Source organism: Neoarius graeffei, chromosome 16, assembly GCF_027579695.1.
Source record: "Neoarius graeffei isolate fNeoGra1 chromosome 16, fNeoGra1.pri, whole genome shotgun sequence".
NCBI lineage: Eukaryota > Metazoa > Chordata > Actinopteri > Siluriformes > Ariidae > Neoarius > Neoarius graeffei.
In genome coordinates, this window is record NC_083584.1 from 56,247,584 (window position 1) to 56,535,941 (window position 288,358).

At 42.0% G+C, this 288,358-nt stretch overlaps 7 protein-coding genes and 2 long non-coding RNA genes across 12 annotated transcripts in view; 7 read left to right on the forward strand and 2 right to left on the reverse strand.

Annotated features, from left to right (window-relative positions):
- The window catches only part of LOC132900128 (uncharacterized), an 889-nt gene extending 271 nt beyond the window's left edge, over positions 1–618 (forward strand). The window contains exons 2-4 of the long non-coding RNA XR_009656755.1: positions 1–131; positions 378–469; positions 559–618. The exon at positions 1–131 is cut by the window's left edge and continues 6 nt beyond it. This is a non-coding gene — a long non-coding RNA (uncharacterized LOC132900128). The remainder of the gene's footprint in view (positions 132–377; positions 470–558) is intronic.
- A 320-nt stretch (positions 619–938) lies between these two features.
- Positions 939–5,386, forward strand: LOC132900129 (uncharacterized). The gene is made up of 3 exons (XR_009656756.1): positions 939–1,276; positions 3,245–3,370; positions 3,533–5,386. It is a non-coding gene; the product is annotated as an uncharacterized LOC132900129 (long non-coding RNA).
- Positions 5,387–7,112: 1,726 nt separating this feature from the next.
- On the forward strand, positions 7,113–8,926 carry LOC132900131 (uncharacterized). The gene is made up of 2 exons (XM_060942163.1): positions 7,113–8,145; positions 8,269–8,926. The coding sequence occupies exons 1-2, from the start codon at positions 7,258–7,260 to the stop codon at positions 8,893–8,895; spliced, it is 1,515 nt and encodes a 504-aa protein (XP_060798146.1). The 5' UTR covers positions 7,113–7,257; the 3' UTR covers positions 8,896–8,926.
- A 17,313-nt stretch (positions 8,927–26,239) lies between these two features.
- On the forward strand, positions 26,240–47,025 carry slc1a5 (solute carrier family 1 member 5). The gene is made up of 8 exons (XM_060943219.1): positions 26,240–27,029; positions 32,826–32,868; positions 33,028–33,090; positions 33,167–33,333; positions 34,530–34,763; positions 39,314–39,508; positions 39,612–39,746; positions 45,670–47,025. Exons 1-8 carry the CDS (start codon positions 26,503–26,505, stop codon positions 45,890–45,892), a joined length of 1,587 nt encoding a protein of 528 aa, XP_060799202.1. The 5' UTR covers positions 26,240–26,502; the 3' UTR covers positions 45,893–47,025.
- A 14,570-nt stretch (positions 47,026–61,595) lies between these two features.
- fkrp (fukutin related protein) lies at positions 61,596–75,500 on the reverse strand. The gene is made up of 3 exons (XM_060942164.1): positions 75,212–75,500; positions 74,056–74,119; positions 61,596–64,242 (listed from the first exon to the last, which is right to left on the reverse strand). The coding sequence occupies exon 3, from the start codon at positions 63,686–63,688 to the stop codon at positions 62,096–62,098; it is 1,593 nt and encodes a 530-aa protein (XP_060798147.1). The 5' UTR covers positions 63,689–64,242; positions 74,056–74,119; positions 75,212–75,500; the 3' UTR covers positions 61,596–62,095.
- Positions 75,501–79,448: 3,948 nt separating this feature from the next.
- Positions 79,449–145,385, forward strand: strn4 (striatin, calmodulin binding protein 4). 2 transcript variants are annotated; one of them, XM_060943220.1, is made up of 16 exons: positions 79,449–80,013; positions 93,300–93,403; positions 97,632–97,705; positions 97,815–97,893; positions 97,978–98,163; positions 99,511–99,682; positions 101,415–101,568; positions 108,486–108,598; positions 120,094–120,269; positions 123,932–123,979; positions 124,154–124,275; positions 131,727–131,894; positions 132,839–132,979; positions 134,728–134,826; positions 136,663–136,749; positions 144,459–145,385. In XM_060943220.1, the coding sequence occupies exons 1-16, from the start codon at positions 79,660–79,662 to the stop codon at positions 144,626–144,628; spliced, it is 2,247 nt and encodes a 748-aa protein (XP_060799203.1). In that variant the 5' UTR covers positions 79,449–79,659; the 3' UTR covers positions 144,629–145,385. The 2 variants fall into 2 exon arrangements, with proteins under 2 accessions (XP_060799203.1, XP_060799204.1); XM_060943221.1 differs by having other exon boundaries at positions 120,100–120,269.
- A 10,514-nt stretch (positions 145,386–155,899) lies between these two features.
- Positions 155,900–238,692, forward strand: prkd2 (protein kinase D2). 2 transcript variants are annotated; one of them, XM_060943222.1, is made up of 18 exons: positions 155,900–156,792; positions 194,080–194,218; positions 208,232–208,363; positions 208,525–208,721; positions 211,409–211,592; positions 217,548–217,619; positions 217,739–217,901; positions 218,002–218,113; positions 220,538–220,615; positions 226,087–226,384; positions 226,465–226,517; positions 226,614–226,686; positions 228,335–228,441; positions 228,707–228,868; positions 229,283–229,381; positions 237,165–237,432; positions 237,672–237,757; positions 238,002–238,692. In XM_060943222.1, exons 1-18 carry the CDS (start codon positions 156,472–156,474, stop codon positions 238,221–238,223), a joined length of 2,766 nt encoding a protein of 921 aa, XP_060799205.1. In that variant the 5' UTR covers positions 155,900–156,471; the 3' UTR covers positions 238,224–238,692. The 2 variants fall into 2 exon arrangements, with proteins under 2 accessions (XP_060799205.1, XP_060799206.1); XM_060943223.1 differs by lacking the exon at positions 155,900–156,792 and adding an exon at positions 204,701–204,762 and having other exon boundaries at positions 194,131–194,218.
- Positions 238,693–239,943: 1,251 nt separating this feature from the next.
- Positions 239,944–244,780, forward strand: LOC132900133 (E3 SUMO-protein ligase ZBED1-like). Of its 2 annotated transcripts, XM_060942166.1 has the most exons (3): positions 239,944–242,302; positions 243,600–243,738; positions 243,862–244,780. In XM_060942166.1, exons 1-2 carry the CDS (start codon positions 240,842–240,844, stop codon positions 243,606–243,608), a joined length of 1,470 nt encoding a protein of 489 aa, XP_060798149.1. In that variant the 5' UTR covers positions 239,944–240,841; the 3' UTR covers positions 243,609–243,738; positions 243,862–244,780. The 2 variants fall into 2 exon arrangements, with proteins under 2 accessions (XP_060798149.1, XP_060798148.1); XM_060942165.1 differs by having other exon boundaries at positions 239,944–243,738.
- Positions 244,781–261,274: 16,494 nt separating this feature from the next.
- dscaml1 (Down syndrome cell adhesion molecule like 1) overlaps positions 261,275–288,358 on the reverse strand; it is a 165,480-nt gene continuing 138,396 nt past the window's right edge. The window contains exons 18-31 of the mRNA XM_060942167.1: positions 279,664–279,803; positions 277,996–278,149; positions 275,194–275,311; positions 274,752–274,915; positions 274,565–274,663; positions 273,144–273,332; positions 271,430–271,717; positions 270,941–271,096; positions 270,747–270,777; positions 270,463–270,581; positions 270,197–270,349; positions 269,885–270,079; positions 262,133–262,444; positions 261,275–261,820 (exon numbers count right to left, since the gene is read on the reverse strand). Of these exons, the coding sequence (XP_060798150.1) occupies positions 261,288–261,820; positions 262,133–262,444; positions 269,885–270,079; positions 270,197–270,349; positions 270,463–270,581; positions 270,747–270,777; positions 270,941–271,096; positions 271,430–271,717; positions 273,144–273,332; positions 274,565–274,663; positions 274,752–274,915; positions 275,194–275,311; positions 277,996–278,149; positions 279,664–279,803 (2,651 nt within the window). The 3' untranslated portion in view covers positions 261,275–261,287. The remainder of the gene's footprint in view (positions 261,821–262,132; positions 262,445–269,884; positions 270,080–270,196; positions 270,350–270,462; positions 270,582–270,746; positions 270,778–270,940; positions 271,097–271,429; positions 271,718–273,143; positions 273,333–274,564; positions 274,664–274,751; positions 274,916–275,193; positions 275,312–277,995; positions 278,150–279,663; positions 279,804–288,358) is intronic.

Here is a 288,358-nt window from a genome sequence, read left to right on the forward strand (position 1 = left end):
AAAGATGCTCTCCAGGCTAAACCGGGTGGACAGATTATTTTGGATGAATATGATAAAATGAAAACATTGACGGATAGCACAAGGAGACAGCTGGTAAACCTTCTTGTGGCCGATGTGGTTGAAATTCATGGGTAAGACTTGAATGTCCATATTTGTACTTAATATAGAAATTTATTTTTAAAAAGAGCACACTCATTTTACGACATTGCATATTAGTAAAGCAATTTCCTATGATAGAAATAGATATTAAATGGCTAAAACATTATACAAAAACTAACAATTTGAGAGAGACTAAAACTCACTGAAGCTAACAATAGTAAAAATTTGTATCTTTTTAAACTGAAGGAAATGTAGTAGTAATGTCGTATATCTTTCAGGAGGAGCCCACCCGTCTCTGTGCGAAGTAAATATGCTTTGGGCGTCATCTCTATTTCCCAGCCTCAGAGATCCATACTTGGACAATGGATCTGTAAGTTTGTAAATGAAAAGCTTGTATGTCAATTTATGGAGTAGTAATATGTTCTGAACTTGCGCTACAATTTGTTTTTAATATTACAGGAACACTTCTATGGCGGCACGGTGGTGTAGTGGTTAGCGCTGTCGCCTCACAGCAAGAAGGTCCGGGTTCGAGCCCCGTGGCCGGCGAGGGCCTTTCTGTGCGGAGTTTGCATGTTCTCCCCGTGTCCGCATGGGTTTCCTCCGGGTGCTCCAGTTTCCCCCACAGTCCAAAGACATGCAGGTTAGGTTAACTGGTGACTCTAAATTGACCGTAGGTGTGAATGTGAGTGTGAATGGTTGTCTGTGTCTATGTGTCAGCCCTGTGATGACCTGGCGACTTGTCCAGGGTGTACCCCGCCTTTCGCCCGTAGTCAGCTGGGATAGGCTCCAGCTTGCCTGCGACCCTGTAGAAGGATAAAGCGGCTAGAGATAATGAGATGAGAATGAGGAACACTTCTATGACCCACAGAGTGGATCCAGCTACTTGGCCTGGAGGATAAAGACTGTTCAGCGCAACACTGCAGCTCAGTCCTGGAGATCTTCCACCAGCACAACCTATCAAGATAGTCCAAAGAGGGAGGTTCTCTGCACTGATAAGCAGCTGCTTGATGAGCACTGTCATGAAGCAGTATCCTTTTTGAAACATTCAACTGATGAATCGGCAATCAAAGAGAAGATGAGGGCCACGTTTCAGTACCGCCAAACACTGGTTCAAGATCAGCAGTGCTCTTCGACAGTCTTGGATGTCTTCCCATGATTCCTCAACATCACTGGCTTGGTAAGAAAGACAACTTTTTTTTTTTTTTTTAAAGTGAGTTGTCACTCAAAGTATACACTTCTAAGTTGCATAAGTATAAAAACGCGTGTTTTTCTGTAGATTGACCAAGAAAACTGTGGGTGGTAGAAATGGGCAACTGGACTTGCTTGAAAATTCTTGAAAACGTTTCACCTCTCGTCCAAAAGGCTTCCTCAGTTCTGTCTGACTAATAGGGAGTATCAGATATTTATCTTCTCCTGGATCAGAATCAGAATCAGAATTCTGATGACCAGCTCATCTAAGGTGTCATTGACGCATCATGTTGGTGTGGGTCACTGGAGGCTGGGTGTGAATGGCGAGTCATTAGGGTGATCAAAGGATTGCCCGTTAGGGTGATCAATGGCAATCTGACTCTCTCTGTCCTCCTGTGAGTCACCGAAAACAGCTGGGTCCTTGCATACACCCAGCCGTCTGGGAAGAGTGTCCAAGACCACCTTGTAGATGTTTGACAAATGATGTCTTATGGAAAATCCATGAGGTGGAAGCTTTCTCGAAACACATCAATGCAGTGGATAGCAACATCAACTTCACTCGGGAGGATGTCAGTGGGAATAATCTAGCCTTCTTGGATTGTGATGTACACATTAAACAAGACAAAAGCCTTAGTATCGAGGTCTACCGGAAACCCACACATACAGACCAGTACCTACTTTTCGACTCTCACCACCCACTGGAACATAAATTGAGGGTCATTAGGACCTTGCAACACAGGGCTCAGAACATTCCTACAACATTAGAGGGAAAAGAGAAGGAGCAGAATCATATCAAGGAAGCACTTCAGGATTGCGGTTATCCCAACTGGGCTTTCCTAAAGAGCATAAAAAGGAACATAACTGACAAGGATGATAACAGGAACAAACGCAAGAACATTGTCATTCCCTACATTTCTGGTCTATCCGAGAAACTCAGGAGGATCTTCTACAAACACAACATTCCCGTACATTTCAGACCCAGTAACACCCTGAAGCAGAAACTGGTCCACCCTAAGGACAGAATACCCAGACACAAACAGGACAACGTAGTGTATGCAATTCAGTGCAGTGATGATTGCACGGATTCATATATTGGGGAGACGAAACAACCGCTATACAGGTGCTTGGCCCAACACAGGAGAGCCAGCTCCTCAGGCCAGGACTTGGCTGTCTACATTCATCTTAATAATAAAGGACACTCATTTCAGGATTGTAACGTACGCATTTTAGCCAGAGAGGATCGTTGGTATGAGCGAGGAGTTAAAGAAGCCATTTTTGTCAACCTGGAACGGCCATCACTGAACAGAGGTGGGGGTCTAAGACATCATTTGTCAAACATCTACAAGGCGGTCTTGGACACTCTTCCCAGACGGCTGGGTGTATGCAAGGACCCAGCTGTTTTCGGTGACTCACAGGAGGACAGAGAGAGTCAGATTGCCTTTGATCACCCTAATGACTCGCCATTCACACCCAGCCTCCAGTGACCCACACCAACATGATGCCTCAATGACACCTTAGATGAGCTGGTCATCAGAATTCTGTTTCTGATTCTGATCCAGGAGAAGATAAATATCTGATACTCCCTATTAGTCAGACAGAACTGAGGAAGCCTTTTGGACGAGAGGTGAAACATTTTCAAGAATTTTCAAGCAAGTCCAGTTGCCCATTTCTACCACCCACAGTTTACTATGACCTGGATGATTGAGAATCTTCACAGACAAGATTGACCAAGACTTCACCATGATGTTTGGAGAGGAAGTGTCGGGCAGATTTTTGGCAAAATGGCCTACTTTTTTCAAACGTAGGCTCCTGACAGACTGCAAAAAACTGACTTCTAATGAGCACATTGAAGACCTCTTGTCTGTGCATGACTCATGGTTAGCTTGGCTCATTCTTCTCTTTAAAATATCTAAATTATTTATGAAGTGAATGTCTATTTCTCCTCTTTTTCCCCTAGGCTGGGACAGTGACCTGTCAAGCATTTGACTGTTGGTTCACCTGCTTCCCCCTACCTCCAAAGGCCACAAGAAGAGTGCTAAAATCAGCTCCTGTCAAGCTGTTGACCACGTTGTGAGATTTGCAGGTAAGCAAATAGTAATGCACTTGTGCAGTTCTTCTGATGATCCTACGTCTTGTGTTGAAGCCCCTTTTTTTTTTTTTTTTTTATTGGCTTAGTTAGTCATTTGAATGTAGCAGTGCTACATTTCAAGATTTTCTCATGATTGTTCTTTACATCTTGTTAAAGATGGGAGCCAGTGTTGAAACCTTCCTTGCTGTTGTGGAGCCAGGACAGCCCTTCCTCCTGTGTGTTGGTGAAAAGAAGAACAGCATCCAAAGATACTGTGTCATCATTGATCACAAGGCCATCCCTTGCAAGGCACAGACATCCCTGGCAGCTTTCAATGAGCTCTTCAAAGCACACTTCATCTTCAGTGTCAACTACCATGAATCCCTCTACAACTTCTATACTGTTAGATCAGAGATTTACCATCTCTTCCTCTTGCCCCAATCGGAGCGATTACCCTCTCACAGATCGGTCCCCCCATGTCACCCAGAACTCTGGGGCGAATCATGAAACAAGACAGGAACCCAGAAATTAGTTTCACCATCTTTATTCACAGCTTCGCCGAAAGGCAAAGAGAAAACAGGAGATTTTATATGCATGTGTGTTTTGCTATCTGTAACTAGGTCAGTCTGTAAGCCCTTATCAACAATACTCAAGGTTGACTGAGAAAGGAATGTATGCTGGAGAGAGAGAGAGAGAAAACCTTCTGTATGTGTGAGTGAAACCTTGGTCTGAGCAGGTCACATCTTAATTACGTCAATAAGCAAAATATTCTGATAGGATGTTCAGACAGATATCAAAGGCCATTTCTTATCAATAATGTTCTGATGTACAGCCTATTCTTAAGATAGAACACAGCCTTACGACAGAAATGGAATTTTTAAACAATGTCTAGCTGACCAGAAGGTCATTTTTAACTGTTTTAGCTGAACAGAATAAATCCTTTACAATTATTAAGAATAAATTCTTACAATTAAGAATAAATCCTTACATATACATTCATCCAAACCACATTTTTTAACATCGATGTAGGAAGTGCCAAGGAAAGTCCCAGAGTGAAGGAGCTAAGAGCAAGATTTTTGCACGACACTTGAGGTAATAAATATCCTTGGATGCCAAATATGTTTCTTTATGTCTGTAAGGCACACCACAAGTTCTGCATTGCTTTGTCAGCATTTAAGACTCCACCACAGTCTATATCCTGGAAAGGCTTGTTTGAAATGTGGACAGCCGGGATGTTGTTTATCATTTTGCACTTATTCAGGTTTCAAGAAGCATCTTGTTCATTTCCATAGAGATGTTGCTTTGATTAATACTGCTGAAAATGTGGACACTCAGAATGAAGCTGGTGAGCCCTCAACTTTACAGGCAGTCAGTACAGGCTCTCCAATAACTAGCCAGCTCTCTGTTGACAATCACGTGTTAAACGTGTGCTTCTGTTGTCGCACAGTTGCAAGCATCAGGTGTTGCTGAGAGCACAGTCCAAGCAATGGTGGGGTCCATGGAGGAACTTGTAAATGACATTCATATGCAAGCGAGAGAGGCAGTTCTTAGCTGTACGTCAGAAATTCAAGGCACAGATTTGGAAAAGAAGGTGGAAAAGTGTTTTGATCAACTAGAAAATCCTTTCTCATCCTTGAATACAAGAGTCAAACGACAGAAGTTCTTTGAGGAAAAGTGGGAAATTGTTGAGCCTGTTGAATGTTCTTGGGGTGCGGTTTGATGTTCGCAGAGATCAAACAGGAGTTTAGTCAGGTCCCTATAACAGATAAATTTGTGTATACACCCATTCTCTGAACTCTTAAGTCTATGTTCAAGAACACTGAATTATATGAAAGTTTCTTGCAAGCCAAACATCACGAAGAAGGCATTTATAAAGACGCATGTGATGGTTCATACTTCAAAAGTAACATTTTGTTTTTCCAGAAAAAACATGCTCTACAGATTTCAACTTTTATTTTGATGAGTTTGAGACAGCAAATCCCTTAGGTTCAAAGAAAGGGATCTACAAACTTGGTTGTCTCATCTCATTATCTCTAGCCGCTTTATCCTTCTACAGGGTCGCAGGCAAGCTGGAGCCTATCCCAGCTGACTATGGGCGAAAGGCGGGGTACACCCTGGACAAGTCGCCAGGTCATCACAGGGCTGACACAGACACAGACAACCATTCACACTCACATTCACACCTATGGCCAATTTAGAGTCACCAGTTAACCTAACCTGCATGTCTTTGGACTGTGGGGGAAACCGGAGCACCCGGAGAAAACCCACGCGGACACGGGGAGAACATGCAAACTCCACACAGAAAGGCCCTTGCCAGCCCCGGGGCTCGAACCCAGGACCTTCTTGCTGTGAGGCGACAGCGCTAACCACTACACCACCGTGCCGCCCAAACTTGGTTGTATTTACTTTATATTGAGGAACCTGCCCCCAAAATATAATTCTGTGTTGATGAATATACATGTTGTGGCACTCTTTCACTCACAAGACCTGAAGACTTACGGATTTGATGACATTTCTAAAGCCTCTTGTTGATGATCTTAAAACACTTGAAACACAAGGAATTGATGTGCCTTTCTCAGACTCCCCATTGCTTGGTTCTGTTATACAAGTAACAGGTGACAACCTAGGTTTACATGGACTGTTTGGTTTTGTTGAGTCCTTTAGTGCTACATATTTCTGTAGATTTTGTTTGACAAGTAAGGGTGAGTCACAGTCTGTCTTTACTGAACATGACCCTGGCATGATTTTTTTTTTTGTACAAAAGAAGTCCATGCAGAACATTGTGGTTCTACAGGAAAATCCTATGTTGGGTTCAACATTTGGTGTCAAAGACATGCTTGCTCAATACATTGCATTTTTTTTCCACACCTCTGACAATGGCGGCACGGTGGTGTAGTGGTTAGCACTGTCGCCTCACAGCAAGAAGATCCGGGTTCGATCCCCGTGGCCGGCGAGGGCCTTTCTGTGTGGAGTTTGCATGTTCTCCCCGTGTCCGTGTGGGTTTCCTCTGGGTGCTCCAGTTTCCCCCACAGTCCAAAGACATGCAGGTTAGGTTAACTGGTGACTCTAAATTGACCGTAGGTGTGAATGTGAGTGTGAATGGTTGTCTGTGTTTATGTGTCAGCCCTGTGATGACCTGGCGACTTGTCCAGGGTGTACCCCGCCTTTCGCCCGTAGTCAGCTGGGAAGGCTCCAGCTTGCCTGCGACCCTGTAGAACAGGATAAAGTGGCTACAGATAATGAGATGAGATGAGACCTCTGACAATTATGCAGTTGACATAATGCACGATTTACTTGAAGGTGTAGTACAGTATGAACTCAAACTTGTCTTTCAATACCTTGTCAACCAGAAGTATCTCTCTTTGGAATCATTGTCACAGAGGATCCAAAGTTTCAACTATGGCTAGGCTGACACTTGCACGATTCCGTGGCACGCATTGGCACGACTCGAGTCGTGCCAGTACGCAAACTAGTCGTAAACTGGCGTGAAGTGTGCGTAAACCCGTCGTGACTGCGTGCCATGTCGGGTCGAGAATTTTGAAATGTTCAAAATTTTGGTCACGACAAAATTTCGCGACCGGGTCGTGAACTATGCGCAAACTGTTCGTGATCTCGTCGTGAACTCGTCGGGACGATGCGGGAGGATGCGTGCCAGTGCGTGGAAGTGCGCGCCATGCCACGACTGTCACGAACTGCCACAAATAGTTCACGAACAGCTCACGTCAAGTTCACGAGTAGTTCACGACATGTTCACGAATTGGTGCGCATCGCAGCGTGGCCGTGCCTTCCCACTGTTGACACGGTCACACATTGATGGCACGAGCAGTTCACGACTAGTTTACGCACTTCACGAACAGTTTGCGCATAGCACGAGCAGTTCACGACGAGTTCACGAGCAGTTCATGACTACTGCGCGACAGTGGCGCTCGCGTCGGTGCGGGGGTATATATAGGGCTTCCCGGACACTTCTCGCCATTCCAGAGATCACCAGCGAGGAGACAACTTTATTATATCACAGAGACAACATGCCTAAAAAAAAACCAAAGCAGACACGAGGAAGAGCAAAGCAGAGAAGGCCAGAAGCCGACAGGCCAGAGGCAGAGACCGCTGAGAGAGATCATTCCCCCCAGTCATCCATATCAAGTGTCGATGTTATCCCAGAGACACAGCAGGATCCACTCGAAAGCCAGAGACAGCCATTGAGTGAGGACGAGGCTACCAGGCAGCAGAAGAAGCGGGTCCGGGTGTCCAAGAAAGAAATCCCTGAGTACCGCTGGACAGAAGAGACCGAGTTGAGGTTGGCCAAGCTTGTGAAAGAGAACCCCCAGCTGTATGACAAGAAGCAGAAGGAGTGGCTCAACGTGGCGGCCAAGAACAGCCGGTGGGACCGAGTCGGAGAGCAGCTGGAGCCTCCTGCCACTGGTCCCCAATGCAAGAAGCACTACGAGAACATGAGAACCAGGGTGGGGAAGATTATGAAGGAGAAGAGTGGGGCTGGCCAGCCACAGAGGAGTGCCCGTGACGACCATATCATGGAGACCTGGAGTTTCCTGACGCAACACATCGTCCGGGGAGAGACAGTCCCCAGTGAGCAGTTTGCTGTCCCAGAGTCAGCTGCAATGACAACCAGCGACGATGATGAAGTGAAGTCCACAGGTTCCCAGAGCCAAGCATCTACTACCACCGGGAAGGGCAAGGGGAAGCGGTCCAGGCTACCAACAACAGAGACAGCCACCACAACCGCCGACACCAGAGTGACCCAGAGCGACCTCAGTGATGTAGTGAAGCAGGTGAGAATCCCAATGTCTACATGCAGATTGTATTCAAGTTTGATCCATTGCTCTTGACATGACATGTGCAATATGTTGCATTGAAATGCTGTACTAAATTTTTCCAATGTTTGTATGTTTCAGATCCTCTCCAAAGCAGATTCCTTGGGGGCCAGCCACTCCTACACCGGCCAACAGAAGATCGTACACGATTTTGCGTGCCTGCTTGAAGGGCACATGCAGGGCATCCCGGAGAACTCCTGGCATGAATTCCAGATAGACTGCCTCAACCTTGTCCACCGCTACAGGCAGCGCCATCAGCTTTTCCAGCAGCCACAGCAACAACCACCCATGAGCTGGCCAGCCCCACAGCAGCAGCAACCTTGGAAGCCCCCTCAGCAGCAGCAGTTCTGGCAGCAACCTCCAACCAGTCAGCCATCACCTCTAACCTGGATGCCGCCCCAGTCACCACAGTCTTCAGGCCAGTCCTCCTGGACCTGTACCACGGAGTGGGAACCAGGGATGCCACCTGCACCATCAGCCACCCTTGTCCAGGCTCCTTCACCAACACCTTCAGTGTCGTCGCTGTCAGCCACCTTCAAGACACCTGTAACACTACTCAGCTTCCCGGACCTGACCCCGGGGTCCGTCGACAGCAGCCTAGAGGGTATTTCACCCTCAACCCTCTTCACCTCCAAGGAACTCGACACACCACCAGTCCAACGGGTATCCCCAGGCAGCGGTACGAGCACCAGCAAGGACACTGAGTGAGAGACTTTACAAAGTGAGATACTTTTGGCAGTCAGAGCCATTGAGAGACTTCTAAATATTTGTAAATAGTTGGACTGCGATTTGTTGTTTGCTGTTTTCATGTTAATAGATTGTTATCTTATTTCAAAACACTTTTTCTTCTTAACATTGAAATAAAGTTAAAGAGAAACGAAAACGAAAAAAAATAAACAAAAAATAAACGAAAAAATAAAGGACAATGAAAAAAAAAACTTCCCTCCCCCACTCCGGCAACCCCCCCCCCCAAAAAAAAGAAAAAGGAAACAAAAAAAACGAAAAAGAAACGAAAAGAAAGAGAAACGGAAAAGAAACACAAAGTCCCCTCACCCCCCCAAAAAAACGAAATCCAAGAAAAGAAGGAAAGACACCCCCTCCCCCAAACCCAAAGACAAGAAAAAGAAAAGAGTGAGACACGAATAGATTTCTTTGTTTGTTTGTTTTTTTTTCTTCTTTTTTTGGGGGGGTGGGGGAATCATCTTTTCTCATTATTTCTTTTCAGTGTTTTAATTTTTTTTCTTGCTTTTTTCTTTAATGTCTTTTATTTTCTATTCCTTCATGACTTTTTTTTGGGGGGGTTCGTTTCTTTTATTTCAAAAATGGAACAACTGTGGATGCAGCTCATGAAGCTACTACCATTCTTTCTTGCCAAGGGACAGCACCAGCAGGGGACATGTAGTAATGTGACAGGTAGTCTCGCTGATCCTTTGCATCCTTCTGGGTATGATGGCTGGTTAGAGGCAGCAGCCCCTGCAGGTGTCGGTCAGTCCTCCATCCACCAGGGATCAGATCATGTGTGTCCGGATCTTCGCGGTCCACTTCTGAAATTGCGTGTGGGTATCTGATGAGGATGAGGTTGTGCATGACACAGGCGCACATGGTGATCAGGTTGATGGTGTCGGGGTGCTGATGCATCGTCGTCAAGAAGCAACGGAACCTTTGACACAAAATTCCAAAGGCATTCTCCACGACACGTCGGGCACGAGACAACCTGTAGCTGTATATGCGTTCTCGTAGGAGCTGTGACCGATGGGAGAATGGTTTCATCATCCAGGTTCGGAGAGCAAAGGCGTCATCCCCTACGAAGTGATAGGGCACTGGCTGGTCATCATTAGGGAGTGGTTCTGGTTGAGGCACTCCAGCTCTGTTCTCTTCTACAGCATCATGCAGGGAACAGTTACTCCATGTTCCTCCATCCGACGCACCACCCTCTGCCCCAACATCCACATAGAGGAACTTGTAGGCAGCATCTGCCACTGCCAGCAGTACAATGCTGTGGAAGCCCTTGTAGTTGTAGTAGTAAGAGCCAGCATTGGGTGGCTTCTTCATGGCGATGTGCTTGCCGTCCACAGCCCCCAGACAGTTGTGGTAGTTTCATCTGGAGCTGAACCTGGCAGCAACTTCCTTCCACTCCTCTTCAGTTTTGGGGCAGCGCAGCACTTCGTCCTTGTAGACCGCGATGATGGCTTTACACACCTCGGGTATGAACTTGCAGATGGTACTTGCTTCAACCCTGAAGCTGTACTGCAGACTTGGATAGGAATTTCCAGTGGCTAGGAAGCGGAGGGTGGCAGCCAGCTTGAGTCCAACTTGAAGCGGTTCCCTCATGAAGGTGGACTGCTTCTGGAGGCGAGGGGTTAACTTCTCAACCATCTCTTGGACCAGGTCAGGTGTGATTCTGAGGTAATTTTTGTAGCCCCTTTGATCTTCCTTGTGGAGTTCAGTCAGTAGACTGTCATACTGTCCAAACTCGTGCCTTCTGGTCAACCGTTCCCGGACCCACACTTTCCTTTGTGTCTTTCTTCGAGGTGGGATTGCCTTTTCTTGCTCTTCTGCCTCTTCCAGCCTTTTCTGCTGCTCTTCAACAATGGCTAGAGCAGCTGCCAGATATAGGCATCTTCTCTTCTCTGCAATGACTGTGTCTCTGGTATTCAGCATGTTGTCTCTTCCACAGCCAATTCAAAAATGACCAGGGGTTGGGGAGGCCCCCTTTTTATATGGCGTGCCCAAGTCGGCACGACACCGTCCGAATTGCGCAAACTCATCGTGCCAATGCGGGAAGTGCGCAAACTATGCGTGAACTCGTCGTGCCAGTTCGTGAATGTGGACGGGCACGCATTCGTGAACTCGTCGTGAACTAGGCGTGAACTAGGCGTGAACTAGTCGTGAACAGTGCGGGAGCCTCCCAGTTCGTGCCCCAAAATGGCACGACTTGCCACAACAAAATCGTGGCCAAAAGTCATGCAAGTGTCAGCCTAGGGTAAGGTTATATTGAGAGAAAAAATAGACCAAGTGGGTTGAAAATGGATGAGGCTAGCAAGGATCTTGGACTAAATGCAATTCAGTCATGGTGTCTTGTGAGAAATGCTGCTCTTATTTTTGGTGATGTATTGGAAAGAAATAACTCTTACTGGAATCTGCTCCTCCTCTTGATTCAGATTGTGAATATTGTGTTTTCACCCACTGTAACAAATGGTATGGCATTTACTATTTGAAGCACTTGATTAAGGACCACCACAAGCTATTTAGATTTTTGTTTTCACAGAAAAGACTGATTCCAAAGCATCATTTCATGCTACATTATCCACGTTGTATTCGAAAAATAGGTCCACTCCTTCACGTATGGTGCATGAGGTTTGAGGCCAAACATACTTTTAAAAGATCAATGAAAAATTTTAAAAATATCACAAAAGCATTGGTGAAAACAACACCAGAGACAGCTAGCTTACCACTGGGAGAATTTTGATTTTCAGAGATTTGAGTTTGGTCCAGTGAAATAAGTTTTTGATAGCTTGGAGGGAGGTGAGGTTTTAAGTTCTGTTTTTAATGTAAATGCATACTGTGAAGTGTCAACCACTAATTGGGTGAAGAACTATGGAACAGAATATCAGACTGGTATGTATGTTTGTACTGGAACAAATGCAGAAATTCCTATTTTCAGAAAGGTCACCAACATCATTATACATGATGAGCAAGCTTTCATTTTGACTTGCAGAGTGGACACTCTTGATTTCAATGCATACTGTGTCGATGAATCTGCTCTCTCATTTTCTGTTTTTCCAATTAAGGAGTTGATTTATTACAGACCCTATGACAGTTTTCTAACAAGATGTGTGAAAAAACATGTATTGTGCCACATTGTCATTGTGTGACCTGTGTTGTGGTTATTGCAAAGCCAGTGCTGTTTATGTGGTGTGCTTGTTTTGAAATACAGGTTGATTCAAACTGCAACTTGTGTGGTTTTCTTTGTAAATTCAAGTGGTATGTATTGTTTTTGGGAGTGAGATATGGGGATTATTAATTGAATTCTAGTAGTATTTTTAAAGTGAAATAAACTATAAAAAAGATTTATATGTTGAGTTATACAACCCCGATTCCAAAAAAGTTGGGACAAAGTACAAATTGTAAATAAAAACAGAATGCAATAATTTACAAATCTCAAACTGATATTGTATTCACAGTAGAACATAGACAACATGTCAAATGTCGAAAGTGAGACATTTTGAAATTTCATGCCAAATATTGGCTCATTTGAAATTTCATGACAGCAACACATCTCAAAAAAGTTGGGACAGGGGCAATAAGAGGCTGGAAAAGTTAAAGGTACAAAAAAGGAACAGCTGGAGGACCAAATTGCAACTCATTAGGTCAACTGGCAATAGGTCATTAACATGACTGGGTATAAAAAGAGCATCTTGGAGTGGCAGCGGCTCTCAGAAGTAAAGATGGGAAGAGGATCACCAATCCCCCTAATTCTGTGCCGACAAATAGTGGAGCAATATCAGAAAGGAGTTCGACAGTGTAAAATTGCAGAGTTTGAACATATCATCATCATCATCTACAGTGCATAATATCATCAAAAGATTCAGAGAATCTGGAAGAATCTCTGTGTGTAAGGGTCAACGCCGGAAAACCATACTGGGTGCCCGTGATCTTTGGGCCCTTAGACGGCACTGCATCACATACAGGCATGCTTCTGTATTGGAAATCACAAAATGGGCTCAGGAATATTTCCAGAGAACATTATCTGTTAACACAATTCACCATGCCATCTGCCGTTGCCAGCTAAAAAACTATAGTTCAAAGAAGAAGCCGTATCTAAACATGATCCAGAAGTGCAGACATCTTCTCTGGGCCAAGGCTCATTTAAAATGGACTGTGGCAAAGTGGAAAACTGCTCTGTGGTCAGATGAATCAAAATTTGAAGTTCTTTATGGAAATCAGGGATGCCGTGTCATTCGGACTAAAGAGGAGAAGGACGACCCAAGTTGTTATCAGCGCTCAGTTCAGAAGCCTGCATCTCTGATGGTATGGGGTTGCATTAGTGCGTGTGGCATGGACAGCTTACACATCTGGAAAGACACCATCAATGCTGAAAGGTATATCCAGGTTCTAGAGCAACATATGCTCCCATCCAGATGATGTCTCTTTCAGGGAAGACCTCGCATTTTCCAACATGACAATGCCAAACCACATACTGCATCAATTACAACATCATGGCTGCGTAGAAGAAGGGTCCGGGTACTGAACTGGCCAGCCTGCAGTCCAGATCTTTCACCCATAGAAAACATTTGGCGCATCATAAAACGGAAGATACGACAAAAAAGACCTAAGACAGTTGAGCAACTAGAATCCTACATTAGACAAGAATGGGTTAACATTCCTATCCCTAAACTTGAGCAACTTGTCTCCTCAGTCCCCAGACATTTACAGACTGTTGTAAAGAGAAAAGGGGATGTCTCACAGTGGTAAACATGGCCTTGTCCCAACTTTTTTGACGCGTTGTTGTCATGAAATTTAAAATTACCAAATTTTTCTCTTTAAATGATACATTTTCTCAGTTTAAACATTTGATATGTCATCTATGTTCTATTCTGAATAAAATATGAAATTTTGAAACTTCCACATCATTGCATTCCGTTTTTATTTACAATTTGTACTTTGTCCCAACTTTTTTGGAATCGGGGTTGTATATAACCCTCTTTGTGTTCATATAATTTGAACCTTATTCAGTGTTAACACTATAAAGAGTTAAGCAGAAGGAAATTAATAAGCATCCAGTGTGTAATGTCCTTAACACATTAGACACTGTTAGACACTGTGTCCTGTTGACTGTGTTAGTTGTGATTTTTGTGTGATAAGTCTTTGAAATGTTGGCTAAACTGCAATAATAGGAGACATTTCTAGAGTCATATAAGGATGTTGAAATATTCTAAATTCGGTGTAATGTGGATTTATGCTGAAAAAATATTATTCCTTGATATCAGCCCACAGAAAGTCCATTACCAAGTTCAAACTTCATATTTTCAAATCAGTGAGAGAGAAAACCTTAAAACCCCTGGTGAATAGACTCAAGAACTTTCAAACACATGTTTTATCAGATGTGTAGTATCTCATTCATGTCTTCTATGATACACAACTTTTGTCTGCAACACAGTTGACAAAATAATGAATCAAATGTTTTTCATTTAAATACTAAAAATAAATCAATAGAGCTTAATAGCACCATATAATAGAACCATTAGAGCTTAAAACCATTATTTCTATATTGTTTATCACTTCTGAATCACTCCTGTCTGCTCCACTTGTATGACATTTCTCTGTTGAATGACATACTTTCAGGTCAAGTGTGGTTTCAGTATGTTCATTTGCTTCGTGATATTTTAGGATGTCTAAAAACTGAATTTGTTTTTCCAGTGTCATAAATGATCACTGTATTTCAATGCATTTTTGAAGCCAAAGATTAAATACTAAAACATGACACAACATGAGTATACCAGCATCTATGTGCAATTAAAGACTGATCATTCCAACAGGCTGTGACTCGATGCAATATGGTTGTGTACAAGCTGTTTGTGCCTGATGCCAAAGAGAACAGCTGTGTTCACTAAAATGCACTCCTACCAGTCTTTATTAAAGTGTTTTTTTGTCATGATATTCTGGTTATCGTTTGTGTTTTAAAATTAAAAATGCAAGTATATTTTCATGTATCTTTATTGCACATTAAAATGTTTAAAGATGTTAATCAAGGACATGGACTTTCACATACTGACGATTACGTCACTGTTTAATTGAAAAAATAAATAAATAAAGACCTGTGCCCATCTGGCACCAACAATCTTTCCATGGTTAAAGTCAAGGAAGTCATGGATCACACTTGTTTGAGATATACATTATGTAGGCACCCCTATTTTATTTTAATACAAATTGTTATAGATGTTTATGCAGGACAAAACCAATATTTTTTTCCAACAAATTAAAAGTTAAAGAAAAAAGTAAAGGAAGCAACATATTTCGTTACAGACCACTCTCCAAGATTCTCAGTAAAACTTACCAGCCCATTTCCTCATAAAACTGCACAAATTGTACCTGAGATTACTTTATAACATTTTATACAAACATTAATTTTTTAAAAAGCAAAGGGCCGTCACACCATATATTGACTCTGATTAGTTTATTAGTTTATTGCTTATCACAGTAGCGTATTAACATACACACACACACACACACACCTCTATCTAGCTTGCTGATAGAAGACATATCACTGAAGACATTTGAGATTAAAAGATGTCTAGCAGCTTGTTTTGAATGGTTTTATACACTCACCGGCCACTTTATTAGGAACACCCATTCACCCGCTGCTTGATGCAGTTCTTGAATCAGCCAATCCCTTGACAGCAGCACAATGCATAAATCATCCATCCATCCATCATCCGTAACTGTTTATCCTGTGCAGGGTCGCAGGCAGACTGGAGCCTATCCCAGCTGACTATGGGTGAGAGGCGGGGTACACCCTGGGCAAGTCGCCAGATCATCACAGGGCTGATACACAGAGACAAACAACCATTCACACATTCAGTCAATTTAGAGTCACCAGTTAACCTAACCTGCATGCCTTTGGACTGTGGGGGAAACCGGAGCACCCGGAGGAAACCCACGCAGACACGGGGAGAACATGCAAACTCCACACAGAAAGGCCCCCGTTGGCCACTGGGCTCAAACCCGGACCTTCTTGCTGTGAGGCGACAGTGCTAACCACTACACCACCGTGCCGCCCATACATCAACTCAGAAATTGTAAAATATACAATGGTGAATGAGTAAAAATTGTACCACAGTGTATTATACCGACTATTACTCAAAAAAGTCAAATAGGGGACTTATTTCCATTGAGGTCTTCATGTGTAGTTTGTTTGTTTTATCTGTAACCGCTTATCCCGTGCAGGGTCGCGGGAGGCAAGCTGGAGCCTATCCCAGCTGACCATGGGCGAGAGACAGGGTACACCCTGGACTAGTCACCAGCTCATCACAGGGCTGACACACACACAGAGACACAAACAACCGTTCACACTCGCGGTCAATTTAGAGCCACCAGTTAACCTAACCTGCATGTCTTTGGACTGTGGGGGAAACCGGAGCACCCGGAGGAAACCCACGCGGACACGGGGAGAACATGCAAACTCCACACAGAAAGGCCACCGTCAGCCACTGGGCTCGAACCCAGAACCTTCTTGCTGTGAGGCAACAGTACTAGCTACTACACCACCGTGCCGCCCATACATCAACTCACAAATTGTAAAATATGCAATGGGGAATGAGTAAAAATTGTACCACAGTGTATTATGCCGAAGATTACTCAAAAAAGTCCAATAGGGGATTTACAGTTAGGTCCATATATATTTGGACACTGACACACATTTTGGTTTTTTACCTGTTTACTGAAACATATTCAAGTTATAGTTATATAATGGACATGGACATAAAGTCCAGACTTTCAGCTTTCATTTGAGGGTATCCACATTAAAATTGGATGAAGGGTTTAGGAGTTTCAGCTCCTTAACATGTGCCACCCTGTTTTTAAAGGGACCAAAAGTAATTGGACAGTTGACTCAAAGGCTATTTCATGGGCAGGTGTGGGCAATTCCTTCGTTATGTCATTCTCAATTAAGCAGATAAAAGGCCTGGAGTTGATTTGAGGTGTGGCGCTTGCATTTGGAAGATTTTGCTGTGAAGAAAACATGCGATCAAAGGAGCGCTCCATGCAGGTCAAACAAGCCATCCTTAAGCTGCAAAAACAGAAAAAAAACATCCGAGAAATTGCTACCATATTAAGAGTGGCAAAATCTACAGTTTGGTACATCCTGAGAAAGAAAGAAAGCACTGGTGAACTCATCAATGCAAAAAGACCTGGATGCCCACAGAAGACAACAGTGGTGGATGATCGCAGAATAATTTCCATGGTGAAGAGAAACCCCTTCACAACAGCCAACCAAGTGAACAACACTCTCCAGGAGGTAGGCGTATCAATATCCAAATCTACCATAAAGAGAAGACTGCATGAAAGTAAATACAGAGGGTTCACTGCATGGTACAAGCCACTCATAAGCCTCAAGAATAAAAAGGCTAGATTGGACTTTGCTAAAAAACATCTAAAAAAGCCAGCACAGTTCTGGAAGAACATTCTTTGGACAGATGAAACCAAGATCAACCTCTACCAGAATGATGGAAAGAAAAAAGTATGGCGAAGGCATCGTACAGCTCATGATCCAAAGCATACCACATCATCTGTAAAACACGGCGGAGGCAGTGTGATGGCTTGGGCATGCATGGCTGCTAGTGGCACTGGGTCACTAGTGTTTATTGATGATGTGACACAGGACAGAAGCAGCCGGATGAATTCTGAGGTATTCAGAGACATACTGTGTGCTCAAATCCAGCCAAATGCAGCCAAAGTGATTGGTCGGCGTTTCATAATACAGATGGACAATGACCCAAAACATAAAGCCAAAGCAACCCAGGAGTTTATTAAAGCAAAGAAGTGGAATATTCTTGAATGGCCAAGTCAGTCACCTGATCTCAACCCAATTGAGCATGCATTTCACTTGTTAAAGACTAAACTTCAGACAGAAAGGCCCACAAACAAACAGCAACTGAAAACCGCTGCAGTAAAGGCCTGGCAGAGCATTTAAAAGGAGGAAACACAGCGTCTGGTGATGTCCATGAGTTCAAGGCTTCAGGCAGTCATTGCCAACAAAGGGTTTTCAACCAAGTATTAGAAATGAACATTTTATTTACAATTATTTAATTTGTCCAATTACTTTTGAGCCCCTGAAATGAAGGGATTGTGTTTAAAAAATGCTTTAGTTCCTCACATTTTTATGCAATCATTTTGTTCAACCCACTGAATTAAAGCTGAAAGTCTGAACTTCAACTGCATCTGAATTGTTTTGTTCAAAATTCATTGTGGTAATGTACAGAACCAAAATTAGAAAAATGTTGTCTCTGTCCAAATATTTATGGACCTAACTGTATTTCCATTGAGGTCCTTATGTGTAGTGAAAATAAAATAACCAGGGTGTACAAAGAGTTATAAAATACAACAATTAAAAAATAAATACAATTATGACTTAAAGAGACGAAACATTTATGTTTAAAAATGTAATATTAAGAAAAATGAACAAAAATGTCTTCTGATACAGCTAGAAAATTATAAAATTAAACTTTTGTTTTAGAAAATTATCAGAAAAAAATTGAGAAAATTCTCTTTTTTTTGTTTTAGAAAATTATCAGAAAAACTTTTGTTTTAGAAAATTATCAAATTAATTTTCTCAAACAAATGTTTAATTTGATAATTTTCTAAAACAAAAAAAATTCTGATAATTTTCTCAAACAAAAAAGTTTATCAGAAAAACTATTTTGTTTTAGAAATTTATAAAATTAAACTTTTGTTTCAGAAATTTATCAAATTAATTTTTTTGTTTTAGAAAATTATCAGATTAAACTTGTTTTAGAAATTATCAGAAAAAAATTGTTTTAGAAAATTAGCAACTTTAACTTTTTTGTTTTTGAAAATTATCAAATTAAACTTTTTTGTTTTAGAAATTATCAGAAAAAAATTTGCTTTAGAAAATTATCAAATTAAACTTTTTTGTTTTCGAAAATTATCGGAAAAACTTTTGTTTTATAAAATTATCAAATTAAACTTTGTTTTAGAAAATTAGCAACTTGCACTTTTTTGTTTTAGAAAATTATCAAATTAAACTTTGTTTTAGAAAATTATCAAATTAAACTTTGTTTTAGAAAATTAGCAACTTGCACTTTTTTGTTTTAGAAAATTATCAAATTAAACTTTGTTTTAGAAAATTATCAAATTAAACTTTTTTTGAAAATTATCAGAAAAACTTCTGTTCTTGAACATTATCAAATTAAACTTTTTTTTGTTTTAGAAAATTATCAAATTAAACTTTTTTGTTTTAGAAATTATCAGAAAAAAATTTGTTTTAGAAAATTATCAAATTAAACTTTTTTGTTTTAGAAAATTATCAGAATTTTTTTTTGTTTTAGAAAGTTATCAACAAACTTTTTTGGTTTAGAAAATTATTGGAAAAATTTATTTTAGAAAATTATCAAATTAAACTTTTTGTTTTTGAAAATTATCATATTAATTTTTTTTTGTTTTAGAAAATTATCAAATTAAACTTTTTTGCTTTAGAAAATTATCAAATTAAACTTTTGCTTTAGAAAATTATCAAATTAAACTTTTTTGTTTTAGAAAATTATCAAATTAAACTTTTTTGTTTTAGAAATTATCAGAAAAAAATTTGTTTTAGGCGGCACGGTGGTGTAGTGGTTAGCGCTGTCGCCTCACAGCAAGAAGGTCCTGGGTTCGAGCCCCGGGGCCGGCGAGGGCCTTTCTGTGTGGAGTTTGCATGTTCTCCCCGTGTCCGCGTGGGTTTCCTCCGGGTGCTCCGGTTTCCCCCACAGTCCAAAGACATGCAGGTTAGGTTAACTGGTGACTCTAAATTGACCGTAGGTGTGAATGTGAGTGTGAATGGTTGTCTGTGTCTATGTGTCAGCCCTGTGATGATCTGGCGACTTGTCCAGGGTGTACCCCGCCTTTCGCCCGTAGTCAGCTGGGATAGGCTCCAGCTTGCCTGCGACCCTGTAGAAGGATAAAGCGGCTAATAATGAGATAATGAGATGAGATTTTTTTTTTTGTTTTAGAAAATTATTAACAAACTTTTTTGGTTTAGAAAATTATTGGAAAAATTTATTTTAGAAAATTATCAAATTAAACTTTGTTTTTGAAAATTATCAAATTAAATTTTTGTTGTTGTAGAAAATTATCAAATTAAACTTTTTTGCTTTAGAAAATTATCAAATTAAACTGTTTTTGTTTTAGAAAATTATCAAATTAAACTTTTTTGCTTTTAAAAAATTATCAGAAAACATTTTTTGTTTTAGAAAATTATCAAATTAAACTTTTTTGTTTTAGAAAATTATCAAATTAAACTTTTGCTTTAGAAAATTATCGGAAAAATGTATTTTAGAAAATTATCAAATTAAGCTTTTTTTGTTTTTGAAACTTATCGGAAAAATTTTTTTTTGTTTTAGAAAATTATCAGAAGACCCCACTGGGTTCCACGTTGGGTTCAGTGCTGGTCAGGCGGTGATGTAAAACAGGCGGTGATGTAAAGCAGGCGGTGATATATGGCTAGCCTGGGAAATCCCATGCTGCTTTGCACAATCGTTCCGATCTGAAAAGACATTTCACTTGTGATATGGTCTGGTGTTAACCAGACTATGCTGCGTTCATGTGCTATGGGAAGATGATATTTTCCAGTTGGGAAGTGGTATTTATCAGTGTGTTGTGTTCACATGCTTTTGTTGTTGTTGACAAATTAAAGATGGTGGACCAGATTCAGAATCAGGCCTGTTATTTGGCCAAAACAATTATAGATTGCCTTGTTCATCAGCTGCAGCAGGAATATGAGTTATCAAAAGTCAAAAGGTAAATAATGCTGAATATTTCCTGATCATGACAAGTAGAGATTTTCTTAACACATTGAATGCCACGCAGTTTTTGGAAATTTGGCTGTAGCCACAATGAGTGTAGCCAGTATCTAGATCATTGTTGGTGTTCTTTGGACAGCCACAGAATATTTTGTATTCGGCTATAATATACATATTATAATAATATAATATACATAACATGACTCGTTTAAAAGGTGAGAGTCAGCTTTCCGTAGGTGAAAACCACTTCTTTCTTGGTTCATAAGCTAGTCTTGTACCGCTCGCCGCCATGTTGAAAAGGTTAAAGTTCATCTCATCTCGGCAACTCGTGTATCAAAATTTTCTACGAGTTGCCCAGTGGTGTAGTGGAGATATTTAAAGTGGGGGTACGCGATTCGTGACGTCACCGATTTGCTATCATGTCAGAAGCGGTAGCCTTTGTTTGGTCGCCTATGTTTGGTATGAATGATTTGTATAAATGTTACGTTCTTTTAACAACACAAGAGGGCACAAGAAGACACTTTTTTCCAGACATTTTTATGTGTGCAATTTTCATTCGTGTTTGTCAGTACAGCCCAACTGTTATGGCGAAAAGCCGCGGTTTATTTTGTCTCCAATAAATATGCCGAAATGGCTAAAGAGGAACAAATTCGCCTTCTCCTTCCCAATGCATGGTCGTAGACAGCACCACTCTGCTGCTGGAACTCAACATAAACCTTGCATAGGTTTAACATGGACTATCAGGCGTGAAGCCAAAATATTGGAAATTATGATACACAAACACCTTTGTTCATGTTCGATTCATGTTCATTTGAGCCGAGCTGCATTCGGAATTCAATATTTTTACTAGCCTACTTACTGCCGTGGCAACAGCTACAGCATGTGTCCAGAAGTTCAAAAAAAGTCACGTCACTCACTCACATCGCATACAAACCAGCAATGGGCTGAAATTTATTATAAAAGGCACCAATCGAATAAATCCAAGCATTTAGTCTGGCGCGACTGAGGCACCTGCGGATACAAAATACATGACATGCAGCCATTGGGTTAAGCCCTACCATGCACTCCTTCTTAAAGACTTGAGTATTTCTTTAAATTTATTGTCATTTCACATTTTTGGATGTACAACAAAACACTAAACAGGAAGGCCACAAAGATTATGAATTTCAAATCATATATATAATACAGTATGTGGTGAAATTATCCGCGTAAGGATGACCAGGCAGGCGATTATATCAGTTCTGTTGCCCTCTCGGTGCTGCTACCATGAACGCCCGGAAATCACACACACACACACACACACACACACACACACACACACACACACACACACAGAGAGAGACCTGACTGTTATTATTAGGCTATTCAAAATCATAGGCCTATAGAGATCTTGCATGTGACGTCACAGCCGATCCAGATTGTGACAGATGCCATCGTGTCGGTCAAACGCCATATTCCGCCTTCTACTTCTACTTCTGGTTCTACTTCTGCTTTTACTTCTACCTTTTCTTCTGGAAAACCCTACTATATACAATTCTACTACAGCAGCTGCGGCTACAAGCTCTCCCTACCTGTGCACGGTTTTTATGTTTTTTGTGTGTATTTTTGCGTGTTGTTCGTCTGTACCGGACTTCAATATCCACTACAACCGTATGGACTTACTGGACATTGGTTTCCAGCAGAAAATGACGGTTTGTAGCGATTTCCATCGCATGCACAACATTCCGGACGAGACAAAAAAAAAACATTACGGACGAGACCAGATGGTGAGACCAGCGGGGTCTCCGTGGATTGTTATTGGAAGCAAAGCGAAGGAGGCAGCGCCGGGAGCCGAAGCAAAAGCGAGGCTACAGGCAGAGCCGGCCTGTTGACTAAGCTCAGAAAACAGCTACTCAAACCTCCACTGCCAAGCCTCTACCTCTCCAACACCAGATCCATGTAAACAACACGGACGATTTGGAATTACCTTATTCTATTCTATAATCGGCTTACCCATCCAATGAGGATTTTCTTGTTTACAAGATGCCACATCTGAGTCGCTGACAAATCCTGAATTTCTGTAAAGAAAACTGTCCAGAGATTTATAAGCACGCAGTGCTTCACCACTGAACAGCGAGGGAAAGTGAATGAGGTCATTGTACACGTCCGGGTATTCCGCTGGCAGTTCAAAATCCGGTCGTGAAAACTCCATCCGGTAAGCCATAAGGGTCACTAATCTGTAGATTGTTTATTTTAGACATATATCTAGTTATCTGTTCATTAGAAAAATGAGCCGTGTAGTCCGTCGGTTGAAATTGATCCATTCTGTACAGGAGTGCAGCATTATTCAGCGGTGTTTTTGACCGACACGATGGCGGTTGTGTACTTTCCGGTCACGTGACTGCAAGATCTCTATACTGAGCAAAAATCGCATTAGAACTTCAAAGATCATGAAGCATTAAACCGACAGATGGCGGAGTCAACCGTTTACATAATTCTAATATCTCGGCTGCGTTTAGAATGCATTCTACTTTGCGTCGCTACGTTTTACGTAACGTTCGATTGGGGGGGGCATTGATGATGAGCACAAAGGCACGTGTCACTTACTGTAGAGCAGGGGTCACCAAACTTTTTTCTCTGGGGGCCACATTGTCGTTCCTGACTGTGATGGGGGGCCGGGGTCGGGTCAGCTATATAACATAGAATTGTATAACCCAGACAAATATGACCACCAGCAGGCCTCATTGTGTAGTAGAGATTACTAGCCTGGCACAGCCATCCCCACTACTATATCCATACTACTATATCAACACTTGATTCCTGGCACATATTTGTTTATCTTTACTAGTGGTTTGCAAAAGTAGTAATCAAGTCTTCACACTTTGTTTTAATTTGAAATACCACTGATATTCCATTTATTTATTTTCTAATAAAAATAATATCAAAGCTGTCAAGGTAAGAAACATCTGCCTAGTTGAGGTGATTGACACTGGCAAAGGTGAGTGGAAAATTATAAATTGTAGGTAAGCCTGTTGATATTATTAATAATATTAATAATAATTGTATGCAGCACTTAATAAAGGTCAAATAAATAGGCCTATAAAATAAATACATTTTAAAAAACAGTGAAATTATAATATGAGCAGTAGATCAATAGATCACAGCAGTTGTGCTGTGTCCTGCACATCATTGCTCTCATCCATGGCCAAAGCAAAAAACTCGAATTCTGACGCTCTCTCATTCAGCTGGTCATACACGTTGTCCCCCAAATCTTCGGTTCGCCTGGTCATAGTAGGTGCGGAGAGACTCACCGCGTTGAGCGCATCCTTCTTGTCGGGACACACCTCCTCGGCCACAGCAAGCATGCATACTTTAACAAAGTCCCCATCAGTAAACGGCTTTCCATGGGTAGCTAGTAGGTGAGCTACCTTATAGCGAGCTCGGACAGCAGCCTGGTTGATCTGGGTTTGGCGAAGGAATACATTCTGTTGTGCAGCCAGTCCGCATTTCATCCTCCGAATCCTGTCTTCTCTTGTTTGCCCTCGCAAACTAGCATACTCTTTGTGGCATAGTTCGAATTACGTGGGAGCCAATGGGAGCTGAAAAGAAGCAAACTTCTTGAAAGAAGCAAACTTAATTTTCTGTGGAAATCTCTCAAATACGTCATATATCATCATAATAAGCTTGAATAGCCTATATCACCATATAAATATAAATAAAACTCATTTCATTTCCGATCACCATGCAGCCATAACTTTGTATTGAACGTGTTATTAAACCCCAACATGTACGGCTGTACTTCACCACCACACCACTATGCGCGCAAACTGAAATTTGCAGCCTGCGAAATCGAATGTGAAGTTAAGTCCGAAGAAGACTTGTCCTCTATCTCACAACGATCTTCCTTTGTTTAACAATATATAATTTTATATATATATACACAATATATATATATAATTTGTTTAACTATATATATATATATATATATATATATATATATATATATATATATATATATATATGCAACACCGTGTTTGCGTGCGTGCATGCGCGCGCCTGTGTGTGAAAGCTGTGCACTGCAGTGCGCAAAAGTGCGCTGGTCCAGGAGAGCGAGTATGCATTGCTTTTTTTTTTTTTTTTAAATAGAGACCCCCATAGGGTCAAATTTACAATTCGAACCCTTGCTTTGTGGCGGGTTTCATAGTGACGACGCAGATTATATTCTTTGAAAACCGGCACACTTTCTTTACATACAAGACAAACTGCACGGTCCTTACACTGAACGAAAAAATAATCGGTGGTCCACTGTTCTGTAAAAACTCTGCACTCTCTGTCAGCTTTTCGCTGGCCGCTAGCCATTTTGCTGTCCTGAACACTGACAGTTCTCTGCGCATGCGCTGCCTGTCACTGCTTGATCGCGAGCATATGACGAAAATTCGGAAAATATGAATAGTTCATTTTATAACTAAATATCAATTTTAATTGATAAAATCAACAAAATACAAGATGCAGACATGTTATTATTTGCCAAAAAGCAATTTAAAAAATAGGCCATGACCACTTTTGGGGATTGCCTCATAGGGCCGGTTCAAGTGATGGGGGGCAGAGGGGCTGGGGGGCCGGTCAAAGGGGGGTGGCGGGCTGGATCTGGCCCGCGGGCCGTAGTTTGGTGACCCCTGCTGTAGAGCGTATAAACTCAGGCCATTGAATGACAGGTTTTTTTTTTCTTTTTTTATTTCCAAAAACATTCAAAATACAAACAAATAGAGCACCATATATATACAGATCCAAAAAACATCAAAGAAGCAAAACACACACAAAGCAATAAAGTTAAAAATATGAACAAGAAAGGGGCCACTCAACCATCCTTACACACGTCAATCGAGCAAATCAAAGTCATCCAAAAAGGATATAAAATAACCAACATCCCTATTTTCAACCAACCTTAAAGACCTGGCAAAAAGCCTGAGGTCACTCCTCCAGTGTGCAACACAAGGTCCAGTTTTAAAAAAACGACATTTGTGAATAAAGTGTTTACCTAAAAGTAGCAAATTATTAACACCATATTCAATTTTGTTATTATTTAAAAACACTCCAAATTTAATTTCCTTAATGGATAAAGGGGCAAACTGAATCCCCCTAGACTGTAGCCAAGCCTGAAAATCAAACCAAAATCTTTGTATTAAATCACATAGAAAGAAAAGATGTTCCAAATCCTCCTCCTCTGTTTCACAAAACACACATTTACCAGTTTCAAATTTAAATTTCTTCTTAAGAAATTCTTTGGTTGGGTAAATTCTATTCAAAATTTTGAACTGTATTTCTTTCGCTTTGAAGGGAATTAGAAAGGAGAGATATTTAGTTCTAATCTTTTTAATTTCTACTGTTTCAAAATCTTTTCATTGAATGACAGGTTTTGTTGTTTTTTTTTTAATCTCACCTCGGGAGAAGTGGGTGGACGGCGTACCCCCGCCCACTACACCCACTACACCCCTGGAGTTGCCCAGTGGAAAATACCACAAGAGGGGGCGTTCATGTGTGCTTTCCATGTCGGCGTTTGGTATTTACCATATAATTTCCATAGCACATGAACGCACCGTAATGTATGGTAGGTGTTGTAAAGCAGGCGGTGATGTAAGGGCGCAGAGCTGTTTCGTCAGCTGCCGGAAAGCAAGCGAAGAAGTGGAAGCGGAATCAGAGTTTCATTGATTGAGGCGCAGGCGGCGGAGCGAGCACGCTGTTCTGTCAGGCGCAGCGAGGGAGAGGTTCATGTTTGGACTCGTGGCTTGTTTTAAAATTTGTGGTGGTCATTATTGAAGTGATGATGGCAGACGAGAAGATCAGTATCGAAAGAGAGATTTCTAACGGCCGGGCGCATCTCTCCGAGCCGGTCGAGAAGAGTCGAGGCGCTTCAGAAACCTCCTGGGAGAAGTTCAAGAGGATCGCGAAAGAGAACTTGCTGGTGATGTTGACGGTGGCTGCGGTTATCGCCGGCGTCTGTATTGGACTCGGAGTGCGGAGCGCAGAGCTCTCCCCAGCTCAGGTGATTTATTTCGGTTTCCCTGGGGAGCTGTTAATCCGCCTGCTGAAGATGATCATCATCCCGCTGGTGGTGTGCAGCCTCGTGTCCGGAGCCGCGAGCATCGACCCGAAAGCTTTAGGGAAACTGGGCGGCTGGGCGATGCTCTTCTTTTTATTCACCACGTTAGTTTCATCGGCAGTTGGTGTGATTATGGCGTTGATCATTCAGCCAGGCTCGTCTGAAGGAGCCAAGCAGAAGATGCCTGGCATTAATGAGAGTATACCCAAGAGGAAGGACGTGGTGGACTCGTTTTTGGACCTAATAAGGTAAGCTTTAATGGGTTTAGTCTGGAACTGGTCACATTACCAGTTACCAAAGGGAACACTTTCAGTCTCAACTTCAAGGTGATCTGCTTTAAACTCCAGGTGCGAGTCAGGATAAATTACATTAGTAAAAATAACCATCATAAAACTCATTTTTAATGTACTGGAGGTCTGTTCAGTGTGTATAAGGGTTCCGGTTCGGGACAGGATCTCGCCGCGTGTCTCTGTAACACCAACACGTGGTTGCATCATCGACCTGGTTTGTAGAAGTGGGCGGCGCATAAAAGTGACGTCACAGCCTGTAACCCTACACTGTAAAGCACATCTCATCTCATTCTCTCTAGCCGCTTTATCCTTCTACAGGGTCGCAGGCAAGCTGGAGCCTATCCCAGCTGACTATGGGCGAAAGCCGGGGTACACCCTGGACAAGTCGCCAGGTCATCACAGGGCTGACACATAGACACAGACAACCATTCACACTCACATTCACACCTACGCTCAATTTAGAGTCACCAGTTAACCTAACCTGCATGTCTTTGGACTGTGGGGGAAACCGGAGCACCCGGAGGAAACCCACGCGGACACGGGGAGAACATGCAAACTCCACACAGAAAGGCCCTCGCCGGCCACGGGGCTCGAACCCGGACCTTCTTGCTGTGAGGCGACAGCGCTAACCACTACACCACCGTGCCGCCCCAATTTAATGTTTATTTATTTAAAACACAAATAAAACCAGATGAATCTCGTGCTTGGAACACTGACATGTTTGTACATGCAGTGAATAAATAATACTGAAGGATTATCACTGGTAAATCCGCCACCTCCGAGCACGAGACTCAACAGAGACCTGGGTGTGTTGCAGTTTCAGTCACAGGACTGGTTTCTCTCAGTCACTGAATAGTTCAAGATTCAAAGATTTTTTTTTTTATTGTCAATTCCAGAGGTGGACAAAGTACCTGACTTCATTACTTAAGTCAAAGTGCAGATCCGGGGCGGCACGGTGGTGTAGTGGTTGGCGCTGTCGCCTCACAGCAAGAAGGTCCGGGTTCGAGCCCCGGGGCCGGCGAGGGCCTTTCTGTGTGGAGTTTGCATGTTCTCCCCGTGTCCACGTGGGTTTCCTCCGGGTGCTCCGGTTTCCCCCACAGTCCAAAGACATGCAGGTTAGGTTAACTGGTGACTCTAAATTGACCGTAGGTGTGAATGTGAGTGTGAATGGTTGTCTGTGTCTATGTGTCAGCCCTGTGATGACCTGGTGACTTGTCCAGGGTGTACCCCGCCTTTCACCCGTAGTCAGCTGGGATAGGCTCCAGCTTGCCTGCGACCCTGTAGAAGGATAAAGCGGCTAGAGATAAAAGTGCAGATCCCACTGGTCAAATGTTACTCCAATACAAGTAGTCGTGGGCGGCATGGTGGTGTAGTGGTTAGCACGGTCGCCTCACAGCAAGAAGGTTCTGGGTTCGAACTCCTTTCTGTGTGGAGTTTGCATGTTCTCCCCGTGTCTGCGTGGGTTTCCTCCACAATCCAAAGACATGTTAATATGGGACGGCCTTGGGCTGAGGTGCCCTTGAGCGAGGCACCGAACTCCCAACTGCTCCCCGGGCGCTGTTATGCCGCTTTTCCACTACAAACGCGGCTGAGTCGTGCCGTGCCGAGTCGAGCTGAGTCGAGCTGAGCGGGGCTATTGAAGTTGCATTTCGACTACAACCGCGCTGAACCGTGCTGGCTGGAAGTGGGTGGACACATTGGGTGGAGTTAGCGAAAGTGGGTGGACGTCATGTGATGTCGTTAAGCAGCGCAAACAGTGACATCAGTGACAGTGGCGGAACAAGTCAGAGCGGGGGCGGGGCAAATGACCGGGCCCTTTATTAAAGCTTATCATAACATCATTTTAGGCTACAAAATGTCCGCAACTGCGGTGTTTACCAATTTCAACACTACCGGATGCAACTATGTTATTTAGTACATCAAGTCCTTCAAACGAACATGTAACTCAGAAACAAAAAACATTAGGATACTGTACATGGCTCATAATAAAACATCAATAGCCTATACTGCGCACATTATTTGAAGGGCATACGAATGAGCGCTCAGAGTGGTGACAGGAAGAGTCAGAAATAAAAGGAGGGCGGTGCAAACCTCACTGAATGCACTGTGTTTACCAATTTCAACACTACGGGGTGCAACTATGTTATTTTGTACATTAAGTCCTTCAAACGAACATGTAACTCAAACAAAAAAACATTAGGCGACATACTGTACATGGCTCATAATAAAACATCAATAGCCTACTGCGCGCATTATTTGAAGGGCATACGGCGAGCCTTGCGCTCCGCGAACTCGTCCACGATGCTCTGACTGATTCAGTGATCTTTTAAGCGGTAGTCTCACGACCCGAATAGTAAACAATAAACATGGAGGACATGGAGTCGTTAGTGTTGCTGGTCTTGGTGCTGTGGCTTGTTGTCACCGACAACGCCAACAGATACTGGCAAGAGCGTATAGATGAGGTGAGGCGCATAAGGCTTCAGAAATTCTCGTAATTCGTAATTATTATTCTTCCGGGTTTGCGGTGTTTACAGATCCCAGCGCGCTCGCGGGGCGTGTGTGGGCATGTGAGGACACGCCTCCTCACCAATCAGTGCACAGGGGAGTGTCTGCTCACGCCTCCAGCCTCAGTCGGCTCGCTTTGGCTCGCTTCAGCCCCACTCCAAAACGGTGCGAGTTTTAGGGGCTAAGCAGGGCTGAAACGAGCTGAGTCGTGCTGGTTTTTGGTAGTCGAAACGCGAGCCGTGTCGGGCTGAAGTGAGCTGAAGCGAGCTGAAGTGAGCTGAAAAAGGGTAGTGGAAAAGGGCCATTAGCATGGCTGCCCACTGCTCTGGGTATGTGTGTGTGTTCACTGCTTCAGATGCAGAGAGGAAATTTCACAAGTGTGTGATGAATAAAGTTGTGTTTTCTTTTTTTCTTTCAAATTTTTACTTAAGTTAAAGTACTGAAGTACTTGCTTTTTAAAATATTTAAGTACATTTTCTGTCAACGCATCGTTGTATTATTGCCACAATGCTTATAAAACCTAACGCCATTACCAAAGACAGAAATGTGAATTCACAAAATGAAGAAACCTTTATTTGCACAGTGAAATTCATCCTCTGCATTTAACCCATCTGAAGCAGTGAACACACGTGTGCGCACACACCCAGAGCAGTGGGCAGCCCAGAGCGCCCGGGGAGCAGTCAGGGGTTCGGTACCTTGCTCAAAGGCACCTCAGCCCAAGGCTGCCCCACGTTAACCTAACTGCATGTCTTTGGACTGTGGGGGAAACCGGAGCACCCGGAGGAAACCCACGCAGACACGGGGAGAACATGCAAACTCCACACAGAGAGGCCCTCGCCGGCTGCTGGGTTCGAACCCGGAACCTTCTTGCTGTGAGGCAACTGTGCTAACCACTACACCACCATGCCGCCCTTAGACGACGGAGACGACACCGGGGATGTAAATAGTACGGTTGTTTTCTCATAAACAAACCAGCGCTGGCGTAGGATTCAGAGGGAGGCGTCCCGCACGTGACATCATGAAAATCAATGTTTCCCGGGAAATCCGAATGCCAAGTTTTTTCAGAGGCGGATGAATTCGCCTCAAATGGCTTGATTTCAACTGAATTTTTCTGGTATTGCGCAAGGTAAAAAAATTATGCAAAATGTGACAGATATTTGACCAAAGTTTAATATAAAATAGGAGAATTGCCTTGATTTTGCTCCTGAATTTACCTGTGATATGCACTTTAACGTTAGCCGTGGACAAGCCGATGGCAACTTAGTGGGAAAATCCATAGAAAGTCATTTGACTAACCAGACTGCATAGCTATTGCAACGTTATCGCTAGCTTTAAAAGCACAGACAACCTCGTTGCAATGTTTGTCTCGGATTAAATGTTTATATACCTCAATATACTTTGTAGGCTGTGATGTGGTTCGGTTTTGGCAAACAAAGCAAACATTTAAAACGAAACGAATCTTTATTCCTTTCAGAAAACTGAAACATGGGTTCGAGGTATGGCCATGGGTGTGCGTGCATTCCCCAGAAGAACCACCTCCATCCATATTCTGCCATCAACTGATTGTGTTCAAATAATGCTGCTGAGAAATCATTGATCTTAGGCCCCGGTCACACTGCCCGAACTTTGCTGGAGCGTTCCTTGAACGGTAGGGAGGGGGGGCTGAATTTTGACAACGCTCGTCACCGCGCACAAAATGGGAAAAAAATCGAAAACACGGGCGTTGGTTTAGCGGTGCACCGCTGAAACCGGTGTTGGTTTAGCGGTAGCGAGCGTTGGTTTAGCGGTGATGCGAGCGTTGGTATAGCGGCGTTCTGCGCATGCGGGCTTTGGCTCGGCGGGGGTAGCTGCTTCAACGCCCGACACCGTTCCAGCAACCCCGTGTCCGCTCGTAAAACGCTTACAACCGCTCCACCGAAGTTTGTGCAACGTTTAATCGCCGCCCGGGCAACGCTGGCGAAGCAGCGGTGGTCCAGCGTTCAAGATTTCTGCGTTGGCCTAGTGGACCCAAGCGTCCACGAACTTGCGTCTAGCGGTGCCACACTTTAACTAGCCGTTGGTGGAGCGGGGGTGAACTTTGCCAGGGCGGAAAATTGCCCCCTTCTCACCGCTCGCAATATTTTGTGCAGCTCAAAACTTTCGGAGCGGTAGGAGGGCCCCTCGAGAAACATCAGCGGTGGCCGAGCGTATACGGCGTTGCTTTAATGGGGGCCAACTTTTGTTAAACGGTGGTGAACGGTTACGAGCGGTGATGAATTTTTTTCACCGCTCCAGGAACGCTCCAGCAAAGTTCGGGCGGTGTGACCGAGCCATTAATTTTATCCAGTCTATGGATGTGATGTGACCCTAGTGATTACTGATAGGCTCTCAGTGTCACCTGCGAAAAAATCAATCATGCTTAAGAAAAGAAAAAAAAAAAACATCCACTTTCAAAGCTGCTTCATAGTAACGAGTAACGAGGACCTTGATAGAAATGTAGTGAAGTAAAAAGTACACTGCAAAAAATGGCCTTTCAAAAATAAGAAATAAAAGATTAAAACAAGGGGCGGCACGGTGGTGTAGTGGTTAGCGCTGTCGCCTCACAGCAAGAAGGTCCGGGTTCGAGCCCCGGGGCCGGCGAGGGCCTTTCTGTGCGGAGTTTGCATGTTCTCCCCGTATCCGCGTGGGTTTCCTCCGGGTGCTCCGGTTTCCCCCACAGTCCAAAGACATGCAGGTTAGGTTAACTGGTGACTCTAAATTGACCGTAGGTGTGAATGTGAGTGTGAATGGTTGTCTGTGGCTATGTGTCAGCCCTGTGATGACCTGGCGACTTGTCCAGGGTGTACCCCGCCTTTCGCCCGTAGTCAGCTGGGATAGGCTCCAGCTTGCCTGCGACCCTGTAGAACAGGATAAAGCGGCTAGAGATAATGAGATGAGACATTGCTTCATATGGCTTCTAATACCAAAAAAAAACAGAATTGAGAAGAAAAAGCTGCCCCAGCTGTTCCTTGGGCTTGCTTCGCTCACTAGGTTCACTTCAACTGAAGGATAATCACTGGGCCCCCCATTGTAAATGCTGCTCCCAGTACATGCACTCTAAAGATGCCAAGACTACTTCAAAGTGGTGTTTGGGCAAGATGCACCAAAGAGCTCTCAACCAGATGAACTGTTATTAAATGAATATTTGGAGAATCCAATCGTTTTAATTGGTTCCTTTTGCTTCTTGCACAGGTCTTAAAATTAGCATGTAATTTTCCTTTGCCCTTTCAGAAACATCTTCCCCTCCAACTTGGTGGCTGCTGCTTTTCAGTCGGTGAGACACTCTCTCTCTCTCTCTCTCTCTCTCTCTCTCTCTCACACACATACACACAGAGACTTACACACTCCTTCAGCCTGAAAAAAGAATAGAAACTCTGCATCCCCCCCATCAATTAGCTATTTTGCTCATTTGATGTCTCCCTTTTCCCCCCAGTATGCTACTGATTATAACTTTGTGAAACCCAACAAGACTGATTCCAACATCACTTTGGAAAAGGTAATCTCTAGTTTTAAAAATCTAAACATGTAAACTGTTTGTAGGACATGTAGCTGATGTGTGCACTTGTGTGTAGGTTCCATTTGGTACAGATGTGAACGGCATGAACATTCTGGGTCTAATTGTGTTTGCTATGGCGTTTGGTGTGGCCTTGAGGAGACTGGGCAAGGACGGGGAGATCCTAATTAAGTTTTTTAACTCCTTCAATGAGGCTACTATGATACTCGTATCCTGGATCATGTGGTAAATAAATCAACCTGATTTTTTTGTTACTTATTCCATGAAAGTGCATATCTGTATTAGGGATGTTAACCGATGACCGTTTGACTGGTAGTTGACCGAATCAACGTCAACCGGTTAATTTTTTTTTTTTTGGTTGTCGGTTTAAAAAAAAAAAAATCAATCGTTTTGAAGCTGCCGATTTTGGAGCGGAGGACTTGGAATTCCATGTTGTAAACGCTTGGGGCATGCCATGCGGTGTAAGGACGACAGCTGACAAATCAGAAACACCCATTCAGTCATGTCCCGCCCCAGTTAAAGACAGCTGACAAATCAGAAACACCCATTCAGTCATGTCCCGCCCTCCCGCTGCCACTCTGCGAAAGTGTAGACGCAGGCTTTTTAGCTTACAAATTACTATTCTGTTTTTTTTTTTTTTAATTATTATTAGAAGGCACATGGAGTTTAGTCCTGCCTTGGCCAGTGCATTCTGAAAGTATGTTTCGGTCTGTAGCCAACAATTCATGTTATTGCAGATCATATCTCTCCACACAAACTAAAGGCGCAGATGCCGACTTTTTTTTTTTGAATCGTGCAGATCCGTTTTTTTTGGGGGGGGGGGTGTTGGAGTGTCTGAATGTAATTTCAAGGTGGATTCTGTATTAAAATAACTAAATAGGTGGGTGCCATTGCAGTCCATGAGGCGTGGGGGGTGTGGGAGGAAGGCAGTGGATCGGGGGGCTGCGCGCGTTTGCGCGGAAGCTGCGCACATTAAATTTTGCGCGGCTTCGGCGCGGGCATGCGCGGCTTTCTGATTTGCCGTTTTCTTCTCGTGCTTGTACTTCCTGTGTTTCGTGGACTGTGGCGGCATTTGCTTATATGCAGAATTTGCTTTGATGAAGTTGTGGTCAGACGCTCCAACGCCCCCCCTTGGGAAAGGAAGGTCGGATCTGCGCGATTCAGCCGTGGAGAGGGCGGCATCCGCCAAAAGGCGCGCCGTTTACATCCCTGTAATAATTCCAATTCTAGAATTTTAAACTCGCAGGTTAACCGACTTTAACAGGCTAATGAGGCTCGGTGGTCGGTCAAGATTTTTTTTTTTTAGTTTTCGCCATCCCTAATCTATATTCTTATCAACACTATTAGTTCACATAATGTTAATTTTGGTTTTCTGAAGAATTGTAGTTATTTGTATTCTGAATTGAGTTGATGTTCTGCAGGTATGCCCCGCTGGGTATCATGTTCCTGGTCGCTGCTAAGATTGTTGAGATGGAGGATGTAGGGACACTATTTGCCAGCTTGGGAAAGTATATTGCCTGCTGTATGGTTGGTCATGCGGTGCATGGTCTGCTCATCCTGCCACTAATTTACTTTGTGATCACACGGAAGAACCCCTACACTTTTATCATGGGCACGATTACTGCTTTGGCAACTGCTTTTGGAACCTCGTCCAGGTAAGAAATCGAGGAGCATTTGGCCTAAACCAGCATCCTTTTTTTTTTGAATGGCAATAGAACAAACTTTCGGCACAAGATAATGATGAGCAACTCCACATACTAGGGCTGGAGTGATACTTTTATTTTTTTTTAATTGACTCAGGTGTTTTTCTTTCAAGGTAAAAATACGTACGATGTTCAAATCAACTTTGTAAATTCCACAGGCCCAGAATTTTTAGTCAAATTAATACGATAGATAGAATAGTGCCTTGGTGAATCTGTTTCTGACAACTCACCATTTAACATTTTACCTACAATGAGCACGGCACAAATGTCAAGGTTTGTTGGTACCATTTCAGTTTACTGTGGAGCTCTTTTCAAAATATGTCCTCATTAGTGGAAAAAGAAGAAAAATCTCCTGCGTTAAAAGTATAAAAGGCCCTTATTAGACACTGGCTACTACATGCCTATGAGTTTCGACAACAAAAAGTCTTTATCAGTGCGTGTACACATTTAACAGGTAAAGAGAAAGGTGAGAGAGCAGTCACATGACTTGGTCCCTACCATACAAGAGGTACAAATTAAGAGCTCATGCTCAAAAACTCTCAAATGACCCATTATACAGAGAACAGTGAGAACGAGTAGAATGTGAAAAGACAAATAGTTACCCGAATGACGTATACAAGGATAACAGTGGCAAAACACTGTACAGAGAACGATCTTTTTATAAAATTACTCCTTTGCGCATGCACACGAGACACATGAGATGAATCCATTCACTCACACGCATGCACCCTTTTTATCTGCGTATCATACAAAGTAGAAAACATTAAATCTATAGAAAAGGGGGGAAAAAGGACTTCGTGCATGTATGTTTGATTGCATTCATCTCTTCTGGCTCTTGTTTTTGGCATGCGCACCTGTGACTGCGTGACATGTGGTGTAAGGGCCAGGTAAGCAATAATTTAAGTTAAAAATGAATGACGATAATTTAAGAACCAGGGATGAGAATTTTCCGCCGATTGGCGGATTTCCGACTTTTTCAGACCAAAATGATCGTTTTTGAGATCGATGTAAATCCGTTGAGAAATTTTTTTTTTGGGGGGGGGGGCGTATGATTAACGATCTGTGGTCACCTTATAACGCAGACATCCCAAGTCTCCCGGAAGTTCCGGGAGCCTCCTGCATATTGATAGAAGCGAGCAAGGGTGTGCGCGCGCAACATTAAGGTCTGCATGTGCGCGCGCGAGGGGGTGCGCGAGGGAGACTGTGTGCAGTGTTGCCAGATACTGCTGACGTTTTCCAGCCCAAAATATGTTCAAAACCCGCCAAAATGCACTTAAAACCACCCAATCTGGCAACACTGCTTGTGTGCCTGTTCATGTAGTGCATGCCAGACAAAGAGCATCTTGATTGGGTTACTCAGCAAAATAAGCTAATCAGCTTTCAGTGTGGGCGGGCTTTTATCTCTTTTCTCGAGGACCGGAGTTTTCAGTTCAGTTGAGTCAGTGCAGCCGACAGGATCGGCATGGCAGAGAGAGAGAGAGAGAGAGCGCACGCCCCAAAAAATATATATCAATTACATGTCATATATAAGTGTGTATCTTTTATAAATGAGGTTAGCTTATCTAATGTAGCATGTTGGGGAGAATCATAGTATCATATCTATATTTCTGATGAAATTTTAAGTATGATACCGTGTATAACTCTCCTACTTATTGCTCATTTCATGGGGGGGAATTGCTGGCATGTGCCGCGCGGGAGCGTCTGCCCAAACTTTTTAGGCCGAGATGAACTTATAGTTTTTGATTTAAAAAAAATTTCCAATATGTAATGCCCATTGTACATGCCTGTTCTTTAATTCAAACTCACCATCTCGATCTTCACATTGACCATATGGTATCTGTATTACATTACACAACATCCTGTCCAGATAAAATCTAGTTAGTTCACACAACAGTTGAAAGGGAAGTGATGAGTGATGTTGAATGTTGCCTGCTTAATATGCAAGAGCTCCTGCTACCATGATAACATCAGAAGAAAGCTTAAGAGAATTGTATGATAGAACTTTTTTCTGGTTTGCACTTCCTTTTAAAGGATTAGAGTATTCAACAGGGCTTTGAACCGGTTCAAGGAACGAAAACGAAAACCGGGAACTTTTTCTATTTCACATGGAACAGAAACGAAACCAGAAACTTTATTATTTTTTATGTTCCGGAACAGAAACGCTTATTAAAAATAATGGTAACCGGTTAATACCGGTTTTTATTTCGTTCCTCAAAGTTTCCGTAGCCTACAAATAAAAAAGCCATTCTTCTCCTGCGCAAGTTTCTATGACCCTCTGGGGTTCACTTCCTGTGTGACGTTCGCTGACTGAATGGAGAGAGCGGGAAGGTGGACTCCACGTGATAATAAGTGAGTGAGTGTACTGAGTGTCTGAGCAAAGAAGAGCCTGAACGTTGCAACCTCCCTATTGGCTGTTTATTGGCTGTTTGTAAAAATGTATCAATTGTTGCCCTTCCCACGGGAATCATCGCGGGCTCGAGAGACGAGACCTGACGAGTTAGTTCGTTGGTAGCAGAACAAAATGTCTGGACACAAATCGGGTTTTCAGAAAAGGAAAGAAAATAAACGGAGGGTCGAAAATACAAAAAAGGAGGCAGAAAATGCAAAACGAGTTTTAAGGTAGGACAAATGGTTACTTTTCTGAGGCGGCTCGCCGTGGCTGCCTGCAGGCTTATTTATTATAGCCCATTTAGTTAAAATAGTTGATATAAAATGTTTATAGTTATGTGATGGTTGTCCTGATTTAGACTGGTGTTTTTTTTTTTTTTGTTTTGTTTTTGGGGGGGGGGGTTGCGCGATGTTGCACCCGGGTCCAGATTAGGGCAGAACCGGCCCTGGCTACATTTCAGGTGTAGTTTGTTTTATGAATGTATGTACTTGCATAGATGTGTACTTGGTCTTCCAATATGGCGCCTAACAAAATCTCGCGGCGCGGTGACGTCATGCGGTAGCCCTCTATAGGGCCTGACTAGCCTTTGGTAACACACTAAACGAATTCTCTTTCATTTTTGGCACTTTTTCTGTTTGTGTAGATGGGAAGACATACTGAGAATCCAAATCACCAACATTTGAAATAATAATTGTTTTGAATTATTTCTTGTCTTATTTAATGAAGGTTGTAATAGAATTAGCCTACATTTGGCTTAAGCTGGATGAGACAGAGACATAATTTTATAGCCATTTGTTAAACAGCTGACAGGGAACGTAATTAACCGTTCCGGGAACGAAATTTTTTTGTTCTAACCGGTTCGGGAACGTCTGTTTAATGGTGGAACCCAAAACCAGAAACGTTAAAATTCCGTTTCTGTTCGGAACGAACCAATAGGAAAAAAATTCTGGTTCAAAGCCCTGGTATTCAAAGACATGAATAGCTAAAATGCAGAAATATAATACTGTCGAGCTTGTTTATATTAAAAGGTGCATTGATTTTTTTGAAATCATCAAATGTGAATTGATTAAAAACAAGTCTCTTGTACCATATTAATCATTTTCACCTGGGAGTCCACCAAGAAGGGGAATTTATTTCCAAATAAATTGCAAATTTTTGCTGATAAAATTAATGGTTTGGGGTTAAAAAAAAAAAAGCCAAAAATCATTAGCCCCATGGGCCCGGCCCCGCCCCGTTTTTTTCAGACTTTTAAAATATTTTTCATTCTCATCCCTGAAGAACATAGAGTTCCATGTTCTAAATCTTACGATGTGACATCACTGACTGTGTATACCTTAGTTTCGAGTCAGAACATGGTGGAAGCAGCACAGTCTTTTGACCGTGCGCCAGACTTTGTGATTTACCTTGTTGTTTTTAAGTAAACATTTTAGAAAGACAAGGGAAGTTGTCATGTCTCGTCGCTCGCGTGGAAAAAGTGTTTTTTCGACTGACTCTAGAAATGGTACAGTAACCAGGAAGAGCTTACGGAATGCCATTACATGCGGCTATAGTCTGAAATACTTTTGCTGTCGAAACCTGTTGGCATGCAATTAAGAAAGAATGAAAGAAACCACACCTTTATTCATCACACGCTTGTGAAATTCCTCTGCATTTAACCCATCTGAAGCGGTGAACACACACATGCGCGCACACACGTGAGCAACGAGCGCACACACACCTATCCAGAGCAGTGATTAGTGTCTAATAAAGGCTTTTTATTCTCTTTCTGGGAATGCCTCAGGGTTGTTTTTTTTTTCTTCCTTCTTCCTTTTCAGAGACAATTGGAGGCCCAATCTGATCTTTGTTTATATCAGCGAGAGCTTTTTTTTTAATTTTATGTGTTTAGTTGCTTATTATTATTATTATTATTATTATGGCATCTAGAATTCTGGATTTAAATTTAAGAGCAACAACATCTCCATCCAGATTCATTTGGATTTAGTTTTATTTATATTTATTTAGATTCATAGCAGGTTTAATGGATGTAATGCTTTAAAGTGATTTTCGGAATTGGGAGTGTTTGTGTAATTTATTCAAAAATTGGGTAGTGCCTCACCTCAGTTGTGTGTTTTAGTTCTGCAACACTGCCTTTGATGATGAAGTGTGTGGAGGAGAACAACGGTGTATCAAAGCATATCAGTCGCTTCATCCTACCTATTGGTGCCACGGTCAACATGGACGGAGCCGCTTGCTTCCAGTGTGTGGCTGCTGTCTTTATTGCACAATTAAATGACATTCCACTCAACTTTGCCCAGATTATCACCATACTGTGAGTGCAGACATTAAATTCCAATTACTCAGAGTCCAAATGGATAATACAAGTTATAAATCAGCACAAGCTGTTTTTCCACATTGTCCGTTAACTGTTTCAGGGTGACGGCCACAGCTTCAAGTGTGGGGGCTGCAGGGATCCCTGCTGGAGGTGTGCTAACGCTGGCTATCATCCTGGAGGCAGTGGGATTGCCCACTAAAGACCTCTCTTTCATCTTGGCTGTAGACTGGCTTGTGTGAGTAAAATATATACATTTGGAATCTAAGGTGGTGTTTACATTAGACCGTATCCGTCTCGTTTTCGTCGCGGATGCACTGTCCGTTCACATTAAAACGCCGGGAAACGACTCCACAGGCGGAACAACTTGAATCCGCCAGGGCCCACGTATTCAACCCAGTTCGAATCTGATCCGGTGCTGTGTAAACATTGAGGAACGAGGAAACGCAGTGCTGAGCTCTAGCTGACGTCGTCATTGGACAACGTCACTGTGACATCCACCTTCCTGATTCGCTGGCGTTGGGATCACACACAAAGCGGCTCAGTCCCGAATCACTGCTCGTGCGCTTCACTCGCGCGCTCTGTGAGCTACACAGGGCCGGAGTGCGCACCCTCCAGAGGGCACTCGCTGTTTTGGGCGGAGTGATTTGGAGCGCAGGAGGAAGCGCTGAGCCGCACTGAGGTTTATTTACACACTTGAACTTATTTACCTCCTTCAGGCGCTTAAACTCAGTGAGAACATGAACATCACAGCCAGGTGTGTTTATCTGCTGGAGAAGGTGTTCGCTTGCCATCCTTCCACTTGCAAGTGGTGAGTGACTTGCGCATGCCCGATATGCACTGGGATCATGTGACGTGCCGTCTAATTAGTCATGTGATTAGCGTATCCATGTATTGGCGTTGCTGTGTGCACGCGAATCGTGTATTGGCGTTGCTGTGTGCACTGATACGGTCTAATGTAAACACCACCTAACCCTCTGTGGTCTGAGGGTATTTTCTGACACTAATGATTTTAGCATGCTCTGATTTTGTCAATTTCAACAAATCCTAGCAGTATTTTCAAAGTCATATGACTTTTTTTGTATTCAGCACAAGTTCAGCTACAATGGTGTCTATGTAGTATGTATGTCATGATTATACTTTAAAAAAAAAAAAATAGGTAAAAGATGATGTAAAAAGCGGTTTTAGAACTGTGTTGGAATGTGTGTAAAAACATGACCTTACCCATTGTGACGAACCGTTTTGGTCACTTGAGGTGACTTCTGTTCAGTCTTAGGAATGGATCAAGCACCAAAACTTAAATCTGAGCCACTGATTTGGACAATTAACTGGCCATGAAAAATGTATGTCCTATTGTTCTGGGTTAAAGGGTTGGCAGTGGGAGGGGTATTCAATGAGCAGAGTAAAAAAATTCCATTCACTGAGAAGAGTGAAAACCCCTCCCACTGACAACTCTTAATCCCGTCAGGCCAAGTGATCAAAACGGTTCGTCACAATGGGTTAGGTCATGTTTTTTTCACACATTGCAACACAGTTCTAAAACTGCTTTTTACAGCATCTTCATTTATCTGGTATTTGACTTTATTCAGTGTGTCTTAAAATTAACTCTTGTACGATTTTACTCAGCCCTGTGATGACCTGGCGACTTGTCCAGGGTGTACCCCGCCTTTCGCCCGTAGTCAGCTGGAATAGGCTCCAGCTTGCCTGCGACCCTGTAGAACAGGATAAAGCGGCTAGAGATAATGAGATGAGAGACTATTTTACTCCGTTCAGAGCCACAACCAACTCTGTTACACAATTGCTCTGTAATTTTGCTCCAACTCCAAATTTTACTCTCTAAACTCAAAATAGAGCAAAATGAACTATTTTTGAGGAAAATACTTTTAATTCTGGAAAAATTGCTCAGTCATTTTTCCTGTGTATGCACTACAGCGCACACATCAACCGATCTGCTCATCAGAAATAGAATAAATATTTACACTTACTTGAGTTGATCTTCGGCTGGATCAAGTCAAAGTAAAAATAAATAAATAAAAAAAGGTCCGTTCATCATCAGTGTCGCAGTTCTCAAGATTTAATTGAATCGCTGTCCTGAATCATGAATTTAATCATAAATTGATTCACTGTCCTGAAATTGAATCGGTGTCCTGAATCATCCGAAGCGCATAAAATCCGTGTGCCATCTCGCAACAAGTTTTACCTCCAAATAACCTAAACTGTGTCGGACAGGTTTTATCCTGTTTACGATGGGCATTCTCACAGCGAAAGAGAAGCCAATCAAAACCAAAAGAGTGAAAGTGATTATGCACATGGTAATGGCATGATAGTCTTTTACAGTGCCTTGCAAAAGTATTCATACCCCTTGAACTTTTTTCACATTTTTCCACCTTGCAACCACGAACTTAAGTTTTTTTTATTGAGATTTTATGTGATAGACCAACACAGAGTAGCACATAATTGTGAAGTGAAACGAAAATTATGAATGGTCTTCAAAATTTTAAACAAATAAAAATCTGGGCGGCATGGTGGTGTAGTGGTTAGCGCTGTCGCCTCACAGCAAGAAGGTCCTGGGTTCAAGCCCCGGGGCCGGCGAGGGCCTTTCTGTGTGGAGTTTGCATGTTCTCCCCGTGTCCGTGTGGGTTTCCTCCGGGTGCTCCGGTTTCCCCCACAGTCCAAAGACATGCAGGTTAGGTTAACTGGTGACTCTAAATTGAGCGTAGGTGTGAGTGTGAATGGTTGTCTGTGTCTATGTGTCAGCCCTGTGATGACCTGGCGACTTGTCCAGGGTGTACCCCGCCTTTCGCCCGTAGTCAGCTGGGATAGGCTCCAGCTTGCCTGCGACCCTGTAGAAGGATAAAGCGGCTTGAGATAATGAGATGAGAAATAAAAATCTGAAAAATGTGGTGTGCATTAGTATTCAGCCCCCTGTACTCTGATACCTCTAAATACAATCCAGTGCAATCAATTGCCTTCAGAAGTCATCTAATTAGTGAATAGAGTCCTACTGTGTGTAATTTACTCTCAGCATAAATACACTTGTTCTGTGAAGGCCTCAGTGGTTTGTTAGAGAACACTGAAGAACAAACAGCATCATGAAGACCAAAGAACTCACCAGACAGGTCAGGGATAAAGTTCTGGAGAAGTTTAAAGCAGGGTTAGGTTATAAAAAAATATCCCAAGCCCTGAACATCTCAAGAAGCACTGTTCAATCCATCATTCAAAAATGGAAAAAGTATGGCACAACTGCAAACCTACCAAGACATGGCCATCCACCTAAACTGACAGAGCGAGCAAGGAGAGCACTGGTCAGAGAAGCAGCCGAGAGGCCCGTGATCACTCTGGAGGAGCTGCAGAAATCAACAGCTCAGGTGGGAGAATCTGTGCACAGGACAACTATAAGTCATACACTCCACAAATCTGGCCTTTTTGGAAGAGTGGCAAGAAGAAAGCCATTGTTGAAAGACAGGCATAAGAAGCCATGTAGGGGACACAGCAAACATGTGGAAGAAGGTGCTTTGGTCAGATGAGACCAAAGCTGAACTTTTTGGCCTAAATGCAAAGCGCTATGTGTAGCGGAAAACTAACACTGCTCATCACCCTGCACACACCATCCCCACTGTGAAACATGGTGGCAGCATCATGCTATGGGGATGCTTTTCTTCAGCAGGGACAGGGAAGCTGGTCAGAGTTGATGGGAAGATGGATGGAGCTAAATACAGGGCAATCCTGGAAGAAAACCTGTTGGAGGCTGCAAAAGACTTGAAACTGGGAAGGAGATTCACCTTCCGGCAAGACAATCACCCTAAACATACAGCCAGAGCTACAATGGAATGGTTTAGATCAAAGAATATTCATGTGTTAGAATGGCCCAGTCAAAGTCCAGACCTAAATCCCATTGAGCATCTGTGGCAAGACTTGAAAATTGCTGTTCACAGACGCTCTCCATCCAATCTGGCTGAGCTTGAGCTATTTTGCAAAGAAGAATGGACAAAAATTTCAGTGTCTAGATGTGCAAAGCTGGTAGAGACATACCACAAAAGACTTGCAGCTGTAATTGCAGCAAAAGGTGGCTCTACAAAGTATTGACGCAGGGGGGCTGAATACTAATGCACATCACATTTTTCAGATTTTTATTTGTTTAAAATTTTGAAGACCATTTATCATTTTCGTTTCACTTCACAATTATGTGCTACTCTGTGTTGGTCTATCACACAAACTCTCAATAAAAAACTTTTAAGTTTGTGGTTGTAAGGTGGAAAAATGTGAAAAAGTTCAAGGGGTATGAATACTTTTTCAAGGCACTGTAGATTCCAAATCATGCTGAATTATCAGCAAGTATGATACAAGAGAATTTTAAATACCTCTCATGCAGCGTTCAAATCTATCAAAAGGTCTGTTTTGCAAACCAGTTTTCTGGATTTTTTAGATGAGTGAATTTTCAGATTTTTATATTTTTGAATGTAAGGTCAGAGTTTTTGATTTGAGATGCAGCCCATGACAACCATCCTGACAGTGGCGGAAAGTTTTAAGACACTAAGCTGTTTTTCATCTAGTGAATGTTTTCAAATCCTCTGGATGTACATAAGATATGCAGCAAGTGCGTGAATAATGCCACTCCTGTTGCCACTGCATCTGCATGTGCACACAAATTCATCCAATTGACTAGTCAATCAATGCATGGAATATTCCTTCAGTTTTTAGTCAGTTATATTACACATACATACAGTGGTGCTTGAAAGTTTGTGAACCCTTTAGAATTTTCTATATTTCTGCATAAATATGACCTAAAACATCATCAGATTTTCACACAAGTCCTAAAAGTAGATAAAGAGAACCCAGTTAAACAAATGAGACAAAAATATTATACTTGGTCATTTATTTATTGAGGAAAATGATCCAATATTACATATCTGTGAGTGGCAAAAGTATGTGAACCTTTGCTTTCAGTATCTGGTGTGACCCCCTTGTGCAGCAATAACTGCAACTAAACGTTTCCGGTAACAGTTGATCAGTCCTGCACACCGGCTTGGAGGAATTTTAGCCCGTTCCTCCGTACAGAACAGCTTCAACTCTGGGATGTTGGTGGGTTTCCTCACATGAACTGCTCGCTTCAGGTCCTTCCACAACATTTCAATTGGGTTAAGGTCAGGACTTCGACTTGGCCATTCCAAAACATTAACTTTATTCTTCTTTAACCATTCTTTGGTAGAACAACTTGTGTGCTTAGGGTCGTTGTCTTACTGCATGACCCACCTTCTCTTGAGATTCAGTTCATGGACAGATGTCCTGACATTTTCCTTTAGAATTCGCTGGTATAATTCAGAATTCATTGTTCCATCAATGATGGCAAGCCGTCCTGGCCCAGATGCAGCAAAACAGGCCCAAACCATGATCTCCATCCAATCTGGCTGAGCTTGAGCTATTTTGCAAAGAAGAATGGACAAACATTTCAGTGTCTAGATGTGCAAAGCTGGTAGAGACATACCACAAAAGACTTGCCGCTGTAATTGCAGCAAAAGGTGGCTCTACAAAGTATTGACACAGGGGGGCTGAATACTAATGCACATCACATTTTTCACATTTTTATTTGTTTAAAATTTTGAAGACCATTTATCATTTTCGTTTCACTTCACAATTATGTGCTACTCTGTGTTGGTCTATCACATAAAATCTCAATAAAAAACTTTAAGTTTGTGGTGGAAAAATGTGAAAGTTCAAGGGGTATGAATACTTTTTTCAAGGTACTGTATGAATGTGTAATTGCATGCTTAGCTCTCCGACTCTGGTGTGACTGAGTAAGGTTACAAGTTTTATGTTTCATCTAATTTAGGTAATTTAAAAAATATATTATTTCTCAGTGGGCACATAGGAAAGTATAAAGTTTGTCAATGTGTTTATCATGCTTGTATGATTTAAAAACTCAGATATTTATCTAAATACATGACCTACTCATTCTAAACCTGCTGAGCTTCACCGGCAAAGCTTTTGACCCCAGAGGGCCAAAGACGTGTTAGAAGAATTTATGAAATAAAAGTGCACTTGTGATTCCAAAAAAAAAAAAAAGGGATCAAATAGGATGTGGTTATGTAAAGGTGTGTGCAATAATGAAGCATATGTTTATGTGGAATAACTTCTCTTTTTCTCCACATTACCACTTTTAGAGATCGCACCTGCACAGTCATCAATGTCGAGGGTGATGCTTTTGGGGCAGGGCTGCTGCAGCACTTGACTGATCGCACGAGCAAGAATGTGGAGGTCGAGCTGAGTGAAGTACATTTGGAAGAAGCTGAGTGTCCAGTGAAACTGAAGTACCCTCCTCTCCTTGAGGAACATGCTGAATCAAAATTCCCTGGTTCTCTGACCTCTGAAAAGCATTATATATAATGTAGACTCACACACAACGTGATTTATTCTTGCATCTCTTTCAACCTGTGCTGTAAGGCAGGGGTCTTCAGTCTTCTCCACAACGGGCTAATGTGGCTATACGGGAGGTTTTCATTCCAACCAAGCAGGAGCCTTGATTTCAGTTAATCTCCAACCAACTATACATATGTACGCCCTATTTAGCTGGAATGAAGCCTGTAGCCATATCAGCCCTTGGTCGTTAAGATGAAAGACCCCTCCTAGAAGGGAAAAGGGTAGGATTTTATTTAAAAAAAAAAATCAGAATAGATAATTTCACAATGCATCTTTCCGTTCTTGTGTACCTGGGAAATGAGTCTGAACTGTACTATATATGAAGAGATACCAGAAGAGGACTTTTAAACAGGATGCCATTTCCAAAAGGATTTTTTTCATTGTTGGGTTGTTCTATTGTCAAAATTATTTATTTTTCTTATTGGGAGTGAATTTTCTTCAGATTACTAACACCTTCTGTGCGCTTCGGCAGCGCATTGATACGGAGCTCAGATATCAATGTGCTGCCGAAGCGCGCAGAAGGTGTTAGTACGCCTGTCATTATAGTGCGGACTTTCCATAGCATAGAAAATCGCTACGTTTCAATTTGTGTAACTGAACTTGTTTCATATCACTGGTCATATAAACCTATGTAAACAGGAAAAACGCGGAAGAGTTTGGTCGCATCTAACTACAGCCCCAAAAAATACTGTTGGCCATACTGAGCCTAGCTACATTGCTAACAGGAGTGACAGCGCGTCTGACTGCGTCTGACTGACTGGGAGGTCGCGCAAAGCTCGGATAGGTACGGAGCAGCTCGTCTCAATTCAGAGAAGAGCATATTTCATTATGGAAGTACGGTGGACTGTTCCTTTAAATCCTTTTCCAATCTGATGCAGTGAGTTATTTTCTCAAGAGGTTTTGAATTAACAGTTTTTCACCAAAGGTGAGGTGGATTTCGGTGAATAATATCTGAGATGATAAGGTTATTATTCACCAGCCTGAGGTGGATAATTTTTTAGTATAAATACACTGGCATATATCCTCATCTCATTATCTGTAGCCGCTTTATCCTGTTCTACAGGGTCGCAGGCAAGCTGGAGCCTATCCCAGCTGACTACGGGCGAAAGGCGGGGTACACCCTGGACAAGTCGCCAGGTCATCACAGGGCTGACACATAGACACAGACAACCATTCACACTCACATTCACACCTACGGTCAATTTAGAGTCACCAGTTAACCTAACCTGCATGTCTTTGGACTGTGGGGGAAACCGGAGCACCCGGAGGAAACCCACACGGACACGGGGAGAACATGCAAACTCCGCACAGAAAGGCCCTCGCCGGCCACGGGGCTCGAACCCGGACCTTCTTGCTGTGAGGCGACAGTGCTAACCACTACACTACCACGCCGCCCACATAAAATACTTTTGTTTTGAAATCGTTAAAATACCTTACCTTTAGAATAGTTTAGACCAAAGTTTGTAGCGTATTTTAGTGCTTTTAGGAACAGCTTTTTCTTTCATCATTTGTAATTCTTCCTCACTGATGGTGACAAAGCGATTGGCCGCCATTTTGCCAAGTCGCTCGAGGTGATTTATCAAGAAATAATCCGAGACTCTCGACCAATCAGGGGGTGTGATTTCCTATAATCACCTACTTATTTATACTAAACTGTTTTAAACCTGGGGTAGCATGGTGGTGTCGTGGTTACCACTGTTGCTTCACAGCAAGAAGGTCCTGGGTTCAAGCCCAGCAGCTGACGAGGGCCTTTCTGTGTGGAGTTTGCATGTTCTCCCCGTGTCCGTGTGGGTTTCCTCCAGGTGCGCCGATTTCCTCCACAGTCCAAAGACATGCAGGTTAGGTTAACTGGTGACTCTAAATTGACCGTAGGTGTGAATGTGAGCGTGAATGGTCGTCTGTCTCTGTGTCAGCCCTGCAATAGCCTGGCGACTTGTCCAGGGTGTACCCCGCCTCTCACCCATAGTCAGCTGGGATAGGCTCCAGCTTGCCCATGACCCCGCACAGGATAAGCGGCTACAAATAACAGATGGATGTTTTAAACCTACTGTGTGTGAAGCGTGAACAATTAAATAGATAATTGAAAACCATAGTGAATATTTGACTTCCTGATTTAAGGCTTAAATTTTTGGGTACAATTTGATCACCTGATTTGTCTGGACAAGTAGGTTTTAGAAATAAAGACTGTGTGTCATTTTTATTTCTATATTGTTTATCATTTTGAATCACTCCTCATGGCTCCGTGAACACTCGTATGACATTCCTCTGTTGAATGACACATTTTCAGGTCACGTTTGATTTCAGTATGCTGCATAAGAATGTCTTCATGATCATAATTTGCAAAGTAATAAGTGTGCTATGATTATTGTAACTCAATTTAAAAAAAAAAGAACTATAATAAGATCTGATGAGACCGGTACTGATTTGTATAAACGTTCAGAAATGGATGGAATTTTGAAAACATCAAAATTTTGCCTGTACTCAGCATTGCTCAGGGATATAGAAGCAGTTAAACAGACTTTTATGTTAAAAGCTGGGTTCTTTTTTGCTTCGTGATATTTTAGGATGTCTAAAAACTGAATTTGTTTTTCCAGTGTCATAAATGATCACTGTATTTCAATGCATTTTTGAAGCCAAAGATTAAATACTAAAACATGACACAACATGAGTATACCAGCATCTATGTGCAATTAAAGACTGATCATTCCAACAGGCTGTGACTCGATGCAATATGGTTGTGTACAAGCTGTTTGTGCCTGATGCCAAAGAGAACAGCTGTGTTCACTAAAATGCACTCCTACCAGTCTTTTTATTAAAGTGTTTTTTTGTCATGATATTCTGGTTATTGTGTTTTTTTTTTAAATTAAAAATGCAAGTATATTTTCATGTATCTTTATTGCACATTAAAATGTTTAGAGATGTTAATCAAGGACTTTCACATACTGACGATTAGGTCACTGTTTAATTGAAAAAATAAATAAAGACCTGTGCCCATCTGGCACCAACAATCTTTCCATGGTTAAAGTCAAGGAAGTCATGGATCACACTTGTTTGAGACATACATTATGTAGGCACCCCTATTTTATTTTAATACAAATTGTTATAGATGTTTATGCAGGACAAAACCAATATTTTTTTCCAACAAATTAAAAGTTAAAGAAAAAAGTAAAGGAAGCAACATATTTCGTTACAGACCACTCTCCAAGATTCTCAGTAAAACTTACCAGCCCATTTCCTCATAAAACTGCACAAATTGTACCCGAGATTACTTTATAACATTTTATACAAACATTAATTTTTTAAAAAGCAAAGGGCCGTCACACCATATATTGACTTTGATTAGTTTATTAGTTTATTGCTTTTCACAGTAGCATATAAACATTAACATAACACACACACCTCTATCTAGCTTGCTGATAGAAGACATATCACTGAAGACATTTGTGTTTGAGATTAAAAGATGTCTAGCAGCTTGTTTTGAATGGTTTTATACACTCACCGGCCACTTTATTAGGAACACCCATTCACCCGCTGTTTGATGCAGTTCTTGAATCAGCCAATCCCTTGACAGCAGCACAATGCATAAATCATCCATCCATCCATCATCCATAACCGCTTATCCTGTGCAGGGTCGCAGGCAGACTGGAGCCTATCCCAGCTGACTATGGGTGAGAGGCGGGGTACACCCTGGGCAAGTCGCCAGATCATCACAGGGCTGATACATAGAGACAACCATTCACACTCTCACACATTCACACATTCGGTCGATTTAGAGTCACCAGTTAGCCTAACCTGCATGTCTTTGGACTGTGGGGGAAACCGGAGCACCCGGAGGAAACCCACACGGGGAGAACATGCAAACTCCACTGCTCGAACCCAGGACCTTCTTGCTGTGAGGCGACCGTGCTAACCACTACACCACCGTGCCACCCATACATCAACTCAAATTGTAAAATATGCAATGGTGAATGAGTAAAAATTGTACCACAGTGTACTAGTGCATCTCAAAAAATTAGAATATTGTGAAAAAGTTCAATATTTTCCATCAGTTATTTAAGAAAGTGAAAATGTTATATATTATAGACTCATTACACAAACTAAAATGTTTCAAGCATTTTTCTATTTTAATTTTAATCAGTATGGCATACAGTACAAAAACATTAAAAAAAATCTCAAAATATTAGAATATTTCGGCGGCACGGTGGTGTAGTGGTTAGCGCTGTCGCCTCACAGCAAGAAGGTCCTGGGTTCGAGCCCCGGGGCCGGCGAGGGCCTTTCTGTGCGGAGTTTGCATGTTCTCCCCGTGTCCGCGTGGGTTTCCTCCGGGTGCTCCGGTTTCCCCCACAGTCCAAAGACATGCAGGTTAGGTTAACTGGTGACTCTAAATTGACCGTAGTTGTGAATGTGAGTGTGAATGGTTGTCTGTGTCTATGTGTCAGTCCTGTGATGACCTGGCGACTTGTCCAGGGTGTACCCCGCCTTTCGCCCGTAGTCAGCTGGGATAGGCTCCAGCTTGCCTGCGACCCTGTAGAAGGATAAAGCAGCTAGAGATAATGATGATGATTAGAATATTTCATTTCAAGTTTGAGTAAAACAGTATGAACACAGTGTATCTCTCGGTCTAGTTCAGTACACACAACCACAATCATGGGGAAGACTGCTGACTTGACTGTTGTCCAGAAGATGATCACTGATGCCCTCCACAAGGAGGATAAGCCACAAAAGGTCATTGCTGAAAAGGGTGGCTGGAAAAGGTGCACAAGCAACAGGGATGGCCGCAGTCTTGAGAGGATTGTCAAGAAAAGTTGATTTAAGAACTTGGGAGAGCTTCACAAGGAGTGGACTGAGGCTGGTGTCAGTGTATCAAGACCCGTCACGAACAGACATCTTCAAGAAAGGGGATACAACTTTCACATTCCTAATATCAAGCTACTCCTGAGCCAGAGACAATGTCAGAAGTGTCTTATCTGGGCTAAGGAGAGAAAGAAATGGACTGTTGCTCAGTGGTCCAAAGTCCTCTTTTCAGATGAAAGTACATTTTGCATTTAATTTGGAAATCACGGTTCTAGAGTCTGGAGGAAGAGTGGAGAGGCACAGAATCCAAGGTGTTTGAAGCCTAGTGTGAAGTTTCCACAGCCTGTGATGATTTGGGGTGCCATGTCATCTGCTGGTGTTGGTCCACTGTATTTTATCAAGTCCAAAGTCAACACAGCCATCTACCAGGAGATTTTAGAGCAGTTCATGCTTCCATCTGCTGACGAGCTTTTTGGAGATGCTGATTTCCTTTTCCAGCAGGACTTAGCACCTACCCACAGTGCCAAAACTACTACCAAATGGTTTGCTGACCATGATATTACTGTGTTTGATTGGCCAGCCAACTTGCCTGACCTGAACCCCATAGAGAATCTATAGGGTATTGTCAAGAGGAAGATGAGAAACACCCGACCCAAAAATACAGATACGCTGAAGGCCGCTATCAAAGCAACCTGGGCTTCAATAACACCTCAGCAGTGCCACAGACTGATCACCTCCATGCCACATCGCATTGATACAGTAATTTATGGTAAAGGAGCCCCAACCAAGTATTGAGTGTATAAATGAATATACTTTTCAGAAGTTGGACATTTCTGTATTGTAAATCCTTTTTTTGATTGATCTTAGGGAATATTCTAATAATTTGAGATACTGGATTTCTGATTTTCATAAGCTATAAGCCATAATCATCAAAATTAAAACAAAAAAGGCTTTAAATATTTCACTTTACATGTAATGAATATAGAATGTATGAAAGTTTACCTTTTTGAATTAAATTATGAAAAAAAGGAACTTTTTCATGGTATTCTAATTTTTTGAGATGCACTAGTATTATACCGAGGATTACTCAAAAAAGTCCAATAGGGGACTTATTTCCATTGAGGTCCTCATGGGTAGTGAAAATAAAATAACCAGGGTGTACAAAGAATTATAAAATACAACAACAATAAATAAAAAAAATTCAATTATGACTTAAAGAAACAAAACATTTCTGTTAAAAATGTCGTATTAAGAAAAATGAACAAAAATGTACTCTGACACAGCTAGAAAATTATCAAGTAAAAGTTTTTTGTTTTAGAAAATTATCAGAATTTTTTTTTTTTTTAAGAAAATTATCAGAAAAACTTTTGTTGGTAAGAGAGGTCAGAGGAATATGGCCAGATTGGTTCGAGCTGCCAGAAATGATATAGTAACTCATATAATCACTCTTTACAACCGTGGTGAGCAGAAAAGCATCTCAGCATGCAACAGCAGAAGACCATGTTGTGTTCCACTCCTGCAGCCAAGAACAGGAATCTTAGAACCAACAACAAGTTCCTATTAAAGTGGCTGGTGAGTGTATGTAGTGGTTTGCTCGAGGTCCTATCATTAAACAGGGTTGACAGGTTTCAGCAAAATTTCCAGCTCAACTATATCTCAAAAATTGTACATTGGAAAAGGGGGATTGTTTCCTTCTTTTTTCAGCCTTTATATGAGAAACAAGTACAGGTAGTCGTCGACTTACGACCTATGCGACTTACGACCGATCGACTTTACGACCATCTGGTTATGACTGGCAAGTGTTTCTCAGCTGAGCTAGCCGAGCGTACGACAGTTTCCGCCCCAGCTCCAGGCAGCACCTCTCGCCGCGTACAGCAGTTTCCGCCCCAGCTCCAGGCACATGCGCAGTCTCTCTCGCGCTCCCTCGCGCACTCCGTCATACAGTTTCCGCCCCAGCTCCCGGCAGCGCCTCTCGCCGCGTACAACAGTTTCCGCCCCAGCTCCAGGCACATGCACAGTCTCTCTCGCGCTCCCTCGCGCACTCCGTCATACAGTTTCCGCCCCAGCTCCTGGTTTATGAAACGAGCAAATGCTCCCGCCAGCCCGAGCGCTGCAACAGCTGATGATGACGTAGACGACCCACAGCCAAGCACCAGTGATGCCAGCAGTCACTAAATTTTGTATTTTGCTATGTTTTACATTTGTATTTTGGTATGCTATAAACTAAAATGTTTTCTATTTTTCACACCTGTATTTCATATTTTTTGTTTTGCACATATTAATCGAATTGTACTGTACGCAGCGTAGTATGCAGTGTTTGACTTAAACCAAATAATGAGCCAAGGTAATGAAATAAGAAAATGTTGATAAAATAAGACTTAACCAAAGTCGTAACCAAACGCAGTCGTAAGTCGACGACTACCTGTACAAACATGCAATTCTGATGTATGGAAATTATCAACTCAGCAATCCTCCTTAGTGGGTCATTTCTCCAGCAAGATAGCCATTATTGGGGGAAAAAGGGGAAATATTAAATGTGAAAAATGGACTGACATCCAACTTGACAATGAAAACAAGCTGTAAACAGTGACGTGCATTTTTGCTTTTTTTTTTTTAAATCTCACACACACACACACACACACACTACATGCTATGCAACAATTACAGTGCCATTTACAAGGTGAGATCTTAAGTTCCGAAGGTATAAAGGCTTTGCATATTGAGCTACTGAAAGCTGACACAGATTGGGTTATTTTCTTTCCTTTCTCAGAGTGGGGCGGCAAAGTTGACAGCGTTGCATCGATTCTTGGCTGAGCTGGGTCCCCTGTTTCCTTGGCAGGCGTTAGCATCTCAGGGTGAAAACAGCTAATGTGGTTTCTTAAGTTAGTGGTATTCCCTACGTATTCGATTCTTGTGTGATGGGCTTTACAAACAGTGTGTGTCTTGTCCAGTTCGTGCTTCCCAATATGTTCGTAAAACGCAAAATGTGCCCAGATGTCTCATCTCATCTCATTATCTCTAGCCGCTTTATCCTGTCCTACAGGGTCGCAGGCAAGCTGGAGCCTATCCCAGGTGACTACAGGCGAAAGGCGGGGTACACCCTGGACAAGTCGCCAGGTCATCACAGGGCTGACACATAGACACAGACAACCATTCACACTCACATTCACACCTACGGTCAATTTAGAGTCACCAGTTAACCTAACCTGCATGTCTTTGGACTGTGGGGGAAACCGGAGCACCCGGAGGAAACCCACGCGGACACGGGGAGAACATGCAAACTCCACACAGAAAGGCCCTCGCCGGCCACGGGGCTCGAACCCAGGACCTTCTTGCTGTGAGGCGACAGCGCTAACCACTACACCACCGTGCCGCCCTGTGCCCAGATGTCTGCTTTTAAAATACTAGGTGTGTTTTTAATCACTCACTTTTGCTTTTGGCCTCCTTCCATTTTGCACTATAACATATGTGACGAATGATGTCAGTCAGATGAGATGTAACTATGACCAGGAAGTTATTTTGAATTGTAGAATTTTATTGTCCAGCCATGGATGGAATCAACAAGCGCATCAGTAGGCTTTAATCAATTATGGTCTGTCACTGCATCAATGCAAAATCATCCACGTCCACATCACGATGCATCATAGAAATGATTAATTTCAACACCCCTAGTAAATATCATACCTGCAAATGAACACTCTTCCTGCACTTAGACCCGTCCACTGCTGCATACCTGACAGAATACTTCACAAAGTCTTTGTGAAAACAGTGTCCTTCTTTGTGCGTGCTGATTGCACTCAAATCAGTATCAGGTGTTTCACATAATGACTGGGTCCCAAGCGCGTGCACAATGCGCTCTGAAGGATCCCCGAATGCAAAGGCGCTTTAAGTCTTGGTGAAGGTGAGGCTGTGCTGAGCCACTGTGTTGAGGCTCATGTTCACTTCATTGTATAAGAATGAACACCTTGCTGCAGCTGTGAAATGATTTTTTTTTAAATTCTTACTTTCGTGGAAATTAAGTGAGCATATCATTGGGTTTTTGACCTCTCCGTTTGACACAGAGTCCTGCCGAATGGTCCCCCCCATTTATCCCTTCTACATTTACACATTTCTCTATTTTTTCCCCCTGATGACGAATTACTTTTGGTAAGTTAAAGAATTCTGATGTCTTTGTTTCATTCAAAATGATTTGCACACCCCAAAACACAGCAAAACCTTCCCATACTGATCAATAACAACTAACTCGGCTGAATGAAGCACTACAAGCATGCCCCATCATGGCAGCATAGTTACTGTTGCAATGGGGTCACATGATGGTGCAAAGCCTCTATAGGTGCAAGTTTCACAAGTCAGCCAATGTAAAACATTTCACAGAGTTAAGCCATGGCCAGGGTCTGCACACAATCAGCAGCAGTAGACATGGAGGTTTGTGCAAATTTCAGCTTCAGATTCTGAAATCACAAACTCATGCTGCCAGTTACTAAACACCTCAACTCATGAATCAACAATATTCCACTCCAGAGACCTAATATTATCGGAACGAACATCACATAGAAATAACTGCAAGGAATCAGAATTTGTGCCTCAACCACCAAGTTCATGAAATTTATAATAACTGGGAATAGAGGGGGAAAAATCATACACTTAAAGGGATAGTTCGGGATTTTTGACATGAATCTGTATGGCATCCCCATCAATAGTGTCGTGCAAACACACTGACTTACCCCTGACAGCATCCTGTGAGTCCAGTTCTTGTCCAGTTTTGGTCCAGATGAAAGTAGTCCGGCAAGTTTGTTGGGGTCACGAAAGTAAAACGTTTTTCGTCTCAAAACAGTATGTGTTCAAAAGAGTGATATATTTGCATCACAAAACCGTTGCCAAATAAAAAGTCAGACCTCGAAATCGCTTGGCACTATTTTCTCTCCTTTGGTATCACTGCGCGCTGTCATGTTGACATCTGCGCAGGAATCAACACCTTTCCCATTGTTTGGCAGTGATTAGGAGTTCAGATCAGCGGCGCTAACAAGCTAATTTGAGAGCAAGAACAGCGACAAATTTATCACCTTCTATAACCTATACAATAATATATTTGTGAAAATGGTGCGCACTTGCGACTATCCAGGCTGTAGCAACAAAGATGTGGCTGAATCTCCGCACACATTTCACCGTCGTAGTCAGACATGTTGTCGCTAACTTTGCTAGCAGTAAACAATGTAGTGATGTGTCGGTCGCGAATGATCCGGTTCAAAGAGCTGGCTCTTTGAAGTGAACGACGGGAGCCGGCTCTTTGAAGTGAACGACGGGAGCCGGCTCTTCGGTGGGAGCCGAGTTGGGGAGCCGAATTAGTTTTTTGTCCTTAGGTGCCTCAGAGAGAGAGAGAGAGAGAGAGAGAGAGAGAGACAGAGTTCAGCTCAGCTGAAGGATGATTGTCTATTTGACAACCATGATCATTGTTTTGTTGCCGTGAATTCCTAAAGCTCATGATATAAATTGTCGCTCATAAATTGACAGGTTCGGTCGGCAACCGCCTTGGCATGGCCAGATTAATCTGCGGTATACAGCGAGACAGCAGTCATTATAACAGAAGCATATTTGCTGTTCCAGTGGCTTCTCATTACTGGTGGAGCAGAGTGCGGCACTTTTTTCTCTTTTTACATGCGCTCAAGGTGCCACATATTTTGTTGCACATTGTTCTGTGTTTGTTAAAATAATTTCCAACTTTGCTTCATAGTTTCTTAGGCCTGATTTATACTTCATAATTTATTTTGTGGCATTTTGTTCAAGGTCGAGTGTGAAATAAAGCCATAAAGGATAAACAGTTGATGTCTTCTGTGTATTTTATATTGGTAATATAACACAGTTTTGCATTATGTTTGTGAGAAAATAATTTATTAATTGGTAAGTAAGTTTTATTTCTATAGCTAGAACATTGTTACACTGCTATACTTTACAAAGCTTTACAATGGCTACAAAAACTAAAAAATAAAATGGAAAACATCCTATTGATAAAATATAAATAATAATGTAATTAATTAACTAGTTAATTGCAGCAATTAAATCAAAAATAAAATCTCAGGAGCCGTTTGGGAGCCGAAAGAGCCGGCTCCTTATAGTAAGAAGAGCCAAAAGAGCCGGCTCCCGAAAAAGAGCCGAAATTCCCATCACTAAAACAATGAATGAAACAGCCGTGGCTGTCACCTGGCGGCAGCGCGCAGTGATAAGAAGGGAGAGAAAATAGTGCCAAGCAATTTCGAGGTCTGACTTTTTATTTGGCAATGATTTTGTGATGCAAATATATCACTCTTTTGAACACATACTGTTTTGAGACGAAAAACGTTTTACTTTCGTGACCCCAACAAACTTGCCGGACTACTTTCGTCTGGACCAAAACTGGACAAGAACTGGACTCACAGGATGCTGTCAGGGGTAAGTCAGTGTGTTTGCACGACACTATTGATGGGGATGCCATACAGATTCATGTCAAAAATCCCGAACTATCCTTTTAACATTCAATATCTTCAGAACAAAACAATACATCTGTTGATTAAGTTTCCACACGTGAATGGTTAAGAAGTAAAACATGATCCATTATGATATCACTAATGCCAAATTACAAAAAAAAAAAGCTCTCTGGTTAACAGGACATGAAATTAAGGTCAAAAGTTCACTGCTGCGCCCACTGGCTGAATCAGATCACCTCTGTTGGATTCATGTTTTTCTTCGTCTAAAGATAATCGGTTTGTTTTATGAATGCATTTATTTATTTTTCAAATTATGAATTATCGTATTCACACACACAAAAAAAAACAAAAACAGAAATTTCTTGGGCGGCACAGTGGTGTAGTGGTTAGCACTGTCGCCTCACAGCAAGAAGGTCCGGGTTTGAGCCCCGTGGCTGGCGAGGGCCTTTCTGTGTGGAGTTTGCATGTTGTCTGCGTGGGTTTCCTCCGGGTGCTCCGGTTTCCCCCACAGTCCAAAGACATGCAGGTTAGGTTAACTGGTGACTCTAAATTGACCGTAGGTGTGAGTGTGAATGGTTGTCTGTGTCTATGTGTCAGCCCTGTGATGACCTGGCGACTTGTCCAGGGTGTACCCCGGCTTTTGCCCATAGTCAGCTGGGATACACTGCAAAAAATGATCTCTTGTTGAGAGAAAATATCTTTAATATGGGTGAATTTATCTATTATTTCTTATTAGAAGTTTATTAGAACTCAAATATAAGATTATTTAGCTTACTTTGAGACGCTCTTACTAATTTCAAGCCTTAAATGTTCTTATTCTATTGGCAGATAATTTTGCTTCTTTCTAGAATTGAATGCTTAAAATGAGCAAAATTATCTGCCAATAGAATAAGAAAATTAAGGCTTGAAATTAGTAAAAGCGTCTCAAAGTAAGCTAAATAATCTTATATTTGAGTTCTAGTAAACTTCTAATAAGAAATAATAGATAAATTCACCCATATTAAAGATATTTTCTCTCAACAAGAGATCATTTTTTGCAGTTATAGGCTCCAGCTTGCCTGCGACCCTGTAGAACAGGATAAAGCGGCTAGAGATAATGAGATGAGATGAGAAATTTCTTGGGATGAAGAAGTGCTATGGCTATCCTCGGGGTAGCTTTTTCATTTGCAAAAAAAAAAAAGATTATGATGATCAAACAATAGATCAGAATTTCAGGTTTCATCTCCTGTTATTTGCATCTAGATGCGTTCGAGAACTTAGAATATGGCACCTTTTGTTTGAACTCACCCAATTTTCATCTCATCTCATTATCTGTAGCCGCTTTATCCTGTTCTACAGGGTCGCAGGCAAGCTGGAGCCTATCCCAGCTGACTACGGGCGAAAGGCGGGGTACACCCTGGACAAGTCGCCAGGTCATCACAGGGCTGACACATAGACAACCATTCACACTCACATTCACACCTACGCTCAATTTAGAGTCACCAGTTAACCTAACCTGCATGTCTTTGGACTGTGGGGGAAACCGGAGCACCCGGAGGAAACCTACGCGGACAACATGCAAACTCCGCACAGAAAGGCCCTCGCCGGCCACGGGGCTCGAACCCGGACCTTCTTGCTGTGAGGCGACAGCGCTAACCACTACACCACCGTGCCGCCCCGCAATTTTCATGTGATGAAAAATTACACTGGAATATGTGACTGACTAGGTGTTTTTTATTGCCCAGGTGTGCCCTGTTAAATTAATTGTTTCAACAATTAATGTAATGTTTCTCAGTGTCAGAGATATTTTCTTTAGACAAGACTCCGTCCTAGTATTAGGAGAACACAAAATGGAACAGTCTTGTCAGTGTGCAGGTGTGTGTCTTCTGTTGAATTTATTGGCAACTTGCAATCTTAGTGCATTACCACCATCTGTAGGAGTAAGATGTGAATAGTTTTGGGAATATGAATGCTTTCAAATTTTTAAAAAAAGAAAAAAAGAAAGACATTTCAATTCTCTTTGCATAATCAGTCATTCATATAAGTAACTGTCAAAACAGCTTTAGCTGTGGATTGTGTTCCAGGTGCGAAATTCAGCAGGCTATTTCAGGTAAACCCACATTTTGCCACTTAATCTAGAGCCTGCTGTTTTTCCTGCATATTCCCTGCGTTCCAAAAGTACATTTCCCCACAGTAAAAACATGCCCCACACTGATGTTTTCCTATTAAGCTTAGAGCACAACTTAGGCTTGTGTACAGTAAGGCCGAATTACAAAGATTCAGAAAGGATTTTCCCCCAAAATAAAATAAAAAGTCAAACATTTCTCAGCTGACAAATATCCATTTCTTCTTTAGATTTTCTAGAATGTCTACAGTATCAAATTTGAACCTATTTCTTAAAGTTTAACTAAAAAAATACTGGCTTAATACAGGGTTAAAACTTTTGATTGGCGGGGCATATATGAGTTGGTTCAACTGTATTCTTTATTCAGCAAATAATATACAATACAGTTGGGGACAACACTCAGTCTAGGGGCTTAAAAATAATCAAATACAATCAAATTAAAAATAAAATGAAATAAAGGTACCTTCACTACTACCAGGGCACATTTGTTATGCAAAAAGAAGCGCACAAGTACAAAACAACCCAGTTTATTACTCTATTTACATTTAAATATGAACAACTCAGTCATGTTAACATGTTTACTTTTATGACTCCCAGACGTGCATCATTGAAATGCCCCACCTTGTACATGCGCATAGGATGGTGGGTGATTTATGAATGTCGAAGATCCACTGAAAGAAGGATGTGGCCCTTGGTATAATTCAAAAGATCACAGACATTGGAGCAGACCTTCAGCAGGATTCGATGACATGGCATCCTTGGAATGCAGCCTTGAACCGTCCTTGACTTTGAGAAACACCGAATGTCTTTGAAAGTCTATTGGCTTGAGTCCTTCGTTTCGCCTGTGAAGACTGCATTTGTTAAAAAGGATAAAACAATATGAAGATTGTTATGGGAGAAAAGCAAGACATTTTCAAGCTGAGAAAAGAGGGGACAAATCAAACAGAGCCATTGCATAAGCACTGGGCATAGTTAATACAACACTTTGGGCTGTCCTGAAAAGGAATGAAACCACTGGTGTATTAACAATGAGACATCAAACAGGTCGGCCAAGGAAAACAGCAGTTAACGATAAATGCTGTGAGAGCTGTGAAGAAGCTAAAAACAGTCAGTGACATTACCAACAATCACCACAAAGCATGGGTGAAGGTATCACAATCCAGTTCGAAAAACACTGAGAGTAAAAATACAGAGGCCAAACCACAAGATGCAAACCACTCATCAGCAGCAAAAATCAGAAAGCCAGACTGGAATTCACAAAGAAATACAGAAATGAGTCACAAAAGTTCTGTAACCAACATTAACCTCTACCAAAGTGATCAAAGGTCAAAGTGTGAAGAAAGAAAGGACCTGCTCATGATCCAAAACATACAAGCTCATGGGTGAAGCACAGTGGAGGTAGTGTCCTGGCTTGGGTTGGCATGGCTTGGACTCATCTCATCTCATTATCTCTAGCCGCTTTATCCTTCTACAGGGTCGCAGGCAAGCTGGAGCCTATCCCAGCTGACTACGGGCGAAAGGCGGGGTACACCCTGGACAAGTCGCCAGGTCATCACAGGGCTGACACATAGACACAGACAACCATTCACACTCACACCTACGGTCAATTTAGAGTCACCAGTTAACCTAACCTGCATGTCTTTGGACTGTGGGGGAAACCGGAGCACCCGGAGGAAACCCACGCGGACAACATGCAAACTCCACACAGAAAGGCCCTCGCCGGCCATGGGGCTCGAACCCAGGACCTTCTTGCTGTGAGGCGACAGCGCTAACCACTACACCACCGTGCCGCCCTGGCTTGGACTCACTAACCTTTATTGATGATGGAATTCATGATGGTAGCAGGAGTCTACAGAGAAATGCATTCAATCTGATTGTAAGAAACTTCATCGTGCAGCAAGACCATGATCAAAAACACACTGCCAACACAACAAAGGACTTCATCGGGGGAAGGTTTTAGACAGGATAAGTCAATCACCGGCGGCATGGTGGTGTAGTGGTTAGCGCTGTCGCCTCACAGCAAGAAGGTCCGGGTTCGAGCCCCGTGGCCAACAAGGGCCTTTCTGTGCAGAGTTTGCATGTTCTCCCTGTGTCTGCGTGGGTTTCCTCCGGGTGCTCCGATTTCCCCCACAGTCCAAAGACATGCAAGTTAGGTGAACTCTAAATTGACCGTAGATGTGAGTGTGAATGGTTGTCTGTGTCTATGTGTCAGCCCTGTGATGACCTGGCGACTTGTCCAGGGTGTACCCCGCCTTTCGCCCGCAGTCATCTGGGATAGGCTCCAGCTTGCCTGTGACCCTGTAGAACAGGATAAAGCGGCTAGAGATAATGAGATAAGAAGTCAATCACCAGACCTTAACCAAATTGAGCAGCATTTCACCTCCAAAAGAGGAGCCTGAAGGGAGAAACCCCCCAAAACAAGAAAAATAATTTGCACTACAAGCCTGGAAAAGCGTCACAAAAGAAAAATCTAACAGTTTGTTGAGGTCTGTGTGTCACTGGCTTGATACAGTGCTGTTTTCCTTGGCCTGCAAGCATTTAATAACCAAATATTAAAAAAGTACTTTAATACTGTCTATTTTAATAATTTTGCTCACATAAAAATTGGCCAGTCTGCCACCAAAAGCATCATGTTGTTTAGCACATCAAGATGCAAATATGAAGAAATGAAAACTGAAATTCTGATTTATTGTTTCATTCGTCTTTTGATCTCAAACCCAAATGCCTTCAGCATATAGGAAAAAAAAAACCCACCACACAAATGAATTGGTGTTACAATACTTTTGAAGGGGAGTGTATATGACCTTACAATCAACTAATCAAATGTTTCTTGATAGGATTAGGATACTGAGGGTTCTCAATTACCCCTTCCCCAAACTTGAGTTCTAGGAAGGCACGGTAGTTGTTAGGTCCATAAGCAGTGATGCCAGCAAAAGGCATGCGCACCAGTGGCTGCAGGAAGTGTTCAGGGAACTCAACATCCTGCTTGTGGTCAGTCCATGTGTCCTTGGTCATAACTCCATTGCGAGGGTAGAAAGGCCATAGATCCACATGCAGATGATTGGCCTCACTGTATTGAACACGATAGAAGTCTCCCTCAACTGCCCGTTCCCATACATAACCATTGGCATCCACCAGTGACCCTGAATCTAGGTTCTTAAGATATTCACAGTTGGGCACGTCCTCCAGGTAGATACCCAAATCAACATCATAGTCCCAAGGTATAATGTCTTGATGTCTGGCTGCTCCTAACAGACTACCCCCTTCCAACCAGTAGCGTACACCAGAACTCTCCAAAATACTGACGACATGCTTTGTAGTTTCCCGCAGGGCACGCAAGCAACAGGGTGGAGTCCATCGCTCCAAATAGAGGTACTCTGGTGTGTCATCATGCACTGTGCCAAAGCATCGTGATGTCTCCTTACTGCAGCCAAACCACTGGTCCCTTCCATCAGGCCATACCAAGTGCTTAATGCCAAAGCTTCTCATTACTTGGCTGGTAGCCTCCTTGAGATGATAGTCTGCCTTCCACTGGTTGTGTGCAGAGCTAAACAGGGGCCTGTGGCTTGCAGTAAATGAAGGTCCCTCAAGAAGTTTAACCTTCCACCCTCTAAGCGCAGTCTGAATAAACAGTGCAGACAACAGGGGACGTGCAAGTGGGACTGATAGGTTGAAAAGGTCCTTAGTTCGAATAAGAACTACAGCATCACCATACAATGCAGTGCACATACTGCCACCACTCCCAGATGCCCCAAGGGAGTATGTAGCTGTCCATTCCTTGAGGTTCACTTGCAAGTGCAGGCACTGGACAGCAGCATGGGTCAGCACTGGAGCTGCAACCAGGTGTACTGGACCATCTCTCTCAGCCTTCAACTCTTGAACAAGCCTCTCAAGTTGCCAACGATGCTCTAATTCAACGCCATCGGGCACAAGCAGCACAAACTCGGATTGCACATGGTTTTCTGGACGATGTATTTGAGGAGGATTTTCTGGGCTCGGGGACAGCACCAGTAAATGGGCATTCTCATGAAGTGTCAGAGGAGGGTAAGGCAGGGTGTCTGCTACTACTAGGAAACATAGTTCTGGCATGTGGTGAAGGAAGGACTGGGCCACATCTCCAACATAGTTCTCAAAGTCTTCAAACTCACGTAGGATAACAGTCATTTCAGGATTTTTCATACTACCCTCTCGGCCTCCTACTTTGCTGTCCCTTCTCATGCCCCTCGCCACTACGCTCCCTGAACCTCCCAGGCCCGACACTGATTGGAAGGTATTTTTTAAGCCTTTTCCTTGCATGCGTCGCTTCTCCATCATCTGTTTCTGGGCTTGGGATATATAATACAAGATCACCAAGTTCAGTACAATGGCTCCTGTTAGTAGAGCTTGGCAGAAACTGATTCGCATAATTACTATAAAGGTTCAATGTACGTATGTAATCTATCAAAGCAGAAACAACATGAGGATTATGTTTTTGACATTGCTACTGTTTGAATGGTTACATTTACAGAAAATACCTTTATTTATTTTGAGTACTAGTAAAGGGATAGCCTATTGTTTTTTGTGTGAAAATTTTCCCCTTCTCTGGTGACAGCTTGTACACTATAATGGAGACAGATGACATTAGAGCCTTGCAAGCAATGATGCTGGGCAACATCCAAATGGGCCAAAGATAGTGCTTGCAACAGTGAATGCAGCTAGGGTAATGCTCCCATCCACAAGAATAGCAGGACACCATCTGGTAAGACAGCACCTGGTATCTTACAAGTTATCCAGTATGGATGGGGTTGCTTTTGAGGGGAAGCTGAAGGAGATACTGAGTCTACAAACTGGGCCCATGAAAACATCTTCAGTCAGCCCAGTGAGGCATCTTTGGCTCTACCGAAGTCCTTCTAAAGAGGCGATTTGGGGTTTCTGATTCTCTTTAGCCTCAGCTCATCTGGAGATATCAGTTGCAATCACTGGAAAACATATAAATAAGCCATATTATCACTTTTAAAGACATAGTTGTTTCTGTAATAAATGAGTATTACACAACCCCAAATCAGAAAACGCTGGGACGGTATATTGAAATTAAAACCAGTACCAATGATTTGTATATAAATCTTTGACCTGTATTGCACAGCACATTATTTGATGTTTGACCTCATGAATGTTCTTATCTTTTTCATAATAAACACTTATTTCTTCCTGCAAGCAGGTTCTAAGGTGTGCAACAGTATGGGGTCATCTTTGTCATAGTTTTCAATTCTAAATTCTCCACACATTCTCTACTAGGAACAGAGGGGACAGGCACCCTCTTCTTCCACAGCCACACCTTTGTAATGTGTGCAGAATGTGGTTTTGTATTGTCTTGTTGAAATCTCCCTGGAAAAGATGTCGTCTTGAAGGTAACATATGTTGCTCCAAAATCTCAGTGTGCTTTTCTGCATTAATGCTCCATCACAGAAGTGTAAGTTACCGTTGCCAAGGGCACTGACACAACCCCATACCATGACACACCCTGGTTTTTGGACTTGTTGCTGGTAACAGTCTGGATGGTCCTTTTTGTCTTCGGTCTGGAGCACACGGTGTCCATTTCTTCCAAAAAAGACCTGGAATACTGATTCATCTGACCACAATATACATTTCCACTGTGTGATGGTCCATCCCAGATGCTTCCGAGCCCAGAGAAGTCGATGGTTCTTCTGGACACAGTTAATATAAGGCTTCCTTTTTATACAGTAAAATTTTAACTGGTATTTGTGGATGTAACTCCATATTGAAGAGCTTGACAAAGGTTTGCCAAAGTAATCCTGAGCCCATGTGGTTCTATCAGCTATAGGTGAATGGCGATTCTTGATGCAGTGCCATCTGAGGGATCAGAGATCACAGGTGTTCAGCTTAGGCTTGTGCCCTTTACACACTGAAATTCTTCCAGATTCCTTGAATTGTTTAATGATATTATGCACGGTAGAGGATGAAATATCCAAATCCCTTCCTATCTTTCTTTGAGGAACATTGTTTTTAATCATTTCAATAATTTTCTCACATGAGTTAGAAAAGGGATCCAGGTCACCTAAGTCCTAGATAACTACCTTCTCGTGGTGCACCTGTTTTTACTAAACGTTATCTCAGGGACTGGGTAAGGGACGGTATATTCCCTTGGAGAAGGAAAACTTATTTCAAACCTCCGCTGCCTTGCAGCTATACTCATTCATGGGAAAGGTTTCGGGAGTCAACCCTGAGGAAAAATCAGGAGCTGGAGTCCCTAGGGCAGTTCGATGCTATTTACAACCTTGTTCTGGCAACTTCTACAATAACACCGCTTGCCAAGTGTATCAGCTCTTGCCCTTCCCTTGGACTACATCAGTGGAGTGGAGAGGGGGAACCTGTTGTATGGGCAACAGCTCATCTTCCATATTATCCCTACCCAGGCGGGTATAATATGGTACACAGTGGTATACCGGTTATAAGTCTAGCTCAACTGGTGTAGAGCATGGTGCCAGGGGTTGTTTCTGATGGTGGGAGAGACCATCATGTCTCACTGGACAGCTACTGCCTGCCCCAAGTTGGGCAGCCCCCAGCCAATAAGGTGCTGTCCTGCAATAGTCCATCAGCTTCATAGGGTACGTGGGGCTTAGGGTTTGAATGCCTGACACGCAGACTGTAAACTCGGCACCAAACAAGATAAGAAAAGAAAGAAGGAGACCTGCACTCCAATTTGCATGCTGGAATGTTCGGACCATGACTACTGGATTGTCAGTAGACCTTCAGAAAATAAGAGACACATAAAAGACAGCAGTGATAAACAACAAACTGCTCAGATTCCAAGTGGACATCACTGCACTCCAGGAAACTTGATTGCCAGACTCTGGAACACTATGTGAAAAGGATTACACCTTTTTTTGGTGGGGAAAGAGTGCAGATGACACCAGAGAGTATGGTGTAGGTTTTGCTGTCAAGAACTCACTGCTGAAGATAATTGAGCCTGGTGAAAATGGGACTGAGAGAATATGCTCCATGCGTTTTCATGCTACTGATGGGCTAGTCAACCTAGTCAGTGGGCATGCTCATACTCTGCTCATTACCAGAGGCCAAGGATGAGTTTTACAACCACCTACAGACAATCATACAGGGACTCCCAAGACAGGAACACCTGCTGTTACTTGGCGACTTCAACGTCAGAGTTGGAAGCGACCACACCCCTTGGCCTAGTTGTTTGGGCCAGTTTGGAATTAGCAACATAAGTGAAAATGCTGTGTTTGAGCTGTGAAAACGCCTGTTTGAGCTGTGCACGTAACAAGAGCTGTGCATTACCAACTCCTACTTCAAGACCAAACCACAGCACAAGGTTTCCTGGCAGCATCCTCAGTCTAAGCACTGGTACCAGCTGGATTTGATCATCACAAGATACTGCCACCTGAGGAACATACTCATCACACATTCTTAGCAGAGCGCTCACCACTTGTTGGTCTGCAGCAAGATCAGGCTCCAGCCGAAGAAGATGCACCATGCCAGGCTACTACGGAAACTGTGAATAGACACCAACAAGACTCAACACCTAGAAAAATTAGAGGTGGTCACCAGGACTCTGGAAGACGTTCTCCTAGCAGAACCGGAACTCCCTGAGACATAAGCTCCACAGCACTGCCTTCTCCATCTTTGGCAAGAAAGCGGGGAAAATGCAAGACTGGTTTGAAGCCAATTCAACAGAGCTCACTACTGTGATTGAGAAGAAGCACACTGCACTGATGGAGTACAAGCAACACCCATCTCAGTCTACTCTGCAAGCACTAAGGTCAGCCAGAAGCACAGTTCAGAAAACTGCCAGATGCTGTGCAAAGGACTTCTGGCTACAGCTCTGTGAGAGTATCCCGTCTGCAGCTGATGCCGGCAACATTCGCGGCATACATGATGGGATTAAGAAAGCCCTTGGGCCAACCCAGAGCAAGATGGCACTAATCAAGTCTGCATCTGGAGAAGTCATCACAGACACAGAAAAGCAGATGGAGAGATGGGTGGAACACTAGTCACAGTTGTTTGGCAGAGCCAGCAGTATCTCTGATGCTGCACTGGATACCATCAAATGCCTGCCCATCATGGAAGAGCTGGATGAGAAGCCCACCACTGAGGAGCTGAGTAAAGCTGGTTGACCCACACAGAAAGTGCCACGACTGGATGGAATTCCACCAGAGGTCATCACGTGTGGAAAGAACATCCTGCTTCAACATCTGTACATTCTACTTTGTCAGTGCTGGGAGCAAGAAGAAGTACCCCAAGACATGAGGGATTGCAACATACTCACTCTGTACAAGAATAAGGGGCACCAAAGTGACTGTAATATCTCCAAGGGGATCTCACTTTCAAGCATCATCGACAAGGTCTTCACTCATGTGAGTCTCAACAGACTGAAAACTAGCTGATCAGGTTTACCCCAAATCACAGTGTGGGTTCAGTTCAGAATGCTCAAAGATTGACATAATCTTCTCCCTGCAACAGCTTCAGGAGAAATGCAGAGAGCAGAGGCAGCCTCTGAATGTCTCCTTCTTAGACCTGATCAAGGATTTTGACCTCATCAGCCATGAGGGCCTCTTCAAAGTCCTTGCAAGGATTGGATGTCCTCCCAGTCTCTTAAGCATGATCCAGTCATTCCACATGGACATGCTGTCATTCAGTTCAACAACTCATCCTCACAGGCTTTTGACATCAGGAGTGGCATAAAGCAGGGCTACATTCTTGCCCCTACATTGTCTGGCATCTTCTTTGCTTCTGGCGGCAAAAGGAGGAACAGTTGCAGTGCCCCATTGACAGCTTCACTCGCACCTGTCAGGACTTCAGCCTGAAGAAAATGAAAGTGATGGGCCAGAGCATTGAAGACCCTCCAACAATCACCATCAACAACTACGTACTGGAGGTGGTACATGAATTCATCCATCATGGCTCCACAGTGTCTGACAACCTCTCCATGGATGCCAAGCTCCACAGACGGATTGCTCATGCTGCAGGAACATGCGCCAAACTATCCAAGCATGTCTGGGAGAACAGCAAATTGACTGTCCACAACAAGGTAGCAGTCTACAGAGCCTGCATACTCTCCACCTTGCTGTATGGCAGCGAATCCTGGACCCTCTACTCCAGCCAGGAAAGAATGTTGAACACTTTCCACCTGCGGAGTTTGCAGTGCATTCTTGGCATCGCTTGGATGGACTGAATCACAAACAATGAGGTCCTTGCTCGGACCGACATCCCAAGTATCTTCATGATGCTCCAGCAGCGTTGCCTTCGCTGGCTTGGCCATGTCCACCGCATGCAGGATTGGAGGATCCCTAAGGACCTGCTGTATGGCGAGTTGGCCACCAGAAAATGTGCACAAGGACGCCCCCACCTCTGCTTTAAAGACATCTGCAAGTACAACATGAACGCACTCAATATGAACATTGAGAGATGGGAGGAATTCGCCAGCAACTGCTGTCAATGGAGGCAAGATCTGGGTAGAGGCCTCCAGAGAGGGGAGGCCCAAACTGAGACAGACAGTGCTGAGGAAGGCCAGCCATTTGGCGACAGCCGGCGCCGACACCGCCTTCAAGTGTGCCCACTGCAGCAGAGACTGCCACTCATGTGTGGGCTTATACAGCCACTCAAGGTGCTGTTCCAGCGCCAACTCAACAGACTTTCTGGACACAAACCCTGGTCTCCCGAGACTGGCAGCAGCTATCCTAGTTTTCTCACACATTTGTTGACAAACTGGAGATCCTCTGCCCATCTTTGCTCCTCAAAGACTAGGCTTTTCCTGGACACTGATTTTGTACTGAATCATGACTACAGTCACCTGTTGACATCGCCCGTTTCAAATCACATCATTATTTAATTGTTTTACACATCATTATTTAATTATTAGCCCTAAATTGCCCGTCCCAACATTTTTTGGAATGTGTTGCAGGCCTGAAACGCAGGAATGGATGTATATTAACAAATGAAATGAAGTTGATCAACAAAACATGAAATACAAGTACATTTAGACCGCACTGCTTTCTTTTGTTTTTAATTTGCATTTTCCATACCATCCCAGCTTTCTCTGATTTGGGGTTGTACAAAATTCAACATAGTGTACAACCCCGATTCCAAAAAAGTTGGGACAAAGTACAAATTGTGAATAAAAACGGAATGCAATAATTTACAAATCTCAAAAACTGATATTGTATTCACAATAGAACATAGACAACATATCAAATGTCGAAAGTGAGACATTTTGAAATTTCATGCCAAATATTGGCTCATTTGAAATTTCATGACAGCAACACATCTCAAAAAAGTTGGGACGGGGCAATAAGAGGCTGGAAAAGTTAAAGGTACAAAAAAGGAACAGCTGGAGGACCAAATTGCAACTCATTAGGTCAATTGGCAATTGGTCATTAACATGACTGGGTATAAAAAGAGCATCTTGAAGTGGCAGCGGCTCTCAGAAGTAAAGATGGGAAGAGGATCACCAATCCCCCTAATTCTGCGCTGACAAATAGTGGAGCAATATCAGAAAGGAGTTCGACAGTGTAAAATTGCAAAGAGTTTGAACATATCATCATCTACAGTGCATAATATCATCAAAAGATTCAGAGAATCTGGAAGAATCTCTGTGCGTAAGGGTCAAGGCCGGAAAACCATACTGGGTGCCCGTGATCTTTGGGCCCTTAGACGGCACTGCATCACATACAGGCATGCTTCTGTATTGGAAATCACAAAATGGGCTCAGGAATATTTCCAGAGAACATTATCTGTGAACACAATTCACCGTGCCATCCGCTGTTGCCAGCTAAAACTCTATAGTTCAAAGAAGAAGCCGTATCTAAACATGATCCAGAAGCGCAGACGTCTTCTCTGGGCCAAGGCTCATTTAAAATGGACTGTGGCAAAGTGGAAAACTGTTCTGTGGTCAGACGAATCAAAATTTGAAGTTCTTTATGGAAATCAGGGACGCCATGTCATTCAGACTAAAGAGGAGAAGGACGACCCAAGTTGTTATCAGTGCTCAGTTCAGAAGCCTGCATCTCTGATGGTATGGGGTTGCATTAGTGCGTGTGGCATGGACAGCTTACACATCTGGAAAGACACCATCAATGCTGAAAGGTATATCCAGGTTCTAGAGCAACATATGCTCCCATCCAGACGACGTCTCTTTCAGGGAAGACCTTGCATTTTCCAACATGACAATGCCAAACCACATACTGCATCAAATACAGCATCATGGCTGCGTAGAAGAAGGGTCCGGGTACTTAACTGGCCAGTCTGCAGTCCAGATCTTTCACCCATAGAAAACATTTGGCGCATCATAAAATGGAAGATACGACAAAAAAGACCTAAGACAGTTGAGCAACTAGAATCCTACATTAGACAAGAATGGGTTAACATTCCTATCCCTAAACTTGAGCAACTTGTCTCCTCAGTCCCCAGACATTTACAGACTGTTGTAAAGAGAAAAGGGGATGTCTCACAGTGGTAAACATGGCCTTGTCCCAACTTTTTTGAGATATGTTGTTGTCATGAAATTTAAAATCACCTAATTTTTCTCTTTAAATGATACATTTTCTCAGTTTAAACATTTGATATGTCATCGATCTTCTATTCTGAATAATATATGGAATTTTGAAACTTCCACATCATTGCATTCTGTTTTTATTTACAATTTGTACTTTGTCCCAACTTTTTTGGAATCGGGGTTGTATATGGCCAAAAATATGTGAACACTTGACAATCACACCCACACAGTGCCCTCCACAATTATTGTCACCAGTTGTAAAGATTAATTAGGAATAATTAGGGTTAGGGAAAAAAAGTCAATGTTTTGTTGAAGTAGCTTCATCTCACACTGAAAGCTTGCGAGATGAAACTCACATTGGAATATTGTGAAGAATATTCAGAATATTTCTTCTAATAATTTCGGGGGGGCGGCACGGTGGTGTAGTAGTTAGCGCTGTCGCCTCACAGCAAGAAGGTCCGGGTTCGAGCCCCGTGGCCAGCGAGGGCCTTTCTGTGCGGAGTTTGCATGTTCTCCCCGTGTCCGCGTGGGTTTCCTCCGGGTGCTCCGGTTTCCCCCACAGTCCAAAGACATGCAGGTTAGGTTAGCTGGTGACTCTAAATTGACCGTAGGTGTGAATGTGAGTGTGAATGGTTGTCTGTGTCTATGTGTCAGCCCTGTGATGACCTGGCGACTTGTCCAGGGTGTACCCCACCTTTCGCCCGTAGTCAGCTGGGATAGGCTCCAGCTTGCCTGCGACCCTGTAGAAGGATAAAGCGGCTAGAGATAATGAGATGAGATGAGATGTTTTTATTGAAAATAATTTCTTGATGAGGGATTTGTTTTTCTCTGAATAAATTTATTTCAATTAAAGGTTGGATTTTTTTCCTCATTTCAGTGTGAAAGAAGCTATTTCACGACAAGATGGATTTTTTTTCTAACCCTTTTTACTAATCTTTCTAAGGGGTGCCAATAACTGTGGAGGGCACTGTGTGTGTTTCCTGAACACGCCACGCTAGTTGGACCCCTCTTTGTTGCTATAAAAGCCTCCACTCTTCAGGGAAGGCTTTCCATTGGATTTTGGAACATCGCTGTGGGGATTTGTCTGCATTCAGCTACAAGAGCATTGGTGAGGTTGGGCAGTCCACATTCCAGTTCCTCCCAAAGGTGTTCAGTCAGGTTGAAGTCAGAGCTCTGCGCAGACCACTCGAATTCTTCCACTCCTACCTCGGCAAATCATGTCTTTATGGAGACTGCTTTATGCCAGGCTTGTAGTACTCCAGTCCAGGACTCGGACTCGAGTCCGACTCGTGCCCTAATTTTAAAGACTCATGACTCGACTTGGACTTGAGCACTGATGACTTGGACTCGGACTTGTGCATTAATTGCATTAGGACTCGTAAATTGGAGACGAGGAATCAGATTTTTTCTTTGTAACATGCCATAATAACTTGGCATAAGATATTTATATCTACATTAATTTTTGTACTAATTTTGTGCAGGAGTGTCACACCTGTGCGCCTTGGCGTGTGCATCAGATAGACTCTTGGGTGTGCTCCGGACAGCGTGTGCACCAAGTGGACTCTCTCTTGCACGCCGTAAATCACTCGCACCTGCACAGGATTAAGGCGCAATCAGCGCGCCTATATAAAAACTGTGGAAAAACACACTTACTTTGCAAAGTATTGAGTTGAATTGCTGACACATTACCGAGCCTTATTTCCTTGTTTGGTTTCCTGATCCCTGATTTCCTGTTTCTCATCTTTGATTCTGCCGAGTCTATGATAGCCTGCTTGTGCCTCGCTCAACCTATTGCCTGTTTCACTGTTTTATGATTTTGCCTGCCGTTCTGGATTGTTTACCTGTCTTCACTTGTATGAATAAACACACCTTCTGCACTTACGTCCGTCTCCCAACCATCTCTGACAGAATACTTCGCATTCCCTCACAAAGAGAAGCACATTCACCTGCTCATATGTCATGTTCAGGAACAAACTGATTTTAATGGTGCTTAAACAGCCACCGTCAAATGGTGCGGTTGGAGTCTTGTTCTTGGAGTTGATTCAGCTCAAGAGTGGACATGAAATTTTTTTTAATGACTTAGACTTGACTCGGGGGCGGCACAGTGGTTAGCACTGTTGCCTCACAGCAAGAAGATCCTGGGTTCGAGCCCAGTGACTGGTGAGGGCCTTTCTGTGTGGAGTTTGCATGTTCTCCCCGTGTCTGCGTGGGTTTCCCCCACAGTCCAAAGACATGCAGGCTAGGTTAATTGGTGGCTCTAAATTGACCGTAGGTGTGAGAATGTGAATGGTTGTTTGTCTCTCTGTGTCAGCCCTGTGATGATCTGGCGACTTGTCCAGGGTGTACCCCGCCTCTCGCCCATAGTCAGCTGGGATAGGCTCCAGCTTGCCCGCGACCCTGTAGAACAGGATAAGCGGCTACAGATAATGGATGGATGGACTTGATTCGGACTTGAACACTGGGGAATCAAGACTGGACGTGGACTCGAGGTTTAGTGACTCGACTACAACACTGCTTTGTGCACAGAGGCGGGTGGCATGGTGGTGTAGTGGTTAGCATGGTTGCCTCACAACAAGAAGGTTCTGGGTTTGATCCCAGCGGCCAGCGAGGGCCTTTCTGTGTGGAGTTTGCATGTTCTCCCCATGTCTGCGTGGGTTTCCTCCGGGTGCTCCGGTTTCCCCCACAGTCCGAAGACATGCAGTTAGGTTAACGTGGGGCGGCCTTGGGCTGAAGTGCCCTTGAGCAAGGTACTTAACCCCTGACTGCTCCCCGGGCACTCTGGTGTGGCTGCCCACTGCTCTGGGTGTGTGTGCGTGTGTTCACTGCTTCAGATGGGTTAAATGCAGAGGACGAATTGCACTGTGCTTGAAGTGTGCATGTGACAAATAAAGGTTTCTTCTTCTTTCTTCTTCTTCGGAGGCAGCGTAATGCTCGAAAAGGTTTGGGGCCCTTTAGTTCCAATCAAGGAAAATCTTCATGCTACAGACATTCTAGACAATTGTGCGTTTACAACTTTGTGGCAACAGTTTAGGGAAGACTCACATGTGGGTGTGATGACTGTCAAGTGTCCACATACAGGTCAGGAGGCCAGAGAACAAAAACACAGACCATGCTGGTCAAGTGTTTATTCAAAGGAAACAGTTTCTGAAATACTGCTACTAATGCAGCCTTGTGCAAAGTTTTTAAGAAAACAGTCGCACGATTTGAAAATCTCAAAACATTTAATATTTTTAAGTAATCCGGAAGCAGTAAAATAACCTACCAGGTGGTAAAGAGCAGCGTGGGTCCTGCTCAGGGATCTGAGAGAAATCCTCTCCAGCAGCCACCTGAACAATAGCAAAGTGAGAAAGAGACTGGTCATTCTGTACATTTCTATTTTCTGGGATGCATTAAAAGGAAAGTTAGAACAAATCTCATAAACTGAGTACTGGGCCCTTCAGGACAGATTTGCTCAGGTGAATAATGGCGATATTTGATATTAGATCTCAGTGACAACAAAACAGTAAATGGATTTCTAATCACTCTGAGCTTCTTTTCTCTCGGATCGAATCGCTAAGGGTGTTCACACGGCAACTTTTACTCTGGTGTAGCACCGGGGCTGCCCCGGTAGTGTTCACACGGTACAAAGTTATACCAGTGTAGCCCCTGAAAGCTGCTTAAACCGGTGCAAATCTAACCCTGATCGGGAGGTGGTTTAAGAAATTTACTCCGGAGTAAATGCTAGTTTGCGAGGCAGCACCGATATAAAATGGTACGTCTGAACGCTACAGGGGTAGACTCGCTACGCGTCAGGAGAGTTGATTACATACGGGCATTGCATAATTTGCATCCTGGTATTTTGCGCTTCCAAAATGGCGAATATTAACAACAACAGAACCGCGCGTCTTCATCCACGTTGTTTTCCCGGCGCTTGGTGATGCCATGACAACCGTCCACATGGCCATGAACGACACGAAGTCGTCGATTTGTTGCCGAATGAATTGCAGAATGCGTTGTTTTCGTGCTCTCTTGTACTTGCGCAACCTTTCCTTTCTCTCTTTTACGGTGTCTGATAGACCACAACGTAGAAAGTTTGTCTGGAGAAGTACATACAGTATAAACCATGGTTTTTCGATATATCAATCACAAACAAGGCGGGAAAAGGAAGTACATTTTCACACATGCGCATATTTCATTTCCGCATTATTACTATCGTATAGCACGGTCGCAAAAACTGCAGTGTGAACGCAAGTGGGGCTGCACCGGTGCTAACACGCTTCTCTCTAGTAAGCAGGGTTGTGACGTGTGAACGCTCTACAGAATTTACACCGGTGTAAGATATATCGCAACAAAATATATCGGTGCAGCATCGATGCAAATATGCGCCGTGTGAACACCCCTTCAGTGTGGGCTGTGATTACAAACACGGTGAAATTTACCTTTATAACATTCAGGCAAGGATGTTTAAAAAAAACCAACAACAACCGCACAATCCAACTGAATGACTGAGTTCTTCTTTTCTATACTCAAGTTTTAAAGAATATAACGCATATAAGGTCGAGAAAACACTAATCGTGACGAATGAATGTGTTTAACATTACTAATGCGTTGATAAACGTGATGACTAAGACAAATTTACATCTAAGTATTACATAATAATAATATTATTATTATAACAACAACAACAACAGTCCTATCATGAACCCGGACTAAACTACACCCGTTTGTTGATCAGCACCGGATATCACTATTTGGCAGGAAGTAGTTTGATGGCGTGCGCTCGCTCGCTCGCGCTGTGTTCTGAAGTGAAGTGATCCTGAACTCAGACCAGTTTAAGATTCCTTCAACACTTTTATATTTAAATACAACATGTATAAATAGTTGTATTTATCTTGTATATTTAGTTTAGTCACGTATAACTACCGGTATATTTATCATTATAGTTTATAAAGCCACCGGTGTTTTCGAGTCACACTACTTTCAGACGTCTATAGCAAATAATAACAGAGAAATAGTCATTTTATAAGTGTGTAAGCCTATTAGAGGAAACAACAACAAAGATTATAAAATTTATTTAATATTGTAATAGATTGATTGCGGGGCGGCACGGTGGTGTAGTGGTTAGCGCTGTCGCCTCACAGCAAGAAGGTCCTGGGTTCGAGCCCCGGGGCCGGCGAGGGCCTTTCTGTGTGGAGTTTGCATGTTCTCCCCGTGTCCGCGTGGGTTTCCTCCGGGTGCTCCGGTTTCCCCCACAGTCCAAAGACATGCAGGTTAGGTTAACTGGTGACTCTAAATTGACCGTAGGTGTGAATTTGAGTGTGAATGGTTGTCTGTGTCTATGTGTCAGCCCTGTGATGACCTGGCGACTTGTCCAGGGTGTACCCCGCCTTTCGCCCGTAGTCAGCTGGGATAGGCTCCAGCTTGCCTGCGACCCTGTAGAAGGATAAAGCGGCTAGAGATAATGAGATGAGATGAGATTGATTGCGAACAGTAAAGAAGAAATATAAATAAAATTGCAATAATCAAAATATCATCATAAACTAACAGAATAGCATAGCTACATGGGACATTCCACCGAATGGGTGCCATTTGCTTGTTGTACCACTCCCAAATTAAACTTAATTTGTTATATCTTGGAGCGGCACGGTGGTGTAGTGGTTAGCGCTGTCGCCTCACAGCAAGAAGGTCTGGGTTCGAGCCCCGTGGCCGGCGAGGGCCTTTCTGTGCGGAGTTTGCATGTTGTCCGTGTGGGTTTGCTCTGGTTTCCCCCAAAGACATGCAGGTTAGGTTAACTGGTGACTCTAAATTGACTGTGAGTGTGAATGGTTGTCTATGTGTCAGCCCTGGCGACTTGTCCAGGGTGTACCCCGCCTTTCGCCCGTAGTCAGCTGGGATAGGCTCCAGCTTGCCTGCGACCCTGTAGAACAGGATAAAGCGGCTAGAGATGATGAGATGAGATGTGATTTAACTATTCAAAGTGTGTATTAGTCAACCTCAGGCTACGTTATTATTATTTTTTTTTTTACAAGGTTTGGAAATCAAAGATGGCTGCATATGCTTTATATGAGTAACAGGACTGAAAGTAACAGGACTGAGTTTTTAGCCTAGGATTAGCTAATACATGGAATTAAGCCACATGGCGTCATCACTAATAGCATGACCACACTTAGCACATTCTAGTGATTTACCAAAAGTCTGTATTTTTAAAATAAACAAATATCATCTAAGAAATAATTTAAGTAACAGGACAGTTTGTTGACATTGACCTTATCAGTCAAAGTTAAAAAATCATCAAATATACAGAAAAGTAAATGAGAGAAGTAACTTTTGGTCTTCCCATGACCTTCAGAAGACACAACTGATGTAACTTCCTGTTGAGCATGTGATTTATGGAATGTTCCAAATTTGTCAGATGGGGAAATATGTTTGGGTAACAGGACTGAGTGAAAACCCAGGGACACGACAAAAATGTGTATTTTAACTAAGATATTGTGGATTTCTTATGAAAAAAAAATATATTTAAACCATAGATAGGTTATGGAGTCACACAACAGTGCAAAAAAAAATACTGTTTCTGAAGGATTTTAATCATAATATTTCATAGTTAAGTATAAAGTTCGAGTGCGGGGACAGGTAACACATGCTATTTTTCAGTATTTTAGGTAGTTTTTATTAATCCTTACAATTATATATCTTAAATTTGAAATCAGATCAATGTGCAGGACATTCTGCGTAATAAGAAAATGTATTTTAAAGTACATTTTTATGTGCATTTATACATATAATTTTCGAGGGACGGAAATGGCACCGATTCGGTGGAATGGCTCACAAGGCAGTAACATAATAATGTTCGGAAAGGATTAGGAAGAAGTAAATAACTTATCAAATCCTAACCCTCTATACCACCGCTAATCAAACGTCACTTTCCGCCATAATAAACTATATATACAAAAGCAACAAACAAAAAAGAAAACATACCACATGGTATAATACAGACCAAATCAGTCATACGTACATGTTATTTACCAGCTGGGAGGTCTGTATCGTGAAATACCGTGACCAAGGTCTTGAAAGTACTGAGCGAGGCCCTCTGGGCCGAGGTCAGTATTCAAGGCCGAGGTCACGGTATTCCACCATACGGACCGACCTTAAGCTGGTAAATATTTTTTCTTTACCAAATTCTAACAGAAAACGAGAGCGCCCGAAAGGGAAAACCGAGCCGAGCCGCCATTTTGAATCCTCATTCACGGCTGTAATGCAAATTGCTTCCTCCTCGGTATACAAGTGCACTTCCATGGCAGGAAAAAAAAAACTATATTTTGCCGCCTATGTAGTCCCCTATTTATACAAATAGGAGTCATTCAGGATTCAGCCATGTTTTTGCTCAGTGTTAGCAAGTTACAGGTTTTTAGCTTTCTCCTGAAATGTTTTTTTTTATTTCTTCTTCATCAGGGTAGTAAAACTCGCTTTCGCTGTGAACACTGTCGTTATCGCTATCCATGCTGTAAAATTAATGCTATTTTGAATCCTCATTCACGGCTGTAATGCAAATGGCTTCCTCCTCGGTATACAAGTGCACTTCCATGGCAGGAAAAAAAACTACATTTTGCCGCCTATGTAGTCCCCTATTTATACAAAACAGAGTCATTCAGGATTCAGCCATGTTTTTGCTGGGCATTAGCAAATTATCGCTATCCATGCTGTAAAATTAATGCTATTTTGAGTCCTCATTCGGGCGGCACGGTGGTGTAGTGGTTAGCGCTGTCGCCTCACAGCAAGAAGGTCCGGGTTCGAGCCCCGTGGCCGGCGAGGGCCTTTCTGTGTGGAGTTTGCATGTTCTCCCCGTGTCCGCGTGGGTTTCCTCCGGGTGCTCCGGTTTCCCCCACAGTCCAAAGACATGCAGGTTAGGTTAACTGGTGACTCTAAATTGAGCGTAGGTGTGAATGTGAGTGTGAATGGTTGTCTGTGTCTATGTGTCAGCCCTGTGATGACCTGGCGACTTGTCCAGGGTGTACCCCGCCTTTCGCCCGTAGTCAGCTGGGATAGGCTCCAGCTTGCCTGCGACCCTGTAGAAGGATAAAGCAGCTAGAGATAATGAGATGAGATGAGATGAATCCTCATTCATGACTGTAATGCAAATGGCTTCTTCCTCGGTATACAAGTGCACTTCCATGGCAGGAAAAAAACTACATTTTGCCGCCTATGTAGCCCCCTATTTATACAAATAGGAGTCATTCAGGATTCAGCCATGTTTTTGCTCGGCGTTAGCAAGTTACAGGTTTTTAGTTTTCTTCTGAAATGTTTTCTTTTATTTCTTCTTGCTCAGGGTAGTAAAACTCGCTTTCGCTGTGAACACTGTCGTTATCGCTATCCATGCTGTAAAATTAATGCTATTCTCCTGAGAAATGCGAAAATAAATGTTGTCAAAAATTGCTACGATGTTTGTAGTTTGTTGACCCGCTCGCCAGCCAATCAGAGCGCAGGATTTGATGGAAACTGGACTGTGAAAAAAATAAATACAGATACTTATGTAATACATATACACATATACACATATCTATAACTACACACACACACACACACACACACACACACACACACACACACAACCATAATTATGCATATGCACATATACTCACTAGATTACTGAACATTATGTATTGGAATTGATCTATATTTAACCGCTATATTTTTTATTCTATTCAGCATAAAAGCAGTGTAAAAACCTGAGGGGAAGTGTGTTTTGAAGGAAATTATTTGTATCAGTGTGCCGGTTTAGAACGGCTGGGTAAACAGGGTTTATAGTGGATTACTTCCTGTCACAGAACATGCCGAGGATCACTATTTGGCAAAGCCGCAGTTGGAGAAAGAATGGAGGCGGCTGGGGATGCGTGTTAGTGACGGGCTTCATCTGTCCTTTGTTTTCTTTTGGTATTTCCTTTGTTTTGGTCTCAGCGTGCACACTATAATGGACCCGGATATATCCGGTGGGGTTGGCGGCGGAGCCGATCAGAGCCCTGTGGGCAGCGGTACCGGTACCGGCCGGAATCCGAACGGGCCGAATGCGTGTGTGGCGGCGCGCGCTGCTGGGGCGCTGCCTGCATCCTTCCATCCCCGGGAGCAGCAGGACGGAGAGGCGCTGGGGCTGTCCCTGCCCGGCATCCTGCACTTCATCCAGCACGAGTGGGGCCGCTTCCAGGCAGAGAAGTGTCGGTGGGAAGCAGAGAGAGATGAGCTTCGGGTAACTTCACTTCCCATGTTCTGTTCTGTTCTGTTCTGTGTGTGTGTGTGCGTTCACAGGATTTCCCGCTGTCCCGTGCCGGTTCTATTCCCACATCATCATCATCGCTCCCAGTGTTCCCAGTAAAGGTTCTGGATGTGGATTCCAATCCACAGTGGGTCCTGAGTCCGGGTTACTCATATACCTGTGTGTGTGCGTTCACAGGATTTCCCGCTGTCCCGTGCCGGTTCTATTCCCACATCATCATCATCATCGCTCCCAGTGTTCCCAGTAAAGGTTCTGGATGTGGATTCCAATCCACAGTGGGTCCTGAGTCCGGGTTACTCATATACCTGTGTGTGTGCGTTCACAGGATTTCCCGCTGTCCCGTGCCGGTTCTATTCCCACATCATCATCATCGCTCCCAGTGTTCCCAGTAAAGGTTCTGGATGTGGATTCCAATCCACAGTGGGTCCTGAGTCCGGGTTACTCATATACCTGTGTGTGTGCGTTCACAGGATTTCCCGCTGTCCCGTGCCGGTTCTATTCCCACATCATCATCATCATCGCTCCCAGTGTTCCCAGTAAAGGTTCTGGATGTGGATTCCAATCCACAGTGGGTCCTGAGTCCGGGTTACTCATATACCTGTGTGTGTGCGTTCACAGGATTTCCCGCTGTCCCGTGCCGGTTCTATTCCCACATCATCATCATCGCTCCCAGTGTTCCCAGTAAAGGTTCTGGATGTGGATTCCAATCCACAGTGGGTCCTGAGTCCGGGTTACTCATATACCTGTGTGTGTGCGTTCACAGGATTTCCCGCTGTCCCGTGCCGGTTCTATTCCCACATCATCATCATCGCTCCCAGTGTTCCCAGTAAAGGTTCTGGATGTGGATTCCAATCCACAGTGGGTCCTGAGTCCGGGTTACTCATATACCTGTGTGTGTGAGTTCACAGGATTTCCCGCTGTCCCGTGCCGGTTCTATTCCCACATCATCGCTGCCAGTGTTCCCAGTAAAAGCTCTGGATGTGGATTCCAATCCACAGTGGGTCCTGAGTCCGGGTTACTCATATATCTGTGTGTGTGAGTTCACAGGATTTCCCGCTGTCCCGTGCTGGTTCTATTCCCACTTCATCGCTCCCAGTGTTCCCAGTAAAGGTTCTGGATGTGGATTTCAATCCGCAGTGGGTCCTGAGTCCGGGTTACTCATACACCTGTGTGTGTGAGTTCACAGGATTTCCCGCTGTCCCGTGTTGGTTCTATTCCCACATCATTGCTCCCAGTGTTCCCAGTAAATGCTCTGGATGTGGATTACAATCCACAGTGGGTCCTGAGTCCGGGTTACTCATATACCTGTGTGTGTGAGTTCACAGGATTTCCCGCTGTCCCGTGCTGGTTCTATTCCCACTTCATCGCTCCCAGTGTTCCCAGTAAAGGTTCTGGATGTGGATTTCAATCCACAGTGGGTCCTGAGTCCGGGTTACTCATACACCTGTGTGTGTGAGTTCACAGGATTTCCCGCTGTCCCGTGCCGGTTCTATTCCCACATCATCATCATCGCTCCCAGTGTTCCCAGTAAAGGCTCTGGATGTGGATTCCAATCCACAGTGGGTCCTGAGTCCGGGTTACTCATATACCTGTGTGTGTGAGTTCACAGGATTTCCTGCTGTCCCGTGCCGGTTCTATTCCCACTTCATCGCTCCCAGTGTTCCCAGTAAAGGTTCTGGATGTGGATTTCAATCCAGAGTGGATCCTGAGTCCGGGTTACTCATACACCTGTGTGTGTGAGTTCACAGGATTTCCCGCTGTCCCGTGCCGGTTCTATTCCCACATCATCGCTCCCAGTGTTCCCAGTAAAGGTTCTGGATGTGGATTTCAATCCACAGTGGGTCCTGAGTCCGGGTTACTCATATACCTGTGTGTGTGAGTTCACAGGATTTCCCGCTGTCCCGTGCTGGTTCTATTCCCACTTCATCGCTCCCAGTGTTCCCAGTAAAAGCTCTGGATGTGGATTACAATCCACAGTGGGTCCTGAGTCCGGGTTACTCATATACCTGTGTGTGTGAGTTCACAGGATTTCCTGCTGTCCCGTGCCGGTTCTATTCCCACATCATCGCTCCCAGTGTTCCCAGTAAAGGTTCTGGATGTGGATTTCAATCCACAGTGGGTCCTGAGTCCGGGTTACTCATATACCTGTGTGTGTGAGTTCACAGGATTTCCCGCTGTCCCGTGCCGGTTCTATTCCCACGTCATCGCTCCCAGTGTTCCCAGTAAAAGCTCTGGATGTGGATTCCAATCCACAGTGGGTCCTGAGTCCGGGTTACTCATATACCTGTGTGTGTGAGTTCACAGGATTTCCTGCTGTCCCGTGCCGGTTCTATTCCCACATCATCGCTCCCAGTGTTCCCAGTAAAAGCTCTGGATGTGGATTCCAATCCACAGTGGGTCCTGAGTCCGGGTTACTCATATACCTGTGTGTGTGAGTTCACAGGATTTCCCGCTGTCCCGTGCCGGTTCTATTCCCACTTCATCGCTCCCAGTGTTCCCAGTAAAGGTTCTGGATGTGGATTCCAATCCACAGTGGGTCCTGAGTCCGGGTTACTCATACACCTGTGAGTGTGAGTTCACAGGATTTCCTGCTGTCCCGTGCCGGTTCTATTCCCACATCATCGCTCCCAGTGTTCCCAGTAAAAGCTCTGGATGTGGATTCCAATCCACAGTGGGTCCTGAGTCCAGGTTACTCATATACCTGTGTGTGTGAGTTCACAGGATTTCCCGCTGTTCCGTGCCGGTTCTATTCCCACTTCATCGCTCCCAGTGTTCCCAGTAAAAGCTCTGGATGTGGATTCCAATCCACAGTGGGTCCTGAGTCCGGGTTACTCATATACCTGTGTGTGTGAGTTCACAGGATTTCCCGCTGTCCCGTGCCGGTTCTATTCCCACATCATCGCTCCCAGTGTTCCCAGTAAAAGCTCTGGATGTGGATTCCAATCCACAGTGGGTCCTGAGTCCAGGTTACTCATATACCTGTGTGTGTGAGTTCACAGGATTTCCCGCTGTCCCGTGCCGGTTCTATTCCCACTTCATCGCTCCCAGTGTTCCCAGTAAAAGCTCTGGATGTGGATTCCAATCCACAGTGGGTCCTGAGTCCGGGTTACTCATATACCTGTGTGTGTGAGTTCACAGGATTTCCCGCTGTCCCGTGCCGGTTCTATTCCCACATCATCGCTCCCAGTGTTCCCAGTAAAAGCTCTGGATGTGGATTCCAATCCACAGTGGGTCCTGAGTCCGGGTTACTCATATACCTGTGTGTGTGAGTTCACAGGATTTCCCGCTGTCCCGTGCCGGTTCTATTCCCACATCATCGCTCCCAGTGTTCCCAGTCAAAGCTCTGGATGTGGATTCCAATCCACAGTGGGTCCTGAGTCCGGGTTACTCATATACCTGTGTGTGTGAGTTCACAGGATTTCCCGCTGTCCCGTGCCGGTTCTATTCCCACATCATCGCTCCCAGTGTTCCCAGTAAAGGTTCTGGATGTGGATTCCAATCCACAGTGGGTCCTGAGTCCGGGTTACTCATATACCTGTGTGTGTGAGTTCACAGGATTTCCTGCTGTCCCGTGCCGGTTCTATTCCCACATCATCGCTCCCAGTGTTCCCTGTAAAGGCTCTGGATGTGGATTCCAATCCACAGTGGGTCCTGAGTCCGGGTTACTCATATACCTGTGTGTGTGAGTTCACAGGATTTCCCGCTGTCCCGTGCCGGTTCTATTCCCACTTCATCGCTCCCAGTGTTCCCAGTAAAGGTTCTGGATGTGGATTTCAATCCACAGTGTGTCCTGAGTCCGGGTTACTCATATACCTGTGTGTGTGAGTTCACAGGATTTCCCGCTGTCCCGTGCCGGTTCTATTCCCACATCATCGCTCCCAGTGTTCCCAGTAAAGGCTCTGGATGTGGATTCCAATCCACAGTGGGTCCTGAGTCCGGGTTACTCATACACCTGTGAGTGTGAGTTCACAGGATTTCCTGCTGTCCCGTGCCGGTTCTATTCCCACATCATCGCTCCCAGTGTTCCCAGTAAAAGCTCTGGATGTGGATTCCAATCCACAGTGGGTCCTGAGTCCGGGTTACTCATATACCTGTGTGTGTGAGTTCACAGGATTTCCCGCTGTCCCGTGCCGGTTCTATTCCCACTTCATCACTCCCAGTGTTCCCAGTAAAAGCTCTGGATGTGGATTCCAATCCACAGTGGGTCCTGAGTCCGGGTTACTCATATACCTGTGTGTGTGAGTTCAAAGGATTTCCCGCTGTCCCGTGCCGGTTCTATTCCCACATCATCGCTCCCAGTGTTCCCAGTAAAGGTTCTGGATGTGGATTTCAATCCACAGTGGGTCCTGAGTCCGGGTTACTCATATACCTGTGAGTGTGAGTTCACAGGATTTCCTGCTGTCCCGTGCCGGTTCTATTCCCACATCATCGCTCCCAGTGTTCCCAGTAAAGGTTCTGGATGTGGATTTCAATCCACAGTGGGTCCTGAGTCCGGGTTACTCATATACCTGTGTGTGTGAGTTCACAGGATTTCCCGCTGTCCCGTGCCGGTTCTATTCCCACATCATCGCTCCCAGTGTTCCCAGTAAAGGTTCTGGATGTGGATTCCAATCCACAGTGGGTCCTGAGTCCGGGTTACTCATATACCTGTGTGTGTGAGTTCACAGGATTTCCTGCTGTCCCGTGCCGGTTCTATTCCCACATCATCGCTCCCAGTGTTCCCAGTAAAAGCTCTGGATGTGGATTCCAATCCACAGTGGGTCCTGAGTCCGGGTTACTCATATACCTGTGTGTGTGAGTTCACAGGATTTCCCGCTGTCCCGTGCCGGTTCTATTCCCACTTCATCGCTCCCAGTGTTCCCAGTAAAGGTTCTGGATGTGGATTTCAATCCACAGTGGGTCCTGAGTCCGGGTTACTCATATACCTGTGTGTGTGAGTTCACAGGATTTCCCGCTGTCCCGTGCCGGTTCTATTCCCACATCATCGCTCCCAGTGTTCCCAGTAAAAGCTCTGGATGTGGATTCCAATCCACAGTGGGTCCTGAGTCCGGGTTACTCATATACCTGTGTGTGTGAGTTCACAGGATTTCCCGCTGTCCCGTGCCGGTTCTATTCCCACATCATCGCTCCCAGTGTTCCCAGTAAAGGTTCTGGATGTGGATTTCAATCCACAGTGGATCCTGAGTCCGGGTTACTCATATACCTGTGTGTGTGAGTTCACAGGATTTCCCGCTGTCCCGTGCTGGTTCTATTCCCACATCATCGCTCCCAGTGTTCCCAGTAAAAGCTCTGGATGTGGATTCCAATCCACAGTGGGTCCTGAGTCCGGGTTACTCATATACCTGTGTGTGTGAGTTCACAGGATTTCTCGCTGTCCCGTGCCGGTTCTATTCCCACATCATCGCTCCCAGTGTTCCCAGTAAAAGCTCTGGATGTGGATTCCAATCCACAGTGGGTCCTGAGTCCGGGTTACTCATATACCTGTGTGTGTGAGTTCACAGGATTTCCCACTGTCCCGTGCCGGTTCTATTCCCACATCATCATCATCGCTCCCAGTGTTCCCAGTAAAGGCTCTGGATGTGGATTCCAATCCACAGTGGGTCCTGAGTCCGGGTTACTCATATACCTGTGTGTGTGAGTTCACAGGATTTCCCGCTGTCCCGTGCCGGTTCTATTCCCACATCATCGCTCCCAGTGTTCCCAGTAAAAGCTCTGGATGTGGATTCCAATCCACAGTGGGTCCTGAGTCCGGGTTACTCATATACCTGTGTGTGTGAGTTCACAGGATTTCCCGCTGTCCCGTGCCGGTTCTATTCCCACATCATCACTCCTAGTGTTCCCAGTAAAGGCTCTGGATGTGGATTTCAATCCACAGTGGGTCCTGAGTCCGGGTTACTCATATACCTGTGTGTGTGAGTTCACAGGATTTCCCGCTGTCCCGTGCCGGTTCTATTCCCACATCATTGCTCCCAGTGTTCCCAGTAAAAGCTCTGGATGTGGATTCCAATCCACAGTGGGTCCTGAGTCCGGGCTACTCATATACCTGTGTGTGTGAGTTCACAGGATTTCCTGCTGTCCCGTGCCGGTTCTATTCCCACATCATCACTCCCAGTGTTCCCAGTAAAAGTTCTGGATGTGGATTTCAATCCACAGTGTGTCCTGAGTCCGGGTTACTCATATACCTGTGTGTGTGAGTTCACGAGATTTCCCGCTGTCCCGTGCCGGTTCTATTCCCACATCATCGATCCCAGTGTTCCCAGTAAAGGCTCTGGATGTGGCTTTCAATCCACAGTGGGTCCTGAGTCCGGGTTACTCATATACCTGTGTGTGTGAGTTCACAGGATTTCCCGCTGTCCCGGGCCGGTTCTATTCCCACATCATCGCTCCCAGTGTTCCCAGTAAAGGCTCTGGATGTGGATTTCAATCGACAGTGGGTCCTGAGTCCGGGTTACTCATATATCTGTGTGTGTGTGTGAGTTCACAGGATTTCCCGCTGTCCCGTGCCGGTTCTATTCCCACATCATCGCTCCCAGTGTTCCCAGTAAAAGCTCTGGATGTGGATTCCAATCCACAGTGGGTCCTGAGTCCGGGTTACTCATATACCTGTGTGTGAGTTCACAGGATTTCCCGCTGTCCCGTGCCGGTTCTATTCCCACATCATCGCTCCCAGTGTTCCCAGTAAAAGCTCTGGATGTGGATTCCAATCCACAGTGGGTCCTGAGTCCGGGTTACTCATATACCTGTGTGTGAGTTCACAGGATTTCCCGCTGTCCCGTGCCGGTTCTATTCCCACATCATCGCTCCCAGTGTTCCCAGTAAAGGCTCTGGATGTGGATTTCAATCCACAGTGGGTCCTGAGTCTGGGTTACTCATATACCTGTGTGTGTGAGTTCACAGTATTTCCCGCTGTCCCGTGCCGGTTCTATTCCCACATCATCGCTCCCACACAGCAAAATTCCTAGTGTTGAATTAACACCCTACTGTGTTTTATATGTGTCCAATTGGACACAAATGAACTCTGAAAGTGTTAATTCAACACTGGGGAATTTGCTGTGCAGTGTTCCCAGTAAAGGCTCTGAATGTGGCTTTCAATCCACAGTGGGTCCTGAGTCCGGGTTACTCATATACCTGTGTGTGTGAGTTCACAGGATTTCCTGCTGTCCCGTGCCGGTTCTATTCCCACATCATCGCTCCCAGTGTTCCCACTAACGGCTCTGCATGTGGATTTCAATCCACAGTGGGTCCTGAGTCCGGGTTACTCATATACCGAATGGTTCCGATTACAGATCTGAGCTGTTTACATTAATGAACATGATCTCGAACCGATCCATTTTTGAGCTGCTGCTGAGATGTTTCCTCACATCAACCCTGTCACTGTCCTTCACACCATTACTGAATCTCACACTGTCTTGAATATTTGTTACTTTGTTCTTTCACTTGATCCAGTGGATCCAGATTGTAGTGGTTAGCACTGTCGCCTCACTGCAAGAAGGTTCTCGGTTCGAGCCCCGTGGCCGGCGAGGGCCTTTCTGTGTGGAGTTTGCATGTTCTCCCCAAGTCTGCGTGGGTTTCCTCCGGGTGCTCTGGTTTCCCCCAAAGACATGCAGTTAGGTTAATATGGGACGGCCTTGGGCTGAGGTGCCCTTGAGCGAGGCAGCAAACTCCCGACTGCTCCCCGGGCGCTGTTAGCATGGCTGCCCACTGCTCTGGGTATGTGTGTGTGATCATTGCTCATGTGTGTGTTCACTGTTTCAGATGGGTTGAATGCAGAGAGGAATTTTCACAAGTGTGTGATGAATAAAGTTGTGCTTTCTTTCTTTACTGGGAACACTGGTAGTGATGATGTGGGAATGGAATACTTGGAATATCCAATCATAAAATAAATTGATTTCAAAAGATAGAGCAAAGAAAAACTCAGTCAGCATGAAATAACCTGGAAAATGAATGCGGGTCATTTTTGACCCATGTTGTGCATTAGAAGGGGTGTGCATATGTTTTGCATCAAAGGGTTAAGGTCGGTCCGTATGGTGAAATGCCATGACCTCGGCCTTGAATACTGACCTCGGCCCAGAGGGCCTCGCTCAGTACTTTCAAGACCTCGGTCACGGTATTTCATGATTCGGACCTCCCAGCTGGTAAATAACATATATGTATTCTATTCCCTTCTAGCAAGTTTCATTCATTTAGTTTGACAGCATGCAATATTGTTAGCATATCGCTTATCCTACATGTATTACATCACTCTACCCAATGGGGAATGAGCGCTGGATATGGTTTATGATATTGCATGGTTGTCAAGACAACATGACATCACACATTGGAGCTGATACGAACATCCAGTGAGAAACTTTTGTGCTGTGCAGAACCATTTCTGTGTTCGCCAGGAAAGAGAAAGACGCGGTGAACACCCGAAAGGCTACCAAAACTTCATTAGATATTCTTCGTGCATATTTACAAGAGAAAAACATACCAACGGACATCGAAAAACTGGCAAAGAGACACGTCGGAGACGTAAAACTTCCACGCTAGCGAGCGACTGAGACCATTTGTAAACAAACATGGCTGCCAGGTTTGCTTCGTTAAATACGGAAGATTGAGAGAATTTTGGCTGTTGGGTCGCTCTGTTGTGTGTAGTTGTCGATGTTAATTTAAAATTACACAGGGAAATGAATACTTAAGTCTGAGTGAACAGTACCGTGGCAAGCGTGTGTGAAAGAAGAGTCTTAGCTTCTTGGTCGTTAGCCTGTACTAGTAGCTCTCGATAGCACTGCTTTATTAGCATTTGCAAACACTATTGATGAATGCTACACCAGCTGGAAGGTGACTTCACTGCCACGCTGACAGCGCCAACTCGCGGGTAAGTGAGCGTTGGCCTTCGAGAATGCTGACATGAAGAGTATGAATAATAATAATAATATTAATAATAGTATTGGCTGACTTTTCTTGTGGTATATCAGATATATTCCATTCAGCTAACTCGTCTTCGCCTCGTTCAGTATCATGCTAGCTGAATGGAATATATCTAATAGACTACTCAATGCCAAACAATAATAGCCCGGGCGATTATTTGTCTCAATCACGTAAGAGACCCGGCGCGTATTAGAGACTAGGCGGCTATTTGGAACAGGCGATTAATTCCTTCTTCACAAACACCTTCCCCAAAATCTACCTCAAAACGGGGAAAAAATCATTCTCAGATAGGCCTACTTTTAACCAGTATAACTTACAGTTTGTTTAGAGTTAGATTACAGATAGCACGGTGCCGACTTCGGGGAATTTTGAAGACGCAGAATGCATCTTCGCATGGCACAGTCGGGGTGGATAAAGGATAAATCACACACCTTTTCCTGTTAATGACTAGTTAAGCGCATGCTTTACAAAATAATCAAGAAACCACACCATTGTCTGTGCGCAGCACTGTGATTTAATTACTCTGCAAAGTTATGGTCACTTGCTATCACCCTCACCCATGCAGCCTCCACCCTTTGCGCTTCGCGATGTCTGTCAATCTGAAATTGCATGGAGGGCGCGACGTTGAAGCAACATAATTAGGGTGCGAAGTGTCAAACCAAAGGGTTTTTTCTTATGCTGAAAAATAAGTGACCTGCAGTGGCTACATACTGTCATCTTGCATCACGTTTCTCTCCAAGACGTCTCCCTATTTGGCGGATATGAGCCTATTCCCCGAGTGAGTTGGTACGGTGGCTCGACCCCGTAGAAAACTTAAAGTTCGGATGAAAGTTAGTTGAATAGGTTACTGACTTGTAGGCCTACATGTTGCCTGCCTGACGCGTGCTTCTGCCCAACTTGCACGACAGATTACTTGTTGAAAAGGCCCCTTGGATTAGATTGGCCGCGAGCAGACTGAAATGCATGTTAGAACGCTCTCACCTTTTTTGTAAAGCGTCTTCCAGATCCGAATGGGTAAGGGCAAGTGAAATGGTATAAGGTCTTTAATAAAACTCAGTGTGTGCTTTGACGCATGCATTCGGCAATTTAGGTCGTTTAACAGAAGCAGCAGTCCAACCTTGGAAACCCGCAGTCCTCAATGTCACCACACACGCTGGCTTTCGTTGGGTATACCCAAAGGGGTGGCTAAGACATCTGTCAAAAGTTACGGAGTTGCATTCCTCAAGAAATATTACGGTAGACCAAGATTATAACATTGAAATGGCATGTTTATTATCACGTAACAAAATGTTGTAAACAGTATTATAGAAATAATTTCATTCATTCATTCATTCATTCATTCATTCATTCATTCATTCATTCATATTGTTTCGGTAGAAAACTATGCAATGCAAAATCGTTTAAACACCAGAAAACCAGAAAAGTGCTGGGCCTCAAGATTCTAGATAGAACGTTCGGACGCTTTTTTTTTTTTTTAGACCCCGGCGAGTATTCGGAACCGGCCTTTATTTGTCACAACACACGCGTACACCCGGCCGTTAAAGGGAACTCGGCGGTTAATTGGAACTCGGCTATTATTTGGTATTTTACGGTATTTAAATTTGTCACTCAGATCCGTGATGTATTTTGTATGAAGAATGTGAGTTTTTCAACATGAGAAGATAAAATTCATATCTTCAAGCCAACGTGTGATTTTCTTTTTATTATATCGACACATTCACAAACAAAAAGTACCCAAATTTCTCAAAACAGTTCGATTTCCTCACGAGTGGCATACAGAGATTTATGTCATGGTTTTCGGTCTCCATGTCCCGGATGTAGCTTGTATGAAAAATACAAGCGGTGTATTTCCCAGTAAAACACGTGTGTGTGTGTGTGTGTTGTCCACATGAAGTACATGAGATTGAATTTAGAGGCAGAATGGACTTGGCACAAAAAGTCTGTACCAGGTGACTTGGTGGACAGTCCGATACGTAATATTCTGGACTGTCAATTTTCAGTTCGGGATGACTGACTGACAGACAATGTTTTGAGACGTTGTACAGTTCTTGAAGTTAGTCTGAAGCCCTGTAAAGATCACCAGTAGGAGACTCTTCCACTACGTTCACACTGCAAGGCTTAATGCTCAATTCCGATTTTTTTGTGAAATCCGATTTTTTTGTGAGGTCGTTCACATTAACAAATATATGCGACTTGTATGTGATCCTCAGTATGAACGAAAAGCGACCTAAAAGTGTTCGGCATGCGCATTGCAGGATACGACGACGTCACACGCAGTGAGCATGGCCAGTGTTTACGGAAGTAACCTAAAGTTTCCTGTGTATGACAGTAGCCAGCATGGAGTACCTGGCAATGATGCAGTTGTTGTTGCGACGGAGCCAGAACATGCACAATAGCCTGATGTTAAGGAGGAGGTTGAGAAGGAAGAGGGCAAGGGTTTTGGCTCAGGCGTTCTGCGGGGTAGTGACTGCAACCTCCGTTCAAAGGAACGTGTGGGTGCGGAGTCGCATTGATGTCATACGCCATGTTGTTGTAACTTTTTTTGAGAGACCCGCCGCCTACTTCAGCGCAGAATAGTGACGTTTGTGGCTTGTTGATGACGTGTAAGTCGGATGAATGCGACCTGGCGGTTCAGACTGAAGTCGCATATGAAAAGATCGGATAGGAATCGGAATTAGGACCACATATCCAAACGGCCTGGGTCGGATTTGAAAAAATCGGATCTGTGTCGTTCATATTGTCAATAAAAGATCGGATACAGGTCACATATGGGCGAAAAGATCGGATTTGAGTCACTTCAGCCTGCAGTGTGAACGTAGTGTTCAAAACATGCGTCATCATGTGTAAGGGAAATGGGCCTGTTTATACAGGAAGCAGTACAAGCTTCACTGTATTCAGTCTCATAATTAGCCTCAGTCAGTGGTCAGTCTCAGAGAATATCTCTGTTAAATTTGAGTTTAGGCAACATTTTAGACAATATAAGTACGTACAAACGATTAAAAATTCAGTTTTAGCCGTGAGAAATAATCAGTGACTTGATTTCTGAAGTCTTAGTTCTGAATAATTTAGTTATCAAAAAGGTAGTAAAATAGGATTTATTGAAATACAGGAATAAACACGAGTTAAATACGTAACTAACAAAACCGATGGCCCTGTTCACACCTGGTCTTAACATCTGTCTCAGGTGACCAGTCAGATACCTGCCGTTTACACCTGCCATCTTGAATGTGTGTCTTGGATTTCATCCATCATTTTCTCTGGAGAAAGGGTCTCGCTTACATTTATTCTGTCACTTTTCCTTTGCATTTGTGCAGAGTTTTGTTCCCAGGTCAAGAACATACTGAATTTCATTCTTGCTCATAATTTTCCTGCCTGTAAAAGATACCGCGTGGCCTTCATCTGTACAGAAGCGCGGAGAACCTCATGGTAGCTTGCAGGATCTCTCGTACTCGAAACAACAGGGGTCTGAGCCACTTGTCCCGGTTATGAGTATCATCATGAACGACCTTATAGATTATATTTTTTAAGGTGTGATTAAACTGTTTGACCAGACCATCAGTTTATGGATGATAAATGCTGGTACAAACAATTTAATCTCCAGTAATTAATACAGTTTACAGTGTATGGGACACAAAAGTAGTGCCCTAACCTTCTCCGCATTCCGTGTCTCCCTGACCTGCAGTTGACTTCAACGACTAAACACACACACGCATTTCAGTGGAGTTGTTGCACGGATTTTGCGCCACTCTGCACACCTCGGTACTCTCTGGACTCGTCCCATAGCTGCTCGCAGAAACGCAAAACAAAGCATCCTCCTGCCTCCACCCTCTATTCACGAACCAGCTTATTTTTCATCAGGACAAAAAGGAGATCACTGACTGAGTGACTGGGACAGTAAGCACAGCGTGAGAGCGCATGCAAACATAAAGGATGGAGAGAGCAAACGTTGAGAAGGTCGATTCATGGCGTGCATGGGGAATTGTGTTGATTTTAACAAAGCAGTTTGCAGCTTAAATCACTCCATACAGTAAAACTTTAAAGGAACAATGATAAACACGGCCTTCTCCTGCCCAGGTGGACAGTCTTATGTGGAGTTGCACAGGTTTTAGCAAGCACAAGAGGAATGTGACTTGAGCCTTTGAAGCTCTGTGTGCTCTGAATAAACTCCGATGCATCCTTTAGAAGCGTGGCCTTTGGGCTTGCAGCTTTTCAGATTGATTGGTTGTGATTCCACTATTATAGTCATGATTTTTATGATTATTTTTAATAAAATCACACAGTATTGGGTGGACGAGGGATATGAGACCTAAGAATACGTGATTTTCTTTTCATATTCCTTTACATTTCAGGCACAGGTGGCGTTTCTGCAGGGCGAGAGGAAAGGGCAGGAGAGCATGAAGCAAGATCTGGTGAGGCGGATCAAAATGCTCGAGTATGCCCTTAAACAAGAAAGGTGAGTTCAGTTTAACATCGCTCATACAGCTGCATAAAAGGCTCACCTTCACAGATGATATTCATGGCCATGTTTTTGCACAGAGCTCCAGAATTATTGGCGTTCTTCATGAAGGTGAACATTTTTATATCTAGACACATACATACACAAGGCGGCACGGTGGTGTAGTGGTTAGCACTGTCGCCTCACAGCAAGAAGGTTCTGGGTTCGAGCCCAGCACCCGACGGGGGCCTTTCTGTGTGGAGTTTGCATGTTCTTCCCGTGTCTGCGTGGGTTTCCTCTGGGTGCGCCGGTTTCCCCCACAGTCCAAAGACATGCAGGTTAGGTTAACTGGTGGTTCTAAATTGACCGTAGGTGTGAATGTGTGCGAGTGTGAATGATTGTCTCTGTGTCAGCCCTGTGATGACCTGGTGACTTGTCCAGGGTGTACCCCGCCTCTCACCCATAGTCAGCTGGGATAGGCTCCAGCTTGCCTGCGACCCTGCACAGGATAAACGCTTACGCATAATGGATGGACATACAGTGGGGAAAACAAATATTTGATCCCTTGCTGATTTTGTTGGTTTACCCACTAAGAAAGACTTGATCAGTCTGTAATTTTAATGGTAGGTATATTCTAACATGTGGAGACAGAATATCAAAAAGAAAATCCAGAAAATAACTTTTAAATATCTATATTAATTTATTTGTATTTTATTGAGAAAAAGAAGTATTTGATCCCCTAGTAACCATCAAGAGTTCTTGTTAATACAGACAAGTTAGACTCTCCAAATGACCTTGTCACCTAAATTGAAGACACCTGATATCACTAATGACTTGTATAAAAGCCACCTGGCCACAGAATCAATCAGTCTGTCAGACTCCAAACTCTCCAACATGGGAAAGACTAAAGAGCTTTCTGTGGATTTAAGGGAGAAGATTGTAGACCTGCACAAGACCGGTATGGGTTACAAAACCATTAGCAAGAAGCTGGGCGTTAAGGTGACAACTGTTGGTGCAATTGTGCGCAAGTATAAGACTCACAACATGATCATCAATCGACCTACAGTAGGTCTGGGGCTCCAAACAAGATCTCACCTCGTGGGGTTTCCAGGATCATGAGAACGGTGAGAAATAGACCTAATACAACACGGGCAGAGTTAGTGGATGATCTTAAAGCAGCTGGGATCACAGTCACCAAGCAAACAGTTGGTAACACTTTACACCGCAATGGTCTAACATCTTGCAGTGCTTGCAAAGTACCCCTGCTTAAGAAAGCACATGTGCAGGCCCGCCTGAACTTTGCCAATGAACATCTGAATGACTTGGAGAGTGACTGGGAGAAGGTGTTATGGTCAGATGAGACCAAAATTGAGCTCTTTGGCATCAATTCAACCCGTCGTATCTGGAGGGAGAGACATGCTGCTTATGACCCCAAGAACACCATCCCCACTGTCAAGCATGGAGGTGGTAACATTATGCTTTGGGGGTGTTTTTCTGCACAGGGCTACTTCACCGTATCAATGGGAGGATGGACGGAGCCATGTACCGTAAAATCCTAAGTGAAAACCTCCTTCCCTCTGCCAGGAAGCTTAAAATGGGTCGTGGATGGGTCTTCCAGCAGGATAATGACCCAAAGCATACAGCCAAGGCAACCAAGGAATGGCTGAAGAAGAAACATATCAAGGTCATGGAGTGGCCCAGCCAGTCTCCGGACCTGAATCCTATAGAAAATCTATGGAGAGAGCTGAAGCTCAGAGTTGCCAAGCGACAGCCACGGAATCTTGATGATTTAGAGGTCATTTGCAAAGAAGAGTGGACCAAAATTCCTCCTAATATGTGCAGAAACCTGGTCATCAACTACAAAAAACGTCTGACCTCTGTGCTTGCTAATAAGGGGTTTGCCACAAAGTACTAAGTCCTTTTGGCAAGAGGGTTCAAATACTTATTTTCCTCAATAAAATGCAAATAAATTAATACAAATTCTTTAAAGTCGATTTCTTGATTTTCTTTGTGATATTCTGTCTCAGCATGTTAGACTACACCTACCATTAATATTACAGACTGATCGAGTCTTTATTAGTGGCCAAACCAACAAAATCAGCAAGGGATCAAATACTTGTTTTCCCCACTGTACATACACAATTGTGGTCAGAAGTTTACATCCATGGACATGAATGTCATGGCACTACTGAGCTTTCAGCTTTTCTTTTCTTTGAACTGTTCTCTTTTTCTGTGACAACGATTGTACAACATACAGCTTTAATAGAAAAAAATAATAATTTGTTTCACGTTTTAATTTGTTTTGGGCTTTCTGAAATCAAGAGTCAAAATAATACACACAGCCACTGAATATTTGGTTAAATGTCCTTTAGCAAGTTTCATTTATGAGTGTGGAGGATCAAGCAGGCGAACGTTAAACTTAACGCAAGTCCTGACTTTGAAAATATGTGGACTGTGATTAAAAGTCGGGTCTCTTCCAGGAAACACAAATTTAATTGAACTCATGTACACTACCGTTCAAAAGTTTGGGGTCACTTTGAAATGTCCTTATTTTTGAAAGAAAAGCACTGTTCTTTTCAATGAAGATCACTTTAAACTAATCAGAAATCCACTCTATACATTGCTAATGTGGTAAATGACTATTCTAGCTGCAAATGTCTGGTTTTTGGTGCAATATCTCCATAGGTGTATAGAGGCCCATTTCCAGCAACTCTCACTCCAGTGTTCTAATGGTACAATGTGTTTGCTCATTGCCTCAGAAGGCTAATGGATGATTAGAAAACCCTTGTACAATCATGTTAGCACAGCTGAAAACAGTTGAGCTCTTTAGAGAAGCTATAAAACTGACCTTCCTTTGAGCAGATTGAGTTTCTGGAGCATCACATTTGTGGGGTCGATTAAATGCTCAAAATGGCCAGAAAAATGTCTTGACTATATTTTCTATTCATTTTACAACTTATGGTGGTAAATAAAAGTGTGACTTTTCATGGAAAACACAAAATTGTCTGGGTGACCCCAAACTTTTGAACAGTAGTGTGCACTGCCGAAAAGCAGAGTCCCGATGAGCGTAAAGTTATTTTATCAACAGCAGATTAAAAATTAGTTGTCGATAAAAACACATCTGTCTTATGTAAATAAAGATAGAAATGTCTTTGTCCGGTGGTCAAGTGTTTGTGAGATACGTTGCCTTGTACTTGTTCCCTGTGGTGGTACACATATGTATGTCAATAAGTCGCAAAAGCCATCAGAAATCAGGTTGATGCATCACCATATACTCTTAAGTATGGAGCTTTGCACACGGGGAGCTCTGCTACCAATTCTGCCAAGAAAAGTCGTGAAAACTCCAACCAGAATTCTGATGAAACCTCCTGAGGTACATTTAACCAAATATTAGGTGGCTGTATGTACACTATCATTCAAAAGTTTGGGGTCACTTTGAAATGTCCTTATTTTTGAAAGAAAAGCACTGTTCTTTTCAATGAAGATCACTTTAAACTAATCAGAAATCCACTCTATCCATTGCTAATGTGGTAAATGACTATTCTAGCTGCAAATGTGTGGTTTTTGGTGCAATATCTCCATAGGTGTATAGAGGCCCATTTCCAGCAACTCTCACTCCAGTGTTCTAATGGTACAATGTGTTTGCTCATTGCCTCAGAAGGCTAATGGAGGATTAGAAAACCCTTGTACAATCATGTTAGCACAGCTGAAAACAGTTGAGCTCTTTAGAGAAGCTATAAAACTGACCTTCCTTTGAGCAGATTGAGTTTCTGGAGCATCACATTTGTGGGGTCGATTAAATGCTCAAAATGGCCAGAAAAATGTCTCGACTATATTTTCTATTCATTTTACAACTTGTGGTGGGAAATAAAAGTGTGACTTTTCATGGAAAACACAAAGTTGTGTGGGTGACCCCAAACTTTTGAACGGTAGTGTATAATTTTCACTATGTTGATTTCAGAAAACCCAAAAATAAATGAAAACTTGTGCAACAGATTCCTTGTTGTTTTTCTATTAAAGATGTCTGTTGTACAGTTATTCCCACAGAAAATGGACAGTTCAAAAGAAGTAACTGAAAGCCCAAAATTGCCATGACATTCATTCATGTCCCTGTATGTAAACTCCTGACCGCAGCTGTACATACTGTGCTGTGTGCTGTGGTTATTTTTGAAATTTCAGTAGTGTTTGTGATGTCACTTTGTGGTTAGAACTAGGTTCCATTTCCATATTGGTTTTGTACTCTAAGGGCCAAATATCAGAAGTTGAAGACTGGAACTGATCAGAGCCCAGAGAAGAAGCCAGAGACAAAGAATGAACCAAGTAAAACTACAGTATATATATAAGTGTTACACTGTACTATTGCTTATTATTTCTTACTCTCATACTGGATTATCATAACCTCTGGGATTGACATAATCCTTCTGTGCAGTTCCCAATGGACAAGGAGAACTTGACAATGAGAAAACCAGTCAAATGGCATGGAAGGAGGGCCGTCAGCTGTTGCGCAAGTCAGTAGTCTCTCTTTTCAAGGACAGTAAGAGGCAATGAAAGTTACATTTTTGAGCAGCTAAGCATGTGTGTGTAATATGCAGGTACTTGGAGGAGGTGGGTTATTCTGACACTATACTGAACATGCGCTCCAAGCGAGTCAAGTCTCTTCTGGGTCGCTGTAGCCCGGAGGTAAACGGGCCTCTGCCACATGATCCTTCCCCAGAACCCAAGCCCCATGGTGGAGGAGACTCCCTGCTTGTACGCCAGATAGAGGAGCAGATCAAAAGGTGAGAGAAAGAGAAATATTACATCTATATTACAACATCAATAACATCTGAATGGTAAAAAAAAAATCAACACGGTGGTTTCCAAAGGCAATTTCCTATAGACCCCTTTCACTGACGTCACCCGAAACCGGAAGTAAACAGACCCTGCGCCATTTTGGAAGACCAACAAACTCGTGATTAGGGGGAAATAACGGCAGCGGTATGTGAACCCACGAGAATAAAGTGGAGTGGCAAACAACTTAAACAAACAAATCTGAGCTGTTTTATTTATGATTTATTGGCCCAACAGTAGACTTGAAAGAAACCTGTGTGAGACTTGGCAAAAAACTGTGGATATAATGGATAAGTCTGTGCATGATCTGCGGACACTTTGAGGTAAGCAAACGCAAGAAATTCAGATTTAAAACATGCTAAATTGGCCCCAAGTTGATAACTGTATGAGGAGCAAGCCTCCCAGACTTCTACAATTTAATAATAATAATAATTTAGGATGGTTTGGGGCTTGCTCGCTGCTACCAGGTTGGTTGTTGAGTAGCCTGACTGTTTTTTTTTTTTTTCTTGCGTGTGGTATCATTGTTGATGCGAGGTTGTTTTTTGAACATGCCAATGCGGACACGATTTCCCCTGGTGAGTTATGACTTCAGACGCGATGCGTGTGTGGAGTCCGCGTTATATGTGCGTAAGATAGGCTTCTCGTGTGTTTGGAGATCCGCGCTCCGAGACAAGCGCAAGCGCCCCCCAGGGAAAAAAAGGGACCCCCCGAAAATATCGGCATAGTTCGAACACTGAGTGTAGGCACTGGGTGTAAACAACAAATAGTTTACAATGTCTGGGTAGCAAACAGATGGCAGAATTGGTGTCCGGTCCTCCTTATGTTTCCATTCTCCCTTGCCGCGAGTCTTATCATATGGGTCAAACCCATCAATCACAGCCAGTTTCTCCACATACCGTGCCCTTTCTGCAGCTGGTAATGTACTCACATAACCAGACTTATCAGCCATCGTGTCACTTTACTCTCGCTCGTACTTTGTTTTATATTGTGAGTGCATGTACTTGGTCTTCCAATATGGCGCCTAACAAAATCTCGCGGTGCGGTGACGTTATGTGAAAGGGGTCTATACCCAGGATAAACCGAGACTCTCGGCTTTAAAGGACAGATAGACTTTTTTTCGAGAAGTTTTACTCCAAAAATAGCTGTAAGATACCAGTAAATAAAGTTTTATGTACATGCACAGACACATGATTCAGACTGGAATGAGCCTTTTTGCATGATTGCTACTGTATGGCTGTGTCTATTTTCCAGAGAAAGCATTTGAGTACGTCTCGTCTTTGTTGTATAAATTGCAGAAATGCTGGAAAAGAAGGTTCTACAGAGCATGCTGGCAGGTCAGTACTGGATAAAATTCCTTTCCTGCGTAGCTGTGATGATGAAGATGACAGTGACGAAGATGACGATTTCCAGGGAATAGCCACAGATTGCATTGATGGACCACATAAAAACAAGAAATCCAGAGGCAAGGTTAGATGTGACGGGAACATACACACCAAGATGTTTTTTTTTTTTTTTTATAATAAACAGTTGTGGTCAGAAGTTTACGTACACTCACGGTAATTTTGGGCTGTTAATGATTTCCTTGAACTGTTCTTTTTCCAGGGTGGAATGATTATACAGCATACAGCTTTAATGACTTCAAAAACAAGAATTGAGTGCGCAAGTTTGAATTTATTTTGGATTTTCTCTCATCTACACAGGGTCAAAATTATACATACAGGCTCAAATATATACCGTACACCCCCCCCCCCCCCCCCCCCCCCCCAGTAATATTTGGTTAAATGTCCCTTATCAAGTTGCATCTCGACCAGATGCTTTGGGTATCCATCAGCAAGCTTCTGGCATAATTCTGGCTGGATATTTGACCACTCTTCTTGGCAGAATTGGTAGAGTTAATTTAATTTGGTTGGTTTCCTGGCACAGACCCGGCTTTTAAGAGTAGTCCACAAATTTTCAACAGGGTTGAGGTCGGGGCTTTGGGAAGGCCATTCCAGAAGCTTAATGTTAGCCTGCTTTATCCATTCCAAAACCAGTTTTTATGTGTTTTTGGGATCATTGTCCTGTTGGAACACCCAATTGTGTCCAAGTTTCCACCGTCGAGCTGTTGATTTGAGGTGAAGTTGAAGAATTTGGAGGTCGTCCTCCTTCTTCATTATTCCATCCACTTTGTGCAATGCACCAGTACCACTGGCAGCAAAACAGCCCCAGAGCATGATGTTACCACCACCACCATGCTTGACAGTTAGTACAGTGTTCTTAGGTTCGAAAGCCTCACCTCTTTACTCCTCCAAACATACCTCTTGTCATTGTGGCAAAATAGCTCAATCTATGTCTCGTCTGACCATAAAACTTTTATCCAGAAGGCATTTGGCTTGTCCATGCGGGCAGCTGCAAATTTTAGTTGAGCTTGAAGGTGTCGATTTTGGAGCAGGGGCTTCTTTCTTGGTCGGCACCCTCTCAGTCCATGGCGATGTAAAACTTACTTCACTGTGGATAGGGACGCTGGTGTTCCAGCAGTTTCCAGCTCATGGCAGGCTTGAGCCTTGGTAGTTCCTGGGTTGTTCCTGAACATCCTAACCAATTTCCTATTATCTGAGGGTGACCGTTTGGGTCTTCTTCCAGACCTTGCCAAAGTGGTGACACATCCGAATAACTTGTACTTACGTACAATTGTTTGAACTGATGATCTTGGAATCTGCAGTTGTTTAGAAATGGCTCCAAGAGACCTTCCCAACTTATGCAAATCTACAGTCCTCCTTCTTAGATCTTCACTGAGTTCCTTGGACTTTCCCATGGTTCTGGGTATTGGTCAATCCAATGAGTGTTGCCAAACAAATCCTTTTTATGCTGGCAAAGATGTATGTATATATTTGAGACTGTATGCATAATTTTGACCCTGTGTGGATTAGATAAAATCCAAAATAAATTCAAACTTGTGCACTCCATTCTTGTTTTTTGAAGTCATTAAAGATGTTGTGCAATCATTTCACCCTGGAAAAGGAACAGTTCAAGGAAATCATTAACAGCCCAAGATTACCACGACATTCATGCCCATGATGAGTGTATGTAAACTTCTGACCACAGGTGTGTGTGTATAAATAAAGGTACCATACTTTCACACTTTATAATGTACAAAAGCACCCAATGGACACCTTTTCGGCATAATTAGATATTTTGTGGTTGCTTTTTTTTTTTCCAGATTTTTGGAGAACCTATGACCACTGGCCTAGATCCTGAGGATGAAGATGAGGATGATTCAGAAGATGCCCTCAGTGAATTTGATTTCCTGGGTTCAGGAGAAGAGGGCGAGGGGGCTGGGGAGGCATGCATTTCAGGAGATGGCCGTGAGCTAGGTATGGAAACTTTGATGCAAGGCTTTTGTTGTAAATCTTTCAGAAATCAGAATCAGGAACAAGTTGTGGAAGTACAGGGAATGTATTAAGTATGCACAAAAAATGAAATAAACAAGAGAAAGTGATATGCAGTAATGGTCTGATAGTTTCTGTGTCTCTGGAGTATGTTTGGGATCTGATCTTATTTGGTCAGTTTCGTCTGAAGTGTCTCTCGAGCACAGAGATTAAATCCAGGCATCTTTCAGGACAAGTGCACATTTTATCACCCTTTGAGTTAGGGTTAAAAAACCTTTGCCTAAGCATAGGGGGAGAGCTTGAAGAACAATAAGATTCTTCATGTTACAAAGTCATAATACATATTCTCAGAATAACATGTTTGTGTCAGTTTTAGTGTGTAGGTCATCATGATCATAGAGATTTGGGTAAAACTAAAATGAACATGATAATATAAACAAGCAAAACAGCCCACACTTTCACTTTGATACTCTTGTGTATCAAACAATACATTCAACAGACTGCATAGGAAAGTAGGCTGTTCTTCTTAAAAACACCAATTATACAGTCCCCTCCGAAAGTATTGGAACGGCAAGGCCAATGCTTTTGTTCTACACTGAAAACATTTGGTTTGAGCTCACAACACAAATGAGACAATTGCGCTACGTTCACACTGCAAGGCTTAAGGCTCAATTCCGATTTTTTTGTGAAATCCGATTTTTTTGTGAGGTCGTTCACATTAACAAATATATGCGACTTGTATGTGATCCTCAGTATGAACGAAAAGCGACCTAAAAGTGTTCCGCATGCACATTGCAGGATACGATGACGTCACACGCAGTGAGCATGGCCAGTGTTTACGGAAGTAAAACCGCCCGGTTGCGGTATAACCCATCCAATCTAGCTTGAATAGCTGCATCCCCCCAAATGGAAATCAGCTCCCTAACCTCTGCGTCCTTCCATTGAGAAGATTCAGAACCTTCACAGCCCGAAGCGTCCCTCGCATTGATGTCATGCGCCATGTTGTTGTAACTTTTTTTGAGAGACCCGCCGCCTACTTCAGCGCAGAATAGTGACGTTTGTGGCTTGTTGATGACGTGTAAGTCGGATGAATGCGACCTGGCGGTTCAGACTGAAGTCGCATATGAAAAGAGCGGATAGGAATCGGAATTAGGACCACATATCCAAACGGCCTGGGTCGGATTTGAAAAAATCGGATCTGTGTCGTTCATATTGTCAATAAAAGATTGGATACAGGTCACATATGGGCGAAAAGATCGGATTTGAGTCACTTCAGCCTGCAGTGTGAACGTAGCCTTGATCAGAATTTCATCTTTCATTTCTGGATACGTACATCTAGATTACATCTAATTAAAACATTGCAGCTTTTATTTGAACTCGCCCACTTTTCAGGTGATCAGAAACATGAAATGTGTAATCGAGGTGTTTCTTGTTGTTCAGGTCTTTCCTGTTAGATTGATTAAATAGTTAATCCCTCTGAATGTCTACTCTTGGTTGGAGCCCTGGGTGCCATGTTCGAAGTTGTTTAACACATCCAAGTGTAAATATCAGGAACTGAAAGATGAAATTCTGATCTATTGTCTCTGAGAGATTCTGATTCATACTTTATCGTTTTCAAACAACTGAAAGGATTAACAGTGATGCATTATGGGTTGTCTGTCTGATTTCGCTCTGCGGATTTACTCAATGTACCCGAAGTCAACAAGAAAAGATATTGCCAAGTAGACTTCTCTTTTTTATGCCATAATCACACTGCTAAAAACATTAATGTCTAAAAATATTTTAGTCAGTGATATAATTAATCAATTTAACTGTAAAAACCTAAACAGAGAGAATATAAAAGGTTCAAATTGACTAGAATTACAACTAGTACTTGAAAACTTAGTGATGTTAGGTTATCAGAGCCCTATTTACTCCTAGGGCTATTAAATCTCTATATTTCTTTAAAATATATATTATTAGAACGTTACAACGTCTAAAGTACTGGAGGAGTTGTGTGCTTGCTGATGAGATGAATCTGTGCCATTTGGATGATATATTTGTGGACAGAGGAAACAGTCCTGATAATAAAATGGAAGGCCAGCATTTTTTTAACCATGAAGCTTTTCAATCTGTGAGCTTTTCAATCAAAAGTTCATTTTGATTTTTCACAACCCCAACCACCCCTCCATATTTCAATCAATATTAGCACAGACAAAACAATATGTAAAAATGTATGAATCTAAAATAAAAAAAAAACCTTTTCAGAAAGTCTACATTTTAAAATTGTTTAATTGAATTACACTGAAGTAACCTGACAACACGATGGTGATGATGACGATGTAAAGGTTTAAGTGAATTTAATGTCTCTAAACCCCACTTTTTTCTTTATACAAAGCAACAATCATGATGTTGATTGACCATGTGTTTTCGAACCACAGCTGATCTAAAAGGCCATAAATTGATGGAAAATAAATAAGATCAGCCGATTTTCACAGAATCTGCCGAGACTGAACTGGAAGATCCCGAAAGGGTGCATGACGTCACATGTAACAATCCAGGTATCAATTTCGTTCCCGTGCACAGCAGTGGTTAGACCAGTCTCAATATGGAATCACGGTTTGGAGAGAATTCTGATAGTGATTGGGATTCTTACTGTATATGTCGGATGAAGGGGCAGAAGATTATCAAGGATATTCCGGAGTAAATGGTTATCTTTTCAAGCCACCAAGACGGGAAACTGCCAGTTCACTCAGTTCATGACAGTCCCACTCACCGCCGATAGCGCACCACCAGCCAGAGAGAATTGGAAACACAGATTGGTTTGTGGATTTTTATTCTAAGCTGGCTGCTGCAAAATATAGGGAAAATATTTACATGTACCTCAATAAATGCAGAAATATAATCTTTAAAGCGTACACTTATTCAGTGTAATTACTGAAAAAAAATATGAAATGGGCAATAATATGTGAATCAGCGAACTGTCCAAATGTCAGATCAAATGTCATTTATTAAATAAATGGGTTTCTTTTTGCTCCAGTAATTCCCATGTGGTCGTTCTGGTGGTGATGAACACTTGATGAATCAGATTTACAGTGGTGCTTGAAAGTTTGTGAACCCTTTAGAATTTTCTATATTTCAGCATAATTATGACCTAAAACATCATCAGATTTTCACACAAGTCCGAAAAGTAGATAAAGAAAACCCAGTTAAACAAATGAGACAAAAAAATGATACTTGGTCATTTATTTATTGAGGAAAATGATCCAATATTACATATCTGTGAGTGGCAAAAGTATGTGAACCTCTAGGATTAGCAGTTAATTTGAAGGTGAAATTAGAGTCAGGTGTTTTCAATCAATGGGATGATAATCAGGTGTGAGTTGGGAAGTCTGCTTTATTTAAAGAACAGGGATCTATCAAAGTCTGATCTTCACAACACATGTTTGTGAAAGTGTATCATGGCACGAACAAAGGAGATTTCTGAGGACTTCAGAAAAAGCGTTGTTGATGCTCATCAGGCTGGAAAAGGTTACAAAACCATCTCTAAAGAGTTTGGACTCCACCAATCCACAGTCAGACAGATTGTGTACAAATGGAGGAAATTCAAGACCATTGTTACCCTCCCCAGGAGTGGTCGACCAACAAAGATCACTCCAAGAGCAAGGCGTGTAATAGTCGGCAAGGTCACAAAGGACCCCAGGATAACTTCTAAGCAACTGAAGGCCTCTTTCACATTGGCTAATGTTAATGTTCATGAGTCCACCATCAGGAGAACACTGAACAACAATGGTGTGCATGGCAGGGTTGCAAGGAGAAAGCCACTGCTCTCCAAAAAGAACATTGCTGCTCATCTGAAGTTTGCTAAAGATCACGTGGACAAGCCAGAAGGCTATTGGAAAAATGTTTTGTGGACGGATGAGACCAAAATAGAACTTTTTGGTTTAAATGAGAAGTGTTATGTTTGGAGAAAGGAAAACACTGCATTCCAGCATCAGAACCTTATCCCATCTGTGAAACATGGTGGTGGTAGTATCATGGTTTGGGCCTGTTTTGCTGCATCTGGGCCAGGACGGCTTGCCATCATTGATGGAACAATGAATTCTGAATTATACCAGCGAATTCTAAAGGAAAATGTCAGGACATCTGTCCATGAACTGAATCTCAAGAGAAGGTGGGTCATGCAGCAAGACAACGACCCTAAGCACACAAGTCGTTCTATCAAAGAATGGTTAAAGAAGAATAAAGTTAATGTTTTGGAATGGCCAAGTCAAAGTCCTGACCTTAATCCAATCGAAATGTTGTGGAAGGACCTGAAGCGAACAGTTCATGTGAGGAAACCCACCAACATCCCAGAGTTGAAGCTGTTCTGTACGGAGGAACGGGCTAAAATTCCTCCAAGCCGGTGTGCAGGACTGATCAACAGTTACCGGAAACGTTTAGTTGCAGTTATTGCTGCACAAGGGGGCCACACCAGATACTGAAAGCAAAGGTTCACATACCGTACTTTTGCCACTCACAGATATGTAATATTGGATCATTTTCCTCAATAAATAAATGACCAAGTATAATATTTTTGTCTCATTTGTTTAACTGGGTTCTCTTTATCTACTTTTAGGACTTGTGTGAAAATCTGTTTTAGATGATATTTATGCAGAAATATAGAAAATTCTAAAGGGTTCACAAACTTTCAAGCACCACTGTGTGTATAAATTTTAAAGGAGTATAGCAAGGCATTAGATACACTTTAAAGTGCTTGACTTGAAAGCTCTTCTTTCATATGAAGATTTTAATGCAGACAGGTCAGTTTTCAGGAAGACGATGCAGTTTCATATCCTTAAATGTACTGTATTCAGAGAGTTTTATGTTCAACCGACTTTCACAGTATTTTTTTTTTTAACCAGATGCAATTTTCACAGTGGAGATAATGCAAATGACATACAGTATAATGGGACTTATTTCTCAATCTTTCAGTGAAATTGTGTAAATATTTGTGCAAGCCAAACTGCACTTAAAATTTCTGGTAGGTTTCGAAAAGGATGATTTTCATCCTATTTGCATGCGTATGATGAGTAATGCCAGTCACCCATAAATTACCATGTGTTTGCATGGCAAAGCTGATTTGCATTGTTGATGCCCAGAAAACTCCAGGAAAGACTCACAGAGCTGAGAGGATGAGTAAATGGCAAAAAAGACTCTCTCTCACAGGTAGAAGAGAGTGTTATTTTGACTTGTGTACGCCACTGGTGATTGAATGGTCAAATCTGATTGGCCAGTAGGTGTGTGTTATTTTTGTACAACAGCATGACTTGGAAACTGATTTTTTTTTTTTTTGAGCAAAGTGTCTCTGTGTCTCTTAAATGTGCTAATGTGTCCTCCTTGATGTGTTTTCCGAAAAGCAGGAGAGGATGTGAGTTTCATAGGAAACCTGATGATGACACTAGGGAGTTTATGGCACATTGCTGCACATTTCCCAAAAGCATCGTAGCACAAAGATCATTGTTAAATGGTAGAGCAAGCATCACATTGAGCACTCTCTCTCCTAGTTAAGCTGCTCTTAGCATTAAGAGGCTTTTGGGAAACCCACCCCGGTTAGTAATCTGTCACATATGGCCCTTTTCCACTACCCTTTTTCAGCTCACTTCAGCTCACTTCAGCCCGACACGGCTCGCGTTTCGACTACCTCAGAGCAGCACGACTCAGCTCGCTTCAGCCCTGCTTAGCCCCCAAAACTCGCACGGTTTTGGAGTGGGGCTGAAGCGAGCCAAACCGAGCCGAGTGGGGCTAGGGGCGTGAGCAGACACTCCCCTGTGCACTGATTGGTGAGGAGGAGTGTCCTCACATGCCCACACACGCCCCGCGAGCACGCTGGGATCTGTAAACACCGTAAACCCGGAAGAAGGAGAATTACGAATTACGAGAATTATGAAGCCTTATGCGCCTCGCCTCATCTATACGCTCTTGCCAGTATCTGTTGGCGTTGTCGGTGACAACAAGCCACAGCACCAAGACCAGCAACACTAACGACTCCATGTCCTCCATGTTTATTGTTTACTATCCGGGTCGTGAGACTGCTGCTTAAAAGATCACTGATGTCACTGTTTGCGCCGCCTAACGACATCACCTGACGTCCACCCACTTTCGCTAACTCCACCCAATGTGTCCACCCACTTCCAGCCAGCACGGTTCAGCGTGGTTGTAGTCGAAATGCAACTCCAACAGCCCCACTCAGCTCGACTCAGCACGGCACGGCTCAGCCCAACTCAGCCGCGTTGGTAGTGGAAAAGCGGCATTAGTGCTTGATCTTATGACGTGGTGTAGAGCGTTAAAAGATGATGTTGGAAAACAGAATTGTATTACACAGCGCCTGAGACATTGCCGTCGATCCTCCTTGTATACAGCAGCAATCTTAATCAAATGTCTGGTCTTATTTGTTGTAATTTATGGATTTATGTTTGATTGCTTTCTTTATTGTTTTTTAAATATTTAATGCTTCTTTAGTTAATGCATTTAATATGAAATGTCTGAGTTTCAGCTAGTTTTCTTTTAAGTGGTGTTCTATTATCGAAAGTGTGTTATCACACGCAGTGGGAATTGTACAGTGTTTCAGCTCCAAAGCTGAAGTGATCGCATCTGATGACCATTATGTATAAGTGGTGAGTAGTCAACTATTCAGCTGATATCTTGATTATTATTAGCTTTTTAAGAGTCATCTACTTCTCGAGAAAAGCAGTGGAAGCAGAGGTTGTCAGGATCACAGGAGTGTGGGGTTCTGGCATGTTCTTGCAGTCAATAGCACACAATCTTAATCTTTTCTGAGCTGCTTATTTTATTCCATCACATACAATTTGATGCAAAGGTAGATCCTTCTGACAGCACAACATTCCAAAGTGTTTTGTTTCCTGTTTTGTTTTGCACTGCAGGATGCACGCTGGGCTTCTCATCTGATGTCTTCATACTGGACACGGTTGGAGGAGGGGACATAAATCTTGGCGAGTTGGCTGACCTTACCGTTGCTAATGACTTCACCATTGATGTGAGTTTATATCTCTTTCCCTGTGTCTGAAATCACTCACTACTCACGATACAGTGGACTATATAGTGAGCTCTCCATTTTGTAGTGCTGTCTGAATGTACAGTGAGAATTATTACACCCTATATAGTGCACTCAAAGTATCCCACAATGCATCATGAAAAAGTAGTGTACAACCGATGGTCACCTAACCAAGCAATACAGTGGGGCAAAAAAGTATTTAGTCAGTCACCAATTGTGCAAGTTCTCCCACTTAAAAAGATGAGAGAGGCCTGTAATTTTCATCATAGGTACACTTCAACTATGAGAGACAAAATGAGAAAAAAAATCCAGAAAATCACATTGTCTGATTTTTAAAGAATTTATTTACAAATTATGGTGGAAAATAAGTATTTGGTCAATAACAAAAGTTCATCTCAATACTTTGTTATATACCCTTTGTTGGCAATGACAGAGGTCAAACGTTTTCTGTAAGTCTTCACAAGGTTTTCACACACTGTTGCTGGTATTTTGGCCCATTCCTCCATGCAGATCTCCTCTAGAGCAGTGATGTTTTGGGGCTGTCGCTGGGCAACACGGACTTTCAACTCCCTCCAAAGATTTTCTATGGGGTTGAGATCTGGAGACTGGCTAGGCCACTCCAGGACCTTGAAATGCTTCTTATGAAGCCACCCCTTCGTTGCCCAGGCGGTGTGTTTGGGATCATTGTCATGCTGAAAAATCCAGCCATGTTTCTTCTTCAATGCCCTTGCTGATGGAAGGAGGTTTTCACTCAAAATCTCACGATACATGGCCCCATTCATTCTTTCCTTTACACGGATCAGTCGTCCTGGTCCCTTTGCAGAAAAACAGCCCCAAAGCATGATGTTTCCACCCCCATGCTTCACAGTAGGTATGGTGTTCTTTGGATGCAACTCAGCATTCTTTCTCCTCCAAACATGACAAGTTGAGTTTTTACCAAAAAGTTCTATTTTGGTTTCATCTGACCATATGACATTCTCCCAATCCTCTTCTGGATCATCCAAATGCTCTCTAGCAAACTTCAGACGGGCCTGGACATGTACTGGCTTAAGCAGGGGGACACGTCTGGCACTGCAGGATTTGAGTCCCTGGCGGCGTAGTGTGTTACTGATGGTAGCCTTTGTTACTTTGGTCCCAGCTCTCTGCAGGTCATTCACTAGGTCCCCCCGTGTGGTTCTGGGATTTTTGCTCACCATTCTTGTGATCATTTTGACCCCACGGGGTGAGATCTTGCGTGGAGCCCCAGATCGAGGGAGATTATCAGTGGTCTTGTATGTCTTCCATTTTCTAATAATTGCTCCCACAGTTGATTTCTTCACACCAAGCTGCTTACCTATTGCAGATTCAGTCTTCCCAGCCTGGTGCAGGTCTACAATTTTGTTTCTGGTGTCCTTTGACAGCTCTTTGGTCTTGGCCATAGTGGAGTGTGACTGTTTGAGGTTGTGGACAGGTGTCTTTTATACTGATAACGAGTTCAAACAGGTGCCATTAATACAGGTAACGAGTGGAGGACAGAGGAGCCTCTTAAAGAAGAAGTTACAGGTCTGTGAGAGCCAGAAATCTTGCTTGTTTGTAGGTGACCAAATACTTATTTTACCGAGGAATTTACCAATTAATTCATTAAAAATCCTACAATGTGATTTCCTGGATTCTTTCCCCCCATTCTGTCTCTCATAGTTGAAGTGTACCTATGATGAAAATTACAGGCCTCTCTCATCTTTTTAAGTGGGAGAACTTGCACAATTGGTGGCTGAATAAATACTTTTTTGCCCCACTGTATATTTAATAGAACCATCATGCATTGCAGTCGCGATGAAAGGGAAAAAAGTGTGTTGGGGTGAATGGACAGAAGAAGAAATTCAAGTACAATTAAAGGAGAACTGAAGGCACATTTTTTATTATCAAAATTCTATTTATCTCATTTTATTAAATACAGGAATGCATTTCTGATAGCTATTTTGTCACTGCTATAGCAAGTTATGAGTGTTTGAAATATGCTCTGTAATATATTAGTCCATATGTCAAAGCAATGGCCGTAAACGAGATTCGTTGAGCCCTGTGCGAGACATCGTAGGACGGAAGTAAAACGTACAGCGGAAATCAAAGTGACCGACATCTGCCAACGTTGTCAAAAGACGCGCGCGCCCTCTTTCGAATGCTGACGTAATCAAGCCAGAAGTTGTGTTTGTTTTGATAGCAATCAGGAAAGTTTGAAAAAAGTAGGCAGTAATCGTCATTTAAACTCGTTTTTGTGCAATATTTCGTTTGGAAAACAGTTTTCAAAATGGCGGCACTGACACCTGGCTGACACTTCACGTTTTGAAGTCTCGCACAAGTCTCGTGAAGATCGCGCGGATAAGCGACGCCTGCCGTGGACCAAACGAACTAAATTCAACACGGCTAAAAACCGAATAGGCCGATAAGTATAATATTTAATTGTAATTAGTTGCCAATACGAGTCACGATATAAGGTTACTAAAACTGAAAACGTAATTGAATAACACATTAATTAAGAAATAAAGCAAGTTTAAAAATGACTTAAGTTCTCCTTTAAAAATAGGAAGAGAATAGAAAATAAGCTAAAATAGAATAAGACAGATAAAATACAAGAATAAAAGTTAGAGTGCAGAGCAAGGAATTTATCACAAACCTCAAATTTGATTTAATGAAAGGCAGCGGTGAAGAAGAAAGTATTCAGCCTTGATTTAAAGCCCAGCGCACACCTTCCTGATTTCATCGGGGCTTCGTGTGTCGGGCGATCGGTTACGAGTATACGGGCCCAGTTTGATCGGTTCAAAATTCCCCGCACACATTGGAGAGACATCGTACACCTTCAGCCGGAATAGATGGTCACGTGTTCAAGATATCACGTGGTAGTACAAAAAAAAAATATATCTCATACATACATAGAGAAGTATTAAATGTTGAATATTAGAATCAAAAAGGGATAATAATCCCAACTAGACAAATCAATGATAAGAATTGTTCTTAAAATTCTTAAGAATAGTTCTTAATCGTTCTTAAAATTCAACTTGTTTCGGGATTCCGGACAAGCGATTTCTGTACCACTGACAATGCTATAATACTTTACCAGGCATTTTCAAAGCTGACACGATTACAGCCATAGCCTCGTTCCTCTTTTCCCGTTTGCTGTAATCAGGTGAACTAATGTCATAAAGACAGGTGGACGCTTCCCAAAGTGACACAAGTTGTGCTTTCCGGTCTGCAGTCCACGTGTGATCAATCCTGGCACTCCAATTGGCTGTTTAAAATTATCGTAACGATGAGATTGTAGTAACAACGCACACACTACCGATTGTGTTGCGTACGAGGAGATTGTGTCTGAAAATATCAAGACCAGTTTGATCTGAACCGAGAACCGATGAAATCGGCTATAAGGTGCCCCCGCACACATTTATGATTCGCAAGCGATTTCATCAGCCCTGCAAAATCGTAAGCAAATCGGGAAGGTGTGCGGTGGGCTTCAAAGAACTGAAAGCTGCAGCAGACACAGAATACTTTGTATTTATTAATGTGGGAAATACACTCAGTATAATATGGATTTATCACAAAAATACATTTTTATCATTTTGAAAACCCACCAGTCGACTGATCTGGCACTTTTTAATTGTGCGACAGTAATGACGTATATAACGGCGTGGCGCAGTAGTGTCCGAAAGCGTTTTTTCATTTTACTAATGAGCTCACTTTATAGTCCTCTATATAGAATTCCCTAGATAGTGAGTAGGGTGTAGTGAATGAGTGAGTGATTTCGGACTAGAGGTCTGCGCGGGACAGAATTTTCAGTCCCGCTCCCGTCCGCTCCCGCATTGTGCAGTCCCGCTCCCGCAAAGAATTATGATTTTCAGTCCCGCTCCCGCCCGCGCCTGCCATATTTTGTCCCGCTCCCGCCCGCAAATCCCGCATGATGCAGACGTTCGCGTTATTTCTCACGAAAGTTCTTGTCATTGGCTTGGGGAATTAAACATGCTGAGCTTAGCTGAGCTCTCCACTGACCGATCCTTCATTTATTGTAAGTTTATTGTTTAGACTCTGACATTCTGCTGACACATTCCAAGTTGAGTGCTGCATGCGCTCATGATTGACAGCTTTCGCTTTGATTGACAGCTCTCGCTTTGCGCACTCGCACTCCCACTTCCGAGTCTGTGGCGTTATGATTCCAACCGCGATTTCATTCTCCTCTCAAATGAAGTGCTGCGCAACCACAACCAGCTCCTCAGATTATACACTGTCTATTTCTAGCTTTAAATTGAACAATCTGTGCGATACACAGTCCTTTTTAATACTAGTTAACAGGGCCGGTTCTGGAGGGGTAGCAACGGTAGCATTTGCACCCGGGACTGGTGTGGAGAGGGGCCTCAAAAAATAAGATAAAATAAAAAATAAAGAGTTCTCTCTGTTCCTGAATAAGTGCATTACTGAGTGTCTCTGAGCAAAGGAGAGCCTGAACGTTGCAACCTCCCTATTGGCTGTTTATTGGCTGTTTGTAAAAATATATCAATTGTTGCCCTTCCCACGGGAATCATCGCGGGCTCGAGAGACGAGACCTGACGAGTTAGTTCGTTGGTAGCAGAACAAAATGTCTGGACACAAATCGGGTTTTCAGAAAAGGAAAGAAAATAAACGCAGGGTCGAAAATACAAAAAAGGAGGCAGAAAATGCAAAACGAGTATATACTTCTTGGCGTAGTAGACGAACAGAAGAAATCGAGGACACAGGGATGGTTACTTTTTAAGGCAGCCCGCCGTGGCTGCGCAGGCTGTCAGTTGTGTCATTGAATGAATGGTTACTTTTTAAGGCAGCCCGCCGTGGCTGCAGGCTTATTTATTATAACCCATTTAGTTAAAATAGATGATGTAAAATGTTTATAGTTATAGTTATGTGATGGTTGTCCTGATTTAGACTTGTGTGTGTGTGTGTGTGTGTGTGGTTTTTTTTTTGGGGGGGGGGGGGTGCGCGATGTTGCACCCGGGTCCAGATTAGGGCAGAACCGGCCCTGCTAGTTAATACTTTTTAATACTTTTTTTAAATACTTTTTAATACTTAGGACTAATACTCTTGACTTTTTAATGGTAAATGTACCTCTTTTTAAAGCAGCACTTACTTCTGAAGCACTGTGAGCTTCACTAGAGGAGCTCTGCTTTTCTGCCATGATCGGAGATCTCAAACATGGAAGAGCGGAAAGGAATCGGAAACGTACGCGAGATTAGACCACATCCGCAAATTTAGGCATCTTAAAATGTTTTTATTAATGCCAAATAAAATATCCAGCACAAATTATACACGATAGACATAAATTAATAATTTATAAATTTTATTTTAAACACGTTTTTAGTTAGCGGGACTGCAGCTTATCACCTCTCCTGCCCGCTCCCGCATTGTGCACTCCTCCTCCCGCCCGCGCCCGCAATGAACTTTCAAAATTTGTCCTGCGCCGCACTGCTTTGCGTCGGGTCCCGCGGGACTCCCGCGGGAGTGCAGGGCTCTATTTCGGACACAGGTTTTGTTTGTTTGTTTGTTGAAGTTGCACTTACCCATTTTTAAGCACATTTATAGACCCCTTCGCATGTTTGTAAACAAACCGACCATTGCCAGGATGCGTGCGCAGCCTGGACCCAGAAACAATGGCGCTGCCCATAGACCGGCATTATGAGCTGTCAGATTATGCCAAACAATTGTCATTACAAGATCGAGAATGCTACATAAATAAGTTAACGCTAACAAGTGGACATCGCCTACCGGATCCGTATTTAATTAAAGAGTGGACGGACGATGTTAGTAAGTTCCCTGGTATACAATGGGCAGATATATACTCGTACCTTATTGACAAGACTTCAGTGTACACCCACGAAAAACTTCGTGCCTACAAGTCTTTAGACACATATGATTATGTTATGTGCGGGCATGTACAGAACGTGTTTTACACTGAAATTGATGAAAACTTCTGTGCTCTGAAGTCAAAAATCTTACCAAGTCAGCGTCAAGGTCAGAAGGTTGCTATGTATGAAGCCTGGGTGGTATACAACAAGCTGGAAGGCTACATTTTGACAGCCAATTGCACATGTATGGCAGGGTAAGTAATCTCCTACAAACAAAATTGCATGCAAAGCTAAGTGAACATGCTAACAATATTCATTACATTGTGTAACTATGACCCAGCTAATCAGACAAACATTACCAAAGTATTTTGCTACATCAATAAACGAAGACTAGAAAGAATAAAAAAGAAAGATTTAATAAATAGCCTGATCTTACCTGTGATGAAGTGGGCGCTGCAAACCCGCGCATTTTTGATGGTGCTTTCATCCCAGTCTACACGTTTGATGGCTTGTAGCCATAGACATCGGCGATTTTTTTGGAATGGGTGAGATCCTGCTGGAATTCTGAACATTTTAACCCCATCACTGCTACGATTCTGACACCCGACAACACAACAACTAGGCATTTCTTCCAAATATTTCTTCTCGTCTCTACCGTCGCTGAGTCTTTTTTGGGTCCAGGCTGCGCGCGCAATTTCCTCTTGCGTATGAATGACGTTTACTGCAAAGGGGTCTATATGCATTTCACTTGATTCATATGCTTGAGTGTTGATTAAGGTTATTGTTTTGAAATAAAATTGTATCATTTCAGAATGTTGTATTAACGTGAACCTTGTGTATTTGCATGCAATGAAAAACCTCTGTTAGAATTATTTTACATGTGAAGGACACTGAGTGATAGTAAGGATTGGTGAAAAAATAGGCAGTCTTCAAATCGTGAAACCAGTATCATGTATTGTTACACCCTTATGTGTATATACAGTGGGGAAAACAAGTATTTGATCCCTTGCTGATTTTGTTGGTTTACCCACTAAGAAAGACTTGATCAGTCTGTAATTTTAATGGTAGGTGTATTCTAACATGTGGAGACAGAATATCAAAAAGAAAATCCAGAAAATAACTTTTAAATATCTATATTAATTTATTTGTATTTTATTGAGAAAAAGAAGTATTTGATCCCCTAGTAACCATCAAGAGTTCTTGTTAATACAGACAAGTTAGACTCTCCAAATTACCTTGTCACCTAAATTGAAGACACCTGATCTCACTAATGACTTGTATAAAAGCCACCTGGCCACAGAATCAATCAGTTTGTCAGACTCCAAACTCTCCAACATGGGAAAGACTAAAGAGCTTTCTGTGGATTTAAGGGAGAAGATTGTAGACCTGCACAAGACCGGTATGGGCTACAAAACCATTAGCAAGAAGCTGGGCGTTAAGGTGACAACTGTTGGTGCAATTGTGCGCAAGTACAAGACTCACAACATGATCATCAGTCGACCTACAGTAGGTCTGGGGCTCCAAACAAGATCTCACCTCCTGGGGTTTCCAGGATCATGAGAACGGTGAGAAATAGACCTAATACAACACGGGCAGAGTTAGTGGATGATCTTAAAGCAGCTGGGATCACAGTCACCAAGCAAACAGTTGGTAACACTTTACACCGCAATGGTCTAACATCTTGCAGTGCTCGCAAAGTACCCCTGCTTAAGAAAGCACATGTGCAGGCCTGCCTGAACTTTGCCAATGAACATCTGAATGACTTGGAGAGTGACTGGGAGAAGGTGTTATGGTCAGATGAGACCAAAATTGAGCTCTTTGGCATCAATTCAACCCGTCGTGTCTGGAGGGAGAGACATGCTGCTTATGACCCCAAGAACACCATCCCCACTGTCAAGCATGGAGGTGGTAACATTATGCTTTGGGGGTGTTTTTCTGCACAGGGCACAGGGCTACTTCACCGTATCAATGGGAGGATGGACGGAGCCATGTACCGTAAAATCCTAAGTGAAAGCCTCCTTCCCTCTGCCAGGAAACTTAAAATGGGTCGTGGATGGGTCTTCCAGCAGGATAATGACCCAAAGCATACAGCCAAGGCAACCAAGGAATGGCTGAAGAAGAAACAAATCAAGGTCATGGAGTGGCCCAGCCAGTCTCCGGACCTGAATCCTATAGAAAATCTATGGAGAGAGCTGAAGCTCAGAGTTGCCAAGCGACAGCCACGGAATCTTGATGATCTAGAGGTCATTTGCAAAGAAGAGTGGACCAGAATTCCTCCTAATATGTGCAGAAACCTGGTCATCAACTACAAAAAACGTCTGACCTCTGTGCTTGCTAATAAGGGGTTTGCCACAAAGTACTAAGTCCTTTTGGCAAGAGGGTTCAAATACTTATTTTCCTCAATAAAATGCAAATAAATTAATACAAATTCTTTAAAGTCGATTTCTTGATTTTCTTTGTGATATTCTGTCTCAGCATGTTAGACTACACCTACCATTAATATTACAGACTGATCGAGTCTTTATTAGTGGCCAAACCAACAAAATCAGCAAGGGATCAAATACTTGTTTTCCCCACTATACATTGCGTGTGTGTGGATATAAAATATACATCCACACTTACCAGGCACTTTATTAGGGACACTTTCACAACTGCTCATTTATTCAGGTATCCAATCAGCCAATCATGCAGCAGCAGCACAGTGCATAAAATCACAGAGGCCAAAAGCTTCAGTGAACGTTCACATCAAACATCAGAATGAAGAAAAATGTGATCTCTCTGGCTTTAGCTGTTTGCAGAAGGGCTGGTTTGAGTGTTTCAGAAACTGCTGATCTCCTGGGGTTTTCACACATAACAGTCTCTAGAGTTTACACAGAATGGTGTGAAAAACAAAAAACAAACAGAGTGAGCGACGGTTCTGTGGGTGGAAACGCCTTGGTGATAAGAGCGGTCAGAGGAAAATGGCCAGATTGGTTCGAGCTGCCAGGACTCATATAATCACTCTTTACAACAGGGATCGAAACGGGAATTTGGGAGCACTGGTCCATTTGGACCGGTGCCTCTCAGAGGCACTGGTCTATATTTATAATTACAAATTTCAAGCCAATTTTATATATTTATTCATATAATACAACCATATTATACATGAGTGATCAATTTCAACTGTCTATAAACTTCTTCCTCAGTCATCTCATTATCATCACAATCTTCGAAACCCTCATCCAGATCATCATCATCATCTATCGGGTCATACACCACATCATGCTGCGCCTCCTCGTCATCTTTATCTTCCACCTCCTCATTCTGTCTCTCCTGGGGCTCTACATCTCCTGCCACATACTCCCTCTCATCACCTGCAGGCTGAGCAATCGCATGCTCTAAGACTACGTTCAGACTGCACCCTGAAACGACCCATATCCGATTTTTTTGCCCATATGCGACCTGTATCCGATTTGTTATTGACAGTCTGAACGACACAGACCCGATTTTTTCACATGCGACCCAGGCCGCTTGGATATGTGGTCCTAATTCCGATGCATATCCGTTATTTTCACATGCGACTGCAGTCTGACCGGACAGGTCGCATTCATGCGACCTACACGTCATCAACAAGAGACAAACGTCACTATTCTGCGTTGGCTAATCCCGCCTCTTTGGTGGAAAACAACAACATTTGTACAGTTTTCAGAATTTAAATAGACTTTTATAGAATTGATCAAGCTAATGGTGGATTTGGTAGGGACCTGGATGTTGATCTGTTAGCCTGATTAAATAAAACAGTTTCTATAACTGATTTATAACTTAAACCATCCTGTATTACAAGATTATAAGATTGTTCTGGAAATTTCCAGTAATTTGACACCTTCGGTCTCATTAGTCTGCTGTCCACATTAATCAGATTATTGTGTGAGTTCTGCCACCGCCACAAAAACCACATCGCCAGGTCTCGCCTCATCTCCATAGCAAACTGCACTGGTGTTTCTGCACCTTGAGCCAGCGCTGAGAGAAGTTGCAGAATTCAGCTGGCTATAAACAATCTAAATAAATATTTATAAAAATGTAGAAAAAGTTTATTAATATGACGAAATAAATATGTGCAAATTATTAAGCTTGAATTAAGAGTTTGGTAATACAGCGGCCGTATCCCAAATGACTGCCTACTGAAGCTCGAGTGCACTATATAGAGTTTAAAAATCCATTACTTCCTAGTAACATGTAGTGCACTTGTATAGAAATTAGAGAGACATTTAGGAGTCAACCCTCGTTACCAGGCTACACGTTTTCATTTCAGTTCAGAAACAAAAACACACACGAGACCTCACACTTTAACACTAACCAGATAATTAAACAAACAAACAAAAAAAGAAATCATTAACCTTGAAGAGTGCGCTTTTTTTGTTTACGTATTACGTAGATGTGCTTATTACGTGTCAATTTGCGCATGCGGGACACTTTTGGGTCGTTTTCCGTTCATATTGGAGATCGCATACAAGTCTCATATAACTGGTAATGTGAACGGCCTAACAAAAAAATCGGATTTCACAACAAATCGAATATGGGTCGTTTCAGATTGCAGTCTGAACGTAGTGTAATTGGCTACTCTAACACTAGGATATCAGCTTATATACTGTGAGTAGAGAAAAACAAAATGGTGGCTTTGTTACCAAGTATTTAAAAGAAACAGAAATAAGGGCCACATACTTGTTGAGCGATATCCGTTTGTTTTGATCGCTGTCAGAAATGTCAAGCCAAGGACTTTTAAACTTCGCGGGGGTCTAATCTATCTGACCAATAGCGGTTCAATTTACATTTGTCTTCACGGGCAGCAGCGAAAATGAACGGGAAGAAACGAAACTTTGCGCAGCCATGCTGCATGTAGTGGTGTATACTGCGCACGTAAACAATATGGCGGCGCCCGCGTCTATGCCAACTTGACAAATGTCTCACAAAATCTATTGAAATTATTGTAAAAAAACGGTAAAATAGACCGAGTTCTGCTTAAAATGGGCGAGAATCGTTGATAGAAACCATCGAGGCAGTGAGTAGTTTGATATATATATAGCGTGGCGAGCCAGTCGCCCACTCGGTCGAGTACATGTTGTCACTAGTCGCCCGTATCCTTTCCAACTCGCATTGGCGAGTGGACGACCGCCCGTTTCGATCCCTGTACAACCGTGGTGAGCAGAAAAGCTTCTCAGCATGCACAAAACATTGAACCTTGAGGTGAATGAGCTCCAACAGCAAAGACCTCATCAGATTCCACTCCTGTCAGCCACGAACAGGATTCTGAGGCCGTCATGGACACAGACTCTCACACAGTGGACAGATGAAGACTGGAAAAAGACCAGGCGATCTAATCTAATCCTCACCTGTCCAGCCTCTGTCAGACAGATCAACATTTTGGAATGACCCAGTCAGAGCCCAGATCTAAATCACACTGAGAACTTGTGGAATGATTGGAAGAGGGATGTGTGCAGGAGATCTACTTGCAAAGAAAAGTGGAATAGAACTGCCAGATAAAGATATGCCTGGTTGATAGACTCTTACCTAGCGAAAAAAATAAAGAGTGCTGTACACACTTGTGCAATCAGGGTTTTTTTTGTTTGGTTTTTTTGTATATTTGTATGTCTTTCTTAGCAACAGGACAGCCAGGAGGAGTTTAAGAAGACATGGAATCCACGCTTTACGCTCCGGAGCCACTTTGATGCTATCCGATCCCTGACCTTTCACCCTTCTCAGCCTGTGCTGTTGACAGCTTCAGAGGATGGAACACTAAAGCTCTGGAATTTGAACAAGACAATGCATTCAAAAAAGTGAGCTCTCACTCCTAACATCTATTGTTTGTCTATAACTGAAATATACTCAGCAAAAATAAAAACTTGACACTCATTATTTTTCAAATAGTGTTTAGAAACTTTTCTTGAAAGAGTTCTTGTTGTGATCATGGTTAAATGCATTGTCAAGGGCATTACGTCACACATTCATTCTACTGGTCGGGCCTACGTAGCACGTGCGAGAGCACTGCACGCTAAAATCACGTTTCCACGTGACACAAGTGACGTGACCTATTGATACACGTGCAATTGATCTCACGGTAGCAGAGTAGAGTGTCATCTCAGAAAAACAAGGTTTTATGGTTAATTATTCGTTAATTTGCAATGCCACGACTGTCAAACATTCAGCGTGAACGTGCCATTGGCATGCTGAATACGGGAACATCCGTCACTGACGTTGCGAGGGTTATGGGATGCAGTCGACAGACCATCCATAATCTCCAGACACGTCTCCATCAAACTGGCACCACTGGAACCACTGGAACCCTCCACAGAACTTGCAGGAGCTTGGCGCCATGTTGGTACAAATATGGCGGCGCATTCCCCAAGCTGTGTTCAGACGCATCATCCAATCCATGAGGAGACGTTGTATCGCAGTTGTGAACACCCATGGAGGACACACCCGATATTGACATGATTTCATTAAGTTGTGACTCGCAGTTTTTGATCATGGACATTGTCGTCGCATTTCCAGTGGAACCGATTCCATGACAAACATGATCTGTATGCTATAGCATCTTTAATGACAAGATAATTGAATACAATCGTTATTTCAAACCTATTTTCCAAAATGTTCGAATTATTGACTTTGAAACGAGTGTAAAGTTTTTATTTTTGTTGAGTATATATAATGGTGTGTGGCAGAGGGGGTGGAGCAAGGAGGCGGATCGAACCAACAGGCAACGCATGATGATTCTTACCTGTGTGTTATTACCAGAAACTTGTGTGAGAGCAAACTCCAGCAGCTCTCTCGCTCTCTCTCTCTCTGGCTCAGGGCACCTTCTGAAAGGAAAAACAACACGCATAAAAATAGTGCTCATGTTATTATACATTTCCTGTATTAAGTAATCTACTTTATTTTAATAAGAGGTCATTTCAGGGTAATAGTGAAGGAACAGATTTATTTCAGCTTTTATTGACAAAAATTTCAGTGGGCCAGAAGTTTACATAACCTTTATTAGTATTTGGTGGCGTTACCGTTTAATTTTAAACTTGAATCAAATCTTTGAGGAACCTTCCACACGCTTCTCACAATACTTTGCTGGAATTTCTACCTTCCTGACAAAATCAGTGTAAACAGTCAATATTGTTGGCCCTAGGGCTGCGTACCGGTACTGTACCGTGAAAATCGATTCGGTACAGGTCCAAAATACCGGATTATGAAGTATCGGTACTGTACCGATATAAATTTACACCTGAAGATGCGTAAATCCTACCACAAAGACGAAAATTTAGCACTGGAAAAGACATAAAATGCCGTGCTGAAACTTGAAATCAGAGCCATCTTTGATTTGAGATCTTCTCGCCACAGTCTCACGAGACATTGCGAGAGCTTGGCTGATCCAGCGTTCTGATTGGTCAAAAAGACTCAAAAGCAGGTCAGCCATTTTTCCTTTGCTGGCATTGGCAGTCTTTGCTGCTTTGTGTAATTTTGCCGCGTAAGTTAAAGGCCGCGGACTGCGCGTAGTCTGTAGTACTCTAGTGTAGTCACTTCTCGCTGTGAGACAACTTATGACTTTTTGTCCCAAGTTAACTATAGGGTGACTGAGAAGTGAGGTAGGAAACCTAGTTATGTTCGGTTTTCTTTGAATAAAGATACTGACAAGTTGTCAACAGTTTATTAATGTTTCTGTCATTATTAAAGAAGTTCAGAAGAATTTGTCAAATTGTTCAGGTACAGGTATGGACCTGTACCTAAACCTCTGTACCGGTACCTGTACCTGATGTTACGTTTAGGTACGCAGCCCTAGTTGGCCCCCTTGTTCAGTTCATTCCACAGATTTCCCATGTGGCTTTGTGATGGCCACTCCAGTCATTCTGGATAATGTCTTGAGGTTTTGATTAAATGTTTTTACCTCATGATGACATCCATTTTCTGAAGTGCTCCAGTCCCTTTTCCAGCAAAACACCCTTAGCACATGATGCTGCCACTCCCATGCTTCACAGCTGGGATGGTGTTCTTCATGTTAAAGGGTAAATTCAGGAGCAAGATCAATGTAATTCTCCTATTTTATATTAAACTTTGGTCAAATATCTGTCACATTCTGCATCCTCTGCAATTTTTTTACCTTGCACAATACCAGAAAAATTCAGTTGAAATCGAGCCATTTGAGGCGAATTGGTCCGCCTCTGAAAAAACTTGGCATTTGGATTTCCCGGGAAACATTGATTTTCGTGACGTCATCTGCGGGACGCCTCCTTCTGAATCCTACATCAGCGCTGGTTTGTTTATGAGAAAATGACTCTTCCATGAAGGTCATATTTGTTCAGGTGTCACTGCATAGTAGAACAGTGCACCATCACTCCAGGGTCTGCTAAATCTTTCTGAAGGTCTTTTGCAGTCAAACAGGGGTTTTTATTTGCTTTTCTAGCAATCCAATGAGCAGTTCTTTCAGAAAGTTTTCTTCATCTTCCAGACCTCACCTTGATCTCCACTGTTTCTGTTAACTGCCATGTCTTAACATTACGATCTGAGGAAACAGCTACCTGAAAACACTTTGCTATGTTCTTGTAGCTTCTCCTGCTTTGTGAGCATCAATTATTTTGTTATTCAGAATGCGAGGGAGTTGCTTAGAGGAGCCCATGGCTGTTGATTTTAGGGACAAGTTTGAGGAGTCAGAGAATTTATACAGCTTTGAAATCTGCATCATCTGACCTTTCCTAATGAAGAATTTGAACAAGCCACAGCTCAATGAGCTAATTAAGGTCTGGAACCTTGGTAAAAGTTACCTGAGAACTCAAATGTATTGGGGTGCCCAAACTTTCGCATGGCGTTCCTTTTCTTTTTTTCACTCTCCAATTGTACAAAACAAAAATAATACACAAATCTTGCAGAAAACGCTGAAAAGAAATGTGTCATCTTTACGTTTATGCCTTTTGGTGATTAGTTCATCTTCTGCTCACTTAACTATTCACAGTAACAGACATTTTCAGTGGGGCGGCACGGTGGTGTAGTGGCTAGCGCTGTCGCCTCACAGCAAGAAGGTCCGGGTTCAAGCCCCGTGGCCGGCGAGGGCCTTTCTGTGCGGAGTTTGCATGTTCTCCCCGTGTCCGCGTGGGTTTCCTCCGGGTGCTCCGGTTTCCTCCAAAGACATGCAGGTTAGGTTAACTGGTGACTCTAAATTGACCGTAGGTGTGAATGTGAGTGTGAATGGTTGTCTGTGTCTATGTGTCAGCCCTGTGATGACCTGGCGACTTGTCCAGGGTGTACCCCGCCTTTCGCCCGTAGTCAGCTGGGATAGGCTCCAGCTTGCCTGCGACCCTGTAGAACAGGATAAAGCGGCTAGAGATAATGAGATGACACATTTTCAGTAAAGGTGCCCAAACTTTTGCATGTTTTGTACAAAACAAAATCTCAGAAAAATCTTGCAAGGTTGTTCATATGTACCGATCTTTTATCTTTTTTTTTTAATCATTGTCAGGAGTGCAGCACTGGATGTTGAACCTATTTACACTTTTCGAGGACATAGGTGAGTATTAGATTCAGCTGTCAATATGAGGTCAAAGTTTGATTCATGTTAGAATCAGACAGATTGAATTGCATTAAAATTGAGATCCCCAGATTTCTAGTAAAAGGTCTGTGTGTGTGTGTGTGTGTGTGTGTGTGTGTGTGTGTGTGTGTGTGTGTGTGTGTGTGTGTGTAGTGGAGCAGTCCTCTCTCTAGCCATGGGTGAGGAAGGGAAGTACTGCTACAGTGGAGGTCTGGATGGAAGCATACGTTGTTGGAAAAGTCCAGATCTTAATGTGGATCCTTATGACAACTATGGCAAGTCTACAGCATGGTTACTCATGTATATAGCCTTTTACAGTTACGTTTTAAGCAGTGTAAGGTTTGCTCAAATGTTGCAACTCAGCAGGGCTGAAATTTAAACTCTCAACATCCCAGTCAACAGGGCACTGTCATGCTGGAACTGGTTTGGGCTGAGCTGCTTAGTTCCAGCGAAGGGAAATCATAAGTCTACAGTATGCAAAGACATTCTTGACAGTTTTGTGCTTTTAACTTGTGGAAACAGTTTGGGGAGGAACCATATACAGGCGTGATGGTCAGGTGTCCACATACTTTTGGCAGTCCAATGTATATCTAGTACCTCTTCCAATAAATGACAAAAGATTTTCAAAGTCATAATATGTGCTATGACTGTCCAATTATTAGTGCATTTCTAACACTTGTTTGTTGCTCCAGGTCCATTTCTATTTTTATTTTGCCATATTTGGTATAATTTCAAAAATGTTTTGGATAACTAAACTCTAAAGCATTTGCATTTATTTTAGTGCTGTCAAGCGATTAAAATATTTAATCGCGATTAATGTCGCGACTGTCATAGTTAACTCGCGATTAATCGCAATTTAATCGCACATTTTTGTCACACGAAAAACCATTGTAATTCTCTTACCAGCATAAAAAAGTGAATGGGCTTGTTTTGTACCAATGTTTTTCTTATTGCAAAGCATAACACGTCTTGACACAGCCACCGCAAACTGAAACCTAAGCTGAGCACCGTGGCTCTTCGTCCCGAGACTAACAAGAGAACCATGAGTGAAGTGATCTACTGCTTGAGTTAGTCTATCAGAGAGACAGGTTACACAGTGACGGTAGGCTTGACATGCTTGATTATAATATAAAGTACACTATTATATTAACTTTAAGTTGTTCGTTGATAAATATTGCATTGAATCTGATCTTTACTGTTTCAGCTCACTTAACACATTTTGTACTTTTACACTTTCTGCCTGTTGATGCGTCGCGCTGTCCAATCAGAGGCGGCCAAATTTGCATATTACAGGAAGGATTTCTGGGATAGCATTGAGTTTACAGTTCAGAGGGATCTGGCTTCTTTAGACGCTGTCTTCTTAAAACTGAATAAATATTTAAAAAGAGCCAAATGAGCCAGTCTTTTGAACGGCTCTTTTCAAAGAACGGATCACAAAGATGCGGATCCCATCAAAGAGCCATAAATCCCATCTCTACTAGCGCGCCCTGCCCGCGCTGGTTCTTTGGGCGAGGAGGGCAGAGGACTCTGGCTGTGCGGGGCGTGGCATTACAGTCTAGCTGCTATCGTTTTTCTAAGCAAAGTCTCTGTTCCAAGTTCCTGGCAGTTTCAAAAGCTTATGAAAAACCTACATCATGTCACAGAGCGTTAATCTTGCGATAAAAAAATTATCGCCGTTAAAATTGAGTCAAGTTAACGCGTTAATAACGCAACATTTTTGACAGCACTAATTTATTTGCATGTTATTCACGAAAATTTCATAAACAGAGCTTTGGAGTGGCTGAAGTTAGAGGGAGCGAAAAAATATTTGACTTTACACCTTCGCCCATGTAAAGTCTAAAGCATTTTATAAAAGCATTTGAAAAGAAAGTTCATTATAAACGGTTTTTGAAATGTTGTCCATGAGATTTCAGACCTGGGTTGGTGTGCCCACTCATCACATGTCTCCAGTAATGATCATAAGTATGTTACAATTAAAAAATAAAACGTACTGTTTAGATTTTGTGGCTGAAATATTCCTCACTGATTCAGCGTGCTCAAGTGGGTTCGAGTCTTGTACTTTTTAAAAATCGATTTTATTGGTTAAAAAACAAGAAATGTATGAAAAGTTATAGGACATAAATATAAGTTCGTGACGGATCATAAGTGATGCTCATTTTATTGCAGATGTTACTGCACTCATAATGCTCAAATTTTTTTTTTTAATCTTATGCACTTAAGTACTTTCTCAAAATTATGGCACAGTCACACCACATGAATATTTTTATGACCATGGCCAATATGTTGAGGAAAAATCCCTAAATTCATACCGGTGCTTTTTTTTTTTACATAAATACAGTCAGTTACATAAATATTTGGATATTGATGTTATTTTCGCTGCCTACCACAGTATTTCAGAGTTGAAATTAAAACATGAATAGCAGTTCAAAGTGCAGACTTTCAGCTGGAACTGAAAGTAATCGGACAATTGCCTGCTCAGCTGTTCCATGTCCAGGTGTGTGTTATTCCTCTCATTATTATATCCCCGCTCCGAAGGAGGGGGGTATACTGTTTTTTGTTTTTTTTTAACCTCTGTCCATTCGTCCGTATCTCCGTCCATCCGAAACACCCTTTTTCTCAGCAACTGCAAATCACAACTGCTTGATATTTGGTACCAAGCTTCAGCTTGGGGTTCTGTACCGTTTATACCATTTTCAGGTCTGTCGGACATCAACTTCCTGTTTACTGACTGAATGTATTTACGAAACATATAGGGTGGATTTACAAAATTTTCCTAACACTTTTCTCAGCAACTACAGATCACAGCTACTTGATATTTGGTACTGAGCTTCAGCTTGGGGTTCTGTAGTGTGTATACCGTTTTCAGGTCTGTCACACATCGACTTCCTGTTTACCGACTGAATGTATTTACGAAACATATAGGGTGGATTTACAAAATTTTTGCAACACTTTTCTCAGCAACTACAAATCACAACTGCTTGATTCATAATTAGTGTCCTATTTCTTCGATTACTTGCATTCTGATATAAGCGAGAGCGGGGGTATACGTAAGTGAGCAGTAGCTCACAGATGATTTTGTTTTACCTACAAGTAAGCCTATAAAAAGCTCTAGAGTTGATTTTAAGTGTGGCATTAGCATTTGGATTCTCATCTCATCTCATTATCTCTAGCCGCTTTATCCTTCTACAGGGTCGCAGGCAAGCTAGAGCCTATCCCAGCTGACTACGGGCAAAAGGCGGGGTACACCCTGGACAAGTCGCCAGGTCATCACAGGGCTGACACATAGACACAGACAACCATTCACACTCACATCTACGGTCAATTTAGAGTCACCAGTTAACCTAACCTGCATGTCTTTGGACTGTGGGGGAAACCGGAGCACCCGGAGGAAACCCACGCGGACACGGGGAGAACATGCAAACTCCTCACAGAAAGGCCCTCGCCGGCCCCGGGGCTCGAACCCAGGACCTTCTTGCTGTGAGGCGACAGCGCTAACCACTACACCACCGTGCCGCCCCATTTGGATTCTGTTGCTGTTAATTTTCAACATGAAATCCAAAGTGCTGTCACTCCCAGTGAAGCAAAACTTCATGAACCTGAGAAATCGAAACAAACCCATCAGAGAGATGGCAAAACATTATATGTGGCCAAATCAACAGTTTAGTGCATTCTTAAAGAGATAGAATATATTGGTAAGCTCAGGAACACCAAAAACTCCAAAGACCATGGGAAATAAATGTGGTGGATGACAGAAGAATTCTTTCCCTCCTGGTGAAGAAAAACCTTTTCACAACAGTTGGCCAGATCAAGGACAACCTCCAGGAGGTCAGTGTTTTGGTGTCAACAATCAAGAGAAGACTCCACCAGAATTACCCCATAATGTAAACTAGTTATAAACCTCAAAATTAAAAACCAGATTCTGGTTTGCACAAAAGAAACATATATAAAGCCCTGACACTTAAAACCTGGAACTGGTTTCTCTTCTGTTTATTGATGTGACAAAAGCAGTCGTATGAATTCTGAAATGTATGGGGCGATATTGTCTGCTCAGATTCAGCCAAATGCTTCAAAACTCATTGGACAACCCATCACAGTACAGATGGAGAATGACCAGAAACTTACTTTGAAAGCAACTCAAGACTTCTTGAAAGCACAGCTGTGGAATGTTCTGCAATGGCCAAGTCAATCCCGTGACCTGAATCCAATGACCCTAACCCATAACTACGTTGCTTGTTTACCGCAATGCATTATGGGTGATACCTGGGTTCAGCTCCGCTGTATTGTTTACTTTCGCCTTTGTTAAACACTGCATTGTTCTGTCTAACTGGTTTTAACCATGCTGCCTAAAGGGAATTGCCATGTGCCCTACTGTGTCTCCACAATAAAGAGGACACCTAAGTTGAGCTTTTATCAGCTGCCAGTCAAGAAGAAGAGAAGAAAGAAATGGATAAGTTTAATTTGCAATGAAAACCTTCTAACTGAATCGAAGTGTTTGTAGCTTACATTTCTTTGGTGGGAAAAAGACGTACGAGTACTTAAACTGTGACCCAGCAATATTTCCACGGTCTGCGGAACGGCCTTCGGTTATAGAAGATTATAACAATCGACACTGTTCATCGTCTGAAACTAGCGATATTCCAAAGCCTGTAAAACAAAGAAGCATTCTTTGGCCTTTGCCTCTCAACATACCGAAGCACTCGGCAGCCGAATGAGCCTGTCGGACTAATAAAACTCCCAAACCACCAAGGGTTCTCTTTCGGGTATGCGTAATGTTCAGTGTACCTTACTAGCGGCATTTATTGAAGAAAATGCATTTATACTGAACATGACACGGCAGATCAGCGGGCTTCCAAAGTTTTTTTTTTTTTGTAATGTTTCCTGATATCAAGTTTTATTTAACTAATCACTCATTTATCACTTGGACTGTTATCCGCCCACAAATCCCCTGCGAGAGCGCTGCTCCGCGCCAATTCCCGATATTCAGATAGATTTGTTTTCTACAACCCCGATTCCAAAAAAGTTGGGACAAAGTACAAATTGTAAATAAAAATGGAATGCAATAATTTACAAATCTCAAAAACTGATATTGTATTCACAATAGAACATAGACAACATACCAAATGTCGAAAGTGAGACATTTTGAAATTTCATGCCAAATATTGGCTCATTTGAAATTTCATGACAGCAACACATCTCAAAAAAGTTGGGACAGGGGCAATAAGAGGCTGGAAAAGTTAAAGGTACAAAAAAGGAACAGCTGGAGGACCAAATTGCAACTCATTAGGTCAATTGGCAATAGGTCATTAACATGACTGGGTATAAAAAGAGCATCTTGGAGTGGCAGCGGCTCTCAGAAGTAAAGATGGGAAGAGGATCACCAATCCCCCGAATTCTGCGCCGACAAATAGTGGAGCAATATCAGAAAGGAGTTCAACAGTGTAAAACTGCAAAGAGTTTGAACATATCATCATCTACAGTGCATAATATCATCAAAAGATTCAGAGAATCTGGAAGAATCTCTGTGCGTAAGGGTCAAGGCCGGAAAACCATACTGGGTGCCCGTGATCTTCAGGCCCTTAGACGGCACTGCATCACATACAGGCATGCTTCTGTATTGGAAATCACAAAATGGGCTCAGGAATATTTCCAGAGAACATTATCTGTGAACACAATTCACCGTGCCATCCGCCGTTGCCAGCTAAAACTCTATAGTTCAAAGAAGAAGCCGTATCTAAACATGATCCAGAAGCGCAGACGTCTTCTCTGGGCCAAGGCTCATTTAAAATGGACTGTGGCAAAGTGGAAAACTGTTCTGTGGTCAGACGAATCAAAATTTGAAGTTCTTTATGGAAATCAGGGATGCCGTGTCATTCGGACTAAAGAGGAGAAGGATGACCCAAGCTGTTATCAGCGCTCAGTTCAGAAGCCTGCATCTCTGATGGTATGGGGTTGCATTAGTGCGTGTGGCATGGGCAGCTTACACATCTGGAAAGACACCATCAATGCTGAAAGGTATATCCAGGTTCTAGAGCAACATATGCTCCCATCCAGACGACGTGTCTTTCAGGGAAGACCTTGCATTTTCCAACATGACAATGCCAAACCACATACTGCATCAATTACAGCATCATGGCTGCGTAGAAGAAGGGTCCGGGTACTGAACTGGCCAGCTTGCAGTCCAGATCTTTCACCCATAGAAAACATTTGGCGCATCATAAAACGGAAGATACGACAAAAAAGACCTAAGACAGTTGAGCAACTAGAATCCTACATTAGACAAGAATGGGTTAACATTCCTATCCCTAAACTTGAGCAACTTGTCTCCTCAGTCCCCAGACGTTTACAGACTGTTGTAAAGAGAAAAGGGGATGTCTCACAGTGGTAAACATGGCCTTGTCCCAACTTTTTTGAGATGTGTTGTTGTCATGAAATTTAAAATCACCTAATTTTTCTCTTTAAATTATACATTTTCTCAGTTTAAACATTTGATATGTCATCTATGTTCTATTCTGAATAAAATATGGAATTTTGAAACTTCCACATCATTGCATTCCATTTTTATTTACAATTTGTTCTTTGTCCCAACTTTTTTGGAATCGGGGTTGTAGATAAAGTTTAACTGGTGCAATATAAGTCCTCAGAAATGAGACATTCTGAGGTTCGATGTTGTTGTTGTACAGTGTGGTAGACTCGATCTAGACTCTGACCTTCTCACCAAGCTTGATTTGAATTCAGATTTTCCTGCTGTAAACCCTCGATATGTTCTCCATCTCTATAAATCACCAATTTCATTGTCTTCCACAACGGAGCATTGCAAAATCACTCCTCTCACATCACATCGCTCTCACGTAAAATTGATCTGACATCCGTCACATTGCTCAACTACCGACCCTGGCTATCCCCCACAATGCATTGCGGTAAACAAGTGATGACGTAGTTATGCTCGGGGGCTATTGAGCATGCATTTCACTTGGTGAAGGCAAAATACCCCAACAATAAAAAGGAGCAGGAGACGGCTACAGTAAATTCCTGGAAGACCAACAGCAGGGAAGAAATCCAGCATTTGGTCATGTCTGTGGGTTCCAGGTTTCAGGCAGTCAATGATGTCATTCATCTGATTTGGATGTAAAATGCCTTCAAATTAAAGTTGAACATCTGTACAGGCTATTTTTCTAGTGATTTTATATTTTCATGAATAATATTCACTGATCGGGGCAGCACGGTGGTGTAGTGGTTAGCGCTGTCGCCTCACAGCAAGAAGGTCCTGGGTTTGAGCCCCGGGGCCGGCGAGGGCCTTTCTGTGCGGAGTTTGCATGTTCTCCCCGTGTCCGCGTGGGTTTCCTCCGGGTGCTCCGGTTTCCCCCACAGTCCAAAGACATGCAGGTTAGGTTAACTGGTGACTCTAAATTGACCGTAGGTGTGAGTGTGAATGGTTGTCTGTGTCTATGTGTCAGCCCTGTGATGACCTGGCGACTTGTCCAGGGTGTACCCCGCCTTTCACCTGTAGTCAGCTGGGATAGGCTCCAGCTTGCCTGCGACCCTGTAGAAGGATAAAGCAGCTAGAGATAATGAGATGAGATGAATATTCACTGATCACTGAATATTAAACACCTGCCTGTATGTATACATGATATTCCAAATATCAAAAACAAATTCCATCGATTGGATAAGATTTTGAACTTTGTTTTTGTGCTTGTGTTTTTTTTTTTTCTGATATAAAATACAGACCAAGGTGTTGAGAGTGCTGTGTTATTAGGACATGAGGACTCGGTGTGGGATCTTGCGTATTCGTCCAACCTAAAACGCCTGGCCTCCTGCTCAGCAGACGGCACTGTGCGTATCTGGGATGCTCAGAGCTCCACACCCTGTATAACTGTTTTTAACAAAGAGAAAGGTGGGTGTGTAATCTGTCTGTCATATACTACACATGTGCTCGGGCAGAAAGCAGATGATAATGAATGTGGAATTGTTAAAATGCCTTGTGTATATCTTACTGTCTCAGGTCTAGTCATTCCTAGTCTGCAAGTATTCCATGAGTAATTTTTTTTTCTTTTAATATGAAAACTAATTTATACTGTATTTCTATAATTAATTCAGCATGAATAAATAATAAAAAATATCTTATTAACCTTCTAAAAACAGCAACTCGCTTCAGGTATTTATCGAGAAACATGTACACTACCGTTCAAAAGTTTCGGGTCACCCAGACAATTTTGTGTTTTCCATGAAAAGTCACACTTTTATTTTCCACCATAAGTTGTAAAATGAATAGAAAATATAGTCGAGACATTTTTCTGGCCATTTTGAGCATTTAATCGACCCCACAAATGTGATGCTCCAGAAACTCAATCTGCTCAAAGGAAGGTCAGTTTTATAGCTTCTCTAAAGAGCTCAACTGTTTTCAGCTGTGCTAACATGATTGTACAAGGGTTTTCTAATCATCCATTAGCCTTCTGAGGCAATGAGCAAACACATTGTACCATTAGAACACTGGAGTGAGAGTTGCTGGAAATGGGCCTCTATACACCTATGGAGATATTGCACCAAAAACCAGACATTTGCAGCTAGAATAGTCATTTAGCACATTAGCAATGTATAGAGTGGATTTCTGATTAGTTTAAAGTGATCTTCATTGAAAAGAACAGTGCTTTTCTTTCAAAAATAAGGACATTTCAAAGTGACCCCAAACTTTTGAATGGTAGTGTATGTTTATAGAGTACATTGATTGTCATGCTAGGAACAAATGGTGTATATATGAGAAACGAGTTCGAGTTTCAGAGTAAACGGTGTACATTTTTCTTCTCAAGCTCTCAAAAAACAAAACTTTCTCTACGACAGAACATGGAACTCCTACTTCTGTTGCCTTTGGGAACGTCGACCTGTCCCAGGCTGTTGTGTCCTTTGATACTGGTGAGACTGTCCTCTACGACCTCAACACAGAGCAAAGCATCATGGTCCTAGAGACCCAGACAAAGGATGGTGAGCAAGATGAATTAAATCAATTGCTTAACTCCGTCTACTCCGTAGACCCTTGGAAAGGGACAGATTTTTCATAAAAGATGGCGGATGCCTTCATGCCTATAATTAGTCACTTTGGTGATTTCAGTTCGTTTATTTTAAAATACGTTCATACTGAACACAAGCAGTCCTTTTTACCTTTACTTTTCTAAACCTGAATATTGTAATGATTTACGTCCTCATGATCCAGTGTCCTACAGAAAAGAATGGGTTCCCTATTGAGATTCTTCCTCATGTTTTCTCCAGGAGTTTTTCTTACCACTGTCGCCTCTTGTTTGCCCATTAGGGATTTAAATCTACATCTGGATTATTGTAAAGCTAGTTTTTGAAAATGTCTCTTGTTAAAAACACTCTAAAAATCAAAAACAATTGAACGTTGCATCTGCAAAATCCTTTCTTTAAAAAAAAGGATGTTTTCCCAGTGTTTTTCTTTTTCCAAAGAACATGAGTAAAATCAGTTGCAGTTGAAATCAAACAATCTATCAGCTAATCTTATCTCTGGAAACTCATAAGTTTGAAAGCTCCACTGCAGTAACTGGTCCTGATTTTTCGTGAAATATGCAGTTGGTTGGTGCAGTGTGTTCCGCGGTGTTCTATTGAAGATCATCACAGTATATTTTTAAAAACTGTACTGACACAATTTCACATGATAATGAGAAAAATATTACCTCATCCCATGTCCTGAATGACCACCTATTACATCTCACGGGATTATCAGGGATGAGTTTTTTCCGCTTTCCGGCGGATTTCCGCTTTTTCTGAGTAAAAATCGACCTTTTTATATTATGCCAAATCCGTTGAGATTTTTTTTCATTTATTGAGGGGGGTTGGGGTATGTTCCTTCGTGATACTCAAGCGTAATTCATTCCTACGACGATGTTACATGTTTACATTTTCGCCATCTTTAGTCTCGCCAAGTCTCGTGGTAGAATCCGTGTTCTCAACAATGTAATTGGCCAAAACATCGATGGCGAGAGCATGATAGCCAATCATAAGTTCTTACAAAAGTACCCACATCCGTTCTATTTTATCGAAACTTGCAACTTGCACATGTTCATCGTCGCTGCTCTTCAAAAATACGTTTCTCTTTCGTATCGGCTTTTTTTTTTTTAAAGTTTATCCCATAAACTTAGCATTCGTTTGATTTAATACATTGAACATGTATATGATGGTAAATCTGAATTAATGCTGACAGTTTTGAAAACTTTAAATATTTCAAAAGACTTTTTGAAGAAATCATATGCAACTAATGAGGACATAGGGAGAAAAGGTCAGTCACCCTAAGAAATTTTATTTAATATATGAACATTTTGATAATTAATAGAACTTAAGTTTAATGTGAATTTAGTTTGTCATTTTTGTTGATCATGAATTATAGCCATTCCCTTGAATGTAGAATGTGATTTTATTTTGAATTCAAACAATACTCCTATTGATTTGATACACATTTTCATGTAAATATATAAAAAAGACAACAGATTTTTTTTTAATCTACTACAGCTCAGATTGCAGGAAAAGTGGTTTGAAAGGCCTTATTTTTCAAAATTTTCCTGGGGGGGGGTATCCCTCCCAGACCCCCTGTTGGCTTCGTTTTCTGCTTTTTTGATGACCACCCACTCTCATCCCTGGATTATAGAGCTGCACATTAGTCATACATAATCTGTGTGTGTACATCAATATCATATTTCCGTGTTTGTTGGACTCTGCAGGCAATCAACTGATTAACTGTGTGGTCAGCCATCCATCCCAACCAATCTCAATCACTGCCCACGAGAACCGTACCATCCGCTTCATGGACAACAAGACAGGTGTGTTTTTGTTTGTGGGTATGTAAAGGAGTATCTTAGTTGCGAATCACATTTTTGTGGGGCAGCTACCATTAATAACACAAGCATTTCCTGTTGTATTTGGGAATGGACGACAGAAGCCATTTCATTCTACTGTCTAATTGTCTGCACACCTGTTTATCCAAAACGGCAAGATGGGTTTTTAAAAATTCCCTGTTAAATGTGAACATCACTTCAAAGAACCACAAGAGAAATTGAAGTTACAGTGTCTTGCAAAAGTATTCATCCCCCTTGGTGTTTGTCCTGTTTTGTCATGTTACAAGCTGGAATTAAAATGGATTTTTTGGGGGTTAGCACCATTTGATTTACACAACATGCCTACCACTTTAAAGGTGCATTTTTTATTTATTGTGACACAAACAATAATTAAGATGAAAAAAATGAAATCGGGAGTGTGCATTGGTATTCTCCCCCCCCCCCCCCAGCCAATACTTTGGAGCAGTTGGAGTTGGAACTGCTCCAACTCCTTCAAGTTAGATGGGTTGCGTTGGTGTACAGCAATCTTCAAGTTATGCCACAGGTTCTCAATTGGATTGAGGTCTGGGCTTTGACTAGGCCATTCCAAGACATTTAAATGTTTCCCTTTAAAGCACTCCAGTGGAGCTTTAGCAGTATGTTTAGGGTCATTGCCCTGCTGGAATGTGAACCTTCGTCCCAGTCTCAAACCTCTGGCTGAGTCAAACAGGTTTTCCTCCAGAATTGCCCTGTATTTAGTGCCATCCATCTTTCCTTCAGTCCTGATCAGCTTTCCTGTCCCTGCAGATGAAAAACATCCCCACAGCATGATGCTGCCACCACCATGCTTCACTGTAGGAATGGTGTTCTCAGGGTGTTGGGTTTGTGCCACACATGGTGTTTCCCATGATGGCCAAAAAGATCAGTTTTAGTCTCATTTGACCAGAGAATCTACTTCCATGTGTTTGGGGAGTCTGCCACATGCTGTTGGGCAAACTCCAAATGTGTTTTCTTATTTTTATTTTTTTTTATTTAAGCCCCACTCTGTGGAGTGTACAGCTTAAAGTGGCCCTATGGACAGATACTCCCGTCTCTGCTCTGGATCTTTGCAGCTCCTTCAGTGTTATCTTTGGTGTCTTTGTTGCATTTCTGATGAATGCCCTCCTCACCCGGTCTGTGAGTTTTGGTGGGTGGCTTTCTCTTGTCAGGTTTGTAGTGGTGCCATGTTCTTTCCAATTTGCTATAATGGATTTAATGGTGCTCCCTGGAATATTCAAAGTTTGGGATATTCTTTATAACCCAACCCTGATCTATACTTCTCCACAACTTTGTCTCTGACCTGTTTTGAGGCTCCTTGGTTTTCATGTTGCTTGCTTAGTAGTGTTGCAGAGTCAGGGTCCTTCCAGAACAGGTTGATTTATACAGACATCATGTGACGGATCATGTGACACTTTGATTGCACACAGGTGGATCTTAATCAACTAATTATGTGACTTATGAAGTGAATTGGTTGGAGCAGCTCTTATTTAGGGGTTTCATACGAAAGGGGGTGAATACCTATGCACACTCCAGATTTCTGTTTTTTCATCTTAATTATTGTTTGTGTCACAATCAAACAACTATTTTCACCTTTAAAGTGGTCGGCATGTTGTGTAAATCAAATGGTGCTAACCCTCCAAAATTCCATTTTAATTCCAGCTTGTAATGCAACAAAACAGGACAAACACCAAGGGGGATGAATACTTTTGCAAGACACTGCACTAAACTGTATAGAAATTTTTTCCCCCTCCTTCTTCCCTTCTATCTTGTGTAATTTATACTTTTCTGCCCATTTGCCAACAGGGAAGGTCATTCACTCCATGGTGGCTCATCTCGATGCCGTCACCTGCCTTACCACTGACCCTAAAGGCAGTTACCTCATCTCTGGCAGTGAGTATAACAACATACTTCCTTCTCTTAATCTGAATCAAACATCAGTTGTTTGTTAAAAGATCTTTAAAACATACAGTATACATTATATACATTGTAATGTTTATTTGCCCCATGCACATTTTAGCCATACTGCTAGCATCACTGACAAATTAGTAACTTAAATGAAAATGTAACATGCAAAATATAAACATTTTAAAAAATACATATAATCACACAAAAGAGCTGAACCGCTCTGAGCCTCTTCGAAATGAGCCCTGACATGTATGTCAGGGCTCATTTATAGTAAGTATGAAAGGTGTGAAGGACTGTGTTGGTTTTTGCATGATGAGTAGTATTATTTATATTACCATGGTGAGAGTATCAATAAATGTCACGCCATATAATCAGGGCGTGTGGCATAATTCCAAAGTACATTATGCAACGTGGCATAAACTTCACGGATATGAGTGATTCCACGCTTATGGGTACTGAAATGGAGACATGAACTTATTCACCTAAAACCATTTCTTTTTTTACCATCAGGTCACAAAACATGTAATCTTTAATGAATGATATGTTAAAAGATAACTTTAATTTTCTGAGATGTAATAAAAACATATTTATATGCCAAAGTCAAGCCTATGAGTTCCAAAATGATGTCTGTTCCATTACTTCTGTTACGATTGTCCATCTCGCGTCTGTTACAAATTAATTACAATCTAGCTATATACCATGTTAATCTTATTGAAAGAATGTGTATGTTTATTCTACTACACATGTTTATTAATTATATTTGCTAAAACATCACCTTCCTATGTTTCAAAAAGTAATTCTACATTGTTAAAATTGAGAATATATATGTCCACAACACTTCTGTTACGTTCTGACTTTGGCATATAAATATGTTTTTATTACATCTCAGAAAATTAAAGTTATCTTTTAACATATCATTCATTAAAGATTACATGTTTTGTGACCTGATGGTAAAAAAAAGAAATGGTTTTAGGTGAATTTTTAAAAATAAGTTAATGTCCCCATTTCAGTACCCATAAGCGTGGAATCACTCATATATAACTGAAGGGGGACAGTCAGTTAGACATGCATATTGTGAGTCATTGCCGTAGTTCCTCGAACAGGTAACAGAAACTGAGGCTAATAAACCATGGATTAAAGTTTTCCGTCGTGTGACGGATTTCCGTCAACTGAACTCTCCCAAGGCCAACTGTGAGGTTGGCGCTGATCCGAGGAGAATTAAAATGACGGGTGGTTGGGTAGAGATTGGGTTATAACACTGATGTGTTGCAACACCATCAACTATCAGCAGGGTTTATTTAACTTTTTTGTTTTTGAGCCATGCTTTGTGTCGTTCATTTCCTATGTTTGATCATGTTTAAACGTTCGCTGTCTACGGTGCGGCATTAAAAAAACATGCGCTGTCAAAATTGGCTAAATACATTCCCATGTGCTTGGCGTGCTTGTGTCTGACCATTTCTGTTTTGTATTAAATTAAATCTTGCCAAAATTACTTAGTTCAAACCTGGACATGTAGAAATAGAGCATGTTAAAAAAAAAACGAAAAAATAAACCCCGGAAAGCCCGCTCCTCTGCTTCAGCCAGACTTGAAGACCTGACGATGCAATGCTTGCAGACTGTCAGAAGTAATTAGACCTAAATTTATAGCTAACAAATCAGCAGACGCCCCAACAATTATTATTTTTGTTAGGCCAGTGTGTAAGGTATGTTAGAACCGTGCCTTAGCCTACGTTATATCACAATTTATAGGACGTTTGAGGAGTTGGAGGCTGCGAGCGCAATGATGTTCCGACATGCGCTAAACTTTATTCCCTGAAAATCATACACCAGCGTTCAATGCCCCAAACAGTCAAAATGTCTAGAAGACTACGGTTAAATAATAATCATAGCCTACTAAGTTAAATTACGTCAAAACATCTGTTTCTGGCCTATGAAATGATGGAGGAACATGAGAACGAACGCAAAGTAGATAGCAGCCAACTTCACGCGATCTTTTAGGTAACTTAACACTCGTGTTGGCCACAATATTTCTCTTAATAAAATCTTGAATTGTTTTTGAAGTCGTATTCAACACAAAGTAAGGTCAAATTATAATTTTAATGTAAGCGAAGATCCAAACTTTTTTCTATATTGACGTCGAGCATAGAGGAGCATGTCATTCTGCTTTCGGTTTCGGCAGCATGGATGCGCTTTACATGAAAGAAGGCACTGATGTGTCTGCCATCGATAAAGGTGTAAAAAACAAGTGGAGGTGGGCTTGGCTGTACGAAATAGGTGAAAACGGAAAGCCATTTAGTTCATGGTGCAAAAAACTAAACATTCCAGGCGCTTGCATTTGTGTGGTTTGCCACAAAAAATAATATACGGAAGCAATGGAAAGAGAGTGCAATAAATTGAATATATTAATCCATTAATTAATTGATAATAAAGTTATCACTTCTAAGTTAACCATTCTCAGAATTTCATCGAAATCCACCCATAACCCCCCCGTAGAATTTCATCGAAATCCACCCATAACCCCCCCCGTAGAATTTCATCGAAATCCACCCATAACCCCCCCGTAGAATTTCATCGAAATCCACCCATAACCCCCCCCGTAGAATTTCATCGAAATCCACCCATAACCCCCCCGTAGAATTTCATCGAAATCCACCCATAACCCCCCGTAGAATTTCATCGAAATCCACCCATCCCCCCCGTAGAATTTCATCGAAATCCACCCATCCCCCCCCGTAGAATTTCATCGAAATCCACCCATAACCCCCCCCCGTAGAATTTCATCGAAATCCACCCATCCCCCCTGTAGAATTTCATCGAAATCCACCCATAACCCCCCCGTAGAATTTCATCGAAATCCACCCATCCCCCCCGTAGAATTTCATTGAAATCCACCCATAACCCTGCCCCCCCGTAGAATTTCATCGAAATCCACCCATCCCCCCCGTAGAATTTCATCGAAATCCACCCATCCCCCCCCGTAGAATTTCATCGAAATCCACCCATCCCCCCCCGTAGAATTTCATCGAAATCCACCCATAACCCCCCCCCATAGAATTTCATCGAAATCCACCCATCCCCCCCGTAGAATTTCATCGAAATCCACCCATCCCCCTGTAGAATTTCATCGAAATCCACCCATAACCCCGCCCCCCCCCGTAAATTTTCAGTCAAAATTTTTTTTTTTTTGCTTTAATCCATGTAATAAACAAACCTTGTTAGTATTCCTCTGACAGGGTGGATCAGTGTTATTGCACCTGCAGTCAGAATGACATCTAAATATCTTAGACATTAAATCGGGAAGGAAATGTTAAAATCTGGAACCATCACGAGCAGATCAGTTAAACTGTCATCTCTGATATAATATCACAAGTTCTGACTTCTCAGACAGCACTGCCATATGAACATCATGCCACACAAACAGGAAGTGAGGCATAATTCCATTATACAATGGTGTGATGTGCTCAAAATTCACATGTATGATCACTGATGAGGCATGAACATTCAAACAGTGATTCATTGAGCTTGCGCACTAACCAGAAAGAGGAAGTGGTTCTGAGGAAGTAATCTTTTAAAGCCTCCTCCTACTGGCTTCATCAGATTCATACCCAATCTGGGCAGCATGATGGGACATTATAAAGAGTGAATTCATGATGGAAAATAGTTGGCGATTGCTTAAAATATGTTCACCTAACATATTAATGTGGATTATTATTTTATAAGCTCAGAACTTTTTAATGTCATCGCTATAGCTTTAAAAAAAACATAGAGAAGAGCATGAAGATTTTTATTTTTCACTAAGATGCATCAAAATTGCAGCATACAGTATTTCGTCCATCGCATCAAGAAGTCTGAACTTCACGGTCACTCTATTTGTCTTTTTTTTAACCATCTTTTAAAAATGCTAACGTTCAGAGCTGCTGGCCAACACTTTAGACAGATTTTTAAAACTGGTGTTTGGCGGTGCTGCGTAACGCAGCCTGTATTGCTCATGTACTCGACCCATCATCTGGACCAATCACCGTATACTTATGCCACTCATGGTTCCTTTTGTGCTGGTGGAGAACCTACCTTGAAGTAGGAGCTGAAAAAGTTCCTGCAGTGCGGACGCACAAAAAAAGGGGCACTTCCTCCAGCAGTTTGAAGAACTATGAAAAAGTTTCTCCTGTCCGAAAGTGCCTCATCATTACAGCCATATCCGTGCATGTAAAGTTCTGACCAACTGTCACATTTAGTCTCCTCCAAGAAGAAGAATAAAATTCACAGGATTGCAGCTCATTTACGCTTCAATATTGAGTTCAAACTGACACGATTAAAAATGCAAAGTTTTGATTTTACTGATATGTTCAATAGCATGGCACCACAATTAAAAATTACACAACAGAAAGTCTTTCTTCGTTACTCCACAAGCATCATGCAGTGTACTGATATGTAGACTGCGTATTAAAAAAAAAAAAAGAAAAAAGTTTTTATCCCCCGCTGGCCGAAAGGCCCGAAGGGGGATGATGTCCGTCCATCCGTCTGTCCATCCTGGGAAGGGTGCTCACCTTCTGACATCAACTCCTCTCACAATTTTTGGACAAATTTCTCGAAGCTTGACAAAAGGCCTTGTTATATGATGGTAATACGCATATTGCAATTTCGTTTAATTTGGGCAAATTTTACCAGAGAGTTCTGGCCTTGATTATTAACAAACTTGTACTTTGACAATTTCATCAAGGTGTGCTTGCTTTCTGAAATCAACTTCCCTCACAATTTTTGGAGGGATTTCATGTAATTTGGCAAAAAGTTTTTATCCCCAGCTGGCTGAAAGGCCCGAAAGGGGATTATGTCGTGGCGATGTCCGTCCATCCCAGGAAGGGTGCTCACCTTCTGAAATCAACTTCCCTCACAATTTTGGAGGGATTTCATGTAATTTGGCAAAAAGTTTTTATCCCCCACTGGCTGAAAGGCCCGAAAGGGGATTATGTCGTGGCGATGTCCATCCGTCCATCCGTCCCAGGAAGGGTACTCACTTTCTGAAATCAAGTCCTCTCACAATTTTTGGAGGGATTTCATGTAATTTGGCAAAAAGTTTTTATCCCCCGCTGGCCGAAAGGCCCGAAAGGGGATTATGTCGTGGCGATGTCCGTCCATCCCAGGAAGGGTGCTCACCTTCTGAAATCAACTTCCCTCACAATTTTGGAGGGATTTCATGTAATTTGGCAAAAAGTTTTTATCCCCCACTGGCTGAAAGGCCCGAAAGGGGATTATGTCGTGGCGATGTCCATCCGTCCATCCGTCCCAGGAAGGGTACTCACTTTCTGAAATCAAGTCCTCTCACAATTTTTGGAGGGATTTCATGTAATTTGGCAAAAAGTTTTTATCCCCCGCTGGCCGAAAGGCCCAAAAGGGGATTATGTCGTGGCGATGTCCGTCCATCCCAGGAAGGGTGCTCACCTTCTGAAATCAACTTCCCTCACAATTTTGGAGGGATTTCATGTAATTTGGCAAAAAGTTTTTATCCCCCACTGGCTGAAAGGCCCGAAAGGGGATTATGTCGTGGCGATGTCCATCCGTCCATCCGTCCCAGGAAGGGTACTCACTTTCTGAAATCAAGTCCTCTCACAATTTTTGGAGGGATTTCATGTAATTTGGCAAAAAGTTTTTATCCCCCGCTGGCCGAAAGGCCCGAAAGGGGATTATGTCGTGGCGATGTCTGTCCATCCCAGGAAGGGTGCTCACCTTCTGAAATCAACTTCCCTCACAATTTTGGAGGGATTTCATGTAATTTGGCAAAAAGTTTTTATCCCCCACTGGCTGAAAGGCCCGAAAGGGGATTATGTTGTGGCGATGTCTGTCCGTCCATCCATCCCAGGAAGGGTACTCACTTTCTGAAATCAAGTCCTCTCACAATTTTTGGAGGGATTTCATGTAATTTGGCAAAAAGTTTTTATCCCCCGCTGGCCGAAAGGCCCGAAAGGGGATTATGTTGTGGCGATGTCCGTCCGTCCCAGGAAGGGTGCTCACCTTCTGAAATCAACTCCTCTCACAATTTTTGGAGGAATTTCACAAAGCTCGGCAGGATTCTTTGTTATACATCAGTAATACGCATATTGCAATTTCGTTCAATTCAGTCGCATTTTACCAGAGTTATGGCCGAGTTGCCAGCGAGGGATATTGTGCTCTCAGAGCACTCTTGTGTGTTTTTAAGGTACTTACGGTACCATGCTTGAAAACTCACAAAGCCATCAGAAGGGCTGAGTATCAGGGTCTGGCCAAAGATTGGTCCCGAAGGTGGTCCTGGGGCTCAGTTGCACCCCCTTTTGACAGTGAAACAATTCATAATTAGATATCTTGAACTGTGGCCTGTCAGTCGCTGCTTGCAGCTGTTTTAATAGCTAAAAGGAACAAACTTCTCTTCCCTGCTGTATCGTCTAAAATGCTCTATAACTAAGGTGGTGTTTACATTAGACCGTATCAGCGGATCATCAGATTAACGTTTTTAAAACGATTCGCGTGCACACAGCAACGCCAATACACGATTCGCGTGCACACAGCAACGCCAATACACGGATACGCTCGGCTCCGCAGGCATCCTGCGCTCCAAATCACTCCGCCCTGAACAGCGAGTGCCCTCTGGAGGGTGCGCACTCCTAGCCTGGCTAACGCGACTTCAGAGCTCTCCGAGCATTTGGTCTGGCCAAGCTATTAAGCCAAACTGTTTCCCAGAGCCCGTGGTTGACCCGCCTCTCTGAAATGCCTCAGTTTGTTACTGGTCGAAGTCAGAAAAGGCTGTGACGAAGCTTAAACCAGTCACATCACTCTTTCCTCTGACGTATGTGACGCAACGGAAACTGGGGGCTAACTGGTAGATTAAACTCTTACCGAAGCTGGTCGGGAGCAAGGCGAAAACGTCCTTCCTTTCAATAAATACCTCCAGGGCTGCTCTTTGCTCCATTTTCAATGAGAACTTCCCGTTGAATGCTTTCAATACAGCATCTACCGCTGTGTTAAAGGCTTGCCGCTGCTCCATGTTCGTGATATGAATGAAGCGCTTCCGGCATAGATTCTGTAAACAATCTATGGCTTCCGGTCGCAGTTCTACTACGTCACTGCCTTGAACACGCCTCTACCCAGGGCCGTTGGAGATGCTCAAAGTTGATTGGTTCCCGATTTTTCGGGAGCTTGGAAATGCTGTAGATAGCCTGCCTGGCCAGACTAAGCTTGGAACAGGCCCTCGTGTTGCGTCACGCTTAGGATGGACGGGCCCAGGCTAGCGCACTCCGGCCCTGCGCAGCTCACAGAGCACGCGAGTGAAGCGCACGAGCAGTGATTCGGGACAAATAGTAGGAAGTGAAAGTCAGTGCCGTTTTTCAGCAGTCGCGTCACATGACCAACGTGGCATGACCAACGCCAGCGAATCAGGAAGGTGGATGTCACAGTGACGTTGTCCAATGACGACGTCAGCTAGAGCTCAGCACAGCGTATCCTCGTTCCTCAATGTTTACACAGCACCGGATCAGATACGTAATGGGTTGAGTACGTGGGCCCTGGCGGATTCAAGTTGTTCCGCCTGTGGAGTCGTTTCCCGGCGTTTTAATGTGAACGGACAGTGCATCTGCGACGAAAACGAGACGGATACGGTCTAATGTAAACACCACCTAAAATACACTGTCATCTCTAACAAAAATACTCACCATGTGTCTTTATTTCAGGTCATGATTGCTCAGTTCGCTTGTGGATGCTGGATAATCGCACATGTGTGCAGGAGATCACAGCCCATAGGAAGAAGCATGATGAGGCCATCCACGACGTGGCCTTCCACCCTTCACAGCCCCTCATTGCCAGTGCTGGAGCCGATTCCCTCGCCAAGATCTTCATTTGACCATGTCATCACGGCTAATTGTCAGCCATCATTGGTTATTGTAAATAGGGTTTTCCCAAATGGAAACATTTAACACTGAGGTTGGTCAACAAGCCCAGGCACACCTGAAGCAGAACACTAAATCACACACTACAAACATTCTTCAGGTCACTGGAGCAACAGTAATACACCGATAGGAAAATCGCAGGCTGATACTGGCAGCTTAATAGCTCTAATTCACTAATTTCTTGCTAGATTTGCATAATGCTTACACACAGTTAAAAATTTTTATTAATTGTGACATGTTCTCACATGGCTGCAAATGAAATATTACTGCAAAGGGAAAATTTATCCCGAGTTTAGATAAACTGATTACAGTATTCGTCAGTTCTTAAATTCAGTATTCTTAAAAACACAAATTGACTCTTAATAAGCTTGTAATTTTATACTGCCACAAAGTGTACAGTTCCAGGGTTCACGTCAAATAAACCATTCAAGGTGAACATTGTGAAAATCAGACATTTCTAAACAATCAGTTGAAATACAGAATATATATTTAATGTATCGGTGGGAGGGGAACACAGTAACTCTTGTTTCTCCTCCACTCTCCTATTTGGTACGTGTGTATACTGCCACCTAGTGTATGGATATGTGCCATACCTGAGTCACTTTTCACCTGAATGACCTGTTGTGAGGCCATTCCACGATCTGATGTACAGAAATTCTTGACACACTACTAATTTATATGCCATGACTGACACCTGTTAAAATTTTAAAATAGATTAAAAAAAAAAAAGATCTATTAAGCACGATCGCTATCATGATTTAAGCAAGATTCAGATCTAGTTTGCATTGTTTATATGACTGAGTGGGCTACTGCTTCACCCTTGCTGCAACACTGTTATGTCCGTGAGTTTACTCCTCCTCATCTTCACTCCTGGGCCAGAAATGCGTCACTCAAAACCATCTTAAATTCACACTTGCATCACCTGCGCATTAAGAAAACTGAATGGCTTGAGTAATAGACACTGGACTCCATTTCCATAATGCCATTCCTTCCATTTGTTTATGAAATTCTGAATGAGTGGAGAATCAGTCTGTTTAATGAACTGAAATCATATCACCGTAACACACAATCTGTTGGACATGCAGTAGACCCACACCATCATATTTGTATATTGACGTCACCACCATCCTTTCATATCCATTATCATTAAAATGTTCAGCAGTAATCTGCTTGCTAAAAATTTAAATCTGTAATCAGAGAAAGTTGCTGAGTTGGCTGGGCAGCTACAAGAAATCATTTTCATGTGCGCAGTGAGAGATTATCTTGTGTTCACAGCCCACTGTCTTACAAATTCTGGTGCTAAATTCTTCAGTTTCAGGGAAGTGTTGGAAGTATTATTCTTCCCTTGCTTACATCTGGTATAGGCCTGCCATTGCTGAGTTGTTCCAGAAAAACACCAGAATCAAGTTCAGTTTTTTTTTTTCTGGTTCAGTTTTGGTGCTTTTCATGTGCTGGGGTATGAGTGAGCGAATGATGGAAGATAAGAAGGGAGAACAAAGGAATGATGGAACGTAAAGAAGGTGAAGTAGGATTTCCTCCTGCTGAGCCCTATTATTTTAAAACGACGGTTATTTGAGAATACTGCTTTTCTGTTGTGATTGAAATATCACGCAGACTATTAAACACTATCGTTAGTGACAGAGTCATTTATCAACCAATAAGTTGGAGAAGAACTTTGGTTTTCTGTAGCAGTATTTGGTGTGTTTAACTGTGCTCTGTAATTGGGGAACACTGAGTGAGCCAAGTGAAGATGCTCATCTGCTTCCCATTAATCCGGGATGGGGGGACAAAAAAAAAAAAGAAAGAAAATTACACTGCAAAAAATGATATCTTGGCAAGTGAAGATATCTTAAATATAGTTGAAACGATCTAGCATTTCCTATTAGAAGAATACAAGGCACCAATTCTGAGATTATTAAACCTAGTTCTAGATCGCAACCAACTTATTCTAAGATGTCTTATCAAGTAAAAATATCTGTCCATGCAGCAAGATACTTTCACTAGTATTAAGTAATTTTCTCCTCAAATTCAGTTTTCAATTTTTTGCAGTGTAAAAAAAAAAAAAAAAAACACCACAGGGAGAAAAAAAAAGGTCTCCAAGGGCCATGAAAAAAGAACCGAGTCTTCTGAGGCAAGTGACGTAGAGCACATGCAGTTACACTACCGTTCAAAAGTTTGGGGTCACCCAGACAATTTTGTGTTTTCCATGAAAAGTCACACTTTTATTTACCACCATAAGTTGTAAAATGAATAGAAAATATAGTCAAGACATTTTTCTGGCCATTTTGAGCATTTAATCGACCCCACAAATGTGATGCTCCAGAAACTCAGGCCCTGTCCACACGGCAACGGATTCAGGTGAATCCGATACAATTGTTTATCGTTTCGGCCTGGTGTCCACACGGCACCGGCGTTTTGTGTGCCCCAAAATGCAATCTTTTGAGAACGGGTTCCAGAGTGGAAAGATCTGGCAACGGTGCCGTTGCGAAGTCGTCTGGATGAGTAGAACGGATTTGTTTACGATGATGTCACAACCACATGACTGTGAGTGCTTCACGCCTGGTAGAAGTGTAACGAACTCGATGCGAGTTGTCAACAAATCCTATAATTTGGTTCATGAAACGCGCTTACAAAATATTTTCACTGTGAATCTTTATTGTGTAATGGTGCAAAGTGAGAGAGAGAGAGAGAGAGAGAGAGAGAGAGTAGCCCTTAGGCAGAGTCAATCCTGCCAGCAAAAATAGGGAAAAAAAGGAGCGATCTCACCTCTTCAGATGTTGGTTTAAGTCCTACAATACATTCCTCAAAAAGGGCGTAGAAGAACAAATTAATCCATCAACGTGTAGCATTCAATTTATTCCGGACCATTAAAGACGCCGCCTTCCGCGTAGAATCATACGTCATCCTCGCCGCCATATTGGATGGGTCAAAGCGGAGAATAAAGATGCCTCATTCATGTGCTGCGTTTAACTGTACCAACAGGTTTACCGTCCAAACGAGATCACATGGGATTACCTTTCACAGGTGAGACTGGAAAAATACTTTTCATTGTATTTGGTCATTATAATGTAATTTTACGAACAGATTTTTCTGACTTTGTGGCTAATATGAAGTCTCGCGCATAATAGTTTATGCGCATGCGTCCTTACTTCTTCTATTGTTCTGGTGTCTCCGAAGGGACCGTCTTACAGCGCCCCTAGAGGTGTGGCATGTGTATTGCATCGTTTTCAGCAAGCGTTGCGTTGCCATATGGACCTGATATTTTACTGATCGTTGCCCATGTGGACGCGATATTTTTTTAAATAACATCTCGTTGCCGTTGTCGTGTGGATGTAGCCTCAATCTGCTCAAAGGAAGGTCAGTTTTATAGCTTCTCTAAAGAGCTCAACTGTTTTCAGCTGTGCTAACATGATTGTACAAGGGTTTTCTAATCATCCATTAGCCTTCTGAGGCAATGAGCAAACACATTGTACCATTAGAACACTGGAGTGAGAGTTGCTGGAAATGGGCCTCTATACACCTATGGAGATATTGCACCAAAAACCAGACATTTGCAGCTAGAATAGTCATTTACCACATTAGCAATGTATAGAGTGGATTTCTGATTAGTTTAAAGTGATCTTCATTGAAAAGAACAGTGCTTTTCTTTCAAAAATAAGGACATTTCAAAGTGACCCCAAACTTTTGAACGGTAGTGTACCTCCTCTTCATAGACAATGGAGAAAACCATAAGATGGAGGGGACTGATATTTCAATATCACCCACTTTAGTAGCTTTAACCTATAGAATAGTTGTGTAAGATCATGTCAAATGTCATGTTTTTGATACCTTCAGTGTTGCTTTGTTTACGTATGTCCTTTAACGTTATTTAACTGATATAAGAGAAATTCCTGGAGGTTAGATGGGAAGCTGTGCAAAGAAGAAAGACTGAATGCAGTAACTTACTCTCACTTAGAACAACTGTAAAAAAAAAAAAAAATTGCATTTATTCAGATTTCTATCTAACCTGAGAAATCAGACATGCTCATTCTCTACTGGGGTGATTACAGTGAAGTCCAGTTAATTGTCCCGTCATTGCACACAACTTTAGATTAATTAAGCAAACAAATTCTTAAGAGGTAACTCATCGCACTAATTTATGGATACCTTTCGGCCACATTACATTTGTAAATCATCTGAAAATGGTTTCCAAGAAATTGTTTTATGACCATGTTTTATCCTTTAGATGATAGACTATGTGATTGCATATCGCGTATGGGTTTTCATAAACCCATATTTCTGCAGGTTTGAACCTGTGATTTTACTATAATTCAGTAGGTTTATTAGACTATATTAATCAGAATATATATTTAAAAAGCAGCTGCTGTTACACAAACCTCTGCTTTTGCCAGCTTTACAAGATACTTTTCTTTATATGAATTACCATCCTTAAAATAATAATAAGTACTGATAAGAGGACTGTAGTATCATAAGTGAACAAATCCTTTTTACTCGGCCGAAAACCTGCAACGCAAAGGAAAGGTGTTGGAAAGCTTAAAAACTGGAGTTATTGAAAGGCAAGTCAGTCCAATGCCAAGATCAAAAGGACTTTCTGTCTAATGTATATTGTTTATGGCAATTTATCACTGTGTGATATTTTGTACATCATATTAAGCTGCATTCAAACATTATCCTTTAACACCAAGGGATCAAGGCCTGCATTTTATTTATTATTATTATTTTTTCTGTTATGCATATTTTTAAACTGCATTATAGCTTCTATCAAATTAAACTATTTCCTGTCGTTCCAATTTTGTTTATGCTTGTTTATGCTATTTGAAAAGTTAAAAAAAAAAATTAAAAGATGGTTTTGTACATAGAGTGCAATACTGCAATTGTATCCTGTCTTTCTTCTTTTCTCCCGAACCTGTGAAAAAGGATGATATAAATAGGATGATGCAGTAGAATACACGGGCACATCAGATTATTGCCAATCCATCTGTGTGAAATATGTACAAACCTGGAGATCTTTAGAGCCAGGCTACTGAAAATCCGATTCAGCCTGAACACAATGTTTACAGTCTTACCCAGTCATATTAATAGGAACAGTAACATACAGCTTTTAATTCTAAAACACTTCCCAGTCCAGAGCACGTTTTATGCTAAACAGCAGTTATATAAATTCATTCAAATGTCACTTGCAGTTAAATTCAATGAGTGCAAACTATTTTTTTTTAAAGAGGAAATACAGTGGATATAAAAGTCTACACACTTGTTTTGCAATGTAAAAAGTGAAACTCCGAAGTCAGTGGTTTTCAAAGTGGGGGCCGCCAGGGGGCGCTAGGGGGGCCTCAGAAAGTTGGAGGGACGATGATAAAAAAAATTGCGGAAAAAAAATCTCATTATCTCTAGCCGCTTTATCCTGTTCTACAGGGTCGCAGGCAAGCTGGAGCCTATCCCAGCTGACTACGGGCGAAAGGCGGGGTACACCCTGGACAAGTCGCCAGGTCATCACAGGGCTGACACATAGACACAGACAACCATTCACACTCACATTCACACCTACGGTCAATTTAGAGTCACCAGTTAACCTAACCTGCATGTCTTTGGACTGTGGGGGAAACCGGAGCACCCGGAGGAAACCCACGCGGACACGGGAAGAACATGCAAACTCTGCACAGAAAGGCCCTCGCCGGCCACGGGGCTCAAACCCGGACCTTCTTGCTGTGAGGCGACAGCGCTAACCACTACACCACCGTGCCACCCACCGGAAAAAAAATATCTCATCTCATCTCATCATCTCTAGCCGCTTTATCCTTCTACAGGGTCGCAGGCAAGCTGGAGCCTATCCCAGCTGACTACGGGCGAAAGGCGGGGTACACCCTGGACAAGTCGCCAGGTCATCACAGGGCTGACACATAGACACAGACAACCATTCACACTCACATTCACACCTACGGTCAATTTAGAGTCACCAGTTAACCTAACCTGCATGTCTTTGGACTGTGGGGGAAACCGGAGCACCCGGAGGAAACCCACGCGGACACGGGGAGAACATGCAAACTCCACACAGAAAGGCCCTCGCCGGCCCCGGGGCTCGAACCCAGGACCTTCTTGCTGTGAGGCGACAGCGCTAACCACTACACCACCGTGCCACCCACCGGAAAAAAAATATACTTTTTTAAAATAATAATTATTAAATATATTGTAATTAGTTTTTTAATCATTATTATAAAATATAATTATTAGTAATAATACATCATATCGAAACGTTGTTTGCCATGCTCATCTCTCCGATTGCCTGTGATGTTGCGGTTTGCGCCATTTATCAAGCTGCTTTGCTCCTCAAGCTAGCGTATTGCTAGCGCAAAATGGACAGGTTTTTGAAGAAGAGACCGAAGGAACAAACCAACAGCCCTGCTGTGGAGGACACTGCTGTGAAAAAAACTAAGAAGTCCTGGCCAACTAAAATCCGAAAATATGAGGCAGCATACATTAAGTATGGCTTTACAGCCATACAGAAAAATGGCCATGATTGCCCGAAATGTGTCCTCTATCTGGAGACCCTGTCAAACGAGTGCTTAAAACCTTCGAAACTTCAGCGTCACTTGGTACAAAAACATCCGACAGATGCCGAAAAAACAGTAGATTTCTTCAGACGCAAAGAAGAGCATTTGGTCAGGCAATCTGCTGCATTCACCCAGCAAGCTACTGTCCCCGAGCGGGCCCTGAAGGCATCATTTTTAGCCTCGTACCACATTGCTCGTGCTAAAAAACCTCACTCAGCTGGAGAAGATTTGATTTTATCAGCCACCAAAGACATTGTCCGAGAATTGCTTTGTGAGGATGCTGCCAAAAAAAATCGATGCTGTCCCACTCTCTGATAACACCGTGAGCCGACGGATTGGTGACATGGCTCAAGACGTATCTGCTCAGCTGGAGCAGGTGAGAGCCAGCGAATACTTCACACTTCAGCTGGATGAGAGCACAGATTTATCCAGTGAGGCCCAACTGCTTGTGTACATCAGATTTATTTCACAGGAAAGATTTGTGGAGGAAATACTATTTTGTAAAGCACTTGAAAGAAGAACTACTGGGAAAGACATTTTTCAAGTTTTGGATGATTACATCGAGTCTAACGGATTGGACTGGACCCGTTGTGTGGGGGTGTGTTCGGACGGAGCCGCGGCAATGACCGGGAAGATCAGTGGAGTGGCCGCGCTCATTAAGCAGAAGGCCCCGCATGTAGTGGCCATACACTGCATGCTCCATCGCGAGGCACTGGTCACAAAAAGGATGGATAACGAGTTGAATCAGGTACTACAGGAGGTTATACAGTTTATTGTTCAGCGCGAAAATATTTGTGTTGAAAACGTTAGTTAATAATATTCTTATGCTAAACAAATGTAACGATTATTGACTATTGAATAAAAGTAAGAGAAAACATTCTAAAAGTTGATGTTTCTTTACATATTTTGTAGCATTGTCTGTGGGTTTGCAAAGGGGGTCCCCGGCCAGAAACTAATGCTGTTTGGGGGGCCTTGGCATGGAAAAGTTTGGGAACCCCTGTCCTAAGTCATGTCAGATCAGTTTCCATATTTAATGTGATATAGCAACCAACCAAATTCAAGAGGAAAAAGAAACGGAAATATTTTAAAAGAACTTACAATAACCCAGTTGCACAAGTATGCACACCATTAAAGCTAGACTGCCTTTCAGATTTTTCAAGTATAGGTCATAAAAAGAATTTTCCCTGACACCCAGTTATTTTTGTTTAGTGGACTGAAAGCTACTGAATTCAAATCACAGACTTCCAATTTTATTTATTTATTTTTCTCTAAAAGAGCAATTAATGAATTTAGGGCCACATGGCCCTAAATCTCATCTCATCTCATTATCTTTAGCCGCTTTATCCTGTTCTACAGGGTCGCAGGCAAGCTGGAGCCTATCCCAGCTGACTATGGGCGAAAGGCGGGGTACACCCTGGACAAGTCGCCAGGTCATCACAGGGCTGACACATAGACAGACAACCATGTGAGATACAAATTTGAAACAGGAGAGAAAAATGGAAGACGTGAGTGTGTGAATGAAGTGTGAAAGACCGACTACAGTAACAGAAAGCGAGAAGACGTTATGTTATGTAACTGTCAGTGCACGGTCAAGGTAAACCTGTGCATGCGCACACGGACTTCCTCTGTCTGCTTGACTGCGCGACGCGAGCGATTTCATGCACATTATTTGCTCGGGAATCACCTCAAATTAAATAACTTCCCAGCCACAGAATGGCCTGATATTTTGTGAAATATTACAGAAATAAACATATATCACAATGACCAAATTTCAGAGGGAACAAAATTTGACCGATTTTATGAAATCGAAAGGCCATCTAGCTTTAATTAATACTTTGGTAAAGCACCTTTTGCTTCTAATATGGCACTCATTCTTTTTGGGTAAGATTTTACCAATTTCAAACATCTTGATTTGGTGATTTTATTCCACTCTTTCTTACAAAATGCTTCAAGAAAACCCTCATCAAGTCCTCTTCAAGTCATTCCACAGGTTTTCAATTGGATTTACATTTGGGGTCTGACTGGTCCATTCCAAAATGCTAATCATTTTTTTTTAAGCTGTTCCTTTGCTGAGTTGGATTTGTGATCTCATCTCATCTCATTATCTCTAGCCGCCTTATCCTGTTCTACAGGGTCGCAGGCAAGCTGGAGCCTATCCCAGCTGACTACGGGCGAAAGGCGGGGTACACCCTGGACAAGTTGCCAGGTCATCACAGGGCTGACACACAGACACAGACAACCATTCACACTCACATTCACACCTACGCTCAATTTAGAGTCACCAGTTAACCTAACCTGCATGTCTTTGGACTGTGGAGGAAACCGGAGCACCCAGAGGAAACCCACGCGGACACGGGGAGAACATGCAAACTCCGCACAGAAAGGCCCTCGCCGGCCACGAGGCTCAAACCTGGACCTTCTTGCTGTGAGGCGACAGCGCTAACCACTACACCACCGTGCCGCCCGGATTTGTGATCTGGAAGGTGTAATTTTTCCTTCATCTTCAACTGTCTGAAGATAACAGAGGCCTACAGGTTTTCTGCCCAAACAAATTGGTATTTGAAGCCATCTATGAGACCCTCCATCTTGACTAGATCCCCAGTCCAAGCTGAAGAGAAGCCCCATAGCATGATGCCGCCACCACCGTGCTTCGAGATAAACTGTCTTGTTTTTGTGCTGAACAATTATTTTAGAACTGTGCCCAAAAATTTTGACCTTGGCTCATGAGACTAACACACTTTACCTCAGGTTTGGGGTAATTGTAAGTATATTTTGGCAAAATAAATGCAGGCTTGCTTTATTTGTTCATTCGTTCATTCATTTAATGAGAAAGGGCTTCCGACTAATAAGGAAGAGTACAAGATTGTAGTCACAAGCAGGGAATGACTAGTCCTTGCCAGATCTTCCTGCAGCTCCTTTAATGTTGCTGCAAGTCTCTTGGCTTCCCTGATAATTTTTAATTTATTATTCATCTCATCTCATCTCATTATCTGTAGCCGCTTTATCCTGTTCTACAGGGTTGCAGGCAAGCTGGAGCCTATCCCAGCTGACTACGGGTGAAAGGCGGGGTACACCCTGGACAAGTCGCCAGGTCATCACAGGGCTGACACATAGACACAGACAACCATTCACACTCACATTCACACCTACGGTCAATTTAGAGTCACCAGTTAACCTAACCTGCATGTCTTTGGACTGTGGGGGAAACCGGAGCACCCGGAGGAAACCCACGCGGACACGGGGAGAACATGCAAACTCCACACAGAAAGGCCCTCGCCGGCCACGGGGCTCGAACCCGGACCTTCTTGCTGTGAGGCGACAGCGCTAACCACTACACCACCGTGCCGCCTAATTTATTATTATTATTAATTATTATTATTGATAAATTGATTTGTTAAGTTTGGAGGGACGTCCTGTATTTGGTGATGTCAGAGTGCTGCCCCATTTTCTCCACTTGTTGACGAAGGCCTTGACAGTGTTCCATGGTACAGCTAATGTTTTGGAATTTTTTTTGTCCTCCTCTCCTGATCAACACACTTTTTAAGCCAAGTAAAGGCACCATATTTTCATTGTTTATGTGCCATCTAACAAAGGAAATATAAAGTTTCTTTTTTGGATAGCCTTAAGACAGCAATTGCTACGGTAAGAGGAGTTTACGTTCAGGTCTCCATTATTGAATAGTTGAGAACTTCAGTTTGATGCAGAAAACCTACACTTAAAACTTTAATGATGCTCATATTCAAGTTTCTTTTAACACACAGCACTGCTTGACTATGATATCGTTATAGAAGAAGAAGCACAACTTTATTCATCACACACTTGTGAAATTCCTCTCTGCATTTAACTCATCTGAAGCAGTGAACACACACATGAGTAATGGGCACACAGATATACCCAGAGCAGTGGGCAGCCATGCTAACAGCGAGCAGTTGGGGGTTCGGTGCCTCGCTCAAGGCCACCTCAGCCCAAGGCCGTCCCATATTAACCTGACCGCATGTGTTTGGACTGTAGGGGAAACTGGAGCACCCGGAGGAAACCCACACAGACACGGGGAGAACATGCAAACTCCACACAGAAAGGCCCTCGCTGGTCACGGGGCTCGAACCCGGACCTTCTTGCTGTGAGGCGACAGTGCTAACCACTACGGCTAGAGATAATGAGATGAATGAGATGAGATCCATCAACTCTAAACAGTACTTTTGAAATGACTTCCATTTTTAGTGCATTCACATTGCATATCCTTTATCCTTTATCTTTTCTGAGGTGATCCCGGTCATATTCTGTCCCTTCTCTCGGTCACACTGACTTAACTGTCCACGTTCTGAATAGAGAAGAATGCTAATGTGTGGTTACACAGGCACAGGAACTGCCAAATGGGATCTGGAGAGGGAGGTACAAACACTAGCAATAAAACTGTTCTCGACAGAGAATAGATTGTTTGTGGGCCCCAAGATAAATAAAGAAGGGCAGGCCTTTTCCAGGGTGGGGGATAAAAAAAAACATCAAACAAATGAGTTTAAAGAGAAGGAGGGGCAGATGAGGCTGTAGGGAAAAAGACAGGCCCCTTGACATCTCCGACTGCAGCCAATTGGCTAAGGGCACTGTTCATCACTTCACTTCCTCCTCAGGCAAGCATAAAGAGTTTGAGGTGGAGACAAGAGAGGGAGTGTCTACAAATTCTCAAGGCTGTACTGTTTAGCTCAACTCGACAAGAAATCGAAACGGTTCAACTTGCAAAGCAAGCTTAACCAGGCGTTCTCTCTTGCCTTCACTATTTCCTGTATTAGGAAGCCATCTTGTTTGGACAAGCTTATGCGACATTTCTTTTTTCCTTTTAATCTTTGTTGTACTTTCCCCCCCCTTTTTTCCTCTATTGTGAGTCTCCTGCTGAAGTTTGGACTTTCTCCTTCTTGAAGCAGCTTCAGAAGAGCAGGACAGGAAGAGGTAGGGGGAGCCTTAGGGTGAGAAGGAGGAGGCAGGAGTTCTGTTCAGAAGTTAAGTTTATTTATCTATTTTCCTTGTCACCCTACTTTATGAAATGAAGATCATTTTATGAAGACAGCCGAAGAAGCAACACGTCATACTTTAGACTTTATATATCTATTTTTTCCTGTCGTATTTGGAGAGATCCACAAACAGGATTGCAGCAGTTGGAGTGAGTGAACTGTGTGCTGGCCTGTTTGTGTACTGCTTGCTCCCTCACGCCCCTTGGTCTTGCTCCACTATTTGACTGGCTTTAACATTTCAGGATGGCCAATAGCAGCCCTGTAATGCCCTCAGCACCCCTATCTCCGGTATTCTTCCCTCCAGGTGGTTCTTCTCCCCCTGGGTCTGTGAACACACAGCATGCCACAGTTTCATTGCCTGCTGTCTCTACATTGGGCTTGCCCGCTGTGGACACAGGGCTTTCCCAGGGGCCCAGTGGCACCAATATGTCTGTCATGCCTTCCCAACCAGCTGGAGTGTCTTTCATTATCCAGATAGGACTGACACGAGAATCAGTGCTTCTGCCACAAACAGCAGATCTTACATACGTCAAACAGATTGCCTGCTCCATTGTGGACCAAAAGGTGAGCTCCAAATATGTGGTTCCAAGTATTTATTTTTATTTTTTATTCATCACACAAACTTTGACATGCTTTTTCAGGATAGTCACTTGACAACTAGGTGACTGTGTCATTTAGGGAATTATATTGTTTATAATTACATTCAGTGGATCTGGGGACATAAAATAATGCTTCAACATAGATAAAAAATCAATAATAATAAACCTGAACACAGACTTTACACTGTGTTATTTGTGTTTGTTTTCATAATTTAGATAACGTTTTGAGTATAGCTGTGTTGGTTCTTCTATATTTTGGTGATTTTGAACATTCAGACCATTTATCTTCAGCTGTGTGTGACATACAGTACGATTGAAGGATATATCCCCTGTAGCAGCAAAGACATTTTGAATTAACCAAGTTGCTTTTTTTTTTTTTTACTACAACTGAACAAAATAGCCTATTCATTAGATTTGTTATTTTAGATTTTTTTTTACCTGCACACAGCACGCAAGTTGAAACAAAGGGCCTTCTTACTCCATTCATTCAAACAGCTCCCTCTGTCCCACTAATATTTTTTCCATCGGGCTGCAGACACATGTGGAACTCACTCCTCTTTACAGAATAAGGTGGTATTATTATTTGGATGTTGGATTGCACCTCTCTTGTTTTACTGCCAAAATTTGCGATAATAAGCGAAATAAAAAGTATATATTTATTAAAAACGATCTATTACTCTAGCTTTAACTCATTTTAAATTATTTATAGTCTTTTCAATGTACAGATTTTTAAAATTCATTTACTTTGTTCAGAAATAGAAGTACAAGGTATGGTGTAAATCGGGGAATCATGCGTCTTCTAATCTAAAACACTATTAAAAGTCTGAAGACAAGTTATCTGTCAAACTAAGTTAAGGGTAGAACTTTCTTTGATTATATATGCATGAATAATAGGAAACCGCATGTGCTATGTTGGCATCTGTACAGGAAAAAGCTGAATAAATCAGCGGAGAAACATAATGACTTTGAAAGAGGGCTCATTATTGGGGCATTGAGGGCAGGAGCTTCAGTCACAAAGCCTTTTCAACAGGCTAGTGTTTCAGTGTCTAAAGGAGACATCTGCATTGAGATCTAATGGGAAAGCTATCAGTAAACAGGGTTGGAAATTGTTGTCAAAAGCACACATTCAGTGACTGTAATGCTTGTGCATTAGTGTGACGTGAGGAACGGGTGACTGCTCAGGTTGCGGTGCAGTGGTGCGTAAATCATTGACACTGGTCTACGGAGATGTGGAAAATAAGTAATATGGCCAGCTTAAATCATCTGAAACTATATTACAAACAAAGTGGGTGTATGAATGTTTGTCATAAGGGAGTGGTGCTGGTGGTTATGCTCTGGGGCTATTTTGCTAGAATGGTGTGGGTCTGTTTATCCTCTGAAAGGGAAGGATGACTGCAAATCACTACGGTTATTCTGACTGATCACCTTCATCCTGAAGGGAGTGGTCTTTTACAGGATGGCAAAGCCTCGATCCATAGTGGATGGATGAGGGGCTCAGTAAATAGTTTGAGGAGTATGAAAATTGTTAGTCATGTGTCATGTATTACAGGTACAAAACTTACAAGATGCTGATATGTGAAACTGAAATGGGGAAAACATGTCTGAGATGAAACAACACCAAGTACCAAGTCTGTTCCTGTAATGCCTAACACAACTGGGGGAAAGGGGGAAAAAACAACAAAACTCAGGCCAAGTTTACATTAGACCGTATCTGTCTCGTTTTCTTCGCGGATGCACTGTCCTTTTACATTAAAACACCTGGAAACGCCGGGAAACGGGAATCCGCCAGCGTCCACGTATTCAATCCAGATCGTGTCTGGTCCGGTGCTGTGTAAACATTGAGAATACGCGGATACGCTGTGCTGAGCTCTAGCTGGCGTCGTCATTGGACAACGTCACTGTGACATCCACCTTCCTGATTCGCTGGCGTTGGTCATGTGACGCGACTGCTGAAAAACGGCGCGGACTTCTGCCTTGTATCACCTTTCATTAAAGAGTATAAAAGTATGAAAATTCTGCAAATACTGATGCAAATACTGCCCATTGTGTAGTTATGATTGTCTTTAGGCTTGCCATCCTTCCACTTGCAAGTGGTAAGTGATATGTGCTGGGATCACACACACAGCGGCTCAGTCCCGAATCACTGCTCGTGCACTTCACTCGCGCGCTCTGTGAGCTGCGCAGGGCCGGAGTGCGCACCCTCCAGAGGGCACTCGCTGTTCAGGGCGGAGTGATTTGGAGCGCAGGATGCCTGCGGAGCCGAGCGTATCCGTGTATTGGCGTTGCTGTGTGCACGCGAATCGTGTATTGGCGTTGCTGTGTGCACGCTAATCGTTTTAAAAACGTTAATCTGATGATCCGCTGATACGGTCTAATGTAAACCCCACCTTAGAGGGATCTCAGACTACTGCTTGTTCTGCTTGCTGAGGCTACTCACTGTTTCATCATCTTGTTGAAATGTTCAAGAATTAAGTCGTATATATCGAAAATTCCCGAGATACTTAAACTGCTCCACTTGGAGGTCATGAGCTTTGGGTAATGACAGAAAGAACAAGATCGCGGATACAAGCGGCTGAAATGAGTTTCCTTCGCAGGGTGGCTGGGCGCTCCCTTAGAGATAGGGTGAGAAGCACAGTCACTCGGGAGGAGCTCAGAGTAGAGCCGCTGCTCCTCCACATCGAGAGGAACCAGCTGAGGTGGCTCGGGCATCTCTTTCGGATGCCTCCTGGACGCCTCCCTGGGGAGGTGTTCCAGGCATGTCCCCCCGGGAGGAGGCCCCGGGGAAGACCCAGGACACGCTGGAGGGACTATGTCTCTCAGCTGGCCTGGGAACGCCTCGGTGTTCTTCCCGAGGAGCTGGCCAAGGTGTCTGGGGAAAGGGAAGTTTGGGCTTCCATGCTTAGACTGCTGCCTCCGCGACCCGGTCCTGGATAAGCGGAAGAAGACGAGACGAGACGAGATATTGAAAATTCTTGTACATACAATAAAAGTACTATTATTCAGTGCAAAGTATAATAATTTTTGCTCATTGTCCGTGAAGAGTCCCTACAATTTCAACACACCATAATGATTTAATTATCAGTTTATTATATTGATCGCTTTTGCAATACATTTGGGCAATCAAGAGTTAAAGTGCTTTAAAAGTAACACTTCAGTGAGCAGTGATGTCTAATCTCACACCATTTCCTTGGGTCTTCCCCAAAATATTCTGAGGAAGCACCTAAGATGCAAAACAGGGAAGCGAGAAGAGAAACGATGAAATAAATTAAATAAACAAGAATGCCCCCCTATATACCATTCACCTTATAGGGTTCCTTATCAGAGGAACATCCTGCCCATCCACTCTTCATATATACAGTATTTGTCATGTCATGTCATGTAATTGTAATGACATCATCACTACTAAACTCGGTCATGGCAATGGTAACTTGTGCTTGTTTGAGCAAAAAGCATAATTCAGCCTGCCTCTATAAAAGAGAACCAAATGATATCTCGGATATAAACGTGTCTGTCTCAGCTCACTTTGTAATTACTTTCTTTGTAAGGGGATATGTGCAGGGTATGTCCAGGTTCTGTTACACTAAGGGGAACATCAGTGTGAGAGTAAATTCACTATATTTTTGTGGAACTTTCCATGGCATAGTTTATTAAAATACATTGTAAAGCCACCGTTGCATCGAATCCTCATTATATTGGGGTAACATGGGCTCCAATTTGTTTAAAACAGAACTGCGAGGTTATTCAATAAAGAGTAACAGAAGAAACATTTCGAGCAAGCCAGAATGAATATCACAGGCCACTCATGCTGTTGATAAAATTTTTTTATGACTGGTGCAGACCGGGAGTGAACGCAGCAGAAGCGAACAATTTCCTATATATACACAGGAACATAGTGCACTCTTATATATAAAAATCAGTGGCGAACCATTACTATTAGAGCTGGGACTTCAGCTCAGCCAAATCTTAGCCAGACACAACAAAAAAGCAACAGGGCAAAGGATTTTGCAAGGGATTAGCAGCAGGCTGTCAGGTCGCTCTGTTGTGTGTAGCTATCAATGTTGATTTTAAAAGTAACTCAGTAAATTACATCTGGAAAAATATTGTGGCAAGTGTGCGTGGAAGAAGAGTCTGGAGACAGAAATCTAAGGCCATGTCCACACGGCAATGGATTCAGGTGAATCTGATAAAATTGTTTATCGTTTCGGCCTGGCGTCCACATGGCACCGGCGTTTTGGGTGCCCCAAAACGAAATCTTTTGAGAACGGATTCCAGAGTGAAAAAATCTGGCAACGGCGCCGTTGCGAAGTCGTCTGGATGAGTAGAACGGATTTGTTTATGATGACGTCACAACCACATGACTGTCAGTGCTTCATGCCGGGTAGAAGTGTAACGACCTCGATGCGAGTTGTCAACAAATCCTATAACTTGGTTCATGAAGCGTGCTTACAAAATATTTTCACTGCTTTCCAAAAACAAAAACAATCCCGCCAGCAAAAATAGGGAAAAAAAAGGAGCGATCTCACCTCTTCAGATGTTGGTTTAAGTCCGACAATACATTCCTCAAAAAGGGCGTAGAAGAACAAAGTAATCCATCAACGTGTAGCATTCAATTTATTCCGGACCATTAAAGAATTCTGGAGGATATCAGAATGTTGGCGTACCAGCTTCCATCTACCCCCATTCATTCCTCTTTCCGCATCTTTCGTTTTATGCTACTGATTAATAATCAAAACTTTATGTGGCTGATGCTACAGAAGAAGGGGTTTATGCGCATGTGTCTACTTCTTCTATTGTTCTGGTGTCTCCGATGGGACCGTCTTACAGCACACGTAGAGGTGTGGCATGTGTATTGCATCGTTTTCAGCAAGCGTTGCGTTGCCATATGAACCTGATATTTTACTGATCCGTTGCCCATGTGGACGCGATATTTAAAAAAAAAAATCTCGTTGCCGTTGTCGTGTGGATGTAGCCTTAGTTTTTCGGTCGTTAGCCTGTACTACTTGTTCTTGATAGCACTGGCTTGACCACTTTATTAGCATTCACTAACACTACTGATGAATGCTACACCGGTTGGAAGGTGACTTCACTGCTGCGCTGATTGCGCCGAGTCACGGTTAAGCTCGTGTTGGCCTTCAAGAAGGCTGAGGGCGATACATTTTTTGGTCCCTCCCACTATAAAACCTGATTGGTTAATTCATCAGTCATGTCCTAGATAAACATACACTGCCATGGCCTTCTGTCCTGGCAATGAAGTCCTAACCAATGAGTGAGCCAGCACTAAACTCTTCTCAGCTTAGAGACAACAAACAAAAAAATCTCATTGGATAACTCTATTTTAATATTTTTAGGACAGTAACCCTTTCATTTCTGAAGCAAATTTGATAGAAGATAAGGCCAAATTAGAATTCAAAGAGAACAATGATAATGAAATTATTTGAAATGCTGATATGTTTGGGTTTTCTCTGAAGGCCTAGAAGGCCCTGATGGTTTCCCTCTGATATATTATATATATGTATGTGTTTATGTATATATAATGTATAGTTGCACAATTCCATTCCTCAGGTACTACTGAGTACTGAACATACTGAGAAATGTTCATTTAATAATAATAATTTATGTAATTTACATAATTTATCACATTTTTCTTTGCGAAATGTCACATGTTGAAGATACCAAATTTACCTTCACATAATTGTACAAGGGCGGCACGGTGGTGTAGTGGTTAGCGCTGTCGCCTCACAGCAAGAAGGTCCTGGGTTCAAGCCCCGGGGCCGGCGAGGGCCTTTCTGTGTGGAGTTTGCATGTTCTCCCCGTGTCCACGTGGGTGTGCTCCGGTTTCCCCCACAGTCCAAAGACATGCAGGTTAGGTTAACTGGTGACTCTAAATTGACCGTAGGTGTGAATGTGAGTGTGAATGGTTGTCTGTGTCTATGTGTCAGCCCTGTGATGACCTGGCGACTTGTCCAGGGTGTACCCCGCCTTTCGCCCGTAGTCAGCTGGGATAGGCTCCAGCTTGCCTGCGACCCTGTAGAAGGATAAAGCGGCTAGAGATAATGAGATGAGATAATTGTACAATCATAAATGCCAGTATATTTAAAATACAATTATAAATTGCCAGTTGAAAAAGTTTTGAATTAAAACAAAAAACAGGTTTTGATAGTGACCATAATATTTCAGTTGTGACCTAAATTTAATTTTGCAGCACTTCGTTACGGTCCAGTGATTTGATTGACATTTCCAAGAGAACTGATATTGAGTACAACAGCACTGCTAAATGTCACTGTCTCAGTCCACTTGTTTGTGTTCACTACATAAAATTCGAGCAAGAGTTCATTACAGTGAAACCATTACAGCACTTACGACAGGCTGTTAGTCAGTCAGTCTTTTCGTGCAAGGCAACACAATGCTCCATCCAGCCGTGGCTCTTTAGGGGACATTTTTTGGTTGATGGAGAAAAAAATTTTTAAAATTGCCCATGCTCTGTCTGAGATATAAATTACTTTACATTAATTTCTTGGTTATACAACTGTTATATAAAACAATAGCATACTAGCAATAACGAATACCATGGTTTTGATTAGCAGAGGTCTCATGCCTGCGAATCACATCTTCAGTACATCAGCGCTCTTTTTCGTGCTATATTACTTTGATTTGTTTTAATAGTTTCTTCTGTTCTTGGCTGTTATTTATTTTTCATTCCTTCTGTTGATATTCTCTGTATTGTAATGGTTATTGAATCCTCTCTGATCCTCATATTGGCATCTGTTTAGGTTGAATATTTTCTCTAAATTACTACTTAAAGGAGATATGCACAGCCTTTATTTTTAAATACAATTCTGAGTGGATAGTATCTCCATCCTTGACTCTTGTATTCTGCATAAATGGGAATAAAAAAAAATTATATTTTTGAGAGTTAACATGGACCGCAAAGTTGGCATTCGAGCTGCCCCACTGAGCCAGCCAGTCGAGTGCGTGACGTCACAGCGGTAACCGGTTTTAAGGCCAAGGCCTTTTACAGCTATAGACCATAGTCATATAAATAAAAATTTATGGTGAAAGTAAGAAATCCCGTTACCGACTTACTCAACTAAGACTGATTTGACTTCACTGACTGTGGGTTGACTCTCATTAAAACAGGATGGGTGTTATAACTTATGCAACATACATGTACATGCATGCATTTTCACTGATACGTAAAACGTAAAAGGCTAGTTAAATAATCAGATGAACTGAGACAATCACATTCTGAAGCAAATTAAATAATCTTATACCGGTAACTTAAACACACAATACAAGTTACATGTATTAATCTAAATGCAGGTAAATGTGTTGTTTTTGTTGTTTTTTTATTCAAATATGAGTTGGCGCTTACCCGTCTGTGTTCTCGCTTCTTGAAGGCCGATCTTGTGGCCGATTGTTTTGAAACAATCTGACTTTCAGTTGTTCGTTCAGTTCTCCGTTCATTCACTTCTTCCATGTAAGGGTGAGATGGCAGCAATATCCAGTTTAGAAATCAGACGGCTGCTCCACTCATTCTCTCCATACTGTGTATTCCACCATTACTGCTCGGCTCAGGCAATTACTAAAACCCGGGAAGGAACGGGATGCCACCGGTTTTAGCAACAACCGCGGTGAGGTCACTGCCCGAGCAATATGTCCTGTCCCGTCCCGTCCCGTCCCGGGTTTTACCAACAACCGTTGGCTCACGCTCCAGGAGGACTGGTGCAACTGAACTCACTTTAAAAAAATAAAATAAATACTTTCCTTTTCTGGCGGCACGGTGGTGTAGTGGTTAGCGCTGTCGCCTCACAGCAAGAAGGTCCTGGGTTCGAGCCCTGGGGCCGGCGAGGGCCTTTCTGTGTGGAGTTTGCATGTTCTCCCCGTGTCCGCGTGGGTTTCCTCCGGGTGCTCCGGTTTCCCCCACAGTCCAAAGACATGCAGGTTAGGTTAACTGGTGACTCTAAATTGACCGTAGGTGTGAATGTGAGTGTGAATGGTTGTCTGTGTCTATGTGTCAGCCCTGTGATGACCTGGCGACTTGTCCAGGGTGTACCCCGCCTTTCGCCTGTAGTCAGCTGGGATAGGCTCCAGCTTGCCTGCGACCCTGTAGAAGGATAAAGCGGCTAGAGATAATGAGATGAGATGAGACTTTCCTTTTCTTGTTTTATTTTTCTTTAACTGTTGGTACTGCACCCTCTTTCAATAAGGGCTTATAGCCAACACTCCTCAACAGATCAGAGGTCTCATACGAGTCTTCAGTAAAATGTGCAGAGCAGAGGAGAGACCACTTTGTAAGCGCCCAATGTGCCCGTGAACTTCTTGCAAAACGCGTCCAATTCTTTGCAGTTTGAACATTCTTGGGCCATGAATGCAATGTAAATCCACCTTCTGTCGTGTTGCTGCACTAGCCAGCAACACATCTACATGGCATGGCAATAAATTAGCTCAAAATGGAGGATTGGGGTTGCAGTCAGCTCTGTGTTTCAGTATAGCGGAAATGGCGATGAGACCGATAGACTTCCTGCGGTGACGTTACGGACATCAAGGTCATTCACTCAGACCGCGACCTATATAAATCACTTTAATTGTAAAAATTACTATATTAGTTTTATTGTTAACACTTAAAACTATTTCTGTGCCATTCTTGAGGTCTCAAGGCATTTATAAACAGGAGTGAGGCCATGGCTCTGCGTATCTGCTTTAAGTGAAAAATATACACTACACTATTAGAATGTGTAAAAAACCCCCACCAATTATGTGTAGCATTGTAGTTTACACATTGTGTTAGTATGTCAGCTGTTTAACACATAGCTACATGCAATTTTAAAATGAACACAACCTGTGTATTTGTTCACAGCATTCAATCCAATGTGTCGACTGATTTGCTTTACACAGCGCAGCGTTGATATTACACACATTACACAGGTTCATGTTAACCTTCCTGACACGAAAATCATCAACACAACAAGCTTGTCCCAGAACTCACCCACTGATGTGTGAGAACTGAACGCGGTTTGCGTCAGTTTTAACACACCCTTTGTAAGACTGTTAGGACATATTTGTAATGCTATGTACAATACATGCTGGTTTACAGAGAACCCAAATGTCATAACCAAAGCATGCGAATACAGATAAGGCCACACATTGTTTTGGCAGTGAGCTTCCTAGTCTTAGTTCTGGTCACAGTGCACCACAAAGTATCTGTGTACAAGTTAAGTTTGATCTGTCTTGCTTTCGTTTGCATTAGTTCAGAACAACTTTGCATGGCAAGACCATGTTTGATGCTGCATTTGTCATTTGACTCTTCAAGGAAATATGCACTCATGTGTGCCTATCAACAGGAAGTGGAACAGCACTTGAAACAGGAACTTGCATTGTTATGGAGGAACACTCCCTGCCCCTGTTGAACTCACGGTAATGTTTACGGATCATCGTCAGGATTTAAAACTCATGATCCTTAATGCTAGGCTGACCTCTTTTCTGTCTCACCACTCAGATGGCTGTGTGTTAAGTTACTGTAACCTTTCTGTCTACTCGAACCAGTCTCACCATTCTGCTTTGACCTCTCCCATCAACAAGGCATTTCGATCTACAGGTCTGTCCCTCACTGGAGTTTTTTTCTCTTATGTCTAGAGTCCGTTGTGCCTGAAAATCCCAGAAGATCAGCAACTTCTTAATTATTCAAGTCAGCCTGTCGGGCACCAATAACCATGCGACAGTCACAGATCGCATTTTTCCTCATGTTGATGTTTGATGTGCACATTAACTTCAGTCCGTGACCCGTATCTGCATGATTTTACAGTACACATTGCTCTGCTGCTACATGATAGGCTGACTGGACAATTGCATGAATGAGCAGCTGTACAGATGTTCCTAATAAAGTGGCTAGTGAGTGTACAGGGTTAGTCAAAATTATGTTGACACTTAAATAGTAGAAACCAATCGGATCTGTAGTGGAAGTTCATCAATGGTGTACTGCTGGACCAACTGTAAGTTGATGTCTGACGTCACTGTTGGGGTGTCAGAAAAGTAGGGCCCCAATTACGCCAGCAGCGGTCACGGTGCACCATACATTCAGGAGAAAAATAATCCATTAGTGTTAACATAATTTTGACTAACCCTGTATTTTTTAAAAACACTTTCCACCCTGCTGTTGCCTCCATTCTTGTCCACTAATTTCTTTAACTGTGCTTCCTATTGCTCTTTCGTTTTATGCTCCTGCCACTCAGTGGTGGAGACATCATATTTTCAGATTGTCTGGATGTCCATCCATCCATCCATCCATCCATCCATCCATCCTAGATTCTCGTTATCACTGTAATCAGGAGATGAACTGATCTTATATTGGAACTGATCCAAACAGGGTCAACATCACAGCAAGTGTCTGAAATAGTTTTTCTTCAATAGCTTCCTTCTTTTTTGAGTATTTGAGTCATACAGGTTAATAACGCATCCCTGTCGACGCTGTTGGTGTCAATTTCTACTCGTTTCTGTATAAAGCGAGGCTTTGCGGTACAGTGATGGTTCTATCACTGATGGTTCTATGGAATCACTGTAGCAGTCCTATCAGTTTGCAATAGGACCTCTTACTTTGGATTACTAATTGACAGAAGCCCAGTTCAAAAACGAGTGATCTTTTAATGCCCTTTATTTCCCTTCCTCCACACCCTCTTCTGTTACCGGTGCCATGAGTTGAAAGGGTTGCTTTGTTTCTGAAAGTCAGTCTTGGGCAGCACACAAAGTTAGATGGCTCTCTGATCCATCATGAATTCCTTACTGTGCCTGAGAGTTATTTGAGGGTTTGGTGTAAAACTGTTTGTGTTTAATATGTTTAATGTCTGGTCACTCGCTGAATCAGGTCTGAAACCAGCAATTATTAATAGCTATTATTTTTAAAAGGATTAAAAAGCATCATGATTTTTTTTTACTTCAGTTAAAATGTTTTGCCTTCATAAAAAGATCCTACTTTAAAAAAAAAAAAAAATTATATATATGAGTGATTCCACGCTTATGGGTACTGAAATGGGGACATGAACTTATTTTTAAAAATTCACCTAAAACCATTTCTTTTTTTACCATCAGGTCACAAAACATGTAATCTTTAATGAATGATATGTTAAAAGGTAACTTAAATTTTCTGAGATGTAATAAAAACATATTTATATGCCAAAGTCAAGCCTATGAGTTCCAAAATGATGTCTGTTACATTACTTCTGTTACGATTGTCCATCTCGCGTCTGTTACAAATTAATTACAATCTAGCTCTATACCATGTTAATCTTATTGAAAGAATGTGTATGTTTATTCTACTACACATGTTTATTAATTATATTTGCTAAAACATCACCTTCCTATGTTTCAAAAAGTAATTCTACATTGTTAAAATTGAGAATATATATGTCCACAACACTTCTGTTACGTTCTGACTTTGGCATATAAATATGTTTTTATTACATCTCAGAAAATTAGTTATCTTTTAACATATCATTCATTAAAGATTACATGTTTTGTGACCTGATGGTAAAAAAAGAAATGGTTTTAGGTGAATTTTTAAAAATAAGTTCATGTCCCCATTTCAGTACCCATAAGCGTGGAATCACTCATATATATATATATATATATATATATATATATATATATATATATATATATATATAATTTAAATTTGATTTACATTTATTTATTTATTAGCTTTGCCATAGCAATATATGTACATACATTATGGCTGGGAAACCACTACAGCTTGTGCCAATTACAGTGGCCCCATTGTACCGAATGTGCATGTCTTTGAACTGTGGGGGAAACCGGAGCACCCAGAGGAAACCCACGCAGACACGGGGAGAACATGCAAACTCCACACAGAAAGGCCTCTATCGGCCACGAGGTTTGAACCCGGAACCTTCTTGCTGTGAGGCAACAGTTACCCCTTTTCCACCAAATCAGTTCCAGGGCTGGTTCGGGGCCAGTACTGGTGCTGGTTCACAACTCGTTCAACTTGCGAGCCAGCTGAGAACCAGTTTGCTTTTCCATAGCTCGCGGTGCCACGTCATTACGTCGCTGTATACGTCAGTTACGTCGCTACATTTGCTTAAACCTTGGCGCGAATATCGAAGCAAAAACAACACGGAAGAAGCAGCAGCAGCAGCAACAACAACAATAATAATAATGGATGACTTCGCGTTTGTACAGCTGCTGCTTCTCGCCGCTTAAAAATGGCGATCTTTCGAGGTCTTGTTATTGTTGTTGGTCTTAACAACTCCGCCCCCTCCGCTGACGTAAGCGGTTCTTTCCTCTGGCCCAGCAGAGAGTCGGTGCTAGTCTGGAACCGGTTTTTCTGGCCCCAGAGCCAGTTCTTTGTCAGTGGAAACAGAAAACCCGGTTCCAAACTAAGCACTGGCCCCAAACCAGCCCTGGAACTGCTTTGGTGGAAAAGGGGCAAGTGATAACTGTGCCACCCAGAGCAGTTTGCTACAGCCACCAGGGAGAAGCTGGGGGTTGGGTACCCTTACTCAAGGGCACTTCAGCCCAACCTCAGGCCAAGGTCGCCCCATGTTAACCTAACTGCAAGTTTTTGAACTGTGGGGGAAACTGGAGCACCCAAGGGAAACCCACACAAACATGGGGAGAACGTACAAACTCCACACAGAAAGGCCCCTGTTGGCTGCTGGGCTTGAACCCAGAACCTCCTTGCTGTGAGGCGACAGTGCTAACCACTACACCACTGTGCTGCACAATGCTGTAAATAGATAAACATTTACCAAAGGGAAAGGATTCTCTCCTCAGACCATCATTTAACGTGATGTGCACAGCCTGCGGACCATGAAAGTTACATTTCTATTATGAAATCAAATATTTTAATTTTACCACGTGTGGTAAAATACTACATCTTTTTGATGGTTATTTTAGCTCAGTGGAATCATCTCATGGCTTGTCCAGTAAAACTGATCAGACGAGGCTAATGCTGCATTCAACTAAAGCTCATAACTCTGGATTTTTTTATTCCCATCAAAGAAAAAACAAAGAAAACATCCCTCAAATTGGAATTCATACTTGGAAAGTTGGGAAAGTGTCCTCAAGCCTGAGTTCTGAATATGACATCATGTTAATAACACCGTTCACGCTGTCAACAGGAAATAAAACATCATTTCACGAAATGAGTTTATAGTAATGTTTACCTTAGCTCAATCAACATAGACACACGAGTTCTATAACATATCAATGATATTGACCATAAAATTTGGTATTTTGAGAATGTCAGTTGGCTCGCTTGTTGCTAACAAACGCACACTTTCTTGGAGATGTCCTTGTTTCTTCCACTTTGTAATTCAAATGTGACAAACTTGAAAATTACCGAATTCAGGGTTCAGATGTCCCACTTACAAGTTATGTCAAATGCAGCATAAGCTTCAACATAAGCCTAAAAGAGGAGGTTTGTCCAAAAACCCAAGTTGCCATAGTAATCGAGTAGGGCTTAAGATCCTTTATGAAACATACGTTGATGGAAACTGGCTTATTGGGCTTCATAGGAGTGTCTGAGGTGTCATTTAAACTGGAAATAGAGGTCCAAATCTGGCTAAAATGCCCTAATTTCACAGCCTTGTTCTCTGGCAGTATAGAGTGCAGTGATCTGGGGCTGGTATCATTTGAAAGCTACTGAAAAACTCTTTTTAATTGATATCACATGGCTGTGTAATTATATAACCTATAATGTGTATTGGTTATTGCAATCCAGAGTCTATATATTTTATGGGTTAGACAGATCGGAACCTCTGGTGTTCAAACAGTGTGATTGTATTCGATGCATAATTCATAGAATGCTGAGTTACTGCACATGATATTAATTGCACATTCCAATGATGCACATCATCAAAGTTTTGCACTGCAGTGCATCGTGTCCCAATGTATGGTTCCACCCCAGTGGGATACTGTACCTGAAAGCCCAGGACTATTTAGCATTCCTGTTTCCTGTCTTATATTTTCCACACTGTATCCTCACAAAGGCTAAATATAGCCAAATGCTTGAATGCGTTTGCTTTGCCATGCAGAAACACAAAGGGCAGGAAAATTCCCATATCAAACCAAATGGTTGTCAAGTGTATGTGAGTGTATTTCACTGTTGTCTTTACACTGGTTACTCCAATAATATACCATGAACCAACTGAAGTGGGTGTGAAATAAATAGCACTTGTTTTAATACAGCTTAAAAATTATAAAATGAAAAGGTAACCTGCATATATGGCTCTTGGAAGGCATTCCATTTTTACAGTAATATAAATAATCATTTTATAATTAAAGGCTATACGCAGAACCTTTATTTTTAAATACATTTCTGAGTGGATAGTATCTCCATCCTTGACTCTTGTATGCTGCATAAATGGGAATTTAAAAAATATATATATTTTTGAGAGTTAAAATTGACTGCAAAGTTGGCATTTGAGCTGCCCCACTGAGCCAGCCAGCCCTGAGTGCGTGACATCACAGCGGTAACCGATTTTAAGGCCGAGGCCTTTGATAGCTATAGATCAAAGTTATATAAATAAAAATTTATGGTGAAAGTAAGAAATACCGTTACCGACTTGCTCAACTAAGACTGATTTGACTTCACTGATTGTGGGTTGACTCTCATTAAAACAGGATCGGTGTTATAACTTACGCAACATACATGCATTTTCACTGATAAAACGTAAAAGGCTAATTAAATAATCAGATGAACTGAGACAATCACATACTGAAGCAAATTAAATAATCTTATACCGGTAACTTAAACACACAATACAAGTTACATGTACTGTATTAATTTAAATACAGGTAAACAACGAGTGTTGTTGTTTTTGTTGTTTTGTATCCAAATGAGAAGAATTGCAGCTTACCCGTCTGTGTTCTCGCTTCTTGAAGGCTGACCTTGTGGCCGATTGTTTTGAAACAAACAATCTGACTTTCAGTTGTTCGTTCAGTTCTCCATTCATTCGCTTCTTCCACGTAAGGGCAAGATATTGCTGCTGAGGCAAGCATATCCAGTGGAGAAATCAGACGGCTGGTCCACTCATTCTCCATTTTCTCCATATTGAGGACTCCGCCATTACTGCTCGGCTCAGGCAATTACTAAAACCCGGGACAGGATGTCACCGGTTTACCAGTTTTAACAACCACCATGGGGAAGTCACTGTCTGAGCGGTAATGTGTCCCCTCCCGTCCCGTTCTGTCCCGGATTTTAGCAACAATCTTTGGCTCACACTCTGGGAGGACTGGTGTAGCTGAAGTTACTTTCCTTTTCTGTAGTTTTCTTTTTCTTTAATTGTTGATACTGCAGCCTCTTTCAATATGGGCTTATAGCCAACGCTCCTCAACAGATCAGAGGTCTCGCAGAAGTCTTCAGTAAAATGTGCAGAGCAAAGGAGAAACCACTCTGTAGGTGCCTGATGTGCCCGTGAACTTCTCGCAAAACGCGTCCAAACATACATGTCAACCTTTGGTCAATCAAACCTGTATAACCAACCTCCAAAATCCGTATTTCCCTTATAAAATCCGTATAAGATGCAAATTAAAATAATTTACCTAAAATTTGAATGATAATTAACAATGATATATCCAAGTTACTTTTTATTCAATATTAATAACAATAAACCTTCAGAATGAATACAAAGCTCCAATGTTCGACAAAAACACAAAGTGTCACTCTAATGTTCTGAATTGTACTCCATGACAGCTTTTTTTAGCACTCTGCACCAATACTCACTGGGCTGCATGTCACAGCAAGTGTCTGTATTGATCTTGCCGGAGTGCCCATTCAGAATCTTTTCAGTCGCTAGTGAAAGTCGCTCAGGTGGAAATACGCGTTTCAAACAAAATGTTACTTCCGGGTTGGCGGGATTCTCGCAATGCGGTGTGCGCATGATCAAAAGTGGAATGAAGTCTCGCTACCACAAGATAACGCGCGATTTCATAAGACTCTTTACTGGCTGTTTGTGCTTTCTGTGGTGTACAGTACGTTTGTAAATGTTATGCGCTCTTTTATCATCGTGGGAATTGATTATAGCTCTAAATAAATATTGAAGTTTTTTTAAAGAATCCGTATAACTTTATTTGTATGCCCGTATACTACGTTTATTGAATCAAATCCGTATAAAATACGGACATTCCGTATAGGTTGACATGTATGTCCAAATCTTTGCAATTTGAACATTCTTGGGCCATGAATGCAACACAAATCCACCTTCTGTTGTGTTGCTGCACCCTCTAGGAACACCTGTATGTGGCATGGCGATAAATTAGGTCAAAATGGAAGCTCGAAGTTGCAGTCAGCTCTGTGTTTTAGTATAGCAGAAATGGTGATGAGACCGATAGACGTCATATATGTCAAGGTCATTCACTCAGACCGTGACCTATATGAAATCATTTTAATCATAAAAAATGACTATATTAGATTTATTGTTAACGCTTAAAACTATTCCTGCGCCATTTTTGAGGTCTCAAGGCATTTATAAACAAAAAGTGAGGCCATAGCTCTGCGTATCTCCTTTAAAATTGAAGGCTACTGTTGCAACATTTTAGGCCGTGTCCCAGATGGTGTCCTAAACCCTTCTCCAAGTCTGGACTTTTGTGATGTAATTACTGGTGAATACCATGCTTTGTGTTCAGGTATTTGAGACACTCACCGTGTCTGACGTACAGGGAGAGCGAGTCGCAAAAATGCTGCAGCTGAAAACAACTGGTCTAATAGTATTTGTTAAAAAGCACATTTAATTTACTTATTGATTTTAGACCAACTAAGTAATTAGAAAACAGAAAAAGCTGTGATCTCATGAAACTACTATGATATCACAGCTATTTCTGTTTTATAAGAGTTATGTGACGTGTTTATATCATACATTTATAGAATCACAGAAGGGCTTGACCACAACTGACTCTCAAACGAGGAAGGTTTGCTTCAACAACACTCTCACCTCAGATAATTCTGTGCATTACCCCAATAATATTAATTAATATTAATATTAATATCAACATTCTAGCAATTTTTTGATGAATTTACAGGAACAATGTGGAGACACAGATTGATATTTGCTTCTGGCAAGCTGTGGTTTGGGAAAAAAAAACATACAGCTTATTATTTTGAGACATATAACCAACATGTACAAGATTAAAAAGTACCTATAGTACCAGAAGCACTTACATGAATGCATTTGGTGGAGATTAATAATAATAATAATAATAATAATAATAATAATAATAATAGGCTCCAGCTTACCTGCAACCCTGTAGGACAGGATAAGCGGCTACAGATAATGGATGGATGGATGGATGGATGGATGGATGATAATAAATCTGATCTGCCATTCTCTGTTCAGTGATATCAAAACCGCCTTGATCTTTCCACATGTCAAACATTCTCTTTCGATATCCCGTCTCATCAGGTCTACTTCTTTAGTAGCACCTCATGGTTGCTCTGTTGTCTTCTCTGCTGTACTTTCTCCTTGAAGATGTTCCAATAGCAGGTTGATGACGTTGGACTGTCTGGTTCTCTAGTTCCACTACCGGGCGAGAGCTGACCAGCAAGCCTGGCTCTCTCATTCATGCCATTCACTTGTGTTTCATTATTTGTATTCATCATAATCATATGAGTATTGTTTTGTTTAGGGTTAACTCCCCTAGCCTTTTTCCATCCTGGGCCTGCAAGGCAGCAGGGTTTTGTTTCGGGTAGATTCCCCTACCTTCGTTCAAATTCTGTAAAGCTGCTTTGCGACAATGTTTATTGTTAAAAGCGCTATACAAATAAACTTGATTTGATTTGATTTTGACTGGAACTACATTCTATCCCACAAGGCAATGGGCACCAATATAGATCCCTATTAAGGCCAATCTATAAAGGTGGGTCCAGTGTAGCGTTGGGCACCAAGCCGATATTGGTGGATCCCAGTTAAGGCCAATCCACTACTGGCGCCACGGGGTAACTGGGGTAAAATTAGACTCCTCCTTGTCTGGCCTCTTCTGTTCAACCTGTCTGGCTTGGGTGGCCCTACCAGGAGTGATAGCTCCTGCCAGCATAGCTCTCAGGATCATCAAGACACACAAGGCCCTCCACCACAACAAGGTGGTCATCCGCAGAGGTCCAATTATTATTATTATTATTATTATTATTATCTCATCTCATCTCATTATCTCTAGCCGCTTTATCCTTCTACAGGGTCGCAGGCAAGCTGGAGCCTATCCCAGCTGACTACGGGCGAAAGGTGGGGTACACCCTGGACAAGTCGCCAGGTCATCACAGGGCTGACACATAGACACAGACAACCATTCACACTCACATTCACACCTACGGTCAATTTAGAGTCACCAGTTAACCTAACCTGCATGTCTTTGGACTGTGGGGGAAACCGGAGCACCCGGAGGAAACCCACGCGGACACAGGGAGAACATGCAAACTCCACACAGAAAGGCCCTCGCCGGCCCCGGGGCTCGAACCCAGGACCTTCTTGCTGTGAGGCGACAGCGCTAACCACTACACCACCGTGCCGCCCTATTATTATTATTATTATTATTATTATTATTATTATCAATAACATTTCATACATCATATGCAAATATGTCTGCTCTTTCATTATTAGAATCCGTTCTCCAACGACAATCTAATAAAAACATCCTCTTACACACATTTCATGACAAGGCACAGGTTCCACAGAAATAAAATAATTGTCTTAACTCACACTATGCCAAGTGAAACAGCCTGTTTTCTATATTTATGATATTTATAGTAGTCCCAAGAATTGCTGCTGGCTTTCTTTCATAGTTCTCGTCAAATCTGTAAAATTACGGCGATTTGATTTTTAAACAATAAATCCTCAACAAAATATAATTGTTAAGTCGGGGGACAAAATTTACTCCACAGTGTGATGATAATGTGATGTTCCTGAACTGTGAGTTGACATGACAATTCTATAATTCAGAGAGCAGATTAATTTTGTATAACTCTGGATACAGAAATACATTATTGAACTAACACATACTGTAAGCCAAATGTACACCAGATACCCTATGTGGCCAAAAGTATGTGGATACTTGTACATATAGGTGTGATGGTCATGTGGGACATCTCATTCCAGATTTATTCCCCTTCACTGTTGTAATGAGCTCCACTCTTCTGAGAAGGCTTTGCACTAGATTTTGGGGCATGGCTGTGGGGATTTGTGCTCATTAGTGAGATCAGACACTGATCTTGGGTGAGGAGGTCTGGGGTGCAGTCGGTGTTCCAGTTCATAGCAAAGGTGTTCAGTGGGGTTGAGTTCAGTCAGAGTTCTGTGCAGGACACTTGAGTTCTTCATTCCAACCTTCACACACCATGTGTGCTTTGTGCACATGAGCAGTATCATGCTGGAACAGGTTTGGAATCTTAGTTATTTCCAGTGAAGGGAAACTGCAATGTTCCAGCAAATGGACACATTCCATACAATTGTGTAGTTCCAACTTAGTGAAACTGTTTGGGGGAAGAACCACCTGTTTAGGTCAGGTGTCCAGAAGCTTTTGGCTGTATAGTGTATAGTGGTGCTTGAAGTTTGTGAACACTTTAGAATTTTCTATATTTCTGCATAAATATGACCTAAAACATCATCAGATTTTCACACAAGGCCTAAAAGTAGATAAAGAGAACCCATTTAAAGGAATGAGACAAAAATAGTATACTTGGTAATTTATTTATTGAGGAAAATGATCCAATATTACATATCTGTGAGTGGCAAAAGTATGTGAACCTCGGGGATTAGCAGTTAATTTGAAGGTGAAATTAGAGTCAGATGTTTTCAATCAATGGGATGACAATCAGGTGTGAGTGGGCACCCTGTTTTATTTCAAGAACATGGATCTATCAAAGTCTGATCTTCACAACACATGTTTGTGGAAGTGTATCATGGCACGAACAAAGGAGATTTCTGAGGACCTCAGAAAAAGCATTGTTGATGCTCATCAGGCTGGAAAAGGTTACAAAACCATCTCTAAAGAGTTTGGACTCCACCAATCCACAGTCAGACAGATTGTGTACAAATGGAGGAAATTCAAGACCATTGTTACCCTCCCCAGGAGCTGTCAACCAAAAAAGATCACTCTAAGAACAAGACGTGTAATGTTCGACGAGGTCACAAAGGACCCCAGGGTAACTTCTAAGCAACTGAAGGCCTCTCTCACATTGGCTAATGTTAATGTTCATGAATCCACCATCAGGAGAACACTGAACAACAAATGGTGTGCATGGCAGGGTTGCAAGGAGAAAGCCACTGCTCTCCAAAGAGAACATTGCTGTTTGTCTGCAGTTTGCTAAAGATCATGTGGACAAGCCAGAAGGCTATTGGAAAAATATTTTGTGGACAGATGAGACCAAAATTGAACTTTTTGGTTTAAATGAGAAGCGTTATGTTTGGAGAAAGGAAAACACTGCATTCCAGCATAAGAACCTTATCCCATCTGTGAAACATGGTGGTGGTAGTATCATGGTTTGGGCCTGTTTTGCTGCATCTGGGCCAGGATGGCTTGCCGTCATTGATGGAACAGTGAATTCTGAATTATAGCAGCGAATTCTAAAGGAAAACATCAGGACATCTCTCCATGAACTGAACCTCAAGAGAAGGTGGGTCATGCAGCAAGACAACGACCCTAAGCACACAAGTTGTTCTACCAACGAATGGTTAAAGAAGAATAAAGTTAATGTTTTGGAATGGCCAAGTCAAAGTCCTGACCTTAATCCAATCGAAATGTTGTGGAAGGACCTGAAGCAAGCAGTTCATGTGAGGAAACCCACCAACATCCCAGAGTTGAAGCTGTACTGTATGGAGGAACGGGCTAAAATTCCTCCAAGCCGGTGTGCAGGACTGATCAACAGTTACTGGAAATGTTTAGTTGCAGTTATTGCTGCACAAGGGGGACACACCAAATACTGAAAGCAAAGGTTCACATACTTTTGCCACTCACAGATATGTAATATTGGATCATTTTCCTCAATAAATAAATGACCAAGTATAATATTTTTGTCTCATTTGTTTAAGTGGGTTCTCTTTATCTACTTTTAGGACTTGTGTGAAAATCTGATGATGTTTTAGGTCATACTTATGCAGAACTATAGAAAATTCTAAAGGGTTCACAAACTTTCAAGCACCATTGTACAAAAAAAAAAATCCTAACAATAGGCACAAAAGAAGTCTGATTTCACATTGCTAGACTGTCAGGGAGAACGTAAGTAATAAGTAAGGAGTGAATGTGTTATAAAAGAAATATTTAAATTCAGGTGTTATAAAAGAAATATTTAAATTCAGGTGCCCTCACCTCATCCTTACTAACCAACTCCATTTTGTTTGCCATTGTGATGGATAGCTTGACGGATGAAGTGAGACAAGAGTCGCCATGGAACATGATGTTTGCGGATGATATTGTGATATGTGGTGAAAGTAGAAAGGAGGTTGAGTTGGGTTTGGAGAGATGGAGGTATGCATTGGAATGAAGAGGAATGAAGGTGAGCATTAGCAAGACAGAATACATGTGCATCAATGAGAATGGGGATGAGAGTGTAGTGAAGATGAAAGGAGTAGATGTAAAGAAAGTTGGTGAATTCAAGTACCTGGAGTCAACTGTGCAGAAAAATGGGGGCTGCGATAGTGAGGTGAGAAAGAGAGTGCAGGCAGGGTGGAGCAGTTGGAGAAGGAGTTCGGGAGCCATTTGTGATAGGAAAGTCCCAGCAAAAGTGAAAGGTAAGATGTATAAGACAGTAGTGAGACCAGCTGTGATGTATGGATTGGAGACCGTACCCTTAACGAAGAAACAGGAGGCAGAGTTGGAGGTGGCGGAGTTGAGGATGTTAAGGTTTGCGATGGGAGTGACAAGGTTGGACAGGATAAGGAACGAGCACATCAGAGGGACAGCACATGTGGAGAGCTTGGGAATTAAGCTAAGAGAGATGAGACTGAGATGGTACGGGCACATCCTGAGAAGAGATGCAGAGCATGTTGGAAGGAGAATGTTGAGGATGGAGCTGCCAGGCAAACGAAAACAAGGAAGGCCAAAGAGGAGATACATGGATGTAGTGAAAGAGGACATGAAAGTGGCAGGTGTGGTAGAGAAGGATGCGGAAGATAGGGAGCAATGGAGACGAAAGATCCGCTGTGGCGACCCCTAATCGGGAGCAGCCAAAAGAAAAAGATTTAAATTCAGGTGTTAGAACTTTAGCTTCTTCTTGCTGCACAGATTCATGCTTGTTGTTGAAGGTTTTTTTTTTTAATCCAAGATGGCGGCGTGTACACACGCAGCGGCTCCTCTCTGTCCTGACAGAACGGTGTTTTCGTGTTTTTTTGTGTTTTAAAACAGTGTGTATCTGTTCGTCTTTGTCGCGTTCATCAGTCTCAAGGCGCACATACTCCCGTGAGTTTCTGCTCGACATCGACAGAACTATATTCACGGATATAAATCCAGTGGACGCGGAAGTGCTATGTGGCTACGGTTTGCTCCGGAGGCCTGCTCAAACACCGACCCCCACTCCTGCATCCAGCCCACAGTGGAAGCGCCACAGGCAGAACATGCAGAAGCAGAAGAGGGGCAAGTGCGGAGGTATCCAGGCTAGGCTAGCGGCTAGCCCTCACTGGCCGGCTATCCCTACCATCATTCTGGCCAATGTACGCTCGCTGGACAACAAGCTGGATTATGTCCACCTTCTCTGCTCATCTAAGTCTGTGAGTGAGTGTTGTGTCCTCATGTTTGTGGAAACATGGCTTAACGACAGCGTCCCGGACTGTACCATTCAGCTAGCCCAGCTAACATGCTACCGGTCAGACAGAGCGCTAGCCAAGGGGGTGAAGACTCGTGGCGGAGGACTCTGTGTTTACATCAGTGATGCCTGGTGCCGCGATGCTGTCGTGGTCTGCAAACACTGCTCACCACTGGTGGAGTTTATGATTATTAAATGCCAGCCATTCTACCTGCCGAGGGAATTTACAGCCATATTGCTGGTAGCAATATACATCCCTCCCGGGTCCAATAACAACAGGAGTGAAGCACTGAATGAACTCTATTAGCACATCAGTGAGCAGCAGACAGCCCAGCCAGATGCTTTCCTCATCCTGGCTGGGGATTTCAACCATGCAAACCCCAAGAGCGTGTTTCCAAAACTCTATGGACATATCAACTTTCCCACACGTGGAAACAATACTCTGGACAATGTTTACACCATGCACAAAGACGCCTACAAAGCTCTATCCCTCCCCCACCTTGGGGCCTCAGATAACTCCACTGTTATGCTTATGCCAGCATACAGGCTGCTGGTTAAAGTCACCAAACCAGCTAAAAAGCAGATACGTGTGTGGCCAGAGGGGTCATCAGAGGCACTCCAGGACTGTTTTTCGACCACTGACTGGAGCATGATCAGACAGGTGGCCACCTACAACAACTCCACAGATCTACAAGAGTACATGGAGACCGTCACTGCCTACATGAGAAAGTGCATGGATGACGTTACGGTCACCAGAACCATCTCCATTCGGGCCAATCAGAAACCATGGCTGACAGGGGAAGTCCACAGGCTCCTGGGGACTCGGAACACCGCCTTCAGAGCTGGGGACGAGGTGGGCCTGAGGACTGCTAGAGCCAACCTGTCTCGAGGCATCAGGGTGGCTAAGAGACAGTATTCAAGGTACATTGCTGACTATTTCAATGACAGCAGAGACACCAGGAGCCTGTGGTGGGGGATTCAGACCATCACAGATTACAAGCCCTCGCCGCTGACCTGTGACTACTCCATGTCTCTGCTGAATCAGTTGAATGACTTCTTTGCTCGGTTTGAGGCAGACAATAGCACCACGGCACAGAAGACCCCACCACCTCCCGGTGACCAGGTGTTGACGCTGTCCCCAGACAGCGTGAGGAGAGCTCTCAGGACAACAAATGTACGGAAAGCCCCGGGTCCTGATAACATTCCTGGTCGTGTCCTGAGAGACTGTGCTGAGGAGCTCACAGATGTCTTTACAGACATCTTCAACATCTCATTGAGCCAGGCTGTTGTCCCCATGTGCCTCAAAACCACCACCATCATCCCGGTCCAGAAGAAGCCGTCTCCCTCCTGCTTCAATGACTACCGCCCTGTCGCACTCACTCCCATCCTCATGAAGTGCTTCGAGCGGCTAGTCATGCGGCATATCAAGTCTGCCCTCCCCCCCACCCTGGACCCTTTCCAGTTTGCATATCAGTCCAACCGTTCGACCGATGATGCCATCTCCACTGCCCTCCACTCAGCCCTCACCCACCTGGAGACAAAAGACTCGTATGTCAGAATGCTGTTCATAGCATTCAACACAATCATTCCTCAGCAGCTCATCCATAAACTGGACCAGCTGGGACTCAACACCTCCCTGTGCAACTGGCTGCTGGACTTCCTGATGGGGAGACCACAGGCTGTACAGATCAGCAGCAACTCCTCCAGCATCATCACATTGAACACGGGGGCCCCCCAAGTATGTGTGCTGAGCCCCCTCCTCTTCACTCTGCTGACCCACGACTGCACACCAACATCCAGCTCAAATCTCTTCATTAAGTTTGCAGATGACACGACTGTAGTGGGTCTCATCAACAATGGCAATGAGACAATCTACAGGAGTGAGATGAGCCGCTTGGCCATGTGGTGCAAGGACAACAATCTCCGCCTGAATGTGAAGAAGACGAAGGAGATTGTTGTGGACTTCAGGAGAGTGCACACCCAGCATGCTCCACTATCTATCGACGGTGCTGCAGTGGAGAGGGTGAGCAGCACCAAGTTTCTGGGTGTGCACATCTCTGAAGACCTGTCCTGGAACAACACCACCGCATCACTGGCCAAAAAAGCCCAACAGCATCTGTACTTCCTCCGCAAACTGAGGAGAGCAAGAGTCCTGGTCCCCATCATGCACACTTTCTACAGAGGCACCATCGAAAACATCCTGACCAGCTGCATCACCATGTGGTACGGCGCCTGCACCGTGTCCTGCTGCAAGACTCTGCAGCACATCGTGAGAGCAGCTGAGAGGATCATTGGTGTCTCTCTCCCTTCTCTAATGGATATATATAACTCCCACCTCACCCGCAAAGCCATCAGGATTGCAGGTGACCCCACCCACCCATCTCACAGCCTCTTCAGCCTGCTGCCGTCGGGGAGGAGACTGCGGAGTCTCCAGGCCAAAACCAGCAGGCTCAAGGACAGTTTCTTTCACCAGGCGGTCAGGAGGCTCAACTCCCTCCCTGTTCTGCCCCTCCTCCCCCCTCCGCCCCCTGCCAAGATTCTGCCCGCACACCCCCCTGCCCCCCCTTCAGCATCTGACAAAACACACACACACACACACACACACACACACACACACACACACACACACACACACACACTCTCAATGTTCATTAACACACTGAACTTAGGGACTGCACATTTCACTTTACCTCGCTCATTTGCACTATTCCGCACTACCTCACCTAAACAGCTATTAGTTTATTGTTTATTCTGCTTATCTCATGTTTACCTGCTATACCTCAAGTGCCCTTGACTGTTTATTTGCTTCAATTTATGTGTGTGTGTGTGTGTGTGTGTGTGTGTGTGTGTGTATATACATATGAGTGTTTAGTCTATGTCCAGTTCATATCTAGAGTGGTTATACTGTTTGTATTGTTTATTTAATTATTCTATTTTTTATTTATTGCATTGCCTGTTTGCACCGTGGGTCAGAGAGGACTGTAATTTCATCTGTGCTGTATGTCAAGCATGTATAGCATATTTGACAATAAAGTTGACTTGACTTGACTTTACCATTACTTCATAAAACTGGCTTGAGTCATTCACATCCTCACGATCTCATTCAGGCTGAATGCCAAAACAGAGACCTGCCTGTCAAGGGGACAGTTGTAATACAGCAGAGTTAACTGCAGTTTTGTAATTATCTTTATGCCATCATGCACAATAGGCAATAGGAGGCAACAGGAGAGAGCGTGCACAGTTGTCTCATCTCATCTCATTATCTCTAGCCGCTTTATCCTTCTACAGGGTCGCAGGCAAGCTGGAGCCTATCCCAGCTGACTATGGGCGAAAGGCGGGGTACACCCTGGACAAGTCGCCAGGTCATCACAGGGCTGACACATAGACACAGACAACCATTCACACTCACATTCACACCTACGGTCAATTTAGAGTCACCAGTTAACCTAACCTGCATGTCTTTGGACTGTGGGGGAAACCGGAGCACCCGGAGGAAACCCACGCGGACACGGGGAGAACATGCAAACTCCACACAGAAAGGCCCTCGCCGGCCCCAGGGCTCGAACCCAGGACCTTCTTGCTGTGAGGCGACAGCGCTAACCACTACACCACCGCGTGCACAGTTGTAACATGACATAATTGGTCCACACTTGTTTTCCTTAAATGCACACATGCAACTGTGGTGATGTGCAAATATAAGAGTGTGACTTTAATACGTCCGTTTTGGAAAAAAAACAAAACAACCCACAACGTAGTGGATCAAACTACAAATCATAGTCTTGTTGAAGACAAATACTCAGAAAACTTGTTTTGTTCATATAATAATAATAATAATAATAATAATAATATCAATTGGTATAGTAATTGGTATCAGTGGTACAGTAGTGTTATTGATAGACAGCTGAAAGTCTATAGAAGTACAGTACATCTACATACAGAGAAATGTGATTCCAAGTGCCTTTAGTATGTGTCGGTCCCAGCATTCTGTCCTATACAGAACTGCTTTTGGGTCTATAGAATAGAAATCAGGAATGGCGGTGGGGGAATCTATTGTGTTGTTCTTTGCATGCCAAAAGAGGGGGAGAAGGTGACAGGCGAGGGATATGAAAACATTATCTTCACCCATTGCTCTCTTCTGAGGACAATAGAATCATGACTTGATTGATGTGTATTTACACATTTGACAAATCAATCTATGAATACTGTAATCTACTGCAGATGGCAAACACCCATCTTATTAGCATATTACACTCTGCTGAGGATGAGAGTGTTATTCAAGATACCGTTACTGTCTTGTATTCAATGTGAGAATCACACAAGTGCTGATACTGATTATAGCTGAGGACAGGATTCACTCAGTCCCACTGTTGTACTCTACTGTGGATGGGAATAACTCAAAGCTTTCCAGCGCTGTGTTCTACGGTGTTCTATTCCACAATCAGGAAAAGTATCTGACCCCGTCAAGTGTTCCTGATTGGTAAACAAAACACATGACACAGTGACAAACCTTTGGGGGGAGGAAAGCCCATGCATTTGGAGGCCTGGCCCACCCCAAAAATATATCTAGGGGTTATACTGCGGTCTCATTAATATTAAATTTACATAACCCAGTTCTTACTTGCTGAGAGTTGCCATTTTACGAAGCTGCATTGATTGATGTTGCAACTGGGGTCAACATTTCTGTGCAATATGTAGCTGTGTAGCAGGCTGGTTCAATAAAAAGAGTTCTTCTTAATAATAATAATAATAATAATAATAAGTCAACTGCAACCAAAGCCATCTCTGGAAAAACTGAAACGTTACACACCACAGTGAGAAAATGTTCCAGTTGCATACAACGCTTGTGTAGACGGAGTGTGCACACTTAAAAATGTGCCTGACCTCTTGTGAACAACATTAAGGTGGAGCCATGGTCTATTCAGCAAAACAGCTTCCTGTCAGGTGTGTTGCAGTGTCCTGTGTAATGGATACAGTGATAGAAAAGTATGAAGACTTCAATTTGCCTCCTATTCCAGAGCTACTGTCTCCATCCTGTCTGTAAACTGCACTGGACAGTGAATGTCTGTTCACAAACATACTGACTTCTGTCCTGCTATCAGTGTTCCATATTAGCTGAACCACCTATGTGTCAATTTTCCAATCTCTGGGCACGGCCTTGCTGTCTGATTGCAAGTCTCTTCATGAAACTCTCAGGTGCAACATCTGCCCATGTCACGAGCTTGCTTGCCCACCTCAACATCAATGTCTAGAAATGGAAGTACACACAGACTGTGCCGTTGCAGGGACTCCAAACAAGATCCATGCCCTAATTATTTGGGACCTACTCATGCTTCATGTGTTGCTATCAGCAATATGCTGCAGTTATGGCAAGGTTCAGCAAGTAAATTCTCAGGTCCCAAATTAATTGGTTATAGATCATGTCCCTTATCTAACCCAATCAGGATTTGACAGAACAAACAGCTCACCTGCCCTGGAAATAGAACAGGTTGGGAAAGTTGTTAAAGTATAATAATTCACAGACATACTCCATCCATTATCCGTAACCGCTTATCCTGTGCAGGGTCACAGGCAAGCTGGAGCCCATCCTAGCTGAATATGGGTGAGAGCATGGGCGTCGCCACCATTGAATGTGAAGGGGACGTGTCCTCCACATTTAACATAAAATATTAGTTCACCCAACGCCGTTTCTATTGCTTCGTGAAAGAATCCATTTCACTTGATCGATAAGAGAATACACATACCACTGAACATCCACTCCGGGTTTTCTGGGCGTTACCTACAACAACTCACCGCATGCAAGTGAATCTCAGTGCAAGCAGAGAAATGTTGGTGCAGCTGCTGGAAAGTGGAGGAGGTAACGTCCGCCCTATTGCCACCTCACAATGTCTAGCTTTTGCTAAAACCTTATTCTTTTGTTATGTGCCCTCAAAATTAACCCTAGGCCACGTTAAATTAATATTCAACTAAACAGTGAAATAAGCTTAGCCTAATGGGGTATTCTTGGTTGATGATGAATTGTTTGCAGTATTTGCTCCTCCCCAGACACAATGGACATAAGGACATTCTTTACAAAGAAGTGGAAAGTCAGTCAAAATTTCCCCACAGGACAGGTTTTTTTGTCCCAATGGAAATGTTAGTGCAGTTAGCTGGCTAGTCAATGTTAGGAGATGTATCAGCTAGCTTAACGTTAGCTATCATTTAATTCAAACCCAGTAGGCCTGCCTTACTGTAATGCCAAGAATGAGGTCAAGTCTGCTCTGATGATATTTATTGATTCCCTGTTGTGATTTAAAGAACTTGTTTTGTCTGGTCTTTGCCAGTTTTCTGGAAAGTAAGATGGGAAATCAGTGTATGGGGAAGGAATAGTAGAAAGGAAAGCAATGGAGAGAGATGGATGTTATTCCAGGTGGATTGTGAAGGAAAGTTATGAAGTGGTAGAAATTGTGGTGGCACCAATGTAAGAAGGAGTTATAGCTATAAATCTGTTTGTTACACTAATCTGTAAATGCTACTGTAGTACCACCATTGCATGTTGGTTGACAAAACTGCACTTGTTCATTGTGTGAATTTCTCTTTTATGTGTCGTTGCTTGACCCAGTGTAATTTTGTGTTATAAAGTTTGCATAATGCCATGCCATTTTTGTTATGAGTATCACTAAATCAGAAAAAAGTAAAATGCACCCACTAAAGTCACTGTTGGTGGTGAACAAAATTGCACCTGTTCATTGTGTGAAGTTATTTTTTATGTGTCACCGTTGCTTGACACAGTGTGATTTTGTGTTATGAAGTTTGCATGATGCCATGTCATGCCTGTTCATTGTGTGAAATTATGAATATTCTTATTTTTAAACATACAGTTGAGTGTCACTATTGCTTGGCACAGTGGCATGTTGTGTTACATCTAAAACTAAATAAAAAAGGAAACACAAAATAAAAAGTAAAATGCACCCATAAAGTCATTGTTGGTGATAAATTGTGTCACATTCATCTCATTATCTTAGGCGTAGCGGTGGGTTTAAAAACAGGCTGATGAATATATGGACTAGTTGAATGAGGACTTATTGTTGAGTCTCTAAAATAGTCATTGAATTAAGTGACTTTTGTAGGTAAAATTAGGTGTTTAACAACCTGTTAAAAATACACCAGAATGCAGGAAATGGCATCTAATTAATTAAAAATTTTCTGGGGGAGGACCCCCCCCCGCCAGTGTCCCCCCCCCATTAAAAATGCTTCTGACACCCCTGGGTAAGAGGTGGGGTACACCCTGAACAAATCACCAAATCATTGCAGGGCTGACACATAGAGACAAACAAACATTCACACATACAGTCAATTTAGAGTCACCAATTAGCCTAACCTGCATGTCTTTGGACTGTGGGGGAAACCAGAACATCCGGAGGAAACCCACGCAGACACTGGAAGAACATGCAAGCTCCACACAGAAAGGCCCCCATTGGCCGCTGGGCTCGAACCCAGAACCTTCTTGCTGTGAGGTGACAGTGCTAACCACTACACCACTGTGCCACCTCACGAACATACTATTGTCATAAAATTTATTATTCTTCATCTGAGCAGAGACTTCATCAAAGAATATACTGACAGTACAATGGAGAAGTAGGGTTCTCCAATATGCTTGTGCATCTTTAGGAGGCTCTTATGAAGTCCAGGCAGTGGGATGAATCACTGAATGGATATACAGTATACTGGATCTCTATGACTAATTCTTGGCTAATGTACAGGCAGTATGATGTGCACTGGAAGAAAATAATGTTTCAAGAAATTTACCCTGCCTATAGCCGACACATTATGTTCTATCCAAAAGACACCTTCCAGGGTTGGTCCTCCTCCAGTACAGGCTCTGTCACGTCTGCACCTGTTCAGAGTTCGCAGTGGCATTGAAACATGGCCGCCGTGGACTACAACAACCAGTCTGCACCACACCGCGCTCAGTCTCCGGAGTTTTAATCATTCACAGCTGTTCCTGAATACAACTGAAGTATAAAAGGAGACTCAGTTTCACCGTTACCTGAGAAGTACCGCTTACTGTTCCTGTGCCTGATTTTACCAAGCCTTTATTGTTGGTGCTGATTATTTGGTTATTGACCAAGTTTGTTTTTTGATTATCACCTGCAGTCTCTGGCTCTGACATTCTGTTTGTGCCTCGCCTCACCATTACCTGTTTACTGATACTGCCTTTGCCTCACAGTTTGGATCTGTTTAGCAGTGTGCTCTGAATAAACACTTTGTTCTGCTTTTACATCTGTCTATCGCCTGCATACCTGACAGGCTCCATATAAATTCAAGCTCGAGTTGGGTATCTTTCCTGCCAAACACAATAACCTCGGTTTTGTGTCTCTTTAACTGAAGGAAATTTTTAATTCTTCCAACAGTTTATCTGCTACATACACTGACAAAGTGAGTCTATTGGTTTGTAATCATTTGATGAGAAAGATTGATATATTTAAGCATCATCTGCATAACTATGGTAAGCAGTGTTGTTCTGTATGATTAATTGGAGCATATAGAGATTGAATCAAATGGGTCCAAGAATTGATCCCTGTGGGATTCCACGTCATTGTGCTCTTGTCAGATTCACAATATTAGCATTTCCAAAATTTTTGGTAGATACTTTGGTCACTGCATCCTGTGCTCAAAGGAGTATCCTGCTGGAAGAGAATGAAATGTTTTTTCTTGTACCTTCATAGTGAACAACAACAACAACAACAACAACGCTTTGTGGTATAACACCCATAAAAGTAGAGGTCTGCAATACTGGTTTAAAAAAATCTGCTAATAACTATATAACATGGTACAAACTACTCTGTTACATAACCAGTGCATTGTGTAGTGCTGTTTTTGGAGCATCATTTTAAAATAACACAGTCATATGGTAAAATCTTCATGTCATTAAAGCTGTAATATAAAGTGTTGGGGTCCCCCAAGTGAATTAACTGAATAAAGTTTAGGCCAGATATCAGACAAAAGAACAGAAGATGAGGGAACAAAAAGGAGAAAGGGGAGGGCTTTTATAATTCATCACAGTTTTAACAGGTGCAGCTTCCCAAGAAAGACTGTATGAGAAATCCAATCCTCAGGGACACAAAGCACCTTTAGAAACTGTGCTGTGCTGTTTCCAGGCAAATCCTCTGGAGGCACAGATATGATTACAACAGTGTCTATTGTTTGCCTATTGTGCAAACATGCATAGGAACATTGGCATGGGAATACAATGCATGTGCAATCAGACGAAGTGACTGGATAACATATCAAATTGTATTAGAATTTTGTAATTGCAGAAAGACAGCTCCCACAATTTACAATATCACATAATTCATGTAATCTGCATATGCTCAGTTTAGCTCTTATTCCACGTGAGGAAGCAGCACTCTGTAACAAACAGATTTATAAAGTGAAGAAAAAACACATTTTGAGAAAAAGAAATTGTTTTTCTCAAAACAATTTCAAATTTATAAAAGTTTAGTGTAACTAAAGATTTTTTTGACTTTAGTTACACTTGTGATGGGACTGCTTGTCATGAAAACCACAATGTGATCAAAGTGTAGACTTTAAGCTTTAATTCAAGGGGTTTAACAAAAATATATCACATGAACCATTTCAGAAATACAGCAATTTTTATATAGCCCCTCCATTTCAAGAGGCTCAAAAGTAATTGGACAAACTAACAATTATAAATATAAAAATATATACTTTGATGAGGGTGGCACGGTGGTGTAGTGGTTAGTGCTGTCGCCTCACAGCAAGAAGGTCCGGGTTCAAGCCCCGGGGCCGGCGAGGGCCTTTCTGTGTGGAGTTTGCATGTTCTCCCCGTGTCCACGTGGGTTTCCTCTGGGTGCTCCGGTTTCCCCCACAGTCCAAAGACATGCAGGTTAGGTTAACTGGTGGCTCTAAATTGACCGTAGGTGTGAATGTGAGTGTGAATGGTTGTCTGTGTCTATGTGTCAGCCCTGTGATGACCTGGCGACTTGTCCAGGGTGTACCCCGCCTTTCGCCCGTAGTCAGCTGGGATAGGCTCCAGCTTGCCTGTGACCCTGTAGAAGGATAAAGCGGCTAGAGATAATGAGATGAGATGAGATGAGATACTTTGATGAAAAAAATATTTACTTTGAGGAAAATCCTTTACACTCAGTGAGTCTGGAACTCATGCACATCAAATGCTTTGCCAGGCCTTTACTGCACCTCCAGTGGCTGCTTGTTTGGGCCTTTCTGCCTTCAGATTTGTCTTCAGGAAGTGAAAACCATACTAACCTGGGTTGAGGTCGTGTGATTGACCAACCATTTAACCCCTTTGGACATAATGTGTACAGTTGTACACATGAAGTTCCATAGCATGATGTTCCATTGCAATTTTCCTTGTGTCCAAAGGGGTTAAGAACATTCCATTTCTTTGTTTGAAGAAGCTTTTGCAGTATGTTTTGGGTTATTAAACATCTCATTCTCATCTCATTATCTCTAGCCGCTTTATCCTTCTACAGGGTCGCAGGCAAGCTGGAGCCTATCCCAGCTGACTACGGGCGAAAGGCGGGGTACACCCTGGACAAGTCGCCAGGTCATCACAGGGCTGACACATAGACACAGACAACCATTCACACTCACACCTACGGTCAATTTAGAGTCACCAGTTAACCTAACCTGCATGTCTTTGGACTGTGGGGGAAACCGGAGCACCCGGAGGAAACCCACGCGGACACGGGGAGAACATGCAAACTCCACACAGAAAGGCCCTCGCCGGCCCCGGGGCTCGAACCCAGGACCTTCTTGCTGTGAGGCGACAGCGCTAACCACTACACCACCGTGCCGCCCCATATTTGTATATGTAAATACTTAATTTATTTTAATTTATCTAGAAGTTTTCCTCTATTTCTTTTCTCTGTTTATCTGTAATGATGCTGCTGGAATCTTAATTTCCTTGAGGGAACCCTCCCAAAGGGATCAATAAAGTTTTATCTAATCTAATCTAATCTAATCTAATCTAATCTAATCTAATCTGTACTCTGAAGCACAGTCCTATCAATTTTGATGCATTTGACTGAATCTAATCAGAACGCTGAGCTTTATGTACATCAGAATTCATCCTGCTACTTCTATCAAGAGTAACATCAATAAACACCAGTGGGCCAGTTTCACTGGCAGCCAGTATTTTCTAACATGCAGTGTCCTGGTCAGTCAAGATCTCCTTTGGGAAAAGTCTGAAGAGTAGCTTTGCAAAGTTGTGTGAAGAGTCATGGCTTCCAGGTATCACATTGCTTAAGCCAGAAAAACTAATACAAAGCAATGCACTTGTGCACTCTATTCAATGATCCAACTCCATATCAATTCAATTGAAGGAGATCTTGATCAGTGGGAGCGGACACAGTAGTGCTTTTTGGGGTGGCTTGTGGATTCACCAGCTGACTTTTGTGATATGCCTCACACCACCTGTGTACACTGAATGCTCGGTAATAGAAATGGACCATGAGATAGTGCCTTAACATGCAAGAAATACCTAGCTGTAAGATTATGATGAGCTGTAGGAAAATGCCCCTTGGTAAAAATAATTGGATTGTCTCTTCCTTAGTTTGAGTCCTGCATCACTTGATATATCCTATCCTTAATAATAATAATAATAATAAAAAGGTGGGATAATGCACCTTTTGGCTGGATTTGCTAACCATCAATTATTTTCGCTGAGTTGAAGGCATGCCTCAGGGTTTCAGCATGTGACACTTCCAAGGGGAAATCCCTGAGAATAATCCCTGCAAAAGGTGAATGGTAAGAGCTTTCTCCAATGAAACCAGAGTGGTGGGGGGGAGAGAGAGAGAGAGAGAGAGAGAGAGAATGCAGATGACACCAGGCAATCCTCCACTAACTCAATGGCTCGGTCTAGTGACTCCAGTCAGTGCCACTGGAGCCACTCCACTGTTCTAGACAGAAGCTGTGCAATGAACTGCTCCAATACCAGCAGAATAAGGATTCCTTCAGTGTCCAGCTCCTCTGCCAAGATGAATCTGAGCTGCTGTGCAAAGATGAACAGGTGGCCAACTTCCGAGTTTCATGGATGCAAATAATTATTGATGTTCTTCCAGGCTCTGGTCATTTATTGCAGTACTGCCTTCTTCACATTATGGTACGGCAGTCTGAAGAGTGCCACAAAGGCCTCCAGATTGTCTGTGGAGGACATCTTCAAGCATCAGGGCCAGGTCAGCTGGAGTGGCTACTGATTGAGGACCTGCAGCTGCAGGAGCAGTTGGTTGCAGCAACATCTGAAGTACCCGACGGTCCTCAGCTTGCACTGTTGTTGTTCAAGGCATAGGTCAACAAGGGCCTGATGTATCTGGTGGAGTGTGGAGAGGGACTCAATTATCTCACTGAGTAGGGTGGTTTCTATTGACATGTCTGGCAATAAATGCTAGGTTTAAGCACCACTGTAGAACTTTGTGTGTTGGGGGGTGAAGGAGGAGGACTTAGGGGACAGGTGAATTTTTATGGATCTTTTCTTAATCCTTTTTTAAATTTCTACTGCAAGCATTTTTCAGCACATGCCTCTTCTACTTCAAAATCAAAAGAAACCTATCTTACAGCCTAGTGAAAGGAAAACACACCTAACAAGACTGCTGGTAATAACACACAAGTGGGAACAATCACATTTTGTCTGCCAATGCAATCTGCCCCCTCTCTCTATCTACAACCAACACTCAACCATTCCCCCTCTGTCAAGTCTCCATTACAGATGACCAACACACACAGTTTAGGTGAAATAAAACTGTTGCAGCAAATCCGAAATGAAACTGCTGGTAAACTAGAATAGCACTCAGACGAGTGCATCCCTCTGCCAAGCCATGTATCATCAAAATCAAATCACTTGGGCCTAAGATAATACTAAAGCTGTCCACCAAATTTAATCAAAACCCGTTCACTACTTTTTGAGTTGTACCATAAGTTGGCCTAGTGGTTATCGTGTCCGCCGGGAGATCGCGAGTTCTATTTGCGGTCGGGTCGTACCAAAGACCATCATAAAAATGGTACCTACTGCAAATGGCAAGGCAAGCTGCAATAGAGATGCGAGTGGGGAGTCAAACTTTCGTGGTTACCAGAGGACTAGCCCCCCACTGTAACCCTAGCTGTATAGGCGAGAGGCAGAGGGCTATGGAAACGGAGATCGGCGCTGCCCGATTGCATGGCATGGGAAGGACTTTAGACTTTTTGAGTTATGTTGGGAACAGACAAAAAAATAAAAATAAAATCCTGGATCCGCATATATATTCGGATTTGCATCAAAATCTAATCAATTGTTCCTTGACCCATGGCCCACATTTCCTCCAAATTCATCAAAATCTATTCCTTACTTTTTGAGTTATGTTGGAAAAAGACAAACGCACAAATGTAGGTGAAAACAAAACCTCATCCAACACAGCTGGAGAGGTAATTATGCCAGTTTTAAACATTCTGTACATAGAAAAATGAAATATTTCTTTAAAGTGTTTTGTGATTATAGCATTTTACTGCATGGCAAACATTTCATTTTATAATTAGGATTAAAAATGTATATGGGTATTATAAAGTTCACATATAAACTAATTGTGAACTATAGTAATAGGATGACCTGCAATAATATGGAAAAAAATTTTATTTGAAAACAAATATCTAACAAGTGCATTGAATGAAATTAAAGTACAGTTTAAGTTAATGTGTATTTTACTCTGTTAGTTTTCATTAGAGCAGTCACAAAACACCTTCACTACTCTCAGGTCTTAAGTAGCATTTCCACAACACAGATTATGTTAAAGTGCATATTCTGGACCAATTTCATATTTTTTTATATGAAAGTATGTCCCTTTACACACTCATCCAGAAGGGTAATTTTGCACAAGGCCATCTGTCTACAGCAGAAAAAAATAAAATAACAAAACGCGTCTGGAAAAATCCCAAGGGAGTCTGGAGCCAGATTCGTGGCGTTACCTGCGGAAGCGCCAGCAGGCTGCGAGAGCTTTGCATGGTTTCAGTGCACAGCCTGTGTAGACCAAGCGCTCCCATTTCTCTCTCATTGTCCGGTCTTTTGGGAAACGCTGAGTACTAATCCCATCAAGATTGGTGTTGCTACACCCTCCTACAATACATCTGTTAACCGTTTTAATAATTATGCGATAAAGTTAAAGAAATTTGCAGAAAACCACCAGGTCGTTTTCTCATAAACAAACCAGCGCTGATGTAGGATTCAGAAGGAGGCGTCCCGCAGATGACGTCACGAAAATCAATGTTTCCCAGGAAATCCAAATGCCAAGTTTTTTCAGAGGCGGACCAATTCGCCTCAAAAGGCTTGATTTCAACTGAATTTTTCTGGTATTGCGCAAGGTAAAAAAATTGCAGAGAATGCAGAATGTTACAGATATTTGACCAAAGTTTAATATAAAATAGGAGAATTACATTGATCTTGCTCCTGAATTTACCCGTGATATGCACTTTAATGTTGGGGATGTTAATCTCTCTCTCTCTCTCTCTCTCTCTCTCTCTCTCTCTCAGTTCCCCGAGTGTGGTTTCTATGGAATCTATGACAAAATCCTTCTTTTCAAGCATGACACAGGCACTAATAACATCCTTCAGTTGGTCAAGGCTGCGACTGATATCCAGGAGGGTGATCTTGTGGAGGTGGTGCTGTCTGGTGAGTAAATGTACCTTTCAGTTGTTCAATAGTCAGCTGTAGTCAACCTCAAGAGACACACACCAAAGAAGCAGCTTTCTTTCCTGACAGACAGTAAACTGTCAGAAATTACAGAGCATCCACTCAAAAATTAGTGCAACATTATTGCAAGCAATGCTGTTTTCAGTGTAGCCTCATTAACGTAACCTACCGTAAGTGATGGAGCCACCTGTGAGCTCCAGGGTCCACAGTTCCGTCCTGATTCTGAGTCTGTGCATATTCTCGCAGTGTCGGTTTCTTCCCACCATCTAAAAGTATGCTGAGGATGAAAGAATGATTGAATGAAAAAACATTTAAAAACACCTAAACATAAGAAAAACAATAAAAATGTAGTGTTTAGATTTGTTTAAAAATACTGACATGTCCACTTACACTGCATTTTTCTCTTTTTTTCAGTTGCCGCTATATTTTTTCAAAGTATGTTTTCTTTTAAAGACAACATATACAGACTACTCTCATCTGATCGGCATGAAATCAGATCAGATGAGAGGATTATAGCATTATCGAGGCATGCCAAGTTCAGAGTAGTGATAGTGAGAGCAGTATAGGTTCAGGCGAAGGCGGCATGGACAGTTAACCCCTAAATCCAGCAGTAGTGCCCTCACACTGAACTGAACATCTGGATGTCTAAGTGGTGCTCCAAAAACAAACAATGTACAATTGGACTGCTTTTGAGGGCTGGCCTGGCTTTTTTAGGGTGAGACAGTATCCATCCCACTCTGGAAAGTCTTACTGTTATTTCTTACAAGAAAGTTCACTATATTATGACAGACCTTTAATCAGTAACAGTCCACATCCCTGACCAAGTAGCAAACAATAAGGTTAAATCAACTATCTGCTCACTTCCTTGAATCATCACTCATGTCCCATCGTATTGAGACTCTGTGCATTCCTGAGCGAAACATAAACAAACAAACAAACAAACAAACAAACAAACAAACAAACAAACAAACAAACAAACAAACAAACAAACAAAAAAGTTGAAATTCTCAGTTCTCAATAATTGACAGAAAATGAGATCCGAACAAATACAGAGCTGGATCCTTAGATCTGAAGCTAGAACAGCAAAATATTAAATCTCTTCAGTATAAATAAATTATTGGAGATGAAAATGGAATTAAAAATAGACTGACTTTCAGATTTTTCAAGTGTGGGTCATAAAAAGAATTTTCCCGACACCCAATTATTTTTGTTTAGTGGACCGAAAGCTACTGAATTCAAATCACAGACTTCCAATTTTATTAGTTTTTTAAAAAATAAAACAAAACAATTCATTAATTTAAGGCCACATGGCCCTAAATTCTCCATTATTTTTTCTTGCTTCACCCCGACAAAAATCAAGATACTACATCATGCATCACGTGGTGGGCTTTCCCCGTTCCCGCAAGGCATTGTGGGATACAAATTTGAAACAGGAGAGAAAAATAAAGTACGTGAGTTTGTGAATGAAATGTGAAAAACTGACTACAGTAACGGAAAGTGAGAAGAAAAGACATTATGTCATGAAGGAAAGGAAACACAGGACCAAACTAATAAATATCAGTGGTCAGTGAGCACCTTGGTGTGATCAGCTGTTCGTTTAGCACGGTCAAGGTAAACCTGTAGATGGCAGTAATGCATCACTGTGGGTGCCAGCTGCTGTAAAACCCAAAAGAAGAAGGAAAAGAAGGTGGTAAACCTGTGCATGTGCACATGGTCTTCCTCGGTCTGCTTGACTGTGTGAAGTGAGCAATTTCATGCACATTATTTGCTCGGGAATCCCTTCAAATTAAATAACTTCCCAGCCACATAATGGCCTGTTTTTTTTTTTTTTTGAGATATTACAGAAATAAACATACATATAGACATGCATGGGTGCAAGTTTTCCGGCATGCGCCGGAAGCTCTGTTTTTTTCAGTTCTGAAAAAGTCATTTTTCCAAATCGTGTAAATCCGTTGAGATTTTCGGGGGGGTGGCCCTCTCACTGTCTCACTCTCAGTGTATTACCGGGTTACTGCGGTACAGTCTCTGCACGAGACAAATCTTTTCATTTCGTCTTCGCCACAAACCTCATTCAATTTATACGCCGCTCACCGACGAGCGGTCCTGACTTGCTCGTTGTTTCACGATGTTATACTTGTGTGATATCATGTTTCACGCACGTAGCATGCTGTTTGACCAAATCAACACAGCTATTCCCATGAGTCGCCATGAGAATTTTAGAGAAAGGCAACGATAAAAACCAGAAGAGAAAGAGTGAGCGCTCTGCTGGCAATTCCCGTCAGTGGAAACGTATCAAAACAAAGTAACAGTAACTTTCACATGGTCAAAATGCAAAGTCATGGATAATTTTGGCCCAGGTGTTTTCTGGAAGTATTGCTCCTCAGGAAAGAATTTTGAAATTAATGATATTGGCCGTGCACTTTTCTGATTTTTGTGCTATGTCGTAATAAGTGAATTCAAAACATTTATTGGTGATTTAAATTATCTGATATTGTGTGATGTGCAAATGCAATGTGCTTTCTTCTACAACCCCGATTCCAAAAAAGTTGGGACAAAGTACAAATTGTAAATAAAAACAGAATGCAATAATTTACAAATCTCAAAAACTGATATTGTATTCACAATAGAACATAGACAACATATCAAATGTCGAAAATTTTGAAATTTCATGCCAAATGTTGGCTCATTTGAAATTTCATGACAGCAACACATCTCAAAAAAGTTGGGACAGGGGCAATAAGAGGATGGAAAAGTTAAAGGTACAAAAAAGGAACAGCTGGAGGACCAAACTGCAACTCATTAGGTCAATTGGCAATAGGTCATTAACATGACTGGGTATAAAAAGAGCATCTTGGAGTGGCAGCGGCTCTCAGAAGTAAAGATGGGAAGAGGATCACCAATCCCCCTAATTCTGCGCCGACAAATAGTGGAGCAATATCAGAAAGGAGTTCGACAGTGTAAAATTGCAAAGAGTTTGAACATATCATCATCTACAGTGCATAATATCATCAAAAGATTCAGAGAATCTGGAAGAATCTCTGTGCGCAAGGGTCAAGGCCAGAAAACCATACTGGGTGCCCGTGATCTTCGGGCCCTTAGACGGCACTGCATCACATAAAGGCATGCTTCTGTATTGGAAATCACAAAATGGGCTCAGGAATATTTCCAGAGAACATTATCTGTGAACACAATTCACCGTGCCATCCGCCATTGCCAGCTAAAACTCTATAGCTCAAAGAAGAAGCCGTATCTAAACGTGATCCAGAAGCGCAGACGTCTTCTCTGGGCCAAGGCTCATTTAAAATGGACTGTGGCAAAGTGGAAAACTGTTCTGTGGTCAGACGAATCAAAATTTGAAGTTCTTTATGGAAATCAGGGACGCCGTGTCATTCGGACTAAAGAGGAGAAGGACGACCCAAGTTGTTATCAGCGCTCAGTTCAGAAGCCTGCATCTCTGATGGTATGGGGTTGCATTAGTGCGTGTGGCATGGGCAGCTTACACATCTGGAAAGACACCATCAATGCTGAAAGGTATATCCAGGTTCTAGAGCAACATATGCTCCCATCCAGACGACGTGTCTTTCAGGGAAGACCTTGCATTTTCCAACATGACAATGCCAAACCACATACTGCATCAATTACAGCATCATGGCTGCGTAGAAGAAGGGTCCGGGTACTGAACTGGCCAGCCTGCAGTCCAGATCTTTCACCCATAGAAAACATTTGGCGCATCATAAAACGGAAGATACGACAAAAAAGACCTAAGACAGTTGAACAACTAGAATCCTACATTAGACAAGAATGGGTTAGCATTCCTATCCCTAAACTTGAGCAACTTGTCTCCTCAGTCCCCAGACATTTACAGACTGTTGTAAAGAGAAAAGGGGATGTCTCACAGTGGTAAACATGGCCTTGTCCCAACTTTTTTGAGATGTGTTGTTGTCATAAAATTTAAAACTCACCTAATTTCTCTCTTTAAATGATACATTTTCTCAGTTTAAACATTTGATATGTCATCTATGTTCTTTTCTGAATAAAATATGGAATTTTGAAATTTCCACATCATTGCATTCCGTTTTTATTTACAATTTGTACTTTGTCCCAACTTTTTTGGAATCGGGGTTGTAGAATTGAAATTATTCATCACAAGTATCTGCTTTTATAAACTTTTTTTTTTTTTTACTTTTGATTGCCTTTCAGTTATTAAATAAAAGTAAGGCAGGTCTTGAAATAAGTTTGTTAGTTTTTTTTTATCATCTTTTCTAATGTGGTTGTTAGGTTGAAAACTCATTTGTAGTCAGTAATGGATTATAAAATATAGATGTTTTTGTATATGGAAAAAGCTGAATCTTGTTATTTGCTAAAATCCAGGAGTTTCTGAGGACATCAACACATGTGGCCCCTTATTTTAACTCAAGCTGTGTATATATTGTAAGAAAGGTATCACAGCAAAAGCATATTAAAAATGGTTGTTTCAACATTTAAATTAGTAGTTGCTAGATGTTTTGAAATATCAAGCCTTGTACTTGAAATATTATTTTAGATGAATTGATGAAATGTATTAAACATTTGATGTGAATATGCAAATCTTATAACTATTAATATTATAAATGTTTGCATGAGAGACAACCATTTTAACTTGTAATTTAAAATTTTTTTTCGAGCCGTAAGGGGGGGCTCACCCCCCTTTGTAAACCCCCCCCCGCATGGCTGTGCCATGCACGTCTGACTTTGTCAGACTTTTCAGGTTTTTGAAAATTTTATACTTGCACCCATGTCACAATGACCACATTTCAGAGGGAATGAAATTTCACTGATTTTATGAAGTTGAAAGGCTGTCTACTTTTAATGTACTTTGTAAAATAAACATGCGTCTCAATCTTTTCAAAACACGAAATAAAAAACCTGGCCTTCATCTTTGTCAGCTGTAACCTATTGGGAAAATATCAAACTTTCCTTTTACCTGCAACACTGCATGAGATGAGGTGTGTCTGGTCCAGTGAACGCCAGGATACTAGAGTTTAAATTGAATTACAGAGAGAAAATAAAATGATATTTAATTTCATGCAAAACAGTGTTTTGTTTCTACATGACCCTTTTGGCTTTACGTAGCCAGAACTCCACTTCATGTACACTTTAGTATTGGACAGAAAAGGTCAAGGAATGTTGAGTGTCTCACGGCAAGTCTGCAGGAGTCATTTCTGCCAGAAAACACCATTAACTGTGTTGGTGACCGCTTGTGTGTGTGTGTGTGTGTGTGTGTGTGTTCATCCTGACAAGTTGCTAAATCCAGTATTTCCCCAGACATCTCTTGGATGCTGTTGGAAGTTGGACTCCCATCCTCCACATTGTTTAATAGTTCAGCTTAGCATTCAAAGTAGAAATGTGAGTAGGCATAGCCTAAGGCCCTGTCCGCACGGCAACGGATTCAGGTGACTCCGATACAATTGCTTATCGTTTAGGCCTGGCGTCCACACGGCACCGGCGTTTTGGGTGCCCAAAACGCAATCTTTTTGAGAACGGGTTCCAGAGTGGAAAGATCTGGCAACGTTGCCATTGTGAAGTCGTCTGGATGAGTAGAACGGATTTGTTTATGATGATGTCACAACCACATGACTGTCAGTGCTTCACGCCGGGTAGAAGTGTAACGAACTCGATGCGAGTTGTCAACAAATCCTATAACTTGGTTCATGAAACGCGCTTACAAAATATTTTCACTGTGAATATTTATTGTGTAATGGTGCAAAGTGAGAGAGAGAGAGAGACTCTGCCCTTAGGGCAGAGTCAATCCCGCCAGCAAAAATAGGGAAAAAAAAGGAGCGATCTCACCTCTTCAGATGTGGGTTTAAGTCCTACAATACATTCCTCAAAAAGGGCGTAGAAGAAATTAATCCATCAACGTGTATCATTCAATTTATTCCGGACCATTAAAAACGCCGCCTTCCGCGTAGAATCATACATCATCCTCGTCGCCATATTGGATAGGTCAAAGCAGAGAATAAAGATTCATGTGCTGCGTTTAACTGTACCAACAGGTTTACCGTCCAAACGAGATCATATGGGATTACCTTTCACAGGTGAGAAACAACAAATTAATCCATCAACGTGTATCATTCAATTTATTCCGGACCATTAAAGACGCCGCCTTCCGCGTAGAATCATACGTCATCCTCGCCGCCATTTTGGAGAGGTCAAAGCGGAGAATAAAGATTAGCTGCGTTTAACTGTACCAACAGGTTTACCGTCCAAACGAGATCACATGGGATTACCTTTCACAGGTGAGACTGGAAAAATACTTTTCATTGTATTTGGTCATTATAATGTAATTTTACGAACAGATTTTTCTGACTTTGTGGCTAATATGAAGTCTCGCGCATAATAGTTTATGCGCATGCGTCCTTACTTCTTCTATTGTTCTGGTGTCTCCGAAGGGACCGTCTTACAGCGCCCCTAGAGGTGTGGCATGTGTATTGCATCGTTTTCAGCAAGCGTTGCGTTGCCATATGGACCTGATATTTTACTGATCGTTGCCCATTTGGACGCCATATATTTTTAAATAACATCTCGTTGCTGTTGTCGTGTGGATGTAGCCTTAGCCACACCCAAAGCTACATAGCACTTTGGGTGAACATGAAAGAAAGGCAAAGTGGAAAAGGAAATGTAAAATGTCCAACAGTTAGTGTAGCACCAGTGATCGTTTGGAGTTCCCTTTTTGTTGTGGCACTAACATGTTCATGCTAAAACAAGGAAAAACTGCCTCGCTTTTAGGATTTCTTCAGCAGGAAACATTCTCTGTGTGAAATAAATACACTGCAAAAAATGGCCTTTCAAAAATAAGAAATAAAAGATTAAAACAAAGCATATTTGCTTGAATCAGGTGAAAAAAAATCTGCCAGTGGAACTAGTCAAATTTGACTTGGTAAGATTTCTTAAGGTAAGATGAAAAATCTAACCTGTTTTTAGATGAAATAATTCCAAAATAAGATCGGGGAACTTATTATGCGAGATCTGATTAACTCAAAATAATCAAAATAGTTCTTATAACAAGATCGTACTTCTTACATTTAGCCATTCAAGTCATTTTTATTTATTTCATTTTAAGGGTATTTCACTTAAATTCATGACGAAGTCTTAGCAGTAAAAACTGAATTTAAGATAAATATACTAATATTAGGATTGTTAAATTCTACAACTAAGCATTGCTAGCTTAAAAGATTCTCCTTTTGTGACCTGTAATTAGTAAAATACTCTAGATATGAGACCAGAGACTATCTTGAATCAAGTTGACGACACGTGTAGCATTGCAACAAGTTTATTTTTTTTCCCATTTCAACATTCAAACATTAAAACATCTCTTAAGAGTCCACTTCCCCAGGACCTCAGGCACCAAAAAAAAAAAGTCTACGCATTTTGACTTACAGTGCTTACACAACGCCAAAGCAACAGTGCATTTTGGAGGCACTGACTATTCAAGTGTACGAGGGGTTTACAAGATCAGGCACAAAAAAACCCCAAACAAACAAACAAAAACACTGAACTTAACTCACAACATTCCAAAAAGACCTCACTAAAATGCCCTCCACTCACTCATAGCCTTTTTGAAGGCACTTGTCTGGTCTAGAGTCTGTACAGCATCTAGAAGGACCTCACTCTGAACGACTGAGTAAACAGTCACAGTAAACTAAGGCCCTGTCCACACGGCAATGGATTCAGGTGAATCTGATAAAATTGTTTATCGTTTCAGCCTGGCGTCCACACGGCACCGGTGTTTTGGGTGCCCCAAAACGAAATCTTTTGAGAACAGGTTCCAGAGTGGAAAAATCTGGCAACGGCGCCATTGCAAAGTCGTCTGGATGAGTAGAACGGATTTGTTTACGATGACGTCACAACCACATGACTGTCAGTGCTTCACGCCGGGTAGAAGTGTAACGAACTCGATGCGAGTTGTCAACAAATCCTATAACTTGGTTCATGAAACGCACTTACAAAATATTTTCACTGTGAATATTTATTGTGTAATGGTGCAAAGTGTGAGAGAGAGAGAGAGAGAGAGAGAGTGAGAGAATAGCCCTTAGGGCAGAGTCTTTAGTCCAAACACTGCGGAAGCAGTACCAAACCACGCACCACCTGTGCGCTTTCCAAAAACAAAAACAATCCCGGCAGCAAAAATAGGGAAAAAAAGGAGTGATCTCACCTCTTCAGATGTTGGTTTAAGTCCGACAATACATTCCTCAAAAAGGGCGTAGAAGAACAAAGTAATCCATCAACGTGTAGCATTCAATTTATTCCGGACCATTAAAGAATTCTGGAGGATATCAGAATGTTGGTGTACCGGCTTCCATCTACCCCCATTCATTCCTCTTTCCGCGTCTTTCGTTTTACGCTACTGATTAATAATCAAAACTTTATGTGGCTGATGCTACAGAAGAAGGGGTTTATGCGCATGCGTCTACTTCTTCTATTGTTCTGGTGTCTCCGATGGGACCGTCTTACAGCGCACGTAGAGGTGTGGCATGTGTATTGCATCGTTTTCAGCAAGTGTTGCGTTGCCATATGTACCTGATATTTTACTGATCCGTTGCTCATGTGGACGCGATATTTTAAAAAAAAAAATCTCGTTGCCGTTGTCGTGTGGATGTAGCCTAAGGATATGCAAGGTGACCAAACGTCTACGCATTTTGACTTACAGTGCTTATACAACGCCAAAGCAACGATGCATTTTGGGGGCACTGGCTATTTGTTTGTTTTGTTTGTTTGTTTTGTTTGTTTGGTGCCTGATCTTGTAAACCCCTTGTACACATAAAAAAAAAAACCCTCACGAGTGGGTGGGAAAAAAACAAACCACTGAAATTGTCCTCCACTCACTCATAGCCTTTTTGAAGGCACTTGTCTGGTCTAGAGTGTAATGAAAGATTCAAAGATTTCAGTAAAGTTCATTTATTCCCAAAACAAGCATACTTTTTTTTTTCCTTGAAACAAGATGAACTGCATTTGACAAATGTCCAAAATGTACTTACTTGTTTTAAAAAAAAAACTTGTTTTATTTTCAAAGGTGCTCCAAATAAGACTTTTTCAAGACATTTTGTCTATACAAGATTTTCAAGATGGACTGTCTAAAAACTAGCCTTTCTAGCTAAATGAGGTTTTGCTTGTTGGGCAATTATGTCTTATAATAAGGGTGGCTAGATGTTTTGACTTGAAAATAGACAAATAAACTTCCTAAGATTTTTATTTTTTGCAGTGTATTTTTGGTTTGTTCAGCCATTAAGCCACACAATGTTATTACTTGCCATATTAATAACATTGTTGGCTGTTGACCAGCTGTGACCATGAGCACTGTAATGAGATGATGCGTCAGCCATGAGGAATGTGTTCATTTACATGGCAATTCTGTGTTTTAAGTGCAGATCTTTCTTTGCACTGCAAAAAATGATCTCTTGTTGAAAGAAAATATCTTTAATATGGGTGAATTTATCTATTATTTCTTATTAGAAGTTTCCTAGAACTCAAATATAGCTTACTTTGAGACGGTTTTACTAATTTCAGGCCTAAATTTTCTTATTCTATTGGCAGATAATTTTGCTCATTTTAAGCATTCAGTTCTAGAAAGAAGCAAAATTATCTGCCAATAGAATAAGAAAATTAAGGCTTGAAATTAGTAAAAACGTCTCAAAGTAAGGTAAATAATTTTATATTTGAGTTCTAGTAAACTTCTAATAAGAAATAATAGATAAATTCACGGTGGTGTAGTGGTTAGCGCTGTTGCCTCACAGCAAGAAGGTCTGGGTTCGAGCCCCGTGGCCGGTGAGGGCCTTTCTGTGCGGAGTTTGCATGTTCTCCCCGTGTCCGCATGGGTTTCCTCCGGGTGCTCCGGTTTCCCCCACAGTCCAAAGACATGCAGGTTAGGTTAACTGGTGGCTCTAAATTGACCGTAGGTGTGAATGTGAGTGTGAATGGTTGTCTGTGTCTATGTGTCAGCCCTGTGATGACCTGGCGACTTGTCCAGGGTGTACCCCGCCTTTCGCCCGTAGTCAGCTGGGATAGGCTCCAGCTTGCCTGCGACCCTGTAGAACAGGATAAAGCGGCTAGAGATAATGAGATGAGATGAGATAAATTCACCCATATTAAAGATATTTTCTCTCAACAAGAGATCATTTTTTGCAGTGTGGGAACAGTGGTGTAGTTTGGAAATAATTTCAGGGCACATAAGAAATTGTCTTAAATGAAATAAACACATGATCGGTACAGTTAAATTTATAACATGCCCATGTATTTTGTGCAGATGCCAGACAGTAGTGTCAGCAATGATGGTATTCTGAATTAGTCATTTAACCAACCTTGCCATATTAATAACATTGTTAAAATAATTTTGAAATTGACAAATGTTAACATGCTAATAATGGGGGCCGGGGATTACATCATAGCTCATAAAATCCGAACTACCTTTTTTCTCTCCTGCAGTAAACCACCAGCACTTCACCAGCCGTCACCTCCATATCCCTGTGTTCAGGGAGCAAAGTTAGGTCAGTTTTCTGTCATGGTGCTGTTCTCCCTTGTCATGAGAAACTTCCCTTTGCATGATTGGTGGATTCAGGAAGTATTAAGTTGTGGTTGAAATTTTATGACATTTAATGCATTTAAAGTGTCAAGTTATTAAGTTCTTTCTTTTTTTTTTTTACATTCACTGTAGTTAGCAGCCAGGGGTTTTCAAACTCTTCGTATGCTCATTGGTTAATCCTGTTTCACACCATCACAGCTGGTCGCAGCCAATGTGATAAAAAAAGACACTTTTAATATTGACATTATTAACCTTTATGAGTATCAGCATAATTACTGCACAAAACAGTGTTATTTGACATGTATTGTATAGTGAGCTATTCGGTATGTAAGCTCTGTTCACTGTTCAAGAACCACCATTTGGAACTGTCAGGGTTTGATTCTGAAAATCCACGCCCTATGACGATGCGATGATCTTATTTGGAAGAAATGACTGAACTGCCAAAAAATATGCATCCATGTATTTAAAAAGAACCTGGAGAATTTTTAAAAATATGTTTACTATTAGCATACTTTGGGTTTTGCATATTTATTTTTTATCCTGTTAGCTATACAGTATGGTGGGTTGCTTAACCTACAATTTGAGAGAACGGGAGTAACTTTTAAATCAGCTTCCTCTTGTAGTTGGCGAGCACCCATCACCAACCCAGACATACATAAACTTATGAAAGACACTTTCATGAGAGCCATTAATGTGAAATAACGTGAAATTTCATGGATAAAATGTCCTAGGGTTGTGGGATATATGGCACAACTTACTCAATTTTATTTTTGCTGTTAGGTCTTTCCTCCGGGCGGCACGGTGGTGTAGTGGTTAGCGCTGTTGCCTCACAGCAAGAAGGTCCGGGTTCGAGCCCCGTGGCCGGAGAGGGCCTTTCTGTGCGGAGTTTGCATGTTCTCCACGTGTCCGCGTGGGTTTCCTCCGGGTGCTCCGGTTTCCCCCACAGTACAAAGACATGCAGGTTAGGTTAACTGGTGACTCTAAATTGACCGTAGGTGCGAATGTGAGTGTGAATGGTTGTCTGTGTTTATGTGTCCGCCCTGTGATGACCTGGCGACTTGTCCAGGGTGTACCCCGCCTTTCGCCTGTAGTCAGCTGGGATAGGCTCCAGCTTGCCTGCGACCCTGTAGAAGGATAAAGCAGCTAGAGATAATGAGATAATGAGGTCTTTCCTCCCAGTTTTCCATAATGACATCCCAGACACCCCAGGGCTTGTGCCCTTACAGTCATTTGGAAGAGGAGAACCCTGTGGAGGCTTGTGGGACCTCTCCTACTGCAAATATCAGGAGCCACTTATTGTGAGGGTCATTGTAAATCAACTTGCAAAATAATTTAAGGTTTAATTAAACTGTTCAACCAGTCCATCATTTTGTGGATGGTAAACACTGTTGCAAATTAATTTAATCCCCAATCCCTTTGTTCTGCAAAGAATCCATGACAAAAGTAGAGCCTTGTTCAGTCAGGACCACTTTTGAGATTCCAACTTGGGACATAACTCTGAAGAGTGCCTCCACAACATGTATTAGAAAATACTGTGAAGAGGCATGGCTTCTGGATATTTCATTGCATAATCCACTAGAACTAACCTCAAAGTGATGGTTTCATACACTCCATTCTAATGGCTTGATGATGTCCATGCCAATTCTTCTGAAAGGGATCTCGATTAATGGAAGGGGAAACAATGGCATTTTTGGGATGGCTGGCAGTTTCACCAGCTAATATTCGCGACACACCATACACCACAAAAAATGGTCTGGCCAACCAAACTGGCCCATGAGATGGTTTTGTGTCTTATCCTACCCTAAATGCCCAGCCGTGAAATTATGATAAGCTGTATGGAAAAGCATTTCCCTGTGACTCCTTGATACCAACAACAATCTTTTCCTTCGTCTAAGTGTCCTACATCACGCAATATAACCAACCTATCCTTAAAAACAGAAAAATGTAGTTGGTAAAGTGCAACATGAGCATAAATTTACATGAGCATAAAGATAACAGATGAGCTCAAAGCATAGAAAAGGAATAAACAGTCAGTGATTAGGAGAGGAAGGAGAGCAGAGGGAAGATTTGAGATGAGTTTTGAATTTGGGAAGAGTTGTACAATCCTGAAGATGCTGACGAAAAGAATTCTACAGCTTGGGGGCTCATCTCATTATCTGTAGCCGCTTTATCCTGTTCTACAGGGTCGCAGGCAAGCTGGAGCCTATCCCAGCTGACTACGGGCGAAAGGCGGGGTACACCCTGGACAAGTCGCCAGGTCATCACAGGGCTGACACATAGACACAGACAACCATTCACACTCACATTCACACCTACGGTCAATTTAGAGTCACCAGTTAACCTAACCTGCATGTCTTTGGACTGTGGGGGAAACCGGAGCACCCGGAGGAAACCCACGCGGACACGGGGAGAACATGCAAACTCCGCACAGAAAGGCCCTCGCCAGCCACGGGGCTCGAACCCGGACCTTCTTGCTGTGAGGCAACAGCGCTAACCACTACACCACCGTGCCGCCCCAGCTTGGGGGCTGCGACCTTAAATCACCTGGAACCCCTGGTGGATAATTTAAATTTGGGGACAGACAACAGACCAGAAGATGAAGATCGGAGAGTAGGGTTGAAGTATTTCCACATACTCGTACCGGTATGTGGAGACATTAGAGAGGAACGACAGAGATAGGAGGAAAAGCAGGGTGAAAGCCGTGTCCCGGGGAGCTGGAACTGTCATGGGAGAACAAAGAGAGGAGAGGGTAGAAAGAGAGAGACAAAGGAGAGTGGCTTGCCACATCAGAGGGTGCCAGGTGATCTCTCGCTATCTGGAGGGCACTGTCCTTTTCAGTGTGTGCTACTTATATATTGCAGAAATATAAACTAAACAAAAACTATAAATGGAACCTAAACTCTAAGCTGCTCACAGTTTGTTATGTTCAAGTTTGAGGCAAGTGTGTTGTGTCTGTGTTGTCATCCTGTATAAAAAAAGATGTAACAGTTTATGGAGAATCTCTTTATATTGTGAAGGAGACTAATAATCTAATAACTTGGCACTAACCTGAACCTCCTCCAGTAGTTTTCTTGGGTATTTGGGTTCTTCACCTTTGGCTTAATGAGAAACATAAGATACTTTTAGGTGTGAATGTGTGTGTACACATGTGAAAGGTGAATCAATGTAATCGGCCCCATGCAGGGCCCCATGCACACGCCCACACACACACACACACACACACAATTTACCCAAGCAAATCCGCCTGTCAGCATTTTTGTGGGAGGTGGGAGGACACCAGAGAACAGCTGTGGAACAAAACTACTGAAGCAAATCCACTTTTTTAATGCATGAATTAACTTTTTATTTCTTTATTTATAACTGTGAATTTAGTTATATAGCCAGTAAATGTTTTAGTTTTCTGAATCATTTCTGTGGTGTGTATTTTTCTGCAGCGGCTACTACCTTTGAGGATTTCCAGATTCGTCCCCATGCTCTGAATGTGCACTCATACCGCGCCCCTGCCTTCTGTGACCACTGTGGAGAGATGCTTTTTGGCCTCGTGAGGCAAGGGCTCAAATGCGATGGTGAGAGCGGCTCCTTCGCCTACTTGTCTTTAGGAACACTTGAAAGCAAAATAAAAATCAAAAGAATTCCAAGTAATACGATGCTGACCTTTGAGTTAGCTATGCCATTAAAAGCATTCACTTCATGGTGATCTTTTTTGTGATGATATCGCCCCCTTCAGGTTGTGGGCTGAATTACCATAAACGCTGTGCTTTTAGCATTCCCAATAACTGCAGTGGGGCGAAGAAGAGACGACTGTCAACTACATCTCTCTCCAGCAGCCAGTCTCTCCGTCTATCCACCACTGAATCCCTCAGTAGTGCAAGCACAAGCGTAACCTCCGAGGAAACAAATTTGATCCGCTCACACACACAGATGGTAAAGCTCACACACTCATTCTCAGATTTATCACACTTTTGTGTCATATTTTCAAATGAAATTTAAACCTGATTAAACACAAAATACAGTTTTTAAATTTTAATTTAATTCATAGAAGGAACAAAGTTATCCAGCAGCAACAGGCCCTGTGTGAAAAAGTATTTGCCCCTTTAGTTACTCAAATCACCAGTTAACCATGGTTATTTAATAATTGGATTCGATTACACAGACAAATACTTGATTCCTCAGCTGTCCATCGCTAGCGATGATGACTGCTTCATTAGAATGTGCAGAAATGCAGATGGGCCACGAGGCCCACACCAGAGCGACAGAGCCATCTGCAGCAGCGGCACGAATGACCCGGCCAAGCTGCCATGGAATGTCTGGCCTTGCGAGCTCTTGTATACTAATCTCCTCTCCTAGCGAAGCACCTTGCACAGTAAGGTAAGACAAATAATGTCGTACCCCCATCGTGTTGTCTCTCTGGACCTCCAGACCTGATGCCAAGTGGTGCACAAAAGTGCCACAGACTTGACGGATATGGAAGTTGGCCCACAGTGATAACTGACTTGCCAAGTGATGCCGTCTGTTGGCCATTTGAGTGGATCTTCTGTATGCCATCAGGTGGTGTACCACTGACCCTGTTGGGTTCATCTACCACAATGCACCAAAAAGCACCCTGCTGCCAGCGCTTTATTGGTGATGTACCATTTAACCCATAGCTGGAACTCAGGCAGGTGCTACCACTCTGGGTCAGAGCAGACTTGGGAGCAATGATGATTAAGGGGTAACTCCACTTTCCCCAGTAATCAAGTCCTCCCGGACCTGAGACTCACCACCGGTTGCAGTTTAAAGTCATATCCAGGACTAAATACTTGATTCCCTCTCGGTTGAATCTCACCATTTAAATAGAACCTTTCCAGGAAAGTGAAGTAGGTTAAATGAGTTCAACAAACAGCAGACTATGCCATGATGAAAATAAATTCTGGAAGAGATGAAGAAGAAAGTAATTGAAATATATCAGCCTAGAAAGGGTTACAAATTCAGTTTCAAGGCTCTGGGACTTCAGCAAACCACAGTGAGAGCCATTTTCTCCAAATGGAGAAAACTTGGAACAGTTGTGAATCTTTCCAGGGACTATTCCTAATAAAATTCCACCATGAGGGCATTGACAACTCACAAAAGTCAAAAACTACCCAAGACTCAAAACGAAGGAACTGCAGGCTCTGCTCACTTCAGATAAAGTCAGTGTTCATAATCTTATCATTAGAAAGAAACCATGCAAAAATAGTATCCATGGGAAAATTGCATTGCAAAAAACACTGAACCAAAATGCTTGTGGCACATGACAACAAACAAGTCCGTAACACAGTGGACTCAGGGTGAGATTGGGTAACACAATCAGCACCCACACATAAGTGACATGTGTGCCATGTTCATTTGCTTGCTCCTGTAAACCACATCCCCACATGTCACAGGTCTCATCTCACATTTGCCAAAAAAACATCTTGATGAGCCCAAAGCCTTTTGGGACAATGTTCTGTGGTCTGATGAGTCAGAAGTAAAATTAGGGAGACACGGGTCCTTTGCATTTGGCATAAAGCTAAACACAGCATTCCACAATAAGATCATCATAGCAACAGTGAACCATGGTGCTGGTAGTGAATACTTTGCTACTTCAGAACTGGACAACTTTCCATAAGTGACCATGAATTTTGCTCTCTACCGGAAAATCCTAAGCTCAAGCACAGTCATGCTCTGCAACAAAACAACAATCCAAAGCACAAGAACAAGCCCACCTACGGATGACTCAAAAGAAACAAAATTAAGGTTTTAGAGTTGCCCTTTTAGTCAAATCCCTGACTTGAGCCCCATTGAGATGCTGTTGCAAGACCTCCGAGGGACAGATCATGCTTCAAAGCCCTCCAATGTAAGTGCTTTAAAGCAATCCTGTAAAGAAGAGTGGGCCAGAATTCCTCCACAGTGATGGAAAATACAGTAATGGTATCCAGTTATCAGAAATGTTTACTTGTAGTTGTTGCTGGTTGTGGCACAACCAGTTATTGCATTTAGGGGGCAATTAGTTTTACTTTTACTTTCACATGTGTAAAAGTAACTCTAATCCTGGCATGCTGTAGAAGATTATTATTTAATTTTGAAATGAAATTATTCAGATTATTTTCATAACAGAGTTTCAGCTGCAAAATTCAGTAAAAATGTCCAAGTCAAAGTATGGTGATGGTATCTGATCTTACTGGAGGATACTGAAAATATGTGGTCACATTTGAATAGTCAGATGCAGGCACGTTTATTCTGTGATATGTTTAAATATTTAGTAATTTGAGATAACATTCAGATATTGTCATATTATTTACAGTATCACTTGTATACCCTCATTATGTATTCGACAAGTTACCTTAAAACTATATAAAACTTCATTTGATTTTTACTAGCATTGCATAACAAATAACTATGTATTAATTAAAAAGTAAAGACAAACATTTTCTGATTGTAGTCCTTAAGATATAATTGTTTTATGTGACATGACCTCCAAACATAGATCATAATAAACAAAGATAGAGTCTTCCAGAAGAAGGTACAGATGAGGATCCTGTTCTTAATTAATGATGTTCATCTTGTTATACCAAACAGTAAACCCCTTTTATTTTTGCCTATTTATTGTCCAGCCCCGAACTCCCAGTGAGGCACGACGGTTCTATACGTGCCGGCCTGTTCACCTGGACAAGATGCTAATGAGTAAAGTAAAGGTGCCACACACATTTGCAGTGCACTCCTACACACGACCCACCGTCTGCCAGTACTGCAAACGACTGCTCCGGGGCCTTTTTCGCCAAGGACTGCAGTGCAAAGGTCTGAGAGTCTGATGTTAAATGATGCTTAGGGTCACTTGAATTTGACAGTGCTTAATGAAATTTATGGGTGTGCCATTCTTAATAAGACTCAACCTGTTTTTGCTTTTAACATTTACAGTTAGGTCCATAAATATTTGGATAGAGGCAACATTTTTCTAATTTTGGTTCTGTACATTACCACAATGAATTGTGAACAGAACAATTCAGATGCAGTTGAAGTTCAGACTTTCAGCTTTAATTCAGTGGGTTGAACAAAATGATTGCATAAAAATGTGAGGAACTAAAGCATTTTTTAAACACAATCCCTTCATTTCAGGGGCTCAAAAGTAATTGGACAAATTAAATAATTGTAAATAAAATGTTCATTTCTAATACTTGGTTGAAAACCCTTTGTTGGCAATGACTGCCTAAAGTCTTGAACTCATGGACATCACCAGACGCTGTGTTTCCTCCTTTTTAATGCTCTGCCAGGCCTTTACTGCAGCGGTTTTCAGTTGCTGTTTGTTTGTGGGCCTTTCTGTCTGAAGTTTAGTCTTTAACAAGTGAAATGCATGCTCAATTGGGTTGAGATCAGGTGACTGACTTGGCCATTCAAAAATATTCCACTTCTTTGCTTTAATAAACTCCTGGGTTGCTTTGGCTTTATGTTTTGGGTCATTGTCCACCTGTATTATGAAACGCTGACCAATCAGTTTGGCTGCATTTGAGCACACAGTATGTCTCCGAATACCTCAGAATTCATCCGGCTGCTTCTGTCCTGTGTCACATCATCAATAAACACTAGTGACCCAGTGCCACTGGCAGCCATGCATGCCCAAGCCATCACACTGCCTCCGCCGTGTTTTACAGATGATGTGGTATGCTTTGGACCATGAGCTGTACCACGCCTTCGCCATACTTTTTTCTTTCCATCATTCTGGTAGAGGTTGATCTTGGTTTCATCTGTCCAAAGAATGTTCTTCCAGAACTGTGCTGGCTTTTTTAGATGTTTTTTAGCAAAGTCCGATCTAGCCTTTTTATTCTTGAGGCTTATGAGTGGCTTGCACCGTGCAGTGAACCCTCTGTATTTACTTTCATGCAGTCTTCTCTTTATGGTAGATTTGGATATTGATACGCCTACTTCCTGGAGAGTGTTGTTCACTTGGTTGGCTGTTGTGAAGGGGTTTCTCTTCACCATGGAAATTATTCTGCGGTCATCCACTATGTTGTCTTCTGTGAGTGTCCAGGTCTTTTTGCATTGATGAGTTCACCAGTGCTTTCTTTCTTTCTTTCTTTCTTTCTTTCTTTCTTTCTTTCTTTCTTTCTTTCTCAGGATGTACCAAACTGTAGATTTTGCCACTCCTAATATTGTAGCAATTTCTCGGATGGGTTTTTTCTGTTTTCGCAGCTTAAGGATGGCTTGTTTCACCTGCATGGAGAGCTCCTTTGACCGCATGTTTTCTTCCCAGCAAAATCTTCCAAATGCAAGCACCATGCCTCAAATCAACTCCAGGCCTTTTATCTGCTTAATTGAGAATGACATAATGAAGGAATTTCCCACACCTGCCCATGAAATAGCCTTTGAGTCAATTGTCCAATTACTTTTGGTCCCTTTAAATACAGGGTGGCACATGTTAAGGAGCTGAAACTCCTAAACCCTTCATCCAATTTTAATGTGGATACCCTCAAATGAAAGCTGAAAGTCTGGACTTTATGTCCATGTCCATTATATAACTATAACTTGAATATGTTTCAGTAAACAGGTAAAAAAACAAAATTTGTGTCAGTGTCCAAATATATATGGACCTAACTGTAGCTACTGCAGTGAATTATAAAGTAGCACTACCTGAGGCCAAGACATGTTTCTGGAGCTTTTTGAATGTGTGGAAAAAAAAAATACTTCTGCATCTCAAACAATTAGAATGTTGTGAAAAAGTTCAATATTTTCCATCAGTTATTTATATAATATATTCTAGACTTTATAGACTCATTACACAAACTAAAATGTTTCAAGCATTTTTCTATTTTAAAATTTGATAATTATGGCCTACAGTGCAAAAAAAACCCCACATCTCAAAATATGAGATTGCTCTGAGTTTGAGTAAAACAGTGTGAATACTGTGTATCTCTTGGTCTAGTTCAGTACACACAACTACAATCATGAGAAAGACTGCTGACTTGAAAGTTGTCCACAAGATGATCATCGAGACCCTCCACAAGGAGGGTAAGCCACAGAAGGTCAATGCTGAAAAGGCTGGCTGGAAAAGGTGCACAAGCAACAAGGATGACCGCAGCAATGAGAGGAGAGAGGATTGCCAAGAAAAGTCGATTCAAGAACTTGGGAGAGCTTCACAAGGAGTGGACTGAGGCTGGTGTCAGTGCATCAAGAGCCACCACAGACAGACATCTTCAGGAAAAGGGCTACAACTCTTGCATTCCTAATATCAACCCACTCCTGAGCCAGAGATGTCAGAAGCATCTTACCTGGGCTAAGGAGAGAAAGAACTGGACTGTTGCTCAGTGGTCCAAAGTACTTTTTTCAGATGAAAGTACATTTTGCATTTCATTTGGAAATCAAGGTCCTAGAGTCTGGAGAAAGAGTGGAGAGGCACAGAATCCAAGGTGTTTGAAATCCAGTGTGAAGTTTCTTCAGTCTGTGATGATTTGGGGTGCCATGTCATCTGCTGCTATTGGTCCACTGTGTTTTTATCAAGTCCAAAGTCAATGCAGCATCTACCGGGAGATTTTGGAGCACTTCATGCTTCCATCTGCTGACGAGCTTGATGGAGATGCCGATTTCCTTTTCCAGCAGGACTTAACACCTGCCCACAGTGCCAAAGCTACTACCAAATGGTTTGCTGACCATGATATTACTGTGCTTGATTGGCCAGCCAACGCACCTGACCTGAACCTTAGAGAGAATCTATGGGGTATTGTCAAGAGGAAGATGAGAAGCACCCGACCCAAAAATACAGACGAGCTGAAGGCTGCCATCAAAGCAACCTGGGCTTCAGTAACATCTCAGCAGTGCCACAGGATGATCGCCTCTATGCCACGCCACACTGATGCAGTAATTCATGGTAAAGGAGCCCCAACCGAGTACTGAGTGTAAAAGTGAACATACTTTTCAGAAGTTGGACATTTCTGTTTTGTAAATCATTTCTTGACTGATCTTAGGAAATATTCTAATAATTTGAGATACTGGATTTCTGATTTTCATGAGCTATAAGACATAATCGTCAAAACTAAAACAAAAAAAGCTTGAAATATTTCACTTTGTGTCATGAATACAGAATATAAGAATTTACCTTAGTGAATTAAATTGCAAAAAAAAAAAAAACTTTTTCACAATATTCTAATTTTTTTGAGATGCATCTGTAGAGATGGCGTGTAAAATAAAGGCAGTGCCATGTGCCTTGAATGAAGTTGATGTGTCTTGAACTGCTTCTTAAAATGGATGCATTTCAGTTCACACCAGCACATAAAAACATAAGCTGCCTTTGTTTTAAACATTGTTTTTTCACTCACATGCTTCGGTGAAATGTAAACTTCATAGGAATCCACTGAAATCACACACACACGCACACACACTGTTCACTGTCCCACTTTGCTCTTTTTACAGCTCACCCAACTTCCAGTCCCCATCCTCAAATGTTTCACTGACGAGCTTTTACATTTAGACATTTATTTACTTGATTGAAAAAAAAAAAAAAAAACACTCCACACAACAACACTGTTGTGCCAGTCGTACATGCAGAATGAATCAGTATGGATTGTACATGTGTGAAAAAAGCATTGTGTAAGAGCTTCTCTGTCATTTCTACAACCATTTTAAATTACATTACATTTAGCTTACGGGTTAACTATGGATTGTTTGCATCATGTCAGCTAGGTAGAAGTAGTAAAGATAAAACTAAACTTGACTGCTGCACAGAATAAGACTGAAAGGCCATTGAAGGGTCATTATTGATCTCCTTTTTAATGCAATGCCAGGGCTTTTCAGTGCACTTCTAATAAACTTAAAGAAAAAAATCACAAAATTAAAAAAAGAAAAGGAAAGACACACATAAGCATGCTGCCAGTAATAACACACAGGTAAGAACTCGTTACCTGCTGGTTCATACCACCTCCTCTCTCCGTCCACAGCCGACACTTGACCACCCTGCTGCCACAGTGATCTATGGTATCAAAAGCTGCAATCAAGTTTTACAAATCAAGAGATGCAAGCCTGATTGGAGGCCAGTAGTAGGTCATTTACTACTTTAGTAGTGCTGTCTCAGTACTGTGATGAGGTCTGAACTCTGAAATACATATTTCATGTATATAATCGTTTGAAAATTCAGATGGGTTAAGGTCAAGTTTCTTTAGGTGTCATTAGTTTGATAAGTACAAGTTTAAATTACCTTTATCAGACATACAAAGACAAAACTCAGTACTGTGCTCGTGGAGTAGATGGGGTTCATGGCTTTGTTCACGAGCCCAACGGTGGAAGATGAATCAAGCTTCTAACGTTCGAGTGGTCTGTTTTAAAACAATGATTAAAGCAGGGTGCTAGCTTGGGCTGGGTGATCTAATTATCAGTTATTTTCTTTGTCAAATACTCCAAATATTGATAAATGCACATATAAATGCAACATTTGTGCATGCACATGTGAAACACTCGGATATGATGGAAAGAGAGAGACAGAAATAAAGAACTCACTGTCTGAATGAAGTCTGTGGAATAAAATGTATTCGTAAAAGTGTTGATAAATTGAATTATCCTTTTTCACTGTAATTTATTGTTGCAGCATATCATATAATTAGGGCGGCGCGGTGGTGTAGTGGTTAGCGCTGTCGCTTCACAGCAAGAAGGTCCGGGTTCGAGCCCCGTGGCCGGCGAAGGCCTTTCTATGTGGAGTTTGCATGTTCTCTGTGTGGGTTTCCTCCGGGTGCTCCGGTTTCCCCCACAGTCCAAAGACATGCAGGTTAGGTTAACTGGTGACTCTAAATTGAGCGTAGGTGTGAATGTGAGTGTGAATGGTTGTCTGTGTCTATGTGTCAGCCCTGTGATGACCTGGCGACTTGTCCAGGGTGTACCCCGCCTTTCGCCCGTAGTCAGCTGGGATAGGCTCCAGCTTGCCTGCGACCCTGTAGAACAGGATAAAGCGGTTAGAGATAATGAGATGAGATATCATATAATTATTTTATATATAGTGGAGAATACTTATATCTAGTCTAGAGTGAAATACTTCAAGCATTCAGTCATTTGATAAAGTTCAGGTCGTTGGAGGACAAACCAATTTGATATACCTTGAAATTGCCAATAAAACTGGAACCAGCGTGATTGTATGTTTAATGTTGTTGTGAGGTAAAGTACTTACATGGACAAAATTGCACATATCAGTATTCAGCATCAGACATGTGCAACACTGGACTTCAGTATTACTTGGACAAATACATTAAATTTGCACGTGCAGGGTGGAGTTCGAGGGAAAAAAAAGATGTGTGTCAGTTGTGGCCTTGAATTTAAGTAGATTTATTTTTGCTCGATATCAGCTTGAGCTAGGAGCAGTATGAAATCCTTTCAATCCTTATCCTTCCAAACTTCAAAATTGACTAATTTGCTTGTTTTGCTGTGGTAGGAAGCTTCTTCATTCAAAATAATTTCATCTAAATCTTATCACTCAAAAATAACAACCTAACTAGTTGGCTAAGGTTAGCCACGACTTTCCCTCCAGAAACATGTCACACCAGGACTGCCTAGAAACTGCCATTTTGCTCTAACCTGGCATACAGATGAAACTAAAATGGGGAAAAAAATCAATAATAATAATAATAATAATAATAATAAAAACCTTTTTTAATTTTTATTTTGTTGGGTTCTGCTTGATGTAATACAGAATGTATACAACTGTGAACTGCTTAAATTACTCCATCACTAATATAATAGTACAATATTTTATTGATTATTATTGTATTTGTCCTCATACAGACTGCAAATTCAACTGTCACAAGAGGTGTGCATACAAAGTGCCCAATGACTGTCTTGGGGAAACCATTGGAGGTAATAAAAAACATTACTGCACATGGGCTCTTCATCAAATGTGCATACCGTAGAAATGAGCACAGATTCAGGCCCATGGAGTAAGACACGTTGATCTTTCTCTTCTGTGTCTCTCACAGATATGTTAAGTCCAACTGCTGACACAGAAGTACCGATGGACTACAGTAATGAATATTTGGACTCAGAAAGAACTTCACTAATGGATGAATCAGATGAAGCCTGCAGCATCCCTGGTTCCTTCTCCCCTGAGAACAATCAGGTCGGAGCCAGTGGAGACCAGAGGTCAGACACAAACATACACTCTCTCTCTCTCTCTCTCTCTCTCTCTCTCTCTCTCTCTCTTTCTCAGACTTGGATTAATTACGTGTTCTGATCTCCTCAGTGCTAATATTCCTCTCATGAGAGTGGTGCAGTCAGTGAGACACACCACACACCGCTCCAGTACAGCGATTATGGAAGGCTGGATGGTGCACTACAGCAACAAGGATACCCTGGTACACTGCTTTTCTAGTTAATACAAAACTTCAACTGCACTGCAGAAAATAAAAAAAAAAAAAAAGCAAGGAAGGGATATTTCACTATCAAATATGACCGTGGCTAAAACTGACCGAAGGGGGAAAAGAAGCAAATTAACAGTATTTGTGTGACAGAAAATGCTTCAAATGAAAGAAATTATGGCTTGATAAAATTTCCAGAAATACATCGCAAGGTAATTAGTTTGTCTATATTTCATTAATTGACCAGATGGCAGTATATACATTTGTCATCAGAAGTTTAGATCAACTCATCATGGGCATGAATGTCATGGCACTAATAGACTTTCAGTGATTTCTTTGAACTGTTCTTTTTCTGTGGCAGAATAATTGTACAACATACATCTTAAAATAAAAAAAATAGTTTTAACTTATTCTTTTTTTTAAATCAACACAGTCAAAATTATACAGGTCGATTGTGTTATAGTTTTTCAGTGAAGTATAATTTCTTTATTTCCCATCCTTTATTTCCCATCAAGAACACAAACATCTCAGCCTTTACACTTACCTGAAATTCAGCTCTGTATTCTTTTGCTTTTTTTTTTTTACTTGATTGGTGCTCATATGTATTCTCATCATCTGATGTTGTAATGTTTAGTTTTAGATTCCACATGAGCAGCTGGCTTGTGTTTTTAATGATCTATTAAAAAAAAAAAAATCCACAGTTTGGTGAAGTCGCTTCATCTCACACTGAAAAAAAATGAGAAAAATCCAACCTTTGACTGAAATAAATTCATTCAGAGAAAAACAAAAATTCTTCATCAAGAAATAATTACTTTCTACAAAAACACGTGCCACTATTATTGGCACCCCTGCATTTAATACTCTGTCCAACCCCCTTTCCCAGTAAAACAGCACTGAGTCTCTCCTATACCATTTTATCCTGTAAGCTTGGAGATACAGAGCAGGGCACCGGAGACCATTCCTCTTTACACAATCTCTCAAGATCATCCAGGGTCCTCGGCTCTCTCTTGTGTTCTCTCCTCTTCAGCTCATCCCTTTGACAGGTTTTCACTGGGGTTCAGGTCAGGGGACTGGGATGGCCAGGGCAGAAGCTTGATTCTGTGCTTAGTGAACCATTTCTGTGTTGATTTGGACATCTGCTTCAGATCAGTGTCCTGCTGGAAGATCCAGTGATGACCCAGTTTTAGTTTCTTGGCATAGGAGCCAGATTTTGATTTAAAATGGCCTGGTGTTTCATGGAGTCCATGATGCCATGTACCCGAACAAGGTTCCCAGGGCCTTTGGAGGAAAAACAGCCCTAGATATCACAAAACTTCCACCATATTTTACAGTTGGGATTGGGTTCTGTTCATTATAGCCATCCTTCTTTTTACACCAAACCCACCTTGAGTGTTTATTGCCAAAAAGCTCCATTTTTTTTTTTTTTTTACATCAGACCAGAGAACATGGTCAAAGTTGTGGTAGCATTTCATAAACTTCAGGTGCTTACATTTACGGTTAATTGACAGAAAAGGCTTTTTTCATGTCACTTTCCAAATAATCTGTTGGGATGGAGGTGGGGTCTGATGGTGATTTTGGAGACTTGGAAACCCCAAGATTTTACTTTTTCTTGTAATTCACCAACAGTGATCCTTGGGTTTTTTTTTTGGCCTCTCTTAGCCTCCTCCTCACTATATGTGGGGAAAAAATAAACTCAGGTCCTCTTCCAGGCAAGTCTGTAACAGTTTCAGTTGGTGTCCACTTTTTAATTATTGCCCTAACAGAAGAAATGGGCATTTTCAGGCAAGTAGCTATTTTTTAAATAACCATTCCCTGACTTATGAAGGTTAACACACTTCTCCCTCATTGGGTTTCTGTGTTTTCTTATCTTTCCCATGTTGATGTTTGAGGGAATTTTGCCTATGTGTCACCTCATATTTGTTCCCCAGTTAATCAGGAAGTCATGGATTCCAGCTTGAAAGTTCCTACACACTCCAATCAACTCAAAAATGTACAATTGAAACGGAAACATGCTTCAGGTACATTGTCGTTGTGTTCACCATCATTTCCAGGGGTGCCAATAATAGGGACACATGTTTTTGTTGAAAATAGTTATTTTTTGATGAGGGATTTGTTTTTCTCCGAATAATTTTATTTCAATTAAAGGGTGGGTTCTTCTCATTTTTCTCAAAACAGAAAGGCACTATATATTGGTGAATGAAAAATGTTTACATGGATATAATCAGATCTTGCAAAAACTATATTTTTGTCTTTGTCTCTCCTTCAAGCTATGCTTCTTTCTTTCTCTTCTCACGTATATCTTTCCAGCTTATCCTCTTCTTCATGCATCTCTACTCCTCTCTGTGGGGTGGTGCAGTTCTCTTCCTCACTGACACATTGAATCCTTGTTGATCTCTGATTCCTGACCTCTCACCCCAACAGAGGAAGCGACACTACTGGCGCCTGGACTGCAAATGCATCATACTTTTCCATAATGACACCACAAATAAATACTACAAGGTAAGAATTTTACAAACTTGTACAGTTTCCATAAAATGAGACTGGTTACTGCTTTTTTCTGTCTTACAATATTACTAATTTCCAGAGTTGTTCATGATTAAAATAGTGAATGTCAGAGTTTTCATAATACATTTGTTAAAACATCCATATTAAGAACAAAGAAATATTTCCCTTTTGATGTCTGAAGATACAAAGTCATTATCTTCCTGTTTGGTAATAACTCCTAGGTCCTTCTGTGAGCTGTAAATCTTTTTACTTCTCTTGTCATGCTGTGGTAATAATTCTAAAAAGCCAGATGATTAAGGCTTTAATGCAGTAGGAATGCACTTTAGAGTGCAATTTTTTTTAGATAGAGGGCAGTGCTGGTTAGAAAATGATGCTTCCAGGATCTCCATCCCTCCTCCGATTACAGCTTTGTTATTTATAATCACGCTATATGTTATCACCCAGATGAGGATGGGTTCCCTGTTGAGTCTGGTTCCTCTCAAGGTTTCTTCCTCGTGTCTTCTGAGGGAGTTTTTCCTCACCACCTTCGCTTCAGGGCTTGCTCATTAAGGATAAATACAACCCCGATTCCAAAAAAGTTGGGACAAAGTACAAATTGTAAATAAAAACAGAATGCAATAATTTACAAATCTCAAAAACTGATATTGTATTCACAATAGAACATAGACAACATATCAAATGTCGAAAGTGAGACATTTTGAAATTTCATGCCAAATATTGGCTCATTTGAAATTTCATGACAGCAACATATCTCAAAAAAGTTGGGACGGGGCAATAAGAGGCTGGAAAAGTTAAAGGTACAAAAAAGGAACAGCTGGAGGACCAAATTGCAACTCATTAGGTCAATTGGCAATAGGTCATTAACATGACTGGGTATAAAAAGAGCATCTTGGAGTGGCAGCGGCTCTCAGAAGTAAAGATGGGAAGAGGATCACCAATCCCCCTAATTCTGCGCCGACAAATAGTGGAGCAATATCAGAAAGGAGTTCGACAGTGTAAAATTGCAAAGAGTTTGAACATATCATCTACAGTGCATAATAACATCAAAAGATTCAGAGAATCTGGAAGAATCTCTGTGCGTAAGGGTCAAGGCCGGAAAACCATACTGGGTGCCCGTGATCTTCGGGCCCTTAGACAGCACTGCATCACATACAGGCATGCTTCTGTATTGGAAATCACAAAATGGGCTCAGGAATATTTCCAGAGAACATTATCTGTGAACACAATTCACCGTGCCATCCGCTGTTGCCAGCTAAAACTCTATAGTTCAAAGAATAAGCCGTATCTAAACATGATCCAGAAGCACAGACATCTTCTCTGGGCCAAGGCTCATTTAAAATGGACTGTGGCAAAGTGGAAAACTGTTCTGTGGTCAGACGAATCAAAATTTGAAGTTCTTTATGGAAATCAGGGACGCCGTGTCATTCGGACTAAAGAGGAGAAGGACGACCCAAGTTGTTATCAGCGCTCAGTTCAGAAGCCTGCATCTCTGATGGTATGCGGTTGTATTAGTGCGTGTGGCATGGGCAGCTTACACATCTGGAAAGACACCATCAATGCTGAAAGGTATATCCAGGTTCTAGAGCAACATATGCTCCCATCCAGATGATGTCTCTTTCAGGGACGACCTTGCATTTTCCAACATGACAATGCCAATCCACATACTGCATCAATTACAGCATCATGGCTGCGTAGAAGAAGGGTCCGGGTACTGAACTGGCCAGCCTGCAGTCCAGATCTTTCACCCATAGAAAACATTTGGCGCATCATAAAACGGAAGATACGACAAAAAAGACCTAAGACAGTTGAGCAACTAGAATCCTACATTAGACAAGAATGGGTTAACATTCCTATCCCTAAACTTGAGCAACTTGTCTCCTCAGTCCCCAGACGTTTACAGACTGTTGTAAAGAGAAAAGGGGATGTCTCACAGTGGTAAACATGGCCTTGTCCCAACTTTTTTGAGATGTGTTGTTGTCATGAAATTTAAAATTACCTAATTTTTCTTTTTAAATGATACATTTTCTCAGTTTAAACATTTGATATGTCATCTATGTTCTATTCTGAATAAAATATGGAATTTTGAAACTTCCACATCATTGCATTCCGTTTTTATTTACAATTTGTACTTTGTCCCAACTTTTTTGGAATCGGGGTTGTACATTTATCCTAAAACCCTAAAAACTTTCGAGTGAAAGTTATTAGTTTATAATATTCAAAGTCTTTATTTTTCTGTGTAGCTGCTTTGTGACAATGTCTATTGTTAAAAGCACGATACAAATAAGTTCACTTGACTTAGGGATGTGACTGTACAGTGATTACATTGCGATGTTGCATGTCTAGTGGTTATCTGCAGTTCATGGGACACAGTTGTTCTTGTTGCACCTTGTGAATATCCTCAGTGTGAGAGAGGGTCCAAAGTGAACTGCAATGCCTGTCCCTGTGAGGAAAACCTCAGAAAAAAAAATTGGTGTTCAAGAACAATTGGAACATGATAGTAAGCGTTGCACAGATCGACAGTCATAAACTAATCCTGGTTGCACAGCTACAGGGACATCTGAAATTTCAGCTTATGGAATGACAAGGTTTTTAGAAACTTCCTACATTTTTTCCAAATAAGGAAGTACAGTGTGTAGAAACTATTGTTCTGAACAGCCAAGTCTACATTTTCTATTGTGCCTTTGTCCAGGAGGCAGCATAGTTTTTGGGACTCTGCAGAAAATTTAACTGAATCTCAAATTGACTAGGTCCTGAGCAGTTGGAAGCTATTCGCAAAACTGAAATCTTTATCTCTAACATTATTGACCAGACCCACTGGTTTGAGGTAGTTGCTGAACAGTGAGCAGTATTTTTGGCTGCAAAGTATCCCACCAGCAGTGCCCAACTGTCATGACTGGGTTCTGTGGACTTCCTCAGGTCATAGAGAGAGTACTTTCAGTATGCATGTTGCCTGCTTGAGTGAGCACTCCTACACCCACTAGAGCCCTGGGAGTGCAGTTTGAGTGTTTGTCCCAGGCTGAGACAACCATAACTTTTGTCGACCCAGAATCAAATTGGCTTGGCCCAAGTGCTTTACTACTGGAAGTGTGATTTCAATCAACCTCATCACAGATGGCTACACTGCTGTCAACTTGAGTGACTGATTATTCTTTCACTGTGTCTTAGCAAAAGATTTTGCACCTGCTATTGTCCAAAGCAACTCTTGTGACACTGAGTTTTGCCTCTCTTTGTCCATACCAACATGGACCACTGTCATTTTTAGATTGATAATGATAGCATGTTCAGAGCTCTTTTCCCTGAGTCTGTTGGTACAGGCTAACTTTCATTTGTGCTCAGATATTTCCAGAGACACAATAACAACTGTGACATGGCTGTTCTCTGGCAGACCCAAACAGCCTTCCAGATGTAGCCACTCATTTCACATCATTGTCCTCTTCAGATGAGGAACAAGAGGCAAATTTGGCTTCGTGTCTCCATCCGCCAACATATGAACTCTTTCTTCATGTGACTTATGATTTAGCATTGTATCTTTCAGTTGTTGTTTTTTTTATTAAAAAAGAACACATTTCTGCTGAAACACTGCACAAAATATTTATAGACAATCATTTTGGTGTCACCTGGTGTGGTCCTCACCCCCACAGCCCCCAGTGACATCATGGGTCCTTTGTAACCCTGATCCAGAATAAAGCAGTTACTAAGTGAGTGAGAGTACTATCATGAAGAGTGAACAGTGACTCATTTTGCACCTACAGTGTCTTGCAAAAGTATTCATCCCCCTTGGTGTTTGTCCTGTTTTATCGCATTACAAGCTGGAATTAAAATGGATTTTTGGGGGGTTAGCACCATTTGATTTACACAGCATGCCTACCACTTTAAAGGTGAAAACTGTTTTATTGTGACACAAACAATAATTAAGATGAAAAAACAGAAATCTGGTATTCAAACCCCCTGCCCCCCAAGTCAATACTTTGTAGGGACACCTTTTGCTGCAATTACAGCTACAAGTCTCTTGGGGTATGTCTCTATTAGCTTAGCACATCTAGCCACTGGGATTTTTGCCCATTCCTCAAGGCAAAACTGCTCCATCTCATTCAAGTTAGATGGGTTGCGTTGGTGTTCAATCAGATTGAGGTCTGGGTGTTGATTAGACCATTCCAAGACATTTGAATGCTTCCCTTTAAACCACTCCAGTGTAGCTTTAGTAGTATGTTTAGAGTCATTGTCCTGCTGGAACGTGAACCTTCATCCCAGTCTCAAGCCTCTGGCCGACTCAAACAGGTTTTCCTCCAGAATTGCCCTGTATTTAGTGCCATCCATCTTTCCTTCAGTCCTGATCAGCTTTCCTGTCCCTGCAGATGAAAAATATCCCCACAGCATGATGCTGCCACCACCATGCTTCCCTGTAGGAATGGTGTTCTCAGGATGTTGGGTTTGTGCCACACATGGCATTTCCCATGATGGCCAAAAAGATCAATTTTAGTCTCATTTGACCAGAGAATCTTCTTCCATGTGTTTGAGGAGTCTGCCACATGCTGTTGTGCAAACTCCAAACATATTTTCTTAAGCAATGGCTTTTTTTCTAGCCACTCTTCCATAAAGCCCCGCTCTGTGGAGTGTATGGCTTAAAGTGGCCCTATGGACAGGTACTCTAATCTCTGCTGTGGATCTTTGCAGCTCCTTCAGTGTTATCTTTGGTGTCTTTGTTGCATCTCTGATTAATGCCCTCCTTGCCTGGTATGTGAGTTTTGGTGGATGGCCGTCTCTTGTCAGGTTTGTAGTGGTGACATATTCTTTCCATTTTGTTATAATGGATTTAATGGTGCTTACTGGGATATTCAAAGTTTGGGATTTTTTTTTTATAACCCAACCCTGATCTATACTTCTCCACAACTTTGTCTCTGACCTGTTTGGAGGCTCCTTGGTTTTCATGTTGCTTGCTTAGTAGTGTTGCAGATACTTTGATTGCACACAGGTGGATCTTAATCAACTAATGATGTGACTTATGAAGTGAATTGGTTGGACCAGCTCTTATTTAGGGGTTTCATACGAAAGGGGGTGAATACTTATGCACACTCCAGATTTCTGTTTTTTCATCTTAATTATTGTTTGTGTCACAATATAAAAACAATTTGCACATTTAAAGTGGTAGGCATATTGTGCAAATCAAAATGGTAATAACCCTCCCAAAATCCACTTTAATTCCAGCTTGTAATGCAATGAAACAGGACAAACACTAAGGGGGATGAATACTTTTTCAAGACACTCATTCCAGTCACTGTTATACTGTAAATGAATTGTACAATTTTGCACTCTTTAAATCACAATTTATTCCTGAGAAAATAGACATATTTTTATAGTATATATTGATTTATATTCATTACCATAAAGGGCCCTAAGGAGTTTAGATGTGACTGCAGATTGATATGAAACATGACTTCACTGACAGTTGTCTTTTGTCTTCCCAGGAAATACCTCTTTGTGAAATTCTTGAAGTATGCCCAGCAGGGGATTTCAATCTGGTGCCCAGTGGTGCCAGTCCGCACTGCTTTGAGATTGTGACTGGTACCACACGATACTTCGTGGGTGAGGACTCAAACCCCTTCCAATTACCAAGTGTTGCATCTCCCACCTCACCAAATAGTGTGCTCCCCAGTAGTGGAGTGGGACAGGAAGTTGCCAAAGCTTGGGAAAGCGCCATACGTCAGGCCCTTATGCCAGTCATCTTCCAAGACAATCCTCCATCTGAAGGCAACACCCCTCACAGTAAGGATCAGTTCTCTGAATTGATCAGGTTTTTTTTATAGGTTCAGTGCTTCAGTGTTTAATTGCAAATTATTTCTCAGGACAGGCATCAGTCAGCATTTCAGTATCCAACAGTCAGATTCAGGAGAACGTGGTAAGTGTGTATACTCTAGCTGTACAATTTTCTGATGAGGAATCAGAAAGCTTCAACAGTGATGATGAAACTGATGGTGCTGCATCTTGTCTGTAGGATATTGGCATGATTTATCAGATTTTTGCTGATGAGGTTCTGGGTTCTGGGCAGTTTGGAGTGGTGTATGGGGGTATGTATATTCAGAAATTTTAGCAATATGTGACAGACTCTACTAACTCAATTTCATACAGTGGATATAAAGTGTACACACCCCATTAAAGTGATAGGTTTTTCTGATGTAAAAAAATGAGACCACGATAAATAATTTCAAAACTTTTCCCACCTTTAATGTGACCTATGACCTGTACAATTAAATTGAAAAACAAACAAATCTGTTAGGGGGAAAAGCATTAAAAAAAAAAAAACGTACAATAAGCTAGTTGCATAAGTATGCACACCCTTAAACTAATACTTTGTTGAAGCACCTTTTGATTTAATTACAGCATTCAGTCTTTTTGGGTCGGAGTCTATCAGCCTGCCACATCTTGACTTGGCAATATTTGCCCACTCTTCCTGGTAAAGGCGCTCCAAATCTGTCAGATTGCGAGGGCATCTCTTGTGCACAGCCCTCTTCAGGTCACCCCACAGATTTTCAGTTGGATTTAGGTCTGGGCTCTGGCTGGGCCATTCCAAAACTTTTTTGGGGTCATTGTCATGCTGAAAGATGAAATTCCTCTTCATCTTTGGCTTTCTAGCAGACACCTGACAGTTTTGGGCCAAAATTGACTGGTATTTAGAACTGTTTATAATTCCCTCCACCTTGATTAAAGCCCCAGTTCCAGCTGAAGAAAAACAACCCCAAAACATGATGCTGCCACCACCATGCTTCACCGTGGGTATGGGGTTCTTTTGGTGATGCACAGTGTTGTTTTTGTGGCAAACATACCTTTTGGAATTGTGGCCAAAAAGTTCAACCTTGGTTTCATCAGACCATAACACATTTTCCCACATGCTTTTGGGAGAGTTGATGTATTTTTAGCCAGGCCTGGATGTTTTTCTTTGACCCTACTTCATAGTCCAGACATATGGAGAATACGGGAGATTGTTGTCGCATGCAGTACACAACCAGCACTTACCAGAAATTCCTGCAGCTCCTTCAGTGTTGCTGTAGGCCTCTCGGCAACCTCCCTGACCAGTTTTCGTCTTGTCTTTTCATCAATTTTGGAGGGGCGTCCAGTTCTCGGTAATGTCACTGTTGTCCTATATTTTCTCCACTTCTTGATGACTGTCTTCACTGTGCTCCATGGTATATCTAATGCCGTAGAAATGTTTTTGTACCCTTCTCCTGACTGATACCTTTCAACAATGAGATCCCTTTGATGCTTTGTAAGCTCTCTGTGAACCCTGGCTTTTGCTGGAGGATGTGACGGAGTAAATGTCTGAATTTTATTTGGGGTTGATCAGAGTCATTTTAATTGATGGCAGGTGTGAACCCAAAAAGACTGAATGCTGTAATTAAATCAAAAGATGCTTCAACAAAATATTAGTTCAAGAGTGTGTACACTTATGCAACCGGTTTATTGTACATTTATTTATTTATTTATTTATTTTCATGTTTTCCCCCCTAACAGATTTGTTTGGTTTTCAATTGAATTGGACAGGTTATAGGTCACATTAAAGGTGGGAAAAGTTTTGAATTTATTTATTGTCGTCTCATTTTTATACATCAGAAAAACCCATCATTTTAACAGGGTGTGTACACTTTTATATCCACTGTATTGTTATGAATTTCCTTTTATCCTCTAAAACATTTTCTATAAACACTGTTTACTAAACAGGAAAGCACAGAAAAACTGGAAGGGATGTGGCAGTCAAAGTGATTGACAAGCTTCGCTTTCCAACTAAACAGGAGAGCCAACTGAGGAATGAAGTGGCCATACTCCAGGTAGCCATGATGGGGAAGCTTGGTGTGGGTGGGTGGGTGGGGTGTGAAATTCCACTGCAACAGTGGTATGTTTTACCCACTTTTGTCAAGAATTGCAGTTGCATTACCATCTGTTTAGACCCCCTCTTCAAAAAAGGTAGTGCTGGCTTTGAAGTCTGGTCGTATTTCTTACAAGCTGCTTTTGAATATGTTCACCAGTTATTCCACCACATAATGGAGGCTTTTGTTTGTTTTCTTTTTCATTCCCTCATATCTTGTTTTTCAGAGTCTGCGTCATCTGGGCATCGTGAATCTGGAGTGCATGTTTGAAACTCCTGAAAAAGTGTTTGTTGTGATGGAGAAGCTTCATGGAGACATGCTGGAGATGATCCTCTCAAGTGAGAACGGACGTCTACCTGAGAGGCTCACAAAGTTCCTGATCACACAGGTCAGGGTTTCTTTAGGTAGACAGGCACAATGTGTTACTAAATTGAGTCAATAATACAAAAAAAAAACACAACACGATAACAGAAAACATTATGGCTGTCGATCATATGCAATAGCTACTTTTTTAAAGGTTTTTGTTCAAAATTTAGTTTTCTGTGTGTAACGTCTCTAATTTTGACACAAGAGCTCTTAATCTAAATGTATACAGGCATTTGTACAGAGGTGTGAGTTCAGATTCATATTTGATGTGTTAATATTTAAGGGAGTGTGGGCTTGCATCTGCCTTGCTGTACATTTTGTAGCAACACTATTCATGTTCTATACAGGTCTAAAAATCGAGTCAATTGATTCATTTCCATATATTTTTCTCTTGTGTCTTTTCACTTTCCTTCTTGCCCTGTTCATCATTCTGCAGATCTTGGCTGCCCTAAGGCACCTCCACTTCAAGAATATTGTGCATTGTGACTTGAAACCGGAGAATGTGCTTCTGGCTTCAGCCGATCCTTTCCCACAGGTACAAACATCATAACACAGCGTTGCAAACTGGATCACCAACAATAAAGATGCAGTGAGATTTAATAGTGGTTTTCTTCTGCGGATTCGATAAATTATCTCATCTCATTATCTCTAGCCGCTTTATCCTGTTCTACAGGGTCGCAGGCAAGCTGGAGCCTATCCCAGCTGACTACGGGCGAAAGGCGGGGTACACCCTGGACAAGTCACCAGGTCATCACAGGGCTGACACATAGACACAGACAACCATTCACACTCACATTCACACCTACGCTCAATTTAGAGTCACCAGTTAACCTAACCTGCATGTCTTTGGACTGTGGGGGAAACCGGAGCACCCAGAGGAAACCCACGCGGACAACATGCAAACTCCGCACAGAAAGGCCCTCGTCGGCCACGGGGCTCGAACCCGGACCTTCTTGCTGTGAGGCGACAGCACTAACCACTACACCACCGTGCCGCCCACAAGATAAATTATGACTAATAAATAAATAAATTATACATAACTAGTTTTGGGGCGGCACAGTGGTGTAGTGGTTAGTGCTGTCGCCTCACAGCAAGAAGGTCTGGGTTCGAGCCCCGTGGCCAGCGAGGGCCTTTCTGTGCGGAGTTTGCATGTTCGCCCCGCGTCCGCGTGGGTTTCCTCCGGGTGCTCCGGTTTCCCCCACAGTCCAAAGACATGCAGGTTAGGTTAACTGGTGGCTCTAAATTGACCGTAGGTGTGAATGTGAGTGTGAATGGTTGTCTGTGTCAGCCCTGTGATGACCTGGCGACTTGTCCAGGGTGTACCCCGCCTTTCGCCCGTAGTCAGCTGGGATAGGCTCCAGCTTGCCTGCGACCCTGTAGAAGGATAAAGCGGCTAGAGATAATGAGATGAGATGAGATAACTAGTTTTGGGGCGGCACAGTGGTGTAGTGGTTAGTGCTGTCGCCTCACAGCAAGAAGGTCTGGGTTCGAGCCCCGTGGCCAGCGAGGGCCTTTCTGTGCAGAGTTTGCATGTTCTCCCCGCGTCCGCATGGGTTTCCTCTGGGTGCTCCGGTTTCCCCCACAGTCCAAAGACATGCAGGTTAGGTTAACTGGTGACTCTAAATTGACCGTAGGTGTGAATGTGAGTGTGAATGGTTGTCTGTGTCAGCCCTGTGATGACCTGGCGACTTGTCCAGGGTGTACCCCGCCTTTTGCCCGTAGTCAGCTGGGATAGGCTCCAGCTTGCCTGCGACCCTGTAGAACAGGATAAAGCGGCTAGAGAGAATGAGATGAGATAACTAGTTTCTTGATTTTCCCAGTGTTGATCTCTAACCATTTTGTGTGTGTTTGCCTGAACGAATAAACAGTTAAGAGCATTTTTCCAAGTGCAAAAGGCAGGATGGTGTCCATACAAACAGATGAATTTAAAACCAGTGTATTTTATGATGTTTGAAAGTCACCTGAGGAATGGTGTTTGCATTCAAAAATTAGTCCAGCTAAAAGGACATGTAAAGGTATTTAAGGTAGCCATAGCGTTGATAGGTAAAGGTATAGTTTATTTCAGTAAAAAGGACAAAATTCATGTATCTTATGAAAGCATTGCAAAATTGTGTTTTAATTCAGTATTTTAGTCTCTTAAGGTTATGAGGTTTCTCAAAATGATGGCTTAATTTTACCATCATGAAGTTTGTTTCACATACAAGATATTTGCTGCACATCAACAACATTCAAAGAAATTCAGCAGTGTGTCAGGTGGCAGAGATGGCTGCAGTTCGGGTAATGCTTTATTTAAAGGAGACAAGCAAACAAATCCAAATTGTGAGGAAAAAAAAAACAGGCAGATAATCAGACAGTCAACAAACAGACTAAACCAGACTCAAGAAAACAAACAAAAGAACCAGGATATCAAATCACAGTGAGCAAACACTTGGTACATCAGGCATGAACACTGAACAATACTTCATACTGTGTGTGCGAGCGAGATTGAGTCCAGGTGTGCTTGATGTGAAGGCAGGTCTTCTTGAATGTGGTTGTGAAGCAGTTTTTTGGGGATTGTGGTTCTGGGCAGCCATGTTTGAAGGCCACAGTGTAATCTGGGATGTTGAGTTCGCCACTGATTCCAGCATTGACGTCACAGAATGGCTGTATTCAGGGAGTTGTTTTTGTTTAGAAAAGGTCCCTAACTGAGTGAAATGACCTGGAATTCAGTTTAAATTCTCTAAATGGTAAAGAAAGCTGCTTCAGTGCTTCCTTTCCACTGTCCATTAGCAGACGTTACACTTTCTCTCTACCTATTTATCTGGCATACAGTATCACTATAGTGACATGGCCGCTCTGACGGCTTCAGCCATCAAAGTCTCTAGGGAAGAATTACAGTAGTGGTTTCTCGTTCCCTTTTACTGGATTATTATAGAGGTTTTCTCCTCTCAATCATTCACACACACACACACCTATGGACAATTTAGAGTAGCCAGTTAACCTAACCATATGTCTTTGGACTGTGGGGGAAACTGGAGCACCCGGAGGAAACCCAGGCAGAACATACAAACTCCACAGAGAAAGGCCCCCGTCAACCACTGGACTCAAACCCAGAACCTTCTTGCTGTGAGGCGACAGCGCTAACCAACTGCACCACCGTGCCACCCTAGACGTTACACTGGACCATCCTTTATGAAAAGGAAGGAGATAATACCATCCTACAATTCTTTGGGACAGCACCATTTAAAACCACACATCTTCAGTGCACCAAATAAGTACTTATATAAATAATTAAATAATCATACAGTAATTGGGATAAATGTTGATAAATATGAGTGTACAGGAAGGTGAGTGAGAGCAGACAATCATTTTGCTTCAGGTCTGTGACTGGAAGCCTTTATTCCTTTTTTTATTCCAATTCCACCTTTGGCAATGAAGTAATATTTTTCACCTTGCTGTCCACATTTTATACAACCTTCATGAAAAAAAAAACACGGCAAGAATGCACAGGTTGAAGATGCACGTTTTGTAGTCCATCTTCAGAACACTGTAGTTTCACATGGCATACCCACATCAATAACGTTCCCCTGACTCATACTGTGGTGTTTCTCCTTGACATCTATCTGCAAACTCTTTGTAAGTTTGTGCCACTTGTTCTAACCATTAGTGCATGCTTTCCCACACTTGCTTGCTCCACCTAAACCATTCGTCTACTGCAGGGGACTCTGTGGGGTTAGCATTCTATGGGGACAAGGGGTTGGAATGGAGTGAGCTGGGTAGTGGAGTGCTTTTGGGAGGTTTTTAGGGAGCATTTTTCCAAGTGCAAAATGCAGGATGGTGTCCATACAAACAGATGGATTTAAAAACAGTGTATTTTATGATGTTTGAAAGTCACCTGAGGAATGTTATTTGCATTCAAAAATTAGTCCAGCTACAGTGGTGCTTGAAAGTTTGTGAACCCTTTAGAATTTTCTATATTTCAGTATATGACCTTAAACATCATCAGATTTTCACACAAGTCCTAAAAGTAGATAAAGAGAATCCAGTTAAACAAATGAGACAAAAATATTATGCTTGGTTATTTATTTATTGAGGAAAATGATCCAATATTACATATCTGTGAGTGGCAAAAGTATGTGAACCTTTGCTTTCAATATCTGGTGTGACCCCCTTGTGTAGCAATAACTGCACCTAAACGTTTCTGGTAACTGTTGATCAGTCCTGCACACCGGCTTGGAGGAATTTTAGCCCATTCCTCCGTACAGAACAGCTTCAACTCTGGGATGTTGGTGGGTTTCCTCACATGAAGTGCTTCCTTCAGGTCCTTCCACAACATTTCGATTGGCTTAAGGTCAGGACTTTGACTTGGCCATTCCAAAACATTAACTTTATTCTTCTTTAACCATTCTCTGGCAGAATGACTGGTGTGATTAGGATCGTCGTCTTGCTGCATGACCCACCTTCTCTTGAGATTCAGTTCATGGACAGATGTCCTGACATTTTCCTTTAGAATTCGCTGGTATAATTCAGAATTCATGGTTCCATCAATGATGGCAAGCTGTCCTGGCCCAGATGCAGCAAAACAGGCCCAAACCATGATACTACCACCACCATGTTTCACAGATGGGATAAGGTTCTCATGCTGGAATGCAGGGTTTTCCTTTCTCCAAACATAATGCTTCTCATTTAAACCAAAAAGGTCTATTTTGGTCTCATCTGTCCACAAAACATTTTTCCAATAGCCTTCTGGCTTGTCCACATGATCTTTAGCAAACTGCAGACAAGCAGCAATGTTCTTTTTGGAGTGCAGTGGCTTTCTCCTTGCAACCCTGCCATGCACACCATTGTTGTTCAGTGTTCTCCTGATGGTGGACTCATGAACATTAACATTAGCCAATGTGAGAGAGGCCTTCAGTTGCTTAGAAGTTACCCTGGGGTCCTTTGTGACCTCGCTGACTATTACACGCCTTGCTCTTGGAGTGATCTTTGTTGGTCGACCATTCCTGGGGAGGGTAACAATGGTCTTGAATTTCCTCCATTTGTACACAATCTGTCTGACTGTGGATTGGTGGAGTCCAAACTCTTTAGAGATGGTTTTGTAACCTTTTCCAGCCTGATGAGCATCAGTAACGCTTTTTCTGAGGTCCTCAGAAATCTCCTTTGTTCGTGCCATGATACACTTCCACAAACATGTGTTGTGAAGATCAGACTTTGATAGATCCCTGTTCTTTAAATAAAACAGGGTGCCCACTCACACCTGATTGTCATCCCCTTGATTGAAAACACCTGACTCTAATTTCACCTTCAAATTAACTTGAGGTTCACATACTTTTGCCACTCACAGATATGTAATATTGGATCATTTTCCTCAATAAATAAATGACCAAGTATAATATTTTTGTCTCATTTGTTTAACTGGGTTCTCTTTATCTACTTTTAGGACTTGTGTGAAAATCTGATGATGTTTTAGGTCATATTTATGCAGAAATATAGAAAATTCTAAAGGGTTCACAAACTTTCAAGCACCACTGTAAAAGGACATGTTCGCCAACTAGTGGCCTAGTGGTAGAGTGTCCGCCTCTCGATCGGGAGTTCTATTCACAGTCGGGTCATACCAAAGACCATCATAAAAATGGTACCTACTACCATCTGGCAAGGCACACTGCAATACAGTGGGGAGTTAAACTCTCGTGGTTACCAGAGGACTAGCCCCCCACTGTAACCCTAGCTATGTAATAAGCGAGAGGCCGAGGGCTGGAGAAACGGAGATTGGCGCCGCCCAATGCGCCACATGGCGTGGGAAGGACTTTAACTAACTTTAAAAGGACATCTCATCTCATCATCTCTAGCCGCTTTATCCTTCTACAGGGTCGCAGGCAAGCTGGAGCCTATCCCAGCTGACTACGGGCGAAAGGCAGGGTACACCCTGGACAAGTCGCCAGGTCATCACAGGGCTGACACATAGACACAGACAACCATTCACACCTATGGTCAATTTAGAGTCACCAGTTAACCTAACCTGCATGTCTTTGGACTGTGGGGGAAACTGGAGCACCCGGAGGAAACCCACACGGAGAACATGCAAACTCCACACAGAAAGGCCCTCGCCGGCCCCGGGGCTCGAACCCAGGACCTTCTTGCTGTGAGGCGACAGCGCTAACCACTACACCACCGTGCCGCCCCTTTAAAAGGACATGTTAAAGGTATTTTTATTTTCCTCTCCCCAGGAAAATAATCATAACCAAATTTCCTGATCGTTGGCACAAAAGCTTCTTATTTCTTAATTTGCACACTTGACCATTCAATTGGGTATGATAACCATAAAGTGAGGCTAACTTAAACTCCCAGTTTTTCTATGAAACTGCTCTAGACCTGGGACTGAGACTCTCTGCCACTCACATTATCCTCTGAAATACCAGAATGCATGCTAAGAGAGTTTCCAGTGTCTTGAAAGCAGAGGGCAGATTGGAAAAACGGAGAAAAGGCACATGGACTTCCAGGCCAATGATGACCATAATGACCATATTGTTTGGGGAGATCGGTGATGAAATCAATTGCTCTATATGTGACCAAAGCCATCCAGGGGTAGGCCATGACATGTTTACCTGCTGGGAGTGCTCTGGGGACTTTGGCTTGGGTGCAGATTCTGGTGGAGGAGTTCTTCACCAGTTTATTTGCAGGGTAAAGGCAGTTCTTGGTTCCCAGTGTCATAATTCCTTTCTGCAGGTGAGGGGTTCCCTGATGCCATAGGGCAAAGCTTAGATTTCTCTCTGAACCAGTGTAATGCAACAAAGCACCAACTCTTGTTTCAGGAGTCAACCTGTGCACAGAAAATCTTGTTGTGTCTGCAGGACACACAGGGGCTTTTTGTAAAGCATTTCTCGAGTCCTTGAACGTTGTTGACTTTCAGAGGTCCAGCCAGTGACTGGATTTGGCAGCACAACTACAGGATCAGCCCAAGGAAATATCAATGGCCAGATGATGCCTTTGTTCAGCCTAGATGTGATTTCTTCATCAGTAGCATAGGTATTGGATAAGCTTTTTTTCAGACAGGTATTTCATCAATGGTAATTATTCGATATTTGATAACCAAGGTATGCTGAGGTCTAATTGCAATGCATCAGCATCACTTTCCAACTGTCTGACAGCACTGACGGTCTCTGAAAATCACGGATGGCTTCATCGCAAAATGTAACTTGATCGAGACTGGATCATGAGGAGGAAGCAAGCGAGTAGGGTCTGTTCTCTTCAGGCAATTTGTATGCAAATTCACAGAAATCCAACTTTAGACCAGATGTCCTCATGAAGTCTAAGCCCAAAACAAGAAGAAAGTGATTCCCCCCCCAAAAAAAAATCAAACACTGGATGGAAGCCCTTAGCATGTAAACAGGAACATACTTCTTTTATATTTTGTTTACAAAATCATGGGTTCCTAAACATTGTTTCACGTTCTGTATTTTCTTTTTTCTCTGAGATTAAAATTATTTTCAATGTGAGATTAAAGGAACAGTCCACCGTACTTCCATAATGAAATATGCTCTTATCTGAATTGAGACGAGCTGCTCCGTACCTGTCCGAGCTTTATGCGACCTCCCAGTTAGTCAGACGCAGTCAGACGCGCTGTCACTCCTGTTAGCAATGTAGCTAGGCTCAGCATGGCCAATGGTATTTTTTGGGGCTGTAGTTAGATGCGACCAAACTCTTCTGCGTTTTTCCTGTTTACATAGGTTTATATGACCAGTGATATGAAACAAGTTCAGTTACACAAATTGAAACGTAGCGATTTTCTATGCTATGGAAAGTCTGCACTATAATGACAGGCGTACTAACACCTTCTGCGCGCTTCGACAACGCATTGATATCTGAGCTCCGTATCAATGCGCTGCCGAAGCGCGCAGAAGGTGTTAGTACGCCTGTCATTATAGTGCGGACTTTCCATAGCATAGAAAATCGCTACGTTTCAATTTGTGTAACTGAACTTGTTTCATATCACTGGTCATATAAACCTATGTAAACAGGAAAAACGCAGAAGAGTTTGGTCGCATCTAACTACAGCCCCAAAAAATACCATTGGCCATACTGAGCCTAGCTACATTGCTAACAGGAGTGACAGCGCATCTGACTGCGTCTGACTGACTGGGAGGTCGCGCAAAGCTCGGACAGGTACGGAGCAGCTCGTCTCAATTCAGATAAGAGCATATTTCATTATGGAAGTACGGTGGACTGTTCCTTTAAGCAAAGCATCTTTATTATTTAATATGAGTATACAAAAATGATATTGTACTTTTAACATTTCTAATTGTATTGCCATGTGTTTCTACGAATCTCCTTCATCCCAGGTGAAACTGTGTGATTTTGGTTTTGCCCGGATCATTGGGGAGAAGTCTTTTCGGCGCTCGGTGGTGGGAACACCTGCTTACTTAGCTCCAGAGGTGCTGCTGAACCAGGGGTACAACCGTTCTCTGGATATGTGGTCTGTCGGAGTCATTATGTACGTCAGCTTGAGTGGCACCTTTCCCTTTAATGAGGATGAAGATATCAATGACCAGATCCACAATGCTGCTTTCATGTACCCACCAAACCCCTGGAAACAAATCTCTCCAGAAGGTACATTTCTTGAGATTAGTAGCAGTTTTTAAGATAAATAAGAACAGAACAGTAATGCATTTCAGTGATTACCTACATGATGCCAGCTCCTCATATTGCTTATAAGAAGCACATGATTAAAACATAAATGAAACTTGGCTGTTGAAATTTTAGAACTATAGCAAATGTACAATGAGAAGCAAAACCAGAACCACCAGACAATACAAATTTTGCATGCCATCTCTTCTTTTTTTCCATAGCTATTGATCTCATCAATAACCTGCTTCAGGTGAAGTTGAGAAAACGCTTTAGTGTGGACAAGAGCCTGAGTCATGTCTATTTACAGGTAACATTAGACATAAGGTGCAGGATTACTTGAATCAAGAACTGGATTAAAGAAACAGGCAAAGTAATAAGAAAATCAGAAGGTTTTATTGCAAAACACATTTCCAGAGAACAACAAAGATGATGCACTCCATATAGATCAGTTTGATCTCTATTTACCATCATTGCCTCCAAATCCATCTTTCACTCTCACTCCGCCTGTCCTTCAATCCATCTTTTCTGTTTTTCTCATTCTGTCTTATAAGGACTATCAAACATGGCTGGACTTGCGAGAACTGGAGTCAAAGCTTGGTGAACGTTATATAACCCATGAAAGTGATGATGCTCGCTGGCAGAGGTTCGCTGAGGAGCACACACTGCCTTACCCAGCTCACCTGGTACCTGCATCACCTGCCTCTGATGACGAAGATGAGGGCATGGACGATGCATGCATGCAGGGACTGACTGAGCGTGTTAGCATCCTCTGAGAAGAGTGGAAGAGGCAGACAAATGTCAGTTGGAGGAAGGCAATTAGTCATTTTCAAAGTTGGCTTGAATAGATTTCCTTTTTCATCGGTCAACTCCCTCTACCTTTGTTTGCACTATGGACAGCTGGATGCTCCAACTCTGCTGAAGACACCGCAGCTGTATTGATCCTTTCAGACAGGTAGAGGCTCCTTTATGCCAAACTTTTCCTTAGTTTACAATACACAGAGAAAAGGGGAAGATAAAAGCAGACAAATGTGTACAGTCCAAAAGATGTCATTGTAACATATTTCTTTTAATACTACTCATCTTCTGATTCAGTTCACATTGGTGGTTAGTCTATGTTCCTAGTATTACAAAACAGTTTAGCGGATGTGATTTAATCTGTTTTTCACTGCTGTCAATAGACATTGTATATTGGACTATGTGTGTGTACATATTCCATCCAGTAAAAACACACTTGTCAGACAACAGCATACTTGTTCATATTCTCCATTTGGGAGATTTTCTTAATCATTTTCTGATTTTCCATCACCAAATATTCGATTTATTGTAAAATCACAGATAAATAAAAACAAATATTGTAGATTACTCTGAGGATTTAAATGTACTGTAATTTCAGACTACAATTTAAATAATATCAAAAAATAATATGGACCAGTACATGGACCCTTCATGAAAACAATGATTTACCATAGGTGTGTCTTGCTTCATTGACATTGACCTTCCATATGAAATTCACACAAAGTCACACTTACGATGAAATTTGAGTAGCAATCATTCCAGTTTGCCATAACCCTTTATGTCCATGATAGAGGTGCATATCTGTGGTGTCCCAGACAGATTTGGATCAAATAGAAAAGCTATTTAACAAAATTGCTGGTGAAAGAAATAGGTTAAGGGTTAGGGCATACAGCATTGGAATAAATGGATGCATATATGGCATTTTGAGGAAGATAAAGTGGCTTGAAACCAGCAGAACAAACAGTGATCCACATCTTATTGAAGGATATTATATGACAGTAGCGGAGGCCAAATGATGCCCTGCAAGAGTGAGACTGGACTTTGGAACAGAGAATATTCATGTTGCAAAAACATACATGAAGGTTTCATGAAAATGCAGCTGCAACACGATGTCACCTGGAGTACCGAGTACTGCCATCCAGTGAATTGAAAGATGAGGGACTACACTGCAAAAATCAGTGCATTCTAGTTTGGATGAACCTTTTTTTTTAACATCTAAAGGAAGATGGGCATTTCACAGATATGTTTCTGGACAAATTTCTAATCTAGTTTTGTTTTCAAAACAAGATTCAGGTAAATCTGAAGAATATGCATGGTCACACCAGGAACTGCATTAAGACATACTGGAAGACATGTAACCTGCACTATAATTACACCAGCTAGAATATCGGTCTGTTGATATATGCTTGGGCGGCACGGTGGTGTAGTGGTTAGCGCTGTTGCCTCACAGCAAGAAGGTCCTGGGTTCGAGCCCCGGGGCCGGCGAGGGCCTTTCTGTGCGGAGTTTGCATGTTCTCCCCGTGTCTGCGTGGGTTTCCTCCAGGTGCTCCGGTTTCCCCCACAGTCCAAAGACATGCAGGTTAGGTTAACTGGTGACTCTAAATTGACCGTAGGTGTGAATGTGAGTGTGAATGGTTGTCTGTGTCTATGTGTCAGCCCTGTGATGACCTGGCGACTTGTCCAGGGTGTACCCCGCCTTTCGCCCGTAGTCAGCTGGGATAGGCTCCAGCTTGCCTGCGACCCTGTAGAAGGATAAAGCGGCTAGAGATAATGAGATGAGATGATATATGCTTACTGTACAAGTCCCATTCTGATTTTATCTCCAGGAGGAACTTGATGAAGTTGTATCTCTAAAGAAATGTCATAGAATATGACCAGTCCACAATTACACATGTGCATAACTGATGTCCAATTTTACATGCAGTGCATATGAAGTTATATGGAGCTACAATTACTGAAACTCCAGAGGAGACTGAACTGTGTTTTGAAGAATATTTGTTCTTAAAAAAAAGTTTACCCATGTAATGATGTATTCAATGTTTGTGTAGATGTGTGTCAGAACAGGACATAATCTGTACATGTTAGATGTTAATAAAACTGAATATGTACATTAGACTCAATCAAATGATTACTAACGGACTAAATCCTGAGCACTAAGCAATAAAACACTTGACTACAAATGCAAGTACAAGCGATCAATTGCACAAATTTATGCATCAAGTATATACAGTAGGGGTGTAAAGATAAATCGATTTGGATCGGTTATCGGTCTGTGACCTATGCGATCCGAGTGCACCGGTCAGTGTAACCCTGATCGGATGAAATGTACTAAAAACGGTCCGATTATCCGGATTTATGGCAGCGAATCGGTTTCCAGCTCCAGTGGCCCATACATGTCATTGTTGCCTTTGATTGTTGTGCCACCAAAGACACTGAAGGACAACTGTCTCTGCTATAGTCAGGTTTATCAATCTGTCCTCTTTGCTGTCGTTTCTGGTGCAACTTGGTGTGTGTGAGCTCTCGCAAGACTCTAGTCTTGACCTTTTATGGTACCTGTGACGTTGGCCGATTTAGTTGAGCAGCGCAACGTGTTAACATGTCAGGCAACGGGGATGAAATTTTTAGTGCTTCACACCTAAAGTCGAAGGTTTGGAAATCATTTGGCTTTTTAAAGAAGGGTGGAAAGCTAGACAAAAGCCATGCAATTTGCAGACTTTGTAGAGCAACCATAAAATACACTGGAAGCACGACAAACCTCAACAATCACCTGGCAAGACGGCATGCTGGGGCTGATGCGGGTGAACAGGAGGCTAGTGGTGCTAGCACAGCAAGAACGGCCAGCACGGACAAGAGTGGACAGGACAAAGACAATAAAACACAGGCATTTTTCCAATCTCAATTCAGCCACAACTCGGCAAGGGCCAAAGCGATAACGGCATCTATCGCTCGTTTTATTGCGCAAGACTTGCGACCATATAGTGTGGTTGAAACCAGAGCCTTTCAGGACATGGTAAAAACTATGGAGCCAAGGTATAAGGTACCTTCCAGACAACATTTCGCTGAGAGGTGTGTGCCTGAAATGTACAACAAGATAAAGGACAAAGTAAAACAAGAACTTTTCCTAGCAGAGAGAGTGGCAATTACCACCAATGCGTGGACTTCGTGTGCAACGAACTCGTATGTGACAATTACGGCACATCATATTTCTCCAGACTGGGAATTGCAAAACCATGTCTTACAAACCAGAATCTTCAACGATAGTCACACGGGAAGAAATATAGGTGCTTTGCTGAAGGAAGCATGCGCTGATTGGAACATTTTGGATAAAAACCCAGCTCTTGTAACTGACAATGCCAGAAACATGATTGTAGCTGGAGTTGAACCTGAAATTAGTCCTCACCTTACCTGCTTTGCACACATGTTAAATTTAGCGTCACAGAAGGCTTTTCAAGTGGACACAGCTGCAAGGTTGCTAGGGAGAATAAGGAGGATTGTTGGATTTTTGCATCGCAACATCAGAGGTGCTGACCTCCTCCGTGAGAAACAACAGCACCTATGTTTGCCTAACCACAAACTCATACATGATGTGTGCACTCGATGGAATAGCTCCTTTGAAATGGTGCAGCGGTTCCTGGAGCAACAGCCAGCAGTGTTTGCCACTCTCATGTCGAAGGAGCTCAGGAAAGGAGAGGAGGTGAACACTCTTAATGAGAGAGACATTTGCAATGCTGAAGATATTGTTAAACTGATGGCTCCAGTAAAAGTTGTGACCACAGTCATGTGTGAGGAGGAGCAGCCAACAATCTCAATGATTGCCCCACTCAAGGCCAAACTTGACAAGCGCTTTGAGGCTACTGATGAAGATACAGCTCTCATCACTGAGATGAAAAGGGCCTTCAATAATGACTTTGAGAAGCGATATACACATCTCCATGACCTCCTTTACACAGCATCAGCTCTTGATCCACGCTTCAAGACATTGCCCTTTCTGACTGACGATGACACAGAGAGGATCTTGACAAGCCTTTCGGTTGAAGCTGCAGCCATTAACAACAAGGTAAGAAACGTTTTTATTGAGGTTACATCCACACGACAACGGCAACGAGATGTTATTTAAAAATATATCGCGTCCAAATGGGCAACGATCAGTAAAATATCAGGTCCATATGGCAACGCAACGCTTGCTGAAAACGATGCAATACACATGCCACACCTCTAGCGGCACTGTAAGACGGTCCCTTTGGAGACACCAGAACAATAGAAGTAGTAAGGACGCATGCGCATAAACTATTATGCGCGAGACTTCATATTAGCCACAAAGTCAGGAAAATCTGTTCGTAAAATTACATTATAATGACCAAATACAATGAAAAGTATTTTTCCAGTCTCACCTGTGAAAGGTAATCCCATGTGATCTCGTTTGGACGGCAAACCTGTTGGTACAGTTAAACGCAGCTAATCTTTATTCTCCGCTTTGACCTATCCAATATGGCGGCGAGGATGACGTATGATTCTAGGCGGAAGGCGGCGTCTTTAATGGTCCGGAATAAATTGAATGCTACACGTTGATGGATTAATTTGTTGTTTTTCACCTGTGAAAGGTAATCCCATGTGATCTTGTTTGGACGGTAAACCTGTTGGTACAGTTAAACGCAGCACATGAATCTTTATTCTCCGCTTTGACCTATCCAATATGGCGGCGAGGATGACGTATGATTCTACGTGGAAGGCGGCGTCTTTAATGGTCCGGAATAAATTGAATGCTACACGCTGATGGATTAATTTGCTCTTCTACCCCCTTTTTGAGGAATGTATTGTAGGACTTAAACCATCATCTGAAGAGGTGAGATCGCTCCTTTTTTTCCCTATTTTTGCTGGCGAGATTGACTCTGCCCTAAGGGCAGAGTCTCTCTCTCTCTCACTTTGCACCATTACACAATAAATATTCACAGTGAAAATATTTTGTAAGCGCGTTTCATGAACCAAGATATAGGATTTGTTGACAACTCGCATCGAGTACGTTACACTTCTACCCGGCGTGAAGCACTGACAGTCATGTGGTTGTGACATCATCGTAAACAAATCCGTTCTACTCATCCAGACGACTTCACAACGGCAACGTTGCCAGATCTTTCCACTCTGGAACCTGTTCTCAAAAAGATTGCGTTTTGGGCACCCCAAACGCCGGTGCCGTGTGGACGCCAGGCCTAAACGATAAGCAATTGTATCGGAGTCACCTGAATCCGTTGCCGTGTGGACAGGGCCTAAGTTAGAACTTTTTTGTTGTGCTGTGTTACCATTTCTTGCACTCTGCACATTTAATTTTTTGTGACTGCTGGTGTTTAATTGTTAAGGAATGTTAGGAAACATCACATGAGGACAATCAGGGACAGCCAGTTCAGGGAGCTGAAGGGCAGACAGAGCTGCTGACAGACCCTGGGCAAGGCAATCCGGAACGTGTAGTTTGTTCCCAGATCCAGGATACACAGAAAGGTGTGTTGTTGAGCAAAATAGGGTTTAAGCAGGTTTCAATTTATAGGTGAAATAAGGCAAAAGAATATAAGGTCATTGCACACATTATCAGTAATTAGTGTTATTCTTTCTTTTCCTTTTCAGATGATGACCAGCCTCCCTGTAAGAAGAAAAGAAAAGGTGCAGCGCTGGACCTACTGTTTGGAGAGACCTTCGAAGTGAAAGCAGCAACAAGATCTTCAAACGAGAAGACGGCCAGTGATGAAGTTATGAGGTACAGACAGCGTAATACATTGCCCCTCAAGGACAACCCACTGCAATGGTGGAAGGAACAATCAGACCTCCCACTGCTGTCATCTCTTGCGAAAAAATCTCTCTGCATACCAGCAACCAGCATAGCATCAGAAAGAGTTTTTAGCACAGCAGGGGATGTCGTTTCAGTTCAACGCAGTGTTCTCAGGCATGATCATGTCGATCAGCTGATTTTCCTCAAAAAGAATCTTGACAAGTATGAATAAATTCTGAGCTGTGAGATGTAAACAGAAGTCATAAGCACACACACACAAACCAACTCAGGCAGACACACACTATACTTTTGCTGTAAAGCATTGATGATTTCAGACAGAAAAAAATGTTATGAGATGGAGAGAAAGTAATAGTTTTTGTTTAGTGTTTGGAGCTTTTTCTTATTTTCTTTTTTTTGGTAAGAAAAGCTAATTACAAACATGTTGCATACTGAAGTCTATGTCTAGCAATGATATATTGCACTTGTTTTACAGTTACTGAAACTCACATGAGTGACTGAAGCAGTAATCATTCTGATTGTTGCCTTTAATAGGTAACTTGCTATAGGCTACTTTTATTTTTGATATCTAACCTTATTATTTTGTGGTCTTTGAGGGAAAGTCAGTATGTATTGTATTTTAAGTATGAGCACAGTTCGAAAACCTGTTAAGTGAGGCACACCGGATTTCCAGTTTTGTGTTTTGTAATGTATCCCAGCATTACTAATGTAATTTATGTAAAGTATAAATAAACAAAAGGATACTGTTTTGAAATTTCATTTCTGTTTTTCTCTTTTTCTTCTCAGTAACATGAAGCACTTGGAAGTTGTCAATTAGTAATGAATCGAACCGGACCGGATCGAATCGTACCAAATCGTTTACTACTTTTTATGAATCGTTCCTGAATCGGATCATAGCCTGTGAATCGAGATTTGAATCGAACTGTTTTGTGAGTGAAAGAGTCACACTCCTAATATACAGCCCATGCTGGTACACTATATATCTTGCAAAAGTAGACCTAGTTGATATTCAACTGTTAATAGAGTAATGTAATTTGTTTTATAATTGTCGTCACAAATGCAGACTGTAAGCAGATAAAATTGCAGTCAGAAGTTTTATTAAAACTCAGGCAGACAGGTCCAAAATGTGAATAAAAAACAACAACAGGCAAAGGTCAGGCGATCAGCAAAGAACATGAACCAGGCAAAATGCAAAAGACAAAAAAACAGGAAGCAAAGCAAGATCAAAAACCAGAATATCAATCACAAAAATACAAAGGCATGGTAAATCAAGTGAAGGGACACTAAGGAGTCTGCTTCTTTTCAGGTTTAATGGCAGATTAATCACCATTTGGCACATTACCACCACCACCTACAATATACAGTATTTCAATATAATGGTTGTGGTTCAATTTATATTCTGGCATAAATGCCAGTCAATGTCAAAGTCCCTCTGACGCCAGAATCTGGTCTTCCCAGGCAGTCTCCTGTCCCAGTACTAACTAACTCTTTAATGTGTATGGGTGCAGCGCCAATCTCCATTTCCATAGCCTTCGGCCTCTCGCCTATACAGCTAGGGTTACAGTGGGGCGGCGGCTAGTGCTCTGGTAACCGTGAGAGTTTGACTTCCCCACTTGCATCTGTATTGCAGTGTGCCTTGTCAGATGGTAGTAGGTACCATTTTTTATGATGGTCTTTGGTATGACTCGTGATCTCCCAGTCAAGAGGCAGACATGATGCTAACTACTAGGTCAACTCGCAGTCATAAATGCCAGTGGATGTTAAGAATTTAAGAAGGCAAGATATTAAAATTCTTTAATTCTAAAAGGGAGGCAGCAAGAAAGTGGTAACACCAATCTTTGAAAGGTCATAAATATGTTTAATTCTTTCTTCATCATAACTTGGACAACTAATGCATGCTGTACATTTTCAGGGACCCGACTTTTCTCATGTAGCCCATCCAGATGTTTACCTATTTGATAAAGATAATGATTCAGACTACATTGCCCCAATCTCAGACGAGTCAACTTGACCTGCTGAACCCTGTTCCTGAGTTGAATATTTGTCTCTTAACTGAAGGTTGTACAGAAAATAGGTGTCGACACTAAGACCCTCTTTCCACTGAAGATGCCATATTGTACAATACCCTCCATTAGCTTACTTCTTAGTTCTGTTCTACCATAACTAACCTTAACTGAGACTTTTTCTTGATTTAAAGATTATTTGATAATCCTATCCATTACCTCATTACCTATTATACCTATATGAGCTGGGACCCATACAAATTGACTTCGCATCCTCAGTGATTGAAGCAATACAAATGTAAAAACAGTTCAGTTATACAATCCGGTCTCATATGTTTGTTTGTTTATGCATTGCAGTACTGAAGAAAAGTCTTTTACTTTTCTTCAGTACTGTAGAGAATATTACTTTTCCATTAGGGCTCAACTCTTCTGCCCACTGAAGTGCACTTGGGATGGCTCCTGTTTCTGCTGTAAACACAGATCATCAGTTTATTGATTACCAAACTCAAATCCAGCTGATGAACAGAAAAGCCACAGCAAGTTTTAACACAAAGAGGATCTTTAGAGCCATCGGTGTAAATCTGAAGAGCAGATCTCCAAACACACTGAACATACGTTAAAGCGGTTTCAGAAGAGAAGTTGTCATTTTCTTCACGAATATCTTTAAGTAGATTAAAATCTACTTCTCCAAAAGGAAAGAGCCATCCAGGACCCAAAGTCCAGCTTGAGCGTTTAGCAGGAACAATATTCAGTAGTTTAAAATCTTTAGCCCTTTTTAAAAATTGTTCAACACAGCACTCCATTCTTTTCTGATTTCCATTAAATTTTCAGCATTCTGACATCATGGTTCCACCTGGACAAACTTTTTCTTGCTCTTAGTTTCTTCCAAAACGTTAATGATTGCTGAATATGTCTCAAACTTGGAAGCCTTCCTCCATTTCTACAAGTAAAGCAGGAAAGGACATGGATCTATAAACACCACTACAAATACATCATGCATTTGCTTGTCCTACATCAAGTCTTTTTAGGACAGACATCTAGCTGCCAAGACACAGACCTGAAACCCATGATGAAAGATTGATCTAATCATAGTCGGAGAAGTAAAAGGCTTTTCTTTGCTGCTTCCCAGAAAGATCCTGTTAAACATTTCATTATATTTCAAACCTTACTTGTTTTTATAACTACTTTAGAGATGTAGGTGTTCCAAATTAACTTGCTGTCCGACCAAACTCCCAAATATTTCAAACATTTGGTTTTCTCATTCATAAAATGTTAGCTTCCCATTTCTTCAATTGACTGAAAAGCACACATTTTGTTTTAGACATAGATATTCTAAAACCCCATTTCACTGAACAGTTCTCAACCACCTTCAATGCACTTTGAAGTTTTTTTTTACAAGAAAAACATTCTACCTGTAATACCATAATTTGATAAGAAGTCCCTCCTCCATCACATATCATAGCTGTTTTCTTAAACATTGAGAAAAGCTATGAGTTTCATTATTTGCCTGTGCCTTTTTTAATGTCATACTCGTGCTACTACTGTACATTATCCAGAGTACTCCTATTTTTCTTGAATTCACTTTGGTAGTTCAATAAAATCTAGTTTGTCTCTAAAAAGTACACCAAATTTTCTGTGACCGTCTTTCCATTAGTTTACACAGTAGTAATTTGAGAGTTATGGGTCGATATGAAGAAGGAACGCTTGGGTCTTTCCCAGGTTTTAAAACTGGATTTATTGCTGCATGGTTCTACTCTTTAGATAATTTTCCTTCCCTCCATATTTCATTCATAAAACTTCGTATCTTTGTGCATTTCATAATAAATCTCATCTTATTTCTGCCTTTAGCAGTGGCCTGCTTAAGTTCCTCCATGGAAAAGCAGATATTAATAGAGTTACAGCTCGTGTCTTGTGGTAATAAATGGCCTTTTAAAGTCTGATTTCTTATTTACAGTGGGGCAAAAAAGTATTTAGTCAGCCACCAATTGTGCAAGTTCTCCCACTTAAAAAGATGAGAGAGGCCTGTAATTTTCATCATAGGTACACTTCAACTATGAGAGACAGAATGGGGGGAAAGAATCCAGGAAATCACATTGTAGGATTTTTAATGAATTAATTGGTAAATTCCTCGGTAAAATAAGTATTTGGTCACCTACAAACAAGCAAGATTTCTGGCTCTCACAGACCTGTAACTTCTTCTTTAAGAGGCTCCTCTGTCCTCCACTCGTTACCTGTATTAATGGCACCTGTTTGAACTCATTATCAGTATAAAAGACACCTGTCCACAACCTCAAACAGTCACACTCCAAACTCCACTATGGTCAAGACCAAAGAGCTGTCAAAGGACACCAGAAACAAAATTGCAGACCTGCACCAGGCTGGGAAGACTGAATCTGCAAAAGGTAAGCAGCTTGGTGTGAAGAAATCAACTGTGGGAGCAATTATTAGAAAATGGAAGACATACAAGACCACTGATAATCTCCCTCGATCTGGGGCTCCACGCAAGATCTCACCCCATGGGGTCAAAATGATCACAAGAACGGTGAGCAAAAATCCCAGAACCACACAGGGGGACCTAGTGAATGACCTGCAAAGAGCTGGGACCAAAGTCACAAAGGCTACCATCAGTAACACACTACGCTGCCAGGGACTCAAATCCTGCAGTGCCAGACGTGTCCCCCTGCTTAAGCCAGTACATGTCCAGGCCTGTCTGAAGTTTGCTAGAGAGCATTTGGATGATCCAGAAGAGGATTGGGAGAATGTCATATGGTCAGATGAAACCAAAATAGAACTTTTTGGTAAAAACTCAACTTGTCGTGTTTGGAGGAGAAAGAATGCTGAGTTGCATCCAAAGAACACCATACCTATTGTGAAGCATGGGGGTGGAAGCATCATGCTTTGGGGCTGTTTTTCTGCAAAGGGACCAGGACGACTGATCCGTGTAAAGGAAATTATGAATGGGGCCATGTATCGTGAGATTTTGTGTGAAAACCTCCTTCCATCAGCAAGGGCATTGAAGATGAAATGCGGCTGGGTCTTTCAGCATGACAGTGATCCCAAACACACCGCCCGGGCAATGAAGGAGTGGGTTCGTAAGAAGCATTTCAAGGTCCTGGAGTGGCGTAGCCAGTCTCCAGATCTCAACCCCATAGAAAATCTTTGGAGGGAGTTGAAAGTCCGTGTTGCCCAGCGACAGCCCCAAAACATCACTGCTCTAGAGGAGATCTGCATGGAGGAATGGGCCAAAATACCAGCAACAGTGTGTGAAAACCTTGTGAAGACTTACAGAAAACGTTTGACCTCTGTCATTGCCAACAAAGGGTATATAACAAAGTATTGAGATGAACTTTTGTTATTGACCAGAAACTTATTTTCCACCATAATTTGCAAATAAATTCTTTAAAAATCAATGTGATTTTCTGGATTTTTTTTTCTCATTCTGTCTCTCATAGTTGAAGTGTACCTATGATGAAAATTACAGGCCTCTCTCATCTTTTTAAGTGGGAGAACTCGCACAATTGGTGACTGACTAAATACTTTTTTGTCCCACTGTACATGCTTCCCCCCCACCACCAATATTATCAGAACTATATACTTAAAAAGATAAAAATAAAATGATATATAAATAACAAGCTGGTTGGCATTTGTAAGAAATGAAACTGGCCACCCAAGAGCTCGGTTTGTGGAGTCTGCTTAAATATGGTGTGAGCATAATTGGAAACAGGTGTGTGAAATCAATAGTCAGGTGTGTGTGTGTGGAATGTGTGTGTGTGTGTGGGGGGGGCATTGGTCATGGTGGCCATGATTGAAGGCTGTGGTGCACAGAGTTCCGGGGGATTCAAGTGAATGCGTGACTGTTAGGGTTAGGGTTAAGGGTTAGCTGAGATCATAGACATGTTAGTATCTCAGTAAGACTGAAAATATTGTAGCAAATGGTCAGGGACAACTCCAATCTTAAACAGTTCTCCATCAATTACTTTAATTCATCAATTTAAGAGAGATAATAAACTCAGCTCTCAGAACTGTGCACTCCCACCAGGGATCGACCCATCCTGAATATTTGTCTTCAAAATGTATCTTAAAGGATATTCCAAGTTCATTACAATAAATTCAGCATCCAAACTAAACAGTACAAGAACCAATCACTGTATATTTATTTTATATCACAGTGAAGAAGTGTATTTAACAGATTTATTTGATTTATTTTAAAGAACACATCCTGACAGAACTACCATTTAAGTGAACTACACAAACTATATCATGGTACATGAACCAGATATTTTGCCTGGCTTTTGTTGGAAAATGAAAAGAAAAAGTAACTGAACATTTTATAAAACATTCTGTGCATCAGAATATAAACAAAAGAACAAAAGACATCAAAACATTTCTCCCAGAAGACGAGAACACTGTGTGAGCACCAGAGTTTGTAGACTGGAGTTTACAAAAAGCAAATTTTCAAAAAAAAAAAAAAACCCCAACATTCTTGCATCTCCAAAAAATGAGAACTGTGGACGTCCTGCATCTCAGTCTTTTTAGACAAAGTCCATTACCCACACAATGGATTTCAAAGTGTTGTTTATCTGAAGTTGTTTGTCTGAAGACCTCTTCCTCATTGTCATATTGCATCCATCCTAATTTTCTTCTTCTTCTTCTGTTCCCATGATGGGTCTTTTCTCTTTTTTCCCTTTTTGAGAAAAGGACTGTACTATAAATTGATATAACTCTGTACATGTTCAGAACTTTTATGTCACAGAGCTAAAGGATTACTGTTTAATCATGTTATATCTGTGTATCATGATTATTTTGGAAAAAAAAAACAATGATATGGCTGTGTTATATATGTGTGTGTGTGTGTGTGCACACGCCCTTGAGTAAATTGAAAACAACTGCAGAGACCAACACCGAGCATGTTCTGGTCAGCAGCCTCAGTCACAGCCCAGATCAAGATCAGCAGCCAGTCTACTCCTCTGACTGGGAGCTAGTAATCAGGTGTGCCTGTCAACCTGGCGAAGCAGCTCAAGTTCCTGTACCACGTTATGACAACTTCGTTGAGGCCAGACATGGTGTTATCATCAGCCTCATCAAAGCAGTTGCTCCTTATAGAGCTGATAGTTCCCTGAGAGGATGGTATAAAATACACAAATGAGCAGAAGTGGTTCAAATACCAGGAGCTGGTGGATCAGTGCTGGAAGAGAGGCTGGAAGTGTACTGTGAGCCCATTGAAGTGTGTTGTAGAGACTTTGCTGGCCGTTTATTGTGCAAGGTCTATTTGGGGGCTCAACAATGGTCAATGGTCTTTCATTAAATAAGACAAATATGCATATCTTATTTTACATAAGGCGGAAGACAAAAAAAATATACAATAATAAAAATTAATATTTGTATAAACTAGACCAAAGTACATCCAAAACTTTTAAATTACTCCTGACATAGATCACTACTCCTCCTTTATTTCTCATATCATTCCCTGACCTGTCCCTGTCCTGTCTAAAAAAGGGCTGCAAAAAGGAAAGTCATAAAGTCCACTATGGAGACTGCAGAGAGAGTCTATAGATGGCTTTGGATTAGGACGAGTGATCCATGGGCCAATGCTGCTGGGACACAAGCTAGGGTCTGATCAACCCCGATTGGGTTGCCTGAGTGAGAGCGTGTGATCTTGAATGACCCGAAACACCTGATGACCTCAGGAAACATCACTGTTGATGTGCATCTGAAGATATATATCTTTGAATCAGTCTTGTGGCAAATCCATACAGAACCAGTGGCACTGAGCATGCATTAATGGTGCTAGTGGGACTTGTCAGAGCCTTAGTCCCTAGGCAGGCCTTTATTTCTCTGGAAACAACACTGATGATGTGTTCCAGTGCATCCTAGCATGTATCTTTGAATAATAAGATTAATAAGTAAATTAAAATTTTTAATCATTGGCAAATTGCTCTGGTATAAGAGACTTTGGGAAATGCATCAGGGCAGTAATCAACTTCAGGGTAGAATCTTCATCATGCTTCATCACACCACCCTGTCATCCCATCCATCCATCACCCATAACCGCTTATCCTGTGCAGGGTTGTGGGCAAGCTGGAGCCTATTCCAGCTGACTATGGGAGAGAGGTGGGGTACAAGTCACCAAATCAGCACAAGGCTGACACATAGAGACAAACAACCATTCAAACTCACGGTCAGTTTGGAGCCACCAATTAGCCTAACCTGCATGTCTTTGGACTGTGGGGGAAACCGGAGCACCTGGAAGAAACCCACGCAGACATGGGGAGAACATGCAAACTCCACACAGAAAGGCCCCCATCGGCCGCCGGGCTCGAACTCAGAACCTTCTTGCTGTGGGGCGACAGTGCTAACCACTACACCACCGTGCTACCCTCCCTGTCATCCCATAAAGGAAAAAAAATATATTTGAAATATATGTAAATATACAAAATTGGCCCAATAAATATACTGTTAATTAAATATATATCAATATATTTACTAATTAACCCTGACCCTAACACTCAGTGCTTCTAAGCTGAAACGTACAGTTGAAAAAGGACTTTTGTTAGTGAGCTAAAATTCCAAGACCCCGTACATTTTGTCTTCCATCCATCCATCCATCCATCCATTTTCTATCCCACTTATCCATTGTGGGTCACAGGTGAGCTGAAGCCAGTCCCAGCTAACTTCAGGTGAGAGGCAGGGTTCACCTTGGACAGGCCAGTCTATCATGGGTCTAACACAGAAAGACAGACAACCATCACACTCACATTCACACTGATGGGGGGGTTTAGAGGAGCCAGTTGGCCGAATTCACATGTCTTTGGACTGTGGGATGAAACCGGAACACCCGGAGGAAACACGGGGAGAACACACAAACTCCACACAGAACACGGCCCCAGTCACCCAGCAGGTTTGAAACCACCATGCTGCCATATTTTGTCTTATATTTTGCATTTGATGTCATAAATTTGAATATAATTTGAATATATGTCACACTTAACATCAAATATTTTGTTATTTTTCAAATATATTTCAAAATTACAAATATTTGTGAACAACAAGGCAAATATATTGCAGTGTATTTACAGTATACTCCACATATCCTTTTGACACATTTTTCTGGATGGGATTGATTATTTTCCTGCAACAGCATGAGCTGTCCTGTTTTTTTCCCCCCTTTTTCTTACAAACTTTAATAGCAATCAGAGATCCATTCACAAAATATTTTTAAGTTACAAGTTTAAAATCACTATGCACATAAATATTTCATCATATCCCTGCATACTTTATCCAAATTTATCTGCAGCTCTACATTTTCCTCTAGTTGTCCATAGAAGATATATTGCATACAGCTGCTTTTTAAAGACCATGTTCTCTTTTGGCTGGTGAATCTATTCATAACTTGTTGTTTGTTACTAGAAGAATGGGGAAAACATTTTACTCATTGTTTGTACAGTTTGATAAATAAAGCACGTCCCTTGCCTTGTTTTATTGGATGGTCTGTAACTGTGTTGGTTAATACAGTATTGAGAGATTTGCATATGGTTCCTTTACTCAATTCGATATCTAAGCTTTAGCAATTCCTGCTATATTCATCACCAGAATCATCTTGATTGCAGTGTACATTAACAGAAACCATAAACCAAGTCATAGAAAGATAGTTTTATTGCCCAGGTGTTGGAGTACTTTTCTGTTCTGTTTTGATTTATAGAAAAAAACTGTACAGTTAAACACAAGCAATTGGAAATTGAAGCATTTTTCCCAAAAAGTTTTAGGAATCCTATCTGCAGTTAAAAAACAAACAAACAAACAAACAAACAAACAAACAAACAAACAAAAATCCAAACATTTTCTTTGAATTATTTTCACTTCCTTTCCCCGTATCTTTTTATATTCAGAAAACTGTTCAGTGCATGCAATACCATTTTCTTCAAGAAGCCAAATGTAAAAAAATAACCAAAACCTACTGAAATTAATAAAACAGTTAATCCATTAAAGCCTTGTTAAAAGACTGTGTGCGCGCGCACGCACGCGCATGCGCATATACATACATATATATATATATATATATATATATATATATATACACACACACACACACACACACACATCTTAAAAACATAAAATAATGTGTAAGCTATTTTTATTACATTTTATATATTTTATTATTTTTAATCCCCTAACACTTAAAGTTGATTTTTTTTTCAATTGTGCCCTTTTTTTTTTCCTGGAGATGTCGAAAATAGTAGTTATTTATACAAAACACTTTCTTATATACAAGAGTCATTATTTGCAGAAATTGTACTGACAGGAGGGGCCTGGGTCAAGCAGGAAATCTGATTGGTTGAGGAAATTGGCCAAACAGGGTGGATGGGGATTGATTCCTGACTCCACCCAATATCCACACAGCTTTTCCTGTGATTACTGGGAACTACAGGATCCCTGATTTCAACTGGCTAAACAGGCCTGCCCCGCTGCATAACAACTGCATTTCTCAACAGAATCACAGAAAGGAAAATAAGCCAAACCAAACAGGAAGTCATAAATATGAAAACGAAAAGCTGTAAGTCATATCAGTCCTCGATGAGTATTTCCAAAGTGGTTAGACAGATATTATTTAAAAAAGTGCATGAAATGTCTGAACAAGTATGAATCCTGTACATCCACAGAAGGATTGGCACAGTCTTAATGAGACCTTTGTGGTTTTCTGTGCAACAATGAGAGGACCACTTTGTGCTGAAATTAATTAATGTGTGGCAGCCTGGGAAACCGTTCACATGGTCAAATTTGGACATTTTCTATTATATGTAGTTGTGAAAAGGCTTCGCTGAACTGACACTGGTATGGGAGTGGACACATCTTACCCACAAGTGGAGCGCCAGCATTTCAAGCCTGCTTATACCCCAAAAGTGAAAAAGGAGAAAACGATATTTCAGGATATACAGTAATTCCAAATTCCAGTGAATGACGTCTGACACACCTCTACATTTAGAACCTTATTTACGGCCAAATTTTAAATAATCATATGTTTACAATAGGAAATTCACATCTGTCCCAGCATCATCCACATCTCTCTATCTCACCACCTGCCTTGGTCTCATCACCTGCTTCGATCTCACTACCTGCCTCGGTCTCATCACCTGCCCTGTTCTCATTACCTGCCCCGATCTCATCGCTTGCCCCAATCTCATCACCTGGACTCAACATCACGCACAGCATTTAAACACAAGCCTCATTGTCATCACTTCATTCAAACTGATGTCTGTTCACACTGATATTGACGAGCAAACAATAACTGATGAATTCAATCACATCTATTATGTTGGTTAAACTTCTTTTTATTAACATTTTATTAGTTTATTTAAAAATGTTAAAACATTGTCATCTGTCCTTTGTCATCTATACACAGTGTGTAAACATGCTTTTCTGTTTTAATGATAATGTGAAGGCGCAACTGCAGGAGAATTTGACAGCCAGGATCTTATTACAAATCGAATGAATTAAGCTAATGACCATTTTGCTATGGAGCGTAACAATCCAACAACTTGATCAAAGTGTGACATTCACTGTGTGAGAGAATCACACATAACTAGTGAGGTTTTAGACATCTTTAGACAAACTTACTGTTTTTACAACTGTGTGTGTTTAAGTGGTTCCCGAACCAGCAACATCCAACCAATCTGGTGTTTGTAGGGAGAACGCCAAAGCAAAGTTAAAAGTAGCCTCAATTAAAAGAGCATGCCATTTTTGGGAAACTATATTAATGTGTTCTTAAATTAAAGCTATCAAAGCATATCACTGGCAGAAAAACAAGATATGATTTTTTTTTTTAATATAATTTTTGACGTTGGCTTTTCCCAGACCACCACACATTTATTCTGTGGTGAGATTCGAGTCTGAAAACAGTGCCCACACCTGTCAGTAAACCTTGGGTTCATCTTTGCTCAAACAGCTACAGCTAGATTGTAATATCACTTGATCACTTCTTTAAGAGTTATCCTTACTCAATGACTCATTGCATTCTGATTTCATCAGTTCTACCAGCTTTATATTTTCCTTATTTTATACCTTCAAAAGATGTTTTATACTTTCATCCTAACCGAAACCTCTTAAAGCAGCTGTGCAGTGGACCACACAGTGTGTGTGTGTGTGTGTGTGTGTGTGTGTGTGTGTGTGTGTGTTTACAGGAGCCAAGGTTTGTACTGCAAACATTATCAGTCGAGGTTTGGTATCAATTTACTCATGTTGATGACTTTAAAGTAATCATGACTTAATTGATGTGTAAATCTTGACCGGATTTAAAACATTACATTATTTCCCCGATCTGAATTTCACTTTTCAATCATGATAACGATTTAAAGTTATGGTGGGTCGGGAAAAGGCTGTGTGCCATTACAGTAACATGGTGAATTTGGTCAATACATCACTGAACTTATTGGTTATTTCTAACACGCTACACATTGAACAAGAGTTAAAAGGCAGCATTAATGATTTATCGTGTAAATAGAGCTCTGAAGATGTCTTCATCCTGTGGTGTGAAAGTTCTCGCCAAATTAATTTCAATGGTGTAGTTTTTCTGCATGCTGTACGCATATTACAACCCCGATTCCAAAAAAGTTGGGACAAAGTACAAATTGTAAAAAACGGAATGCAATAATTTACAAATCTCAAAAACTGATATTGTATTCACAATAGAACATAGACAACATATCAAATGTCGAAAGTGAGACATTTTGAAATTTCATGCCAAATATTGGCTCATTTGAAATTTCATGAGAGCAACACATCTCAAAAAAGTTGGGACAGGGGCAATAAGAGGCTGGAAAAGTTAAAGGTACAAAAAAGGAACAGCTGGAGGACCAAATTGCAACTCATTAGGTCAATTGGCAATAGGTCATTAACATGACTGGGTATAAAAAGAGCATCTTGGAGTGGCAGCGGCTCTCAGAAGTAAAGATGGGAAGAGGATCACCAATCCCCCTAATTCTGTGCCGACAAATAGTGGAGCAATATCAGAAAGGAGTTCGACAGTGTAAAATTGCAAAGAGTTTGAACATATCATCATCTACAGTGCATAATATCATCAAAAGATTCAGAGAATCTGGAAGAATCTCTGTGCGTAAGGGTCAAGGCCGGAAAACCATACTGGGTGCCCGTGATCTTCGGGCCCTTAGACGGCACTGCATCACATACAGGCATGCTTCTGTATTGGAAATCACAAAATGGGCTCAGGAATATTTCCAGAGAACATTATCTGTGAACACAATTCACCGTGCCATCCGCCGTTGCCAGTTAAAACTCTATAGTTCAAAGAAGAAGCCGTATCTAAACATGATCCAGAAGCGCAGACATCTTCTCTGGGCCAAGGCTCATTTAAAATGGACTGTGGCAAAGTGGAAAACTGTTCTGTGGTCAGATGAATCAAAATCTGAAGTTCTTTATGGAAATCAGGGACGCTGTGTCATTCGGACTAAAGAGGAGAAGGACGACCCAAGTTATTATCAGCGCTCAGTTCAGAAGCCTGCATCTCTGATGGTATGGGGTTGCATTAGTGCGTGTGGCATGGGCAGCTTACACATCTGGAAAGACACCATCAATGCTGAAAGGTATATCCAGGTTCTAGAGCAACATATGCTCCCATCCAGACGACGTCTCTTTCAGGGAAGACCTTGCATTTTCCAACATGACAATGCCAAACCACATACTGCATCAATTACAGCATCATGGCTGCACAGAAGAAGGGTCCGGGTACTGAACTGACCAGCCTGCAGTCCAGATCTTTCACCCATAGAAAACATTTGGGGCATCATAAAACAGAAGATACGACAAAAAAGACCTAAGACAGTTGAGCAACTAGAATCCTACATTAGACAAGAATGGGTTAACATTCCTATCCCTAAACTTGAGCAACTTGTCTCCTCAGTCCCCAGACGTTTACAGACTGTTGTAAAGAGAAAAGGGGATGTCTCACAGTGGTAAACATGGCCTTGTCCCAACTTTTTTGAGATGTGTTGTTATAATGAAATTTAAAATGACCTAATTTTTCTCTTTAAATGATACATTTTCTCAGTTTAAACATTTGATATGTCATCTATGTTCTATTCTGAATAAAATATGGAATTTTGAAACTTCCACATCATTGCATTCCGTTTTTATTTACAATTTGTACTTTGTCCCAACTTTTTTGGAATCGGGGTTGTAGATTGTGTGCAGTCTTGTCTGTTGTTAACACTACCACTGGCCTTTAAGACACCACTGTGATCATAAATGGCACGTGGTTCTATTAATGCACCTAAACATCTGACTACATGTTGGACCGTAGATTTGATTTAGACTCTAAATCACTCGGGATAATTACTGATCTCTTTCATTCTGATTCCTGAATAGCAAACTATCTGAGCAGCACTGGAGCTTCTAATCACAAGGGACTCCAAATTCACCCCTCGCTATCTTAACACACATGCATTTCTGCTGGGTTTAACACTTGTTTTACCCCTTTTGTGATCAACCTCTCCTTTTGTTCTGCTGCTCCTCCCACTGAGCGATTGTCTTCAAATCTCTTTATATATACATATATATATTTATTCATTTCTTTATTCAATTAGATATGACATATTTCTGTTCTAATCAATTATATATTCACTTTATATCTTTAAATAGAAATATATATCTATATATCTATATCTATATATATGTCTATATATATATATATATAGATAGATATTTTGTGAAGAAACATTGTAATATATTTTCTTTGTTCTTTTCTCTATTGCAGGAGCCCTGATGTTTTGTCCATTGAAGTCAGTGAATAGTTTTTGAGAATGGAGCTTTTGAACATTATGTTGGGTTTGGCTTTGGGACTCAGGTAAGTAAAGGGGAGAGAGATCAGATAATTTTGGGTATTTTCATATATCGAGTGTTTAGTCCATTGAAATGAACCCTGGTGTGTTTTCCCCCTTGATGTGGTTCATTTCAGCAGGGGAAAACACGACAGTCGCAATTGGACCGAAACAACAGGTCAGAGTGGGTCTGCGAGGTGCTCACAGTCTGGTTTCAAATGCAATTCCATTGCAGTGGAAGAGCAATTTGACCCTGAACTGATCCAAATGCAAGAAGTGAACTGGACATGCTGTGTATTTTGGATTTGGGGCAACATTTTTTTTTTTTTTTTAGATGTGAGCTGCAAAAACTGAGCTGAGAGGTGCAAACTGAGCCAAAGAACAGAGCTGTAGCACTGTAAAGATGCAATGAGTTCTGAATATTCTGAATATTTGATAAAAAAAAAAAAGGAGAGAGGAAAATAAATACTGGATGTGATACACAAAATGTTTTAAAACTAGTTATTTATATAATTATCTAATCATTTATTTAGCACTTGCACCATGTTCTCCATTCTCATGTGATTTTCATGGTTTTTTTTTTGTTCTGTTTTTTATTTTTTAATTTTTTAAAATATTCTTTTTTCTTTTTCTTTTTTTTCTTTCTTTTTTTTAAATTTTTTTTTACATGCACTTGGCAATTCCACTGCCATATTTTGGACCAGTGAATGAAAAAATGTGACCAGTATGTTTTCACCTCTACATGCCCATCAGCCAATGATTTATTTATTTATTTATTTATTTATTTATTTTTTACTTTTTGGTTCATTTAATTTGTGCAGTGTGAAACCTGTCTTGTACAAGGTTTGGTTAGTGTTTAAGGGACATCAGAGAGAGAGAGAGAGAGAGAGAGAGAGAGAAGCATTATCACTTCTTTCCTTGCCATTTGCCTCCACCCTTAGCTGCATTCATCCGAAAGCTTTTTCACTGCAGATATGGGACAATACTTCCCTCTGGTGGAGGGACAAACAAGTGCTGACTTCAGAAAAGCTAACTAGCATCAACAGATATCCTGTACTCCATACACTTGCCATTCTGTCTATTTCTGATCCCTCATTCTGCAGTTCCTAGCACACCTTTGCCCCATCCATCCATAAAAAGCTGTGAGATGTTTACATGGAGTGGGGAGTAGGGAGGGGGGATGAGGTGAATCAAGCACAGAAAACAGACATCAGAACAGAAGCCATCCTTACATTATCATAGTTAAGGATTATAGAGCGTTGGGGGACAGGTGGCACAGAAAAAAACACCGATACTTTTAACTCTGGACACAAACGAGGGCTGCAAGTGTTAAGTTTGCTGTATGGTCGGTCTGTCCACCTCTTCAACTCGGTGTTTTTCGTTCATTAGTTTTCCATTTTCTCTATCACTTGACAGTAAGTGCTATAACTCAGTACTGAACCAGAGCAGAACACAGGGAAAAGCTTTACAACCCTGTTTGTTTTTCTTCCGTCCCCAAAGATCCAACCCAGATGTTTGGGCCTTCTGATGATGTGTGCCTTTAACATGTGTACATATATACTTACATATATAAACACACATGCACACTCAGACAGACCCACATGCAAAGGCCTGAGAAAAGTCTAGAAATTTAAAATAAATAAATAAATAAATAAATAAATAATTGGGGGGGGGGGGGGGGGGGGGATCCATCCTCCGTGAAATGGCTCCAGTTTTTCTTTTTCAGTTTTGTTTTTAAAATAGTCATTAACACTGTGTGCTGTTTTTAGCAGCTGTATGAAAAAAAAATCCAAATACTTAACTTTATCAGCATACGCCACAATCACGGACTTGTCCAGACCAGCCTGACTAGGAAGGGAAAAAAAGACACCAAGCCTGCATTTCTTTTATGCATAAGCACTTTCCGAGGCAATGCATCGCAATATGCTTATTCTTTTGCAAGAGACATTAAAAAAAGAAACATATTTATCTTCTTAAAAACATCTAGACATATTAGTGTGAAACAATATATATTTTAAAACTGTTAAATTTTCCTACTCTCAGGTAGTCAAATTAACAAGTGCACATCAAATGTAATTTGTGCATAAGGTCCAAGGTGTCTTCAGTGGAGAAAGAAATCAAAGTGAAGAAAAAGAAGAAAAGAGAACAAAATATATATAGGTTTGGCATAGTAAAATTGAAGACAGATGGCCAAAGGAGGAATATATTATGTAAAAAATGGGGGGGGGGGGGGGACTAGAGAAAAATAGGTTAGGGTGGAAGTGGGAGCAAGGGAGAGAAAGAAAGAACAAGAGGGACAGTACGAAAGAGACCCCTGTGGTGGATAAGTCCAGTCAGTGCACAGTTCATTCACCACCTTGTGCCAGGCAGACACTAAATGTATCTCAATGTATGCAATTATATGTTTTTATGTGTGTGGAGGAGGGAGAACAGCACCTACACCAGTGTGTAGGACTTTGAATACGCCCCAGCACTCTGCTTCTGCAGTCTGCCCAATCCAGATGAGCTGCTCTCCAGCAGAGAGTCTCTTGAACCACCAACCTTGGAGCTACTGCTCACGCCACCTCCCCCTGTGGAGCCAGAACTGGCCACAGCACCAACTGCAGCTCCAGCAGCTCCAGTGCTTTGGCCAGCTGAGGAGGTGGAGGAGGAGCTGGGCATGGTAAGAGTCCTCTGGGGCAACGTGGATGTGCCCGAGCTGATGCTGGAGCCACCCGTGGTGGTGCTGGAGGCTGGCCCTGATGCTCCTGAGCTGGTTAGGCTACTTAAGCCCCCGTGGCTGAGCGTCAGGGCCTGTTGTTTGGAGGGGTCTAATGTCATGTGGCGGCCCTGTGTGTGGTAGGCACGAGCCGCCAAACCTCGAATAGAAGCTTCACGTGGCGGCACCACTGGGCATGGGTCATGCAGCTCAGCTTGTTTGCGGAAGAATGGCTCTGTCTTCATATAAAGGGGGAGATTACAGTACTCACCTGGGCAGACAGAGAAAAATAAGTCAGAAGTAAAAATCATGAACTGAATAGCATACCTTTAAAGGAAGATCTCGTTGCAATGGAAACCTTGCTCTTGTTCTGTAAATCCGAATGTACATGGATTCACAAAACCTCTTGAATGAGTACTTCACCTTAAATCACAATTGTTTAAAGCTCCAGGTTTCCATGAACACAAGATGAAAAAACCTACTGTATACTTTATGTCTCTACTTAGTTTTTGTTCACTACCAGTCATATTAAAATAGAGCATGCAAAGAAAGTTGTATCAACACAACTCTGGGAGGAACTCACTCTTATTGGCACGGTGTGGAATTGGCACCGCTACATTCTTGCCACGGTCATAGTCCTGTGGTTTTGGTGGAGATGCTGTGAAGCGGCAGATGCCTGGCTCTGATGGCGTGCTCATCGAGGTCATGCTGTCAGCATTTTCATTGGTACCTGTGGTCATCTGGTCTGAAGAACTGTCTGAAATGAAGCACTCTGTGATCTCAAACTTGGCATGCTGCAGGTGCTCTTCCAGCTTGGCATGCTCATACGCGCGAGCCAGTTCCTCATATGTAGAAGAAGCACTCTCTGTTGAAACCATGCTGTTACGGCCCTTGTCTGAGACAAAAGACAGGGATGCCAAGGGGAAGACAGAAAATTTGAAATTTAAAGGTTAAAATTTAAAATGTAGACATATATTAAAAATGACCTGTCTGTCAGCTTGGTGTTAACATTTTGTTTCTTCAGTTTTGCTCTGGAGGCACAATGCTAATAAAGCTCTCAAGTAGTAATACTTATATGGAGGCATATAAGTACTATTCAGCATAAAGAAAACTGGATACTAAAATCATTAGACACAAGCCTCAAACCATCCATTATCTGTAGCTGCTTATCCTGTTCTACAGGGTCGCAGGCAAGCTGGAGCCTATCCCAGCTGACTACGGGCGAGAGGCAGGGTACACCCTGGACAAGTCGCCAGGTCATCACAGGGCTGACACATAGACACAGACAACCATTCACACTCACATTCACACCTACAGTCAATTTAGAGCCACCAGTTAACCTAACCTGCATGTCTTTGGACTGTGGGGAAAACCGGAGCACCCGGAGGAAACCCACGCGGACACGGGGAGAACATGCAAACTCCACACAGAAAGGCCCTCGTTGGCCACTGGGCTTGAACCCGGACCTTCTTGCTGTGAGGCGACAGCACTAACCACTACACCACCATGCCGCCCCAGCCTCAAACCCTATTAAAAATAAATTCACTCATTCTTTATTCACTCATTCTTTTATAACTACATAACCGTGAAATACATTTTTAGTTCAAATGTAGTTTAGTTTTATCAAATACTGTAAAAAATGGCTTTTCTGTATCTATCAAAATTTAAGTCCCCCCCCCCCCCCCCCAAAAAAAAAAAGAGACCATGTTCTCCCCAGTTTGGTCACTTTTTACCTGCCAGCTAGAATTAATAGCTAGAATTAATAATTAAATATTTATATGTTCAAATGCTGATACATACTATATTATAAAGTATTTAATTTAGCTAAAATTAAAACAATTATTTTATTTAGATTTGATATTTCCAGCCATTTTCAGATTACTGCCTGTGCAGAACTGACCATATTCTCCTTCAGCCCTCACTGCCCCGAGGTGTGAATAAGTGTGGGAATGTGTGTGCACATGGTGTTGTGTGATGGACTGGTGTCCATTCCAGGGTGCCTCAGCCAGAGAGAGACACGGACTCCACAAGACCTCTGAAGGTGTGCTGTGGTGTCTGATACCAAGACATTAGCAGCAGATCTTTTAATTTGCGAGGTGGGGACGCCACGGTTTGGACTTATTCGTCCAGCACATCCTACAGGATCAGATTGAGCTCTGGGGAATTTGGATGCCTAGTCAACTCTTTGAAGTCATGTTCCTCAAACCATTCCTGAAGAATTTTTGCGGTGTGGTAGGTCACATTATCCTGCTGAAAGAGGCCACTAACATTAGGGACTATCGTTACCATGAAGGGGTCTGCAGAAATGTTTAGGTAGGCCAGAACCCAAGGTTTCCCAGCAGAACATTGCCCAGAGCATAACACTGCTGAGCGATGGACGCACACCACATAATGTAAAAGAAAATGTGATTAATCAGACCAGGCCACCTTCTAACATTGTTCCATGGTCCAGTTCTGATGCTCACGTGTCCATTGTTGATGCTTCTGGTGGCAGCCAGCATGGGCATTCTGACCAGTCTACAGCTCCTCGGCCTGATTTACAGCAAGCTGTGATGCATTGTTCTGACCAGCTATTATAGTTTTTATTTCTATTTACTCTTTCAGGATTTTTTTTAAAACTTCAATTTAGTTTGAGTTAATTTTGTAAGTGCATGATAGTTTTATTTTTATTTTGAGGAGCTGACTAGTTTAAGTTTAGTTTTTATTTAATTTTACTGTTAATTTTAGTTTTTCCATACAGCCATACAGTGGTGCTTGAAAGTTTGTGAACCCTTTAGAATTTTCTATATTTCTGCATAAATATGATCTAAAACATCATCAGATTTTCACACAAGTCCTAAAAGTAGATAAAGAGAACCCAGTTAAACAAATGAGACAAAAATATTATACTTGGTCATTTATTTATGGAGGAAAATGATCCAATATTACATATCTGTGAGTGGCAAAAGTATGTGAACCTTTGCTTTCAGTGTCTGGTGTGACCCTCTTGTGCAGCAATAACTGCAACTCAACGTTCCCGGTAACTGTCGATCAGTCCTGCACACCGGCTTGGAGGAATTTTAGCCCATTCCTCCATACAGAACAGCTTCAACTCTGGGATGTTGGTGGGTTTCCTCACATGAACTGCTCACTTCAGGTCCTTCCACAACATTTCAATTGGATTAAGGTCAGGACTTTGACTTGGCCATTCCAAAACATTAACTTTATTCTTCTTTAACCATTCTTTGGTAGAACGACTTGTGTGCTTAGGGTCATTGTCTTGCTGCATGACCCACCTTCTCTTGAGATTTAGTTCATGGACAGATGTCCTGACATTTTCCTTTAGAATTCGCTGGTATAATTCAGAATTCATTGTTCCATCAATGATGGCAAGCCGTCCTGGCCCAGATGCAGCAAAACAGGCCCAAACCATGATACTACCACCACCATGTTTCACAGATGGGATAAGGTTCTTATGCTGGAATGCAGTGTTTTCCTTTCTCCAAATATAATGCTTCTCATTTAAACCAAAAATTTCTATTTTGATCTCATCCATCCACAAAACATTTTTCTAATAGCCTTCTGGCTTGTCCACATGATCTTTAGCAAACTGCAGATGAGCAGCAATGTTCTTTTGGAGAGCAGTGGCTTTCTCCTTGCAACCCTGCTATGCACACCATTGTTGTTCAGTGTTCTGATGATGGACGCATGAACATTAACATTAGCCAATGTGAGAGAGGCCTTCAGTTGCTTAGAAGTTACCCTGGGGTCCTTTGTGACCTCGCCTACTATTACACACCTTGCTCTTGGAGTGATCTTTGTTGGTTGACCACTCCTGGGGAGGGTAACAATGGTCTTTAATCTCCTCCATTTGTACACAATCTGTCTGACTGTGGATTGGTGGAGTCCAAACTCTTTAGAGATGGTTTTGTAACCTTTTCCAGCCTAATGAGCATCAACAACGCTTTTTCTGAAGTCCTCAGAAATCTCCTTTGTTCATGCCATGATACGCTTCCACAAACATGTGTTGTGAAGATCAGACTTTGATAGATCCCTGTTCTTTAAATAAAACAGGGTGCCCACTCACACCTGATTGTCATCCCATTGATTGAAAACACCAGACTCTAATTTCACCTTAAAATTAACTGCTAATCCTAGAGGTTCACATACTTTTGCCACTCACAGATATGTAATATTGGATCATTTTCCTCAATAAATAAATGACCAAGTATAATATTTTTGTCTTATTTGTTTAAATGGGTTCTCTTTATCTACTTTTAGGACTTGTGTGAAAATCTGATGATGTTTTGGGTCATATTTATACAGAAATATAGAAAATTCTAAAGGGTTCACAAACTTTCAAGCACCACTGTAGATATCCCATAAAAAACTAGACGGGACACAAGCTGTTTAGTTCCGGTACAGTTTGATGCCATATTGGTTTGCTGATTCTTGTCATCGGTATCCCGTTTTTTTATATTGTGGTGTCGACTATGTCAGTGAAAACACAGTGATGCTTGGAATTTGTGAAGCCTTTAGAATTTTCTATATTTCTGCATAAATATGACCTAAAACATCAACAGAATTTCACACAAGTCTTAAAAGTAGATAAAGAGAACACAATTAAAGATAAAAAATATTACACTTGGTCATTTATTTATTAAAGAAAATGATCCAGTGTTACATATCTGTGAGTGGCAAAAGTATGTGAACATTTGCTTTCAGTATCTGGTGTGAGCTCCTTGTGCAGCAATAACTGCAGATAAACGTTTGCCGTAATTGTTGAACAGATCATGCACATCGCCTTGGAGGAGTTTTAGCCCATTTCTCTCTACAGAACAACTTCAGCTCTCGGATGCTGGTGGGTTTCCTAATATGAGCTGCTTGCAGTTAACACAAACAGTTTTGAGACGATACTGGGGAAGTCATGGTCTAAAGGTTAGAGAAGCAGAGACCAAAAAGGTCACTGGTTCAATTCCCTGGACTAGCAGGAATGTTTGAAGCACCCTTGAGCAAGGCAACTAACCCCCAACTGCTGCCCAGGCTGCTCTGGGTTTGTTGTACGTCACTCTGAATAAGAGTGTCTGCTAAATGCCTGTTCTGTATGTAATATATATGTAACAATATATGTTATGTATGTAATAATAACACTATCTGTTATCACCCAGATGAGGATGGGTTCCCTTTTGAGTCTGGTTCCTCTCAAGGTTTCTTCCTCATGTTGTCTGAGGGAGTTTTTCCCTCACCACTGTCACCTCAGCCTTGATCATCAGGGATAAATTTATTCATTCATATGCTTAAAATCTATATTTTTCTCTAAAGCTGCTTTGTGACAATGTCTGTTGTTAAAGGCGCTATACAAATAAATTGACCTGACCTGACTTGACTCGCACAACATTTCTATTGGATTAAGGTCAGAACTTTGACTTGTTCATTCCAAACATTAACTTTCTTCTTCTTTAACAATCTTTGGTAGAACGATGTGTGTGTTTCGTGCCATTGTCTCACTGCATGACCCACCTTCTCTTGAGATTCAGTTCATGGACAGATGTCCTGACATTTTCCTTTAGAATTCACTGGTATAATTCAGAATTCATTGTTTCATCAATGATGGCAAGCTGTCCTGGCCCAGATGCAGCAAAACAGCCCAAACCATGATACTACCACCACCATGTTTCACAGATGGGATAAGGTTCTTATGCTGGAATGCAGTGTTTTCTTTCTCCAAACATAACACTTTTCATTTAAACCAAAAAAAGTTCTATTTTGGTCTCATCCATCCACAAAATAGTTTTCCAATAGCCTCTGGCTTGTCCTTATGATCTTTAGCAAACTGTAGTCAGGCAGAAATGTTCTTTTTGGAGAGTAGTAGCTTTCTCCTTACAACCCTGCCATGAACATTGATGTTGTTCAATGTTCTCTTGCTGGTGGACTCATGAACATTAACATTAGCCAATATGAGAGAGGCCTTTAGTTGTTTAGAAGTTCCTCTGGGTTCCTCTGTGACCTCATGTGATTATCACATGCCTTGCTCTTGGAGTGATCTTTGTTGGTCCATTGGTGGAGTCCAAACTCTTTATGGATGGATTTGTGACATTTTCCAGCCTGATGAGCCTCAACAACTCTTTTTCTGAGGTCCTCAAAAATCTCCTTTTTTCATGCCGTGATACACTTCCACAAACATGTGTTGTGATGAGCAGATTATGATAGAGCTTTGTTCTTTAAATAAAACAGGGTGAACACTCATCTGATTGTTCCCAGTTGATTGAAAAACACCTGACTCGAAGTTCACTTTCCAATTAACTGTCAATCTTAGAGGTTCACATACTTTGTCATTCATTGATATGTAATAGTAGACCATTTTTCCTTAATAAATAAATGACCAAGTATAATATTTTTGTCTCATTCGTTTAACTGGGTTCTCTTTATCTACTTTTAGGACTTGTGTGAAACTGTTGATGCTTTAGGTCAAATTTATGCAGAAATACAGAAAATTCTGATTTCCAATATTTGTTGGCATACTGGCGGCATGGTTGTGTAGTACAGGTAGTTAGCATTGTCGCCTCACAGCAAGAAGGTCCTGGGTTCGAACCCAGTGGCCGACGAGGGCCTTTCTGTATGGAGTTTGCATGTTCTCCCCGTGTCTGCGTGGGTTTCCTCCGGGTGCTCCGGTTTCCCCCACAGTCCAAAGACATGCAGGTTAGGCTAATTGGTGGCTCTAAATTGACCGTAAGTGTGAGTGTGAATGGTTGTTTGTGTCTATATGTTAGCCCTGAGATGACCTGGCAACTTGTCCAGGGTGTATCCCGCCTCTCGCCCATAGTCAGCTGGGATAGGCTCCAGCTTGCCTGCGACCCTGAACAGGATAAGCGGCTACAGATAATGGATGATGGATCTTAGTGGGTGAAGTTAATCACAAAGCATTTGTGCCCCTTCCAAGGAATTTCATCCACTTGCTTATCTGTCATCTTAAAGAACACTGAAAAATCAGCTTTCCAAGATGGCGTCATGATGAGCGCATGGCAAGCATCTTCTTCTTTTTTGGCGTTTCATGGCAGTTGGTATTACATTAATGCCATGTTATGGAATGAGTCTGTTACTGTCTCAAGGGGAAAACAAAACAAAAATGAAACGGATTTTTACCTGCAGTTGTCAGCAGTGTCATTTTAGTTCATGTTGTATTGTTCATTGTAGTTTTTATTTAGTTTTTGTTTTTTGAAAACTGTCACGTTTATTTTTATTTCAGCTAATGAAATTATTTTTTCACTCCCAATTTTAGTCTTAGCTTTTGTTAATCCTGGCTCTGACACCTCTCTATCATAGCCAGCACTAACTTTACAGCAATTTGTGCTACAGTAGCTGTTCTACGGTATCAAACCAGACAGGCTAGGCTTCTCTACCCATGTGCATCAATAAGCTTTTGACATCCATGACCCTATCACCAGTTCACTAGTTGTCCTTCCTTGGACCACTTTTGGTCCATAATGGGAACACCTCACAAGACCTGCGGTTTTGAGACTCTGACCCAATCATCTAACTATCACAATTTGGCACTTGTGGAAGTCACTCAGATCCTTACGCTTGCCCATTTTTCTGGCCAACAACACATCAACTTCAAGAACTGACTGTTCCCCTGCTGCCTAATATATCCCACCCCTTGACAGGTGCCACTGTAATGAGATAATCAATGTTATTCACTTCACTTGTCAGTGATTTCATATTGTGGTTCATCAGTGTATTTATATCATCAAATATCCTAATAGTAACATGCTATGGGTCGTGGTATGATACACTTTTTGTAATTTAAATAAAATTAAAGTAATAGATAAATATACTGTTACTTTTGCATAACGGTGTTGTTGTACATTTCGTGCTTATCAAAATATATATGCTGTAGTACAGAAGAGTACAGAAGTATACATACAGTATCCTCGTTATTCCTAGCAAACTTAATGTCAATTAAACGTAATTTGAAGGAAACAAATACAGAGTTGTTAAATAATTTCAAATAAACTTCCTTCCAGTAAAAAAGGATGAATCTCTTATTCCTAGGGCTCCTTTCTGAGAATGAAGAATAATCAATAGTTTTCATCAATAGAACAATCAATCAAATTGATGAAAACTGTAGTAGCCGACATTTTAAACCTTTGTTTATATGGGTTAAAACCTTTTTAAATATGATTAAACAACCTATTCAGTTATTTGTTGTATGTTCAATGGTAGAACTTATCAAAGGTTTGAGACAAGCATGTGCGGATTTTGGCAGACAGTTTTCATGAAATTAGTTTCAGATTGACTTGTTAGAACCATCCATTTATACTGTGGCTACATTCACAGGAAGTAAATGTTTGTTTACCCGTGTCCTGGGACAGACTGGCGCTATAACTGTCGCTCTCTGTTACAGTGATACCATGCTGGGAGCCGACGGTACGCCAGTCAGAGGTTAGGGTGCGGGCAGGTGTGGATGCCTGGCACTTTGTCAGGGTCCACTGGCTTGAGTAACGGTTCCTTGTACTGTGAGCAGACTTCACACTCTTCCTTGACACTGGATCTGGCAATAGAACGAGGATATGGGAAAATAGTGACAATGTGTGTCATAGAAATAAAGCCCATTTCATGTAACTATAATATTGCATCACCAATATATTGGGCACAACAATGAACTTACTGGTTCCTGGTCGAATATCAGACATGTCAATTAAGGGGCCAGTGTTCTGAATGAGGGCAGGATGATGCACAGACACTCCTGTGCAGAAGCTCTGAGGGTTTACTGATTGGCTGAACTCTGTGTCTGTCACTGGGATGGTGGCTTTGTCTTCACCTGAACACACATGATAGAAGAAAATCAGTTAAGAGATAATTCAAACAAAATCATGCAAACAAACATGACATGCTGGAAAATACACACATAGATTAAACAGTGAAATGACACACCAATCTGCTTGATGCCTTCCTTATCTTCAATAAGCAGTTGTACACGTGGTATGTCTATGTGCAGCCGTGGCCCCTGGGGTGGGCCTTTCACTGGGGTGTCAAAACTGCGATTGTTCTTACTGCTCCAGGTGTTAAATGTACACACACACACACACACACACACACACACACACACACACACACACACACACACACACACACACACACACAGAGCTAAGTAAATACACATATACAAGTGTTAATCTTGGCCAGACGACGATTATGCTGGAGCTCTATATTCTTACCTGATTAACATTTCAGCCAAACTTTTCGCATCTGAAGAGACACAGCAGAAAAAAAAAGTTATTATATTTCAGGTATTTATGCTGGATATTAAATACCTTTCCTGTTTAATTCAGAATGTTCCTCTATCTGCTGTTCTCATCTACCTATATCTCATATATCTATACTTCAGTCCATTCATCACCCTCTTCCTCACCTCGAAGTCTCTTCAGCCTCTTCTCTTTGCGTTTCTTTCGAATGATGAAGAGGAGAGCCATGCCCAATGTGACTAGAATGACTGGACAGCCAATGGAGAACAGCTTCTTTACATCATCACCTTCCCCACGTGCAGACTTAATTGGGGGAATAGTACCTTTGCAATAACAGCACAAAAATGAATTGATCTTAAAGATCTGGTTCATAATAAAAGAGCATGAGATTTAAGATTACAGCATTTATGTTATGTCAGTGTTATTTCCTGATTAATCTAGCTGCCTTTCAAAATAAGGCTTGAACACTGGAGGTGTGTTGGGAATACACCCTGGATGAGATGCCAAGCCATCACAGGGGACCACGCACATACACACTGACTCACACCTAAAAAGCAGTAACATGCACTATTTAAGACTACTCCCAAATAATTGTGCTTCAGCCCATGCAATGTTGTATGACATAACTGTAAATGGACTCTGATTGGCCAACTCACTGCCATCGTAGTCCAGTGTGGCAAACTGGGAGGTCTGATTGCCACAGCCAGCACTGTTGCAGGCCTTCATCTTCAGCTCATACCAGGTGGCTTCACGCAAATCAGCCAGGAAGACATCGGTTGTGCCATTGGTGCGTACACTTTGCCAAGCATAGGTGCCTTTGGGCCGGAAGTCAAGCAGCACAGCGTTGATGGGGCAGCCGCCGCTGCTCCAGCCCTGCAGGTTGAGCCGAGCATGGGTGGAGTTGATGTGGGTGAGCAGGGGCTGGTCCTTGTTGAACTGTGGCTCTGGACGTGGAACAGGGAAGGATTTGGACATCAAGGTTTTGTGTTGCGTAAAAAGTCCTCCCTACTGTGCAGAACTGTCTATATGTGAAGAAAACTTATATCGACTCTTCTGTCTAGACAACTGACACATTGTAAACATTATATGAGTTTCTAGATGATATTAGTAAACATACGCTGCCTGGTCAAAAAAAAGTCACTGTTTGGATTTAAATAAGCAAATGCATAAAAGCCTTTGATTGGATAATTACTGCAGTGATTAATGTGTTTCAGCTGCAACAGTTCTTTTAACTTGAACTGATGCAGTGAGTAGCTTCTCATTTCTTACATAAACATGTTGGATCCTGTTGACGTGGAAAATATGTTACTGTGTTTCAGAAGGGTCAAATTATTGACCTGCATCAAGCAAAGAAAACATCTAAGGAGATTTGAGCTGAAATGACTGGAATTGGGTTAAGAGCTGACCAACACATTATTAAACCTGGAAGGATAGAGATGAACTGTTACCTTCACAGAAGAAACGTGGGCAGAAAAATATCTTGCCTGACCATGATCAGAGATCACTTAAACACTTGGTGAAGTCGAATCGTAAAAAATCAACAGCAGAACTCACAATTGCGTTTAACTCAGATCATTTCCACACACACAGTGTGACGAGAACGCACAGGATTGGGACTAAACAGCTGTTTGTCCAGAAGAAAACCACTTGTTAGTGAGACTAATCAGGAGAAAAGGCTTCAGTTTGTTAGGGAGCATAAAGATGATTATATTTATTATGATTATTATGATGATTATCTGCTCTGAAGCAACGGAAAAAAGGTCATGTGGTCTGATGAGTCCAGACTGACCCTGTTCCTGAATGATGGGCATGTTAGAGTAAGAAGGGAAGCGCATGAAGCGATGCCCCATAATGCATGGTGTCCACTGTACAAGCCTCTGGAGGCAGCGTTATGATCTTGGGTTGATTCAGTTAAACAGGTCGAGGCTCAGCAACGTTATGGGGCAATAAAATAAAGTCAGCTGATGACCTGAATGTACTGAATGACCAGGTTCACTTCAGTGGGGTTTTTCTTCTCTGATGGCACGGGAATAAAATTAGAACTCAGATAGTGAAAGAGTGGTTCAGAGAGCATGAGGACTCATTTTACACATGAATTAACCACCGCAAAGTCCCGACCTTAACCCCACTGAGAGTCTCTGGGATGCTGGAGAAGATTTTACAGAGAGGTTTGACTTTCCTGTAGTCAAGACAAGATCTCAGTGAAAGCTTAATGTTCCTGGGTGGAAATCAATGTTGTAACGTTGTATAAAGTTGTTTCTAACAATGCCACGGTGAACGCGTGCCGTAATCAAAGCAAAAAGCGGACCAATTTCGAGTGTGCAACTTTTCTTTTTTGGCCAGAGTGCACATAAAATTGTGCTTTCTTACCTCTGCCATGAGTCTTTGCCTCAATGATTTCACTTATCCTACCAGCTCCCACACTATTCTTGGCAGCTAGTTTGACCTTATACCAGGTACCACAGCGGAGGTTGTCCAGCTTAAAAGAGCGCTCAGTAGAGCTAATGAACACATCTCTCCACTCTTCTGTATTATCCACAGAGTACTGCAGCACAAAGCCTGCAAACACACAAACATAAAGTAAAGGTCTGAGTGAGAGTGTACAACTAATGACGATGAAGAGTGCACTTACCAACACGATTATTATATATATTACAATGATGGTGATCATGAAATGCTAAAATCGAGGAAAATGGGCCAGGGAGTATTAGCTAGCACCTTGCACACCTAGAATGAGCTTTCCTCACTCTCAGCTTTGTCTCATCTCATCTCATTATCTCTAGCCGCTTTATCCTGTTCTACAGGGTCGCAGGCAAGCTGGAGCCTATCCCAGCTGACTACGGGCGAAAGGCGGGGTACACCCTGGACAAGTCGCCAGGTCATCACAGGGCCGACACATAGACACAGACAACCATTCACACTCACATTCACACCTACGGCCAATTTAGAGTCACCAGTTAACCTAACCTGCATGTCTTTGGACTGTGGGGGAAACCGGAGCACCCGGAGGAAACCCACGCGGACACGGGGAGAACATGCAAACTCCACACAGAAAGGCCCTCGCCGGCCACGGGGCTCGAACCCGGACCTTCTTGCTGTGAGGCGACAGCGCTAACCACTACACCACCGTGCCGCCCCTCTTAGCTTTGTATGAAGCTTAAAAGTTGTGGCAGATTTGCCTTCTCACCACTAGAGGGTGCAGATATTTCAAAGATCACGAGTTTCAATCTGAAAAACCCAAGGAAGAGAGAAAAAAGCTGCTGGTGGGACACTTAGACCAATAGGGACACGACAGTCATTAGGTTGGTTTTGGTGTTTGTAATATGATAATTCTGTGTATACACACACACACACACACACAGAGTGTTTGTATCAGTGACTAAACAGATCTAAACAGACAAACCCGAGCTGAGGTTATTCCAATTCATCAGAGAAATGCATGCATCAGTGCAAAGTATGGTTGACCAGAAAGAAAGGTCCTTATAAAGTGGACAAAAGCACATAAAAGCATTTATCATGAGCTACAGAAACCTGCCAGGATAAATAAAAAAAGGTGGGGCATATACACACATGCTCACTTGCTGAGACAAAAGAAAGTGGGGAAAGCAGTGTATAAACATGTAAATAGACTCAGTGAACGGTGACAGTTGGACAAAAGAAGCCAAGTGGACCAAATATGGCACAAAGAGGGAAAGGAGAGGTTGCGTAAGAATGGTGCTTAAGAAAGATGAGTAAAAATGAAGAAGAAAAAAAATATTTGATTGAGTAAATGACAGAAAAAGGGTTTGTACCTCTGATGGAGCTTCCTCCATTGTCTCCAGGAATCCAGGCCAGGGTAATGGAGGAGGTTGAGGTGGTGGAGACTGTTAAACGTGGCTGATCTGGAGGGACTGACACACCCACACATAAATATAGTCAAACATTATAGTCTTTAATAATCTTCCACCTTGTTTTATATACACATGTATTGCACTTTACCTTGCACTAGTAGGTTCACAATTATGGTATCGAATCCTAGTGTGTTGGTGGCTGTGCAGGTGTAATACCCAGAATCCTCTGCTTTTACTGAGCGCAACAACAGAGTTCCGTTTGCCAGAATGTTCCGCTGGCCATCCTGAGATACGGGAATAGCAGTGTTCTCGCTGCGGGGGTTAAAGCCACAATTATATTATAGATATACATCTCTACTGATGTCTTGTTGAGAGATCGTGTAGTTTGTACAGCATTACTGTATAAAAGTATTATACAAGAAACAAAAACAGTTGTACTGGGAAATGTGTGAGATATGGCTGGTATTTAGTTAAAAAATATGCAATAGCCAGAGTCATTGTTGCTTTTTAAAGTTATTTTATATTGCAGTATAGACAGAGCTTTTGAAATGAATGCAGAATGAAAAACTAGACCTAAAACTGTCACTCACCTGTCTTTGGTCCATTTAATGGTGGGAGTTGGCTCCCCAACTGAACTACATGGCAGCCGTACCTCCTTCATCCATGGAGTAGTAACTGTACCTCCAAAAGATAAGATCTTAGCAGGAGCTAAGGGGGAGAGATAGAGAGGAAAATGCTCAAATCTATGACCATGAAGGATTCTGCAGTTTGTCCCTCTGTGGTCACCATAAAGGTAATATGCAGGACCCTACAACAGAGAGCTTCTAAATGAGAGAAGATTAGAATTAGATTAGATTAGATTAGATTAGAAAGGAGAGAATTAGGAAGCTCATATAGGGAGCTACGAACTTTTAATTATCCAAAGATCTAATAAACTAGCAACTCAGTGTCAACTCATGTACACAGTATATACCCCATGCCGCTAGTTTATTATATTTACCAACCCAGAAATTAATAAGCGGGCAACACGATGTAGAAGAACAGTCTTGTACCTGTGGGAACCTTTCAGAAAAAAATACGATCAATTGACACATTTAAAGTTCTTGAGAGCACATGAATGCATGATAAAACAAACTCAGTCAGTCAGATATTCACCAAGTTGTGTTTTATGTAAAAACACCGAAATGATATGTCTCTCTCTCTCACACACACACACACACACACACACACACACACACACACACACACACACACACACACACACACACTTCACTCTGGACAAATCTTTCTTTTCCAGCCAAACATCAGATCAAATATAACAAGACAATCTGAGTACACTGTACAAACAAACATACAGCACCAGTCAAAAATTTGTATACCCCTTCTCTACTTGATAGGTTTTTCTGTATTGTGACTATTCTCTACATTGTAGAACAATACTGAAGACATCAAAACCATGACATAACATCTGGAATTATGTGGTAAACAAACAAATGTAAAAAACAAAATCTGTTTGATATTTTAGATTCTTCAGGTATCTTCATTTACCTTGACGATGCTTTCCACACTATTGGCATTATCTTAACCAGCTTCATGAGGTAGTTACCTGGAATGCTTTTCAATTAACAGATGTGTCTCGTTAATTGAAGGTATGTTTTTTTTTTTTTTACACTTTTTGTTCTAAAGTGTAGTGGATGAGTTTCTTACCTTCTTAATGTGCTTGAAATCAAACAGTAAATAGCAAATAATAATAAAAATACAGTAAATAGCCCTATTCCACAACTGTAGTAACCCATATTATGTCAAGAACCACTCAGCTAAGTAAAAAGACATGAAGTGACTTTTAATTCATAAAAATAAAGAAAAAACATTGAATTAGAAGCTGTGTCCAAACTTTTGACTGGGACTTGAAACTCACAGAACACTTTATGAGGAACACTACACTTGTACTGAGTAGGGCCTTCCTTTGCTCTTAAAACAGTTTAAAGTCTTTGTGGCATGGATTCCATAAGATTGTGGACTCGTTCCTTTGAAATCCTGCTCCATGTGGACATGATCGAATCACACAGTTCATGCGTATTTTTCAGAAGCGCTTTCATGCTGTGAATCTCCTGTTCTCCCACATCCTGAAGGTGATCTCCTGGATTCAGATCCGGTGACTGGGAAGGCCACTGAAGAACACTGAGCTCAGGGTCATGTTCGTGGAACCAGTTTGAGATGATATTGCTTTGTGACATGGTCCATTATCATGCTGGAAGTATCCATGAGAAGATGGCAATTTGTGGCCATGAAGGGAAGCAACATGGTCATCAACAATACCCAAATATGCTGTGGCATTCAAGCCATGATTGATTGGTATTAATGGCCTCAAGTGTGTCAAGACATCATTCCCCACACCATTACACCACCTCCACCAGCCTGGACTGTTGGCATCAAATTCTGACTCTAACATCTGTGTGTCTCAGCAGAAATGGAGATTCTTCAGACCAGACTCCATTTTTCCAGTCTTCAACTGTCTAGTTTTGGTGAGTCTGTGCCCACTGTGGCCTCAGCTTTCTGTTCTTGGCTGACAGCACTGGAACATGACATAGTCTTCTCCTGCTGTAGCTCCTCCACCTTAAGATTCGACATGTTGTGTGTTCTGAGATGCTTTTCTGCTCACCACAGTTGTACAGAATGGTTATCGGAGTTACTGTAGCCTTTCAATATGCTCCAACCAGTCTCAATTGATCTCTCTCAACAAGGTGCGTCCATCTGCAGAACTGTTGCTCACTGGATGTTCTTTCTTTATTGTACCGTTCTGAGTGAACTCGAGAGACTGCTGTGTGTAAAAATCCCAGGAGATTAACCGTTATAGAAATACTCACACCAACCTGCCTGGTACCAACAATACTGACACAAAGATCACGTTTTCCCCCATTCTAATGGTTGATGTGAACATTACCTGGATCTACTGACCTTGACCTGCATGATTTTATGCATTGCTGCCACACAATCAGCTAATTAGACAAGTACATGAAAATGAGTAGGTGTACAGGTGTTCCTAATAAGGTGCTCAGTGCATGTAGACCCACTCTTTAATTTTCTAATCCAAAATATTGATTACACTGCCCATGTCATTTTCTCATCCCCTCTTCCTCATTACTGCACACTATATTGGCCATCAGCTGCTCTTTCTTTATCCGTTTGTTCAGGGCCTTAACAACACACTATCCCTTTAGCAGGTCACAGAGGGCAGACAGAGAAGAGGGCTAAGAGAGAACTAAGGAGAAAATGATGGTAGAGTGAACACAGTTTCTTTAACAAACATTAGATGCGTGAAAATAAATCAATTAATCTGTCAGTTACTCATAATTATAGTTCTTACTCAACTTAAATTTCTCATTATTTACCCTTTAAAGCAGGCTCCACAGTGACCTTCTCGCTGATGTTTCCCCGACCCGCAGTGGTAACAGCTGCTGCCCAGATCAGGTACTGCTGTCCTTGGTTCAGATGGGTGATGCGGTAAAACAGCACTTCTGGGTTTGCCTCATATTCACTAGGAGCCTGAGAGCAACATAACAAAACATTAAATCTCAAGAGAAAAGACTAGGGGAAAAAAATCACTGCGATGATTCAAATAAGCTTGTGCTTATTCTTGATGATGCCAAGAGTGTGAAAAACAATGTATGCTGATCAAACCCGATGACACCATGCATTTTTATAGTTTTGTGTGCTATTTCAGAACCATATAAAAGAAAGGAAGGATTTTTTCCCCCAAACTAGCTTCTTCACCTTCTGCACAATCCATATGATTCTTATGATGACCTTTAATGTGTTCATTTTCTTACACACACACACAGTTTCCTTTCCCCTCAGACTAATCTGAAGCTTACCCTGCCATCCATACTCACAACAACCCCGACCATAACACACTGACCTACTCATGCATCACATTCCTCGTCCTACGACATTACGTTCTATTTTCTTGTGTCTCCTTTATGTATTCATAACTCTTCTAAAGGCTTAATTATTTTGGAGTAAATACTGTACATTTCTTTGGTCTCTCTTTGGACTAGTTCATATCTTTCTCTTTCCATTTATTCTGCCTTCATCGCAAAAAGCAAGTAAAGGGAGGTTCGGAGTGAGGGAGGCGGAGTGGTGTAACGGATATTGAAATATTCCTCTGGCATGTAGATAGGGGTGATCCAGGGAGCGATAGTGGGAGATAATGAAAAGAGGAACAAAAGTACTCCCTGCACGGTGTGTCTGACCCTCCCTCCCTCCCTTTCTCCTCTCACACTCATTTACATAGTAATCACCCCATGCTCTGCAAGAAACCAGGGAGGGAGGGGGGGGGGAGGAGAGAGAGGGAGGGAGAGATGGAGAGCAAGATAGAGAGATGGATAGGAAGAGACATAGAAAGATAGACAGAGAGAGAGATTTGTGAATGAGGAGAAAGTGTGTCAGTAAGCCTGTGCAGGTACATTAATTTGGTGTAAAAATACACAAATAAGGCTTGTGTGTGTGTGTGTGTGTGTGTGTGTGTGTGTGTGTGTGTGTGTGGGTATGATAGCATGCAGATGAGGTGGTTATAAATGTGATAAAGCCTCAGGGGAGTGTGGATGTGTGTGCATGAGTGGGTGCATGTGTTGTGTTTGTGTGTGTTAGCTTGTTTCCTGCCCTCACTGATGAACAGATGAGGTTGTCTAGGCAACGTGATGAGACACAGATATGCAAATGAGAAAGGGAGAGTGAGCTGGCATGCACACACTGCAGTATGAGGCACACATATCCTGCTGATATTGCACCACTGACTCTTACACACACACACACACACACACATTAAAAATACAGTGATACAGATAATTCTGAAAGAAAGGCGTGTTTTAAATATTCACACAATCTCAATACACCACAGCGCGTGTGCACGCACACACACACACACACACACACACACACACACACACAAACAACAACAACCCAACAACAACAAAACTGTATAAATATATGCATGTCTGAATTTGATCTGTCATAATAAACTATCCAGTTGTCACATCTTCACACCCTTTGTTCCTTACTGGTTGAGCTGATCCAGGGCTGGAGCAGTAAATGGTGTATTTCCTGATGATGCCATTTGGTTTGTTCGGAGGGAGCCAGGATACCACAACACTGCTGGCAGAGGAGGGGACAGCTTTGATTCCGGCTGGAGGGCCAGGGACTAAGAAAGCAAGAGAAAAAAAAATTGTTTTGCAAAAATAAGCATCACATAAGCTTCATATAACCCGTTTTTGATGAGTTCACCAATTGATCTTTGAATAGTTTCTCACATCCTGAAGAGTTCTATTTCGAACCCATTTTGTTGTATGGTTCTCCATGAAAGGTATCACAGTTTCATTGGGACATAAGGACAAGAAAAAAAGCAACCTTTCGGGTTATAGATTTAACTCTTCTTTTAAGAGTGTGTCAACAGTTCAAAAAGTGAGCAGAACTGTTTACAGCTCTGCTAGACTTAGCCTTAAGAGGCTCAAATGAGTCTGTAAAGATGAAAAAAAGAGCAAAAGCAGCAGAGAGAAAGACAGATTGACAGATGTTAGAAGGGGAACATATGTTCGGTTTAGTGTGTACTGTGCATAGTAGAAAACCATCCTTCACTGTCAACTTCATTTGTGTATATGGGTGGAAAGGTAGGCAGCAGGGCTGCTCAAAACATTGTTGGCTGATTGTTACTACAAAACTTGCAATACTGATACCATAGAACACCACAGTATACAAATGACCAATTTGCCCAATAAAAATACATTGGCTGTGTGTGCATTCTGACAAATCTCAATGCATAAAGAAAAAATCCATTATGGGTGCTTTGACTTATTGAAGTTGATTGTTTTAATATATTGAAAAAACATATTATATGTAATTGCAGTGCACAACAATTTAATCACAGTTATGTTGCATAAAGGGGCGGCACGGTGGTGTAGTGGTTAGCACTGTTGCCTCACAGCAAGAAGGTCCTGGGTTCGAGCCCCGTGGCCGGGGAGCGCCTTTCTGTGTGGAGTTTGCATGTTCTCCCCGTGTCCGCGTGGGTTTCCTCCGGGTGCTCCGGTTTCCCCCACAGTCCAAAGACATGCAGGTTAGGTTAACTGGTGACTCTAAATTGACCGTAGGTGTGAATGTGAGTGTGAATGGTTGTCTGTGTCTATGTGTCAGCCCTGTGATGACCTGGCGACTTGTCCAGGGTGTACCCCGCCTTTCGCCCGTAGTCAGCTGGGATAGGCTCCAGCTTGCCTGCAACCCTGTAGAAGGATAAAGCGGCTAGAGATAATGAGATGAGATGTTGCATAAAGATGCATATTGTGCAGTGCTAATAGGCAGGCTTAAACACAGAGTTCACCTTAATATACTGCAGTGTATCTCAAACACCTCAATCCCTGAGAACTCCCTTTACACATGAAAACACAACATAGTGGTGTATGGGTATTTATATAAATGTGTGTTTTGGGACATATTTTGGGGATATGTAGGTTTAGAAGGCTTTACGGAATTATCAATATTTTTGAGATTTAGATTGGCAGAGTTTTATTCCTGAGAGGCTTTAGTTTGGCTTACAAAGAACAGCTACTCTATCATTCCACCATACTGCATTTCACGCCATTAAAGCTGGAGACAGATGTGGAAGCATGAGCATGCCTTTGTAGTGCAAGTAAGGATTATCAGCTCCATCTCCCACTATATACTTGGTGCTCTCTGTCCTTGAGTCATATTTAGTCAGGTACAAAAATTGTATACAATAACACGCCAATTCATTTACAACAGTGCTCCCTTAGAATTGTTACATTTATTTATTTTTAAAAAAATGAAAAATATAATTAACTGTGTAAAATATTTCTTGTTTGTAGTCCACTGAAATTCCTATCTCGAAGAATCTGATACCATACAGAGTCAAATATACAAAAATGTAAGAAATATAAACATTTGATCAATGATGAACATGTAGTTATACAATGTTACACACACACACTTTGTAGAGTACCAAACTCATAAAAGAAAGAAGAAATACAATTTTACAGAAAAAAGCATGACATCTCTCATTAAGCATGTACACAGATTTTTTTCTCCTCCTTCATTCTCTTTCTCTCTAAAAGAAATAGTAAAATCTCAAGAGCAAAGTGCTTACTCTTGTTCAGTCCTCCATTTCTTCCCTGTCCCCCATTTGCCAAACCCTTCCTACAGCCCCCCCATGTCCCCAGGGAGGAGGAGAGCAAAAGATAGGGCACTAATCTCATGCCCACCAGTGTAAGCACAAACGTAATGCCTTCTAATCCATAAAGAATTAATCCTTCTTGTGTTGGGTAGTGAGTTGGAGTGAGACACAAACACTTGTACTCACATTTCAAGCCTCCATGGTAATGTCATATTTGATCTTAAACACTGGATTAAACACTGCATTTGTTACTATAAAAAAGCTTCAGTCATCCTCGAGACCACTCCACACTCACCTAGGACTATGATCCACACACTCACCTATGCCTTGATCTTTTATGCGTCCACATTTGCCACATTTTTGCCTTGGCCTAGCTCTTTGAATTTGTTCCATATTCTGATATCTGTTATTTTGACCCTATCTTCTTCTCTGACATCGATGTCAGACAATTTTTGTTGAGTTAGCTCTGACAGCTGTTTCTAACTAATTTTTGGGTGCGGAATCCAAAACTGATCTCAGTTTTTCTCTATCACGTCAAGTTTTTGAACTATAGGATCCCTGTTTTCTTAAAAAATATGAAAAATACTGTACTTAATAGATATGTGCTTGTTTTATAAAAATTTTCAAATATTGACATACAATGAAGGGCGGCACGGTGGTGTAGTGGTTAGCGCTGTTGCCTCACAGCAAGAAGGTCCAGGTTCGAGCCCCGTGGCTGGCGAGGGCCTTTCTGTGTGGAGTTTGCATGTTCTCCCCGTGTCCGCATGGGTTTCCTCCGGGCGCTCCGGTTTCCCCCACAGTCCAAAGACATGCAGGTTAGGTTAACTGGTGGCTCTAAATTGACCGTAGGTGTGAATGTGAGTGTGAATGGTTGTCTGTGTCTATGTGTCAGCCCTGTGATGACCTGGCGACTTGTCCAGGGTGTACCCCGCCTTTCGCCCGTAGTCAGCTGGGATAGGCTCCAGCTTGCCTGCGACCCTGTAGAACAGGATAAAGCGGCTAGAGATAATGAGATGAGATATACAATGAAATATGAAAGAAACAGGCATGACTGCAATGTTTATTTAGCACTATTATGTTTTTACAAAGGATATGGCTACTGTAATTATAATTGTGTGCAAGTAGTTAAGGTAAAAATTTATGTTTATAGCTCTTTCTGGAGTGTTCAACTTGAGGACTATCGCGTTTGATGCTCCAACAATAGTCAGCCATCATATGTACATCCCATCTACCCTGATAACATTCTTCCATAACCTTCAAATCTTGGTGAAATCGTTCACCTTGCTCGTCGCTAACAGCACCAAGATTTTCCGGAAAGCTGGCAAGATGGCAATGCAGAAAATGTAGTTTAATACTCATGTTGCAACCAAGCACTTTGTAGCTCTCCAATAGTTTCTGAACAATTTCTGTGTAATTACTTGCACATGTATTTCCAAGAAAGTTCTTGACGACATCTTTGAATGATAACCAAGCATTCTTCTCAAGGTCTGACATAGTCCCGGTGAACTGTTCATCTTTGATGAGCTGACGAATTTGTGGACCATCAAACACACCGGCCTTGATTTTTTCAATTGACAGTCCAGGAAATTGCAAGATGATGTACTTGAAACAGTCGCCATCAGTTGGCAATGCTTTTACAAATTGCTTCATGAGACCTAGTTTTATGTGCAGAGGTGGGAATATTATTTTCTTCCTGTCAACAAGTAGCTGATGTAGAATGTTGGGATCTCCAGGTTTAAGATCAGATCTTGGAGGCCAATTCGTCTCAACCCAATGCTTCTCTCGAGCTCTGCTATCCCACATACAGAGAAAGCAGGGATACTTTGTGTACCCACGTTGCTGACCAAGAAGGAAGCACACCATTTTAAGGTCAACACAGATGATCCAATTGTGTTTGTCATATTACAATAACTCAGTGACTCTCTTTACATCTCCATGTTCTTCACAAAGACAGACAGAATGCCCAATAGGGACTGCACCAAATAAATTGCCATTGTGTAGAAGGACACACTTCAAGCTCCGCTTTGAGCTATCAATAAACATTCGCCATTCATTTGGATTGTAGATTGAAAGCCCTAATTCCTTCAGTAAACCAGGAATGTTATGGCAAAACACAAAGCTGCTGTCACTTCGAAAGTACTGCAGAAATGTACTTTCTTTGGTTCGAAAGTATGATACCGTCACTCCTTGTTCAAGTAAGTTTTTCTCATTCAGTCTTGATGCTAGGATTTCTGAAGCTTTTTTTGATAGGCCCAAATCACATGCCAAAAAATTCAACTCGTGCTGATCAAATCCCCTACGAACTGAATCCTCGTGAATTTCAAAATCTGCATCATTGCTCTCACTGCGTTCTTCAACATCACTCAGCTCTTCTAGAGGAGGTAGTTGTTCGAAAACTGGCACTGGAATTTCAGCTGAATGAGGCATTGGTCTTATAGCTGACGGTAGATTAGGATATTCTATTTTACTTTTATTTTTCTTGTTAAATCCTGATGTTTTCACTAAACAAAAGTAACAGTCTGTGCAATGATCTTTTTGCTCTCGCCAAACCATGGGGATACCAAATGCCAACTTTTCACGTGTTCCTTTGGTCCACATCTGTAAACTCTCGACACACTGCTTGCACACTTTGTGAGGGGCCCATGGCTTATCTTGATCACCGAGTTTTACTTTAAAATATGCAAAATATGCTTGTTTGACAAATGCACTGATGTTTGCCCTCTGACTTGGAATGGTGAAACTACCACAAATATAGCAAAAGGAGTCAGGGTTGTTTAGGCATTTATGACGAGAAGTAGCAGGAGCAGACATGATCTGGAACAAAGGAAATATATACCTATGTAAATAAAACACTAAGATGGAATAGTTACAAGCTTTGAAAACTAAAAAAAAACAGCATAAAACAAAATAGAACTTACAACGGTATGCCCATGGTTACAAGGTTAAGAGAAAAGCCAGCACAAATCCTCTTAATTCCTACTATGCTAGCTTTCTGTTTGCAGATATTGATAGTACTGACCTATTGGGAGCTGCACACACCTCTCACCACACTGTCTCAATTGTGACTGCACAAACAAGTTGCCACGTAGCTGTTGAGTCCAATCGTAATCAGCTGGCAAGTCTTACTACAGCTAATCAGTGGAATTTTGCTTATCTGGAGGGTAAGCTGTGGAGAAAAAACTTGACATGCTAGAAAAAAACTGACTGCAATTTTAGAATCAGCATGCCAATTTTAGTTTTAATTAGCATAAAAATCTAACTCAACAGAATTTTTTTCAAATTGTTCCCCAGTGTTATGTTTTGTATTTGTTTTGCAATGAGTGGTTTTTTTTTGTTTGTTTTTTTGGTAACAACGTGGACTGCCTGTTAACAAAGTTATGCAAATGGTTCCTTAATCTGCCTCCATGAGTCTTGTGCTACAGAAGGTTTCACCTAGCAACATGAATCCAGCAGAGGTGCACAATCTCAAGACGCTGTCACTTCCCAGGTTCAGCTGCTTGGCAACTGGGAACAGCAGCTCCAGCAAATATCCAATGCCATGGAGGACAGTCTCTGAATCTGTAGGGGGGAAGAGCAAGCACCCACCGCTCCATATCTGGATACTTGCATGAGTAATGAGGTCACTTCCACTAACCCACAGTGCTTTGTCTTACCCCCCAAAATATGAAGGTTCTCTTGATAAATGCAAGGGTTCTCTCATACAATGTCCCATTCTCTATCTGTGACCATCCAGAAATGGGGGAAAAAAAACCCACTGGAGAAAGGCTTCTCTAAAACAAGATAAATAATCTGCTGCTGATTTTGCTCTGATGATTCATACTTTGACTGCAGAGAGTTAATGGAATGAACCAGTGCTGAAGATGGTGTTTAGACAAATTGATACTGGCTGGAGGTCCCAATCTTCCCTTTAATCATCATGACTGACCAAAAGAACCTCAAATACATCAAGAGAAAGGAAAATGCAGAAAGCTTAACCCCACACCAAGTCAGGTGGGCACCATTCTTTACCACTTGGATTAGTCCTTTTACTTCATGTTCATGCTTGCATACAGACATGGGTTCAAGAATGGTAAAGTGGATGCACTATCCTGGGTTTTTGAAAGCCCTCACTCCCAATTAGCCCCTGAAACTTTCCTCTCTGGGTATTGTTTTGCAGCTCCTGTGCAGTAGGAGATCATGGTGGATGTCTAGCAGGACTATCCTAAACCCCCACATTGTCCAGGGATGAGAACATATGTGCCTCAGACTATGCAGGAGGAAGTGATACTGTGGGTACACACCTCCCTCAGCTCTGGGCATCCAGGCATCTCAAGAATGCATAAGTCAGTGAAAAATATGTCCTTTTGGGGAACCTTGAAACAAGACATTAAATAGTACACCATAACCTATTCTATGTGTGCACAATTCTGAACATTATGATAACTGCCCACAGGTCTTCTAGAACCACTCCCTATTCTGCAATTCCCTTGGTCCCACATAACACTAAACTTCATCATTGTCCCCCCTCCCCTCAGGTCACAGGGCCCCAGAGCCATCCTCACCATCACTGATCCTTTTTCCAAGGCATCTGCCTCAGTCCGTTGACCAAGTTACCCACCAAACTAGAAACAGCATAAGTATTATTTAAAGAAGTATTCAGGCTCTGCAATCTCCCTGTGGACAGGCCTTTTGCAAAAGACTTGATATCGATGTCAGTCTTTCCTCAGGTTATCATCCCCAAGATATTTCGGGGGTTCCTCAGGGCCTATTGCTTCTACAATCATCAGGACCGGAACAGGTACTTTCCCTGGGCAGAGAATGCTCAAAACTCTGTCAGCCATTCTAATCTACTGTCCAATTTGAGTCCAATATACTGGTCTCATTCTCTTCCAGTGTTTACAGGGATATCAGTCCTTTCTCTTTCCATGGTCTGAAGAACCATCAAATGTGCCTGCAGTCTAACCCTAGGCCATCTAGTGACAAGAGACAAGCTGACCGTGACTGTCACTCATATCAACTTATGCAACCTGATCAGCTGGTATGCCTGTCAACCTGAGAACTCTGCCTAAAACTACCCTCATGAATGTTAAGACTTTGTTTCATTGGTCCATTCAAAATTATCAAACAAAATCATCATCAAAGTGTGTGTGTGTGTGTGTGTGTGTGCATGTGTATGCCTGCACAATGCCAGCTATGTTACACACTCTTTCTGTCTCTTGCCAATTATGAGAGTCACTGAAAACACAAAGAGACACAAAAAAGTAGACTGGTGGTAATCAGACACAGGTGAGAATGATCACACTATCAGTATGATCACACTATCAGTGAATTTGACCAGCCTCTGCTCTGTCCACAGCTGATGCTCGATGACACCTCCACATACACCACCCCCAGCTCCCAACCCACCTACCCCTCCTACTCCCTCAGTGAGAGAGCTAATCCGCCACCACCATCTGTGCCCCTGGCCTGTGGACCACCTGGAATTTGGATGGCTAAAGTGCCAGCTACCAAGGAGTGATCTGCATTTTGGCATCCTTCATGCAGTGCAGCCATTGGAATGGGGCATGATCAGAACAGAGGGTAAAGGGGCACCCCAGTAGATAGGCTTGGAGGCTGAGGACCAACCACTTGATAGTAAGACTTCTCAATCATGCTGTACCTGGTCTCTCTTACCAAAAGCTTGCATTGGATGTACAACATGGGGTGCTCCTTCCCTCAACTATCTGGGACAAAATGGCCCCAGCCCTCTGTCCAATATGTCAGTCTGCAGAACAAAATGGAGAAAATAGTCAGGAGAATGCAATGACGGGCCCCCACACAGAACCGCTTTTGCCTGGCAGAAAGCCCACTTGCATGCTCTGTCCACTGGACTTGGGGACTAGTGCTCCATTTTTAGTGTCAGTCAGCAAGCTGGTGATGTCCATAAAAGTAGGCACAAACCTCCGATAATAGCCAGCCTGCCCCAGGAACTGCCTCAACACCTTTTTGGTTCTGGGTCTTGGGCAGACTGCAATCTCTGCTGTCTTATCAACTTGAGCATGTGCCTGCTCATGGCCCAAGTGGAAGCCCAGATACTGCATTTACATCTGTCCAATTGCACACTTCTTTGGGTTTGCTGTGAATCCCACCTGTCTCAAGATTCTCAGGACACCCCTCAGATGTAAATGCAGCTGCCAATCATGAAATAAATGATTATCATCAGCAGCATATGAATAGTGTGGGCAGAGTATTCTGTTCATGAGGCACTGAAATGTAGTTGGGGCTCCAAACAATCCAAATGGAAGGGTGACAAATTGGCATAACCTAAACAGAGTGGAAAAGGCTATTTTTTCTTGAAATATTGGAGTCAAAGAATCTGCCAAACCTTTAGTTAAGAAACACAAATGTATTATCAGTGTCAAATTAAAGTGTGTCACAAGTAACTGATTGAGCAGTTCATCAATGTGAGGTATTGGGTCTGTGTCAAATTTAGACATAAAAATGGGCCGATGTGTTGGTCTTGGACACCAAGACCACTGGGCTACTCCAATCACTGTGGACTCCTTGATTACTCCCATGTTGAGCATAGCCTTGAGTTCATCTCAAACCACATTTCC

Coding starts and splice junctions, on each gene's coding strand:
- fkrp (XM_060942164.1), bottom strand. CDS start 63,688: ATGCGAATCAGTTTCTGCCAAGCTCTACTAACAGGAGCCATTGTACTG.
- LOC132900131 (XM_060942163.1), top strand. CDS start 7,258: ATGACTACTGCGCGACAGTGGCGCTCGCGTCGGTGCGGGGGTATATAT. Junction 8,146..8,268: donor TCAGTGATGTAGTGAAGCAG/GTGAGAATCCCA, acceptor TGTATGTTTCAG/ATCCTCTCCAAAGCAGATTC.
- strn4 (XM_060943220.1), top strand. CDS start 79,660: ATGCGTGTTAGTGACGGGCTTCATCTGTCCTTTGTTTTCTTTTGGTAT. Junction 97,706..97,814: donor AGAGACAAAGAATGAACCAA/GTAAAACTACAG, acceptor CCTTCTGTGCAG/TTCCCAATGGACAAGGAGAA. Junction 98,164..99,510: donor ATAGAGGAGCAGATCAAAAG/GTGAGAGAAAGA, acceptor TATAAATTGCAG/AAATGCTGGAAAAGAAGGTT.
- LOC132900133 (XM_060942165.1), top strand. CDS start 240,842: ATGTCAGGCAACGGGGATGAAATTTTTAGTGCTTCACACCTAAAGTCG.
- prkd2 (XM_060943222.1), top strand. CDS start 156,472: ATGGCCAATAGCAGCCCTGTAATGCCCTCAGCACCCCTATCTCCGGTA. Junction 156,793..194,079: donor GCTCCATTGTGGACCAAAAG/GTGAGCTCCAAA, acceptor TCTCTCTCTCAG/TTCCCCGAGTGTGGTTTCTA. Junction 218,114..220,537: donor ACAGCAACAAGGATACCCTG/GTACACTGCTTT, acceptor TCACCCCAACAG/AGGAAGCGACACTACTGGCG.
- slc1a5 (XM_060943219.1), top strand. CDS start 26,503: ATGATGGCAGACGAGAAGATCAGTATCGAAAGAGAGATTTCTAACGGC. Junction 32,869..33,027: donor TGGCTGCTGCTTTTCAGTCG/GTGAGACACTCT, acceptor TTTTCCCCCCAG/TATGCTACTGATTATAACTT. Junction 39,747..45,669: donor TTGGCTGTAGACTGGCTTGT/GTGAGTAAAATA, acceptor TACCACTTTTAG/AGATCGCACCTGCACAGTCA.